The sequence below is a fragment of the Ranitomeya imitator genome, chromosome 2 (assembly GCF_032444005.1).
Source record: "Ranitomeya imitator isolate aRanImi1 chromosome 2, aRanImi1.pri, whole genome shotgun sequence".
NCBI classification, from domain to species: Eukaryota; Metazoa; Chordata; class Amphibia; order Anura; family Dendrobatidae; genus Ranitomeya; species Ranitomeya imitator.
In genome coordinates, this window is record NC_091283.1 from 773,919,851 (window position 1) to 774,182,656 (window position 262,806).

General features: G+C 43.9%; 4 protein-coding genes across 8 annotated transcripts; 3 read left to right on the forward strand and 1 right to left on the reverse strand.

The window, feature by feature from the left end:
• Window positions 1-1,273: 1,273 nt before the first annotated feature.
• ACTA2 (actin alpha 2, smooth muscle) lies at window positions 1,274-10,117 on the forward strand. Its single transcript, XM_069753502.1, has 9 exons — window positions 1,274-1,421; window positions 3,630-3,800; window positions 4,495-4,623; window positions 4,713-4,823; window positions 5,236-5,320; window positions 5,514-5,675; window positions 5,760-5,951; window positions 7,404-7,585; window positions 9,814-10,117. The coding sequence occupies exons 2-9, from the start codon at window positions 3,672-3,674 to the stop codon at window positions 9,955-9,957; spliced, it is 1,134 nt and encodes a 377-aa protein (XP_069609603.1). The 5' UTR covers window positions 1,274-1,421; window positions 3,630-3,671; the 3' UTR covers window positions 9,958-10,117.
• Window positions 10,118-44,708: 34,591 nt separating this feature from the next.
• Window positions 44,709-136,641, reverse strand: STAMBPL1 (STAM binding protein like 1). Of its 5 annotated transcripts, none has more exons than XM_069753503.1 (12): window positions 136,090-136,493; window positions 96,654-96,737; window positions 81,722-81,939; window positions 81,563-81,638; window positions 77,817-77,912; window positions 77,677-77,715; window positions 68,226-68,595; window positions 61,866-61,990; window positions 52,979-53,116; window positions 49,947-50,059; window positions 48,461-48,560; window positions 44,709-45,029 (listed from the first exon to the last, which is right to left on the reverse strand). In XM_069753503.1, exons 2-12 carry the CDS (start codon window positions 96,681-96,683, stop codon window positions 44,973-44,975), a joined length of 1,362 nt encoding a protein of 453 aa, XP_069609604.1. In that variant the 5' UTR covers window positions 96,684-96,737; window positions 136,090-136,493; the 3' UTR covers window positions 44,709-44,972. The 5 variants fall into 5 exon arrangements, with proteins under 5 accessions (XP_069609604.1, XP_069609605.1, XP_069609606.1 ...); XM_069753504.1 differs by lacking the exon at window positions 136,090-136,493 and adding an exon at window positions 103,680-103,976; XM_069753505.1 differs by lacking the exon at window positions 136,090-136,493 and adding an exon at window positions 102,530-102,549.
• A 15,754-nt stretch (window positions 136,642-152,395) lies between these two features.
• On the forward strand, window positions 152,396-214,422 carry ANKRD22 (ankyrin repeat domain 22). Its single transcript, XM_069753508.1, has 6 exons — window positions 152,396-152,551; window positions 185,460-185,651; window positions 188,742-188,849; window positions 194,299-194,376; window positions 209,371-209,469; window positions 214,110-214,422. The coding sequence occupies exons 1-6, from the start codon at window positions 152,531-152,533 to the stop codon at window positions 214,185-214,187; spliced, it is 576 nt and encodes a 191-aa protein (XP_069609609.1). The 5' UTR covers window positions 152,396-152,530; the 3' UTR covers window positions 214,188-214,422.
• Window positions 214,423-247,889: 33,467 nt separating this feature from the next.
• On the forward strand, window positions 247,890-249,473 carry LOC138666816 (mucin-22-like). The gene has a single exon (XM_069754991.1). It carries the CDS (start codon window positions 247,890-247,892, stop codon window positions 249,471-249,473), a length of 1,584 nt encoding a protein of 527 aa, XP_069611092.1.
• The last annotated feature ends 13,333 nt before the right edge of the window (window positions 249,474-262,806 follow it).

Genomic DNA, 262,806 nt, shown 5'->3' on the forward strand with positions numbered 1-262,806 from the left:
AAATGTTTTATTTATTTTAATCCCTGGTTATTCTTGGCTCTCCCGGTCAAGTAGGCATTTAAAATCAGCCACTGATGCATACTTACGTATCACTGATTAGGACCACTCAGCTCCCTGAAAAGCCCAAAATGAGAAGAGATTTTAATAAAAATAAAATTGGTACCAAAAACCTCAAATTTGACTCGGACCACAGTACAGATTTCCATAGATTTAAAGTCCAATCCCTGTGTTGATTGGCCTAAATAAGTCTTCTCGTTTGATGCTCTCTCTAGTTGTCTCTTTGCAGAAATTCGACCATAAAGGCCTACTTCTAGCATTCTGATCAGAAGATGTTGATATGTGTCTCCTACTTGATAATGGTGCATCATTTATGAGGGCTATTATCTAACTTGCTGTCAATTTGCAGTTTCTGAAGCTGGTAACATTAATGAACTTATCCTCCGCAGCAGAGGTACTTCTTGGACTTCCTTTACTGGTGCGGTCCCTAATTGGAGCCAGTTGCGGCATATTGACAAAAATTTTCATGACTGCAGTTGAGGATACCTTCATTGTTCTAGCAATCTTCCTGATTGACTGACACTCTTGCCTTACCGTAATGATAGGACTGTCGTTTCTCTTAGATGAGTGGATCTTGCCATATCCTGGCTTAGAACAGTTGTGGAAGAGGGTTCAGCACTATATGTATCGTGTCCCAACTTCCTCTGCAAAACACACCTGATTGTCTCAAACAGTTTCTGATGTCTAGAGGTTCCACAGTTGAGCCCTTGATGAAGCTCAACTGTGGTGTCTATTCCAGGTGTCTACAAAATCAAGCTGCTTAAGAAAATTCTAGAGGCTTGTAAAGATGTCAGCAGTACGCACCCCAAAATTAATAAGGAAAACCAATGCATGTACAGGTGTGACCAGTAGTATATGTATTGAGCACCGCATTAGCAGCATTCTTACTCATATAGTTAAAGCAGCAGGGATTTGTGTGTCACTCCATTTTTGGAGAGCAGGTTCCTATATGAACTGGTACATTCACAGCACGCACAATACCTTTCTCCCGACAGACGTACAATGTATCTGCCCTGTATGGAAGTATGATTACTCGATGCCAGGGGGCGGCCTGTCAGTAGTACAGTATGACAGTATTTTACATTTGTTTATATTCCACAGCTGAAATCTCCTCCTGTTTCTTGAGTACTATACTGGAATGCAATGGAAGAGACCCAGGGTCCTCATCCACCCAGATTAGAGGTTTTTGTCTTGAGGTCCCTATATGGATGTGTTAGAGTGAGAGATGGGGTAGAAGTCTGTCTGTGCTCCTTCTTTGGGAAGCTGGTGGGAGGAGAACAGGCCAACAGACTATATAGTCAAACATGTTCCAGATTTCCAGTGCACCATCCCGGAGCAGCTAACCCCAGCAAAGCACTGTCAGGGTAAGTGATACCCAGTCAACGGTACTCCGAGCTCCTACTGCCTCTGCAATGGCATTGGGCATGATATATGACTCTTCTTTCATCTTTCCTTTCCTTTCTATCATTTCCTTTCTATCCTTTCCTTATGCTATCATTTCCTTCGTATTACTTGGGGGCTTCATAAATGGCTGAAATAAAGACCTAGCAGAGCTGAGATTGTCATATGGTTCAAGTCATAGTGAAATCATACTGTGAATTCACACCAGACGGCCCTAAACCAGTTTGAAAGAAGCCCAAATAATAAAACGACAAGTTCAGCTCTGCTACATTTGTAAATTCTAATTGAACGCGTGCTCATTAAACTATTTTCGTATGGTTTGGGACTTTTCCCTTAATTTTAAAGAAAACTGGAAGCAGATGCTTAACCATGTGTTGCCTGGAAGGAAGTAGGACTCAGTACAGCAAAGCAAATGTTTGAGAAATGCTGGAAATCAGTTATGTGCAGACAGGTCCAGAGGATAATCATGGTCATGTTCTTGCAAAGGTCAGATTACTAATATAGGCCTGCACTCCATATGACAGTTTGACAGGAGAGGAAACCTGCCTTTATGATGTAGCAGAGCTGAGATTGTTTTTCAGTCCCGTTGAGGCTGCATATGTGCATAGTCATAGTTCTGTGGGTTATAGTCGCTCTGCAGGTTTAGTCTGCATTCCTGTGCTGAGTTATGTCAACTGTCAAACTCAACTCTGCTACAACCGTAGTGATCAGTTTGGTGGTCGATGACTAAATATGGTGCGTGCTTGGAGTAGTTTTGGAAATCTGATTTTTTTTTCCGCTAACCCCTCCCTGGCTGCCGGCTGCCTTTTTTTTTTTTGTGGCTGGCAGTGAGTCTTGGATGTGAGTTTGAACGAACAAAACCCCTGACCTGGAATTCTGCTCCCAAAACAGAGGTTTGACAGACTATTGCCTAATTAGGAAATGGATATTATGAGCAGCCACTTCCATCATGTGCGGCATGTAGGACCGCAATGCCTGCGTACTCCCTAAAAAACAACTACATCCCCATCCATGCTTTTTGGACAACCTTTTATTTATTTTGAGTTTCAAATTTTTATTTTTTTTTTGCAAATGGATCAGAAGTTAGAACAGATGTAAAGTAAGAAACTAATTTTCAAAGGGGTTTTCAGCATTTAGAAAAGTTTACAGATGAGTCATTGCTATTGTGAAATATGAAGATGTTCAAACTTGCTGAAACGATTTCTTATTTTCTTTTCTTATGAAATCTCACAAACTGGAAACCTAGTATGCTGATAATAGAGATAGCACTGGAGGGTGCGGTCAGGGTGCAGGTGCTATCGCATAGGGATTTCCCATAGGGAATTTCTCGTACGGTGTTATGCGACTATAAATAACAGCATGGCTTTTTCCTTGTTCTGCTTTAGCTTTTTTTTTTGTCTGTTCTGGCATAATAACTTGGCTAATAATTACCACATCTACTCTAGGAATATAGTCTAAGAAAAATTTGCACATAAAACAAATTTAAAATATTTTGACCTTTCAATTTTACCTAAACAGATTTAATACAAGTCACAAGGAATATTTATCTCTAAATAACTTTCTTTAAATTTATTTAAATAAATAAATTACTCACCATACATGGTTCTCGTTGTAGAAATTACAAAAGCCTATCAAAGCCCAAGCCGGGACTCCTCAGGGGCGTATCTGGGGGGTGAAGTGGGTGGGGCAGCTATGGCATGTGCCATAGGCGGGAGATGCCTGGGGGATCTTCCCCTGGCCAGGATATTTAGATACAGGCCTAGGAGGAAGAAACTGAACCTTCGCTCATGGTGAAAGAAAGCCTGGCTACAGCTCTGGGCCACCTCATTGCTGAACCTGAGTACTTTTGTAAAGAAGTGGAAGAGTTGTCGACACCCACCATCTCTTGAAGATCCGATAGTAATAGGGTGCCCTGGGCGTTACACTTTTAGGGGCCATAATTGTCATGATGGGGCACACGAAGTTCCCAGCTTCTGGATCATGCTAATGTATCCATTAATTATTTTTTTCTGAGAAAACGCATCAACTTTAGATCATAGCTGATAAAAAAAAAATTGAGAGTGGCGTGTAATTTACCCTAATGAGATTGTGATTATTTCATATTTTAAGTAAAATCTTTACTAACTCCTATGTCTGCTCCCTTACATATCTCCGGTACCTTTCCTCCACAGGTTTCTTGTTTGAGAGGCTCGAGTAAGTTATAACAAAGCAAAATGTGCGACGAAGAAGATACTACTGCATTGGTGTGTGACAATGGTTCTGGACTTTGTAAGGCTGGCTTCGCTGGGGATGACGCTCCGAGAGCCGTATTCCCTTCCATCGTGGGTCGCCCCAGACATCAGGTAAAAAAGAGACATTGACAGTTTCTTTGTAATATCATTATATCCTATCAATAATAGTCATATTACTATATATTACATTTCTAATTCTGTCTACTACACTAGCTTCTTGCTTTCCTATATATTTTCCATCTAGGATCTGATATCCTTTTTACATTTCCATATTGAATCCTACTCTTCGTGTCTATGACATTTTAGGATTATTCATCATAGCACTCCTTATCTTGCCTATCACACAGAGTCTGAGAAGAGGGATATGTAGGCACCAATTCATCAAGCAGTTACTGCAAAATTTCTGAGCAACTCATGTGTGCGCAAACATGATGTGACTTTGTTTATACACCAGTCTCGGCCATCATTGACAAGTTTTTGGAAAGTGGGCGTGGCTTTGGTAGGAGGGGGCGTGGTCAAGCACAGCTGACGAAGTAATCATCCTTTGCCACCAACTAGGGGCGTAAATTACAATCGAAAGATGCATCAAATTCATGATGAGGCATCTTAATGAATTTGGGTCATTTTACTCCCACAAACGGTACAAAACACCAGTCTTGATGAATCGGGGCTATATACATTTAGTAATACACACATACATGTATATACCAAACATAAAACACTACCCCTACTACACCCATAACCGCTTCACTTCCACTAATTCTCCAAAGTTCATATGGATAATCTGTTCTTTCTGCTTACACAGGGGGTGATGGTAGGTATGGGTCAGAAGGACAGCTATGTTGGTGATGAAGCTCAGAGCAAAAGAGGTATTCTCACACTGAAGTACCCTATTGAACATGGCATCATCACAAACTGGGATGACATGGAGAAGGTATGTCAGTCGGTTAACGCATTTATTGTAATAAACTAGGAATAAAATACCAGTAATATGTTAATCAATGTCATTTTTTTTCTCTAAAGATCTGGCATCACAGTTTCTACAATGAATTGCGTGTGGCTCCAGAGGAGCACCCAACCCTTCTCACAGAGGCTCCATTGAATCCCAAAGCAAACCGTGAAAAAATGACCCAGGTACAAACAATAGAATTATAGAGCATCATATTTAATACACTCTCATTCGGCAAAATTATTTCTACCAATAGACTAATAAGTCCAAAAATTGTTAGAATAAAAAGTCCAAAATCACAAATATAGATGAAAGAGGCCTTTTTGCACTTGTGGCAATGTTTCAAGTCATTGCCCTAGGCATAATTCAAAATACCCTTGTCATGACTGTGCATCTTATTGGTGCCCTCAGCACCTAGGTCAAATATTCGGCTAACCCATATACCTACACTCCTGGTAGAAGACATACCAGTAGCTTCTCTATAAGGATATCCCCCAAAACTTGGAAGTATTCTGAGTAGTTGTCTTCTAGACTATAGGTTTAGAAAATGTGATTTTAACATAACATGTCTTCTCATCACACGTGCTTTACTTGCAGATTATGTTTGAGACCTTCAACGTACCAGCAATGTACGTTGCCATTCAGGCGGTGCTATCCCTTTATGCTTCTGGCCGTACAACTGGTAAGTAAAAGTCAGGACTGGAAACAAGTAACCACAATAATAAACTATTTAATCTCAGGGAACCTCAGCTAAAATTCTGAGTCAACCAATAGAATATCTAGAGCTCAATCACTTAGCTGTGAAGATGTGCTGTAGGATTGTCATATCCAGTAAACAAAAATACGTCATTTGACCAACGATTCCTCTTTTTTAGGTATCGTACTTGACTCTGGTGATGGTGTCACCCACAATGTACCAATTTATGAAGGTTATGCCCTCCCTCATGCCATTATGCGTCTTGATCTGGCTGGTCGTGACCTAACAGACTACCTCATGAAGATCTTGACTGAACGCGGCTATTCTTTTGTAACTACTGGTAAGACTAATGGTTTCCCATAAGTTACCCTACAGAAGGGACAACAAACAAGAAAGTGATCATTGCCTTTTCTCTTCTGTAAAGCTGAAAGAGAAATTGTCCGTGACATTAAAGAGAAACTGTGCTACGTGGCTCTGGACTTCGAAAATGAAATGGCCACTGCCGCCTCTTCTTCTTCCCTTGAAAAGAGCTATGAACTTCCGGACGGTCAGGTCATCACCATTGGCAATGAGAGGTTCCGCTGCCCTGAAACTCTCTTCCAACCATCCTTCATTGGTGAGTTCAATCAATGAATTTTTATCATGGTGTCATTAATGAGATGGACTGCCGACAGCCTTCGGCCACATTCACAAGTTTGGTCCGTATTTTACAAAAGTATTTGTAAGCCAAAACCAGGTGAGGAACAAACAGAGGAAAAGTATAATAGTCACCACTTCTGTATTTATCACCCACTCCTGGTTTTAGCTTACAAACATGAGGTAAAATACTGACCAAATACTGAACGTGTGAACGTGGCCTTAGACTCGTGTCACGTGTCGGACATTCAGTTTCTGTCTTCTGTTTTAGAAACAGACTATAAAATAAATGATCAATTATGGAATCAAAATGAGGTCCATTTTTAAAACATAAATGATATCCCTTCATGGAAGAATTAACAGCCGAGATTATTTAGGCATTTTGGGGCGACCAAGTGCATCCAATGGTTCAAGCACTGTTCCCGGAGGGGAACGCCATTTTTCAGGATGATAATGCACCAATTCATACAGCTAGAATGGTTAAAGCATGGCACGAGGAACATTCTAATGAAGTTGAGCATCTCATCTGGCCCCTACAATCCCCAGACCTCAACATTATTGAGCATTTATGGTCGATTTTAGAGATTCAAGTTAGACGTCGATTTCTGCCGCCATCGTCGCTCAAAGAACTGGAGGGTGTTTTAACTGCAGAATGGGCTAAAATTGCTTTAGAAACAATTCACACCTTGTATGAATCCATACCTCGGAGAATTGAGGCTGTAATCGCCGCAAAAGGTGGACCTACACAATATTAAACTATCTTTTGTTGATGTTTCCAGGTGTTTCCATTATTTTGTCCAACCCCTGTATATGCTAAATGTCTAAAAATTAAGTTTAATTGTCCCTGCTTTCCCTGCCTGCGGTCACCGAACTAGCCTGGGACTGGACCACTGTCAATCAATACCAGTGTGCTGGTGGAGTATGCACACAGCAGTGTAACTGACATCTTGGCGTGTGTAGAGAGCAGGGAGGCGGAGAAACGGGACAGATTCTTCTCCACCTCCTTGCTCTACCCGCACATGTCAGGATGTCTGTGTTCCCCCCGATTAGTGGCATTGATTGCCAATGGTCCCGCAATAGTCCTGTGACCACAAGCAGGGAGAGTAGGATCAGTTCAATTTAGTTTTTAGAGCTAATGCCAGCATCATTAAAGAGGGTGTTAGTGATAAAGTGCTCCCAATACCTGCTGGGGGTAAATCCTGATGACCGGTTCCCTTGATTCCGTTGTTTACAAATAGAACAAACCAATGGAATGTCTGATCGGACATGTGACCAGAGCCTTACCGTTAGGTTCCCAATCGAGGAACCATTAACCATTAAATTACCACGACTATTTTGTCACTGGTTCATCCACTGGTCTTTTATCACTACATTAAGATCAGTGAACAGTAGTCACATGTTAACCTATAAATCTCATCATCACATTACACAGGAATGGAATCTGCTGGTATCCATGAAACCACTTACAACAGCATCATGAAATGTGACATAGATATCAGGAAGGATCTGTACGCCAACAATGTACTGTCAGGAGGTACCACCATGTACCCTGGCATTGCTGACAGAATGCAAAAAGAAATCACTGCTTTGGCTCCCAGCACAATGAAAATTAAGGTAAATATTCTACGTTAATGAGCCCCTGCATGACTTTCCAGGGTATCGTTTCACCATAGTCAGCCTAGTATTACAGTATAAATGTACTATATATATATATATATATATATATATATATATATATACACTGTATATATTTATAGCTTTATAGCATTTTCTATATTCTCGGCTTTGGTTCATGTATGTGTACATCTTATAATTTAAAGAAAAGGAAATGTTTAGCAAATTTCTGTGTATCCGGAGGTAGTAAGCCACATATCAATACAAAGATTGAACACTAATCTTCATAATGGGGGTTTCCACCTTTCAGTTAAAGCAAATCTTTGTTTCACCTTTTGCTAAATCTGCCATATTGAGTGCGTGGTAGGCCACAGAATAAAGTCCTACAGCTGAAAATTAGATGACAATACAAGCGTTTGCTGGTAGGACAGAAACATAGTGGGCAACAAGAATCCAAAAGATAACTAGCCACTGCTCAACACGGAGCTGATGTTATCAGGGACAGCACACAAATGTAGCAGAGCTGGGTATGTTATTTGGCATTCAGCACAATCTACTTTTATATGTGTGGTGCAATAAGGGGTACGCCTTGTGAAATATTAATCTGTAGAGCTATTATGATGCCTTGACAATGCACCCCAATTGCAGTAGATAAATGACTTATTCAGCATTGCTACATCTGTGGACAAAGTGAGTCAGGGAGCAGCAGCAATTTATTTAGGGTACAGCCAGATAGTGCAGCTGAATTTCCTTCCATTGTTTCATAGCAAGTGGGTGGGTCTTTGGCTGCGTTGCCGTTGTACTCCCACCACTATAGCCTTATGTACTATCCTGTTTATTTTAGGTGGCTGTTATTATCACAGTTGACCTTGACACCTGTATAAGTAGATATATAACTATGGGCTGCATAAACCAAACAGTCCTGAATTTTTGGAAACAATCATGTCAAATTTTGGCATTTTCCTAACCAAAAAGAGGGTTACATAATATTCAAAAGTTGTTATACCCACTTTTAGGTGTTCCTGGGGTGGGACTGATGGGTGGGCTTAACATGAACCAGTCCATGTAGGAGAACTTGCAGCAGAATCTCTGTCTGCCTCCAGCTCCTTCCTCCTCCTCCTCGCCTCCCCAGAGACCTTGTAGAATCATCAGCTGTCATCTCCTAACTCAGTAATGTCAAAATCTGTCCTCACTGAATACACATTTCACCTATGAATTAATAGTGAAAGAACAGTCCAGGAGGAGAAAGAATGAGATTTATTATAGTTTCTTATCGTCACTATTGATTTATGAAAAAAGTATACTAAGGTCACACAGCCTGACAAGAAAGTGAGGCATAATTCATTGTACGTTATATTCTCAATGTGGAGGTAAAAAAGATAACTGACAGATTCCCATATAGTCTAAATATACAGAAAATTGATCTGACAAGTCATCTAGACCAGGGGTGTCAAACTGCATTCCTCGAGGGCTGCAAACAGGTCATGTTTTCAGGATTTCCTTGTACTGCACAGGTGATAATTTAATCGCCAACTCATTATTTGTGTATGTGATTAAATTATCACCTGTGCAGTACAAGGAAATCCTGAAAACATGACCTGTTTGCAGCCCTCGAGGAATGTAGTTTGACACCCCTGATCTAGACTACAGACGTGACTTTTATAGGTTTGGAAATTTGTGCGCAGTAAATATGGGATCTAAGAGATAACATGTCTCCTGCTGCAGAGTAACAAGCCAGGCCTGTCATGTCAGAGTGAGGAGACTTATACGCCGTGCATGGTCCTCTAAATATGCAAATTACCTCTTCAGCTATTGCTACTTCCAAAAGGTAGCACTAGAGTTCTAGACTCGGACTGTCCGATAGGAAGAACAGGGGAATCCCCCGTTGGGCCCCTGTGCAGATCTGGGCCCCTAACCACACTGTATGGGCAGTACTTGGCCTAATTTACTTGATTCACTTTGTATAGAAAATAAACAGCATCTCATCATTCATTAACCAAACTACCAATTTTGTTATTATGTAGAGATACATTTCGGAAAGAGGGTAGTGTAATATTTGTATGCAGGTGAAAAATGGGCACCCCCAAAGTCATTATTACTGGTGGGCCCTGGGCACCCCAGTCTGACACTGGTTCTAGTCCTCTTCTTCTCTGAAGAGGCAATTTGCATGGACTGTAAATAGAATTACAAACTCCGTCAGCCGCTGACTTGTCCTTTTGTCCCTGCAGATCATAGCTCCTCCAGAACGCAAGTACTCTGTCTGGATTGGTGGATCCATCCTGGCTTCCCTGTCAACCTTCCAGCAGATGTGGATCAGCAAACCAGAATACGATGAAGCCGGCCCCTCCATTGTGCACCGCAAATGCTTTTAAATGTCCTTTCTTTTTATATTGTCTTCAATTCCAAGTTATATCTTCAAGCGTACTCCACGTACATGGCCACCATTTCATTCCAAAATATGTCTTAGGCGCTAATTCGAAAAAGTATTTTTTGTTTTGTTTGTTATGAATAAAGCTTAATCTATTCTACAAATGAATTAGTAAATGGTTTACGTTATAACGGACTGTACTGTGTATGCGAATGCTGTTAGAGCGACGCCTACTGGTCAATCTATGAATCATAAAAACTGGCGAAAAAAAAAAAGTATACATATTTAGTGATCGACTTATTGTAGATTTCCTAAGGAGTTACAGTGTCATAGAGGAAGGCTGGAGATCCCATAACTGAGACATGGCATCTAATAATCTTACCTGTATGGTATTTAATATAACAGGTGTTGATACAGCTAATGCAGAACCTCTTTTTAAAAGGAATCGGAGCAAAGATTTGGGTTCTGTAGCATCTGAAATGTGAAGTACAACAACTTTGTCATAGGTAGGTTTTCCTATACTTTGGGTAAAGATTCAGGTCACTGATCAAACCCTACATCTAGTGTCCCCCAGTCAGGCCGGCTCCAGGTGTTTGAGGGCCCCGGGCGAAAGAGTCTCAGTGGGCCCCTTGGACACATACCACGATTCATGATGCCCAAATACAGAAATATAGGTATAGTACAATGCCAGATTTCACTTCTTACATGAGTGATAGCTATTGTAGATTCTACAATACCATACAGGAGAGGGGCTTTATATAAGTCAACCCCTTATATGCCAATAATGCGAGAGCGATGCGCGAGCCTTGCATTGCATCACCCGAAACTGTAGCAATATGTTATATGTTCATGTGGCCTCTAGGGGTCTCACTACTTTTATGTGTGTTCTATCTTCTGTGTTTGGAACTTGTTGGATGTTGTTGTACTCGGAATTCATGTAATGGAGGTTGAGACATGATGTGAATAAAGAGCCTGGAGATACTCACAGAGTGTGATTTATGACAGGATTCATCAAACAGAACATGGTGGCAGCCGGGCACAGAACATGCAAATTCTTAGAGCTTATATGAGGCTGGAGCTGCACAGATCACTGCAACTGTAAGTACAGATTCCCTGACAGTACAGAAAAATGGAGACTGGTCTGAAGCCCCCTCAGAGACTGGATGTCACTTCATGTAATCTGTCCCAGACTTGGAGACATTGGAAGGAAGAGTTTACACTGTATGTGGATCTGACTGTGGGCCCCACTGATGACAAACGGAAAGTAAAGCTGTTTTATTACCTAATTGGGGAAAATGGCAGAGAATTAGCCCACACCTTGCTCCCAGACACAGACAACCTCCTCCTAGCAGACATTGTGCAGGCATTTGATAAACACTGTGACCCAAAGAAGAATGAGACAGTGGAAAGATATAAGTTTTTCACAAGACATCAGGAGGATGGTGAAAATGTGGACAGATATCTGACAGAGCTGAGGAGACTTGCAGAAACATGTGGCTTTGCAGAGATCAGGGACAGTCTAATCAAGGACAGAATGGTGTGTGGCATAAAGGACAGTCATCTCAAAGAAAGATTACTGAGAGAGGAAGACATGACTTTAGAGAAATGTATGCAAATCTGCAGGGCTGCTGAGCTCACAAAGCACAGCCTGAAGATGATGGCAGGCACCAGTGAGAATAATGATGACAAGGTACATGCAGTATCTATGAAAGGAAAGACAGGACCAGACTACCCTATAAACACTGTCCACTGCAAGTATTGTGGGAAAAGACACGAGAGAGACAAAACCAAGTGTCCAGCATATGGGGAAACCTGCAGGTCATGTGGCAAGAAGAATCATTCCTCTGCTGTCTGCAGGCAAGGAAGAGGCAAACAGTACAGACAGCTCCACACTGTGACACCAGACACTGACAGTGCAGAGGACATTACATGGCTACAAATGCAGTCTACAACAGAGAAAGTCAATGTAGTCGGGCAGTCGGTAGTGAAGGATGCCAAGCAGCATTATGCAACATTCTTGTTGGATGAGAAGCCCATTAGATTTCAGCTGGATTGTGGAGCAAGCTGCAATGTAATTTCATTTGATCTGCTAAACAAACAGGTTTCTATTGAGCCAACTGACAAGGTACTGGTGCAGAGGCGTAGCTAGAGCTTTTGCCGCCCGGGGCTGTTCCCGAGTTTGGCGCCCCCCCGGCTCAATACACACAAAGGTTACCAAAAATGGTTTTCCTGTTTTGTAGAACTTAAACTGGGCCTAATGGTGTCACCCCCACATGCCACACCTGTGACTTAATACCACCACACCATGACCAGGCCACATAGTGACCGAATAATACTACATACAAGGGACAAATACCACCGCACCATTTCCAGACCACATATTACCACCACATAGTGACTGAATACTACAATACTGATCAGTAATAAAAAAAAAAACCACAATACTATCACCATAAGTGCCAGTATTCACAGGAGATCTGTACTTAGTATGCAGTGTCTGTGTAGAGGTAATACAGAGATCACTGGTGACATTATACACAGGACCTCTATATAGTATACAGTGTATAGTGTCAGTGTATAGGTAACACTGACTCACCAGTGACGTCTCTAGGTGAAGTCCTTCATCTTTCATCCAGCACAGACCGCCATCATTCCTTCCAGCCAGGACTCGTTTCTGCAGGAAATAACACAGTTATCTCGAGCTCCGCTTGCAGAACACATTACTTAATTTTTCACAACTTCTACATTACATCACATGAAGAAAAAAAGGTGATATAGTGTCACTCTGCACAGTAACAGGACCGACCCCCATTTAAAACAGTATACTCAAAAAATAAAATAAATACATCACTGCAGTAATAATATCCCTTAATTATCCCCTATGGTAACACTATTCCCCACCCTGGCCCCGTTTATCTCATTCCTGGCTCCAGCCATATGTTCTCGCATCCTGCCCTCATGAGTATCCATTCTACCCCATATGATCTCCCCATCCTGCCCCACCAGCCTCCATCGTATCCGTCCTGCCCCATGATCCAATCCTGCCCCGTGTCTCCAATCATGCCCCGTATCTACATTCTGCCCATGCCTCAAGTCCTGCCCCCAGTGTGTCCAGCATATTACCCCCATGTTGTCCAGCAATCTGCCCCAGTGTGTCCAGCATATTACCCCCCATGTTGTCCAGCAATCTGCCCCAGTGTGTCCAGCATATTACCCCCAGTGTGTCCAGCAATCTGCCCCAGTATGTCCAGCACTGCCCCCAGTGTGTCCAGCAATCTGCCCCAGTGTCCAGCCTTTCCCCAGTGTGTCCAGCAGTCTGCCCCAGTGTGTCCAGCATATTGCCCCCAGTGTCCAGCATTGCCCCAGTGTGTCCAGCATATTACCCCCAGTGTGTCCAGCAATCTGCCCCAGTGTCCAGCATTGCCCCAGTGTGTCCAGAAGTCTGCCCCAGGGTCTCCAGCATTGCCTCAATGTGTCCAGAAATCTGCCCCAGGGTCTCCAGTATTGCCCCAGTGTGTCCAGCAATCTGCCCCATGGTCTCCTGTATTGCCCCAGTGTGTCCAGCATTCTGCCCCATGGTCTCCAGTATTGCCCCGGTGTGTCCAGCAATCTGCCCCATGGTCTCCTGTATTGCCCCAGTGTGTCCAGCATTCTGCCCCATGGTCTCCAGTATTGCCCCGGTGTGTCCAGCAATCTGCCCCATGGTCTCCAGTATTGCCCCGGTGTGTCCAGCAATCTGCCCCATGGTCTCCAGTATTGCCCCAGTATGTCCAGAAGTCTGCCCCAGGGTCTCCAGCATTGCCTCAATGTGTCCTGAAATCTGCCCCATGGTCTCCAGTATTCAGTGTGTCCAGCAATCTGCCCCATAGTCTCCTGTATTGCCCCAGTGTGTCCAGCATTCTGCCCCATGGTCTCCAGTATTGCCCCAGTGTGTCCAGCATTCTTCCCCATGGTCTCCAGTATTGCCCCAGTGTGTCCAGCAATCTGCCCCATGGTCTCCAGTATTGCCCCAGTATGTCCAGAAGTCTGCCCCAGGGTCTCCAGCATTGCCTCAATGTGTCCTGAAATCTGCCCCATGGTCTCCAGTATTCAGTGTGTCCAGCAATCTGCCCCATAGTCTCCTGTACTGCCCCAGTGTGTCCAGCATTCTGCCCCATGGTCTCCAGTATTGCCCCAGTGTGTCCAGCATTTTGCCCCATGGTCTCCAGTATTGCCCCAGTGTGTCCAGCAATCTGCCCCATAGTCTCCTGTATTGCCCCAGTGTGTCCAGCAATCTGCCCCATGGTCTCCTGTATTGCCCCAGTGTGTCCAGCAATCTGCCCCATGGTCTCCTGTATTGCCCCAGTGTGTCCAGCATTCTGCCACATGGTCTCCTGTATTGCCCCAGTGTGTCCAGCATTCTGCCCCATGGTCTCCAGTATTGCCCCAGTGTGTCCAGCAATCTGCCCCATAGTCTCCTGTATTGCCCCAGTGTGTCCAGCAATCTGCCCCATGGTCTCCTGTATTGCCCCAGTGTGTCCAGCAATCTGCCCCATAGTCTCCTGTACTGCCCCAGTGTGTCCAGCATTCTGCCCCATGGTCTCCAGTACTGCCCCAGTGTGTCCAGCAATCTGCCCCATGGTCTCCAGTATTGCCCCAGTGTGTCCAGCATTGCCCCAGCCCCAGACAGTCAGACATAAAGAAAAAAAAAAAAAAGTAAAATCCTCACCTCTCCCGTTCCTAGCGCAGGTCCGGTGCAGCCAGTTAGCGTCTCTCCGGCTCTGCGACGCTCAGGACAGAGAGGCAGAGTGGCGCGCACAGTAGTGACGTCATCGCGCCCTCTGCCCTGAGACGTCGGAGAGTCAGAGGACGCTGAAGCCGCAGGAGCCAGGAGAGGTGAGTATTAGAGCGGGGGGCGGGGGCGGGGCCCGGGGGTGGGGGGAGCTGGCCCTGGTCGTGGCGGCGGACGGCGCCGCCCGAAGATTTAAAGGGGCGTCTTTTTTTTTTTTTTTTCCTTCTTCTCCTGCAGCGCCGGCCGCCCCCCGCATTGTGGCGCCCGGGGCGGACCGCCCCCCCCAGCACCCCCCTTCCTACGCCACTGTACTGGTGATGTACAACAAAAGTGTTCTGAAACCAATGGGGACATGTAAGCTAAAAATACGAAACCCATGTAACAGAAAGAGTTATAGAGTTGAATTTACCGTGTTACGGGGTGGTAACCATGTACCATTACTGGGAGTAAAAGCAGTTCAGGCAATGGACTTAATAAAAGTACAGTCTCAGAACATTATGTCTGTTGAAGTTGCCCAGGATATACAAAATCCAAAACTAAATGCAGAGCACAACTTGGACATGCAGAAAATAAAAGCAGAGTATGCTGATGTATTTGAAGGTGATGGATGCTTTGAAGGTAAATATAGGCTAGAAATTGACAACACAGTGCAGCCCACCAGATTACCTACAAGAAGAGTGCCTGTAGCTTTAATGCAACCGCTGAAAGTAGAACTGCAAGATCTACAGAGAAGAGGCATGATAGCACCAGTCCATAAGAGCACAGATTGGATCAGCAGTTTGGTCATAGTGCAGAAACCATCGGGCAAGTTAAGAATATGTATTGATCCTAAGCCACGCAACAAGGCGCTGAAACGAAATCATTACCCAATGCCAACATTAGATGATGTTCTACCAGATTTATCAAAGGCTAAAATATTTTCTGTATGTGATGTAAAAAATGGATTCTGGCATGTGGCCCTGACTGAAGATTCAAGTTTATTGACAACATTTTCTTCACCATTTGGACGCTTAAATGGCTGAAAATGCCCATGGGACTAAAACCTGCTCCAGAGATATTCCAGCAGAAATTGATGCAGGCTTTGGAAGGACTTACTGGAGTGAAGACAATAGCGGATGATATCCTAGTAGTGGGAGAAGGTGAGAATATGGAATCTGCAATCAAGGATCACGATCAGAAGATGATACAATTTTTGGACAGATGCAGAGAAAAAAACATAAAGCTGAATTTGGACAAATTCAAATTGAAAATGACAGAAGTGGCCTATATTGGTCATCGACTGACTTCAACTGGGGTCAAAGTGGATCCTGAAAAGGTGAGAGCAATACAAGATTTGCCTACCCCTACTGCTGTTTCTGGAGTACAACGATTTTTGGGCATGGTGAATTATCTCTCAAAATTTTGCAGACATCTGTCAGACATGTGTGAGCCACTGAGACAGCTAACCCACAAAGATGTGCGCTGGGAATGGACAGAAAGCCAGGAGACTGCTTTCCGAGCAGTAAAGAATGCCATTGCAGATACAGCAACCCTAAAGTATTTCGATCCAGATCGAGAAGTGGTGGTACAATGTGATGCTTCGGAAAAAGGCCTTGGAGCCACATTAATGCAGAACAAACAGCCAATTACATTTGCAAGCAGAGCCCTTACAACAACAGAGCAGGGATATGCGCAGATTGAGAAGGAACTACTGGCTGTGGTATTTGGGATGGAGAAGTTTCACCAGTACACCTATGGTCGACGGGTAACAGTGCAGTCGGATCACAAACCATTGGAGAGCATTACAAAGAAACCATTACTAAATGCCCCAAAGAGACTACAGCGCATGCTGTTGCGACTTCAGAAATATGATGTTGACATCGGGTACTGTCCAGGAAGAGACTTACTGATTGCAGATACGCTAAGCAGAGCTTACCTTCCTATCACAAATGATGAGCAGGAAGACATTGAAACCATCAATATGTGTAACTACCTTGCAGTGTCAAAAGAAAAGGTCAAGCAAATCCAGACTTTTACAGAGAAGGATAAAAGTCTCCAGAGTTTAAAGACTGTCATCTTGCAGGGCTGGCCAAAATACAAGCAGCATGCTCCGAGGGAAGTCTCACCATTCTTCCACATAAGAGATGAATTGTCAGTGCAGCAAGGAATCATCTTTAAAGGAGACAGGGCTGTTATACCTGAAGTTCTCAGAAGAGGCATATTGAAGACATTGCACTCTTCTCACTTAGGCATGGAAGGATGCCTACGTCGTGCACGAGAATCAGTTTATTGGCCAGGAATGAATGACCACATAAAAAATGACATAGCACAATGTGAAATATGTGCATCCTGCAATGATAAGCAACCAAAGGAGACATTGCAACCTCATGAAATTCCACATAGGCCTTGGTCAAAAATAGGAACAGACTTGTTCACATGGAATGACAAAGAATACCTGATTACAGTGGACTATTTCTCTAACTTCTGGGAGGTTGATTTGGTGCAGGACACAAGGGCGAGAACAGTGATTAAAAAACTCAAGGCCCATTTTGCCAGGTATGGCATTCCAGATATCGTTTTCTCTGACAATGCGGCACAGTTTACGTCGGAAGAATTCAAAACTTTCAGTAAGAAATGGGAATTTGAACACCAGACGTCTTCTCCAAGATATCCTCAGAGTAATGGGAAAGCAGAGTCAGCAGTAAAAACGGCCAAAAGACTCATGCAGAAAGCAAACCAGGCGGGTGCTGATGTATATCTGTCTATACTGGATCATAGAAACACACCCACCCAAGGCCTAGACAGCAGTCCGGCACAGAGGCTCATGAGTAGGCGTACAAAGACACTAGTACCAACTGCGTGTCATCTGTTAGAGCCAAAGCTGCTGGGAAACATCGAAGCTAAATTACAGAAGAATCAAGCTAGGCAAGCTTTCTATTACAATAAATCTGCAAAGGATCTGCCTGAGCTCCAGAGAAATGACAACATTCGGCTGCAGCCAAGCACCACATTTGACAAACACTGGCAAAAGGCAAAGGTTGTCCAGAAACTGGGACCTCGGTCTTACGAAATTCTAACAGACGACGGAAGAAGACTAAGGAGGAATCGAAGATATTTGAGGAAAACGCAAGAAAGAGATGATTCATGGCCTTTTGAACAGTATCCAGACACCCAAGACAACGAGGCAGCAAGTACAAGTCAGGCACCAACAGTGACAGCTGACCATCAGGGTGAGGACTCTGGCCAGAGACAGACAATATCAGAAGAACTACCAGATGTACCAGATGTAGAAAGTGACACATCTTATATTACCAGAGCTGGCAGAATTAGCAAAAAGCCGGCGCACCTTAAAGATTATATCTAACTGGACGTACTAGGTTAATTTCTAACTTTGTCATAGTATACATTAGTTTAGTATCTTTTATTGTTCCTCTAGTTAAAAGAGAAAGGATGTAGCAATATGTTATATGTTCATGTGGCCTCTAGGGGTCTCACTACTTTTATGTGTGTTCTATCTTCTGTGTTTGGAACTTGTTGGATGTTGTTGTACTCGGAATTCATGTAATGGAGGTTGAGACATGATGTGAATAAAGAGCCTGGAGATACTCACAGAGTGTGATTTATGACAGGATTCATCAAACAGAACAGAAATGTCCGTATTTCTATGCAGCTGCACTCCTGTCCAAAGAATGGGCGGCTGTGCAGGGTGAAGTGATGCGAGGCTCTCACAAGTGGAACTCTGAGTCCGACCTAATATATAGTAATGATTGGTCACTTAGTCACTTACTAGTTCACGTGTGTGTTCTGGAAAATAAGTCCTGATAGTGGCGATTCTGCACTGTGTCACTGTTGGAGTAGGTGACATGTAGATCCTGTGCTTTAGCAGATGGCTAACTCTGGTGATCTAAGGTCCACAGGTCTCAGGGTAATACTGTTGGGTTTTCATTGGCTGTAAGCCATAATCATCTACATTAACAGAAATAAACACTTGAAATAGATCACTATGTTGATAATGACTATATAATATATGAGTTTCATTTTTTGTATTGAGGAACTGAAATAAATTAACTTTGATGATATTATAATTTTTTCTAAACTAAATTAGTGAAGTTTCAGAAATTCATAAACTGTAGGCACCGCTTCAATATTTGAAGACCCCATGCTGAATATGGATGAGGTTTGCAAGCAGGGTATGGCAGCGGCATCTCTATTGAGCATGCACACTAGTTTTTCATTACGGCAACATACAAGTGTGCGTTACCTTCCTGTGCAGTGAGAAGGGCACAAAGTCATCACTGTGCAGGGCGAGCATGTGCCTGTCCTGTAGCTCCACCGCTTCTCCCTGCCATCAGTGCCGCTCAGTTACACTGGACACAGGGGGAGCAGTGTTTAAAGGGAAATGTAGTTTTTAGAAGGATGTCAGAGGGTCACTTAATCTGAAGCCCTGGCCATCTGACAATATAAAGGGGTGCAAAAATACTAGGGTAGGGTGCCCATCTACAAAAGGAAATACGATAGTAAAAGGGTGAATTTTTAATATATGCCTACATGTGTGAATTTAAATAAAACTGGGCTATTTGGACAACCCCTTTAAATATTTACTGAACTTTTTAGTTTTTAGATTCATACCTATTTATGGTATACACGTCAGATATGCCACAGAAGGGAACACCCCTTTAATTTAGAGGGGCCCCTGGATTTGTTCAGTGTGACCCTTGGACAAAAAAAATAAAGTCAGCGCCCCCTGCTGCAAATGGCTAGCTATGGAGACACTGATAGACTCCTATACCCTAGAGATGTATGTCTTGCTCTGTTGTGCCTTTTTGTATCAATAAAGTTGTTATTTCTTGAAGGTTGATCCCTTTGTTATGCATATCTTTCTCTTTTGTTTTTTTGGAATGGATACTGTATACGCAAAGCAGTGGTAGTGTCACGTGTGACTGCGGAAAAGCCAATGTGCCCCTATACTGACTCTCAGGCTAAAGGGTCCCTAGCTATCCCTGTCCCCAGGATTACCCCTGAAGGTGGGAATGCCTGGGCCTCGTTCCTTACTGTGCTCCTAAGCAGAGCTAGTCAGTAAAGTGTTTGGGGAGAATACAAACAAGACAAATAGGGTAAAACTTAAGTACAGTCTGACAACACACTCTCAGATAAAACCACTAAGGAATTAAAGTGTAAAGCCCGTGAGACAGCTAGGGAAAAAGGAAAGAGTTAACCAAACACTGCTTGCAACAACTTTCGAAATAACCACTAGCAACCAGGGTAGAGAAAATATTGTTGGCATTACCTTTAAGTCAGAGCCAGCTTAAATAGAGAAAGAGTAGACATGACTGGTTCTCTTGTAGGATGTGACCAATCAACAACCTCAACCCAGCAAAGACTTAACTCTTGTTAGCCTGCCTACGAGCTGCCGCTCTAAGAGTTGACACCCAAGTCATTCCGCGTAGACCATAACTATTTATGGAGTTACAAGGAAGAGTGTATGAATCTGTGGAATTTACAGACACAGACGCCACTATGACAGTTGGTGATGTTTGAAAAATCCTCCTTGTGTCATGTAGACACAGAAGATGGGAAGCATAGTGGGCCACTAATATAGGGCTGAGTTCTGCCACCCACGAAGGACTGATCCTTATTCTCCACACCTTTTCCATGACACTTGGGCCACACAATTATTTGCTACCAATGTCAACGTTGGTGACATGTCCTTGACCAACCAGGTGAAGAGCATGGGACCAACAAGGATCGGGTCCCATTCTCTCCAAAGGGCCTATTGTATCCGCATAGACTGAATGCATGGGATGAACAGAAACACTTAAGTTTCAGAAGAGCAGCAGAATCAAAGCCGAAGGACCTGCAATATAAAATAATAAAGCATATAAAAGGAATAGTCTTCATTCTAAAATGAAGCTGGCATGGTGATTATTTGATTTACGCAGGTTCTGCTTCTCTCACCTCCAATGATTATGCGGTTATCAGAAGAAGAAACAGGCAGTCACCTCTTACCCAGTGTGTGGTATTACATAGTGGCTCATTTTGGTACATAGCGTGAGGTCTCTATCTGGAGACCCACTCATCTATGACAACCAAATGCTCTAATAGGGAATGTGCACAGAGGTCACCTTGCAACTACCCCTTTAATTCAGTTGTATTCTAGAGGAAGCAGACAAATCATGTGGTTACAGCGAATGCATAAACACACAAAAGGAAGGCTGACATCAGCACTATGTTTTAGTAATAAAATTTAATAAGTAAACGCTTTCATTCAGGACCACACATTAAGGTTAGAGAATAAGCCAAAATGCAGGTCAGAAGCCACTTTGGTCTGGAAATTACAAGTCATTTCCTTGCTTACACAGGTTCCCACAGGGCACTAATCTGCAGTAGGAATAATTGGAAGATAATGTTTTTATCAATATACTGCTAACCATTATCGCCTTAAATCCGGGCAGAACGTTATAGACATTGAAACGACTGCAATCCGTCAGCATTACAATGAACGCTACAGCCCTAGTCATGCTCTTAGGCTATATGCACACGTTGAGGATTTTGATGCGGATCTGCAGCGTTTTTGGATGCGTGGAATTGCATCAAATCCGCAGAGTAATGCACAAGCAATGTTAGTCAATGTGAAATTGACATTTGGTGTGCACAAAAATGTGCGGATTTGCAGCATTTTATTTTCCGCAGCATGTCAATTCTTTTTGTGGATCTGCAGTGTTTCTGCATCCATTGACTTCCATTGTGTCAGGCCAATCCGCAGCAAAACTGCAGGTTTAAAAAACATCTGCAAATTTGCTGCGGATGTGCCTGCGAGAAACCCTGTAGATCGGTATGGGGAAGAGTGTGTGAGTGGAGTGTGGGTGGAGACTGGGTGTGTGTGCGGAGAAGATGTGCGTGTCTGTGTGTGGGTGTTTGTGTGTATCAGTGTGTGTCTCTGTGTTTGTGTGCTTGGGTGTGCAGGGCTGTGTGTGTGTCTGTATGTAGGAAGGCATTGTCCGATGGTAGTACTAGTCTCATCTGGCTATGCCTGCTACAGTGACAGCTAGCCGGATGATGGGTTAGCAGTAGTCCCATCATCCGGCTACTGTGTTCAAGTGTAACAAAGAACACAAACACATACACACACATATAAATATACAGTACATACAGTACATATAACCTACAGTACATACTCACCAATAACCTAGTCCCCGAAACCCTCGATCACCTGTAAAAAAAATTAAATAAAAAAACAACAGTATACTCCCTCATCCGATGTAATCCAATTAATAACAAGTGTCCCACAACGATCTCCTGTGGAGAGCTGTCATATCGGCAGATGCGACCACTCTCCAGGGGCTCTGGTGATACAGTGACAGGAGGTAATCCACTGCACTGTATCACTCCGCCGTCAGAGGTGGCTGTCACTTGTGGCACCGCTGCATGGGAAAATTCTCACGCAGCATTGCCATAAAGTGAGAGCCTGAACTCAGGTAACCTCTTCAGTAATGCACTGCTCTATAGGGGAGATCGTCGTGGGATACTCGTTATTAAATGGACTGTGTCGGAACAGGTAGTATTTGTGTTGGTTTATTTATTTATTTTTTTTCAGGAGATCAAGGGCATTGCATGGTTTGGCAGAACAATAAAGATGGCAAAACTGTTATGTTTTTTTCATTAAAATACTTTTTTCTGGCTGTTTAACCCTTTCACAACTATAGGATTAGTAATGGATAGGTATCTTATTGACGCCTCTCCATTACTAAGCCGGCTTGATGTCACCTTACAATTCAAAGGTGGCATCAACCCCAACTATTACCCGATATGCCACCGCTACAGGGCAGTGGGAAGAGAGAGGCTAAATGCTGGAATTGGCGCGTCTTAGAGATGCGCCATATCTGCGACAACTGTGTGCTGCTGTTTGTAGCCAGGGGGGGCAATATCCATGGCCCCTTCCTAGGCTATGAATATCAGCCCACAGCTGTCTGCATAGCCTTTTCTGGCTATTAATTATAGGGGGACCCCTCATCATTTCTTTGGAGGGGGTCTCCCTATTTAATAGCCAGTAAAGGCTAAATTTACAGCTCCGGGTTGAGATTCATATCCTGGGAAGATCCATGGGTATTAACCCCTTCCCAGTCTATAAACATCAGCTCCCATTCGCTGGCTTTCCCTCTCTGACACAGAAAAATTGTGTGGGAGCCCACGTAATTTTTTGTCTCAATTTTTTTTTTATTAAATAGATATTGCGTTTAAGGTGGGGTTGCACAAGTCAAGCACCTTAACCCCTTTACCCCCAAAGGTGGTTTGCATGTTAATGACCGGGCCAATTTTTACAATTCTGACCACTGTCCCTTTATGAGGTTATAACTCTGGAATTCTTGCATACATCCCGATGATTCTGACACTGTTTTTTCGAGACATATTGTACTTCATGATAATGGTAAAATTTCCTTGACATTACTTTCATTTATTTGTGAAAAAAATGGAAATTTGGTGAAAATTTTTAACATTTTGCAATTTTCCAACTTTTAATTTTCATACCCTTAAATCACAGAGATATATCACAGAAAATACTTAATAATTAACATTTCCCACATGTCTACTTTACATCAGCAGAATTTCGGAGCCAAAATTTTTTTGTTAGGGAGTTATAAGGGTTAAAAGTTGACCAGCAATTTCTCATTTTTACAACACTATTTTTTTTAGGGACCACATCACATTTGAAGTCACTTTGAGGGGTCTGTATGATAGAAAATACCAAAGTGTGTCACCAATCTAAAAACTGAACCCCTCAAGGTGCTCAAAACCACATTCAAGAAGTTTATTAACCCTTCAGGTGCTTCACAGGAATTTTTGGAATGTTTAAAAAAAATGAACATTTGACTTTTTTCACAAAAAATTTACTTCACATCCCATTTGTTTTATTTTACCAAGGGTAACAGGAGAAATTGGACCCCAAAAATTGTTGTACAATTTGTCCTGAGTATGCAGATATCCCATATGTTGGGGGGAACCACTGTTTGGGCGCATGGCAGAGCTCGGAAGTGAAGGAGCGCCATTTGAATTTTCAATTCTAAATTGGCTGGAATTGAGATAGGAGCCATGTCGCGTTTGGAGAGCCCATAATGTGCCTAAACAGTGGAAATCCCCCACAAGTAACAGCATTTTGGAAAGTAGACCCCCTAAGGAACTTATCTAGATGAGTGGTGAGAACTTTGACCCACCAAGTGCTTCACAGAAGTTTATAATGTAGAGCCGTAAAAATAAAAAAACATATTTTCTCACAAAAATTATCTTTTCACCCCCAATTTTTTATTTTCCCAAGTGTAGCAGAAGAAATTGGACCCCAAAAGTTGTCCAATTTGTCCTGAGTACGCTGATACCCTATATGTGGGGGTAAACCACTGTTTGGGCGCATGGCAAAGCTCGGAAGGGAAGGAGCGCCGTTTCACTTTTCAATGCAAAATTGACTGGAATTGAGATAAGACGCCATGTCGCTTTTGGAGAGCCCCTGATGTGCCTAAACAGAGGAAACCCCCCACAAGTTGCATCATTTTGGAAAGTAGACCCCCTAGGAACTTGTCTAGATGTGTGGTGAGCATTTTAACCCACCAAGTGCTTCACAGAAGTTTATAATGTATAGACGTAAAAATAAAAAATCATGTTTTCTCACAAAATGATCTTTTCACCCCCAATTTTTTATTTTCCCAAGGATAACAGAAGAAATTGGACACCAAAAGTTGTTGTCCAATTTGTCTTGAGTACGCTGATACCCTATATGTGGGGGTAAACCAATGTTTGGGCGCTGGGCAAAGCTCGGAAGAGAAGGAGCGTCGTTTGACTTTTCATTGCAAAATTGACTAGAATTGAGATAAAATGCCATGTCGCGTTTGGAGAGCGCCTGATGTACCTAAACAGTGGAAACCCCCCACAAGTGACACCATTTTGGAAAGTAGACCCCTAAGGCTAGGTTCCCATTGCGTTAATGGGAGACCGCGCTAACGGACAGCGTTGCACGGTGAAATTAACGCCGTGCAACGCATCCGTTAGCGCGCCCATTAACAGCAATGGGGACGCGCATCACTAGCGCGTGCCATTTTCGGCTCGCGCTAGCGATGTGCCGGTGTTTTGTAGTGCGCCGCGGACGCTGCTTGCAGCGTCCGTGGCGCGCCCGCGGTCCGTTCCCTGCTCTCGCAGATTGGAGATCTGCGAGAGCGGGGACGTTTAACGCGACCCCTTTATATCACATTGCGTTAGCGCAATCCGCTAGCGCTAGGCGCTAAACGGATTGCACTAACGCAATCTGAACCTAGCCTAAGGAACTTGTCTAGATGTGTTGTGAGAAATTTGAACCCCCAAGTGTTCCACTACAGTTTATAAGGCAGAGCCGTGAAAATAAAAAACCTTTTTTTCCACAAAAATGATATTTTAGCCCCTAGTTTTATATTTTCCCAAGGGTAACAGGAGAAATTGGACCCCAAAAGATGTTGTCCAATTTGTCCTGAGTATTCTGATACCCCATATGTGGGGGGAACCACGGTTTGGGGGCATGGCAGAGCTTGGTAGGGAAGGAGCGCTGTTTGGAATGCAGACTTTGATGGAATGGTCTGTGGGCATCACGTTGTGTTTGCAGAGCCCCTGATGTACCTAAACAGCAGAAAACACCCACAAGTGACCCCATATTGGAAACTAGACCCCCAAGGAACTTATCTAGATGTATTGTTAGAACTTTGAATCCCCAAATGTTTCACTACAGTTTATAACGCACAGTCGTGAAGATAAAAAAAATCTTTTTCTCCCGCAAAAATGTTTTTTTAGCCCCCCCAATTTTTATTTTCCCAAGGGTAACAAGAGAAATTGGACCTCAAAAGTTGCTGTCCAATTTGTCCTGAGTACGCTGATACTCCATATGTTGGGGTAAACCTCTGTTTTGGCGTATGGGAGAGCTAGGAAGGGAAGGAGCACTGTTTTACTTTTTCAACACAGAATTGGCTGGAATTGAGATCGGATGCCATGTCGCGTTTGGAGAGCCCCTGATGTGCCTAAACAGTGGAAACCCCCCAATTCTAAGTCCAACCATAACCCAAACACACCTCTGACCCTAATCCCAAAGCTAACCATAACCCTAACTCCAACACAACCCTAACCCTAATCCCAACCATAACCATAACCACACCCCTAACCCTGACACACCCCTAACCCTAATCCCAACCCTAATCCCAACCGTAAATGTAATCCAAACCCTAACCCTAACTTTAGTCCCAACTCTAACCCTAACTTTAGCCCCAACCCTAACTGTAGCCCCAACCCTAACTTTAGCCCTAACCCTAATGGGAAAATAGAAATAAATAATTTTTTTTTATTTTATTATTTTTCCCTAACGAAGGCGGTGATATTTGGCAGCTGTCACACACTAAAAGACGCTTTTTATTGCCAAAAATAGATTTTGCGTCACTACATTTTGAGAGCTATAATTTTTCCATATTTTGGTCCACAGAGTCATGTGAGGTCTTGTGTTTTGGTGACATTTTTATTGGTACCATTTTTGGGTACGTGTCATTTTTTATCGCTTTTTATTCTGATTTTTGAGAGGCAGAATGAACAAAAACCAGCAATTCATGAATTTCTTTTGGGGGGGGGCGTTTAAACCGTTCCGCGTTTGGTAAAATGGATAAAGCAGTTTTATTCTTAGGGTCAGTACGATTACAGCAATTCCTCATTTAAATAATTTTTTATGTTTTGGCGCTTTTATACAATAAAAACAATTTTATATAAAAACTAGCTGAAGAGCCCGGCGTTGCCTGGGCATAGTAAATATCTGTGGTTAGTTATAGCACCTCAGTTGTCTTATTTTCCCATCACGCCTCTCATTTTCCCAATCACATGTTTCATTTTCCCCCTCACTCCTCTCATTTTCTCCCTCACTCCTCTCATTCCCCCCTAACACTTGTCATTTCAACCTCACATCTGTCATTTTCTGATCACTCCACTATTTTTCCTCACTCCTCTCATTTTGCACTCACACCTTTTCATTTTCACCTCACACCTCTCATTTTCACCTCATCACCTCAGTATATACATGTTTGTCATCTCCCTTATATATAGTATACATCTGTATGTCATCTCCTGTATATAGTATATACCTGTATGTCATCTCCCCTGTATATAGTATATACCTGCTGTGTGTCATCTCCCCTATATATAGTATATACCTGAATGTCATCTCCTTCTATATATAGTATATACTGTACCTGTATGTCATCTCCTCCTGTATATAGTATATACCTGTGTGTCATCTCCCCTGTATATAGTATATATCTGTGTGTCATCTCCTCCTGTATATAGTATATACCTGCATGTCATCTTCTATATATAGCATATACCTGTATATCATCTCCTCCTGTATATAGTATATACCTGTAGGTCATCTGCTCCTGTATATAGTATATACCTGTGTGTCATCTCCTCCTGTATATAGTATATACCTGTATGTCATCTCCTCCTGTATATATATGTACCTGTATGTCATCTCCTCCTCTATATAGTATATACCTGTGTCATCTCTCCTGTATATAGTATATATCTGTGTGTCATCTCCCCTGTATATAGTATATACCTGTGTGTCATCTCCTCCTGTATTAGACCTCGTTCACACGTTATTTGCTCAGTATTTTTACCTCAGTATTTGTAAGCTAAATTGGCAGCCTGATAAATCCCCAGCCAACAGGAAGCCCTCCCCCTGGCAGTATATATTAGCTCACACATACACATAATAGACAGGTCATGTGACTGACAGCTGCCGTATTTCCTATATGGTACATTTGTTGTAGTTTGTCTGCTTATTAATCAGATTTTTATTTTTGAAGGATAATACCAGACTTGTGTGTGTTTTAGGGCAAGTTTCGTTTGTCAAGTTGTGTGTGTTGAGTTGCGTGTGGCGACATGCATGTAGCGACTTTTGTGAGATGAGTTTTGTGTGGCAACATGCGTGTAGCAACTTTTTGTGTGTCGAGTTGCATGTGACCGGTTAGTGTAGCAAGTTGTGTGCAGCAAGTTTTGCGCATGGCGAGTTTTGCGCGTGGCGAGTTTTATGTGTGGTGCCTTTTGAGTATGTGAAAGTTTTGTGTGAGGCAACTTTTGCATGTGTTGCAACTTTTGTGCATGTGGCAATTTTTCCGCGTGTGCAAGTTTTTCGTGTGGCGAGTTTTCCATGAGGTGAGTTTTGCACTTGTGGCGAGTTTTGCAAGAGCCTAGTGTTTGCATGTGGCGAGTTCTGCGCGTGGCGAGTTTTGAGTGACGACTTTTGTGTTTCGACTTTTATGTGGCGAGGTTGGTGTATGTGTGGTAAAATGTGTGCTGAGGGTAATATGTGTTCAAGCATGTGGTAGTGTGTGGCGCATATTGTGTGTGTGTTTATATCCCCGTATGTGGTGAGTATCTCATGTCGGGGCCCCAACTTAGCAACTGTACGGTATATACTCTTTGGCGCCATCGCTCTCATTCTTTAAGTCCCCCTTGTTCACATCTGGCAGCTGTCAATTTGCCTCCTACACTTTTCCTTTCATTTTTTCGCATTATGTAGATAGGGGCAAAATTGTTTGGTGAATTGGAAAGCACGGGGTTAAAATTTCACCTCACAACATAGCCTATGACGCTCTCAGGGTCCAGACGTGTGACTGTGCAACATTTTGTAGCTGTAGCTGCGACGCCTCCAACACTTTTCCTTTCACTTTTTCCCCATTATGTAGATAGGGGCAAAATTGTTTGGTGAATTGGAACGCGCGGGGTTAAAATTTCACCTCACAACATAGCCTATGACGCTCTCGGGGTCCAGACGTGTGACTGTGCAAAATTTTGTAGCTGTAGCTGCGACGCCTCCAACACTTTTCCTTTCACTTTTTTCCCCATTATGTAGATAGGGGCAAAATTGTTTGGTGAATTGGAACGCGCGGGGTTAAAATTTCGCCTCACAACATAGCCTATGACGCTCTCGGGGTCCAGACGTGTGACTGTGCAAAATTTTGTGGCTGTAGCTGCGACGGTGCAGATGCCAATCCCGGACATACATACACACATACACACACACATACACACATTCAGCTTTATATATTAGATTAATTATTTTTGCTTTGCTTTATTCTGAGGGCTATAACTTTTTAATTTTTCTGCTGATGACGCATATTGGCGGCTCGTTTTTTGCGAGACAAGATGAAATTTTCAGCAGTACCATGTTTATATCCGTATTTTTGATTGCGTGTTATTCCACTTTTTGTTCGGCGGTATGATGATAAAGCATTGTTTTTTGCCTCTTTTTTTAAATTCTCCCTGAAGGGGTTAACTAGTGGGACAGTTTTATAGGTCAGGTCGCTGCGGACGCAGTGATACTAAATATGTGTACTTTCATTGGTTTTTTTTTCATTTACATGAAGAAATGTATTTATTGGAACAATATATTTAGTTATTTTTTTTCTTTATTTAGGATTTTTTTAAATATATTTTTACACAGTATAATTTTTTTTTTTTTACTTTTCTACTTTGGCCCAGGGTGGGACATCACAGTATAGTGTCGGATCTCTGATCTGAAGTGTTCCTTCTGCGCACCCATCCTTTCCCTAGTTAGTGGCATCACCCTTTCTTCCGGCCGGGGGCACCTGTGGCCATTCCTGGCTCCCAGTGTAGCGGTCTCCACACACAAAATGCGGTCGCCTTCTGGAGCTTAGTCTCCAGAAACCCATTGAGATTCTTACCCATATGGTTTGTGCTGAAGTTTGCATCCTCCATGTTTAAGTTTGTGAATAAGGAAAACTTTTTTTCACGAATTCGGTTAAGCTGGACATTTTCTTCTTGTTGTGCTCACAGCCCAACACCATGCAGGACGCTTGGCATTTGCCAGAGAACACCAGGATTGGCAAATTTGCCACTGGTGCTCTGTGCTCTTCACAGATGAAAGCAGGTTCACACTGAGCACACGTGACAGACGTGACAGAGTCTGGAGACGCCATGGAGAGCGATCTGCTACCTGCAACATCCTTCAGCATGACCGTTTTGGCAGTGGGTCAGTAATGGTGTGGGGTGGCATTTCTTTGGAGGGCCGCACAGCCCTTCATGTGCTCGCCAGAGGTAGCCTGACTGCCATTAGGTACCGAGATGAGATCCTCAGACCCCTTGTGAGACCATATCCTGGTGCGGTTGGCCCTGGGTTCCTCCTAATGCAGGACAATGCCAGACCTCATGTGGCTGGAGTGTGTCAGCAGTTCCTGCAAGATGAAGGCATTGAAGCTATAGACTGGCCCGCCTGTTCCCCAGACCTGAATCCGGTTGAACACATCTGGGACATCATGTCTCGCACCATCCACCAACGTCACGTTGCACCACAGACTTTCCAGGAGTTGTCGGATGCTTTAGTCCAGGTCTGGGAGGAGATCCCTCAGAAGACCATCCGCCGCCTCATCAGGAGCATGCCCAGCCATTGTAGGGAGATCATACAGGCAAGTGGAGGCCACACACACTATTGAGCATCATTTCCTTGTCTTGAGGCATTTCCACTGAAGTTGGATCAGCCTGTAACTTAATTTTCCACTTTGATTTTGAGCATTATTCCAACTCCAGACCTCCGTGGGATATTAGGTGTGATTTATGTTGATAATTATTAGGTTTTATTGTTCTCAACACATTCCACTATGTAATGAATAAAGATTTACAACTGGAATATTTCATTGAGTGATATCTAGGATGTGGGATTTTAGTGTTCCTTTTATTTTTTTTGAGCAGTGTATTTTGATTCATGAAGTATTGCGTGTTTTGAGGTCCTTTTTTGTGTTATACAACAAACCAAAAAATTGTTGAAACATTTTCCTGGGCTACATTTCTCAGCCATACACTATTCCGTAGTGTACAATAAATTTCTGTGATCTCTAAAACTGTGGAACAAGCATTGAAACATTTCTCTGGATTGAATTTGATTGTCATCCATACACAACCATGTCATCCATAACCTGTCCTCCTATGGAGGACATACATCTGTGACATGGTCTCCTGGTACTTACTCACACACAACATTCATTCCAGGGTCCTCGCTCCTTCTGTACTTGTGTACGCCTTGTTTTGCTCATGTTTATTGTGCTTGTCTATATTTGCCCCTTTCACATGTAAAGCACCATGGAATAAATGGCGCTATATAAATGTATAATAATAATAATGAATCGTAGTATGTGTTAAAGGGGCCCACTGAGATTCTTTTACCCGAGGTCCACAAAAAACAGGAGCTGGTAGTGCCCCATATGACCTATACAGAGTATTTATTTGAGTATTTGCATTATTTATTTTTTATGTATTATATGGGGCCACTAAACTGTATGGAGCCATTATACTGCATGGACCAATATATGGGGCTCACTGTTGTGAATTCTGTGGCTGAATTCACTCCTGTGGTCACAAGTGGTACTGCACCTTCTGAGCTTCCTCCCTCAGGTGTTCTGGTGAGCTCGTTAACTGCTTCATTACTTAACTCCGCCTGATGCTGCTATCCTTGCTCCTTGTCAATGTTTCAGTGTTGGATCTGAGCTTCTCCTGATTGTTCCTGTGACCTGCTGCTCTGTATAGCTAGTGCTTTTTGCTTTTTTGTTGTTTTTTTTCTGTCCAGCTTGTCTTTTGTTTTGCTGGAAGCTCTGAGACGCAAAGGGTGTACCGCCGTGCCGTTAGTTCGGCACGGTGGGGTTTTTTTTACCCTCTTTGCGTGGTTTTGCTTTAGGGTTTTTTGTAGACTGCAAAGTTCGCTTTACTGTCCTCGCTCTGTCCTAGAATATCGGGCCCCACTTTGCTGAATCTATTTCATCCCTACGTTTTGTCTTTTCATCTTACTCACAGTCATTATATGTGGGGGGCTGCCTTTTCCTTTGGGGAATTTCTCTGGGGCAAGTCAGGCCTATTTTTCTATCTTCAGGCTAGCTAGTTTCTTAGGCTGTGCCGAGTTGCCTAGGTAGTTGTTAGGCGCAATCCACAGCCGCTTTTAGTTGTGTTTAGGATAGGATCAGGTGTGCAGTCTACAGAGTTTCCACGTCTCAGAGCTCGTTCTTGTATTTTTGGGTATTTGTCAGATCACTGTGTGCGCTCTGATCGCTAAGCACACTGTGTTTCTGGATTGCCTTCATAACACCTGTCATTAGCAAACATAACAGTACAAGGAGCCCACTAATGATTCTCAATAGAGGGAAAGAAAAAGTTCTGACATCATTTTTTTTTTTTCTGCTCTGTGTTCATTTTTTTTTTTTTCCCCTAGACATTTGGGTGATTCTGGACACAGGTGTGGACATGGATATTCAGGGTCTGTGCTCTTCAATGGATAATCTCGTTATAAATGTACAAAAAATTCAAGATACTATTGATCAGAAATCTATGTTAGAACCAAGAATTCCTATTCCTGATTTGTTTTTTGGAGATAGAACTAAGTTTCTAAGTTTCAAAAATAATTGTAAGCTATTTCTGGCCTTGAAACCTCATTCTTCTGGTAATCCTATTCAACAGGTTTTGATTATTATTTCTTTTTTGCGCAGCGACCCTCAAGACTGGGCATTTTCTCTTGCGCCAGGAGACCCTGCATTGAGTAGTGTCGATGCGTTTTTCCTGGCGCTCGGATTGCTGTACGATGAGCCTAATTCAGTGGATCAGGCTGAGAAAAATTTGCTGGCTTTGTGCCAGGGTCAGGATGATATAGAAGTATATTGTCAGAAATTTAGGAAATGGTCAGTACTCACTCAGTGGAATGAATCTGCGCTGGCAGCTTTGTTCAGAAAGGGTCTCTCTGAGGCTCTTAAGGATGTCATGGTGGGATTTCCTATGCCTGCTGGTTTGAATGAGTCTTTGTCTTTGGCCATTCAGATCGGTCGACGCTTGCGCGAGCGTAAATCTGTGCACCATTTGGCGGTACTGCCTGAGGTTAAACCTGAGCCTATGCAGTGCGATAGGACTATGACTAGAGTTGAACGGCAGGAATACAGACGTCTGAATGGTCTGTGTTTCTACTGTGGTGATTCCACTCATGCTATTTCTGATTGTCCTAAGCGCACTAAGCGGTCCGCTAGGTCTGCCGTCATTGGTACTGTACAGTCCAAATTCCTTCTGTCCATTACCTTGATATGCTCTTTCTCGTCGTTTTCTGTCATGGCGTTTGTGGATTCGGGCGCTGCCCTGAATCTGATGGATTTGGATTATGCTAAACGTTGTGGGTTTTTCTTGGAGCCTTTGCGGTGTCCTATTCCATTGAGAGGAATTGATGCTACACCTTTGGCCAAGAATAAACCTCAATACTGGGCCCAGCTGACCATGTGCATGGCTCCTGCACATCAGGAAGTTATTCGCTTTCTGGTGTTGCATAATCTGCATGATGTGGTCGTGTTGGGGTTGCCATGGCTACAAACCCATAATCCAGTATTGGATTGGAATTCCATGTCGGTATCCAGCTGGGGTTGTCAGGGGGTACATGGTGATGTTCCATTTTTGTCGATTTCGTCATCCACCCCTTCTGAGGTCCCAGAGTTCTTGTCTGATTATCAGGATGTATTTGAAGAGCCCAAGTCCGATGCTCTACCTCCGCATAGGGATTGTGATTGTGCTATCAATTTGATTCCTGGTAGTAAATTCCCTAAAGGTCGATTATTTAATTTATCCGTGCCCGAACACGCCGCTATGCGCAGTTATGTGAAGGAATCCCTGGAGAAGGGACATATTCGCCCATCGTCATCACCACTGGGAGCAGGGTTCTTCTTTGTAGCCAAGAAGGATGGTTCGCTGAGACCGTGTATTGATTACCGCCTTCTTAATAAGATCACTGTTAAATTTCAGTATCCCTTGCCATTGTTATCTGACTTGTTTGCTCGGATTAAGGGGGCTAGTTGGTTCACTAAGATAGATCTTCGTGGTGCGTATAATCTGGTGAGAATCAGGCAAGGGGATGAATGGAAAACTGCATTCAATACGCCCGAGGGTCATTTTGAGTATCTAGTGATGCCGTTCGGACTTGCCAATGCTCCATCTGTGTTTCAGTTTTTTATGCATGACATCTTCCGTGAGTATCTGGATAAATTCCTGATTGTTTACTTGGATGACATTTTGATCTTCTCAGATGATTGGGAGTCTCATGTGAAGCAGGTCAGAATGGTTTTTCAGGTCCTGCGTGCTAACTCTTTGTTTGTGAAGGGATCAAAGTGTCTCTTCGGTGTGCAGAAAGTTTCATTTTTGGGGTTCATCTTTACCCCTTCTACTATCGAGATGGATCCAGTTAAGGTCCAAGCCATCCAGGATTGGATTCAGCCGACATCTCTGAAAAGTCTGCAAAAGTTCCTGGGCTTTGCTAATTTTTATAGTCGCTTCATCTGTAATTTTTCTAGCATTGCCAAACCATTGACCGATTTGACCAAGAAGGGTGCTGATTTGGTTAATTGGTCTTCTGCTGCTGTGGAAGCTTTTCAGGAGTTGAAGCGTCGTTTTTGTTCTGCCCCTGTGTTGTGTCAGCCAGATGTTTCTCTTCCGTTCCAGGTCGAGGTTGATGCTTCTGAGATTGGAGCAGGGGCGGTTTTGTCACAGAGAGGTTCTGATTGCTCAGTGATGAAACCATGTGCTTTCTTTTCCAGGAAGTTTTCGCCCACTGAGCGTAATTATGATGTGGGCAATCGAGAGTTGCTGGCCATGAAGTGGGCATTCGAGGAGTGGCGTCATTGGCTTGAAGGAGCTAAGCATCGCGTGGTGGTATTGACTGATCATAAGAACTTGACTTATCTCGAGTCTGCCAAGCGCTTGAATCCTAGACAGGCCCGTTGGTCGTTATTTTTTGCCCGCTTCGACTTTGTGATTTCGTACCTTCCGGGCTCTAAAAATGTGAAGGCGGATGCTCTGTCTAGGAGTTTTGTGCCCGACTCTCCGGGTTTATCTGAGCCAGCGGGTATCCTCAAGGAAGGAGTCATTGTGTCTGCCATCTCCCCTGATTTGCGGCGGGTGCTGCAAAAATTTCAGGCGAATAAACCTGATCGTTGTCCAGCAGAGAAACTGTTCGTCCCTGATAGGTGGACTAATAAACTTATCTCTGAACTTCATTGTTCGGTGTTGGCTGGTCATCCTGGAATCTTTGGTACCAGATAGTTAGTGGCTAGATCCTTCTGGTGGCCATCTCTGTCACGGGATGTACGTACTTTTGTGCAGTCCTGTGGGATTTGTGCTAGGGCTAAGCCCTGCTGTTCTCGTGCCAGTGGGTTGCTTTTGCCCTTGCCGGTCCCAAAGAGGCTTTGGACACATATTTCGATGGATTTCATTTCTGACCTTCCCGTTTCTCAAAAGATGTCAGTCATTTGGGTGGTCTGTGATCGCTTTTCTAAAATGGTCCATCTGGTGCCCTTGGCTAAATTGCCTTCCTCCTCTGATTTGGTGCCTTTGTTCTTTCAGCATGTGGTTCGGTTGCATGGCATTCCTGAGAATATTGTTTCTGACAGAGGTTCCCAGTTTGTTTCAAGGTTTTGGCGAGCCTTTTGTGGTAGGATGGGCATTGACCTATCCTTTTCCTCGGCTTTCCATCCTCAGACTAATGGCCAGACCGAACGAACCAATCAGACCTTGGAAACATATCTGAGATGTTTTGTTTCTGCAGACCAGGATGATTGGGTGTCCTTTTTGCCGTTGGCTGAGTTCGCCCTTAATAATCAGGCCAGCTCGGCTACCTTGGTTTCTCCATTTTTTTGCAATTCTGGGTTCCATCCTCATTTCTCTTCAGGACAGGTTGAGTCTTCGGACTGTCCTGGTGTGGATTCTGTGGTGGATAGGTTGCAGCAGATCTGGACTCAGGTAGTGGACAATTTGATCTTGTCCCAGGAGAAAGCTCAACTTTTCGCTAATCGCAGACGCCGTGTGGGTCCCCGACTTCGTGTTGGGGATCTGGTTTGGTTATCTTCTCGTCATATTCCTATGAAGGTTTCCTCTCCTAAATTTAAACCTCGTTTTATTGGTCCGTATAGGATTTCTGAGGTTCTCAATCCTGTGTCTTTTCGTTTGACCCTCCCAGACTCCTTTTCCATACATAATGTATTCCATAGGTCGTTGTTGCGGAGATACGTGGCACCTATGGTTCCATCTGTTGAGCCTCCTGCCCCGGTTTTGGTGGAGGGGGAATTGGAGTATATTGTGGAGAAGATTTTGGATTCTCGTGTTTCTAGACGGAAACTCCAGTATCTGGTTAAATGGAAGGGTTATGCTCAGGAAGATAATTCCTGGGTTTTTGCCTCTGATGTTCATGCTTCCGATCTTGTTCGTGCCTTTCATGCGGCTCATCCTGGTCGGCCTGGGGGCTCTGGTGAGGGTTCGGTGACCCCTCCTCAAGGGGGGGGTACTGTTGTGAATTCTGTGGCTGAATTCACTCCTGTGGTCACAAGTGGTACTGCACCTTCTGAGCTTCCTCCCTCAGGTGTTCTGGTGAGCTCGTTAACTGCTTCATTACTTAACTCCGCCTGATGCTGCTATCCTTGCTCCTTGTGAATGTTTCAGTGTTGGATCTGAGCTTCTCCTGATTGTTCCTGTGACCTGCTGCTCTGTATAGCTAGTGCTTTTTGCTTTTTTGTTGTTTTTTTTCTGTCCAGCTTGTCTTTTGTTTTGCTGGAAGCTCTGAGACGCAAAGGGTGTACCGCCGTGCCGTTAGTTCGGCACGGTGGGTTTTTTTTTACCCTCTTTGCGTGGTTTTGCTTTAGGGTTTTTTGTAGACTGCAAAGTTCGCTTTACTGTCCTCGCTCTGTCCTAGAATATCGGGCCCCACTTTGTTGAATCTATTTCATCCCTACGTTTTGTCTTTTCATCTTACTCACAGTCATTATATGTGGGGGGCTGCCTTTTCCTTTGGGGAATTTCTCTGGGGCAAGTCAGGCCTATTTTTCTATCTTCAGGCTAGCTAGTTTCTTAGGCTGTGCCGAGTTGCCTAGGTAGTTGTTAGGCGCAATCCACAGCCGCTTTTAGTTGTGTTTAGGATAGGATCAGGTGTGCAGTCTACAGAGTTTCCACGTCTCAGAGCTCGTTCTTGTATTTTTGGGTATTTGTCAGATCACTGTGTGCGCTCTGATCGCTAAGCACACTGTGTTTCTGGATTGCCTTCATAACACCTGTCATTAGCAAACATAACAGCTCACTCTGTATGGAGCAATATATGGGGCCCATTCTGTATGGAGCATTATACAGCTCTGGCAAGAATTAAGAGACCACCACATCAAAACCCTGTCGTGGGCAGGCCAATCTCCAGACCTGAACCCCATTGAAAACCTCTGGAATGTAATCAAGAGGATGATGGATAGTCACAAGCCATCAAACAAAGAAGAACTGCTTACATTTTGGCACCAGAAGCAGTGACTGGTGGAAAGCATGGCAAGAGTCATGAAAGCTGTGATTCAAAATCATGGTTATTCCACAAAATATTGATTTCTGAACTCTTCCTGAGATAAAACATTAGTATTGTTGTTTCTAAATGATTATGAACTTGTTTTCTTTGCATTATTTGAGATCTGAAAGCACTGTTGTTTTCTTTTCATTTTGACCATTTCTCCTTTTCAGAAAAAAAAAAACCAATTTATTGCTTGGAAATTCGGAGACATGTTGTCAGAAGTTTATAGAATAAAAGAACAATTTACATTTTACTCAAAAATATACCTATAAACAGAGAAATCAGACAAACTGAACATTTTGCAGTGGTCTCTTAATTATTGCCAGAGCTGTATTTTCAGTAACAGCATGGTCATCTGGTGAGGTTCTCATACACCCACGATTATGGTGCGCAAACGTAGTTGTGGCCATGGCTACCTGGTTAGGGGCCCACTTTGATGCGAATCGCACCCCCCTCCTCCTCTTTCCTGTGCTGAACCTCTACCTCTTCTTAATAACATTGTAACAGTAGTAACATAATATGAAATACACTTATAAATGTGCATGTAACCAAGGAAACACACATTCTGGGGCTTTTGATGTTTGACCAGACAGAAATTATATCCCACAATTAATACTTCATTAGGAAAGCTGTGTGGCAACAAATATGGTCATTATTAGCGCTCTTAGAAGAGCTGTTACCAAGTTTTCCCAAACTTCTAGATTAGGCAATATTGGATCTTTGGCAAATTTGACCCTGAGCCCCAGTAACCAGCTGTAACTGTAGAGACATCAGACTGTACCAGTTTACTTTTCCTGCAGCGCCACCTTGTGGGAGATCTAGAATTACACGGTTCTCACTGTAATTAATAGGCTGACGTGAACAGACCTCCCATGAGGCGATTTTACATTTATTCTCAGGATTATATATAAGGGTGTGGATAGTGAAAGCGTTGTAAAGTTAATTTACCATACCTCAGGCACATGCAGATTGGGTGTCAGCAACCAGCAAGGTGTATTGCAGGAAATAAATTCTTACTAGAAAGCACATTTAAGCGAATATACAACCAGAGAATCAAAGCCGCTTGGCCTCAGCCTCTGAGCTGCCAAGAAAATCATTTTTTTTCTAGCAATCTTATCACTGATAAAGTTAAGAGGTAACTCAGCTCAGATTACTCCATTTGTTTGCTGGTCCTTGGTCCTCAATTTACCGATTTCATTTTGGTCAGGCATATTTAGATACCAGAGCTGGGTGCAGGAGGCTGGAATGAGGTAGAGGGGGTACTGCGGCAATGTACAAGAGAGCTGCAGCTGATGGTGCTCCCTGTGGGCATCCACCCAGATCTAGAAAAGGCAAGACTGACAGATAACACAGCACGGGGAATATGGCTGCCGTCACACTAGCAGTATTTGGTCAGTATTTTACATCAGTATTTGTAAGCCAAAACCAGCAGTGGGTGATAAATGCAGAAGTGGTGCATATGTTTCTGTTATACTTTTCCTCTGATTGTTCCACTCCTGGTTTTGGCTTACAAATACTGAGGTAAAATACTGACCAAATACTGCTAGTGTGACAGCAGCCTATCACTGCACAAAAAAGTGTAATTCAACAACTAACCCGACATTGCTCAGATTGTGCAATGATAAGTTATCTTAAAGTGCAGCTGTCATTCTGTAAAAGATTATACCGATCATGTTATAGGTGCTCCCTAGTGTTTCTGATCAGTGAATAGTCACCGATTGGCGAAAAAACTGCTCTGAAGTCTGCAGCTCCGGCATAAATTGCAGGCACCGAGAGCGATGTACAATTCTGCAGTACACCTATCCATACATTAAAGGGGATGTCTGGGACTTTAGAAAAAAAAAACTTGAACCCAGCAGACAAGTGATTACAACTCACCTACCTGTTGTGCATGGCGCCGTTCTCCCCTGGCACAGAGCAGTCACAGACCGCTCCTGCCGGGTATTCAGCTGCATCTGCTGACGCAATGGACTGGGACTTCTGAGGTGATTCTGATTGACAGCCGGCTCCACCAGTTTTGCAGCACGGATCCGTCTGTCGATCAGAATGACCTTTCTGCAGTCCCAGCCCGTCTGCAGGGCGTACCAGAAAAGAAGCCTCCACTCTGTAGACATGACGTCAGCTGAGGCTTCTGAATCCCTGGCAGGAGCATCTGTGACCACTCTGTCAGGTAAGAACGGCGCCGGGCACAACAGGCAGGTAAGTAGCAATTACCTGCCTGTTAGTGCTTACATACATTTCCCTTTTCAGTAAAGTACCAGATATCGTAACTTCCACAGAGCTGTGTATAGTACCACAGACCTATTACACCGTACTCTGTGCGCACCGTTCATGCAGGAGCTTCAGACTTCAGACCAATTGGTCAGGATCCAGATCCCGTTCAATCAGGAACACTAGGCAGCACCTATAATATATAAAATATTTTACAGAATGACAGGTTTTCTTTAATCCTCTTTCGAGTAGGTTCACAGGAGCATATTTTCGGTCAGAGGGTTATCCCTGAAAAAACAGACATTACAATGACCAATGTTATTCAATAGGGCAGTGCAGAGGAGCGTTGTTTTTTTTTCACTGACCGAATCCGCATGTGAAAAAGTTTGCAATATGCACTATTGTCTTAAGAGTATTGTATGAGACTCACCCATTCAAATCTGTGGGTGCACCAACCAAAAAATCGGGTGCCACAGTATAGCAAACTTTTTTTGTGGATACAATACATAGGAAATTGTAAATGTTCATGTAAATAATTAATAGCTGGTGTATAAAAATAGATTATATACAGGTTGCACATGGATGACAAAGGGGGAAAAAAAAGTCATAGTTTTCTAGACAATTTTTTTAAATGCTCCTTTGAACTTAGCCTAAATGAGAATTTTCTGTGACAAGGAATGAAGATGGTGCAATGCGAGTCATAAAGTTATGAAATCCAGATTTCTATCCTTACATGGCATCAAATGGATAATGCCATCATTTTCTTTTAATGTGATAACTACAGAATAGTGATGAGTGAACATGCTTGGATAAGGTGTTATCTGAGCATGCTTAGGTGCGAACCGAGTGTCTTCGGCGTGCTCAAATAATATTTTCAAGTCTCTACAGCAGCATGTTCTGCAGCTGTTAGACAGCCACAACACATGCAGGTCTTGCCTAACAAACAGACAATCCCTGCATGTGTTGCGGCTGTCGAACAGCTGGGAGACATGCAGCCGCGGGACTCATACATATTCGAATGCGACGAAGACACTCGGTTAGCACCTAAGGATGTGCAGATAACACCTTACCCGAGCACATTCGTTCATCACTACTACAGAAGTATAGTAGAGCCCTGTAGAATAATATTACTACCCCATAAAATATTGAGTTTGTATTAAATGGAACCTGTCAGCAGGATTGTGCCTACAGTGTCAGGTCGGCGCCATTATACTGATTACAATGATACCTTGATTGATGAAATCCGTCTTGTGGTTGTTGTTTAATCTTTATTTTCAGTTTTGAGTTAATGATATGCTCGTGATCCGGGGCGGCCTGTGGGGGTCTTCATGTGGTGCTGATTAGGTATTCATCTGTATGGCTTCTGACAGGTCAGTGATCCCTCACGGACCTCCCCCCCTATTTTACATACGGTGTACTTTTTGAAAAAAAAAAATCACTTTCAGCAGCGGCGGTGGCGTCGCCTGCGCTGTGGCATGATTGCATCTATAATGTCCACTTAATTATTTTATTTGGTGATATAAATAAAAAAATCTCTCAAAATGGCCACACCTGAACAGTAGCATCTATCAGCGAACATGAAAGATAGTTGATGACCATTTTTTTCTCCCCTACTTCTCCCCCCAAAAATGTATATAGTAAGTATGTTTTTTACTCCAATATTCTACATAGGTGATATATTAATATGTTAAGAAGTACTTCTCAATATGTCTAAGAGGTATTCATTTTTAATGCACTCTCTGATTCTCACCACAGCATTGGCAACAGAATGTATAAAACTGTAAAAAGTAGTTGAAAAAAAAATAGATACCGGTACCTAAATAACCTTGCATACATCTTTGAAACACAAACTATTATTGCATGGTTTCTCGGTTTGAGCGAACTGCTTCATAACCAAACAATTTGTTACCATCTTTTCAGTTAGCCATTAAAAGGTATCAACCAATGAGGACTCTCAATTCTAAATATTTTTCTATCTACTAGCTAACACGGTACCAAGATATATATCTTTCCTGTATCATAACCAAACAAGCAGCAGTTACCGTATATACTCGAGTATAAGCCGAGATTTTCAGCCCAAAATTTTGGGCTGAAAGTGCCCCTCTCGGCTTATACTCGAGTCACGGTGGGCGGCAGGGTCGGCGGGTGAGGGGGAAGAGGGCGCTGAGGCATACTTACCTAGTCCCGGCGGTCCTGGTGCTCCCCCTGCCCATCACACGGTCTTCGGTGCTGCGGTTCTTCTCCTCTTCAGCGGTCACGTGGGACCGCTCATTAGAGAAATTAATATGCGGCTCCACCTCCCATAGGGGTGGAGCCGCATATTCATTTCTCTAATCAGCCGTGGCAGTGACCGCTGATAGAGGAAGAGGCTGTGGCACCGAAGACCGTGTGACGGGCAGAGGGAGCGGGACGCCGGGAGCAGGTAAGTATGTAATATTCACCTGTCCGCGTTCCACACGCCGGGCGCCGCTCTGTCTTCGCGTCCTCTTGCTCTGACTGTTCAGGTCAGAGGGCGCGATGACGTACTAGTGTGCGCTGCGCCCTCTGCCTGATCAGTCAGAGCGCAGAGACGCCGGGACGAGACGCTGGGAGCTGGAAGCAGCGAGGTGAGTATGGCATTTTTTTTTTATTGCAGCAGCAATGGCACAGCTTTATATGGCACAGCTATAGGGCAATAATGAACGGTGCAGAGCACTATATGGCACAGCTATGGGGCAATAATGAACGGCGCAGAGCACTATATGGCAGCTATGGGGCAATAATGAACGGCGCAGAGCACTATATGGCAGCTATGGGGCAATAATGAATGGCGCAGAGCACTATATGGCACAGCTATGGGGCAATAATAAACGGCACAGAGTACTATATGGCAGCTATGGGGCAATAATGAACGGTGCAGAGCACTATATGGCAGCTATGGGGCAATAATGAACGGTGCAGAGCACTATATGGCACAGCTATGGGGCAATAATGAACGGTGCAGAGCACTATATGGCACAGCTATGGGGCAATAATGAACGGCGCAGAGCATTATATGGCAGCTATGGGGCAATAATGAACGGTGCAGAGCACTATATGGCAAAGCTATGGGGCAAAAATGAACGGTGCAGAGCACTATATGGCAGCTATGGGGCAATAATGAACGGTGCAGAGCACTATATGGCAGCTATGGGGCAATAATGAACGGTGCAGAGCGCTATATGGCACAGCTATGGGGCAATATTGAACGGTGCAGAGCACTATATGGCACAGCTATGGGGCAATATTGAACGGTGCAGAGCACTATATGGCACAGCTATGGGGCAACAATGAACGGTGCAGAGCACTATATGGCACAGCTATGGGGCAATAATAAATGGCACAGAGCACTATATGGCACATTTATGGGGCAATAATGAACGGCGCAGAGCACTATATGGCACAGCTATGGGGCAATAATGAACGGTGCAGAGCACTATATGGCACAGCTTTCTATGGTACATCTATGGGGAAATAATGAACGGTGCAGAGCACTATATGGCACAGCTTTCTATGGTACATCTATGGGGAAATAATGAATGGTGCAGAGCACTATATGGCACAGCTATGGGGCCATAATGAACAGTATGGAGCATCTATTTTTATTTTTGAAATTCACCGGTAGCTGCTGCATTTTCCACCCTAGGCTTATACTCGAGTCAATAAGTTTTCCCAGTTTTTTGTGGCAAAATTAGGGGGGTCGGCTTATACTCGGGTCGGCTTATACTCGAGTATATACGGTAGCTCTGGTTGGAAGATCTAGAGGTTTGGACAAGTCTTCTGATCCGAGCGCAATCCATTTATACTGACTGTAAGGCTAGGGTCATATGATATTTTTTCTCTCATCTGAGAAAATCGCTCCAACCATGCAAATCAAACTCTGATGAAAATGTAATCAGGTTTTCTCAGATGAGGAGAACAATAAAAAATATATATTTCCATTCAGTCTCTCGGTGAAAATAAGACCACACTTGGATGTCTCCACCAAAACGACGGATAGCACTCGTCCAATTTTTATGGTTGTGTGCTCTTACGTCTTAGTTGTACTCATCTGTTAAATCCTCTAACATTCCAACCTCTCCAATTTGGCATTGCTGACGGTCTTTGTTAAAGGAGGTGTCCACTACTTGGACAACCCCTTCTCTTTCCCCATGTTTGGTCCCGTTATAATAAAAAAGCTTATACTCCCCTCCGGTGACAGTGCTGTTCAAGCGGTATCGGCACTCGCTTTGCTTTCCATGGATGCATGTTAAGTTGTTATGTCATGTTAGCCCTGCAACCAATCAGCGTTGGTGTCACTGTCCCCGCCTTCAGACGTATACGTAAATAACAGTAAGTGAGTGGTCAGCTATCACCTCCTGCTATGTGCATATAGCTCTGGCAAGAATTAAGAAACCACTGCAAAATGTTCAGTTTGTCTGATTTTTCTCTTTATAGGTATATTTTTGTGTAAAATGTAAATTGTTCTTTTATTCTATAAACTTCTGACAACATGTCTCCAAATTTCCAAGCAATAAATGTTGCTTTTTTCTGAAAAGGTGAAATGGTCCAAAAAAAAAAAAAAGAGTGCTTTCATACCTCAAATAATGCTAAGAAAACAAGTTCATAATCATTTAGAAACAACAATACTATTGTTTTAACTCAGGAAGAGTTCAGAAATCAATATTTTGTGGAATAACCATGATTTTTAATTTTAGCTTTCATGCATCTTGGTATGCTTTCCACCAGTCTTTCACACGGCTTCTGGCACAAAAGTGTAAGCAGTTCTTCTTTGTTTGATGGCTTATGACTATCCATCATCCTCTTGATTACATTCCAGAGGTTCTCAATGGGGTTCAGGTCTGGAGATTGGGTGGCCATGACAGGGTTTTGATGTGGTGGTCTCTTAATTTTTGCCAGAGCTGTATGTCTGATAACGGAAACCGTGTCGCCAGCACTGATTGAGGGCAAGGCTCGCGTGACATAGCAGCTTGAGAAGAGGTTGTCCCAGTAGTGGACGACCCCTTTAATAGTCTTTTAGTGATTACAGCATGTGCCGAATATAGGAATTTGACCGCTGCAGCCAATAATTGTCCATGGTTGTCTTATGTCAAACTTGCCACGATTATCACTGAAGAATGAGATATCAAATGGGCCGTGAGAATGTATCCATGAAGCCATCAATGTTAAATGTCAAAAAAAAAAAAAACACACATAAAAACTAATATGTGGACAGTGTTCTAATTGCAGGGTGACTATAAATAACTCTTCTTCCTATGTCATTTATACTGGCATGGCTACGTAATCATTATTGGGAGCGCATATGTTGTCTAATTACATCTCCTGACCTAATATCTACAAGAACGTACCACGTGACTTCAACTCAAGAAACGGGAGGACACCGATATATCTGAAGCGCACTTTTAATTCCAGGCCTCGTCGGATGTAGTCTTACATGAGATGGTACATGTTTTCATATTTATGGCCTGTGCGGTCACAGAAATCAAGTAAACAAAATAAATTCCAAAATGTGCAGAAGCAATAAATAAAATATCACATTTAAAATGTATAAATTAGAAAAAGTCCACGGAATCTGGAAATGGGCTAAGAAAACCAGCAGCCAGATCGTCATCCATCTGTCGCAGGCAACTGCAGACGATCCTTGTCGTTATCACCTCAGATCCAGCACAGAAATCTTTGCATCTTTTACAATCACATGCCTGCAAGTCTGTAAAGGGAAACAATGCAAATAGCATATTAATTTATACATATACAGCTTAGAGGGGTTGTCTGGGACTAGCATAATGAAGACCTATGTGTAAGATAATTTTCTGATCAGGATTGTAGTTTATACCATACGGTAGATCATAAGGCAACATGTAGTGCTGTGGATAAAAGTGGTTCATAAAGCTCAAATGTACTCATATCCTGGAAAATCAGAGGTGACTGCAGTTTGGGCTAAAATTCCTACGTCACACTCACTAAAAAAAAAATCTGAAAGCTGAGATATGAGGTGACAGATGGGAAAACATCTTACTGATGAGGAATAAGACGTCTCACCATATGTCAGCCATATGTTCCACCAGAAAGATCTTCCATCTTGTAGACTGCAACAAATTAGGTGTAGTGGACATCATGCATGTGATAATTATGACTACTGATCGTCTACATCTTTACATTATCTCCATCATATACAGCAGCACTTCATTCTTTATTGATCGAGCAGGGATTCACAAGCTTTCTGTTCTGAAGGCCACAATGCCTAACTGAACAAGCCCAAAGGTCGTAGTAAAACTTTAAGGGGTGCTACCATCTGAGACATTTATAGCATATCAAAAGTGTGGAACATGAATGCATGAGAATAGGTACCAGTTCCAGTTCCATTTCCAGGACTGCATCCTGTCAGAAAAATAGAAGTCTCTTTTCACCCCCTTTTGCCGTCCACATAGGAAGAAACCTTGCATGCCTGTGACTCTCCAATGTAGTTTATGTGAGAGTGTTACCCCAACTCCCATAAAACAACAATGGAGATAGTTGCACACAATAATGGCCGCCTCTCTGACCTTTCCCGGCGCCTGCGCACTGCAGTACTTTGCTCTGCCCTCAACAGGGCACACAAAGTACGCCTGTGCCGTAGCGTGAAGACAAGAAGAGGACGTCATCGTAAGAAGATGGGAGGCCCCGGACAGGAACGCGATGCCTATCGGACCAGAACCACAGCGGGACCGCCCCTGGGTGAGTAAAATCTAACCTCTTTTTCTCATCTTTCAGGATACATCGGGGCTTATCTACAGCATTACAGAATGCTGTAGATAAGCTCCTGATGCTGGTGGGCTTAGCTCACCTTCGATTTTGGGGTGACAGGTTCCCTTTAATCTCTCCCTCTCCTCTGGCATTTTCCCTTCCTCCTTCAAACACTCTATCATTATTCCATTGCTAACGAAACCCGCCCATGACCCATCCCCCACAAACAACTACAGACCAGTCTCCAATCTCCCCTTCATCTCTAAACTCTTGGAGCGCATGATCTACTCCCGCCTTACCCATTACCTCTCCACTCATTCCCTCCTAGACCCTTCACAGTCCGGTTTACGCCCCCTACATTTGAAAGAAACTGCACTCATCAAGGTGACCAATGACCTTCTGACAGAAAAATGTAACGGTGACCACTCTCTGCTCATTCTTCTCGACCTTTCTGCAGCTTTTGACACTGTTGACCACTCTTCTACTCTCTAGGCTCCAGTCACTAGGCATTAAGGATACTGCTCTCTCCTGATTATCCTCCTATCTTTCTGACCGCTCCTTCAGTGTTCTGTTCTCTGGCTCCACTTCATCTCCTCTTCCTCTCACTGTCGGTGTACCTCAGGGCTCAGTCCTTGGCCCCCTTCTCTCCTCCCTCTACACGGCCCCAATTGGACAGACCATCAGCAGATTTGGCTTTCAGTATCATCTTTATGCTGATGACACACAACTATACACGTCATCCCCTGACCTTACCCCCCGCTGTTCTACAGAACGCCACTGACTGTCTGATGCAGTCTCCAACATCATGTCCGCTCTCTATCTGAAACTCAACATCTCCAAAACTGAACTTCCTCTGCTCCCATCATCTACTAACCTCCCTAAATCTGATATTTCCCTCTCTGTGGGTGGCACCAAAATAACACCCCGGCAGAGGGCGCTGTCTGGGTGTTATGTTTGACTGCGATCTCTCCTTCACATCCCATATACAATCTCTTGCCCGCTTGTGCCGCTTACACCTGAAAAAACATCTCTAGAATCCGCCCTTTTCTCACCATGGAAACAACAAAAACCCTCACTGTTACCTTGATCCACTCCCGCCTGGACTACTGCAATGCTCTATTAATTGGCCTCCCCCTTACTCGACTTTTCCCTCTCCAGTCTATCCTTAATGCAGCAGCCAGGGTTGTCCATCTAGCTACTTGTTACTCGGATGCGTCCACTCTTCGCCAGTCATTACACTGGCTGCCCATTCATTACAGGATACAATTCAAAGTACTTGTTCTCACCCACAAAGCTCTCCACAGTGCGACACCCCCTTACATCTCCTCCCTTATTTCGGTCTATCAGCCTAATAGACCACTGCGCTCTGCAAATGACTTTAGACTAACCTCTGCACTAATCCATTCCTCCCACTCCTAACTCCAAGACTTCTCCCGTGCTGCGCCAATCCTCTGGAATGCTCTACCCCAAGATATTAGGACCATCCACAATTTGCATAGTTTTAGGCGCTCCCTCAAAACACATTTGTTCAGAGTGGCCTACCATGTTCACTAATCAGTCATTTTATGTTTGTGTGTGTGTAGCCCATTCACTATCTCCATCTATCCCCCACTCCCTGAAGATGGCTGGACCATGATTGTAAATACATCATTGTAAATACACACCTGTGCTATGTATTTCCCCACCTCATTGTAGATTGTAAGCTCTCACTAGCAGGGTCGTCTTATTTTGCTTTAATTATTGTATTGTTAACTTTGTTACTTATGACTGTTGTGTTTGAAACTGTTAAACTGTAAAGCGCTGCGGAATATATTGGCGCCAAATAAATAAAGATTATTATTATGTGAGGATTCCCTAACAAATAGGCAATCCTTGCATGTATTCAGGTTGTCTGACAGCTGCAAATCATGCACCTGCGGGGACTCAAACAATCTACGAGCATGCCCAAGATACTCGGAGAACACCCGAGCATGCTCGGAAATCTCGAGTAACGAGAATACTCACTGATCACTATTACCTACATGTAAACTTCTCTTTCTATATAGGCTCAATAAGAAGAACTGGTAGCAGTAGTGACATATCTGACAGCCTTCACACCACCACTCACCGCTGCAAATTTAGACAAAAAATTATATTTTGGGGAAAAACATGTTTCCTAAATTAAAAACAATGTTCAGGGCACAAGAGATTTACAGGTGAGTATTGCATTAGAGTATGGGGGTGTATGGGGGTATATTTCGCATTATGCCTTGAAACTATCCCACACAATTTTACAGTGTATTTCTCAATATGGCTGAAAGCAGCTGCGGCAACTACAGATGTCACAACTCGCTATTCAGAAAAGGAACTTTCCTCTGTCTGATCTACAACATGCATAGCTTTAGATCTGTATGTGATGTACTAGAGTTTACTTACATTGAATTGCCTTGGTTCTTTGCTGTGTGGATGAAACCCCTTCTTTTTACATCCTGAAACTTCCAACATGCCAGCATTAGTAAGTCGAAAGATCCCAGTACTGCATAAATATAAGGAAAAGGATATAGGCACATTAATATCATAACATTTTGTAAAAAATGGCACAAGCTAAAAAAAAAAGTGACGGAATTGGATGACTCATTGATGGGTTACATTGGGTCCAATTCTAGTTAAAACAAGCAGTTTCAAGTGGGTCAGTTCTTTGTGACATGGCAGAGCAATAACAGAAATCAATCTGCCACCTGTTTACAAGTGCTGGTGGGACTGAGTTACTGGATGTGTGTGACCACTGGCACTGAACACATTAGGTGCACTTTCTGAGAAGGAATCAAACATTAGGGGGCACCAAAACTAACATATCTAGTCACATGAAAATGTTACGTTATGTGAGATCTAACTGATCTAATAAATGTAATATCCAATCACAAGACAACCTCTGTGTATGCTGGATTGTTTTACAATGCAAGATTTATGAGGTTTTTCCTAAAGAATCACTGCAATCAAAGTGTTCATCCTCTTAATATATTGCAATCATCATATTATCCAGCACTGTGCACTTACAATTGCTCATTTTGCCTTTCTACCCTATTAATTCTTCAGTTTCCATTGGGTCTATGGCATCTCATAATTAAAATAATTAAATGACTAGCTGAATCCTTCTTAGCTCTTAGTAGAAATAGGAGGTCAATTTTCCAATCTGGGTCAACCTTGTTGAGATGCTGCAGCAGCTGGATTTTGGAAGGGTGCCATGTGTGAGTAGCTAATATCCGCCGAAGGGATGTTCGACCGATGCCAGATCAGCACGCTGAATTTGCAGAATGGGCAAAACAAAAATTGGAACAGGACCCTCAGTTTACACAGAACATTATGTTCAGTGATGAGACAAACTTTTCTGGGTGGGCCAATTATATGGATACACCTAAATAATATGGGAATGGTGACAGTTTTCTTGCGTAGGGTGGCATGCATTGAAATCCGCTGCAATGACCCGGGTACTGCATTCACCAAACATCAACACAATTTCTATCCGCTCCTCACATGTTAACCTCTGCGACATGTCAATGGCTATAAACAAAGAAAAACTTGTAAATAACTCACGAAAGAATAACGTTACATTAAAACCAAGCACACCATTGTTTTTCTTGTGTAATTCTCAATAAGTTTGATGTGTCACAAATTAAAGTTGGATCCAAAATGGCCAACTTCAAAATGGCCGCCATGGTCACCACCCATCTTGAAAAGTTTTCCCCCAAATAGGAAGTTGATATCACCAACCATTCCCATTTTATTTAGGTGTATCCATATACATGGCCCACCCTGTACTTTGTAGGCTGCTCTATTGCTTCTAGTCATGGTGTAGTATGGTATAGTACATGGCAGGCATAAAAGTACATAATGATACATTTTAATTACACAGCTCGCATACTCATTGTGCTTTGGAGAACAAACAATAGCGATGGCTTCTGGTAGCATGAGCTGGTAGGAACAGTGCGTGTGAAGATCTACGCTGGACAAGAAAGCTGTCTGTGTTGGATGTGTCTGCAAAATAAGAGCAAAATAAATAAAGTATTATTGATCCAGATGATAGAATACACTGTAATGTACAGTGCTCAGCATAAATGAGTACACCTTCTTTGAAAAGTTAGATTTTATTCAATATCTCAATGAAGACAAGAACAGTTTCCAAAATTTTGACAATGAATTTCATAGAATATTTTTTTAACCCATAACATGAAAGTAAGGTTAATAATACATCACAGCTGAAGAGAAAAACATGGACCGCACATACAAAAAATCCTAAATTGATCTAATGCTAAAAGGCAAACATATAAAAAACTGAACATGAAGTTCTTAGTTTAACATTCTGATCACACTGTATGAAGCCCACTGCCACATCATGATGAACTTCTCAGTAAGTCCCTAACTTTTTTCAAGCTTTAAAAAAAGCGTTGCTAAACACTGCCGCAGCGACAAGTCCCCATGACTCCAGACCACACCATCCCACATCATAGCACCACAGCAACAATGGCCAACAAACAGCACCAACACCAATTGAAAGGAGCGAGAAAACTTACCTTCAACATGTTCCCAGACAGTGAACTGAGGGCAAAAATAGACCGAACCCTCTTGCAGTCTCCTGCAAATTAAAAAAAAGCCGGAGAGGTTCGCCGTGACGTGGCAGGGGGCGTCACACAGTCTGATCATAATGTTAAACTAAGAACCTTGGATGTTCCGTTTTCAAATTTTTGCCTAGCAGCATTAGATCAATGTGTGATTTTTGGATGTGCCGCCCATGTATTTCTCTACAGCTATGGTATAAATTTAATAATATAACTTTCATTACAACATCTTCAGTTCTAATCAAATTAGTTAATACAAAAATAAATACACCCCACAGGAAAAACTACTACATCTGTTATTTTGTATGACCTCCATGATAATTGGACAGCAATAAGTCTTTTAGGCATGTTATGAGCAAGTTGGTGACATTTTACAACATCTTTTTCCATTCTTCATAAATGACGTCTTTTAGAGCCCGGCTGCTGGATGGAGACTGATGCTCAACTTTTCTCTTCAAAATTCCCCATAGGTGTTCGATTGGTTTCAGATCAGGAGTTATAATTGGCCACTCAATCACTTTTATCCAGTTCTTCAGATCAGGAGACCTAATTGGCTCCTCAATCACTTTTATCCAGTTCTTCAGAAAGGCAACTGTTGCTTTAGATGTATGGTTTGGATCATTGTCATGTTAGAAATGAGTGATTGCAGCATCTTCTCTTTCAATATAAAACAGGACATGTGTGAATTCTTGATACGATCAATGAAATGTAACTCCCTGACACCAGCAGAACTCATGCTGCCCCACATAAGGACATTGCCACAACAATGTTTCACTGTAGGCACCATGCATTTTTCTTTGTAATTCTCACCTTTCCGACACCATCCAGATTTGAAGCCATCAGTTCCAAAAACGTTTGTCAGTCTCAGTGTATAGTGTCCCAGTAGTCTTCAAATTATAGGCAAGCTTTTTTGTGCATTGGCTTTAGGAGAAGCTTGGGTGTGCGCGGTGTGTGTATGACACCCATGTATGTCATTCCTCTCCACTGTACATGGTATTGTGTCACGGGAAATACCCCGTTTCGACTTTCTACTTCTTCAGCTAACCACAGTGAACTTGCATGTCGATTTTCTTCAACCCTTCTTCCAAGGATAACATCTGCAAGGAGTTTGTATGTTCTCCCCGTGTTTCATGGGTTTGCTTTGGGTTCTCCGGTTTCCTCCCACACTCCAAAGACATACTGATAAGGATTCTAGATTGTGAGCTTCATTGGGGACAGGCATAATAATGTATTTAAAGGTTGTGAAATTTGACAGTGCTAGATAAACAATGCATAATAAATAATAGTAATGTGATATTTTTCTTCCATGTGGTGCCATTTTAGACAGCATGAAATGGGATAACATTTTCATTGTTAAGTAACTGCCTTTTATAGTCAACTTTCTGCTGGATACCGGATAAATGAATATTTAGTCTTACCTGTGGTTTAATTCTTGATAATTAGAATTTTGTAGTCTAAACTTTAGGTTTGCTCCTAAGACTTTAATTGAGGTGTACTTATGTTTGTCTTGAATACATTTCTTAGGAAAATTACTATTTTGCATGTGCAAAAATAACAATTCTTCTTTGCAATCACTGGCCCACAGTCGTGGGAGTATTTTTCAGTATGAAAAATGTTGATTCTGAAAGTAAATTAAAGGTTTTCTGACAAATCTATTAGGGCGTACTCATTTATACTGAGCAGTGTATTTTGTTATAATATGTAAAATAAAAAGCAAAACTCTTCTCAATTAGAAAATAAATGTTCACTTTTTGCGGGTACTAAACATTTTCTGGAACGCTTGTTTAAAAAAAGAAATAAATGTCGAAGAAAATTCTAAAAAATATATACAGTGTATGCCATTACTGCAAAATGTAAGAATACTAGAAGCTACTAAAGTCTTTTGTGCGTCAAGTGCTTGTCAATAGGTCACAGAATTCCAAGTAAAATTATGCTATTCTTTATAATTCATGGTAGGGAGCGCATTAATGATTACACACATTGACTGTAGCAAAATCTATTTTTGAAGACAAAAGAGAAGCCATTTGTCCACCAGTAATGTGGTCATCCACTGTTATAAGAAAACCTCCCAAAAGGCTGAGTCTGGTGTAAAATAACAAAATCAATACTGGCTGCCCCCAAGATGTCTTTCTTGACAGGGCTGCAATGGTGTTGCCAGGCCTACAGAACGGAACCTCTGCAGCCAATCACTGGGCTCAGCCCAGCAATAGCCTAAAGGAATAATAATAATAACTTATACAAATATTATTGTTTTATAATCATTTTTTCCCAAACTATCTCACAGCTGGGAAGACGCTGCCTCAACCAGTGGAAATAATTTCCAATATTTTCTACTTACATGGATCCAGCCCAAGGTAAGAAGATTGTGTTGATCTTGCACATTAAACAATTCCTCCACATTCTCCATGTCACAATAGTCTGGTCCTGCAGACTGCTTTGGTACAATTACATGCGTAATGGTGAATTCATCATGAGTCTGACAAACATAATAAAAAGGAATGAGATATGGTCAAACATACTAATAGGTCATGACTGTAGTCCTTCTCCAAAATATTCGCTTGCTGGAGAGCGAATGGGCGACAATATTGTGATCACGCCAACATTATATTCTATTACTTAAAGGGTTTTCTGACCACACTGTAAGACCGTCAGTCTCCCTCTGTGTAACTGCAGACAGCCTAATTATGACAGTGTGCGATGTGCAAACTGGCACGATTCCCGGAAAGTGGGTGGTCAGATGATCGAACGTGTGCGATTTGCATACTTGTGATTTTGCCCTGAATAGAAGAGAATTGAGTGAACCCCCATGAGACTAGTCAGCACGTGGCCGTCAGTATGCAAATCACATACGTGTGGTCACGTGACTGCTCAATAGCACTAGTACTGTTGAATTCTGAAAGTGTGCGCATCACACACTGTCACGATTCAGCAATCGGCATTCACATAGACGGAACTACTCCATTAATCACCACTTGGAAAAAGTGATATACTGTACTTTGTTATGCCTAATGCAGTGATTGGGTGAGCCAAGCATAACTTCTTTTTTTTGCTATTCGATGTTTGTCTGATTCATGTACTGGCCCCTTAGGCTCACCACTTGGTCAGAAAATTAGAGAGGTTGTCCAAGACTCATATGTTGATTTCTCCTGTTTGCAGTTCATGTGCTGGCGAGATTTCCCCGGTGTTGAGAACTACAACATCATCGCTCTGTATACTGTTTAGTGGACGTTCACAAGTGCTGCAACTCATCTGCCATTGAAATGACATGAAATGCAGCTGAACAGCAGTACATGAGCATGGCCAACACACACAGCTCTACACTATGTAGATTCAAGCACCGCCGGGCCTGCACACAGCTCACATTGACATCCAAAATAGATCATCAACACATAACTCCTGGACAACCCTTTAATAGAATAATGTGAGTATATATATATATATATATATATATATATATATATATATATATATATATATATATATATATATATATATATGTGTGTGTGTGTGTGTACGTATCCAAATGAAAACTCAATGTCACACCAAATATTATCATTAACATATTTGACTTCTATTTTCTTCACTTACTTTTTTTTTCACTCATTTACTTAGAATGTTGTTAATCGATCAAAATAAACCATCAACACTTCTATTTTTAAAAGGCATTCTTACTTTTTCCCACATCTGCCCAAAAGTCTTGCACAGCATTGCACAGATATTTTAAATACTGTATTTTTCAGATTATAAAATGCACTTTTTTACCAAAATTTTTTAGGGAAAATGAGGAAGCGTTTTATAAACCAAATGTAGCTTACTAGGGGGACGCCTGCAATGGAGCAGGGTTCCAGGAGGCAGGGTCTCTGATGCATAATGCTGCGGCAAGAGTGGGACAATGGGCATGGGGCTGGGAGGAGGGGGTGTTCCGAGGTGCGAAGCTGCGGCGGGCTCCGGGCTTTCAGAAAATGTTGGGAGTCCCCGCACTTCCTATCCTTTTCACTGTGGAGGACTTCATGAAATTGGCCTCCGGACGCAGGGCATGCACAGATTGAGATATCGGCTCCTGAGATCTCAGCTCATGCGGAGCTGAGATCTCAGGTCCCCCTCTCGGCTTATACTCGAGTCATACCCAGGGGTCGGCAGGGGAGGGGGAGCGGGGGCTGTCTAATTATACTAACCTGCTCCTGGCGTGGTCCCTGCAGGTCCCTGGCTCCCCGGCGCCCGAGCTTCTTCCCGTACTGAGCGGTCACATGGTACCGCTCATTACAGTAATGAATATGTGGCTCCATCTCCCATGGGGTGGAGCCGCATATTCATTACTGTAATGAGCTGTAACGGTGACCGCTCAGTATAGGAAGAAGCTGGGGCTGGGGAAGCAGGGACCGTGCCAGGAGCAGGTGAGTATAACAGGGAGGGGAGCGCTGCGCGATATTCACCTGCTCCCTGTTCCGGGCGCCGCTCCGTCTTCTGCAGTGACACTCAGGTGAGAGGGCGCGGTGACGTGGTTAGTGCGCGCCCTCTGCCTGAACGTCAGTGCTGAAGATGGAGCGGCGCCGGAACGAAGTCGGGTGCCTGAGGGACGGAGAGGTGAGAATGTGATTTTATTTTTATAGCAGCAACAGCAAATGGGGCAATTGTCTGTATGGAACATCTTATGGGGCCGTAACATTTGTTCAGCACTATATGGGGCAAGTGTCTGTATGGGGCCATAATTAACGTTCGTGCAGCATTGTATGGGGCAAATGTCTATATGGAGTATCTTATGGGGCCATAACGTTTGTGCAGCACTATATGGGGCAAATATCTTTATGGAGCATCTTATGGGGCCATAATCAACATTTGTGCAACATTATATTGGGCACATGTGTCTATGGAGCATCTGATGGGGCCATTATTAACCTTTATGCAGGATTATATGGGGCATATTTTAATATGGAGCATCTTATGGGGCCCATCATAAACTTTATGGAGCATTATATGGGGCTCCTGATTCAATATGGATATTCAAAAACACTTAACCTACTGATGTCTCAATTAATTTTACTTTTATTGGTATCTATTTTTACTTTTGACATTTACCGATAGCTGCTGCATTACCCACCCTAGGCTTATACTCAAGTCATTAAGTTTCCCAGTTTTTTGTGACAAAATTAGGGGGGTCGGCTTATACTTGGGTCGGCTTATACTTGAGTATATACGGTACTTCACTTTCTGGAACAATTTCAAGGGTGCCAACACTTTCGGCCATGATTGTATATACACACAAACACGCATATATACACACAGTATATATATTGCAAATCAAAACTTGCAATATACCGCACATACTTACAGGAATGTAAATAATCGTCCTTTCACGTCGCTTAGTGATATATCAAAACAATCCGATTCAATTTATCTGAGCGGACATTATCCATCACACCAAATTGCATCAAAAGTAGTAAAGCAAATGTTACATTTCCTGCCCATGACAGAACAGACGCAGCAGATAATGGAACATGCTTGTAGGCACCAACATGATTCTGAGCTGTAGAATCTTAGTCTTTTGAGTCTCAATCATCAGTGTCAAAAATGACAGTATCTATTTAATTCTACCCATGTCAGGCTTTATGCTTTCTCATGGTCACAAATAATCAGGGTATCCAGCATAATTGTCATCCTGAAAAATCTCACAGACTCAGGAAAAAAGTTTTAATTCATTTTGCAACATGATGATTACCTGTCGTGTTGCAATACTTAAAGTGCACTACATATATTTATAATATAAGTACTATAATTAGTCCGAAACATAATTTTCCTGAAGTATAAACAATGAATCACAAATGTATAAAAAACAGCTTCCTTCCTCAAATGCCAGACACGTGTATCTGTATCTGTGATACATTTGTGAGTCATTGATTGATACTTATAGGCTCATTATACTTGTGTTGGGTTTGGTTTGCTGGATGCAAGGACGATGTATAATTTATTGGCTGCGTCCTTCTTACATCTAATCCATGCAATCTGCCTATAAGCTACAGTAGTTTCAATGTCCTGCAGAAGTGTCTATAAAAAGTACAGTGAACATTGCCATTGGCCATACTTGCAGTATCTGCTACCTAAAGGGGGTTCACCAGCATTTCAAGTAATAGAATATGCCATGGCTTCCTGATTGTTAGGGGCCCGACTGCCAAAACCTCCACTGATCTTTAAAGTTTTTCTATGCATATTAACCTCAGGAGGGAGACCTACAACACCGGCCCATTCATTTATATAGAGGTGTTGGAATAAGGCAAGGGTAAGTTGGCACAATGACAATTTTTTATATATATATTTCAAGGATCAAGGATGCAGGGCTAAGAAAGAACCATGAAAAGTGTTACTTTACATAATGTAATTATTTCCTGATACAGACACATCAAGAGAGCTGACAAGAAGTCCTTAAAAGTGTCTAGGATTAGTCAGACATGGCTGCTTTCTTAAAAAAACATCAACGCACCTTACAAAAAGAATGACATACCCACTGGAGTAAAAGTGGTTGAGATGTAATACTACACACAACCTGTAATCAGGTGTGGTGCTCAGGGGCATACGTAGAAATTGTGGTCCCCATAGCTCGGGTCTTAATTGGGTCCCCCTTCCATTTGAAAAAAGAAAAAACAATGGGCAGGGTATTAGCGCAGGTCCAGAAGGGCACACCTCCCAATTTTTCAAAACAGGGAGAGGGACATGTATTGTGTCACTTACAAAAGTAATTGTAAACCTATTAAAACCCCTTAGTGTTCTCACCCACTACGATATCCCTTTCTTGGCTCAAATACAGTACGATACACCCCAAAAATGCTCCCAACACACAGTATAATACTCTCACCCCAAAACACAGAGTATGATGATCCCATGGCGCACTCAGCAATGTATGATTTCTTTCTCCGTGAACCAGAACAGTATGATGACCTCTGCAGCCACACCACAGAGTATAATGGCCCCCACAGTCCCCCACATAATATTATGACCCCAGAGCTCTCCCAACACAGTATTATGGCCCTACAGCCCTTTGTACAAAGTATGATGGCACCCAGAGCCCTCCACACAGTAGGATGCCCCCCAAAAAGCACATACTGCTAAAAGAAAAATTACTCACCTCATCCTGTTCCTCTGATGCACGTCCCCATTCTGTGCCGTGTAGGCTGAGCTTCTGTGTAGCAGGGATAACCTAGTGAAGTCATTGCTTCTGCTATACCGAGACTCAGATACACAGGCTGAATAGTAAAGCAGAGAGCCAACGGCTCTCCACTCCATCAGTGTATACCACTGTGTTTGTCTCCAGAGGATGCAGATACCATTGTCAAGCCAGGTGGGGGAGCCTCGGCACTGGTCCCTCCAACTCACAAGCCCCATATCGACACCTCGGTCTGCCGCTATTAGCGCTATACCATTGGTGGCTCTGTTTTCATAAACAATCGGTCATATTTTACTAACTCTGGACAACCACCATAAAGAGTGTAAATTGTAGTTCATGGACCTGAATGTAAAACTGAAACAGGGTCTCCAACGATCACACGTCTTTAAAGGGACACTGTCACTTGAATTTGGAGGGAACAATCTTCAGCCATGGAGGCGGGGTTTTCGGGTGTTTGATTCACCCTTTCCTTACCCGCTGGCTGCATGCTGGCTGCAATATTGGATTGAAGTTCATGCTCTGTCCTCCATAGTACATGCCTGCACAAGGTGCAATCTTGCCTTGCGCAGGCGTATACTATGGAGGACAGAGAATGAACTTCAATCCAATAATGCAGCCAGCGGGTAAGGAAAGGGTGAATCAAACACCCGAAAACCCCGCCTCCATGGCTGAAGATTGTTCCCTCCAAATTCAGGTGACAGTGTCCCTTTAACAGTACTGTTCTCTTATGTGTCAATAGGACTTTTAGGATCTTCATAGACTCTAGGACATAGATGCAGTTTGGAATTCCTGTATCCAGTATAGATATGCCCAAGGTTTCAGTATGCATCATGGATTTCACTGCAATATCGCAAACTTCACTACGGAAATGCAATACACAACATACAGTATGTACTGTACTGTCATTCTTCCATGATTTCTATTCTACAATGAATCCAACAGGTTTGTCATTTTTTTATACCTTACAATTCAAAGTCTTTTATGTAAAAATTGTGGTTTACACTAAAAAATTACATGGGGGAGCCTTGATAGCCAGAAATTGGCCATTTATTACCATGCAATAATTGTCTAATTTATCTAATTTATTTAATTTTACGAAGAGTGAATCTGAACGTTGAGACCTAATTGTGAACAAACACTTCCAAAATATATGAAATAATTTCTGCACCTAATTAACCTAATTGCTTCAACAAAACTTAAGACCACTAATTTAATGGAAAACTGGACTCATATGAAATCATTATTGCACAGCTGTGACTCACTAAATAATTCACAGCCATTAAAATCCTGTCTTCTCAGTAGATTACGTAGGACTGTGACTATGAGATGGAGAGGTCATGGAAGATCTTGTCCCCAAGATATAATTTTTTTCTCCCATGCACATATATGGAGCTCCCACAGGGTCTGAATTGAGTAGCAATGTTCTTGCACAGCAACTACTACAATCAAACTCTTCCATTTTCGTTTTTTTTACATGCTCAAACATTTATCACTTATCCCATAAATCTGTATATAATAACATGCAAATTATAGCTCAGATTTGAATAGACTTTCAAATCCAACATTATAACTAGTGAAATCTGTGGAAAATGTAGGGAAAAGTTTTCTGTGCAGCATCTAAACTGTTGTAGCAAGCACTTACCTAATGTTCGACCCATTTATAGAGGACTAGACACATATCCTCCAAGATATTGAAATCAGTAGATGAGCACATTCCAAAATCAACATATACTTTACCCTAGACCAAAGGTGTAAAGATCTCAGTTGCAGAGGGTGTGACAAGGCCCATGCAGGAGGGGACACAGCAAGCAAAGCACCTACTTCAGCTGGATGTGCAACTGAGGACACACATTCAGTTGAAATGTATTGAGGTGCAGAGACCTGTTGGCTACTTGCCCTGTAATACAAGTCGCTGTGTAATCAGACATTGGCATTTGGCGTCCGCGTGCTTGTTACGGGCAGCGCATGGCAGTGACATTATGCGCCACCAGGGCTGAAGTCAGCTTCTGGCCTCCGCGCTGACTATAGAAGAGGACGCAATATGTTGTGTGAGCAGGGAAAGGTGAGAAGAATCATGTATTTTTTTAAAATCTGTTGGAAAAGAATGGCAGAATGGAGGACATTATTACCGCAAGGGGCCAGGATGGGAGACATTTGACCAGGAAGGGGCCTAGGTTGGATGGCATTATCACTGGTGGAATGGGGGAACATTATTTTTGGAAGGGGCCCAGAATAGAGGACAGTATTGCAAAAGGGGGGCTCAGGATAGGAGACACTATTACAGGAAGGAGCCCATTATAGTGACATTATTACAGGAAGGGATCAGGATGGGGGACATTATACCCGAAAAAAGCCCAGAATGAGGACATTATTACGGGAAGGGGTCAGGTTTGAGGACATTATTACAGGATGGAGACATTATTACGGTAAGGGGCAAGGATGGGAGACGTTATTACATGGTGGTGAACCATCTTTATTGGATCTAGAATGCTACAAGAGCCTATACATCTAAGCAACATGCAGCTGGAGGCCCAGGTCCAAATTTTGCATCTGGGTTCAATAGACTCTAGTTATACTGTTGCCGTAGACCTCTTAAACATATAACCCATACAATGACACGGATTGGCCATAGGTTTCTCCATTGAAAGAAAAAAGTGTCTCTGAGCTTCTTATTTCTAGATATTAAATGGATAATAGTTGTCTAATAGGGATGCCAACTTTATCAGAAATTTATTTCTGGACAACTTAACCAAAAAACAAGGGTTGGACAAATACTTTTACAGATGTAGAACCCTTTCTCATAGCGAACACGTCTCTCAAAACTGCCCGAATGGAATCAATAAATGATTGGATTTTTTGAGGTAGTTAGGGTAGTGTCTGATCTCTGTGCAGCACGACTGGCAATGGCACAAGGACCTGGACAGTGAAAAAAATCTAATTGGTAAAGGTATTATCCAGTCTTATTGTACCCGGATGACTACCTGTCTGCACATCCTTTTGAAAGAAAGAAAGCGATTGGAAGTCCAATGTCTGACAAGCAATTCCAAGAATTTTAAAAACATTAAATACATGAAGGACAATCTACAGACATAGATTCAATCAAACATCTTTCCACATAGAAAGAAATAGGGGAGATGCAGGTTACGGTAAAGAGGTTTCACTTCCATGGTGTCACGGACCTGGTTTGCGGAACCACTGTGCCACGGACCGTGGAGAGCCTGGAGGGGGGTGACAAAGCGAACACCTGACTGTTCACTAGAGCCTCTGATGGTGAGGTTAGACAGTTAGACTTGGCTCCCGATGAACGCCAGGTGCCACTCCAGGACAGACCATTGGACGCGCAGCAGCTGGACCCAGAGGACAGACTGGAGGGAGCAGCTGGCAGAGTTAGTATTAGAATATAGCAGACAGTTGGCATCAGAGTGCGGCAGACAGAGTTTGTATCAGAATGCAGCAGGCAGGGTCTGCATTAGAGTGCAGCAAGCAGGATCTGCAGTTGAGTCCAGCAGGCAGGATCTGCATTAGAGTGCAGCGGGGACTGGTGTACAACCTTACACAACTTAGACTGCGAAACAGGTAGGTTGGTCAAGCACCTCCCCAGTGGGAAGGAAAAAATATATACATAATGTCCCACAGCCGCTGGCTGGGAAAAAATAGCAAGTGCACTCGCTGGCCCTTTAAGAGCGCGGGAGCACATGCGTGCGTGCCCTAAGGACATTGCTAGAGGATCAGCTGGGAGCATGCCGAGCATGGGGAAGGGAAGAACTGTCTGCAGAGACACGTCAGAGACCCTGCCTGTCAGAGCAAGGATCCTGCATGGTGCTAACACGTGGTAGAAAACCCAAACTCATAAAAACCACTCTTGATAATAATGGTAGCTGAGAGGAAAACTGAACACATATAAAAAATTAGGATTTAGCGTCAAATCAAGTTTTAATTACTTTAAAGTAAGTATTCATTATCCATAATCCCCAGAATATGTTGAGTGGTCATATACCCAAGAGAGATTGTGTGCACTAATCCCTAACTTTAAAACATTTTTAAATAATAAAAAAAATAAAATTCTTACCAGTTTACCGCACAGAATCCCACAAGTTTCAATTCCTCTGCTTGTATTTGCCTCTGCCAGTTGAAGAAATTTTTGGGAGAGATCTTTGGGCAAAACAACTATCCGCAATCCTTCCACAATTTCATCTGATGGAAAAAAAAGAAAACAGTTCAGCATTGGGATTCAAGCTTCAGGAGGCTAATTTGCATATTCCAGGTGCCTTCTGGGAGAAGCGAAGTCTCCCTAAGCTAGAAGATCGTTGGGTACAGCCGGGACCAGCTGCTTCGAAAGCATCACCAAACCAGGGATTCAAGCTTCAGGAGGCTAATTTGCATATTCCAGGTGCCTTCTGGGAGAAGCGAAGTCTCCCTAAGCTAGAAGATCGTTGGGTACAGCCGGGACCAGCTGCTTCGAAAGCATCACCAAACCTTTTTTGCCTGTAGGACATTATTGCAAGAGAGTTTGGCTGAGTAGATTACACAAGAAGGAAAACACACAGCAAGTCAGCAGGATCTAGGAGCAACATGGCAGATGTGACAACCTACATGGTGAGCTGCAGCATGTGCTACATGTTCACAGATCGACCAGAAGAAGAATCCAATTTCACCTGTCAGAAGTGTAGACTAGTGGACCTTTTAGAAGAAAAGGTGCGGGGTCTGGAAGAAAGAATAGCAACTTTGAAACTCATCAAAGAGAATGAAGACTTTCTAGACAGAACAGAAGCATCTCTACTGGTCACAGAAGGTGCAAAAAGTGTCAGAGAACCTCCAAAAGCAGATGAGTGGAAGCATGTGACCAAAAGAAGCAAGAAGACCATGGAGAAATCACCAACCACACAACTGAAGAACCGATATCAAATCTTTGTAGAGGATGAAGATGGCACACCTAAGAATGAAGCAATACCAGCAAGCAAAAAAGAAAAGGGCACACAGCAACAAGTGACAGCAAAAAGTACAGCCAAGAAGCAACGAAGAGTGGTGGTGGTGGGAGACTCACTACTGAGAGGCACCGAAGCAGCCATCTGCAGACCGGACATAACTGCAAGAGAATTATGCTGCCTTCCAGGTGCGATGATCAAGGATGTGACCGATAGGATACCAAAGCTCTTCAGCTCCAAGGACGTCCACCCATTTCTTCTGATACATGTTGGCACCAATGACACGGCAAGGAAGGACCTACCGACAATCTGCAAGGACTTTGAAGAGTTGGGGAAGAAAGTAAAGGAACTGGATGCACAGGTAGTTTTTTCTTCTATCCTTCCAGTAGACGGGCATGGCACCAGGAGATGGAATAGGATCCTTGATGCAAACAACTGGCTAAGACGATGGTGCAGACAACAAGGATTTGGATTCCTGGACCACGGTGTGAATTACTGGTATGATGGACTCCTCGCCAGAGACGGACTACACCTCAACAAACCTGGGAAACACACATTCGCCAGAAGACTCGCTACACTCATCAGGAGGGCGTTAAACTAGAAGAAGAGGGGACGGGAAGAAAAACATTAGACTCGAACAAAGACGACCCAGGAAAACATACTCAGAAGGGAGGTAAGAACATTTCTAAAACAATCCACAGTGAGGAGATTGGAACAAAACAAAATCCTCTAAACTGCATGCTCGCAAACGCCAGAAGCCTGACAAACAAGATGGAAGAACTAGAAGCAGAAATATCTACAGGTAACTTTGACATAGTGGGAATAACCGAGACATGGTTAGATGAAAGCTATGACTGGGCAGTTAACTTACAGAGTTACAGTCTGTTTAGAAAGGATCGTAAAAATCGGAGAGGAGGAGGGGTTTGTCTCTATGTAAAGTCTTGTCTAAAGTCCACTTTAAGGGAGGATATTAGCGAAGGGAATGAGGATGTCGAGTCCATATGGGTTGAAATTCATGGAGGGAAAAATGGTAACAAAATTCTCATTGGGGTCTGTTACAAACCCCCAAATATAACAGAAAGCATGGAAAGTCTACTTCTAAAGCAGATAGATGAAGCTGCAACCCATAATGAGGTCCTGGTTATGGGGGACTTTAACTACCCGGATATTAACTGGGAAACAGAAACCTGTGAAACCCATAAAGGCAACAGGTTTCTGCTAATAACCAAGAAAAATTATCTTTCACAATTGGTGCAGAATCCAACCAGAGGAGCAGCACTTTTAGACCTAATACTATCTAATAGACCTGACAGAATAACAAATCTGCAGGTGGTTGGGCATTTAGGAAATAGCGACCACAATATTGTGCAGTTTCACCTGTCTTTCACTAGGGGGACTTGTCAGGGAGTCACAAAAACATTGAACTTTAGGAAGGCAAAGTTTGAACAGCTTAGAGATGCCCTTAATCTGGTAGACTGGGACAATATCCTCAGAAATAAGAATTCAGATAATAAATGGGAAATGTTTAAGAACATCCTAAATAGGCAGTGTAAGCGGTTTATACCTTGTGGGAATAAAAGGACTAGAAATAGGAAAAACCCAATGTGGCTAAACAAAGAAGTAAGACAGGCAATTAACAGTAAAAAGAAAGCATTTGCACTACTAAAGCAGGATGGCACCATTGAAGCTCTAAAAAACTATAGGGAGAAAAATACTTTATCTAAAAAACTAATTAAAGCTGCCAAAAAGGAAACAGAGAAGCACATTGCTAAGGAGAGTAAAACTAATCCCAAACTGTTCTTCAACTATATCAATAGTAAAAGAATAAAAACTGAAAATGTAGGCCCCTTAAAAAATAGTGAGGAAAGAATGGTTGTAGATGACGAGGAAAAAGCTAACATATTAAACACCTTCTTCTCCACGGTATTCACGGTGGAAAATGAAATGCTAGGTGAAATCCCAAGAAACAATGAAAACCCTATATTAAGGGTCACCAATCTAACCCAAGAAGAGGTGCGAAACCGGCTAAATAAGATTAAAATAGATAAATCTCCGGGTCCGGATGGCATACACCCACGAGTACTAAGAGAACTAAGTAATGTAATAGATAAACCATTATTTCTTATTTTTAGTGACTCTATAGCGACAGGGTCTGTTCCGCAGGACTGGCGCATAGCAAATGTGGTGCCAATATTCAAAAAGGGCTCTAAAAGTGAACCTGGAAATTATAGGCCAGTAAGTCTAACCTCTATTGTTGGTAAAATATTTGAAGGGTTTCTGAGGGATGTTATTCTGGATTATCTCAATGAGAATAACTGTTTAACTCCATATCAGCATGGGTTTATGAGAAATCGCTCCTGTCAAACCAATCTAATCAGTTTTTATGAAGAGGTAAGCTATAGACTGGACCACGGTGAGTCATTGGACGTGGTATATCTCGATTTTTCCAAAGCGTTTGATACCGTGCCGCACAAGAGGTTGGTACACAAAATGAGAATGCTTGGTCTGGGGGAAAATGTGTGTAAATGGGTTAGTAACTGGCTTAGTGATAGAAAGCAGAGGGTGGTTATAAATGGTATAGTCTCTAACTGGGTCGCTGTGACCAGTGGGGTACCGCAGGGGTCAGTATTGGGACCTGTTCTCTTCAACATATTCATTAATGATCTGGTAGAAGGTTTACACAGTAAAATATCGATATTTGCAGATGATACAAAACTATGTAAAGCAGTTAATACAAGAGAAGATAGTATTCTGCTACAGATGGATCTGGATAAGTTGGAAACTTGGGCTGAAAGGTGGCAGATGAGGTTTAACAATGATAAATGTAAGGTTATACACATGGGAAGAGGGAATCAATATCACCATTACACACTGAACGGGAAACCACTGGGTAAATCTGACAGGGAGAAGGACTTGGGGATCCTAGTTAATGATAAACTTACCTGGAGCAGCCAGTGCCAGGCAGCAGCTGCCAAGGCAAACAGGATCATGGGGTGCATTAAAAGAGGTCTGGATACACATGATGAGAGCATTATACTGCCTCTGTACAAATCCCTAGTTAGACCGCACATGGAGTACTGTGTCCAGTTTTGGGCACCGGTGCTCAGGAAGGATATAATGGAACTAGAGAGAGTACAAAGGAGGGCAACAAAATTAATAAAGGGGATGGGAGAACTACAATACCCAGATAGATTAGCGAAATTAGGATTATTTAGTCTAGAAAAAAGACGACTGAGGGGCGATCTAATAACCATGTATAAGTATATAAGGGGACAATACAAATATCTCGCTGAGGATCTGTTTATACCAAGGAAGGTGACGGGCACAAGGGGGCATTCTTTGCGTCTGGAGGAGAGAAGGTTTTTCCACCAACATAGAAGAGGATTCTTTACTGTTAGGGCAGTGAGAATCTGGAATTGCTTGCCTAAGGAGGTGGTGATTGCGAACTCAGTCGAGGGGTTCAAGAGAGGCCTGGATGTCTTCCTGGAGCAGAACAATATTGTATCATACAATTATTAGGTTCTGTAGAAGGACGTAGATCTGGGTATTTATTATGATGGAATATAGGCTGAACTGGATGGACAAATGTCTTTTTTCGGCCTTACTAACTATGTTACTATGTTACTATTGACACCTAGGCTAGATTTAGGTTAGATGGCGCTCTATGGAGAAGCTTCTATTGACTCTTCTACATGTGATGTTCATGTAAAGGGTCAAAATAACTGTACTGAACAGCTATAAAGTAGATGATGAGGCTACATCTTGTGCGGCTCATTTTACATACAGTACATGTATGGTTGGGCAGTGTAGGTGCAGCGCCCCAGAGATCTGGTCGTTGCAGTATAACACTCTGCCACCAAGAGGAGTGATGGTACGTCTGATGGCACTGAAGGAATTCTCCTGACCAGGTATCACCAGAACACATTACACTTCACACTCCAGCCACTAGGGGGAGAAAAAGGCTTTATTTATTGGGCCACTCCTCACACTGGTAAAACTAGGGGTTGGGGAGGAAGTTAGTCAGAAGCTGACTGGGTTGGATTCAGGCAACATCCCGTGGCAGGGGGTGTTGCAGAAAGAAGACACAGGGGGGTCCCTGTCAGGCGTGGGAACCTGGCAGGAGCCTAGCGAACAGAACATAACGGAACCGCGCCTGCACTACCTTGCGGCGGTATCCTAAGAAAGAAACACGAAGGGAAGGATATTGTGGAACAGTGTAAACGAGATCAAGCACAAAGGATTACCAGTAGGAGTCGTGCCGTGAGACCAAGGCAACATCCTACTGAGGCGCGTAGCCGGTGGCCGGAACACCGCGGGAGTAACTGACTCTAGGCCTTATTTCAAACTCCGCAGGACAGTTAATTATAGGTTGGCTGTCTACCTTAAATTTCCTAAGAAGACATAGGGGGTAACAGTGGGAGAGGGGCGTCTCTAGGGTCCCGGAAGACCTCCAGGCCTTCCCGTCATACGGGTGCGTCCTAGCCAAAACATACTGGGGGACAAGAAACTAGCAACATCTGGAACTAAAGAGAGAGAGAGAGCTGTAGAGAACGACGAACGAGAACAGCAGTTGTGAGGACTATTCCGAATGCTTAGCAGGGTAGGACTACAACACACAGGCGCTAGTGGTAGGCAACGATTTCCATCTGCGAAGGAAACTCTGGAAGTGCCCATCAGGCCGGTCTCAGATAGCCCTATTAAACGTGCTCTGGATTGAGGATCCTGAAGTCTTCAGTAAAGAGGTAAAGAGACTGCAACCCTGTGTCCTCGCTATTGACTGCACCTCACACCATCACCATCTACCTTACTGGGAAGCCCTGGGGACATACTTCACCTGCGGGAAGGTATACCATCCAGCTGCTATTCCATCACCCCAGCGGACCCCACAGCAGCGTCGGTCACCCTGACCGAACACCACAGGTGGCGTCACGAACCCCTGACAGACTGCACCACCTTTATTGGACGCCCCTTAGCAGGGTCGCGGACTGGGTCTAGCCACCGTGACAGCCTCAGAACCGAACCAGAGAGGCCCGGTACCGGGAACTCGTGGCCCTGTGTCTGGGGGCGATCCATAGGATCATGGTGAAAGTTCTTGGTGCCTATACAATTAAGGCCAGTGGTGCCCATACAATTAAGGCTAGTGGTGCCCATACAATTAAGGCCAGTGGTGCCCTCTTCAGAAATGGTATGGGGTGCACCTCCACTGACTAATAGTGAAAATACTCTATTACTGCCAGAAACACTAAAGTCCAGGGTACAGTATACTTGTCAACTCTCGTAGAATGTTCAAAAGCCTCCCCAAACCTCCTGAGAAGAAGTATCCCTAGCATCCAATTTCATATTTGCAGTAAGTGTTAACATTGAATATTACCCTCAAAAGACCATCACGCAGAGCATGGGGTATAGGAGTCTGCAGACCATACAGGTGGATGGAAATCTATACTGTTACATAATGGTGTTTGATGAACAATACAACCACAAGGTATAAGGTATTGTGTACTTACTTTGTACGGCACTTAGAGTTGCTGCTGGTTTTAGTGCTCGGCTTATAGGGGGAGACTGTCCAGCATACATAGCTGCATCATTCTTTACAGTTTTGCCAGAAAGGACATTAGACAATGAATGGCCTTTACGAGATGGACAACAAGATATCATGGTGCCATCTGTTTGCTCTGGAACCTTAGACCTAAGGCTAAGGTTTTCTTGATGTTTTAGCTGGTCTCGCATCATGTCTTGTTTCCGGAGCTGGTCCTCAAAAAAACTGAATTGCTCCGTTTCTATTTGTTGCTGTCGCAGCTGCGCGACTCTCTTCTTCTCTGCCTCAATGAGTTGTTGCTGTTCCATCTTCTTCAGACATTCAGCTTTTCTCTCATTCTAGAAATAAAAAATATAACAAAGTATATTGTATGAGGTCACTCGATATCCAGAGAGCAATTTTGTTGCTTAGTGATCAGAAAGGCTTAGATTAGATGGGATACAGGGGTTCTCATCCTGAGACAATTCTTGCTTGTCACAAAGGTTCATTAAAGAAGCCCTCCTCCCACCAAAATGTTTATCCTCTTAATATATTGCAATTATATAGCACTGTGTACTGACAATTGCCCATTTTGTCTTTTTACCCAGCTAATTGTTGTTTTCTCTGCTCTATGAAGAAAACTAAAGTTTATTGTTCCTACAGAAATCATTCCTCTCCAACTCCTGACCCAGCTGTTCCTTTCTCCCTCTGCCATTGACTTTTGTAGTGACTCATGATTCATACAGAGAAAATTGACCTCCAGTTTCTACATAGAGCTTAGAAGGATTCACCTAGTCAGTTTTTAATCATGTGATGTCATAGACCTAATGGAAAAGAGAAGAATTAAAAGGGTAGTAGGGAAATATGAGCAATTGTAAGTACACAGAGCTATATAATATGATGATTGCAATATATTAAGAGGATGACAATTTTGATGAGAGTGCTTTCTTAACAAAAAGCTAATCAGAAGGTAACGAAATGCTGGGACGTCAGTAATCAGTCATAATCTGTTGGGAAACAGGAGAAGTCCTTTATAGTAAAGTGCATGCTCTGTATCCTCCTTCACTCTGAGCAAAATATGACAATCATAACAGATTTCCTTATAGGATAAATAATAATGAGTTTTCTAAATTGGACATGTCCTTTCAATATTATATCCCCCCTCCCTGTTGACTAAAGAGTTGGTCGGTGTACAGTTTTACTAAATTGTATAGGTTTAATGCAGACTACATGCTACTGTAAATTACTGGGACTAGTTTATATCCATCATATCATACAAATATACAGCACTTGCCTGTAAAATTACTTTTTATGACTAGTTTGCGTCTCCATCGCTCCCTGCTATGCCGCCTTTATATTTCCCAATTGGTAGGTGGGCGTTCAACATGTCTTTGTATGAAGCCAGGAAAAGGAAAGGTGTGAGACCACATGGGTCAACAAAATGCTGTCTCCCCAAGTCTCCCTACACAGTATAGCCAGTTTTTGATTTTGTCCCTTCATTTCCTTCCTCCACCCTCCTACAAGAGCAATAATTTTTTTTCATTGTTCAGTCAACAGCCATTTGAGGGCTTGTTTGTGGCACCATTGATTCTTTAACTCTACCATATAATGCATTGAAAAATGGAACATTCTAAATAGGGTGAAATGGAGGAAAAAAGTGCTGTTATCCTGTGATTTTATAGGTTTTAGTTTTATGGTGTTCACTTGATTATGATTACCAAATTTATATCGCTTTCTAAAAACATTGAAAAAAAATGGTCTGTATAATTTCTGAAACCCCTAATATTTTTGTTTTTCCGTTGAAGAAGCAGTGTGAGGTTTTTCATTGGTACCATTTTGGGTCACAAACCATTTTGTATTGCGTTTTTTACCCCCATCTGTTCGTGGGAGGAGTAGTGACAAAAATTCAGCATTTTTGTATATTTCCTAGGAAAAATAGTCATTGGACAAGTTTGAATACAACATGCCTGATCATTCTATCTCCAAACATCGGCTATGCATGGAAAGTCTTGAGATCCCAATAAAGGATTTCAGTGCATTCGTACCATGTTTATCTCAAATTTATAGGCACCTTAATATCTCCAGGTCTGATTCTTTAGTACATTATGACATTGTACAGCTGAGGAGCATAATGACGGCTGTCAGTGTCGGCCAGACTCCCCATAGAGAAGTTAAATATCTTTTATTGCTATCTCTGCCTTCCTGGTTGCTGTATAAAATGCGCTTCATGATGTAGGAACCAAAAACAGCGCTTCATACTCTAATTTCAAGGATGTGATCAGACCAGAAGGCTGAATTTGCCCTGTAACTGAGGTTAATCTGCCAGCCCCAGTTACATAGGAAATCAGCAAATAATAAATTTATTTAATGTTGAAATGCCCCCAGAGGTCTTTTATAACTTATCTAAGTCACAACATGTGAAATACATGAAAAAAAAAATAATAAAAAGCAGAAAAAAACTGCCTATCTAAAATGCTGTTTCTAGTCTTGCCAACCGAAGGGTAACAATTTAAAATGTAATTAATTGGTCCTTTCTGGTCATAAAAAAATGTGAAAAAAAACCTATTTGCTTTTTTTTCCCTCTTGCACCAATATTGTGAAATAAACTTTATACATGTCATAAAAAATAGGTGCCAAGTATCAAAGCAAAAAGATAAAAGGTATTTTAATATCCAAACAAGAAAAAATATTGGAGCTCTTAAATCGCATGTACAGAAAAAAATGAAATTGTGCCTGGTCATGAACGGACAAAATGGCTTGGTTTTTGACCAATTAAGACTTAGAAAACATTCAGACATACGTATGTCCTACCTAAGCTTCGCTGTGATTGACAATTGCATTTCTGAGGTATTGGTTTGGATCAAAGAAAACTATAAAGGAAACAATTTAACCCTCACAATCCTTGTGGGAAAGCATCAAAAGACCGACCAGGGGCTGAAAAGACTCCTAGAAATTTTCACCAAAAAAGTTTGCAAAAACTAATCATATCCATGCCTAGAAGTTATACAGTTTTGTTTATAAGAATGTCATTGAATTAGCAAGTTGACTGATTTGATATACCAAAAACTATCCTTAAGGCCCCTTCACATTAAGCGACGCTGCGGCGATACCGACAACGATCCGGATCGCTGCAGCGTCGCTGTTTGGTCGCTGGAGAGCTGTCACACAGACCGCTCTCCAGCGACCAACGATGCCGGTAACCAGGGTAAACATCGGGTAACTAAGCGCAGGGCCGCGCTTAGTAACCCGATGTTTACCCTGGTTACCATGCTAAAAGTAAAAAAAAACAAACACTAGATACTTACCTACCGCTGTCTGTCCTCCAGCGCTGCGCTCTGCTTCTCTGCACTCCTCCTGTACTGGCTGTGAGCCGGAAAGCAGAGCGGTGACGTCACCGCTCTGCTTTCCGGCTCACAGCCAGTACAGGAGGAGTGCAGAGCACAGCGCTGGAGGACAGACGGCTGTAGGTAAGTATCTAGTGTTTGTTTTTTTAACTTTTAGGATGGTAACCAGGGTAAACATCGGGTTACTAAGCGCGGCCCTGCGCTTAGTTACCCGATGTTTACCCTGGTTACCAGTGAAGACATCGCTGGATCGGTGTCACACACGCCGATCCAGCGATGTCAGCAGGAGTCCAGCGACGAAATAAAGTTCTGGACTTTATTCAGCGACCAACGATCTCCCAGCAGGGGCCTGATCGTTGGTCGCTGTCACACATAACGATTTCATTAACGATATCGTTGCTACATCACAAATAGCAACGATATCGTTAACAATATCGTTATGTGTGAAGGTACCTTTAGAAATAGAGGTCAACATAGGAGGTGGCACTTGCTTAGCTGAATAAACAATGACTCACAGCCTTGAAGGCATGCTTTGATCAAAAACAAACACACTCTACTTGAACTGGCTTTACTATAAAGCAGGGATGCACAACATTTTTCGGTCCAAGGACCACAATTACATACTGAACCAATTCGAAGGGCCACATATTTTTTTAAATTAGTAGATTGTGAGCCCCATCGGGGACAGTGATGATAATGTGTGTAAAATTGTAAAGCGCTGCGGAATATGTTAGCGCTATATAAAAATAAAGATTATTAGTTACATGAATACATAATCAAAACCACCATCAGTGCATTAATTTATCACAGGAACCAAATTATGAGTATTTCAGAAGGATTTGGAGTTTTGGCTCCAAAAAAAAACAGTGTGAACAAACCGTAACTTAAACTGAGTTTTTTTGGAGCAGAAACTCGCCAAATGCTCCTCACAATCTCAAATCTCTAAGTTGTGACACTTTTAAGTGTTAACATAGCTGTAGGGAGGAGAGCCAGGCTAACGGTCCCTTTTGCGTGTCTGGGCTGGAACTGTTAGGGCTGCCACCATTATTCCGGGGGAAGAGATTTCCGACCGGAGCAGTTCAGGACACCTGACTGATGGGAGCGGGTCCGACTTAAATAGCAGAGTGCACAGGAAGACAGGGCTTTTGGCAGGGAACCAGCGTGAGAGCTCAGAGACAGTTGAGACCTTTCAGGATCTAAAGGGAGGCGCCTGTCTTGGTTTATGCAGATTTCTCACAACCGTTTATTCTCCACACCAACGGGGTCTGCTGTGTTGTCACAGATGCAGGAGATGAGAGAGAGGGTGATTGTGTACGCTAGCCGGTCCCTTCATGATTCCGAACACAATCCGGACAACTACAGCTCCTTTAAGTTGGAGCTGCTGGCGTTGTTGTGTGCTATGACAGAGAGATTCGTGGAATATCCATCTGGCTTCGAGGTATTAGTGTGCACTGACAACAACCCTCTAGCGCACCTGGGGAATGCGAGAATGGGGGCTCTGGAGCAACGATGGGTGGCCAAAATGGCGAAGCTTTGCTATAAGGTTGCCTATAAGAGGGGAGCAGAAAACACTCATGCCAATGCCCTGTCTAGGAGGAGAAGTACTAATCCAGAGCGGGACAGAGATGCGGAGCTGGAAGATGAAGAAATCCCAAAGTTTCTGAGACCTGCCAGGATGGTGGTGGCAATGCATGAGCAAATACACACCTCGGCCCAGGAAGTTGTACTGGGATGATCCCGGGATGAGTGGGTTCAACTTAAACAGGAAGATAGTGAACTGACATTGTTGAGACAGTCTGTGGCGGCTCAAAGACTCCCCAGCTTGGCAGAAAGAAGTACTCTGTCTCTAGAGGTGTTATGAATCCTTCGGCAGTGGGAACAGCTTTGGATACAGAATGGCTTACTGTATCGGAAAGCACAATTGTGGACTGAGTTGAGTGTGACCTGGCAAGTCATAATCCCGACAGCGTTGTTACCCGAGATTGCCTTTACTACACACGAGCGAGGAGCCCACTTTGGCCCAGAAAAAACCTTTCAATGGTTATAACGGTTCATTTACCACTCCCAATTGAAAAAAAAGTGGAAGACGCCTATTGAACGTGTCGAACATGTGAACTGACTAAGCCACCGGAGCAGAGAGCTCCTGTCCAATCCATTGTAACCTCCGCTTCTCTACAACTCATGACAATAGACTATCTGACCATTAGCCCAGCCCATCAGGGCTATGAGCATCGCTTAGTGATGGTGGATCACTTTACAAAGTTTGCCGTGGTGACTCCAAGTCGATACCATACCGCAGTGTCCACTGCATATGCAATCTGCAAGTACTTCATCCAACCCTATGGCTGTCCGAAGAGGATTAACTCTGATCAGGGAGCCTGTTTCCTAGGAAGAGTCATGAAAGAGCTCCATTGCCTATACTGAATCGACAAGTCTCGTACTACTCCATACCGCCTTCAGGGTAATGGCACCTGTGAACGTACACTAATTCAGATGCTAAGAACTTTAGAAGTAGAGCGAAAGGTCCGGTGGCCTGAATATGTTCCTGAACTGGTGTGGATATATAATAATCGAGTATATCGAACGACAGGATATAGCCTTACTTCCTCCTCTTTGGTCGAGATGGAAAGGGAATCTCTGAAGTGGCATTGGACCCAAAAGAGAACTACCCGCTGACTGGGGTGTCCTCCTGGTTTCGTGAATATCGTCATCGCCTACAACCCTTACATTGATTGGTTCAGACTAGACTGCAGGAGCTAGAATATGCAGAGAAGACCCCATCCGGAGCAACAGAGTTTCAAGTTGGGGACCATGTCTTAGTGCAGGAGAAGCATCCTCGGGACAAGCTGGAAAACCGTTGGGAGAAAGACCCGTATCGGGTAAAGAGAAGAGTTTGTCCTGAGTGGCCCGTGTACGAAGTTCAGCCTGAGGGAAAAGAGGATGCCCGCACTTGAACTCTCTACTGGAATATGCTCCAACTCTACTGGAAAAGGAGCCCGAGGCTTCCGAAATGATCCAGACACCAGTAGTAGAAGAGGACGAAGAAGCGGGTGAAGAGTGGTGCTCTGGGGGGTTTGAGAGGTTAGAACCAGAGAATACAGCCTGACCCATGGTAATCAAACAAAAAAGTACCAGCAACAAAGATGCAAAATCAGGTTATAGAGTGGACGTTATGACATGGTTATGATTAAGAACACTTTTTTTTAAACGTGTAATCCTTCACTCACTATTTTAACAGCATGTTTTTAAAGGAATTGCAATAAAATGAAGTTTTTAACGTTCACTCTATAACCTGATTTTGGATGTTTGTTGCTGTAACCTTTTTGTTTGATTACCACAGCCGCTTTTTTCGAGCACCATCCTGGAGTCCACACCCAAAGCCAGAGAAATTCATCTAATGGTGAGCTGACTAGCTTTTTTTTTAGCCTCACCCATGACTCTGCCCTCACAGTCGGATTCTGCCCGACAAGAGAGCTCCACTTTTCCTGATCTGAGGCGCTCCAAATGAACAACAGCTGGCAAGCCCCCCCAATCGCTATGAACAAGAAAATTTCATCTGGCAACAATCCACACAGAAGAAGAGACATTCACACACTCCTCAAAGAGTCTCGCCCGTGGAATGGTGAGGAAAAAGAGTGGGGAAGTGTAGGGAGGAGAGCCAGGCTAATGGTCCCTCTTGCGTGTCTGGGCTGGAACTGTCGGGGCTGTCACCATTATTCCAGAGGGAAGAGATTTCTGACCGGAGCAGTTCAGAACACCTGACTGATGGGGGTGGGTGCGACTTAAATAGAAGATGGGGCTTTGGTGGGGAACCAGTGTGAGAACTCAGAGACGGTTGACTCCCTCTCAACTTATCCACACCAGCTATCTGTGCATTCCAACACGGTTAGCAGTGCCATCTCGACTGATGATGCAGAACCCAGAGAGATCCCCGCAAAGCCCAGTGACCAACACGGACTTCAGAGCATCGTTCCGCTCACCACCACAGAGGCACCGCTGAGTCCTATCCCTGTGGTGCCTACGGAGTGCCGGCCTGCTCCTGTGGCCGTATCCGCTGGACTGCATACTAGTTCTGCGGCCTTGTCTGCTGAACTGTTTGCTACGTCCGCTGTGCCACAGATCGACACTTCTACAACATCTCATGCCCGTACCAGGAGACTACGTGCTGAAGGACCTGGAGGATTCACCACCACAGGGAGACAGTGCATCGCCTTTCTGCAGGACCGGATTGGAGACTTCTCGTGCCGCCTGCGGCGCCACCGAGGCATTTTCTAGCCAAATCTTACCAGGGCCCAGAGACTGATAAGTTGAACTGGTGTTACCTTTATTATAATACCCCCCTGCTTGATATATTGTTGTGTTATATAAAATCCATTTTAACCCTTGCTCTGTCTCCTGTGTGTCACTGCATACTACGCACCTGCTAGTATCCTACATAGCCAAAACAAGTTATGGATTGCTACATGTGAACAAGCTCAGAACCACTGTTAACACATGAATGCCACACCAGAATCACCATCATTACATGAGTACAACACCAGAACAACCATCAGTACATGAATAGAGCGCCATGAACACTATCAGTAACTGATCTCAGGGCCAGAACCACCGTCAGTACATGAATGCAGCCCCAACACCACCATTACATGACTGTAGCACTAGAACTATCAGTATATAAATGCAGCGTGAGAACCACTGTCAGTACATGAATTCAGCACCAGAACTACCATCAGTACATGAATGCAGCGCCAAAACCACCGTCAATACATGTTACCCTACACTGACCCTCTATAAAAAACCTCCCCCACACACACTGCCCTTCTCCACAATATCCCCCACTCTGTCCATCTCTATAATATCCCCTCACACTGCCCATCCCCAAAATATCCTCCCACACTGCCCCTCTTTATAATATTCCCCACACTGCCCCTCCAAAATATCCCCCCAAAATGCCCCTCTATAAAATATTTCCCCCACACAACCCCTCTCCATAATGTCCCCTCACATACTTCCCTTTTCCATATCTCTCCCAAACTGTCTCTGTCCAAATTCCCCCACACCACTGTCCACCGCTATACTATGTCCCCTTTCACAATCCTAATTGCCGCATAATGTCCAAAATTGCCCCATAATGTCACAAATTGCTCATGATGTCTCAAATTGCCCCATAAATGTCCCAAATTGCCCATAATGTCCCAAATTGTCACATTATGTGTCCTTGTAATAACACAACCTTTCCCTCCCCCAGTCCTGCATCGAAAATAGCATGACATTTAATCTCTGGTTCCTCCATGGAGCACTTACCAGATGTCTCCTCTGCCAGTGTGGCCCCGGCAGCAGTATAATCACCTCAGCAATGTGCTGACCTCCTCACACCGTTACACATCAGGGCAGGCCTAACACGGGCTCCTCTGCCCGATTCTCAGCTCTACACTGTTCAAATGTATCGCGTCTGAAAGACGCAAATATATTTAGGAAGACTTTGAGGAAGGGACGCATGCGTCGGGGTAGACGGGCTTGCCACAGTGATCCTCTTATTACGACCCACTAAGGTATTTGTATTTATTATTATGCACTTTACTTCTGGACTGCTTGTCAATATGGATCATACATGTGTATTGTGGACATTCAATTCAATTCAATTCAAGACATATGTACTTAATATCTGTGACATGCCTGCCCTTAGCGCTTTGTTTGGATGCCATTAACATCTAATTTTACGCTTTCTTAGCCCCATTTGTCCCTTTTCCTGTTTTGATGATAATAATAAAGATTTATATTTTGGTTATTTCTAATGGGCTTTATGACTGTTTTTTGCCTTTTGGCTTTGCTTGCATATATTTAGATATGGGAAGAAGGAGCTGTCGCATGCTGGACAGCTCCGCCGGCCCCACAACATCCTTTGGCGGGCCGCACATGTGTGAATACTGTTGGTAATGTGTTCTGTTGTGCAGGCCTGTATAAATCAAATGAGTCTCTGTTTGGCCTCCAGTGATTTGTCCGATTATAAGGAAGGAGTATCTCAAGTTTATGTTGAGTCTATGTCATAAAATGTGACTTATGTTCTTATATACTGTATTTTACTTTGGTATTTACCATTTCCACTTTGGTCCTGGAGGCTGCTTTACTGCAGTGCTAGAATACATACACAATGTATTTATATCAGTTCACATCAATAATCCCTCCATCTCCCAAGAAATAGATCAAATGTAATATTGACTTTCCATACAACTTACTATGTCTCTCATGTATTCTTGATATTCTAGGTTATATTTCTTGAGAAGGTCTTTTTTTAGGTCATCTGTCCTTGGAAAGGCAACCTCCTTTAGTTTCTTAAAGACAAGTAGGAAAATGAAGGTAGTTACTTTGCAATATATGACATCATATAATATCACATTAAGGGTTTGCTCACATTGGTGTATGTTTTCTCATGCGAGATAATTGGGACAGAGTATGATCTGAGTATCATGGGAGTGTGATCCGATTCTCTTACCTGAGAGAACTGCAGCACAAGTGTGGAGAAGACGGAGAACTTAATTTACTCATCGCCTCCATTGCCAACATCCGTTGTATTTGCACTGCACTGGGGTGACATCTAGGTGCAGTCCGAGGTTTCACACGCACCCATAGACTTTTATGGGTGCATGTGAGCTTAGTCTCGCGATTGTTTGCTTATGAAAAATCAGCATGAAAAATAATTGCAGATCTGTACTGCTCAACAGTATAACATTGGGCAGAGTGCTATCCGATAAAACACCGGCCATGTTATACGTAAGTGTGAGCGAGTCCTAAAGGGAATCTGTCAGTAAGATTTCACCCCCAAACTATTTATATGTGCATTATATTTCTTTCAAAGACAGTCCTTGCAATACTTTTACATGGCCAGTCCATTGCTCCATTACTGAAAAAACAATGTTTGATTTGATATGCAAATGAGGCTGTGGACTTAAAGCCTCTGTCGCCCCAGCTCTATTCCCCGCCAAGTGCCGCCTCCTGCTGCTTGACTAACAATCTCTATGCTTCAGCCCAAAGAGCCATTAGTCAAGTAAGAAGAGGTGGCACTGGATAGGAAATAGAGCTGGAATGACAGTGGCTTCAGATATACGACTAGTTCTTCAGCCTCATTTGTATATCAATTCAAACGCTGGTCTCTCAGTAATGAAGCAACATCCGGGCCATGTAAAGGTATTGGTGGACTGTTCTTTGAAAGAGTTACGTGTCCATATCAATAATTTGGGGATTAAATCCTGCTGACAGATTTCATTTAAAGAAGTTGTCCACTACTCGGACAACTTTTCTCATACCCCAACGTTTGGCACCGATAAAATAATAAAGTTTATACTCAAATCCCATGCTGGCGCCATTCCCATTGTGTCAGCACTCGCAGTCATGGGCCTCGCTGTGACTGGGTACGTGACAGAGCAGAAAGAGACACCAGGCCGATAAACAATCCAACAAAATTTATTGGAACAGGGAACTGGGACAACGCAAATTAAAGTAATTCTGCAGCGTCCACAATGAGTCCACAATGAGTCCACAGAAAGGGAGTAGATCCGGGGTGCCACCTGGCAATCCAACACCAGGGAAATAGCAATAGTCCTTGAGTGAATTCAATAGATCCAGCAGATGAGGGGCACAACACAGTCCCACGTGGCAACTTCCAACAATACACACAGTCACAGGCATCTCGCCTCAGCCTAAAGGTACCATCACATTCAGCAACTTTGCAAAGAGAACGACAACAATCTCAATTCTCGATTTTTCCAAAGCGTTTGATACCGTGCCGCACAAGAGGTTGGTACACAAAATGAGAATGCTTGGTCTAGGGGAAATTGTGTGTAAATGGGTTAGTAACTGGCTTAGTGATAGAAGGCAGAGGGTGGTTATAAATGGTATAGTCTCTAACTGGGTCGCTGTGACCAGTGGGGTACCGCAGGGGTCGGTATTGGGATCTGTTCTCTTCAACATATTCATTAATGATCTGGTAGAAGGTTTACACAGTAAAATATCGATATTTGCAGATGATACAAAACTATGTAAAGCAGTTAATACAAGAGAAGATAGTATTCTGCTACAGATGGATCTGGATAAGTTGGAAACTTGGGCTGAAAGGTGGCAGATGAGGTTTAACAACGATAAATGTAAGGTTATACACATGGGAAGAAGGAATCAATGTCACCATTACACACTGAATGGGAAACCACTGGGTAAATCTGACAGGGAGAAGGACTTGGGGATCCTAGTTAATGATAAACTTACCTGGAGCAGCCAGTGCCAGGCAGCAGCTGCCAAGGCAAACAGGATCATGGGGTGCATTAAAAGAGGTCTGGATACACATGATGAGAGCATTATACTGCCTCTGTACAAATCCCTAGTTAGACCGCACATGGAGTACTGTGTCCAGTTTTGGGCACCGGTGCTCAGGAAGGATATAATGGAACTAGAGAGAGTACAAAGGAGGGCAACAAAATTAATAAAGGGGATGGGAGAACTACAATACCCAGATAGATTAGCGAAATTAGGATTATTTAGTCTAGAAAAAAGACGACTGAGGGGCGATCTAATAACCATGTATAAGTATATAAGGGGACAATACAAATATCTCGCTGAGGATCTGTTTATACCAAGGAAGGTGACGGGCACAAGGGGGCATTCTTTGCGTCTGGAGGAGAGAAGGTTTTTCCACCAACATAGAAGAGGATTCTTTACTGTTAGGGCAGTGAGAATCTGGAATTGCTTGCCTGAGGAGGTGGTGATGGCGAACTCAGTCGAGGGGTTCAAGAGAGGCCTGGATGTCTTCCTGGAGCAGAACAATATTGTATCATACAATTAGGTTCTGTAGAAGGACGTAGATCTGGGGATTTATTATGATGGAATATAGGCTGAACTGGATGGACAAATGTCTTTTTTCGGCCTTACTAACTATGTTACTATGTTACTATGTTACTAATCTGTGATGTTGCAGCATCCTGGATAGCGATCTCGTTGTGTTTGACACGCAGCAGCGATCTGGATCCCGCTGTTATATTGCTGGTCGGAGCTAGAAGTCTGGAACTTTTTTTTGTCGCTAGATCGGCGTGTATCGTCATGTTTGACATCAAAAGCAATGACGCCAGCAACGTTTTACATGGAGTGAGAACGATAAGTGAGTCACCGTTACGTCACTGGATCGCTCCTGCATCGTTCTGGAGTTGCTGTGTTTGACGTCTCTACAGCGACCTAAACAGCAACGCTCCAGCGATCTAGTTTAGGTCGGATCGTTGTCTATATCGCTGCAGCGTCGCTGAGTGTGACGGTACCTATAGGTCCCAGCCCTTCGCAAGTCACCACACAATTGAATCAGCCAACACATGAGTCTATTGTTCTGTGTCTTGGGATCCACCCCTCCATGGGGGAGGGCTCTCCCCTACTGGTTGTTGACTCCAGCCTGATTACATGGCAGTCCAGGGACACAGGCCGGAGGAGGGACACGCTGTTACACTCGTGTACTGCTATTGTGGCACGTGACACCGGCACCCAATAAGCGCTGGTGACACTGTTCCCGCATCCTGTCGAATTGACCAGAAAGAGGAAGTCGGGTATCCGCTGCAGCCTGGACTTCCTCTTAATGTTCAATTTTTCCAAAGGCGGAGACAATGACGCCAACACTGATTGGGCACCGGCATCACGTGTCAGAACACCGCACGCGAGCCCCGGGACCACAAGTGCTGACACTGCGGGATCAGCGCTGGCACGAGAGGTGAGTATAGGTTTTATTATTTTATAGGTGCCAAACATTTTGATTGAAGGGGCTGTCCTAGTAGTGGACAACCTCTTTAAAGCACATTATTATAGGAGCAACTTCCAGAGTCTTCCATTCAAACAATATGCTTTGGGTGGATCAAATGTATTAAGCATAATTCCCGTATCTCGCTTTTTCAGATTTTTTGTCTACGAGCATAAAAGTTACATCATATTAAATCAAATAATAAATCCAGCCAACCTTTAATATAACCTGTTTTTCTGGGATTTCACATTGCTGGTAGTCTCGGTGATTAGGCAGTTTCTCCACAAACAATCTGCAAAACAAGAAACATCTTACAGCCTATGGCAGTATTTCGGAACAGAGAGATCTAGAGCAGATCACAGCCTTATCCCTCACGTGATGAACTTGTTGTAGAGAACAAAGGCATTTTCAAGATTCCCTTCATCCAGATACACAGAGGCCATTCTCTCCATTTCCACTCCAGAACGAAAGTAGCGCCTGGGAGTGATGTCTTCATTGATGGTGATGTTACAGCCAAGCTTGCTTAGGGCACGGACACGCTCCTCTGGACTCAGAGATACATCTGTGTGATCTGGCATCGCTGCTAGCTTTTGCTACAGAAAAAAAATATATATATATATAAAAATTTAACAGCAATTAATGTAATAAATCCAGGTAAATATTAAATATGTATAACCTATATTGGAGTTATCTACAATGTTTGAAGCTTTCCAATTTTGGAAAAATCACCCCCCTGGCATTCCTTGCTTTCCCTATGCACAGATCTGGCTCCAGTGATTGTCATTCTGTGAAATCTTTGCTCTACTCTTTATAGAAATTTGATGTAAGGGAAAATGGCCTCACTGTTTCTCCACTGATGCTGTTTGGGTAACATTATTGCATCCCAAATTTGCTGAGAGTGGCCTTATTTCTCAGAAACACTCCCAGCTAATTTGGGTCCATCCAGGGCCTTAAGTGCCCTAACATTACCCTCAATAACATTGATAAGTATTTCAGGGGTGACATGTTATGTGATTGGACCAAGCATTCATGGATTGCTTTAGTGATCTCACTATAAACTATGATTGAACCATAGGGAAGACATGTCACGTGATTGGGCTAGATGGTCATGCCATGCAATATTGACAGCACTATGGATCAGATCATGATTGGACCATATGGGCAGCATAACTCATGATTAATCCAGTTGGCCTTGGCCTACTGAAGTGACATCACTCTGGAATAATATTGGATGAACCACCATAAAGACAGATTATTGTACCAACGTTTCGGCCTTTCTCGTGGCCTTTATCAAGGTTATCTGTCCAAGTGCTCGTCACTGGAATAAAGGATATCTTCCTGGTAACATATCAGAGGAATGCGGTGAATAGCGTGTTACTGTGTGCTGCTTGCTATTCTCCGCATTCCCCTGATATGCTACCTGGAAGATATCCTTTATTTCCATTAATGTGCACCTGGATAGATAACCTTGGTTAAGGCCGTGAGAGAGGACGAAACGTTGGTACATAAATCTGTCTCATACAGGCTGACTCAATAAACATTACTATGTCTACACCTGGTGCCGTAGGTTTGACTTTATAGTATTTGCCTAATTTTCCTTCTGGGCACCAACTCATTTGGTTATGCGGACCCCCTTTTTTACTTCATTAGATTAATTACCATCATGCAGAAGTATATAAAGGCAAGGGGAATCCAAACACCCATCAACATAGCAGTCATCAGCTAAGGATGCTTTTAATTTTAGATACTTTTCTCTACTATTACTGGAGAACCCCTTAAAAGACTGTGGGCCCTAAAACGCATTCATGCCAGTCTTGATGAGTAGATGGGCTGGAGTCAAGCCCACCCACTGACTCTTCATATGCCTCTTCATGAATCAGGAGCGCTGGACGGATGGTGTGCACCTTTGCATAAATCCCACTCTTCTGGAGTAAGATTTGTGCGGTAGCGAACACCGTTGCTTGTTATTAAATTGAACAGCAGCGGTCTCTACAACCCCGATATGCCTCAGCTACGCCCACTTTGTCAGAGTTAGGTGAAAATGGCATAAGAATGCCAAAAGAAAAAGACGTATAATTGTGCCAAAATTATGTGACTTTTCAAAGCTTTTTATGCCAGAACACTGGCGTAAAAGTTTGATGAATCGGGCCCTGTGTCTTACAAGAAGCTAACTGACATTAAATAGAAATGAACTGAACTGTGAATGCAGCTCTGGACTATATTCAGAATTTCAGAGAAAGAAAATAATGCATGTACAGTGTGAGGAAAAAAAATATTTAGTCAGCCACCAATTGTGCAAGTTCTCCCACTTAAATAGATGAGAGTCCTGTAATTGACATCATAGGTAGACCAAAACTATGAGAGTCAAAATGAGAAAACAAATCCACAAAATCGCCTTGTCTGATTTGGCAAGATATATTTTGCAAAATATGGTGGAAAATAGGTATTTGGTCACCTAAAACCATGGGAGATTTCTGGCTCTCAAAGACCTGTGTCTTCGCCTTTAAGAGGCTCCTCTGTCCTCTACTCATTACTAGAGTTGAGCGACCTTGACCTTTTTAGAGTCGAGCCGGGTTTCGCGAAACCCGACTATCTCAAAAGTCGGGTCGAGTGAAATCGGCCGATTATGACGTAAAGTCGGGATCGACCGAAACACGAAACCCAATGCAAGTCAATGGGGCAGCATAGTCGGCAGTGAGTGGGGGCCAGGAAAACACCTAGAGTGCCCATTTTAATGTCAAAACCATTCATTCTTCTTAATGAAGCTTGTCAAGCGTAATTTACCTTATAATAATTGGAAGGCATTTGAAATTGGGGGTCATTTGGCTAAAGTTGTGGTGGGTAGGGCTGGTTCAAGTAATTAGTGGGCCCAGGAAATCTGGACCACGTCACGGCAGTGGAGCAGGGAGAGGTAAGTATTTCAACTTTGCAAGTGCTGTGAACCTGAGCAAGCAGGGGGGGCCCACTCGTTGGCATTGGCACTGGCACAGGGCCCCTCAAAGTACAGCGGTGTGTTTGCACGGCGGGGGCGCCTCCCACCGGCAGCAACACTTTTGCGTACTATGAGAGGCCCTGTGCCAGTGACGTCGCCAACTAGTATTCCTCCCCCCACCTGATGAAGGAACCTGCACTTTCATCTGCACCTTCCTCTTTGTCCCCGTGTAAGGTGGTATGGTATGCGGGAAGAGCAACCTGACTTTCAGCAGGGTCACAATGTTGTTGTGTAGCGTGCACGGGGAATGTTGCGTTATGGGTCAATGTACCAGCAGACTCATCTATCACTGGCTGGGCAATGGGCAGGATGAGGAGGAAACACAGATATAGGCCCAAAGAATAAAGTTGGCTAAATGCAGTTCAAAATTGGTAACACAGGAATAACCAGGGGGCATTGCAGTGGAGGACAACTGGAATGAGAGGCTGACACAGAGAGTAGGCCCAAATCAGTAAGTAGTCGAAATGCAGTTCAAAATTGGCAACCGTAGTAAACAGGCGGCACAGCTTTGTTCAGTGGAGGAGAACAGCAAGGAGTGGCAGACACTGATAGTAGGCCCCAACCCAACTAGTAGGCCAAATGCAGTCTAACATTAACAACTACTTAACGAGCGCCTGAAAACGGAATTTCAGGACAGGAAACCAGGAGAACAGCAAGGAGTGGCAGACACCGATAGTAGGCCCCAAACCAACTAGTACGCCAAATGCAGTTGTTCCGTTTAACCACAATTTAATGAGAGCCTGAAGATAGAAGTTCAGGAAAGGCAACCTGGAGAACACCTTGGAGTGGAACACACCATCTCTCTACACCCCATACCCAATTTGTAGGCCTAATGCAGTGTAGTTTCCAAGAACTACTAAACGAGAGCCGGAAGATCGAAGCTCAGGAAAGGCAACCTGGAGAACACCTTGGAGTGGAACACACCATCTCTCTACACCCCATACCCAATTTGTAGGCCTAATGCAGCGTAGTTTCCAACAACTACTAAACGAGAGCCGGAAGATCGAAGCTCAGGAAAGGCAACCTGGAGAACACCTTGGAGTGGAACACACCATCTCTCTACACCCCATACCCAATTTGTAGGCCTAATGCAGCGTAGTTTCCAACAACTACTAAACGAGAGCATGATGATCGAAGCATTGGCAAGGAAACCTGGGGAACACCTTGGAGTGGAACACACCATCTCTCTACACCCCATACCCAATTTGTAGGCCTAATGCAGCGTAGTTTCCAACAACTACTAAACGAGAGCCGGAAGATCGAAGCTCAGGAAAGGCAACCTGGAGAACACCTTGGAGTGGAACACACCATCTCTCTACACCCCATACCCAATTTGTAGGCCTAATGCAGCGTAGTTTCCAACAACTACTAAACGAGAGCATGAAGATCGAAGCATTGGCGAGGAAACCTGGGGAACACCTTGGAGTGGAACACACCATCTCTCTACACCCCATACCCAATTTGTAGGCCTAATGCAGCGTAGTTTCCAAGAACTACTAAACGAGAGCCGGAAGATCGAAGCTCAGGAAAGGCAACCTGGAGAACACCTTGGAGTGGAACACACCATCTCTCTACACCCCATACCCAATTTGTAGGCCTAATGCAGCGTAGTTTCCAACAACTACTAAACGAGAGCATGATGATCGAAGCATTGGCGAGGAAACCTGGGGAACACCTTGGAGTGGAACACACCATCTCTCTACACCCCATACCCGATTTGTAGGCCTAATGCAGCGTAGTTTCCAACAACTACTAAACGAGAGCCGGAAGATCGAAGCTCAGGAAAGGCAACCTGGAGAACACCTTGGAGTGGAACACACCATCTCTCTACACCCCATACCCAATTTGTAGGCCTAATGCAGTGTAGTTTCCAACAACTACTAAACGAGAGCCGGAAGATCGAAGCTCAGGAAAGGCAACCTGGAGAACACCTTGGAGTGGAACACACCATCTCTCTACACCCCATACCCAATTTGTAGGCCTAATGCAGCGTAGTTTCCAACAACTACTAAACGAGAGCATGAAGATCGAAGCATTGGCGAGGAAACCTGGGGAACACCTTGGAGTGGAACACACCATCTCTCTACACCCCATACCCAATTTGTAGGTCTAATGCAGCGTAGTTTCCAACAACTACTAAACGAGAGCATGAAGATCGAAGCATTGGCGAGGAAACCTGGGGAACACCTTGGAGTGGAACACACCATCTCTCTACACCCCATACCCAATTTGTAGGCCTAATGCAGCGTAGTTTCCAACAACTACTAAACGAGAGCCGGAAGATCGAAGCTCAGGAAAGGCAACCTGGAGAACACCTTGGAGTGGAACACACCATCTCTCTCCACCCCATACTCAATTTGTAGGCCTAATGCAGCCTACTTTCCGACAACTACTAAACGAGAGCATGAAGATCGAAGCTCAGGAAAGGCAACCTGGGGAACACCTTGGAGTGTAACAAACCCTCTCTCTACACCACGGAAGGGCTGATTCTTAGGAAGGAAGGCTGTCGGAAAGAAGCAGGGCGCGTCCGAGGGTGATTATATTCTTATTAGGTATATACTCACCCTCGGACGCGCCCTGCTTCTTTATTTGTAATGAATGTTTATTTGCAATGTGGTTTTGACTTACTCTATTTTTTTGGTAAATAATGATTTTATTATTTTCATTGTTTTGCATCTTCTTGGCAATAATATAAAGAAGACGCGACAGGACAACACTCGGTGGATGCCATATCTGTGTTTTAAATTGAAAAAAACTTTCAGTTAACTACTTGCAGGAGAAAGTTAATGTAGCTGGTGGCCATTTTTAGTACTGTACCAGATTTTTGTTGTATGTGTTTGTTTTTAATGTTAAAATGTCTGCATTTGATATCTCTCCAGTATTTTCTTTTTTATAAGCAAAATACTTATTTTTATATTTTCTGATGTTGGTTCCAGGGGTACACGGGCAGCAGTGGTGTGGTCAGTGGAGGCCTAGTGGAAGGAGTGACCGCAGACAGGCATCGAAGGCCTAAAATAATAACACATGGCTGTAGGCAATTTTAAATTGGTTCCAGGGGTACACGGGCAGCAGTGGTGTGGTCAGTGGAGGCCTAGTGGAAGGAGTGACCGCAGACAGGCATCGAAGGCCTAAAGTAAAAAAATTGGGCTGGCTGTAGGCAATTTTAAATTGGTTCCAGGGGTACACGGGCAGCAGTGGTGTGGTCAGTGGAGGCATATTGTAAGGAGTGACCGCAGACAGGCATCGAAGGCCTAAAATAATAACACATGGCTGTAGGCAATTTTAAATTGGTTCCAGGGGTACACGGGCAGCAGTGGTGTGGTCAGTGGAGGCCTAGTGGAAGGAGTGACCACAGACAGGCATCGAAGGCCTAAAATAATAACACATGGCTGTAGGCAATTTAAAATTGGTTCCAGGGGTACACGGGCAGCAGTGGTGTGGTCAGTGGAGGCCTAGTGGAAGGAGTGACCGCAGACAAGCATCGAAGGCCTAAAGTAAAAAAATTGGGCTGGCTGTAGGCAATTTTAAATTGGTTCCAGGGGTACACGGGCAGCAGTGGTGTGGTCAGTGGAGGCCTAGTGGAAGGAGTGACCACAGACAGGCATCGAAGGCCTAAAATAATAACACATGGCTGTAGGCAATTTTAAATTGGTTCCAGGGGTACACGGGCAGCAGTGGTGTGGTCAGTGGAGGCCTAGTGGAAAGAGTGACCGCAGACAGGCATCGAAGGCCTAAAGTAAAAAAATTGGGCTGGCTGTAGGCAATTTTAAATTGGTTCCAGGGGTACACGGGCAGCAGTGGTGTGGTCAGTGGAGGCATATTGTAAGGAGTGACCGCAGACAGGCATCGAAGGCCTAAAATAATAACACATGGCTGTACGCAATTTTAAATTGGTTCCAGGGTTACACGGGCAGCAGTGGTGTGGTCAGTGGAGGCCTAGTGGAAGGAGTGACCACAGACAGGCATCGAAGGCCTAAAATAATAACACATGGCTGTAGGCAATTTTAAATTGGTTCCAGGGGTACACGGGCAGCAGTGGTGTGGTCAGTGGAGGCATAGTGGAAGGAGTGACCGCAGACAGGCTTCGAAGGCCTAACATAACAAAAATGTCAATACAATGGTATTGTCAGTGGCAGGCATTGAAGGATGTCAGCGCATAGACTAAACATTGGTGGAGCTGTGAGATAATTTTGCAAGTGGTAGAGCACTGTTTGAGCTGGGGGGGGGGGGGAACTGTCTTGTGGCCGGCGGTACAGGCCCAGGGCCCCTCATATTACAACGGTGTGTCTGACGTTGGGTGCGCACCACCACCGCCAGAGACACTTTATTGTACTAGGAGGGACCCAGTGGCAGTGCCGTCGACCAAAAGCGGGCACACCCACCTCTTCAGACAAACAGCACTCTCACGGGTGCTGTCGCCAAGTGTCGATACCACGGCCCCGTGTGGGGAGTTTGGCCATTTAGTGAGGTGTAAACATGTCGTATGCTGGACAATCAGGTGCAGAAAATTACGAGATTGGAAAAGGCATTCAGAATAGTCCACAGGCAAGACCTTTTCATAGGAAAGCTAGGTGTCAGCCGGGCAAGGTGGGGCAAAAGATTTCGAAATCCAGTTGTGGTTCATTTTAATGAAGGTTAGATCATCTACATTTTGGGTAGCCAGACGAGTCCTTTTTTCTATTAGTATTGAACCTGCAGCACTGAATACTCTTTCTGATAGGACACTAGCTGCCGGGCAAGCAAGCTCCTGCAATGCATATTCTGCCAATTCTGGCCAGGTGTCTAATTTTGATGCCCAGTAATCAAATGGGAATGACAGTTGAGGGAGAACATCGAAAAGGGATGAAAAATAGTTTGTAACCATACTGGACAAATGTTGTCTCCTGTCACTTTGAATTGATGCTGCAGTACCTGTCCTGTCTGCGGTCATAGCAAAATCACTCCACAACCTGGTCAGAAAACCCCTCTGGCCAACGCCACTTCTGATTTCTGCCCCTCTAACTCCTCTGGTCTGCTGGCCCCTGCAGCTCGTGTGAGAACGATCACGGGCGCTGTGTGCAGGGAATGCCAGAAGCAAACGGTCAACAAGAGTTGATTGTTTGGTTGCTAATATTAGTTCCAAGTTCTCATGTGGCATTATATTTTGCAATTTGCCTTTATAGCGAGGATCAAGGAGGCAGGCCAACCAGTAATCGTCATCATTCATCATTTTAGTTATGCGTGTGTCCCTTTTGAGGATACGTAAGGCATAATCCGCCATGTGGGCCAAAGTTCCAGTTCTCAAATCTGTGGTTGTGCTTGGTTGAGGGGCAGTTTCAGGCAAATCCACGTCACTTGTGTCCCTCCAAAAACCAGAACCCGGCCTTGCCGCGCCACCAATTTCCAGTGGCCCCGGAAAAGCTTCCTCATTAAAAATATAATCATCCCCATCATCCTCCTCGTCCTCCTCCTCCTCTTCGCCCGCTAACTCGTCCTGTACACTGCCCTGGCCAGACAAAGGCTGACTGTCATCAAGGCTTTCCTCTTCCTCAGCTGCAGACGCCTGATCCTTTATGTGCGTCAAACTTTGCATCAGCAGACGCATTAGGGGGATGCTCATGCTTATTATGGCGTTGTCTGCACTAACCAGCCGTGTGCATTCCTCAAAACACTGAAGGACTTGACACATGTCTTGAATCTTCGACCACTGCACACCTGACAACTCCATGTCTGCCATCCTACTGCCTGCCCGTGTATGTGTATCCTCCCACAAAAACATAACAGCCCGCCTCTGTTCGCACAGTCTCTGAAGCATGTGCAGTGTTGAGTTCCACCTTGTTGCAACGTCTATGATTAGGCGATGCTGGGGAAGGTTCAAAGAACGCTGATAGGTCTGCATACGGCTGGAGTGTACGGGCGAACGGCGGATATGTGAGCAAAGTCCACGCACTTTGAGGAGCAGGTCGGATAACCCCGGATAACTTTTCAGGAAGCACTGCACCACCAGGTTTAAGGTGTGAGCCAGGCAAGGAATGTGTTTCAGTTGGGAAAGGGAGATGGCAGCCATGAAATTCCTTCCGTTATCACTCACTACCTTGCCTGCCTCAAGATCTACAGTGCCCAGCCACGACTGCATTTCTTTCTGCAAGAACTCGGACAGAACTTCCGCGGTGTGTCTGTTGTCGCCCAAACACTTCATAGCCAATACAGCCTGCTGACGTTTGCCAGTAGCTGCCCCATAATGGGAGACCTGGTGTGCAACAGTGGCAGCTGCGGATGGAGTGGTTGTGCGACTGCGGTCTGTGGACGAGCTCTCGCTTCTGCAGGAGGACGAAGAGGAGGAGGGGGTGCGAACGGCTACAGCCAACTGTTTCCTAGACCGTGGGCTAGGCAGAACTGTCCCAAACTTGCTGTCCCCTGTGGACCCTGCATCCACCACATTTACCCAGTGTGCCGTGATGGACATGTAACGTCCCTGGCCATGCCTACTGGTCCATGCATCTGTTGTCAGGTGCACCTTTGTGCTCACAGATTGCCTGAGTGCATGGACGATGCGCTCTTTAACATGCTGGTGGAGGGCTGGGATGGCTTTTCTGGAAAAAAAGTGTCGACTGGGTAGCTCGTAGCATGGTACAGCGTAGTCCATCAGGGCTTTGAAAGCTTCGCTTTCAACTAACCGGTAGGGCATCATCTCTAACGAGATTAATCTAGCTATGTGTGCGTTCAAACCCTGTGTACGCGGATGCGAGGCTAAGTACTTCCTTTTTCTAACCATAGTCTCATGTAGGGTGAGCTGGACTGGAGAGCTGGAGATCGTGGAACTAGCGGGGGTGCCGGTTGACATGGCAGACTGAGAGACGGTGGGAGATGGTATTGTTGCCGCCGGAGCCCTAGATGCAGTGTTTCCTACTACGAAACTGGTGATTCCCTGACCCTGACTGCTTTGGCCTGGCAAAGAAACCTGCACAGATACTGCAGGTGGTGCGGAAAATGGTGGCCCTACACTGCCGGAAGGGATGTTGCGTTGCTGACTAGCTTCATTGGCCGAGGGTGCTACAACCTTAAGGGACGTTTGGTAGTTAGTCCAGGCTTGCAAATGCATGGTGGTTAAATGTCTATGCATGCAACTTGTATTGAGACTTTTCAGATTCTGCCCTCTGCTTAAGGTAGTTGAACATTTTTGACAGATGACTTTGCGCTGATCAATTGGATGTTGTTTAAAAAAATGCCAGAATGCACTCTTTCTAGCATCGAATACCTTTTCAGGCATTGCAGACTGAGCTTTAACCGGATGGCCACACTGTCCTCCAACAGGTTTTGGCTTTGCCACGCGTTTTGGGCAAGATACGGGCCCGGCAGATGGAACCTGTTGCGATGTTGATGCCTGCTGCGGCCCCTCCTCCTCCGCTTCAGAACTGCTGCCGCCTGCACCCTGTTCCCCCAATGGCTGCCAATCGGGGTCAAGAACTGGGTCATCTATTACCTCTTCTTGTAGCTCGTGTGCAACTTCGTCTGTGTCACCGTGTCGGTCGGTGGTATAGCGTTCGTGATGGGGCAACATAGTCTCATCAGGGTCTGATTCTTGATCATTACCCTGCGAGGGCAATGTTGTGGTCTGAGTCAAAGGACCAGCATAGTAGTCTGGCTGTGGCTGTGCATCAGTGCACTCCATGTTAGATTCAACTTGTAATGGGCATGGACTGTTAACTGCTTCACTTTCTAAGCCAGGGACGGTATGTGTAAAGAGCTCCATGGAGTAACCCGTTGTGTCGCCTGCTGCATTCTTCTCTGTTGTTGTTTTTGCTGAAGAGGACAAGGAAGCGACTTGTCCCTGACCGTGAACATCCACTAACGATGCGCTGCTTTGACATTTACCAGTTTCACGAGAGGAGGCAAAAGAGCTAGAGGCTGAGTCAGCAAGATAAGCCAAAACTTGCTCTTGCTGCTCCGGCTTTAAAAGCGGTTTTCCTACTCCCAGAAAAGGGAATGTTCGAGGCCTTGTGTAGCCAGACGACGAACCTGGCTCCACAGCTCCAGACTTAGGTGCAATATTTTTTTTCCCACGACCAGCTGATGCTCCACCACTACCACTACCCTCATTACCAGCTGACAATGAACGCCCCCGGCCACGACCTCTTCCACCAGACTTCCTCATTGTTTTAAAAACGTAAACAAACTAACGGTATTTGTTGCTGTCACACAAATTACACGGTGAGCTATAACTTCAGTATGATTTAGCTACCCCTTTACAGGTGAGTGAGACCACAACGAAAATCAGGCACAATGTTACACACTCTGTTGTTGGAGGCAACAAATGAGAGAGATGCCACACACGCAGGACTGTTACTGAAGCACAAATGTAAATATTAATCTCCCACTGATTTGATTTTTTTTTTTTTTCAGGGAGACTTTAGGAAAAAAAATAATAGAATAAAATGATTTTTTTCAGGAAGAATTTAGAAACCAAATAAAATAAAATGATTTTTTCAGGGAGAATTTAGAAAACAAATAAAACAAAAAAAGGCTTTCTATGGCCCACTGAGTGAGAGATGACGCACACAGGAGTCAGGAGTGGCACACAAGCCCAGAGGCCAATATTTATCTCCCAGTTTTTTTTTTTGTTCCAGGGAAAATTTATAAACCCAATAAAAAAAATATTAAATAGGCTTTCTATGGCCCACTATCTGAGAGAGAGAGAGAGAGAGAGATGGCACGCTTAGGACTGGCACACAAGCCCAAAGGCCAATATTAATCTCCCTTTTTTTTTTCAGGGAGAATTTATAAAACCAAAAAAAAATAAATAGGCTTTCTATGGCCCACTATTTGTGAGAGAGATGGCACGCTCAGGACTGGCACACAAGCCCAGAGGCCAATATTAATCTCCCACTTTTTTTTTTTTTTCCAGGGAAAATTTATAAACCCAATAAAAAAAATAATAAATAGGTTTTCTATGGCCCACTATCTGAGAGAGAGAGATGGCACGCTTAGGACTGGCACACAAGCCCAAAGGCCAATATTAATCTCCCACTGATTGATTTATTGATTTTTTCAGGTAGAATTTAGAACCCAAATAAAGCAAAAAAAAAAAAAAAAAAGGGCTTTCTATGGCCCACTGAGTGAGTGATGATGCACACAGGAGTCAGGAGTGGCACACAAGCCCTGAGGCCAATATTTTTCTCCCACTGATTGATGTAGTGATTTTTTCAGGTACATTTTTGAACCCAAATCAAGCAAAAAAATAAATAGGCTTTCTATGGCCCACTATTTGTGAGAGAGATGGCACGCTCAGGACTGGCACACAAGCCCAGAGGCCAATATTAATCTCCCACTTTTTTTTTTTTTTGTTCCAGGGAAAATTTATAAACCCAATAAAAAAAATAATAAATAGGCTTTCTATGGCCCACTATCTGAGAGAGAGAGATGGCACGCTTAGGACTGGCACACAAGCCCAAAGGCCAATATTAATCTCGCACTGATTGATTTATTGATTTTTTCAGGTAGAATTTAGAACCCAAATAAAGCAAAAAAAAAAAAAAAAAATGGGCTTTCTATGGCCCACTGAGTGAGTGATGATGCACACAGGAGTCAGGAGTGGCACACAAGCCCTGAGGCCAATATTTTTCTCCCACTGATTGATGTAGTGATTTTTTCAGGTAGATTTTATAACCCAAATCAAGCAAAAAAATAAATAGGCTTTCTATGGCCCACTGAGTGAGAGATGGCACACACAGGGATGGCACTCTAGCAGAAATGTCAATCTTAATCTCCCACAAAAAAAAAAAAAAAAAAAAAACAGGGAGTGTCCTTCAATTACTATCTCCCTGCAGTAATCTCAGCCAGGTATGGCAGGCAGCAATAAGGAGTGGACTGATGCACAAATTAAATAAAAAGTGTGTACAAACAAAAAAGATAGCTGTGCAGAAAGGAAGGAACAAGAGGATTTGTGCTTTGAAAAAAGCAGTTGGTTTGCACAGCGGCGTACACACAGCAATGCAGCTATCAGGGAGCCTTCTAGGGCAGCCCAATGAGCTACAGCTCTGAGGGGAAAAAAAAAAAAATGTAGCTTCCACTGTCCCTGCACACCGAAGGTAGTGTTGGTCAGTGGAAATCGCTACAGCACAAGCGGTTTGGTGGTTAATGGACCCTGCCTAACGCTATCCCTGCTTCTGACGAAGCGGCAGCAACCTCTCCCTAAGCTCAGATCAGCAGCAGTAACATGGCGGTCGGCGGGAACGCCCCTTTATAGCCCCTGTGACGCCGCAGACAGCAAGCCAATCACTGCAATGCCCTTCTCTAAGATGGTGGGGACCAGGACCTATGTCATCACGCTGCCCACACTCTGCGTTTACCTTCATTGGCTGAGAAATGGCGCTTTTCGCGTCATTGAAACGCGACTTTGGCGCGAAAGTCGAGTACCGCATGGCCGACCCCGCACAGGGGTCGGATCGGGTTTCATGAAACCCGACTTTGCCAAAAGTCGGCGACTTTTGAAAATGAACGACCAGTTTCGCTCAACCCTACTCATTACCTGTAGTAATGGCACCTGTTTGAACTCGTTATCAGCATAAAAGACACCTGTCCACAGCCTCAAAGAGTCACACTCCAAACTCCACTATGGTAAAGACCAAAGAGCTGTCGTAGGACACCGGAAACAAAATTGTAGCCCTGTACCAGGCTGGGAAGACTGAATCGGCAATAGGCAAGCAGCTTAGTTTGATTAAATCAACTGTGGGAACAATAATAGGAAAATGGAAGACATACAAGACCACTGGTAATCTCCCTCGATCTGGGGCTCCACGCAAGATCTCACCCCATGGGGTCAAAAATCCCAGAACCACAAGGGGGACCTAGTGAATGACCTGCATAGAGCTGGGACCACCGTAACAAAGGCTACCATCAGTAACACACTACGCCGCCAGTGACTCAGATCCTGTAGTGCCAGACGTGTCCCCCTGCTTAAGCCGGTACATGTCCGGGTCCGTCTGAAGTTTGCTAGAGAGCATTTGGATTATCCAGAAGAGTATTGGGAGAATGTCATATGGTCTGATGAAATCAAAGCAGAACTGTTTGGTAGAAACAAAATTCGTCATGTTTGGAGGAGACAGAATGCTGAGTTGCATCCAAAGAACACCATACCTACTGTGAAGCATGGGGTGGCAAGAACAAGCTTTAGGGATATTTCCCTGCAAAGGGACCAGGACAACTGATCCATGTCCATGAAAGAATGAATGAGGCCATGTATTGTGAGATTTTGAGTGCAAACCTCCTTCCATCAGCAAGGGCATTGAAGATGAAACGTGGATGGGTCTTTCAGCATGATAATGATCTTAAGCACACCGCTAGGGCAACAAAGGAGTGGCTTCGTAAGAAGCATATGAAGGTCCTGGAGTGGCCTAGCCAGTCTCCAGATCTCAACCAAATAGAAAACCTTTGGAGGGAGTTGAAAGTCCGTGTTGCCAAGCGACAGGCACAAAACATCACTGCTCTAGAGGAGATCTGCATGGAGGAATGGGCCAACATACCACCAACAGTGTGTGCCAACCTTGTGAAAACTTACAGAAAACGTTTGACCTCTGTCATTGCCAACAACGGATACATAACAAAATATTGAGATGAACTTTTCTTAATGACCAAATACTTATTTTCCACCATAATTTGCTAAATCAATCTTGCCAAATCAGAGAAGGCGATTTTCTGGATTTGTTTTCTCATTTTGACTTTCATAGTTGTGGTCTACCTATGATGCCAATTACAGGCCTCTCATCTTTTTTGTGGGAGAACTTGCACAATTGGTGGCTGATTAAATACTTTTTTCCCCATTGTATATACAATGGTGTTCAACTTGTAGATTATAATTACAAAAACTATACAAAAAAAGTGCTCACGTTAGACATTCCCTGTAAATAAATTCATGAGTTCTGAAAACAAATACAATCTGTCAAGAGAGATCTAATCTCTGTATAATCTGTGGATCCCTGTTAGCTCATGTGCTGTACCAACTCACTCCCCGCTTACATGTGATGAAAAGCTGGTGTTGTCATTAACTCCTTAGGGGCACATAATGATAAGAAAAAGTAAGGTTTGACACACTACATTTGTAACAAGAAAAAGCTCGTAAAAGGCCAATCACAACTATAAAGAAGACATTGCATCACATCTTGCCCCACAGTATAATATAGATTTCATCTAGGATTTACATAATAAAAATGGATAATTAATGTACACACGCACACACACACACACACATATGGCATGCATGTAGACACTCTCAATGATATGTTTTACAGCTTAGAAAATTGTATATATATATAAATGAAATAAATAAAAAGGATTCACCAGTGATGAAATGGAGATGGACTGCTCCATGCTGTCTTCAGAGTTGATAGGAAGGGGCTGGTAATAGCTTTATAATCCGTCCATCTGCAACCAGAGGAGAAACAAAGAAAATCAATGCTCTACAAGTATCAAATAACGTCAGTCCCTCTGTTCTCTATGAATCATTGGTCGATACAACGGCCCAGAAATTATAATGGTCTTAATGATCCCAGGCCTCAAATTCTGGAGTGGCGGCATGACACTAATGTTCAGCAAATACAGCCCTGCCATTCTGTGCTTATTAGAAGCTGCTTTGCTTCTAGCAAGAATTATGATTTACAGAAAACTGCGGGGGAGAGGATGACGTGAAGGATTAAAAATATCAGTGAAAGGGTAAGTGCCGAGAGAATATCTCCCACAGAATACGGGGGTCTTAGACAGAAATCTGACCAAGTACAACATCTGTATTAGGTTCGTCCTTCAGTCTTGTGCTCATATATTTACGCACATATGGATAAAAGTCTGCAGAATGCTTGGTGCTTGGTGTGTAAAAAAAAATGAAAAATAGAGAAGATACACACGTTCAGACATTCAGACATTTTTAAGACTGTCTTTGATCAACCAGTAACCCAACTGACATACACAGACAGTCCTCTGCCCCCTATGTCTTATATATATCACTCCCACAGTAGTAACACTTCAACCTGACCTAGATAAGCAAGGGCTGGGTACTCCTAAACTGAGATTGCACAACATACATAAGAAAATACAAATACATCACAAACAATGTCAGGGTCAGCCTTAGGAACTTGCCCAGGGCTCCCTTCCCAAGAAGGCCCAAGCCTTTACAAGCCAGAGACCCAAACATTGTATAATTGCAGGGTCATTCAAGTTTTCGAGGTTAGTTAATTGTAAAAGGATCTTTGGTCACTTTACGCCATGTTTGTCTGTGTAACATGCAGTGTGTGTGAGTGTGTGTGTAAGTGACATAGTGTGTGGGTATGTGTTTGTGTAACATGTAGTGTGAATGTAGCATACAGTGCGTGTGTAACATACAGGGTAGGTGTATGTAATGTGTGTAGTGTATATTTTGTGGGTGCAGTATGGAATGAGTGTGTGTAACATACAGGTTGTGTGTGTGTAATGTACATTTTGTGGGTGTAGTATGGAGTGAGTGTGTGTAACATACAGGGTGTGTGTAATGTACATTTTGTGGGTGTAGTATGGAGTGAGTGTGTGTAACATACAGGGTGGGTGTGTAATGCACATTTTTTGAGTGCAGAATGGAGTGAGTGTGTGTAACATACAGGGTGTGTGTGTAATGTACATTTTGTGGGTGCAGTATGGAGTGAGGGTGTATAACATACAGGGTGTGTGTATAATGTACATTTTGTGGGTGTAGTATGGAGTGAGTGTGTGTAACATACAGGGTGTGTGTGTAATGTACATTTTTTGGGTGTCGTATGGAGTGAGTGTGTGTAACATACAGGGTGTGTGTGTAATGTACATTTTATGGGTGCAGTATGGAGTGAGTGTGTGTAACATACAGGGTGCGTGTGTAATGCACATTTTATGGGTGTAGTATGGAGTGAGTGTGTGTAACATACAGGGTGTGTGTATAATGTACATTTTATGGGTGCAGTATGGAGTGAGTGTGTGTAACATACAGGTTGTGTGTGTAATGCACATTTTATGGGTGTAGTATGGGGTGAGTGTGTGTAACATACAGGGTGTGTGTGTGTGTGTGTAATGTACATTTTATGGGTGCAGTATGGAGTGAGTGTGTGTAACATACAGGGTGTGTGTATAATGTACATTTTATGGGTGCAGTATGGAGTGAGTGTGTGTAACATACAGGTTGTGTGTGTAATGCACATTTTATGGGTGTAGTATGGGGTGAGTGTGTGTAACATACAGGGTGTGTGTGTGTGTGTGTGTAATGCACATTTTATGGGTGTAGTATGGAGTGAGTGTGTGTAACATACAGGGTGTGTATAATGTACATTTTATGGGTGCAGTATGGAGTGAGTGTGTGTAACATACAGGTTGTGTGTGTAATGCACATTTTATGGGTGTAGTATGGGGTGAGTGTGTGTAACATACAGGGTGTGTGTGTGTGTGTGTGTAATGTACATTTTATGGGTGCAGTATGGAGTGAGTGTGTGTAACATACAGGGTGTGTGTATAATGTACATTTTATGGGTGCAGTATGGAGTGAGTGTGTGTAACATACAGGTTGTGTGTGTAATGCACATTTTATGGGTGTAGTATGGGGTGAGTGTGTGTAACATACAGGGTGTGTGTGTGTGTGTGTAATGTACATTTTATGGGTGCAGTATGGAGTGAGTGTGTGTAACATACAGGGTGTGTGTATAATGTACATTTTATGGGTGCAGTATGGAGTGAGTGTGTGTAACATACAGGGTGTGTGTATAATGTACATTTTATGGGTGCAGTATGGAGTGAGTGTGTGTAACATACAGGGTGTGTGTGTAATGCACATTTTATGGGTGTAGTATGGGGTGAGTGTGTGTAACATACAGGGTGTGTGTGTGTGTGTGTAATGCACATTTTATGGGTGTAGTATGGAGTGAGTGTGTGTAACATACAGGGTGTGTGTAATGCACATTTTATGGGTGCAGTATGGAGTGAGTGTGTGTAACATACAGGGTGTGTGTAATGCACATTTTATGGGTGCAGTATGGAGTGAGTGTGTGTAACATACAGGGTGCATGTGTAATGTACATTTTGTGGGTGCAGAATGGAGTGAGTGTGTGTAACATACAGGGTGTGTGTGTGTGTAATGTACATTTTATGGGTGCAGTATGGAGTGAGTGTGTGTAACATACAGGGTGTGTGTGTGTGTAATGTACATTTTATGGGTGCAGTATGGAGTGAGTGTGTGTAACATACAGGGTGTGTGTAATGCACATTTTATGGGTGTAGTATGGAGTGAGTGTGTGTAACATACAGGGTGTGTGTAATGCACATTTTATGGGTGCAGTATGGAGTGAGTGTGTGTAACATACAGGGTGTGTATAATGTACATTTTATGGGTGCAGTATGGAGTGAGTGTGTGTAACATACAGGTTGTGTGTGTAATGCACATTTTATGGGTGTAGTATGGGGTGAGTGTGTGTAACATACAGGGTGTGTGTGTAATGCACATTTTATGGGTGCAGTATGGAGTGAGTGTGTGTAACATACAGGGTGCATGTGTAATGTACATTTTGTGGGTGCAGAATGGAGTGAGTGTGTGTAACATACAGGGTGTGTGTAATGTACATTTTATGGGTGCAGTATGGAGTGAGTGTGTGTAACATACAGGGTGTGTGTGTGTGTAATGTACATTTTATGGGTGCAGTATGGAGTGAGTGTGTGTAACATACAGGGTGTGTGTAATGCACATTTTATGGGTGTAGTATGGAGTGAGTGTGTGTAACATACAGGGTGTGTGTAATGCACATTTTATGGGTGCAGTATGGAGTGAGTGTGTGTAACATACAGGGTGCATGTGTAATGTACATTTTGTGGGTGCAGAATGGAGTGAGTGTGTGTAACATACAGGGTGTGTGTGTGTGTGTGTGTAATGTACATTTTATGGGTGCAGTATGGAGTGAGTGTGTGTAACATACAGGGTGTGTGTGTAATGTACATTTTATGGGTGCAGTATGGAGTGAGTGTGTGTAACATACAGGGTGTGTGTAATGCACATTTTATGGGTGCAGTATGGAGTGAGTGTGTGTAACATACAGGGTGTGTGTGTAATGTACATTTTATGGGTGCAGTATGGAGTGAGTGTGTGTAACATACAGGGTGTGCGTAATGCACATTTTATGGGTGTAGTATGGAGTGAGTGTGTGTAACATACAGGGTGTGTGTGTAATGTACATTTTATGGGTGCAGTATGGAGTGAGTGTGTGTAACATACAGGGTGTGTGTAATGCACATTTTATGGGTGTAGTATGGAGTGAGTGTGTGTAACATACAGGGTGTGTGTAATGCACATTTTATGGGTGTAGTATGGAGTGAGTGTGTGTAACATACAGGGTGTGTGTGTAATGTACATTTTATGGGTGCAGTATGGAGTGAGTGTGTGTAACATACAGGGGGTGTGTGTGTGTGTAATGTACATTTTATGGGTGCAGTATGGAGTGAGTGTGTGTAACATACAGGGTGTGTGTAATGCACATTTTATGGGTGTAGTATGGAGTGAGTGTGTGTAACATACAGGGTGTGTGTAATGCACATTTTATGGGTGCAGTATGGAGTGAGTGTGTGTAACATACAGGGTGTGTGTGTAATGCACATTTTATGGGTGCAGTATGGAGTGAGTGTGTGTAACATACAGGGTGTGTGTAATGCACATTTTATGGGTGTAGTATGGAGTGAGTGTGTGTAACATACAGGGTGTGTGTAATGCACATTTTATGGGTGCAGTATGGAGTGAGTGTGTGTAACATACAGGGTGTGTGTAATGCACATTTTATGGGTGCAGTATGGAGTGAGTGTGTAACATACAGGGTGCATGTGTAATGTACATTTTGTGGGTGCAGAATGGAGTGAGTGTGTGTAACATACAGGGTGTGTGTGTGTGTGTAATGTACATTTTATGGGTGCAGTATGGAATGAGTGTGTGTAACATACAGGGTGTGTGTATAATGCACATTTTATGGGTGCAGTATGGAGTGAGTGTGTGTAACATACAGGGTGTGTGTGTAATGCACATTTTATGGGTGTAGTATGGAGTGAGTGTGTGTAACATACAGGGTGTGTGTGTAATGTACATTTTATGGGTGCAGTATGGAGTGAGTGTGTGTAACATACAGGGTGTGTGTAATGCACATTTTATGGGTGCAGTATGGAGTGAGTGTGTGTAACATACAGGGTGTGTGTGTAATGTACATTTTATGGGTGCAGTATGGAGTGAGTGTGTGTAACATACAGGGTGTGTGTGTAATGTACATTTTATGGGTGCAGTATGGAGTGAGTGTGTGTAACATACAGGGTGTGTGTGTGTGTGTAATGTACATTTTATGGGTGCAGTATGGAGTGAGTGTGTGTAACATACAGGGTGTGTGTGTGTAATGTACATTTTATGGGTGCAGTATGGAGTGAGTGTGTGTAACATACAGGGTGTGTGTAATGCACATTTTATGGGTGCAGTATGGAGTGAGTGTGTGTAACATACAGGGTGTGTGTGTAATGCACATTTTATGGGTGTAGTATGGAGTGAGTGTGTGTAACATACAGGGTGTGTGTGTAATGTACATTTTATGGGTGTAGTATGGAGTGAGTGTGTGTAACATACAGGGTGTGTGTGTAATGTACATTTTATGGGTGCAGTATGGAGTGAGTGTGTGTAACATACAGGGTGTGTGTGTAATGCACATTTTATGGGTGTAGTATGGAGTGAGTGTGTGTAACATACAGGGTGTGTGTGTAATGCACATTTTATGGGTGTAGTATGGAGTGAGTGTGTGTAACATACAGGGTGTGTGTAATGCACATTTTATGGGTGCAGTATGGAGTGAGTGTGTGTAACATACAGGGTGTGTGTGTAATGCACATTTTATGGGTGTAGTATGGAGTGAGTGTGTGTAACATACAGGGTGTGTGTAATGCACATTTTATGGGTGCAGTATGGAGTGAGTGTGTGTATCATACAGGGTGTGTGTGTAATGTACATTTTGTGGGTGTAGTATGGAGTGAGTGTGTGTATCATACAGGGTGTGTGTGTAATGTACATTTTGTGGGTGTAGTATGGAGTGAGTGTGTGTAAAATGCAGAGAGTGTGTATAACAGTGTGTATATAGCATATAATGGCAGCATATACTACAGTGTTTAGTGTTTAGTGTTAGTGTTTAGTGTTTAGTATTAATGACAATTTATTTTACCAACTGAAAGCTTTTGTAGAGAAACAGGATCAAAAGCATGGCAACCCAAGGCCTCAGGATCCTACAGAGGAGCCTCTAGCTCCGATTGGGTGTTCCGATTTCTGCCACAATTTTGCTTTTAGGGACTCAATGTTTTGTGTGGTTTCTCAGTTAGGAACTCACGTGTCCGTGGAAACTAGGGAATAAAATCAAACATGAATTTGCGAATAGTTTGTATTTGATATATTTATTTTCTCTGGATCATGTGACAATTGACAAAGAATGAGTTTTCGAGCATAACACTGAGAGAAAGACAAAAGTAGCCAAAAAGTTTGGGAATTAGATTCAGGGTTTGTCTACCCTGCCTTATATTCTCTGTCAACATTTTCCTTAGAAGGGTGAAGAGAGCTTTTCATTTACATGGATACAATCTATTGCACCCACAAGCTGCACAGAGGTTCGGCTTGGGGCGCTATGATGAAGAGTTGTCTTTCTCTTGCTCAATAGGTTGGGCAGCTAAGGCAACTGATTCATGGTTTCTCAAAAACCACAGTCAAAGCCTCTTTTTCTTGAAGAAGCCGCCACAGTTTGCTTCAATAGCTGCTGTTGTAACCAGGCGCCCCACAGGGGCCTGTTGGCTTTTCAATGAGAAACCCTCTAGATTTTTTGATACCTATAATTTCCGCCATGAATGTGCAATTTGTGGCGATAATACACAGAACTCCATAGCTTTAGGAGTAACAGACAGTTGGCAAAAGCAACGCTGCTTTTGCCAACTGTCTGTTACTCCTAAAGCTATGGAGTTCTGTGTATTATCGCCACAAATTGCACATTCATGGCGGAAATTATAGGTATCAAAAAATCTAGAGGGTTTCTCATTGAAAAGCCAACAGGCCCCTGTGGGGCGCCTGGTTACAACAGCAGTATGGATGAAAACACTGCTGCGCATCACCAATCCCCTCTTGGCCTGGCCCCCACGGAAGAGCAAGGATAATTCAGGCTCATACATCACTTATCCTATCCTCCTGAGGATTCAGTCAATGACAGGATATCAAAAGAGGACACTGCTGTGTCTTATATATCTTTTGACGTCGCAGTTCAGTGGGTATGTCATTTTGTTACAGGGCTTCGCCTGCAAAGTCTGATGCAGAGTCAGCATTTTGTCTGTTACCTGTTCATCCAACATGTTATCATGTCTTCGGCTTGGTTAGATTCGAGTTTCCAGTCGTTAGTTCACTATTTTAATTATTTTCTCAGTCCTGGTGATGACAACACGAGTGTAGAGTACTTGCATATTTTAGATAATTGATGGGGAAAGTCGACATTCCTGTTGCCAAGAATAAAACTGAAGGCGCCACAACAAATCTTTCCTTCTTGGGTACTGAGCTGAACACACTCTCCATGGTTTTTCACCTTCCAGAAGAAAAACTGCAGAGACTGGTGGTGCTCATTGATCAAGTCATGATAGCTAGAAAAGTCAAATTGAGGCAAGTTCAATCATTATTAGCATATATGGATATTCAGTCATTGGTATACTGTATATTCTGGGCTAAGAACAGAGCAGATGTACGACTGTTGTGCCCAAATTTGGGTAAAAAATATGCAGAGGTATATTGGTTTGCTTTTAGAGGATTACGGTAGGCTCAGGTGTTTCTCCGGGTGGCGGGTTTTACTGAATCACTAGGGCGTCCTGTAGTTTTGGTCATATACGTGGGGGGGGGAAACAAGTTGGGGATGATCAAGTTGGCAGATCTCATCGGCTTTATTAAATCGGACCTGGCTAGGTGCAGAAATCTGTTTAGTGAAAATTGTGCAGAGGAAGAATTGGAAAGGGGCCCTGAATTTAGCGGCCTTGTAATATGAGGGAATCCTGTTTCGTCAGGGCTACTGGCAGGGTGGCTATGCGTCATCGTATGCTGGAGGGTAACAATCAAGATTTGCTGTTGTCGGATGGGGTTAATCTAAATTCTATAGGCAATAATATTTTTCTATCTGCTTGGGTATTGTTGGGTAGCTATGGTGGGAGGGTTGAATAAGTGTTTCAACATCCTTCCTTGGTGTTTTTTTGTCCCTGTTGCTATCACATGCTCACTGCCTCATGCAGTGACTTGGCATTGGTGAATATTTGTTTGTTTTATACAGGGTCAAAAGGGTTAAAAAATTGATGGTTATTAAAGCGGTTTCCATTTGTTCACCCAACAATGTGTATTATACTTAAAAGAAAAGTTTGCATATTTTTTATGTCTTCTACGAAAGTTTTCTCAGCTAATTTAATACCACATACCGTATCAAAATCGAGTTGAAGTTTGATGTGGTCATAAATCACTTTGAAAAATCCTAATATTTTAGAAGTATCCATTAACACTTAACATATCCCAAAGTCTCTAAGAGGGAAGGCCCTCTGTGAATCAACTTCACAGAGAAATAACTACATGCTATGTATTCTGGAAAAAAAAGCACCAGAACAATAATAAATCTAGTAATGTTGTATCAATGAAATGTAGACATAAAAGACATACACAAGTGACTCAACAGGATGGAAAAATCAATACATGATTTGCACCGGACTTCAAATGTTCCTGCTCTGTTTAATATTTATAAATCACGTGTCTTCCCATAACAGGAACTGTCTACAAGACTCGATCACTTGAAGGTTAAGGAGCCGTGGAATAAACAGAAACATCTGGTTTAAGAGTTCTCAGACATGCGTACATAGCTTTCAGTGCAGCAGAAATATAAGAAATGCAACTACATGTTCTGAAACATTGGAATTAAATGATTAATGCAAATCATAAGAAAGTGACTTCAAACTGAATTTTGTAGGGCTCATACATTAGAGAAAACTGAAGGACATCTATGACTGTCTTGAGAGCCATATGGTCCCATGTATCATATGTCAGCCTGATACGTAACATCTATTGGAGAACACCAAGCTCACCCGCCATTCTCAAGGTCCATGTTATACCTATCTCGAATACAATTACATGCAGATCTTAACTGAAGATTCTCACGACTCATATTGTACCTTTATTTTTATAAATCCTCCTTTTAATTTTTAACTCCCTCCCATATTCCTCTTCTTACAAAGTCGAAGAACTAATGAGGTATAACTTTCATTACGCAAAAGAGTTCTAGAATACGTGAGCTTCACTTATATACAAGCTAGGGGAAAGAGAAATGGTGGAAATGGTGGAAAGGAAATCAGATACCTCCTTTAATTTTTTCTAACATGATTCCGAGAAGTATGTTTATCAATGGAGACGACCTTCCCAAAGTCAGACGTGACGGTAAACTGCTACAAGATGATAAGCAGACAGTGACACTGCCCGTCTAGACTTGCTTATTTTATATAATCTCATTTCATGATAGATTATTACGTCTTTAATATAACATGCTTGTGTTATGAATTGGGTTTTGGATCAGATAAATAAATCCAATATGACTGGACACTTGGCAGCATCTCCTGGGTGTAGATAAATTAATTAGCGAGTGACTGACAGTTTCTGGGAGAACAAACTGTTACTGTGTACATCCTCGTTAGCAAGTCAGTGCGACATCAAGAGTGAATATAATTGCCCCTAAAGCAGACTGGTTGCCCCTAAAGCAGACTGGTCATCTCCATACAAGAAACCAAACATGGAGGAGATAGAAATAATTGATTATTATCGCTATGGAATGGAGATAGGTGATCCACAGATATATCTGCGATTGGGACAAATAATTGCTTCAGTGGGTTCAAGTTCCTCAGTGGCTAGCACTGCAGCGCTGGAGTCCTGGGTTCAAATCCCACCAAGGACAACATCTGCAAGGAGTTTGTATGTTCTCCCTGTGTTTGCTTGGGTTTCCTCCGGGTACTCCGGTTTCCTCCCACATTCCAAAGACATACTGATAGGGAATATAGATTGCGAGCCCCCATCGAGGACAGCGATGATAATATGTGCAAACTGTTAAGCGCTGCGGAATATGTTAGCGCAATATAAAAATAAAGATTATTATTATTATACGTTCCAGAAATTTTAGTCCTTGGGAAATCACAGAATTAGTTTCCCAACCACATAATTGTAATATCAACCCGAATTACGGATATATCATTGTTATGTTTGGTGTGTTGGATGGTGAATGTACGCTTGGAATTATGGCGGTCGTATTCTTCGACTACAAGATTTCTGTGGGAAAATGTGACACAAATTAGTAATTATGTCTTTGCACCATGTTTCTGTTAATATAATAAGCCATCCTCCTCTCACTTGTCCAGGAGACAGGGTGGCGGGTGTGGAGGAGACCCTTTATAATGTCTTTTCCAGAAAAATCTAGTTGTCATATTCAGGAGAGACAACATCAATTGTAGCTCTATTCCAATTTCTACGGTGATCTCACCAATTTAATCTGTAAGAGCTTTCTTTATTTATCTATTATAATAATAATAATCTTTATTTTTATATGGCGCTAACATATTCCGCAGCGCTTTACAGTTTGCACACATTATCATCACTGTCCCCGATGGGGCTCACAATCTAAATTCCCTATCAGTATGTCTTTGGAATGTGGGAGGAAACCGGAGTGCCCGGAGGAAACCCACGCAAACACGGAGAGAACATACAAACTCTTTGCAGATGTTGTCCTTGGTGGGGTTCGAACCCAGGACTCCAGCGCTGCAAGGCTGCAGTGCTAACCACTGCGCCACCGTGCCGCCCCTTTTTTTATATACTACTTTTACTTGTGCGTAGGTCTTTTATTTCATTTTTTTGTCATTTTTGTAGACACTGTACCTTATTACATTTTAGATTTAATATATATAAAATTAGTTTGTTTCTTGCTGTTCTAAACATTCCCACAACCTCGAAGAAAGTATGGCCTGGTTGTGTTACTCTATGTATGCCAGAGTGCAGGAATAGTACCAGTCAGGTGCTTAGGAAGTGTGGGTGGTGTATGCAGGTGTATTATTCAGTATTCACCATCCTGATGGACTTTCAAAACAGCAGGTGGTGGCAGCGAAAAAGTGTGGTGTGGGTGTGCGGTGCACTTAGCTCAGTTTCATCCTATTGGAATAGGTGAGTGGGTGAGTTTATGTGAAAAGCGAAGTCACACTTCATTTTCGCACACAAAACACGTGTGCAGCCAGTGAGAAGTGTTTGAGATAGCGCAACAACTTTACTAGCTTGGTTTCTTAAAGGGAACCTGTCACCCCCCCAGGGCCTATTAAAGTAAAAGAGCCACCTTCAGCAGCACTAAGGCTGCATTCTGTGAAGGTGGCTCTTATGTTTATTATCCCTAGGAACGCTGAAATAATGAGTTTTATAAATTTCCTGCCATACCTCTATTGAGTCAGGAAGGTATGTTTTCTCCCCCTAATTCAACCGCCTCGCAGCCGTACATCATCCAGCTCTGGCCTCCGGGCGCTGCCTCCTCTCTTTCTCGTGACGTCACCGGCACCTGCGCTCTGCAATAAGTTCTCGGGTATGCACCGCGCGTGCTACCCATGAACTTACATCAGGTGATGTAAGGATATCGTGCCAGCATGTAGTGGAGGCCCCAGATCCCACCCTGCAGTGTGTCATGATGTATTAAGCATTGTCACCATGGCCATCCCATAAGATGAGAAGGGTGCAGTGATTACCTACAAAATAAACTACGGTAAGTTTATTTACCACTAACATTAATATGGTGTTTATTGATCTAGAAAACCACTATTTCTGGAAAGAGAATGATTTGGAATTGCAAAATAGCTGTAAAGACAATTCTCTACGCTTCACCCAGGGTGAGGGTTCACATTGGTTAACCAATGCATACTTGCATGCGTGCCTCTTGAAAGCAACTTATTCTCTAGTAATAGGCCCAGTTTGTGCAAAAAATAAAAATATAATACATGAGTTCACCAAATAGAATGACAATGTAACTAGGCAGCTTCTTGGTAGCAAAGTCAAAGGATATTTACGGTATATTGACCCAGTTCTGCAACTCATAGGGGTCATTTTAATAAAACTGCTCTACTAAAGGATATGTCTGTGCCAGAAGCCTCATTTTTAATATTCTCAATATACAGCACAATTCGATGTCTGTAAACAAATTACAAGGCACTTTGTACAAATACAGAAAGCAAACACACACAAAAAAGGTGCTCATAAAACATAAGAGCAGGCGAGCGTCCTGATAATGCTGGAGACGGCAGAGGGGTGTTCATGGCTATACTCCAGCAGGACGTAACATTTCATTACCACAAATGAATGAGTCATATGCATTAGTCATCTCTTGCTCCTTAACCATCTAATTATCGCTTGCTCCTCAACCATCTAGGAACACACACATAGGATTTGCTAAATACAGTACTTATCGTCTAAACACAGGGGGGTCATGTTAGAAAAGAACCAGTTTTAGAAAAAAAAAATGATGTGCAGAAAATGCTTCACGATATATATGAAGAATATGTTGCATGAATATTTCTGAGTTTTATGGGTCATCAAATCTTACCCCTTTAGATCCTACTTGTCGAATATTTCAGAAAGACTCCCAAAAAAGACAGGCAAAAGCGGGCAATCTTTTGGGTGGTGTATCCTGAGGCTGCATTTGCCTTCTGGTGCATATATCTTTATTCACCCAGTGAGGTCAGAAGAGTGTCTGCAGCCTACAGTGTGATCACATCCATTAAAAATATGTATACTCTGCAGTACATATTTTAATAATATAGTCGACCTATAGTCATCAGAGGCATTCATCGGAGGTTCGCGTCCCAGTGTCTTCCTCTGATTTAATGAATAAGCCTTCACTTCTGAATCTATGACCAAGAAGAACTTTGCTCACCCTTGGCATCAGTTGTGTGCAGCAACACCTAGGAATGAAAAGAAATGTATGCCATGTGCCAGAGTAGGTGTAAGTAACTGCAGGTCTCTGGTTAGTACTTAATCTGGGGTTTAATGTAATTTGAATTCATTTTTGGGTATGATGATCATTACTGGTGTCTGGGGGTGTATCTAAAAACCTGGGGTCCGCATAAAAAAGTTTAAAATTAGTTTATACCCAAAGCTGATTGGCAATTTTCTGCCTTGAATAAAGTGATATCAGCCCTATATAATAAAGTTCAAAGTCATACAAGAGTAACAGAGGTAAGCTTTCCACATAGTAAAGATTAAACCGATAGACATCCATATAGTATAGTATCAAGTTAAGTGAAAATATAAAGAAAAGGTTACACTGCTTTCCACATTCCAAGCACATTTTTAATACCTTGGCTTGGCTTAAATGGATCCTTTTAAGTTCTCTTATTAGACCCATAGTGTACGATTTAAGTGACAAACCGGGTTTATATCTTCTAACGGGTTATTATAAATATAGAACATGAAAGAACATGAAAGAGGAAGAGAAAGAGTTTTCCTACGACTATGAATGTATCTGCCTCCCAGCATCTGCATCTGCCACCTGTCAGGTTTAAAAATTCATAACCTATACTACCTGTGACATCACATATCCCGCAGGCTCTGAAGAAGAAGGTTTGTAAAACAGAAATGTAAGAAAATAGCCAAATATATAGCACAAAGGAACCGTACATCTTCCACCATCACTAAGATTGCATCTAAACCATGCAGACTATCCATTCTTCTTACACGGTTGTTCCTCCTTGCTGTTTTGCCCATTTCATCACAACCTTTCCAGGGCCGGTTTTAGACAAAGGGGGGCCCTGAGCAAAACTTTAAAGTGGGGCCCCAAATGCTCACATATTGCACCATCACACAGAAACATTTAAGTTACATTTACATGCGCGGAGTTCGGACCGTTAAATGAGCGTGATCGACAATATGGAAGTCAGTTAGCGCTTGGTTACCGGCCTCTATACACCGGCTGAGGAAGAATGATGGGGACAGAACGATCACTGGTAGATCAATCTGTCTCCATACCTTACCAAGCTATCACCAGCACATCTGCGGATTACACAGGGTGATGTGTTACTAAGGACAATGATAGTTGCTCCGGGATAAACAATATGATCACCCGATGAATAAGCAACATTTTGCTCGTTCCTTTGGCAATTACCAAGATGTTCACACCTATGAACTCTTGCCTACGCTGCCGGTATTTATAAAGGAGGATGCTGCATACACACACACATAGCACATAGATCTATTTAAAGTCCTGAAACGTCTGTACATGTCTACTGTGGTGTCCTGATGAAGAAGTCTTGTACTTTGAAACGCGCTGAATAAATCCAAGATCTAATGGCTACATATTCTGACCTTCGACGTGAATACTTTTCTGCCCAATGATGACAGAAGTATTCTGGGAGTGATACCTTTATTGGCTAACCAGAAAATAATATGTTTGCAAGCTTTCAGAGCACAGAGGCTCCTTCTTCAGGCAAGATTACAGAGTAATCTAAGTGTCACAAGATCTGTCAATATATACACCTTTTCTGAAAGGCCACAGAGGCTACAACACCATTAAAGGGGTTGTCCACTACCAAGACAATCCTTTTTTGATCTAAATGTTTGACCCTGATAAAATAAAAATGCTTATACTCACCTCCCGTGCCATTACCAATCCAGCGGTGTCGGTACTTGCAATCCCGTGCGGGGATTGTTCTGGCACGTGAGCCTGGTACCCAATCGGTGCTGACGTTACCGTCCCTGCCTTCAAACCAATTGAACATGAAGAGGAAGTCTGGACTGCGGCTGCTCTCTCACTTCCACTGAAATAGGGATACCCGTGCCGATTAGGGGCAAATAGCACAATTCATAACTGCACAAAAGGCGCTGGACAGAGAGTGCCAACACCGCTAGAACAGCGGCAAGATGGGAGGTGAATATTAGCTTTTTAATTTTATTGGGTCCAAACATTTAGATCAAGAAGGGGTTCAAGAAAGGGTTCTGCCAATAGTGGACAACCCCTTTAAGCAAGAGGCAAAACTAACCAAACAACAGCATGAAGACCAAGGAGATCTCCAAAAAAGTCAGGGACAGAGTTGCTGAGAACTATATGTTATGGTTGAGATATAAAAAAAAATCCCAATCTCTGATGATCCTCCGAAGCACCAACAAATCCATTATCATCGAATGGAAAGAACATGGTACCACATCAAACCTGCCAAGAGAGGGCTGCCCATCAAAACTCTCAGCCTGGACGAGGAGGGCATTAATCAGAGAAACAGCACAGAGACCAATGGTAACCCTGAAGGAGCTTCAGAGTTCCCAAGCAGAGACGGAAGTGTCTGTTCATATGACCACAATAAGCCGTACACTCCATAGAGGTGACCTTTATGGAAGACTGGGCAGAAAACAGCCTTTGCTTACACACAAAAATTGTATGGCTCATTTTGAGTTTGCCAACAGACATGTGGGAGACTCCCAAAGTATATGGGGGAAGGTTCTGTAGTCAGATGAGACCAAAACTTAACTTTTTGGCCTCCAAGGTAAACGCTATGTCTGGTGCCAAACTAACAAAGCTCATCACCCCAAGAACACCATCCCCACAGTGAAACATAGTGGTGGCAACATTATGCTGTAAGGGTTGCTTTCAGCAGCAGGGACAGAGAAAATGGTTAGAATCAAGGGAAAGGTGGATGATGCGAAACACAGGGATATTGAGCAAAACTTGTTTAAGTCTGTCAATGATTATAATATTTGGAGATTATACTAAACTGCAGGGTAATCATCACAACGGAGGATAATTTAACCCCTTCATGACCCGGGGTATTTTCGTTTTTTCGCTTTCGTTTTTCATTCCCCTCCTTCCCACAGCCATAACTTTTTTATTTTTCCATCATTATGGCTATGTGAGGGCTTCTTTTTTGCGGGATAAGCTGTACTTTTGAATGACATCATTAGTTTTAGCATGTCATGTACTAGAAAATGGGGAAAAAATTCCAAGTGCGGTGAAATTGCAAAAAAAGTGCAATCCCGCACTTGTTTTTTTGTTTGGCTTTTTGCTAGGTTCACTAAATGCTAAAACTGGCCTGCCATTTTGGTTGTCCAGGTCAGTATGAGTTCATAGACACCAACCATGTCTAGGTTTATTTTTTTATCTAAGTGGTGAAAAAAAAATTCCAAACTTTGCTAAAGAAAAAAAAAAAATTGTGACATTTTCCGATACCTGCAGTTTCTCCATTTTTCGTGATCTGGGTTGGTTGAGGGCTTATTTTTTGTGTGCCGAGCTGATGTTTTTAATGATACCATATTGGTGCAGATACGTTCTTTTGGTCGCCTGTTATTGCATTTTAATGCAATGTCGCGGCAACCAAAAAACGTAATTCTGGCGTTTAAAATTTTTTTCTTGCTATGCCGTTTAGCGATCCGGTTAATCCTTTATTTTATTGATAGATCGGGCGATTCTGAATGCGGCGGTGCCAAACATGCGTATGTTTGATTTTTTTTATTATTTTATTTCGAATGGGGCGAAAGGGGGGTAATTTAAACTTTTTTATTTTTTTATATTTTTTAACCCCTTCATGACCGGGGGATTTTTCGTTTTTCCGTGTTCGTTTTTCGCTCCCCTCCTTCCCAGAGCCATAACTTTTTTATTTTTCTGTCAATTTGGCCATGTGAGGGCTTATTTTTTGCGGGACGAGTTGTACTTTTGAACGACATCATTGGTTTTAGCAAGTCGTGTACTAGAAAACGGGGAAAAAATTCCAAGTGCGGTGAAATTGCAAAAAAAGTGCAATCACACACTTGTTTTTTGTTTGGCTTTTTTGCTAGGTTCACTAAATGCTAAAACTGACCTGCCATTATGATTCTCCAGGTCATTACGAGTTCATAGACACCAAACATGACTAGATTATTTTTTATCTAAGTGGTGAAAAAAAATTCCAAACTTTGCTAAAAAAAAAAAAAAAAAATTGCGCCATTTTCCGATACTCGTAGCGTCAACATTTTTCATGATCTGGGGTCGGTTGAGGGCTTATTTTTTGCGTGCCGAGATGACGTTTTTAATGATAGCATTTTGGTGCAGATACGTTCTTTTGATCGCCCTTTATTGCATTTTAATGCAATGTCGCGGCGACCAAAAAAACGTAATTCTGGCGTTTTGAATTTTTTTCCCGCTACGCTGTTTAGCGATCAGGTTAATACTTTTTTTTTAATTGATAGATCGGGCGATTCTGAGCGCGGCGATACCAAATATGTGTAGATTTGATTTTTTTTTTATTGATTTATTTTGATTGGGGCGAAAGGGGGGTGATTTAAACTTTTATGTTTTTTTTATTTTTTTCACATTTTTTTAAACTTTTTTTTTTTACTTTTGCCATGCTTCAATAGCCTCCATGGGAGGCTAGAAGCAGGCACAGCACGATCGGCTCTGCTACATAGCAGCGATCTGCTGATCGCTGCTATGTAGCAGAATTGCACGTGTGCTGTGAGCGCCGACCACAGGGTGGCGCTCACAACGACGGGCAATCAGTAACCATAGAGGTCTCTAGGACCTCTATGGTTACAATGGAGACGCATCGCCGACCCCCGATCATGTGACGGGGGTCGGCGATGACGTCATTTCCGGCCGCCCGGCCGGAAGCGGTAGTTAAATGCCGCTGTCTGCGTTTGACAGCGGCATTTAACTAGTTAATAGGTGCGGGCAGATCGCGATTCTGCCCGCACCTATTACGGGCACATGTCAGCTGTTCAAAACAGCTGACATGTCCCGGCTTTGATGCGGGCTCACCGCGGAGCCCTGCATCAAAGCAGGGGAGCCGGCATCGGACGGTATAGTACGTCCGATGCCGGTAAGGGGTTAAAACTTTTTTTTAACTTTTGCAATTCTTCAATAGCCTCCATGGGAGGCTAGAAGCTGGCATAACTCAATCACCTCTGCTACATAGGAGCGAAGCTTAGATCACGCCTATGTAGTAGAATTGTTTCATTGCTATGAGCGCTGACCACAGGGTGGCGCTCATAGCAATCTGGCATCAACAATGATAGAGGTCTCAAGGAGACCTTTGGATGTCATGCCGATGCATTGCTGACCCCCAATCACATGACGGGGGTCAGCGATGCGCTCATTTACGGCCAGAAGCACTAGTTAAATGCCGCTGTCAGCGCTTAACAGCGGCATTTAACTAGTTAATAGCAGTGGGTGGATCACGGTTCCACCCGTGGCTATTGTGGGCACATGCCAGCTGTTCAAAACAGCTGACTTTTCCCGGCTTTGATGCGGGCTCACAGCCGGAGCCCGCATCAAAGCAGGGGATCTGATCTCGGACGTACTACCCCGTCCGAGGTCAGAAAGAGGTAATATTATTATTATTATTATTATTTATTTATATAGCACCATTGATTCCATGGTGCTGTACATGAGAAGGGGATACATACAAGTTACAAATATCACATACAGTAAACAAACTAACAATGACGGACTGATACAGAGGGGCGAGGACCCTGCCCTTGCGGGCTTACATTCTACAGGATTATGGGGAAGGAGACAGTAGGTTGAGGGTTGCAGGAGCTCCGGTGTTGGTGAGGCAGTAGCTCCGGTGTTGGTGAGGCGGTAGCTCCGGTGTTGGTGAGGCGGTAGCTTCGATAGTGATGAGGCAGCAGCGGTGTCAGTGCAGGCTGTAAGCTTTCCTGAAGAGATGAGTTTTCAGGTTCCGTCTGAAGGATCCGACTGTGGTTAATATAATGTAATATTACAGAAGCATTTATGTAGGTTGGAGGCTTGGTCTGAGAAATGGCAATTGAAATTTAATGTAGATAAATTAATGTTAATTAGGTAGAGGAAATAAAGTTGTAGGCTGTTGTGAGTTCTGTTTTTGGGCTCCCTCTGGTGGTTACTGATGGTACTGGGTGATTTGTGTTCTGCTGTCTCTGGTGTCCACCTGTTCTATTAGGATTTGGGAGTTTCCTATTTAACCGGGCTTTCTTGTCTTTTCCCCGCCGGCTATCAAGGTTATCAGAGTGTTTTGTTACCTCAGCTTCTGGCTTCAGTAATCTTCAGGACAAGCTAAGTTTTGATTTTCTTGTTCCACGTTTTGCTTTATTTTTGTCTTGTCCAGCTTGCATATAATTGTCTCTTTGCTGCTGGTTGCTTTAGTGGGCTGTAATTGCTCCTCATGTTCCATGAGTTGGAACATGAGTTCAAGTAATTACAGGATGGTTTTTTGAAGGGTTTTTTTGCTGACCGCGCAGTTTACTTTTGTATCCTCTGCTATCTAGTTTTAGCGGGCCTCATTTTGCTGAATCTGTTTTCATACTGTGTATTTGCCTTCCTCTCATTTCACCGTCATTATATGTGGGGGGCTGCTATTTCTGTGGGGTATTTCTCTGGAGGCAAGAGAGGTCTGTGTTTCTTCTAATAGGGGAAGTTAGATCTTCGGCTGGTGCGAGACGTCTAGGATCAACGTAGGCACGTTCCCCGGCTATTGTTATTTGTGTGTTCAGGTTTAGGGTCGCGGTCAGCTCAGGTTCCATCACCCTAGAGCTCGTTGGTGCTTGTCCTTTTGTGATTCCCTGCCATTGGAATCATGACAGTAGGCATGTTCTTTACATTAACTGGTGCAAAACTTCAAATAAAAAAAAATAATTGAAATTCTAGGTTGTGAGGTAGCAAAACAGGAAAAATGCCAAAGGGGATGAATACTTTCACAAGCCACTTTATCTCCTCCTCAGTTCTTCTGACTACTCTAGAGTACAAATAAAAAAGAAGTCTAGCACTCATCTTCAGCAAACGTGGAATAGATTTATTTGTAGCACTTGAAACGTTTCAGTCTAAAGGGACATTCATCAGTCACGTGCTAATGATAGCCAGTAGGGCTGTGTTCATGGGAAAAGAAACAGTACCCAATCAATGTACAAAGACGCCGCCACTCTATAGGGCACAAAGGATAGGAGTCATATAACTTAGGCAGAGTGCTAATATGGTGGGGCGATGACCACCTATAAAGTAAAACACCTGCAGTCTGAGGATGATGCGGTGGATTCCGTGTCTGGAGGTCCTGCCTCTTTTTCTCCTGTTACCATCATCCTCAGACTGCAGACTGAAACGTTTCAAGTGCTACAAATAAATCTATTCCACGTTTGCTGAAGATGAGTGCTAGACTTCTTTTTTATTTGTATTGATGGTCTGGGAACCTAGTCTATGCACCATATAGTGACTGTGCACACGGTGTTTTCACTTACTCTAGAGTACAGGCCCTGAGGTGACATCATGGTCACATGACTAATGTCACATGATTATGATGCCACCATTGTCCTGAAGTAGTCTCCACATTGGAAGCTACACTGTGAACCAGTGTTGCTCCTGGTGTAGATGCTAGGGGCTCCTTGGTTAATTGTCTAGTCTCCCCCTCATAACGCCGGCCCTGACCTGCCTCTATTGCCTCCGAAATATATGATTGGAAGCTGGTGGTCCAACTAAAGATGGAACATCCTGGCATCATGCACAGTGCCGGATTAAACCCTGTAAATGCCCCTTGGTAGTCAAAATCTTGATGCCCCGCAAAAAAATTATTTACAAATAAAATTTTAAATTACGGTACTATCAACAATTTTAATACATTAAATGAAATTTAATTAAACAAAAAAAAAAATAGGTTATTATAACCCAGATAAGGTAATTAACTAACATGGACCTCAGATATAATGTATGGGAGTAATATATATACCACACACACAGTATATACTAGTCTGTGTTCCCAAAGCTTCTACTCATCAATGTTCTATTATGATCTAGAGTCAGCAAAAACTCACGGCCGCTTACCTCTTATCCACTCTCCGTTCTGGCCAATTACGCAGTTGGCATGGCGCGATTGCATAGATGCCCCTCCTCTACTACTTGTGAATTCTCAAATCTACCCAACAACAGTCGAAACATCATTTCACTGTCTCTTGCTGTATTGTTCTCATGAGAGCTCCGTTGCTCCATCTGACCTCCAATGTCGATATCAAACCAATATTATTTTTCAGGGGACAACACGCGATGCCTGCAATGCCTAATTGGTAATCTGGTACTGATCATGCACAAGAAACCTCTTGGACATTTCTGTGGCATCCGGTAGACTTGACAACTGATGAATTATATACACTGTGTGCAGAATTATTAGGAGAGTTGTATTTTAGAGGATTATTTTTATTATTGATCAACAACTATGTTCTCAATCAACCCAAAAGACTCATAAATATCAAAGCTTAATATTTTTGGAAGTTGGAGTGGGATTTTTATAGATTTGGCTATCTTAGAAGGATATCTGTTTGTGCAGGTAACTATTACTGTGCAGAATTATTAGGCAACTTAATAAAAAACAAATATATTATCATCTCACTTGATTATTTTCACCAGGTAAACCAATATAACTGCACAAAATTTAGAAATAAACATTTCTGACATGCAAAAATAAAACCCCATAACATTAGTGACCAAAATAGCCACCTTTCTTTATGATGACACTCAGCAGCCTTCCATCCATAGATTCTGACAGTTGCTTGATCTGTTTACGACCAACTTTGCGTGCAGCAGCCACCACAGCCTCCCAGACACTGTTCCGAGTGGTGGACTGTTTTCCCTCCCTGTAGATCTCACATTTTATGAGGGACTACAGGTTCTATATGGGGTTCAGATCAGGTGAACAAGGGGGCCATGTCATTATTTTTTCTTCTTTGAGACCTTTACTGGCCAGCCACGCTGTGGACTAGTTGGAGGCATGTGATGGAGCATTGTCCTGCATGAAAATCATGTTTTTCTTGAACGATACCGACTTCTTCCTGTACCATTGCTTGAAGAAGTTGTCTTCCAGAAACTGGCAGTAGGTCTGGGAGTTGAGCTTCACTCCATCCTCAACCCGAAAAGGTCCCACAAGTTCATCTTTGATGATACCAGCCCTTACCACTACCCCACCTCCACCTTGCTCACATCTGAGTTGGAGTGGAGCTCTCTGCCCTTTACGGATCCAGCCTCTGGCCCATCCATCTGGCCCATCAAGAGTCACTCTCATTTCATCAGTCCATAAAACCTTTGAAAAGTTAGTCTTAAGATATTTCTTGGCCCAGTCTTGACGTTTTATCTTATGTTTCTTGTTCAAAAGGTGGTCGTTTTTCAGCCTTCCTTACCTTGGCCATGTCCCTGAGTATTGCACACCTTGTGCTTTTTGTTACTCCAGTAACGTTGCAGCTCTGAAATATGGCAAAACTGGTGGCAAATGGCATCTTGGCAGCTTCACGCTTGATTTTTCTCAATTCATGGGCAGTCATTTTGTGCCTTTTTTGCCCAACACGCTTTTTGCAACCCTGTTGGCTATTTGCCATGAAATGCATGATTGTTCGGTGATCACTAGTGTTGAGCGATACCGTCCGATACTTGAAAGTATCGGTATCGGATAGTATCGGCCGATACCCGAAAAATATCGGATATCGCCGATACCGATATCCGATACCAATACAAGTCAATGGGACATCAAGTATCGGAAGGTATTCTCATGGTTCCCAGGGTCTGAAGGAGAGGAAACTCTCCTTCAGGCCCTGGGATCCATAGGGATGTGTAAAATAAAGAATTAAAATAAAAAATATTGATATGCTCACCTCTCCGGCGGCCCCTGGACTTCACACTGCTAACCGGGAGGCTTCTTTGTTTAAAAAGCGCGCCTTTTGGACCTGTGAATGACGTCCCGGCTTCTGATTGGTCGCGTGCCGCCCATGTGACCGGCATGCGACCAATCAGAGGCCGCGACGTCATTCGCAGGTCCTCAATTCCTATAATTAGCAGTTTTGTGAATGAGAATGACGTCGCGGCTTCTGATTGGCCGCGTGCCGGTCACATGGGCGGCACGCGGCCAATCAGAAGCCGCGACGTCATTCTCATTCACAAAACTGCTAATTCTAGGAATTGAGGACCTGCGAATGACGTCGCGGCCTCTGATTGGTCGCGTGCCGGTCACATGGGCGGCACGCGACCAATCAGAAGCCGGGACGTCATTCACCGGTCCGAAAGGCGCGCTTTTTAAACAAAGAAGCCTCCCGGATAGCAGCGTGAAGTCCAGGGGCCGCCGGAGAGGTGAGCATATCAATATTTTTTATTTTAATTCTTTATTTTCCACATCCCTATTGATTCGATACCGATACCCGATATCACAAAAATATCGGATCTCGGTATCGGAATTCCGATACCGCAAATATCGGCCGATACCCGATACTTGCGGTATCGGAATGCTCAACACTAGTGATCACGCTTCAAAAGTTTGGCAATTTCAAGACTGCTGCATTCCTCTGCAAGACATTTTGGACTTTTCAGAACCTTTCAAATCTCTCTTCTGACCCATTTTGCCAAAGGAAAGGAAGTTGCCTAATAATTAAGCACACCTTTATATAGGGTTTTGATGTCATTAGACAACACCCCTCCTCATTACAGAGATGCACATCGCCTGATTTACTTAATTGGTAGTTGGCTGCCAAGCCTGGACAGCTTGGAGTAGGACAACATGTATAAAAAGTATCATGTGATCAAACTACAACTTGCCTAATAATTCTGCACACAGTGTATTTAGTTATTATTTTAGATTTCTTGACAAAATAGGAGCCATCTATTCTGATTGTAGTGATAGACTTACTATCTGTTCTGTCATAATTTTTCTGATACATATTATTATTCTTCATTATTATTATGCTTTGCATATACAGTATAACACCATCATATTCCACAGCGCTTTACATAAATCATCATCACGGTACCCAGACCTCCCAACCGTCCCCGTCCAGTGGGACAGTCCCGATTTTGATAGTCTTCCCGGCGGTCATAGCCAGGTTCATACTTTTCCAGAACTGCACTGACTGTGATCACCGACTGGTTGCTAAGAGACATCGGGAAACATTCGAATGGCTGCTCTGTGCGCACAGGACCTGTGATGAGATCACAGGAGGGGAGGAGTCAAGGGTCACATGATCAGGGGCTCCGTGTATGCAGGACTCTGCTGTGCTGGGTGTCATGGAGTATGGAGTATCATGTGGGGCCATTATACAGTATGGAGCATCATGTGTGGCCATTATACAATATGAAGCACGGTGTGGCTATTATACAGTATTGTGCATCATGTGTGGCCATTATACAGTATGGAGCATCATGTGTGGCCATTATACAGTATTGAGCATCATGTGGATCCATTATCCAGTATGGAGCATCATGTGGGTCCATTATCCAGTATGGAGCATCATGTGTGGCCATTATCCAGTATGGAGTATCATGCGGGGCCATTATACAGTATGGAGCACTGTGTGGCCATTATACAGTATGGTGCATCATGTGGGGCCATTATACAGTATGGAGAATCATGTGGGGCCATTATACAGTATGGAGCAGCATGTGTGGCCATTATACAGTATGGAGCTCTGTGTGGCCATTATACAGTATGGAGCATCAAGTGTGGCCATTATACAGCATGGAGCATCAAGTGTGGCCATTATACAGTATGGAGCACTGTGTGGCTATTATACAGTATGGAGCATCAAAGTGTGGCCATTATACAGTATGGAGCATCAAGTGGGGCCATTATACAGTATGGAGCATCATGTGTGGCCATTGTACAGTATGGAGCACTGTGTGGCCATTATACAGTATAGAGCATCATGTGTGGCCATTATACAGTAAGGAGCATCATGTGTGGCCATTATACAGTATGGAGCATCATGTGTGGCCATTATACAGTATGGAGCACTGTGTGGCCATTATACAGTATAGAGCATCATGTGTGGCCACTATACAGTAAGGAGCATCATGTGTGGCCATTATACAGTATGGAGCATCATGTGTGGCTATTATACACTATGGAGCATCATGTGTGGCCATTATACAGTATGGAGCTTGTGTGACCATTATACAGTATGGAGCACTATGTGTGGCCCTTATACAGTATGGAGCACTGTGTGGCCATATTTTTTTGTTTATGAAACAGTGATCAGCAGTGCTAAATGGGTGTGGTTGGGGCGTGGATATGGGTGTGACTAGTTTTGAAATGGGTGTGGTCAGAGATGTGGCCTAAAATTTGCCACGGTGTATGCAGTGCGCCACAAGCTTTGTCTCTTTTTGCCTTCTTTAAAAGTTGGGAGGTATGCTGTATCAATGGGGGCTCACATTCTAGATTCCTTATCAGTATGGCTTTGGATTGTGGGAGGAAACGGGAGAACCCGGGGAAACTCACACAAGCACAGGAAGAACATACAACCTTCTTGCAGATGTTGGTGGGACTTGAACCCAGGACTCCAGCACTACAAGGCTACAGTGCTAACCACTGAGCCACTGATAATGAAAGTGCAGTATATTAGGGAATTTCTGGGTATGCAATCCCTAATACTTTACTTAGTATTTAGGATCATTACCTATTTTATGCTCTACCTGTAGAATGGTTACGTCACGGGACGATAAGCACAGGTTTTGCAGCATGTACGCCATAAAGAATTCTTTCACAAATCTACTTTTCCTTAAGCTGTGCTTGCATGCTAGGAAATTATTGCCTATCAAGCAATTTCCCAATATAAACTTCTCATCTGAGCAGCTTGCAGACCTTGGAGCAATAAAAAGCATATTGGATAAATCTTTAGACTTTACCTGTTCATCTTCTGTGATAACAGGCACTGTCACCACTAAGCAAATACAAATGCCAGATGTAAGCCAAAGTCAACAGACAACGTTTGTAATGGATGCAACAATGAAGCGTGACCGTTACACAATTTAAGAAATACATGAGGAAGTACATAGAGCTCAATGTCAGGCATTATTATTATTATTATTCCTAGTGATTGTGATTGCCAATCACTACGTCACAAAATGCTCTAATATTTATCGAGTCCACAGTTATCTTATACTGCCAGGGGTGTAACTACAGTATATTAAGTACAGGTCTTGCAATCACAATATCATATAGCACTGTGTACTTACAATTGCTTATTTTGCCTTTCTACCCAGTTAAAGGAAATCTGCCACCTCATTTTGCCGCTATAAACTGCGGCCACCGCCATTAGGGGCTTACTGTATCTACAGCATTCTGTAATGCTGTAGATAAGGCTGGGTTCACATTGCGTTTACAGCAGCCCGTTCAACACATACGGTAACGGGCTGCTGTAAACGCAAGTGCCGGTATAGCAGCATGCTAGCGCAGATAGAGCATCTGCTAGCTCTATCTGCGCTAGCAGTGATGGACCCGGAAACGCTGCAGCCCACGTCTCAGGGTCCGTCACTCAATGACGGCACATCTCTAGCGCATGCCCATTGTGGGCGTGCGCTAGCGATGCATCCGACATAGGAATTAATGGCGGCCTTAACGGACTACGTTACACGTAGGACTACGTTATGCCGCAGTGTAATGTAGTCTGTCTAACGGACACCCATAACGCAATGTGAACCCAGCCTTAGCCCCCGATGTATCCTGAAAGATAGGAAAAACAAGGTACAGTACAGACCAAAAGTTTGGACACACCTTCTCATTTAAAGATTTTTCTGTATTTTCATGACTATGAAAATTGTAAATTCACACTGAAGGAATCAAAACTATGAATGAACACATGTGGAATTATATACTTAACAAAAAAGTGTGAAACAACTGAAAGTATATCTTATAGTCTAGGTTCTTCAAAGTAGCCACCTTTTGCTTTGATGACTGCTTTGCACACTCTTGGCATTCTCTTGATGGGCTTCAAGAGGTAGTCACCGGAAATGGTTTTCACTTCACAGGTGTGCCCTTTTAGGTTTAATCAGTGGGATTTCTTGCCTTATAAATGGGGTTGGGACCATCAGTTGTGTTGTGCAGAAGTCTGGTGGATACACAGCTGATAGTCCTACTGAATAGACTGTTAGAATTTGTATTATGGCAAGAAAAAAGCAGCTAAGTAAAGAAAAACGAGTGGCCATCATTACTTAAAGAAATGAAGGTCAGTCAGTCTGAAAAATTGGGAAAACTTTGAAAGTGTCCCCAAGTGCAGTTGTGTCATGATCCCAATGGCAGGGAATCACTAAAGGACAAGCACAGATACAAACAAGCTCTAGGGCGATGGAACCTGAGCTGACCGCGACCCTGAACCTAACACACAAATAAAAGTAGCCGGGGAACGTGCCTACGATGATCCTAGACGTCTCGCTCCAGCCGAAGATCTAACTTCCCCTATTAGAAGAAACCCAGACCTCTCTTGCCTCCAGAGAAATACCCCACAGAAATAGCAGCCCCCCACATATAATGACGGTGAAATGAGAGGAAAGCACATACGCAGTATGAAAACAGTTTCAGCAAAATGAGGCCCGCTAAAGCTAGATAGCAGAGGATACAAAAGTGAACTGCGCGGTCAGCGAAAAACCCTTCAAAAAACCATCCTGAAATTACTTGAACTCATGTGCCAACTCATGGTACATGAGGAGCAATTTCAGCCCACTAGAGCAACCAGCAGCAAAGAATCACATATCTTCCGGCCTGGACTAAAAAACCAAATAAAGCAAAACACCAAAACAGGAAAATCCAAACTTAGCTTGACCAGAAGGTTCTAGGAGCAGGGAGCAGAGGTAACAAGACACACTGGATACATTGATAACCGGCGAGGAAATGCCAGCAAAGCCAGGTTAAATAGGAAACTCCCATATCCTGATGGAACAGGTGGAACCCAGAGACCCAGGAAAGACATGTCACCCAGTACCATCAGTAACCACCAGAGGGAGCCCAAAACAGAACTCACAACACAGTTGCAAAAACCATCAAGCGCTACAAAGAAACTGGCTCACATGAGGACCGCCCCAGGAAAGGAAGACCAAGAGTCACCTCTGCTTCTGAGGATAAGTTTATCCGAATCACCAGCCTCAGAAATCAGCAGCTCAGATTAGAGACCAGGTCAATGCCACACAGAGTTCTAGCAGCAGACACATCTCTACAACAACTGTTAAGAGGAGACTTTGTTCAGCAGACCTTCATGGTAAAATAGCTGCAAGGATACCACTGCTAAGGACAGGCAACAAGTAGAAGAGACTTGTTTGGGCTAAAGAACACAAGGAATGGACATTAGACCAGTGGAAATTTGTGCTTTGGTCTGATGAGTCCAAATTTGAGATCTTTGGTTCCAACCACCGTGTCTTTGTGTGACGCAGAAAAGGTGAACGGATAGACCCTACATGCCTGGTTCCCACCGTGAAGCATGGAGGAGGAGGAGTGATGGTGTGGGGGTGCTTTGCTGGTGACACTGTTGGGGATTTATTCAAAATTGAAGGCATACTGAACCAGCATGGCTACTACAGCTTCTTGCGGTGGCATGCTATTCCATCTAGTTTGTGTTTAGTTGGACCATGATTTATTTTTCAACAGGACAATGACCCCAAACACACCTCCAGGCTGTGTAAGGGCTATTTGACCAAGAAGGCGAGTGATGGGGAGCTACGCCAGATGACCTGGCCTCCACAGTCAACAGACCGCAGAGTGAAGGCAAAAGGGCCAACAAGTGCTAAGCATCACTGGGAACTCCTTCAAGATTGTTGGAAGACCATTTCCGGTGACTACCTCTTGAAGCTCATCAAGAGAATGCCAAGAGTGTGCAAAGCATCATCAAAGCAAAAGGTGGCTACTTTGAAGAACCTAGAATATAAGACATATTTTCAGTTGTTTCACACTTTTTTGTTAAGTATATAATTCCACATGTGTTAATTCATAGTTTTGATGCCTTCAGTGTGAATTTACAATTTTCATAGTCATGAAAATACAGAAAAATCTTTACATGAGAAGGTGTGTCCAAACTTTTGGTCTGTACTGTAGATTATACAGTACTCACCCAGGGGCGGTCCAGGTCTGATGGGCGTCGCAAGTCCGGGTCTGGTGTCTCCCATCTTCATACGATGTTGTCATCCTCCTTGCTTCTGTCGCGGCTCCTGCACAGGCACCAGGAAACATCAGAGAGGCCCTGCGCCTGCGCACTGCAGTACTTTACGCTGCCCTCAGCAGGGCAAATCAGTACACCTGTGCAGGAGCCGCAACAGAAGCAAGGAAGAGGACGTCATCGCATGAAGATGGGAGGAGCCGGACCCACGACGCCCATCGAACCGTACCGCACCAGACCGCACCCCAGGTGAGTATAATCTAACTTGTTTTTCTTATCTTTCAAATTACATCAGAGGGGCTTATCTACAGCATTACAGAATGCTGTAGATAAGCCCCTAATGGCGGTGGCCGCAGCGGCAATAGCGGCAAAATGAGGTCACAGATTCCCTTTAATTCTTTTCTTTTTTCTGCTATATGTAGAAACCTGAAGTATCTTTTTCCTGCATTTATCATTCCCCTGTTCACCTCCTGACCCAGCTGCTCCCCTCTCCACCTTCCAGGGACTTTTGCAGTGATGATGACTCAAACAGGGAAAATTGACCTCCTGTTTCTACATAGAGCTTAGAAGGATTAAGCTAGTCAGTTTTTAATCATGTGACGTTAGAGACCTAATGGAAAAGAGAATAAATAACTGGGTAGAAAGGCAAAATGAGCAATTGTAAGTGCACAGTGCTATATACTAGGATGACTGCAATATATTAAGAAGATAACATTATTGATGGGAGGAGTGCTTCAACATGGAAGGGACAAGAAGAAAAGGATGAGAATTACCCTTTACCAACGGCTCATTCACACATCGGGGTTTGTCCACTTTATAGACGGACTGAAAGTCTAATTCAGATGTCAGTTTTTCTTGTACAATTCCTATTCATATTTTTCACGGACAGCATTCACACAGATTATAGTCCGTGGGACTGTTCACACGTTCACTTGCTTTCTCTGACTGATTGGTCCACCCAAATGCATGGAAATTTGTCCAATTTGATCCAATTGGCAGATCAGACTCTGCAATGCAATTAGTGCGTGAAAACAAATCAGACTATTTAACAGCAGAAACACGAGATATTTCCATTATTTTTTTTTTTCATCTGAGAAAAAGTGATAGAACCGTGACAAAAACTTACGCTAACCAAATTCTGATGACGGTGTGTCAAAAACACAGATGAAAAATCACAGGATGAACCCGAATTAAAAAAAAAAAAAAAAAAAAAAAAAAAAAAGGAATATGGAGGCGTGATCATTTAATCCCTTTTGCCTTTCAAGCGCATGGATCTGTGAAAACAACGGACAGCTGTGCGTCATCCGAGTGCTTTCATAACTGTGTGGTTAGTAGGAGAAGCTTTGACTTTTTTTTTTTCGTACTACAAAAAGGGATGCTGCACTTAAGGTAAAAACTGACCCACTGACCAAACATCAATGTAGTGCACTGGAAAAAAAAATTGGATTTTTTTTTTTTTTTTTAGGTACAACAAAGAGAAAATGTGTGAATTCAGTTTTACCAAACCCCCACACCCCATCCCTCAAGTCTTTTTTCACCTAATATAATCTGGAAGATGGGAGGCCCCCATACACATTGATGGCTGGTCCCCAAAAAAAGGTCTGTACACTTTTTCAGGGCAATTTTTTTTTCTAGCCATTTTCTTAAATGGATATTGTCAGATAGTTGTTATAAAAACAAGCGGTTTTGTTATTTTTTTGCTTATTAAAATGTGCAGAAATATTAACACTTTTCTTTTGTTCGTACCTTGTTGCCTTGGAGACAACAAACTTATCCATAGTAACAACCACTGCTGCTATGTTTCTCATGGGTTCCTTTCCCATTTCTCCAGCATTCCTAGTACTCAGCTAATTACATAATCTTACACTCACTCCTCCACCAGCCACGTCTGGCTGATATTGCCTCCTCCTCCCCAGCGTCCCAAGGACTTGGCATTTTATATTTACTCTTCCTCCAGTCTCAAGTCTTGCCATAATATTCTCTTCTTTCATATTTGGCATTCACTTATCTCTCAGTCACATGTTCTGCAGCAATTCTTTTCCCAGGATTCCCGAGACTCAACTATTTACATGTACCCCTCCTCCAGTCATAGGTTCCCATTTTCCCCAAATCTAGCACTCATCATTTACTACATATATTCACTCTCCCCTCAGTCACTTTGCCTGCTGCAACACTCAGACTATGCCACGCACCCAATCATGTGACCACTATGAGATCACAGGGAGCTGCAGAATACAGGGGGTTATGCTGCCTCTCTTACTGGTCATCATACAGGAAATAATGGGGACAAATTTTTGTGTCACAGTAAAAAATGATTCTGCCCCACTTCCTGGTCACAGTACAAGAAGTGATTCCGCCCCACTTCCGGGTCACAGTACAAGAAGTGATGCCGCCCAACTTCCGGGTCACAGTTCAAGAACTGATTCTGCCCCACTTCCAGGTCACAGTACAAGAAAAGATGTTGCCCCACTTCTTGGTCACAGTACAGGAAATAATGCCGCACCACTTCTGGGTCACAGTATAGGAAATGATACCGCCTCACTTCCAGGTCACAGTACAGGAAATGATACCGCCTCACTTCCAAGTCACAGTACAGGAAATGATACCGCCTCACTTCCAAGTCACAGTACAAGAATTGATGCTGCCCCACTTCCAGGTCACAGTACAAGAATTGATGCTGCCCCACTTCCAGGTCACAGTACAAGAAATGATGCTGCCCCACTTCCAGGTCACAGTATAAGAAATGATGCTGCCCGACTTCTGGGATACATGATTAGAGCCAAACCCTTGAGTCAACGGTACGTAATATATGTTTCACACTATCCTGACATTGTGCCATTACATCTTATTGATAAACCTGCCATCCCACATGTGCTAAGACCGACCTAATATCAATCCATCTGCAATCCGGTAAGGACCTTTTCTGCCATATCTTGTCACATCATCTTGACACTGTCGTACTCTCTTCTCACTGTTTGTTATTGCACATGTTTTTAGTTAGTGATTACTCTAAAGAGAAAACAGTACGGTACTTATGTATTCTCACAGTGTACACAGAGTACTATGTATACTACGAGCACAGTCTTCTAGATATACTATTTAGCCTAATGTCCGTTATAGCATGTATGTAAATGGCTGTCAATAGTGTTCCGTACTGGTGCCAAATGTATCTGTGAGCACACCGCCATTGTTTGTATCTCCACCATTGTCTGAGACGTGTCGTTATGCCAACAATGTTCACAATAGTAATTCTGTGTGTTATACCCACATATCGCCGCTTGCTTTTGCTTTCCCTTCCTTTTATGTGCTTCTGTCTTTCCCCCTTGCTTTTTTTTCCTCACTTTCTGTTCTCTGGGCACACTCAGTGACTAACAGATCCCTAATACATTAGTCTCACTGTAAATGTTGACATTACGTAGCAATGTATACTGAATACGGTCGTTTATCACTTTGATGAAGGTCACATGATGACCGAAATGTCACATGTACTTGGATTGTACAACAATAAAGTCGCCAAATTCGCAAGTTATAATTTAGTGCCCAGGTTCTTTGTATCATTAACCAATTATCGGTCAGTGACCTGCATTCACTGGGTTTGTTAGGGTCCATTTACATTGCACGATGCACAGTGTCAATCCATCGACCACCAACGAGGTGTTGATAAGAGCCTGTTTACACTGGCTTCAAGTATGCGCTGACAAAACAATAATTGGCTGCGCAAAGGCTGCTATTGTTCTCGGCAACACAGGACGATGCAATGCCGAAAATGATGATTTTTTTTTTTTTTTTTGTTCTTTACAAAAAATCTATTACAGAACGCTCAGCGCGCAACGCTTAGCGTGGTCTGCTTGTGTTCACAAGCTTTTATAGGGCCTCCCATCGGTGAACATTAGCCAAATGGTTGTTGTTTAGTGCCGTCAGCGAGTCCATGCAAACGGATCGTTAGACTGGTTTCACATGTCTGTAAAACACAAGTCATGGCTTAATCTAAAGTGTGTGAGTGAAAGGCAAATGAAAAGGATTGGAGACTGGATAATCATTCTATAAAGGATAACACATGTACCTTGGTAATCACTGAAATATTTCCCTTGGGATAAGTATAAACCGTAAAGTAAGACCATACATCTAACACATCAGTTGTCATGTGTGAAGTGTTACACAATCTGCTACAAGACACTTCCTTCCATGTAATGTAGTCTATAAGTAACAATGGTGATTGTATCCTCTGTGTATTTACCTGCTACTCCGGTTACACAGACAAGGTACACCTTCTTTTGAGAAATACAAAAGCTTTAACAGAGTATTTCAGCTCTAAAGTTTGTTTCAAAGTTAGCACAAGTCCTTGTAGGGGACTTTGTGTTAAAAGAAGCCATACCCTTAGTTTAATGATCAGCTGAAGGTTAGATAATATTTAAAAAAAAAAAAAAAAAAAAAATAACAACAATATGCAAATGTGGTGTTCGGGGCACCATGGGCCAGTCCTTGAATAACTTTTTTTCCCCATCCACAGTCGCTGGTTAGGTCATTGCTGTCAATAATGCAGATGGGGCAGATAAAGCTGGGGGGGAAAAAATCTCTGAAACATCTGGCCACACCCACAATGCTCCAAGCATCTAATTTGCATATGAGCAGAAAGAATATTTTATTTAAACCTGCCCAATGCAGATTTGTGATTCAAGATAATAAATATGTCTAAAAATGAACCATACGGCGCTGCTTAGTTGCTCCAGGTGAATAAGCAGCAAATATATAGACGAAATCACTCCCAATCGTCCCAGAAGTGGTTAATCAAAGAAAACTATATGTGATATTTGCGCTAAGTTCACCTATATGAAGCCATAAATAGTTAAAATACTGGGAAATGTCATAAACAAGGTTCCCCATACAGGACTGTGATTAACAAGATGTGTTTCACTCATGTGCTGAAAGGTTGGTATCTGAAGCCTTCTCTGATCCCTGATGAAGGAGTCAGTGACTCTGAAACGCGTAGGATTAGTTGGTCCTGTGTGCTATTCGTAGCTCCGTAGCTCCGCAGCTCTGCAGCTGGTCACGTGTACACATCACGTGACTGTGACATCACACAAGGTCCTGCACCTTGTCGGCTTCAGCTCTATACACGCGGCCGCCACTGCCTGTGCACGGCAGTTACCAAGCTCTGGGGGAGCACGCTAGTCACCGGCCGGGACAGCGTCTCCTATACTACTATTTGCTCTGCAACATATTGGATATTTTCGGAACACAGATTCAGAGAAGGCTTCAGATACCAACCTTTCAGCACATGAGTGAAGGACCTTTCCGCATGTCAGCACTGGACACAGATTTCCTTTTCTTTGATATTAAGGTAAACACCTCTTGTTAATCACAGTCCTGTATGGGGAACCTTGTTTATGACATTTCCCAGTATTTAAACTATTTATGGCTTCATATAGGTGAACTTAGCGCAAATATCACATATAGTTTTCTCAGATTTGTGATTCATCACTGACTATGACTTTCATCCAGTCATCCACTGTCCACGATTGCTTTTCCTTAGCCCATTGTAACCTTGTTTTTTTCTGTTTAGGTGTTAATGATGGCTTTCGTTTAGCTTTTCTGTATGTAAATCCCATTTTCTTTAGGCGGTTTCTTACAGTTCGGTCACAGACGTTGACTCCAGTTTCCACCCATTCGTTCCTCATTTGTTTTGTTGTGCATTTCCTGTTTTGGAGACATATTGCTTTAAGTTTCTGGTCTTGATGCTTTCATGTCTTCCTTGGTTTACCAGTATGTTTACCTTTAACAACCTTCCCATGTTGTTTGTGTTTAGTCCAGATTGTAGACACAGCTGACTGTGAAAAAAACAACATTTTTTGCAACATTACGTGATGATTTACCCTCTTTTGAGAGTTTGATATTCCTCTCCTTTGTTTCAATTGACATCTCATGTTGGAGCCATGATTCATGTCAGTCCACTTGGTGCACCAGCTCTCCAAGGTGTGATCACTCCTTTTTAGATGCAGACTAACAAGCAGATCTAATTTGATGCGGGTGTTATTTTTGGGTATGAAAATTTACAGGGCGGTTCCATAATTTTTTCCTCAGAATTGAGTGATTCCATAATTTTTGCCAGGGGTTGTAGTTGACTATAAAGGTGCAGACGGAGTCACTGTGTGGGTTGTCTTAAATCAACTTTGGATTCCCCGGCCTCTCCCCTCTGTCAATCCCTTCACTGTCTCCCCATTGCCCAGAGACTCCAGTACAAAACCCTAACCATGACATACAAAACAAAGCCATCCACAACCTGTCTCCTCCATACATCTGTGACCTCGTCTCCTGGTACTTACCTGCACGCAACCTCCGATCCTCACAAGACCTCCTTCTCTACTCCCCTCTTTATCTCCTCTTCCCACAATCGCATACAAAATTTCTCTCGCGCATCACCCCTACTCTGGAACCCTCTACCACAACATATCACAGATGCTCACCTACCATCAGAACCTTCAAAAAGAACCTGAAGACCTACCTCTTCCGACAAGCCTACAACCTGCAGTAACCACCGATCCACCAAACCGCTGCACGACCAGCTCTACCCTCACCTACTGTATTCTCACCCATCCCTTGTAGATTGTGAGTTCTCGCGGGCAGGGTCCTCTCCTTCTAAACCAGTCGTGACTTGTATTGTTTAAGATTATTGTACTTGTTTTTATTATAATAATAAAAAATAATAATAATTTGCCTATTGGAGTCGGGCACCAAGACAGTCTGTCTTGGTGCCCACCTCAACTAGGCATATACGGCCAAAAATGGTCCACAACAGAGTACATGGTGACTCCGTCTGCATTATAGTCAATGGCTATGCTGCTAAATACACCCGAATCCCATTTTGTGGGGAGATCGTTCGGAGGTCACTGAATGTAGGAGAGAGATATTTGAATCTAGCCTAATGCTTTATACAGTTGAGGAAGTGATACAATGGAGATTTATCAATAATGTTGCAGTGATCGGCACGCCGGTCTATCACACTAATGTAATGTTGGTCGCTCAGAGAATTACCTAGACCTGGAATACGTCACAGCTCATGATATGTTTAGGTCAAGTTTCAACATCTAAATAAGAGGCTATGTGCACACATTGCAGATTGGTGTGCAGATTTTTCCGCACTGTTTTTGCAAAATCCGCAGGTAAACCGCACTGTGGATTACCCGCGGATTTACCACGGTTTTTGCGCGGATTCCACCTGCGGACTCCTATTGAGGAACAGGTGTAAACCGCTGCGGAATCCGCACAAAGAATTGACATGCTACGGAATAAACAACTCTGCATTTCCGTGTGCTTTTTTTTTCCGCAGCATGTGCACTGCGGATTTTGTTTTCCATACGTTTACATGGTACTGTACAACGCATGGAAAACAGCATGGAAATCCCCTTGTCCCTAAGAGATCAGACACTTGCTTCATGGCTTACACATTTGAAAGAGATTCTTCTGACGAAGATTAGAAACCTGCAATGTCCTGCAACTTTTAGAGCAAAATCTGCAACGTGTGCACATAGCCTAAAGGTTTCTATCCCATGACAGCAAGCAGAGAGTTTGAAAATGGAGATAAATAATATTTGCTATTATGCATGGACAAGTTATGTTGTCAGTGACAGGTTGGCATTACCATTAGTCACACGCGGCCAGGCTTTATATACAGCACACTATCACTAGAGTAAATTGCCAGTGACCCCGGCTCATCAGTACCATGCTGCACGGGAATCGCATCGCTAAATCCGCAATTATGCACTAAACACTGGCCGCACAGCCATAAAGAACAAGCATCTGGAATTTAATATAATGGGACATGGCTTCATCACATGCCGGCTGATGAGTAAATAGGGTGGTGGAGCTCTGCAGTTTCCATTAACAGTTGAGGTCATATAAGTCACAATGGCCGCACGGTGCCACCTCTCAGGGTAAAGCCAATACAGGGAAGTCTGCCAACATTTGTGGACGTCGGCTCAGACATTGTAAGCTATTAATGACTATTACAAGTAGACACAATTGTATCTGACACAGGGATGGTAATGATCACCAGCTATTGCATTAAAATTATTATGTTCATTAAATTATGAATCATCTTTACAAAATGCACGATGGCAATATATACTGCATGTTACTAGTCTGTACATCAGCAAGGTGGCTCAGTGTTTAGTACTGCTGCCCTGCAGCACTGGGGTTCTAGGTTCAAATCCCACCAAAGACAACATGATCTCTGGTTTCCTCTGACAACCTGAGGACATACTGATAGGGGAATTTAGATTGTGAGCCCCAATGGGGACAGTAATGATGATGTCTGGAATTAATGGTGCTATATTAAATAAATTGGGCCAGTTTCAACATGGCTGCACCTCAATGTTTTTTGTTTGTTTTTTTTTACAATTGGGACTCCATTATTGAATCTGCTCCTTTTCTTTCTAGTTTTTTTTTTTCATTTTGTGCCTTATTCTCATTCATATTTTAACTCTACTTTATTTGTTCCCCTGCTTTTGATTCATCAATTGCAACCGCCAGATATTTTGTCCCAAATTATGTGACATCTCAGCCAAACATGCCATTTCTTGCCACAGGATAACAGGTTAAAGACAAAATTGGAGAATGTTTTTTTTCTTTTTTTTAAATGTTCGCAAAATTCATGAACTAAGTTTGACATTTTAAAGAATTTGGTGCCAGAAAAAAAAAAAACCAAGAAATACTACAAGACAAAAAAAATAGAAAAAGAAGAACAAAAACGACCAAAAATGTTGAATTGGACTTTAGTTTTACCATACAATATATTATAGCTAGGCTAAGTGCAGCGTTTGGTTTGACAATTTATAACCAAAAAATTATTGGGAAATAGGTAGAATTATATAAACAGTCATCCAGCCATAAACATAAAAAGGACATCACAATATAAACTTCGCTTTAGGACAGGGGTGCTCAACCTGTGGAACAGGTTGCCTTTCTGTGCAGCCAACCATCCGGTGACAGACTTGCTCGACCGTGTCTAATGGCTGAATATATGTATTTTCTATGTGAAGAGGTGTGGTGCAGAGATGGATGGATTTTAACGACTGTTGGCCTCCATATGGTACTTAGTGGTAGATGAGGTGCAGAAGTGGCAGCGCAGTGTAGTTTACTGTTTCATTTACAGCCTAGGAATAGGGGAGATGATGGCCCCCCGTACGACCATTAAGTGATGGTCCTGGAAGAAGTACTAGCCATTTATAACATTCTTTCAGCATTCCTTAATATCTCAGAACGATAATGCCTACTTTGTGTGCAGCCTTTGCAATTGCCTTGGAGCAGAAATTATTGTCCATTCTTCCTAAAAGGCCTCATTCGATTCGCACATCTGTGTTACACAAACCAGTTCGATCCAATTTTTTTTTTTTTTAACCTTTCATTGATCGAAAACATACACATTATTATCTATGGTGATCTTCACATCTGTTTTTCTCCAGTATCGCTCATGAAAAGGGCCAATACAAGTCTATGGGTCTGTGAAAAAACACGTACAGCACAGGGATGGCATCATGTACAGTCCGTGTCCTGTCCACATTTAACCTTGCAAGAGTAGAAATCTTACAATGTATTAATCCATCCATGAAAAACACTGACACACTGATGGTGGAAAAATCGGACACCCGGACGGTACCCCGATGGTGGAAAAATCGGACACCCGGACGGTACCCCAATGATGGAAAAATCGGACACCCGGACGGTACCCCGATGGTGGAAAAATCGGACACCCGGACTTTACCCCGATGGTGGAAAAATCGGACACCCGGACTTTACCCCGATGGTGGAAAAATCGGACACCCGGACGGTACCCTGATGGTGGAAAATCGGACACCCGGACTGTACCCCGATGGTGGAAAAACGGACACATGGATGTACCACTGATCCAAAACGCTGATTACACTGGTACAACTTTTTTCAGAGACGTGTGAAGGAGACCTAAAAGGTGACACCAGAATCATGTCATGCAAGATGGACCACAAACCTACCCCATGAGAACTGATCTTGGGAAAGGGATCCGTTACTATGTAGTACTAACGCAATGTAACGGATCCGTTAACGTACCTACTGCCATTTATTATCGTAACACATCCTAATGCATAACTTTGTGACGCACCGTTGAACGCGGGTACGTTAGGTCTAACGCACAGCGAACAGATGCGTTCACTGTGCATAGACCTCTATTACTAACGCATGCCAACACAATGCTACCATGCGTTGGCGCAATCGTAGAAAAAAGTGAATCTGCGCATCAGTGTAAGCGCATCCGTTAAACGGATGGCACTAACGCGACGTGAACCTAGCCTAACTACATAGATCACTTGTTGGTATCGGCATATACTTGTGTGTGAGATAGATGCGAGAATTAGGAAGAGGGTTAGTTTATAAAAGTGCTACGCGCGCCTTATTAGTACACATGAAATTCCCCTTTAATTACTTACGTCCTTACCAATGTCACCACTGACAGAGAACAGAAAGCGGACCATGCGGCACCACATCAGCTTCATACAGAAGTCACAGTAAATCAACCTGACAACCATCTTAATATGAAAGCTTTCGGCATAGGACATAGTGAACTTTCTCAGGTCCAGCTCCGGATATAATACATACCCCCACCACCTATTTTCTACCAACTAAAGAGTTACACAGATGGAGCCTTTAAACACGCAGATTAGATTGTAAGCTCTCAGGAGCAGCGTCCTCCCTTCTGCTGTTTTAGAACAATATTTCTCCATTTTCACTCTTTTCTGTATAGACAGATGTTGTAATTCTTCATACCTTGCACACGATCTGTCTGCAATTAATGATGATGAGCTAGTGACTTACCCACACCGCAGCCCCTGGCGCAGCCTTTGCTTGTCATCAGCCTCTTTGCTTTCCCGGCTTTTGCTGGAAAGAACTGCAGCTCTTGGCTTTTTGTAACAGAACAAAATGAAATGACAGCAGCCTGGTTGTGTCCCCACCTCTCTCCAGCCCTCTATTTAATGGCTTGTTTACCAGATGTTGCTGTTATGTGCACGTTGTATCAATTCTGTAATCCCAATACACCCCCCGACTCGGAAAGGGGTCTCCACAATGGGAATACGAGACACTGGCGGTAAATCGGAGAGCAGGGCTGAGCGCATAGTCTTCAGGATCATACAACCTGAGGTTGCTGAGAAGGAAAGCCTCTCCCTCCCCGCCTCTCCAGGAAGCACAATGTCTGCAGCTGCTTATTTCTGGCCTCCTCTGACAGTATTAATAAGGGCCATGAGGAGCGCATCATTCACGCTTCCTCCAGATTCACACCACTGACAGAGCTTCACCGTCATTTCTTGCAATCTAATATTCCTAGGATTGTGGCCCGGCTGAGAAGAACAGATTTATCAATACGACGCCAGGGATCGATGAGCTAAACAGGAGTGACGTCTACAACATGACTAAAAAATGTCGCACATCCCTTGGTGAACGTCTATTGCTGTAAAATGTACCGCGAAATTCTGACTACAACATTGATAAAGGTCCGACAGCTGTGACCTGCAAGCCGCACCGCCGGATCGCAACTATGAAAGTTGTAATTTGCAGGAAACTCACCTTTCCTCTCGCACATCCCATTTAGAAAAAGAAATAGAACTTGTGCACAAAACAGATCTGCTGTATACCTGATGCAGATGAGCACAGAGCCCCCAACACTGACCTTCATGGGGTCCCTTTAGGTTTTTAGAATGGAAGAATAAGTCGGCAGGACGCACCACCTTCTCCCATTCTACAACATGGCACATGAATTCCTCTAAATTTAAATGAGCAAATAGGAATGTGAACTTTAGTTCTCGTCAGTCGTTACACATCCATGTGAGACGAGAAACAGACCATTTTGCCTTCATATTGCATTTTATTTCTTCTCTCTGCGGACTGTGGACTTTGTTCTTCTTCCAATTGACTCTTAGCAATGGAACTCTGATGGTACAAAGCCACGCTCGGGTCAGGAGAGCCACCAGCCAGTCCAAACATTGCAATGCGATTGGCCATCTAAATGCGCACTTACAGGGAATCTGTCAGTAGGATCAACCCTCCTAAGACGCCTATATGGACATACATGTCACAATAAGCTGAATAAAATGAGGCATTGATATCCACGATCTGATGTCTTATACCAGAGAAATGTTTCTTGTATATAAATGAGCTGTTAAGATCTACGGGCCGGACAGTGATCTGCATGAGAATCTGCCTCCAGGACTTACTGTAAATGAAAAGGAGTATTACCAGTGTGATGTGTAATGGCCGCTCTCTGATCTCACTGCTGCAGAGCTGTGTGTGATTATACCTGACACATCTGCAGGTTCCTCTCAGCTTCTATCTCACAGACAGGCAGTGTTACAATACAGCAGAGCTGTGAGAGCTGCAGCAAATGTGTTTGTAAAGAGACAAAGTTCAGTTCTCCTGTTCTGTGTTAGTTACATGTCTCACACTGGTAACTCTACCTTCATGTAAAATAATCTCTGGAGCAGATTCTCATGCAGATCAGTGTCCGGCACATAGTCTTGAGAAGCTCATTTACATATTAAGAAAATGTAGATATCTCTGGAATAAGACATCGGATTTCAGATATCAAGGTATCATTTTATTCAACTTTCTATGACCTACATGTGGAGCGCCCGCCAGGGCCTAGGGGTACTCAGTACCGGGTCCGGTACTTAAGGGGATGTGTCATGGCGGTGACCCAGTCCGTGGCCCTGGGCGCCCAAGTAAAAGGGACGGTCTTTAAAAGGGTTTGTAAAATAATAAATGTTCGTGACTCCACCTGTGGTATTCGGTCAGGGATGACCTACGCTGCTTAAAAGGGGCCACTGGGGTGATGTTATGGCAGCTGGGATGGTATGGCTTCCCACAGGTGAAGCTGGGTCTCCAGGGCTCCCGGTGTAGTAGGGACAGATGGTAGATGGTGTAGAAAGAAAGAGGACATAAGTTGCAGTCTCTTTACCTCTTTACTGTAGAACTCAAGCAGCCACAGTCCAGGGTACCGGATCGCAGGAGCTGCTGTGGTCCGGCTGGCTTGGAAGTGAGTCTGGAATCCCCCTAACCAGGTGGGATTGTAACCCTTCCTTCTAGCGCTGTGTTGTAGTCCCTTGCTGCCTTAGGCCTCACACAAGGTCCTCACGTTTTCTCTCTGCTCCCTTTAGGTAGGACACTAACCCGCATGACAGGTAACTCGAGCCTTTTTACAGGGTCTCTCAGATGGCGTCGGGCTGTATCTGCTACTGTGTCTTTGGGTGTTGATGGTGGACAGGTGACTTGCAGTCCAGCTGTCCGCCGGTTTCTACCATGGGGCATGAAGTTGCCCCCACAACCTCGGTCTTCCGGCTACCGGAATTCTGCGCTTCAGCTTAGAAAGAGCCAAATCACAGCTCCCTTCCAGCTCTTTACTCTCCTGCGCTCCACTTCCCCTCTGTCTCCTACAGACTGCTCTATTCTCGTTCCTTCTAGGAGCTGCAGCACCGCTTGTGGCTGCACAGCCCCTGCTTTCCTCTCAGGCTCTCTCCGTCTGCTTCCACTTTCTCTGTCAGACTCCTCTCTGGCTATCTCTCCAACAGACTAACTAACTCTTCCTCCAGACCAGAATATATATTTTCTAGGGAAGCTCCCCTGAAACCGGGTTCAGAGCTCCCCCTTCTGGCCTGGAGTCAGAACAGTGTTGTATGTGCTGAATACCTGATAAAGGGGATCCTTCCCTGCTTCCAAGCATGACATAACTCTCCCTGTGAAGAAAGCAATGCCACTGTAACAACCTGTTGCCTGAGGTGTTGGACATGCCCATATTGATGACTTAGGAGGGCTGATCCTACTGACAGGTTCCTTTTTTAAGTGTTTGACACTCTAAGATTACTACATATCTAATAAGGGAGGATTTTGTGTATAATTAAGAACTACAGTGTTTATAATATAATTGGAGGCCTATGTACAGTACAGACCAAAAGTTTGGACACATCTTCAATTTCACAATTTCAGTTGTTTCACAGTTTTTTGTTAATTATATAATTCCACATGTGTTAATTCATAGTTTTGATGCCTTCAGTGTGAATGTACAATTTTCATAGTCATGAAAATACAGAAAAATCTTTAAATGAGCAGGTGTGTCCAAACTTTTGGTCTGTACTGTATATAATAAGGGATGACAGAGGAAAGGGGTAAAGAAGAAGCATGTCTGCGTAGCCAGCCCAGATTTTGAACAGACCTGCCTTGTAAGATTTTCACATGTGAAACTATACCTCTCAGTATAAGGGCTTGTTTTCACTTGCGAGGAACACGTCCGTGTCTCGCATGTGGAAACGAAGCTCTGGTGTCGGCACTGTGGAGCGGAGCGTGCGGCCGCATAGCAACACATGCAGCTGCACGCTCCGCTCCGGAGTGCCGGCACCAGAGCTTCGTTTCCACATGCGAGACACGGACGTGTTCCTCGCAAGTGAAAACAAGCCCTAATGCTCACAATAGTTGAGTTGTCCTTGCCTCACAAGCAAGAATGTTATCAACCATCATGACTCTGCAGACCATACAGTGATTAGAGGCAAAATACACATTTGCAATCTGTTCTGGCAGGAGTACCTGAGCAACAGATAAAGGAAGAGTATGAAGTTGTATTTTTGTCCGCAGCCATTCGCTCCAGTCATTGAGTGCACTGTAATCACAAGGTGAGCGCACTGTAATCACTCCGCGCACAATGATTGACAGCCAGATGGAGTGGATAGAACAGATTGTCAGTCAATGTGCCAGGGAGTGAGTATAGCCATGCTCACTGTGTGATAAGCGTGACACGAACAGCTCCCTGCCCCACACCAATGGCTGGAAGTGAAAGGACACTATGTAAATGCGTTCTATTAACCTGCAGATTAGCACTATAATAGTGCTTTTTTTTTTAGAGGTGACATGCCCCTAAAAGGTTTGTAAAAGATTCCATTAAAAGAAGCTTCAACCTTCACTGTACGTTTTAGGCTACTCTCAATATGTGATAGAAAATGTCAATATTTCATGGTTCTTCTGAAGCTCATGAACAGATCGCATATCTATGTTGCATTAAACCATAAACACATAAAGGTAAAGTAGGTCTCCAAAGAAGACTATAGGTATGGGTTTAATTCATACCCATAATATGCCAATGTGCATGGGGCTTTATGCAAGTTTTACACTTATAGCACAAACAACTATGCCATAAAATTGGTTTAATTAATGTAGCAGACAGCTGAAATATTTTATAGATGTAATAGATTATATATGAATGTTACATAGAACTTGCAATATTTGTAGGACGCGCCCACACTACCCTATGACATGGCTGAGTGCTATATGATGTTTTATCAGATGGCACTCAGCCCAATGCTATACTATGGGTCAGTGCAGATCATGCACATCCATACAAGTCTGAGTGTGTATGAAACAACAGACTGCACTCTGATGTCATCCAAGTGCAGTTCAATTTACACTCACATAAACAATGGAGAAATTAAGTTCTGTCTCCTCCACACCTGTTCTGCGATTCTCACATGCTAGAGAATCGAATCACTCTCAGATGACACTCACAGGGATGCCACCAGGAATTTTATTTCCCCATACTGGCAAAATGTTGGGGCCCCCTTGAGACTCCATCCAGGCTCCACCCCCCCCCCCCCCAGCTCTGCCTCTGGAGCGCCCAGCCTGGGCCTTGGGGTACTCGGTACCGGATCCGGTCGCTCTTAAAGGGGATGTAACGGTGGCTGTGACCTGGTCCGTGGCCCTGGGCGTCCAATTAAAGGGGAAAGGTCTTTTAAGGGAAAAGTGTTTGAGTCTGTCAAGACACCACCGGTGGTGTTCGGTCAATAGTGAGACCGACACTGCGTTAAAGGGGTCCTATGGGGGATGTTACTGCAGCAGTGATAGTACACTTCCCACAGGTGAAGCGGGGTCCCCAGGGGTCCTAAGGTGTGTGGTAAGGTGGTGAATGCCGACGAATAAGTGGAGGACACAAGTTGTAAAGTCTTTACCTGGTTTACTGAAGATGTAGTAGTCCACAGTCCAGGGTACCAGGCACAGGTGTCCTATGGTTCGGCCGATTCAGAGACAACGGGAGAATCCCTTTTCCAGTAGAGGTCTGAGAGCCTTTCCAACTAGCGCTTGCTGTATATGAAGTCCCTGCTGCCTGAAGCCTTCTGCAGAGTCCTCTATTCCCCCTGTCCTGAGACAGGTACCTGTATGATGGGCAGCTTGAGCCGTTTTACAGGGACTCTATCATGTCCCGGGCTCCTCAGGTGCTGCTGCGTCAGGTGTGGTGTGCGCCAATCACATAAAGTTCCTATTACTCCAGTTCTGTCAAGTGTCATACAGTTCCATTAAGGCCTCGGGCTCCCGGTACCCGGCTTCTGTGCTATGGCTATGAGGGTGTCCTATCGCTATTCCCCTCTGAGCCCTGTTCCTCTCCTTTGCTCCTTCCCTTACGGCTCCTCCACATTCAACCCCTCAGGTCTTTCTCCTTTCCAGAGGCTGCAGCTCCCTCGTGGCTGCCAGGCCTCTGTCTGCTCTGCGTCTCTCCTAGACGTCTGCTCTGCTTGGTCTCCCTGGACCATCTGTCTTTGGTCTCCCTGGACCAACTCCCTAGCTCCTCCTCCAGGTCAGGATACATATAGCTTAGGAAAGCTCCCCCTGATTCTGGGTCCTGAGCTCTCCCTCCTGGCCTGGATTCAGAATGTGTTGCATGTGGGTGCCTTACCTGGTGAAGAGAACTCCATTGCCTCTAAGCATGACATTACCCTCCCCGAAAGGAAAGCAACATCACTGCAGCAACCAGTCACCTGGGGTGCTGCACCTCCACCCCTCAAACCTTCCACAGTCATATTGCCCACTCTTGGAAAAACTCCACTTCTGCACCACGTCCTTGCCAATTACACAGTAACAGTTCCCATCTAACACCACATCACATACATAGCCAGCAGCTTTTGTTTTGGTCAAAAGATTTATTTTTTAAGCCACCACCATGACAAAAAAAAATATCCAATACTTTTTTTAGAGGAAAAAAAAAAAAAATAATTATATATATATTATATATTTATTAGTGGTGCAGTGACCAATGTTACAGCCAGGGGGCGCTGCATGTGCACTTCAAGGTACACTTGGAGACATAATTGTGATGAAACAGTGACTGGTCATGTGATTGATAGCCGATATGTGTCGCAGAGGGAGTCTGCGTGGTAAGTCTGATGTAATATGGTTATTCTGGGACCTGTAGTCCCTCAACAGTTGGTATAGTGTTGTATAAAAGGCAAGGGAGACTTACTAGGCTAGTTGTGTGAGATGGGCGGGACAAACTAGCCACACATCCACACTCCCACTCAGGGGTGTGGTTTTAGGGTATATAATGTGACCAGGGTGTGGGTCACAAGGTTGGTCTGAAGGTCCTGAAGTATGTGTCGGATTTCCTAGGAGTAGGAATCCTGAATAGCACAAGGTGGGACTTTGCTACTGGTGGCCTGGGTATTGGACGGTCACAGCTGGGGATGGACGTCCTGAATAGTACCCGGACTGGCCGCCTGTGTGATCCTGTGTAACCTGGGTGTTGGGAGGTCCTGGGAGTAGGACCGGATCCCTGAATAGCACGAGGTGAGGACCGGGATCTACAGAGCCAGTGACAGCTACTGTGTGGGGAAGCTACGGGTCTCCCGTTGAAGCGCCAGCACTGCGTGAAACGGCCGTCGTCTCCTCCTGCTCGTTCGAGCCCCACTCCTCTTCCCCCGTTAATGAATTTTTATTCATGAAGGACTAAATAAAGCTGCTATTCACAGAAGATTGGTGAGTGCATTCCAATTTTTTTTATTTTTTTGATATATATATATATATATATATTTTATTTAATTTTTAAAATTGTCAATATCACATATAAGGGACTAATACCACCGCACCATGACGAGACCACATAGTACCACCACATGGTGACCGAATACTACAACACTGATACTAATATTACCGTAGGTGCCATTATACACCAGAGCTCTGTACGTAGTATACGGTACCAGTGTGCAAGTAATAGTAATCACCAGTAACATTATACACAGGAGCTCTGTGTATAGTGTACAGGTAATACAGGGATCACCAGTGACATTATACACAGGAGCTCTGTAGATATTGTACAAGTAGTACAGGGATCACCAGTGACATTACATAAAGGAGCTCTGTATATACTATATAGTGTATAGGTAACACATTGACTCACCTGTGGCGTCTCTAGCTGTCCTTCATCTTCACTTTTCTTCATCCATCTCAGACCACCATCACTCGTCTCTGCAGAAAATAACTTATCTAGAGCACCACTTGCAGAGCACATTTTTTCCCAAGTACTACACTAACCAGATGAAGAATAAAAGGCAACCTAGTGCTGCCCTGCACAGTAACAGGAGCCCCCTCCTCCACTGAAGACAGTATCCTCAAAAATAAAATACATCACTGCAGTAATAATATTCCTCATCCTGGCCCCCATTTGCCCCTTGATCCTTCCTAAAAAAAAAAAACACTTTTTCCTTACCTGACCACTGTCCAGTGGCGTAGTCTCCATCATGCATGTGAAGCGCAGACTCGCTGGTGCATAACAGTGAAGTCAGTTACTGAGTCGGCGGGATCCTGCCTCTGGGTCCCGGTGAGCAGAGGCGTGCTCGGTCCTGGTCCCCTCTGCTCACCGGGCCCCATACGCCAATAATGGCAGTAATGCCCTGATGGCATTAAACTCTGACAGAGTTTTAGATGAGTGAAATTAGCATGAGAGAATGTACACCAGTGTGAGCGAACCCTTAAAATATCAACTTCCAAATACACAATTAACATTTGAAACCTTTCAGGTTTTACCAGCAGCACCTTGTGTGGCTCACTGTACTCTTCATGGCTTATGCCATCTGGTGGCAGAACATATTAACAACAGACATACTATATTGGACTCACATTATTTTGAAGGGAAAATTTAACCAAAAAAAGGTAATAGGTAAAAATAATCTGACTGCTGCAGTTCCCACTGATCATGAGAATGAGGGTCCAGTGTACTTTGTTTGAATTGAACGAATGCATAGCAGTTCCATTCATTGTGTAATGAAGATGAAGACAGCCGAGCTCTGGATATAATGGTTATATATTCCGCAGCACTTTACAAAATAAAGGGGTGTGTACAGACAATATAAGACACGACAAAGGAGTGATGGTCCGACTCTAAGGGTATGTGCACACGCTGCGGATCCGCAGCGGATTGGCAGCAGTTTTCCATGACTTTACAGTACCATGTAAACCTATGGAAAATAAAATGTGCACTGCGGAAAACACAGCGCGGAAACGTAGCGTTGTTTATTCCGCAGCATGTCAGTTCTTTGTGCGGATTCGGCAGCGGTTTACACCTGCTCCTCAATAGGAATCCGCAGGTGTAAATAGGTGGAATCCGCACAAAAACCGTGAAAAAAACGCAGTAATTCTGCAGTAAATCTGCAGTGTGGATTTTCTGCCGATTTACCAAAATCAGTGCGGAAAAATCCACACACCTTTCTGAAACCTGTGCACATAACCGTAGGCTACGTGCACACGTTGCAGATTTTCCTCTGGAATTTTTTGTGGGGATTCTGCATCTCTTGGCAGAAAACGCAGGTTCGGATTTGATGCTTTTTTTGATGCGGATTTCATGCGTTTTTACCCCTGTGGATTTCTATAATGGAATGGGTACAAAAACGCTGCAGATCCGCAGAAATAAATGACATGCTCCTTCATTTAAAGGGAACCTGTCACCTGAATTTGGCGGGACCGATTTTCGGTCATATGGGCGGAGTTTGTTTGATTCACCCTTTCCTTACCCGCTGGCTGCATGCTGGCCGCAATATTGGATTGAAGTTCATTCTCTGTTCTCCGTAGTACACACCTACGCAAGGCAAGATTTTTTTAATGAATATTTGAGCCCATGGATCCATTGTATGTCCGTTTTGCAAGCTGGCGAGAAAATCTCGCTGCACAGATGCCATACGGATTACATATGGAGGATAACATGCGCAAAATAAGCTGCCACACACTGCCTACGGATGACATACGGATCACTGTTTTGGGAACATTTCTGCGTATTACGGCCGTAAAAACCGGACCGTATTTTCATACGCCTAGTGTGACGCCGGCCTAAAATGTTTCATGCTTGTCCCGCCTCTTTTCTAAAGGTGATCAGCAGAAAATAAAGAGCAGAACTTTACCTTGTAGACCGAGTGCCACACAATGCAATCATAAATGTTGTTATAAGGAACTCAGTTGAACTGGAAAAACCAGTCATGGTAATTTAGTCTTCTTGGTGGCAGCTTGGGGTGAGGTTCCTTGCTTCAAACATCAATTCACTTAGCTGAAGGTCTTGATACTGAATGTTAACAATGGCCACCAAACTTTAATAAGAAAAAGATTAATTTTGATCATAAAGGCAGATGAAGCTTTCTCCTACTCATCTCAGACCTTTTTTATTACAGCATCAGGCAAGCAAACTTTCACAAAGGTGTACGAAGTCCTCACTGACCATTGAACTTATATTTTAGAAAATGGTTTTTTGTCCAAAAGAAAAACCATTATGTAAAGAAATATAAAAGCCCAAAAATATATAGAAGACAATCCATTATCTACAAGCAGAGTGATAAATAGAAAAAAATATCAGTCACTCTTGAAAAAAGTTAAAAACCAGAGTTAAAAACTGAGGCCCTTTGTGTGAACACAACTACAGATTACATTTTTTGACATTCTGATAGTTTGGCTATGTTCACACGATGCATTTTGCAGTGTTTTTATTTCTGCAGTCAAAACCTACTCTCTTGGCAGTTAGAAGCAACCTAAAAAAGCAGGTTGTGCTGAATGTCACTTTTTTGCAGCATTTTTGAAGCTTTTTTTTGCTGTATTTTTGTCAGGGTACATTTGTCTCTTGTGCATACTTATAAAGTTTTGTGCATAAAACATAACCTGATTCAACTTCATCAGGTGTTTGTGCCATGCCCCAGGATCCTGGTCGTCGCAGTGGTATTGCTTTCCTCTCGAAGAGAGTGATGCTACGTTTGGAAGCAAGGAAGGATAACTGCATCCAGGTATCACAAGCACATTCACACTCCAAGCCACCAGGGGGAGCTTCTGCTCCTAATTATTAGGTCATATATATATACATATACTGGTATATTAAGAAAAAAGGAGCGCACACCGCTATCTTAGGTTGGTGCTGGCTGTACTTGGGAAAAACCCAACGACCTGACACAACAATAGGAGCCCTTAAAAGGGACCACACTTCTTATTTTTCACACTATCTAGAAAACGCAGTTTGAGAAAGACCCGAGGCAGGGTCGAAACGTTACTACTCCGTTTATACTCCCTGCTGTGTGTGTGTATATATGAAAATTTTGTCTCAACACATGTGAATAAATACATCACATTTTTGCAAAGATATACCATAAGAGTGCGGCTGATTTTTCTATATATATATACTGGTAGTCTGTAGGGAAAGTTAGTCAGTTCCAGACAGGCGTTAGTTCCTGACAGAGCTCCAGACAGGAGTTCTGTAGAAGTTAGCTCCAGACAGTGAGTACTGGGAAGTCCTGGGGACATACTTCACCTGTGGGAAGGTATGCCATCTAGCTGCCATAACATCACCCCAGCAGACCCCTTAAAGCAGCGTCGGTCACCCTGACCGAATACCACAGGTGGTGTCATGAACATAAACTTTATCCCTTTAAAGACATTTCTCTCTTATACGGACGTCCCAGGGCCATGGACCGGGTCAGCCACCGTGACATCCACCTGTGAACTGCAGGACCCAGTACCGAGTACCTCACAGCCCCTGGGGGTGTTCCATTTGTACCAAAAACACCATAAAAGCTGATACCTGCCTTTTTGCAGTGGTTTTTGTACTACTCATTGCTTTCAATGGGTAAAAACTGCTGAAAGAAGTGACATGCTGCATTTTGCAAAACCGCAGCTCGTTGACAAGTCAGGAAACAAAAAACAAGGTGTGTGCATTGCAAAAACATATATAAATAAAACCCTTGCAAAAATGCAACATAGCCTAAGACTGGGGTCACACTTGCGAGTGCAATGCGAGAAACTCGCCTCAATACCTAGCACTGCCACCGACACTCAGGACCGGAGCATTCAGCTTCATAGAAATACATGCAGCCACACACTCCGGTCCCGAGTGCCGGATCTTGAGGTGAGAGACTCTTGCGAGTTTCTCGCATTGCACTCACAAGTGTGACCCCAGCCTAATACTACGTCTTCTTTCAGGCCTAGTGTGTCCACATGGACATTTCCTCTCTCAACCCTGTTCACACAGGTAATATACAGATGATCAGGTTTTTAAATACATCAGATAGGGATTGTATATATCAGTTAGGACTGCTCTGATATGGGTATACCTTGACGTTTGGTGGAGCAGCTTAGTATACATTTTTTGCAAAAAACGTATCAACCAAATACCCTGTTTTTTACATCTTTTTACTAGCTCTTGCGGATTACTGTGATTTTTACTATGCTCTTTTGTGCCTTCTAGTGGTGATATAAGTAAAGTTTAGGGAGAACCCTTGGGGGATATTCACACTGAGTTGTTTTTTTGTGTGTGTGTGTGCATTTTTGTTGTGTTTTTGGCCCAGAAACTCTGCAAAAAAAAGTTAGAAAATAAAGAGTTTTGATGGGGATTTTATTTTCTGAAATCTCCTGGAAAAAATACTTATTGTGAGCAAAGACTTTGAGTATATATTCTGAGGCAGTAAAAACTGAGTTTTTCTAATGGAAACCGTTTCAGAAAACCAGAAAACTTATTTTCTTACATTTTGGAGGAGTTTTTCATTTCCTGAAGCAGTTTTGAAACATTTCCAGGGTTTTTTATTATTATTATTCTTTCCCTGCAGACTTCTGATTGTATAGTGCCAAGCTTGGTGCAAATTCTATCAAAATCCCTTTCAAAGTAGTGATGTGCAGCGTCCCAGAGTCCTGGTCGTTGCAGTAATGTTATTCTTCCACCAGGGGGAGTGATGTTACATCTGAAGGCAATGAAGGAGATCTTCTGTCCAGGTATCACAACCACAAAACACACTTCACACTCCAGGTCGCCAGGGGGAGCCATGCTTCTATCTATTAGGGCACTCCTCACAATTAGGTAAAACTGGTAGTCTGGGCAGAAAGTGAGAATAAGGAGGAGAAGAGAGCAGACGGAAGGTCTGTGGGAGAATGAGGGTTCACGGAGCTGCGCCTGCCCCACGTGCGGCAGCATCCAAAGAAAGAGACATTGAAAGGAATTGTGTTGCAGTGAGTGAGGATCGAAGTCCTAGCAAAAGCAGAGGAACATCAGGGGGAGACCAGCTAGAAGCAGGCTGCCTCCTTCTGAAGTTCAGTACCGGTAGCCAGAACACCGAGGGAGCAAGGATCTCTATGCTTTACTTCTGCGGCCTACAAGTGAGTGTGATGCACTCCACACCTGACAGCACACTGGGACTGGGATACTGTTTTCCTGTAAAGTACCAAAGCCTAACCAGACAGCAGCTCGGTGACGCCCGTGTCCACCTTACTCCTGCACGTCTGAGTGCATCGCGTTGTGGGTCACATACTCTTACATTGACTTGCAGGCACAACTTCCTGTCTGTTATGTCCTATGCACCGCTCATCTGGGCACAGGATTCGGATGGAATGGGAGGAGTACGTCGCTCTGACCTGATGGGGGCAAAACTGCCTCTAAATGATTGACAGTGTGTCTGAACAGCAAACTCAGATCAGTCTTCTCAGATGCAACCAAAGCTTTGTAAACAGGACATAACAAATTAGAAATAGTGCCTGCAAGTCAACCCATGATTAGGTGACCCACACCGAAATGCGTTCATAGAAGTGCAGGCAATGAAAGTATATTATAAACGTGATTGTTATGAAGCGTAAGACACATGGAAGGGGATCAAGTAGTAGTAAGGAAAACGCCTTTTAAAGCTTAAAAATAGGTGGTGGTTGAGCAAGATTAGTCAATAACCCTAAACAGGTAAAATATAAAAGTGCCACTAGCCAACTAATAGACTAGCTTTATACTAAACTGGCTTAGTAGATATGCATTGCTCTGGCCTAATGTACAGTCCTCCATTGTAACTGGTCCAAGGCAGTGTTAGGCTGCTTTCACACATCAGGTTTTTTGTTTCAGGCTAAATCCGACTCTCGGGAGAAAAACCGGAAAAAATAAAAACCGGATCCGGTTTTTCCCCCATTGACTTGTATTAGCGCCGGATGGCCCAGCGTTCCTTCCGGTTTGATGCTGCATCCGGCGTACACTTGATTCCGGCATCTGGAAAAAACATCTACTGTAACGTTTTTTGTCTCCGGCGAAAAAGCCTGAAGCACCGGATCCGGCGCTTCCGGCTGTTTGCTAGAATGGAAGCCTATTGGAGCCGGAAGGTGCCGGATGCAGAAAATGGCGGATCCGGTGGCCTGATCCAGTTTTTTAAACTGAGCATGCTCCAATTTTTTTTTTTTATCCAATAATCTAGATAGGCTAGCCGGATCTGTCAAAAAAACGGATCCGACACATCAGTTTTTCACAATCTGCGCCGGATCCAGTTTTTCCAACATTCGCCGGATTTAGCCTGAAACAAAAAACCTAATGTGTGAAAGTAGCCTTAATTTCTCCAGTCAGCATCCAGGAAGCCTTTGGGGTTTACTAGGTCCAGCAACTTCATGGCCTCACACAATGCCATGACGACTTGCAAGTCCTAGAGCAGAGGTCTCAAACTCGGCTGGATATATGGGCTGTACATAGACGAAATGTAAATTTGAAGGCCTGCATTCTTTGCAGGATGAGATTACCTTTTTAGTGATACCATATTGTTCTGTACATTTTTGGCTTGTGTTTTTTTTTTAATTCTTTTAAATTTCATTCATTGTATGAGTTATGTTACATTTTTATAGCTTGGGTCATTACTGGTGCGGCGATAAGGTACATGTGCTTATTTATTTACTTACTTAGGCTACGTTCACATTAGCGTTCCGCTAATGTGCGTCGCTGTTGCGTCGGCGACGCAGCGGCGACGCGCCCCTATGTTTAACATAGGGGACGCGTGCGTTTTTTTGGTAGCGTTTTTCGACACGTGTGTCGTTTCCGACGCTAGCATCGGACGCAAGAAAATGCAACAAGTTGCATTTTTTGTGCGTCCGATTTTCGTCAAAAAACGACGCACGCGTCGCAAAACGCAGCGTTTTTGCGCGCGTTTTGCGTGCGTTTTTTGTGCGTCGTGCGTTGCGTCCCCGGCGCGCAACGCTAATGTGAACGTAGCCTAAGTGTGCATTGAAGGATGCACATTCAACAGAAAAGAATTGCTGATGTCAACAGGCCCCAGGACCAGGCCACGATCACCACTGGAGCTCCGATGCCAAAAGTGAAGACTGTCCTGGGCCAGCTACCACGGATGACTGGACATTGGACCAGGGCTGCACTAATCTTTTTGATAAACTTTAATATCCATGTGCTTGTAAATCAGGCATTAGAGCAGCAACCAAAGTTTTTGCTGCAGTATATATTTTTGTAAAAGTAACAAAAAAACATTACAGACTGGTTGATCTGGTCACTCTTGAGTTGTCAGAAACTGCTGACCATGTGCAGTTCAGTAGCAATGGGACAATCTACTGAGAAGCTAAAGATCCACTAACAAGCATTATGATTTCTATTTTGTAACTTTGTGCTGAATGGCTGCTGTGACTAGACAGGGAAAATCATAATATACAACCTTTTGGATACCTCTCAGATTTTTTTTCTTAATTTACAGTATGGACATTTTTATGGCTTAGCATTAATTATAATCCACAAGAACAAACTTTTGACATTATTTTACCTACACCTTATTATGGAACTAGAATGACCTGTTGTAGTCTAATCATACGATGATGTGGTGTGTACGACATGTTCTCTATTTTTACTATTTTTATTTTTTTGCTGCCAAGGCAAACAGGATCATGGGGTGCATTAAGAGAGGTCTGGATACACATGATGAGAGCATTATACTGCCTCTGTACAAATCCCTAGTTAGACCGCACATGGAGTACTGTGTCCAGTTTTGGGCACCGGTGCTCAGGAAGGATATAATGGAACTAGAGAGAGTACAAAGGAGGGCAACAAAATTAATAAAGGGGTTGGGAGAACTACAATACCCAGATAGATTAGCGAAATTAGGATTATTTAGTCTAGAAAAAAGACGACTGAGGGGCGATCTAATAACCATGTATAAGTATATAAGGGGACATTACAAATATCTCGCTGGGGATCTGTTTATACCAAGGAAGGTGATGGGCACAAGAGGGCATTCTTTGCGTCTGGAGGAGAGAAGGTTTTTCCACCAACATAGAAGAGGATTCTTTACTGTTAGGGCGGTAAGAATCTGGAATTGCTTGCCTGAGGAGGCGGTGATGGCGAACTCAGTCGAGGGGTTCAAGAGAGGCCTGGATGTCTTCCTGGAGCAGAACAATATTGTATCATACAATTATTAGGTTCTGTAGAAGGACGTAGATCTGGGGATTTGTTATGATGGAATATAGGCTGAACTGGATGGACAAATGTCTTTTTTCGGCCTTACTAACTATGTTACTATGTTACTTAAAGAGGTTCTACAGGACTATGATGTCTTAGGATAGTTCATCAGATTGGTGGGGGACTCTCCACGATCCATTAACAGATTCTGTAAGTGCTGGATGTAAACTGTGTATGCAGCCTGAACACTGCTAGTCTGTACACTTTGTAATGGCCGTTCTTGGGCACTCCAGCTTTGCTCCTATTGAAGAGAAAGTCCTAAGAGCTACAGTCCCCGAGAGTCCACCACACAGTATACAGACCTATGATGCTCCAGCTCTGTACATTGTGGACTTCTGACGCATGAGAATTAGTGGAAGTGCTTGGCATCAGATATTAATGACCTATGGTAAGTTCCGGTCATCAATATCAACGTCCTGGACAACCATTTAACCAGTCTACTTTTTTTGTTTTATTTTTATAATTTTGAAACAAAATCACATATGTCTCATTGTGTGCACAATGACTGAGAGCAACAATGTTGTAACTTGTCCTAGCCCTGTCATGTATTAAGTAATACGAGACCTATGGGTTGGGCGTCTTCAGCAGCAATCCTTCAAGTCAGGATGTTTCACACATCCACCTAGTATTGACTATGTAAGGTCTCACATTTTTGTACTTGATGTATTCTTTTACTTCCTAAAGGAAAGTGACTGTGAAGAGTTGGACTTTACAGATCAAGAATTATCAAGATCGGCAGAGGACATGGGAATTTTATATTCCGAGGTACGTTGGATTATGTTTGTATGGATGTAAATTTTATTTCATGCATAGACTTAAGATTGACATAGGCCTGTCATGACTCGAGGTGGATGTTGTGATTTTCCTGTACTTCAAGTCTTAAGATATCTTTGTTTTCCTATAGAAGTTTGTTTAAAGCTCATGCAATTGTCTCCATTTCCAGAGACTTGTACAGGATTTGGTGAACTATAGGCGAACTGAGTCACATACATTGTGTGGCCCAATGCAGTCCTCTAACGGAACAGTACTATCAAATGGGGGGAAAATGAGACCCAAAAGAATTAATCTACATAATACACAAATTCAATACCCGACAGTCAATGTAATTACTCATGTATGAACTAGCAGTGTCCAAAAATGACAACTGGTTCTAATTAGGGATGAGTTATTTGCAGGCCCTTGGTCCTATGCCCATGTCATTATTCTGTGGCTGTCAAACAGGAGCACTACAAACTGCCTTTCACCTGACGGCATCCATGGCTCCTGTTATGATTAGCCGGCTGCCTGGTACGATCTCATTATTGTGGAGTGTTACACAAACAACATCAGGCAGACCAGCTAATCAGGAGGAGCCGCAGATGTCGGCAGGTAGGAGGCAATTGCTAGGGCCCCGTCAAGTGGCCCCCAAACACTAAGCTGGCCCCTGACCCAGGGTCCTGCAAATTTATATGCTACTCTTTAGTTCTTGTAATCTCTCCGGTTATAGAAAGTCTGAAGAATTGTGACTGAGGGGCATTTCAATCCTTTATTGTATGCCCGCTGACTGGTGTATCCAGTTTAGAAGGGGGTAAAGCTTGTGTCCCAATGTTCCCTGCTTTTCCTTATCTCCTCCCTTCCTGTTTGTCACACATGGCACCCCCCTTTTTCCTCCTCCCTTTGTGCCCCCTTATAAATGATGTCCCAGCCTCTTCCTGCCTCTCTCCTCACAGCAGTGTGACCCGGAGGCTGCATTTTCCCACCCTTTCTCCCTTACTTATTATTTGTTCAAGGTGTTTGGAGTGATATGTGGTTTGGATATTTAAGTCACAGCCGCGGTCAATTTGTTATACCATAAGAGTTTTCTATGTATGAAGTCGGACTTGCGCCAGGAGTCCTGTTCAACTGGCCAATTGTGCCTTACCGGTGGTATTGCTACCCACGTGCTGTGCATGCCCCCATCCGCTGTGACCGACCTTCACCCATTAAAAGAAAATAAGTGTTTGGTTTGAATATGTCTTGTTTCTTATTACATGGGACACTTTGAGTAGAAAATACAGCTTTGTGGGTCTCGCCATTCTACTTCATGAAACTAGGTCATGTCTATGGAAGGTCATTGTATGGGATAGTTGAGGAAATGGTAAAGTCTTTATATTGGGAGCTTCAAGCTACATCTTGTAGGTACTGTATATTACCTAATGCAACATTATCTGGGTACACCTGCAATTTATATATCGCCATGGTAGGAGCACATGGCTATAAAAAAAAGGCTCTTTTTATTCATATGCACACATAGCAGTCAGTGCACACGTAGAGGTTATGTACAACATGTGGACTTGCATCAGTAAGGCTAGGTTCATATTGCGTTAGTGCAACCCGTTTAGCGCTAGCGGGTTGCGCTAACGCAATGTTTTTAATGGGGCCGCGTCCCGGGGTCGCGGTAACGTCCCCGCTCTCGCAGATCCCCGATCTGCGAGAGCGGGGAACGGACCGCGGGCGCGCCTCGGACGCTGCAAGCAGCGTCCGCGGCGCGCCAGGAAACACCTGCGCGTCGCATAGCGCGTGCCGAACATGGCACGCGCTAGTGCTGCGCGTTCCCATTGCTGTGAATGGGCCCGCTAACGGACGCATTGCACGGCGTTAATTTCGCCGTGCAACACTGTCCGTTAGCACTTTCCCAATAACGCAATGTGAACCCAGCCTAAGCGATATTTACAGTACCAAAGACCTGTAGTCCAAAAATCCAAATGTATTTTTATTTAGCCCCGATGTCAGAATTATAAATTATTGATTTGCCTCTTATGATATTTTTGTGATATTTCCTGTAACACATCACAAGCACTTATAGCTCTCCTTTAGGCCGGGACACACACAACGTATAAAAAAACGGACCGTTTTTGATGGACGAGAATCGCACAAATGTTACCAAAACATTGATCCGTGTGCAGTGCGAGGATGCGATTTTCTCGCATCAAATGATCCGTGTGACATCCGTACTGCGTGTTTTTATCGCAGGCTTGCAAAACCAACATACGGCTATACAAGGGATCCATGTGACAAAAAAAAAAAAACATATATACTGTATGTAGACACATATATGTATATATATTAATATTTCATCCAGCGCGATATAGCAGAAAGCCGGTAATTCAATTACCGGCTTCTGCTTTCTCCTTCCTAAAACCCGACATATGAGACCTGGTTTACATACAGTAAACCATGTCTTCTCCCCATTTTTTTTTGCATATTCCACACTACTAATGTCAGTAGTGTGTCTATGCAAAATTTGGCCGTTCTAGCTATTAAATTAAGGGGTTAAATGGCGGAAAAAATTGGCGTGGGCTCCCGCACAATTTTCTCCGCCAGAGTAGTAAAGCCAGTGACTGAGGGCAGATATTAATAGCCTGGAGAGGGTCCACGGTTATTGGCCCCCCCTGGCTCATTTTCTCTCTAACAGCGCTGCGTATTCCTCGCAAGTCACACTGCTGGTCCGTGTGTGATCCGTATTTTTGGGGCTTCCATAGACTTTCATTGGCGATTCTCGGCCGAGAAACGCTGACAATTGCAGCATGCTGCAATTTCACTCGGATCCTGAATACGGCCGAGAAAATATCGGATGATGGGAGCTGCCCCATTGATTAACATTGGGACGAGTGCTATGCGATTTTTTTTATCGCATTGCACTCGTCCGTATTACGGTCTAGTGTGACCCCGGCCTTACTGGTTAAAACATAATATCCAAAGTACTCAGCACAATGTAACCTTTAAAGGGCTTTTCTCGAGATAGAAAGCTATCCTAATGTGCACCTCGGCTCATTTTGTTGGGCTTGTTTCATCAATATCGGTGTTGTTCACGTCAGTCTTGAATGAGAAGACATGCTGGAGTCAGATGCTCCTGATTCATGAAGAGGTGAGGTCTTCTATTGTGAATTTGTAGAGTCTAACTAGTGGAGTAAGGGAGTGAGATTTCTGGTATAGAGAATGCCACAGCTCGTCATTAGAAGAATGAGCTTTTGCGTCCTTCCCCATCTCCGGCCATTTTGTCAGAGCTGGGAGAAACTGGTATGAACTGGTGTAAGAAGTATCAAAGTTTAGGCACAATCCAAGTTTTGCATAATTTTTTGTGACTTTTCAAAGCTTTTACGCCTAAATCCTGGCATGAAAGCTTTGAATCGGGTCTGTAATCTATGTGACTGTCGGAAAAAGCTGAGAGCTGTAAAAACTTGTGATGCGCTAACATACTCTGATAAGGTGTTATCTGAGCATTATTGGGTCCTAACAGAGGGACTTCGGCATGCTCGAGTAATATGTTCGAGTCCCCACGCCTGCATGTCTCGCGGCTGTTTGACAGCCACAACACATGCAGGGATTCCCTGTTTGTTAGGCAATCCCTGCATGTGTTGTGGCTGTTGAACAGCCAATAGACATACAGCTGCGGGAACTCGAATATATTGTTCGAGCACACCGAAGTCCCTTTGCTAGGATCCGAGCATGTTCAGATAACACGTTATCCAAGCACATTCGCTCATCACTAGAAAAGACTAGTGGAACAAGGTGTGAATGCATGCTTCATTCAAGAGGAGCTCTGCAGTGATTGCTCGGGGACCTAGCAGATGGACTCCCAGAGATCAGTAAGTTATCCCCTATCCTGTGGATATTACAGTAGATAATGACATCTTCTGTTGTGTAACTACAGCTTAAGGTGCAACAGGAATCTTGGGTAATACGGCCATGTATAATGCGAGTTACTGCTGACTCATGAATGTATTAAAACTCATTCTACTCTTGATATACACAGTACATTTCGGTAAGCACTATAGCTTGCCAAATAAGCCCTGACCCGATCAAATGTGCTCATCTCTAATTTTCATTCAATGTCTACACACGTGGTCAAAATTGTTGGTACAATTGGATTTGTCATCAAATTTCTTTCTGAAAAATGTGTACAACTGTAGTCACAGGAACACCAAGCTGTTTGGAGATGGTCTTATAACTTTTACCTTTAACATGTTTGTCTATAATTTTCTTTCTAATCTCCTGAGACAACTCCTTCCTTCGCTTCCTCTGGTCCATGTTGAGTGTGATACACACCATGTCACCAAACAGCACGGTGAGTATCTGTAGCCTTATATTCAGGCCCACTCACTGATTCCAAGATTGTAGACACCTGTGATGATAGTTAGTGGACACACCATGATTTAACATGTCACATTATTTTCAGGGGTACTATCATTTCTGTCATGAATTTTTTTTTTTTTTTATTCAGTTGAAGCATGGTTGAAAAGCAATGTCTGAGATTCATTTTGATAGATTATTTATTAATTATTACTTTTGTCAGATTCAAGTTATTTCTGTGACCATTGTGGGATTTTCTGTCATTAAACGAGAGGTACCAACAATTTTGACCACGTGTGTATCTATTTGCATAGAGCTACAGCTACTGGGGTCTATACATAGAGATGACCATATATGTGTGCAAGAAAATATTGCCTAAATAAATTGGAAGCCACCTTGTAGTTAAACCCTTCATGACCAGACCAATTCTCTCATCTCTAATAAAAATGCCAGCACAATATTCTGGCTTGAACAGGACTAGTGTAGACCATACAGAGGCTATCAAAAGTGTCTTGCAAATATTAATGATTTTACCCTTGCGTAGACTACAAAAAATTTAGACCGGTTTAGATCTTTTACAGCCATACATAGCGGTAAAATTTCATGTTCAGATATTCAGTTACTGATTTGCATATTTTTTTCCACGATATATGGGGCTTTATTTTTATGTAACTCATTCTTTTTTTTTTCCTATTAGCGGGCAGAAAAATAAGGGAAATGAGTGTCTTTTTTTTTTCTTTTTATTTATTTTTCTTAACCACACAGGGTTACTAAAATACATTTAAACATTTGTTCCTCGTTCTGCATCAAATATCTTTATATATTGAACACGCGTTGAGTTGCTTTGTTGTTGTTTTCTTTATTTTTTTTTTTTTTGGGGGGGGGGGGGGCAGGCAGTGCTAGTAACAGAGATTTTGACTGACTTTTGCATTTTTATTTATTTTTAATTCATTTTCCACATTTATTGTGCACCTCATAAGGTCATACCGTGCCTGGGAAGAGAACCATTTAAATGTTGAAATATGTATGTTTTCTCTTATTTCTCTTGTAAGTGGGGCTCTGGCATATTAGCCCTGGTTACATAGGAAATGCAGCCTGCTGACTGCATGGCAGAGTTGTCTTGGTCTTCTATGTCCTAACAGATCCTCCTCCTTCCCACATGGCCACTGTATATGGAGGAGACCGCACCATCAGAGCTTCCTATTACTGCATAACCAGTTGTTTAGCACTGTGTGTACAGCAACAAAGAAGGCAGAGACTGCAATAAACCACCTCTGTCTTCTCTATGGGGATCCGGATGTCTCTTACAGCCGGAGTTCCGTTCCTGTTTTTAGAATGCTAGTGCAGAGTAGGAGCGAGACCGCCTGGATGTTTAAGGGCTATAGGCGGACCTGAAGCAGTAATAAATCAGACAAGTTTGTTTCTTTTAGTCTGGACGTACATGTAAAAACACAAGTTGAAGTAACCTTATGTGACACTGCTACACCCATCATTACAGTATAATACAATAAATATACAACATAGTTTCCATATGACAGGAGAAATGTTTGCACCTCTGGGTGTCTTCTGCTGGGCGAGTGAGTCACCTAAAGATTTGATGTCATCTCCTTACCACCTACATTCCATGTCGCAACTCATCTTCTCATCAGTATATAGTTGGTCTAGGAAAACTCACAAAATGACAGAACGCCCTATAGCATTTTTGCCTTAGGAGGAAAATGACATTTTTAGTCAGGAATGTGACGTGTTGAAATACAGAAAGCTATGTTAGCACATATATGCTGTGACACACTCCACTGCATCGGTTTTATTGTTTTGGCCTTTTTTTTACGTTGTTAGCCAATGGATGACATTTGTCACTGACTGATCCAGAGCCGCATGCTTATGGCCTCATTTATTTATTGTGCTTACGTATTGATGCTGCCACCACTAGGGTTGAGCGAAATGGGTCGTTCATTTTCAAAAGTCGCCGACTTTTGGCAAAGTCGGGTTTCATGAAACCCGATCCGACCCCTGTGCGGGGTCGGCCATGCGGTACGCGACTTTCGCGCCAAAGTCGCGTTTCAATGACGTGAAAAGCGCCATTTCTCAGCCAATGAAGGTAAACGCAGAGTGTGGGCAGCGTGATGACATAGGTCCTGGTCCCCACCATCTTAGAGAAGGGCATTGCAGTGATTGGCTTGCTGTCCGCGGCGTCACAGGGGCTATAAAGTGGCGTTCCCGCCGACCGCAATGTTACTGCTGCTGATCTGAGCTTAGGGAGAGGTTGCTGCCGCTTCGTCAGAAGCAGGGATAGCGTTAGGCAGGGTCCATTAACCACCAAACCGCTTGTGCTGTAGCGATTTCCACTGCCCAACACCACCTTCGGTGTGCAGGGACAGTGGAAGCTACATTTTTTTTTTTTCCCTCAGCGCTGTAGCTCATTGGGCTGCCCTAGAAGGCTCCCTGATAGCTGCATTGCTGTGTGTACGCCGCTGTGCAAACCAACTGCTTTTTTCAAAGCACAAATCCTCTTGTTCCTTCCTTTCTGCACAGCTATCTTGTTTGTTTGTCCACACTTTTTATTTAATTTGTGCATCAGTCCACTCCTTATTGCTGCCTGCCATACCTGGCTGAGATTTCTGCAGGGAGATGGTAATTGAAGGACAGTTCCTTTTTTTTTTTTTTTTTTTTTTGTGGGAGATTAAGATTGACATTTCTGCTAGAGTGCCATCCCTGTGTGTGTCATCTCTCACTCAGTGGGCCATAGAAAGCCTATTTATTTTTTTGCTTGATTTGGGTTCTAAAATCTACCTGAAAAAATCACTACATCAATCAGTGGGAGAAAAATATTGGCCTCAGGGCTTGTGTGCCACTCCTTACTCCTGTGTGTGCCATCTCTCACTCAGTGGGCCATAGAAAGCCTATTTATTTTTTTGCTTGATTTGGGTTCCAAAATCTACCTGAAAAAATCACAACATCAATCAGTGGGAGAAAAATATTGGCCTCAGGGCTTGTGTGCCACTCCTGACTCCTGTGTGTGCCATCTCTCAGTCAGTGGGCCATAGAAAGCCTATTAATTTTTTTGCTTGATTTGGGTTCTAAATTCTACCTGAAAAAATCAATAAATCAATCAGTGGGAGATTAATATTGGCCTTTGGGCTTGTGTGCCAGTCCTAAGCGTGCCATCTCTCTCTCTCAGATAGTGGGCCATAGAAAGCCTATTTATAATTTTTTTTATTGGGTTTATAAATTTTCCCTGGGAAAAAAAAAAAAAAAGTGGGAGATTAATATTGGCCTCTGGGCTTGTGTGCCAGTCCTGAGCGTGCCATCTCTCTCACAAATAGTGGGCCATAGAAAGCCTATTTATTTTTTGGGTTGATTTGGGTTCTAAATTCTACCTGAAAAAATCAATAAATCAATCAGTGGGAGATTAATATTGCCCTTTCTGCTTGTGTGCCAGTCTTGACTCCTGGGTGTGCCATCTCTCTCTCTCTCCAATTGTGGGCCATAGAAAGCCTATTAATTTTTTTGCTTGATTTGGGTTCCAAAATCTACCTGAAAAAATCACTACATCAATCAGTGGGAGATAAATATTGGCCTCTGGGCTTGTGTGCCACTCCTGACTCCTGTGTGCGTCCTCTCTCACTCAGTGGGCCCTACAAAGCCTATTTTTTTTTAATTTGTTTTCTAAATTCTCCCTGAAACAATCATTTCATTTTATTTGGTTTATAAATTCTTCCTTAAAAAATCATTTTTTTTTATTTATTTTTTTTTCTAAAGTCTACCTTTTAAAAAAAAAAAAAAACAAATCAGTGGGAGATTAATATTTACATTTGCGCTTCAGTGACAGTCCTGCGTGTGTGGCATCTCTCTCATTTGTTGCCATCAACAACAGAGTGTGTAACATTGTGCCTGATTTTCGTTGTGGTCTCACCCACCTGTAAAGGGGTAGCTAAATCATACTGAAGTTATAGCTCACCGTATAAGTTGTGTGACAGCAACAAATACCGTTAGTTTGGTAACGTTTTTAAAACAATGAGGAAGTCTGGTGGAAGAGGTCGTGGCCGGGGGCGTTCATTGTCAGCTGGTAATGAGGGTAGTGGTAGTGGTGGAGCATCAGGTGGTCGTGGGAAAAAAAATATTGCACCTAAGTCTGGAGCTGTGGAGCCAGGTTCGTCGTCTGGCTACACAAGGCCTCGAACGCTCCCTTTTCTGGGAGTAGGAAAACCGCTTTTAAAGCCGGAGCAGCAAGAGCAAGTTTTGGCTTATCTTGCTGACTCAGCCTCTAGCTCTTTTGCCTCCTCTCGTGAAACTGGTAAAAGTAAAAGCAGCACGTCGTTAGTGGATGTTCACGGTCAGGGACAAGTCGCTTCCTTGTCCTCTTCAGCAAAAACAACAACAGAGAAGAATGCAGCAGGCGACACAACGGGTTACTCCATGGAGCTCTTTACACATACCGTCCCTGGCTTAGAAAGTGAAGCAGTTAACAGTCCATGCCCATTACAAGTTGAATCTGACATGGAGTGCACTGATGCACAGCCACAGCCAGACTACTATGCTGGTCCTTTGACTCAGACCACAACATTGCCCTCGCAGGGTGCTGATCAAGAATCAGACCCTGATGAGACTGTTGCCCCATCACGAACGCTATACCACCGACCGACACGGTGACACAGACGAAGTTGCACACGAGCTACAAGAAGAGGTAATAGATGACCCAGTTCTTGACCCGGATTGGCAGCCATTGGGGGAACAGGGTGCAGGCGGCAGCAGTTCTGAAGTGGAGGAGGAGGGGCCGCAGCAGGCATCAACATCGCAACAGGTTCCATCTGCCGGGCCCGTATCTTGCCCAAAACGCGTGGCAAAGTCAAAACCTGTTGGAGGACAGTGTGGCCATCCGGTTAAAGCTCAGTCTGCAATGCCTGAAAAGGTATCCGATGCTAGAAAGAGTGCAGTCTGGCATTTTTTTAAACAACATCCAATTGATCAGCGCAAAGTCATCTGTCAAAAATGTTCAACTACCTTAAGCAGAGGGCAGAATCTGAAAAGTCTCAATACAAGTTGCATGCATAGACATTTAACCACCATGCATTTGCAAGCTTGGACTAACTACCAAACGTCCCTTAAGGTTGTAGCACCCTCGGCCAATGAAGCTAGTCATCAACGCAACATCCCTTCCGGCAGTGTAGGGCCACCATTTTCTGCACCACCTGCAGTATCTGTGCAGGTTTCTTTGCCAGGCCAAAGCAGTCAGGGTCAGGGAATCACCAGTTTCGTAGTAGGAAACACTGCATCTAGGGCACCGGCGGCAACAATACCATCTCCCACCGTCTCTCAGTCTGCCATGTCCACCGGCACCCCCGCTAGTTCCACGATCTCCAGCTCTCCAGTCCAGCTCACCCTACATGAGACTATGGTTAGAAAAAGGAAGTACTTAGCCTCGCATCCGCGTACACAGGGTTTGAACGCCCACATAGCTAGACTAATCTCGTTAGAGATGATGCCCTACCGGTTAGTTGAAAGCGAAGCTTTCAAAGCCCTGATGGACTACGCTGTACCACGCTACGAGCTACCCAGTCGACACTTTTTTTCCAGAAAAGCCATCCCAGCCCTCCACCAGCATGTTAAAGAGCGCATCGTCCATGCACTCAGGCAATCTGTGAGCACAAAGATGCACCTGACAACAGATGCATGGACCAGTAGGCATGGCCAGGGACGTTACGTGTCCATCACGGCACACTGGGTAAATGTGGTGGATGCAGGGTCCACAGGGGACAGCAAGTTTGGGACAGTTCTGCCTAGCCCACGGTCTAGGAAACAGTTGGCTGTAGCCGTTCGCACCCCCTCCTCCTCCTCCTCGTCCTCCTGCAGAAGCGAGACCTCGTCCACAGACCGCAGTCGCACAGCCACTCCATCCGCAGCTGCCACTGTTGCACACCAGGTCTCCCATTATGGGGCAGCTACTGGCAAACGTCAGCAGGCTGTATTGGCTATGAAGTGTTTGGGCGACAACAGACACACCGCGGAAGTTCTGTCCAAGTTCTTGCAGAAAGAAACGCAGTCGTGGCTGGGCACTGTAGATCTTGAGGCAGGCAAGGTAATGAGTGATAACGGAAGGAATTTCATGGCTGCCATCTCCCTTTCCCAACTGAAACACATTCCTTGCCTGGCTCACACCTTAAACCTGGTGGTGCAGTGCTTCCTGAAAAGTTATCCGGGGTTATCCGACCTGCTCCTCAAAGTGCGTGGACTTTGCTCACATATCCGCCGTTCGCCCGTACACTCCAGCCGTATGCAGACCTATCAGCGTTCTTTGAACCTTCCCCAGCATCGCCTAATCATAGACGTTGCAACAAGGTGGAACTCAACACTGCACATGCTTCAGAGACTGTGTGAACAGAGGCGGGCTGTTATGTTTTTGTGGGAGGATACACATACACGGGCAGGCAGGAGGATGGCAGACATGGAGTTGTCAGGTGTGCAGTGGTCGAAGATTCAAGACATGTGTCAAGTCCTTCAGTGTTTTGAGGAATGCACACGGCTGGTTAGTGCAGACAACGCCATAATAAGCATGAGCATCCCCCTAATGCGTCTGCTGATGCAAAGTTTGACGCACATAAAGGATCAGGCGTCTGCAGCTGAGGAAGAGGAAAACCTTGATGACAGTCAGCCATTGTCTGGCCAGGGCAGTGTACAGGACGAGGTAGCGGGCGAACAGGAGGAGGAGGATGATGGGGATGATTATATTTTTAATGAGGAAGCTTTTCCGGGGCCAGTGGAAATTGTTGGTGCGGCAAGGCCGGGTTCTGGTTTTTGGAGGGACACAAGTGACGTGGATTTGCCTGAAACTGCCCCTCAACCAAGCACAACCACAGATTTGAGAACTGGAACTTTGGGCCACATGGCGGATTATGCCTTACGTATCCTCAAAAGGGACACACGCATAACAAAAATGATGAACGATGACGATTACTGGTTGGCCTGCCTCCTTGATCCTCGCTATAAAGGCAAATTGCAAAATATAATGCCACATGAGAACTTGGAACTAATATTAGCAACCAAACAATCAACTCTTGTTGACCGTTTGCTTCTGGCATTCCCTGCACACAGCGCCCGTGATCGTTCTAACACGAGCTGCAGGGGCCAGCAGACCAGAGGTGTTAGAGGGGCAGAAATCAGAAGTGGCGTTGGCCAGAGGGGTTTTCTGACCAGGTTGTGGAGTGATTTTGCTATGACCGCAGACAGGACAGGTACTGCAGCATCAATTCAAAGTGACAGGAGACAACATTTGTCCAGTATGGTTACTAACTATTTTTCATCCCGTATCGACGTTCTCCCTCAACCGTCATTCCCATTTGATTACTGGGCATCAAAATTAGACACCTGGCCAGAATTGGCAGAATATGCATTGCAGGAGCTTGCTTGCCCGGCAGCTAGTGTCCTATCAGAAAGAGTATTCAGTGCTGCAGGTTCAATACTAACAGAAAAAAGGACTCGTCTGGCTACCCAAAATGTAGATGATCTAACCTTCATTAAAATGAACCACAACTGGATTTCGAAATCTTTTGCCCCACCTTGCCCGGCTGACACCTAGCTTTCCTATGTAAAGGTCTTGCCTGTGGACTATTCTGAACGACTTTTCCAATCTCGTAATTTGCAGCACCTGATTGTCCAGCATCCGACATGTTAACACCTCCCTAAATGGCCAAAGTCCCCACACGGGGCCGTGGTATCGCCACTTGGCGCCAGCACCCGTGAGAGTACTGTTTGTCTGAAGAGGTGGGTGTGCCCGCTTTTGGTCGACGGCACTGCCACTAGGTCCCTCATAGTACAATAAAGTGTCTGGCGGTGGTGGTGCGCACCCAACGTCAGACACACCGTTGTAATATGAGGGGCCCTGGGCCTGTACCGCCGGCCACAAGACAGTCCCCCCCCCCCAGGTCAAACAGTGCTCTACGACTTGCAAAATTTTCTCTCACAGCTCCACCAATGTTTAGTCTATGCGCTGACATCCTTCAATGCCTGGCACTGTCAATACCATTGTATTGACATTTTTCTTATGTTAGGCCTTCGAAGCCTGTCTGCGGTCACTCCTTCCACTAGGCCTCCACTGACCTGTCTACTGCTGCACGTGTTCCCCTGGAACCAATTTTAAATTGCCTACAGCCAGCCCAATTTATTATGTTAGGGCTTCGAAGCCTGTCTGCGGTCCCTCCTTCCACTAGGCCTCCACTGACCTGTCTACTGCCGCCCGTGTTCCCCTGGAACCAATTTTAAATTGCCTACAGCCAGCCCAATTTATTATGTTAGGGCTTCGAAGCCTGTCTGCGGTCCCTCCTTCCACTAGGCCTCCACTGACCTGTCTACTGCCGCCCGTGTTCCCCTGGAACCAATTTTAAATTGCCTACAGCCCAATTTTTGTTATGTTAGGCCTTCGAAGCCTGTCTGCGGCCCGTTCTTTCCACTACTACTACACTGACCTGGCTACTGCCGCCCGTGTTCCCCAGGAACCAATTTTAAATTGCCTACAGCCAGCCCAATTTATTATGTTAGGGCTTCGAAGCCTGTCTGCGGTCCCTCCTTCCACTAGGCCTCCACTGACCTGTCTACTGCCGCCCGTGTTCCCCTGGAACCAATTTTAAATTGCCTACAGCCAGCCCAATTTATTATGTTAGGGCTTCGAAGCCTGTCTGCAGTCCCTCCTTCCACTAGGCCTCCACTGACCTGTCTACTGCTGCCCGTGTACCCCTTGAACCAACATCAGAAAATATAAAAATAAGTATTTTGCTTATAAAAAAGAAAATACTGGAGAGATATCAAATGCAGACATTTTAACATTAAAAACAAACACATACAACAAAAATCTGGTACAGTACTAAAAATGGCCACCAGCTACAATACTTTTCTCCTGCAAGTAGTTAACTGAAAGTTTTTTTTCAATTTAAAACACAGATATGGCATCCACCGAGTGTTGTCCTGTCGCGTCTTCTTTATATTATTGCCAAGAAGATGCAAAACAATGAAAATAATAAAATCATTATTTACCAAAAAAATAGAGTAAGTCAAAACCACATTGCAAATAAACATTCATTACAAATAAAGAAGCAGGGCGCGTCCGAGGGTGAGTATATACCTAATAAGAATATACTCACCCTCGGACGCGCCCTGCTTCTTTCCGACAGCCTTCCTTCCTAAGAATCAGCCCTTCCGTGGTGTAGAGAGAGGGTTTGTTACACTCCAAGGTGTTCCCCAGGTTGCCTTTCCTGAGCTTCGATCTTCATGCTCTCGTTTAGTAGTTGTCGGAAAGTAGGCTGCATTAGGCCTACAAATTGGGTATGGGGTGGAGAGAGATGGTGTGTTACACTCCAAGGTGTTCCCCAGGTTTCCTTGCCATTGCTTCGGTCTTCCGACTCTCGTTTAGTAGTTGTAGAAAACTACACTGCATTAGGCCTACAAAATGGGTATCGGGTGGAGAGAGATGGTGTGTTACACTCCAAGGTGTTCCCCAGGTTTCCTTGCCATTGCTTCGGTCTTCAGACTCTCGTTTAGTAGTTGTAGAAAACTACACTGCACTAGGCCTACAAAATGGGTATCGGGTGGAGAGAGATGGTGTGTTACACTCCAAGGTGTTCCCCAGGTTTCCTTGCCATTGCTTCGGTCTTCCGACTCTCGTTTAGTAGTTGTAGAAAACTACACTGCATTAGGCCTACAAAATGGGTATCGGGTGGAGAGAGATGGTGTGTTACACTCCAAGGTGTTCCCCAGGTTTCTTTGCCATTGCTTTGGTCTTCAGACTCTCGTTTAGTAGTTGTAGAAAACTACACTGCATTAGGCCTACAAAATGGGTATCGGGTGGAGAGAGATGGTGTGTTACACTCCAAGGTGTTCCCCAGGTTTCCTTGCCATTGCTTCGGTCTTCCGACTCTCGTTTAGTAGTTGTAGAAAACTACACTGCATTAGGCCTACAAAATGGGTATCGGGTGGAGAGAGATGGTGTGTTACACTCCAAGGTGTTCCCCAGGTTTCCTTGCCATTGCTTCGGTCTTCCGACTCTCGTTTAGTAGTTGTAGAAAACTACACTGCATTAGGCCTACAAAATGGGCATCGGGTGGAGAGAGATGGTGTGTTCGACTCCAAGGTGTTCTCCAGGTTGCCTTTCCTGAGCTTCTATCTTCAGGCTCTCGTTAAATTGTGGTTAAATGGAACAACTGCATTTGGCGTACTAGTTGGTTTGGGGCCTACTAACAGTGTCTGCCGCTCCTTGCTGTTCTCCTGGTTTCCTGTCCTGAAATTCCGTTTTCAGGCGCTCGTTAAATAGTTGTTAATGTTAGACTGCATTTGGCCTACTAGTTGGGTTGGGGCCTACTATCGGTGTCTGCCACTCCTTGCTGTTCTCCTCCACTGAACAAAGCTGTGCCGCCTGTTTACTACGGTTGCCAATTTTGAACTGCATTTCGACTACTTACTGATTTGGGCCTACTCTCTGTGTCAGCCTCTCATTCCAGTTGTCCTCCACTGCAATGCCCCCTGGTTATTCCTGTGTTACCAATTTTGAACTGCATTTAGCCAACTTTATTCTTTGGGCCTATATCTGTGTTTCCTCCTCATCCTGCCCATTGCCCAGCCAGTGATAGATGAGTCTGCTGGTACATTGACCCATAACGCAACATTCCCCGTGCACGCTACACAACAACATTGTGACCCTGCTGAAAGTCAGGTTGCTCTTCCCGCATACCATACCACCTTACACGGGGACAAAGAGGAAGGTGCAGATGAAAGTGCAGGTTCCTTCATCAGGTGGGGGGAGGAATACTAGTTGGCGACGTCACTGGCACAGGGCCTCTCATAGTACGCAAAAGTGTTGCTGCCGGTGGGAGGCGCCCCCGCCGTGCAAACACACCGCTGTACTTTGAGGGGCCCTGTGCCAGTGCCAATGCCAACGAGTGGGCCCCCCCTGCTTGCTCAGGTTCACAGCACTTGCAAAGTTGAAATACTTACCTCTCCCTGCTCTACTGCCGTGACGTGGTCCAGATTTACTGGGCCCACTAATTACCAGCCCTACCCCCCACAACTTTAGCCAAATGACCCCCAATTTCAAATGCCTTCCAATTATTATAAGGTAAATTACGCTTGACAAGCTTCATTAAGAAGAATGGATGGTTTTGACATTAAAATGGGCACTCTAGGTGTCTTCCTGGCCCCCACTCACTGCCGACTATGCTGCCCCATTGACTTGCATTGGGTTTCGTGTTTCGGTCGATCCCGACTTTACGTCATAATCGCCGATTTCACTCGACCCGACTTTTGAGATAGTCGGGTTTCGCGAAACCCGGCTCGACTCTAAAAAGGTCAAGGTCGCTCAACTCTAGCCACCACCATGTTTGACAGTGGGGATGGTGTGTTCAGGGTGATGAGCTATGTTGCCTTTACACCAAACATATTGATTGGCATTGTTGCCAAAAAGTTTGATTTTTTTTTTTGTTTCATCTGACCAGAGCACCTTCTTCCACATGTTTGGTGTGTCTCCCAGGTGGCTTGTTGCAAACTTTAAACGACACTTTTTATGGATATCTTTGAGAAATGGCTTTCTTCTTGCCACTCTTCCATAAATGCCAGATTTGTGAAGTGTACGACTGATTGTTGTCCTATGGACAGACTGTCCCACCTCAGCTGTAGATCTCTGCAGTTCATCCAGAGTGATCATTGGCCTCTTGGCTGCATCTGTTCAGTCTTCTCCTTGTTTGATATGAAAGTTTAGAGGGACGGTCGGGTCTTGGTAGATTTGCAGTGGTATGATACTCCTTCCATTTCAATATGATCGCTTGCACAGTGCTCCTTGGGATGTTTAAAGTTTTGGAAATCATTTTGTATCCAAATCCGGTTTTAAACTTCTCCACAACAGTATCACGGACCTGCCTGTTGTGTTCCTTGGTCTTCATGATGCTTTCTGAGCTTCAAACAGAACCCTGAGACTATCACAGAGCAGGTGCATTTATACGGAGACTTGATTACACACAGGTGGATTATATTTATCATCATCAGGCATTTAGGACAACATTGGATCATTCAGAGATCCACAATGAACTTCTGGAGTGAGTTTGCAGCACTGAAAGTAAAGGGGCCGCATAATATTCCATGCCCCACTTTTCAGTTTTGGAAATTAAAAAAAAAAAATTAAAATGACCAATAAATTTCGTTCAACTTCACAATTGTGTTCCATGTGTTGTTGATTCTTCACCAAAAATTTACATTTGGTATCTTTATGTTTTAAGCATGATATGTGGGAAAAGGTTGAAAAGTTCCAGGGGGCTGAAAACTTTCGCAAGGCACTGTAGTGGGTCGCTAGATTCTTAAAAGCCTGTGAACGTAGTAACCCGGTGCGTATTGCTAGACTGCCCCCATGGGATTTAAATCTGATACTACATGCCTAAACGGGGCCTCCTTTTGAACCCCTGGCCTTAGCCTCTGCTAAAGTACTGACCCTCAAGACTGCCTTGTTCATAGCCGTAACCTTGTCAAGATGAGTTAGTGATAGTCAAGCATTGCCAGTAGATGCTCCTTTCTTAAAGATCTATCAAGACAAAATAGTTTTATAACCTGACCCAGCGTATTTACCTAAAGTTGCTTCAAAATTTCATAGGAGTCAGAAGATATATTTACCATCCTTTTATGTTAACCCTACTACGCTAGAGAATGAAAAATTCCACACTCTAGATCAGTATTTCCCAAACTCCAGTCCTCATGGCGCCCAACAGGTCATGTTTTCAGGATTTCCATAGTGCTGCACAAGTGGGAAAACTCCTGATACTTCCATTACCTGTGCAATACTAAGGAAATCCTGAAAACATGACCTGTTGGGTTCCGCGAGGACTGAAGTTTGGGAAACACTGCTCTAGATGCTAGAAGAGTGGTGCTAGAGTACTTGAGAAGGACTCAGACTTGGAGACAGTAGGGCGCTGTCTGTCTCTTTTCAAGGTCAAAGGAAGGGGGTTCAGCCTGGTGGACTCAACCAAAAGTGAGGCTCCACCAGAGGAAGTGAAGGCGCACTCAACCCAAGCCATGGCGTCTTCATGGGCCAAAAAGGAGGATGTCTTCATTGAATCGATTTGTAAGGCGGCAACGTGGTTATCACCTTCCACCTGTTATAAACATTACCGTCTTGATCTATCTTCACCCAAAATGTAAGCTGGAGGTGGATCATTGCTTAATGCTGTGGTCCCTCACAGTAATAGTCTCTGAAAGTCTCTCTGTGGGTGCTTTCGTGGTGATAAGAAAACCGCTTATTATGTACCGTTAATAGGATTTTATGGAGTCTACTATAGCACCTACGCCCCCCCCCCCCCCCCCCATAATTAATTGCTGAATTTCCAACACTCTATGCAAGAGTGCTACTAAAGTTTCATTCTAAAGTGGTGGCGGTATTGTAGTATGAACAAGATAATATTTTGTGCTCTAATCCATGGGCGGTTCTTCTCATACTCTGAAACACAACTGAGGAGGCAAGGGGGACCTCCCACCTTTTTTTATTCTGTAGTCTCCTGTCCTGATGGTGGGGAGATCCCCTCTCTCTGCGGGTGCTGTCGTATACTCTGTAAAATCCTGTCACCTGTACATAATAACCTGTTTCATGTTTGATCCTTCTTTTTTTTTCCAGTGTGCACTGACAGTGCTCTGTTTTGCCTGGTCATCACTTCTCATCACAGCCAGCGAGCGCACTGTCACTGTGCATATTGTACAGTGACAAAAACCTACTGAACATGCATTGGAATTGACAACTGAGGCATGCTCAGTAAAGCAGGGTCAAACCCAGCACCTGAAACAGATGTCACAGATGATGTAGAGTGGGGTCAGAGGCTGCTGTAGTGATCCAAGCTTCTGCCCCCGATGACTGCTCATTTGAGTATCACAGTATGCACTTGGGGTTATCAAACAAAGCTTAATCAAAGATGAAGAAAGTAAAAAAATAAATAAAATAAAGAAGTTAGATTTTTAATTAACATATATTAACCCCTTCGCGCCATGCGCCGTACTAGTACTGCGCTGCCGGCACTGCATTAGTGCCAGCCGCAGTACTAGTACGGCGCTGCCATTTTCCGGTCACCGCGCGGCATTGCACGGTGATCGGGTTCCGATGTCTGCTGTCCCTGACGACAGACCATCCCTGCACGCAGCCCCGGGTGCCTGCAGGGATGGTCTGTCAATTTTGACCAGCCAATCACAGCGACATGACAATAAAGTTTCAAAAAAAAAAAAAAGCATGTGACAGGCTGTGATTGATGCTGTGTGACGTCGCACCAATCACAGCCGTCACAGTAGGTGGGGTGATTCACACGTCACCTCACCTGATTAACCCCTATGGCGCTGATTGGCTGAACAATAGCTTCTAGCCAATCAGCGCCAAAGGGGTTAATTTAAAATACCGATCACCGCCCTGCACGCCATCTTTCTCTCAGATTTGGCGTGCAGAGCGGTGGTCTAAGCCCCTCTGTGTCACCTTAGTGAAGGAATCTATTGGTGGCCAGTGCGATCCTCCCTGCGATCTCCTGCCTCCAGCTTGTGCTCCTGATCCAGCTTCCTGCTCTGTGCTGTGTACTCTCTGCTGCCATCTGCCTGCTGTGTGAGGCCTGTGATCACAGCAGCAGCAGCACCTCCCCCACCCCTTTCCCATCCCCCCATCCCTGTTCCAGTACCCCCTCCCTCCCCCACCCTCCAATTCAAATTTTTGCGCACTTTTTTGCGCTTTTTTTCCTGTGCGCGGCGTCCCGCGCAGAGCATTCGTGCTCTTCCTGTGTCCGCAGCGCTCTGATCAGTATCGCTGCTGATCAGAGACTGCGCCACAGGACTTTTTTTTTTAGTTAGTTAGTGTAGCGGACATTGCAGTCTAAGCGACGTCCGTTTTTTTTTTTAGAAAAAAATTGTAGTTAGTACAGTGAAGTTTTAGACGTAACAAGGTAGCGTAGCCGGCGTCAGTGTTTGGTGACGTCCCTCCATCCCTGTTCAAGTACCCCCCTCCAATTCAATTTTTTGCGCACTTTTTTTCCTGTGTGCGGCGTCCCGCGCAGAGCATTCGTGCTCTTCCTGTGTCCGCAGCTCTTTGATCAGTATCGCTGCTGATCAGAGACTGCGCCACAGGACTTTTATTTTTTAGCTAGTTAGTGTAACGGACTTCGCAGTCTAAGCAACGTCCGATTTTTTTTTTTTTTTTTTTTTCTTTTACAAAAATATAATAGTAGTTAGTACAGTGTAGTCTTAGACGTAGATTAGCTGGTGTCACAGCGTTCGTGACGACCGGTCTTTTTTTTAGAGAAAAAAATTGTACAGAGTAGTTTAGTGGTAGCGTGTTAGTGACGACCGATCATCTTTTAGAAAAAAAAAAATCGTACTGAGTTTTATAGGTAGGGAGGTAGCGTCTTGTGCATAAAAAAAAATCTGCTATCGCCGGATAATCTCTAGTGCATTAGGGGAGCGTACGTCACACTGTTAGTGGCGTTCGCTTTTCTTTTGTAAAAAGAATAATTAGTTGCGTCGCCTAATTTTTAGCGAGTGTATTAGGGGAGCGTACGTCACACTGTTAGTGGCGTTCGCTTTTCTTTTGTAAAAAGAATAATTAGTTGCGTCGTCTAATTTTTAGCGCGTTCATTAGGGGAGCGTACGTCACACTGTTAGTGGCGTTCAGTTTTTTTTGTAAAAATTAGTTGCGTCGTCTAATTTTTAGCGCGTTCATTAGGTGAGCGTACGTCACACTGTTAGTGGCGTTCGTTTTTTCTTTTGCAAAAAAAATATTTAGTTGCGTAGGGTAAATTTATACTTTTTTTTTATACAAACTTATTTTTTTACATTGATTTTTCTTTTCATCTTTTTTTCTTGTTTCTTCTACATTTTTTTCTCACTACTTGTTTTTTCTCTCTGATTGGTTTTAATAAAGAGTACCCTATAAACAAGCCCCACACATTACACGTGTAAAAGCACCACTTACACACACATCCCCAGGGTTTGGGAAAAAAAAAATGGCTCATTCGTCAACAAGGCGCTATTCACCAGAGGAGGCTTACGCCATCCTTGCGTCCGACACGGATACAGCCAGTGAGGAAGATCCCACATTCCTCTATTCCTCCTCCTCCTCCTCATCTGGTGAGGAAGGACCCCCAACAAGGCGCCGTAGGACCCAGGCAACTCCTGCAGCAATCGATCCCGTATGGATTGCACCCCCGGAAAATTTTCAGCCCGTCATTCCGGATTTCAGCAGCAGCTCAGGAATCCAGTTTGACACGACTGGCCTCACTGAAATTGACTTCTTCAAATTCTTTTTCAGTGATGAAATAATAAATATTATGGTGGCCCAGACGAACCTGTATGCCCAACAATTTTTCACCCAAAATCCCACGTCATCTTATGCCAGATGGACCCCCGTAAATGCAGCAGAGATGATGACATTTTGGGGAATTGTGCTGCATATGGGCCTAATCAAAAAGCCAAAGCTTCGGCAATACTGGAGTACTGACATTCTCTACAGTACAGCGGTAATAAAAATTTTGCATTTCGGTGATAATGCGCAGTGTCCTCCCCGAGACGATCCAAACTTTGATCGTCTATATAAAATTCGGACAGTGATTGAACACTTCAGCAGAAAATTTGCTGAGGCGTACACACCCCAGAGGGACATCGCTATTGATGAATCTCTCGTTCATTTCAAAGGGAGGCTAAAATTCCGACAGTACCTGCCCAGTAAGAGGTCCAGGTACGGAATAAAGCTGTACAAACTGTGCGAGAGTACCTCAGGGTACACCCACAGATTTAGGGTCTACGAGGGTAAGGACACCCAGATTAACCCCCCTGAATGCCCCCCCATCCTGGGGGTGAGTGGGAAAATTGTGTGGGAATTGCAGCACCCACTGCTGGATAAGGGTTATCACCTCTACATTGACAACTTTTACACCAGCATCCCACTCTTCAAGGCACTCTCTGCCAGAGGTACAGCTGCATGTGGCACCGTGCGAAAAAATCAGCGAGGCCTCCCTAAGCCGCTAATTGGGCAAATGCTGAGAAAAGGGGAAAGCAGAGCCAAATGCAGCGACAACATGCTGGTGGTCAAGTATAAGGACAAAAGGGATGTCCTTATCCTGACCACCATACACCGTGACAACAGCACCCTTGTCACTGTTCGTGGGACCACAACACAAGTCCCAGAGCCAGATTGTATCCTGGATTACAATCGGTACATGGGGGGTGTGGATCTCTCAGATCAGGTCCTCCAACCATACAGTGCCATGCGAAAAGCTTACGTATGGTACAAAAAATTGGCCGTGCACATTGTACAGATGGCACTGTACAATGCTTTTGTGCTGTCCCGATCTGCAGGCAATACGGGGACCTTCCTTCAGTTTCAGGAGGTAGTCATCAAGGCCCTAATGTTTGGCACTCAGGGAGGTGAGGGTCCCAGTACTTCTGAATCTGATAGTGCCCGTATTGTCCAAGGTCAACATTTCCCAGGACAGGTTCCCCAAACAGCGAGGACAGGACGATCACAAAAACGGTGCAGAGTATGTTCCAAGAGGGGAATCCGAAAGGACACAATTTACCATTGTGAAACCTGCCCTGAGAAACCTGGCCTTTGCATTAAGGATTGCTTCAAAGCATACCACACGTCCACAAATTAATAAAAATTAGTTTATACACTGTGTTGTTTCCAACATGGGGTCACTTGTGGAGTGAGGCACTTGGAGGTTTACGGTGCTCACCACATATCTAAACAAATTCCTTGGGAGGTCCAGTTTTCAAAATGATGTCACTTGTGGAGTGAGGCACTTGGAGGTTTACGGTGCTCACCACATATCTAAATAAATTCCTTGGGAGGTCCAGTTTTCAAAATGGTGTCACTTGTGGAGTGAGGCACTTGGAGGTTTATGGTGCTCACCACATATCTAAACAAATTCCTTGGGAGGTCCAGTTTTCAAAATGGGGTCACTTGTGGAGGATTTCCACTGTTTAGGTACATCAGGAGCTCTGCAAATGCAACGTGACGCCTGCAGACCAATCCATCTAAGTCTGCATTCCAAATGGTGCTCCTTCCCTTCCGAGCTCTGCCATGCGCCCAAACAGTGGTTTTTCCCCACATATGGGGTATCGGCGTACTCGTGAAAAATTGCACAACATCTTTTTCTGTCTATTTTGTCCTATAACCCTTGGGAAAACAAAAAAAACCTTGCTAAAAGATCATTTTTGTGGAAAAAATGTGTTCTATTTTTTTTTACGACTCATCGTTATAATTTTTGGTGAGGCACTTGGACGTTCACGGTGCTCATCACATAGCTAGATAAGTTCCTTGAAGGGTCTAGTTTCCAAAATGGGGTCACTTGTGGCGGTTTTCCACTGTTTAGGCACATCAGGGGCTCTCCAAACGGGACATGGTGTCCGATCTCAATTCCAGCCAATTTTGGTTTGTAAAAGTCAAATGGCGCTCCTTCCCTTCCGAGCCCTGCCGTGCGCCCAAACAGTGGTTTTCCCCCACATATGGGGTATCTGTGTATTCAGGATAAATTGGTCAACAACTTTAGTGGTCCATTTTCTCCTTTTACACTGGTGAAAAAAAAAATTGTAGTTAAAAGATCAATATTGGGGAAAAAAAGTGAATTTTTATTTTCACGCCTCTACGTTCTAAACTTCTGTGAAGCACCTGGGGGTTCAATGTGCTCACCACATAGCTAGATAAGTTCCTTGAAGGGTCTAGTTTCCAAAATGGGGTCACTTGTGGCGGTTTTCCACTGTTTAGGCACACCAGGGGCTCTGCAAACGGGACATGGTGTCCGATCTCAATTCCAGCCAATTTTGGTTTGAAATAGTCAAACGGCGCTCCTTCCCTTCCGAGCCCTGCCGTGCGCCCAGACAGTGGTTTTCTCCCACATATGGGGTATCAGTGTATTCAGAAGGAATTGCACAACAACTTTAGTGGTCCATTTTCTTCTTTTACCCTTGTGAAAATAAAAAAAATGTTGCTAAAAGAAAAAAAAAGTTAAATGTTATTTTTTTCCTTCCACATTCCATTAATTCCTGTGAAGCACCTGAAGGGTTAATAAACTTCTTGAATGTGGTTTTGAGTACCTCGGGGGTGTAGTTTTTAGAATGGTGTCACTTTTGGGTATTTTAAATCCTATAAGCCTCTCAAAGTGACTTCAAATATGATGTGGTCCCTACAAAAAATGGTTTTATAAAAGTTGTTGAAAAAATGAGAAATCGCTGTTTAACTTTTAACCCTTATAACTCCCTAATGAAAAAAAAATTGGTTCCAAAATGTTGCTGATGTAAAGTAGACATGTGGGAAATGTTATTTATTAACTAATTTGTGCGATATGAGTCTCTAATGCAAGGGTATAAAAATTCAAAGTTTAAAAATTGCAAAATTTTCAAAATTTTCGCCAAATTTCCGTTTTTTTCACAAATAACCGAAGGTAATATCAAATAAATTTTATCACTATCATGAAGTACAATATGTCACGAGAAAACAATGTCAGAATCGCCAGGATCCGTTGAAGCGTTTCAGAGTTATTACCTCATAAAGTGACAGTGGTCAGAATTGTAAAAATTGGCCCTGTCACTTAGGTGAAAACAGGCTTCGGGGTGAAGGGGTTAAAAAGAGATTTAGATCATGACATTAAATAGACACGTTTAGGCTTAAAATAAATATTCGGTTCGGACCACCCATACCTATATTAATGTGATTGCGTGTTTCAGAGTAAAAAGCAACTGAACATTTTGTGATCGCTTCACTTTAATACATGTAAACCTCAACCACAAGTTACAAAATGTATTACTGTAAAATTCACCAGCATGGCGCCATATTGTTACAGCTTGTATGAAGGTGATATATTCATTAGTAACATCTAGCACCACATGTACTTTTTAATTAGAGGGTGTTAACGCCATAATATGGACAATGAGTCGTGTAATTACTGTCTATTAACCCCTTAATGACCACCAATACGTCTTTTAACTGACCTGAGATATAAGAGAATAGCCTCCCCATACAGATGACAATCCAGCATCTGTTGGTTGTACACTATAGCTGACAACTTGCTGTATCAGCCACGATCAGTATTTGCACCGTCCAAATCTGTTTAACCCCTTAGATGCTGCTGTCAATAGTGACTACATCATTATAAATGGTCAACAGTGTGTGGGGGGCTTCTTCTTTATCCCAATTGGTGCCCTTATATCATGATTTTGTTGTCCTGATGTTTGCGATGGCAATTCATGACCAAATAGAGGCCTTAGAGTCTGACGGCTATAGTAATCTGTTTAGAAGTTAGCAACATTTAGGTGGTAAAAATACACATTTTCATTTCTGTCATGCCACTTTGCATTAATTCCTGTAAAGCACCTGAAGGGTTAATAAACTACCTGACAGCAGTTTTCAATATGTTTAAGGGTGCTGTTTTTAAAATGGAATCACGTTTGGGGGTTTCCCAATATATGGGACCCCTAAAGTTACTTCAAACATGGATAAGTCACTAAAAAAATAAATGTGGTAAATTTCTTTGAAAAAATGAAAAATTGCTGCTACATTTTTAAACCTCCTACAATGCTAACAAAATAAAATAACATTTTACAAATGGTGCTGATGTAAAGCAGACATGTGGGAAATGTTATTTATTAATGGTTTGCTGTTGTATGACTATCTGGATTAAAGGGATAATCATTCAAATTTAGAAAATTGCTAATTTTTTAACATTTTCCTCAAATTTTTTATATTTTTTATAAATAAACACAAAAATGTTGAACTAAATTTACCATTATCATAAAGTATAATGTGTCACGAAAAAACAATCTCAAAATCACTGGGATTTGTTGAAGCGTTGCAGAGTTATTACCACATAAAGTGACACTGGTCAGATTTCAAAAATTTGGCTCGGTCACTAAGGGGTTAAGTTAGAATAACTGCATCCTTTTTAACTAATGTAAAACCAGCAAAGTAAACAGAATATACATAGCACTATAACTAAAATGGTAATCATCCAGGCTAAGCAGTCACTTTTTTAAAGGGGTGTTCTCAAGTTTGAAAATTATCCGCTATTCACGAGACAGATAACTTTCTAATCGCTGAGGTGGCCCCCATCGATGACGAGAACAAAGGCTCTGATGAGTACTGGCTAATGGAGCGGAGGTTGATTTATACACACTGCTTATCTATACTAATGGCAGCACCGAAATCAGCTGAGCGCAGCACTGGGCAATCGCTGGTGCTTCCACTAGAATGAATAGAGTGAGAGTGCACATGATTGACCTCTACTCCTTTCAGCAAGGACTCTTTGGACCTGCAGCAATCAGAGCGTTATCACCTATCCCCTACATTGGGGGTAACTTTCAAACTAGAGAACACTCCTTTCAATGTAGCCTCCTCTCCATTCCTTCTTGGCGTTCATCTGGTGACCAGTAGCAGATATATATGGCATATTGTGTGGGTATATCAGGATATGTAGTGATCAGCAAATCGTGAAATATTCGAGAAAATCGTCATTAATAATTTCTAATATCCGTGTATTCGTACTGAATAACGAATCCAATGCAAGTCAATAGGAAAGCCGAATATTTGTCTGCTGGACCCAACAAACAGGTCAGGGGGCCTGGAAAAAGAAATGGATGGGAAAGAGCTAAATTAAATGGGAACAGCATGGAGAAGATGCCTGCGTGCCTTTCTGACTCACATATGGTATCTGGGAATAATGCTGTCAGACTATTACGCCGGTTTTACAGATTTATAAAAAGATCTACCAAACCATATCTACATTTTTTTTTTTAATGGAAAAATGCTTAGAAACCTTCTTTCCTTCATAATTTACATGTATATAACTCAAAATAAAAATATATTATACCTCCTCTTTAGCCTGTGTTCACACAGCGTTTTGGCTTCAGTTTTTCCTTTAACATTTGTGAAGGCGCTCACTCTTACATTTGGGAGGTCCCTCCCTCATGTCAAATAGTTGGCAAGATAGTGAAATACATATTCCCCATCCCTTTTCAATGCCAGCTAAAACATGTCTACTTGAATTTTAAGCTTTGCCTGCAACCACCACCATGTCCACCGCCTTGTCATTATGTTGCTTTACATTTTCAGAGGGCCAGCAGGTGCCGTGAAACCTGAGTTTGGGAAGGGCCCTCAGGTGGCCCTGTATCATCATACATTTAGGAGGTCCCTCCCGCATTCAACATTGTTAGCTAGAAAGTGAAATATATATTTCCCATCAATTGACAATGCCACCTAAAACATGTCCATTTGAATTTTAGGCTTTGCCTGCCACCAGCACCTTGTCCACCGCTATGTCACTATGCGGCCCTCAGTGACAATTAGCACAGTGCCACCATGTGCTGTGAAACCTGCGTTTTGTAAGGTCCACAGTTCATTTTTGCCACCGGATCCCTATAGAACCATTGTCATAGCGGGTGAAGCTGCTGTAAAGTGAATATAATATAGGAGATGGGGAGCTATATGCTCAATGTCAGTAAATTGGATTCTGCCAGACACCAAAAGCATTAGAATTAAATTCTGAATACAGTGCATGCAAGCATGGGCCTGTATTGTGCTAAGTCTGTCAGGCCTGAAACCCATGTCAGGAACATGTACAAACCTCATTTTACTTGGAAGCAGCTTCCTCAATGGAAAGAGACAGGAGTGCCATTGACCAATTTGCCCAAGCCTGCACACTTCTTCTGGAAACTACCCAACTAGGCACACTGTATCTTTTGCATGGTTTTGAGTAAAAATGGAGTAATTACAGGATATGTCCTAGAGAGTGACGAGGTCTGTGGAGTATATTACTCCCGTGACAGGCAATGCTACAGAACTCAGGTAAAGGCCTTAGCGTGGCAATGACAATGTTCCGATATGTATAAGTCTGCAGCCTGAATAGGTCTGTGGAGCGTGTGTAAAATTATTGCCACTGCTAAGTTGAGACGTCTATCTCTGCCCAGATTGTGTCAGTCACACAACTGCTAGATAAAGATACACTATTTACTAAACCAATAGAAAATTATTTTTATTTTTAGATCACCTTGCTGACACACTGCAACTGTGGACTAATTAAAAATATTGCCTTTTCTAAATTGTGACATTTGTTTATCTCTGCTCAGATTGCACCAGTCGCACAATTGGTAGATAAAAATAAGCTATTTATCTTCCCAATAGAAATTTAGGGTTAGGGTTCGGGCTAGAGCTATGGTAAGGGTTGGGGCTAGAGCAAGGGTTAGGGTTGGGGCTAGGGTTGGGGTTGACGCTAAGGTTAGGGTTGGGGCTAGGGTTAGGGGTGGGTTAGGGTTGTGGTTAGGGTTATAGTTAGGGTTGGGATTAGGGTTAGGGGTGTGTTGGGATTGGGGTTAGGGGTGTGTTGGGATTAGGGTTGGAGTTAGAATTGAGGGGGTTCCAGTGTTTTGGTACATCAGGGGGTTTGCAAACGCAACATCAGTGGCGTAGGAAGGGGGGTGCGGGGAGGGCGGGCCGCCCTGGGCGGCACAATGTGGGGGCGGCTATCAGCGCGGCTGCGCGCACTCATTCTCTGCTCCTTCCTCCCAGCATTATGAGGACTGGAGCAGAGCGCTGGCAGTGCGCGCGGCCGTGCAGAGTTGCTGGCTGCAGTGTAGCAGGGGCACACAGTCACACACGCTGTGACTCACCCCCGCACCTGCAGTCAGCAGCAGAAGCTCCGATCCCGCCCCTCCAGCAGCGTCACAGCTCTCACAATGTGAAGAGCCATGGAGGGGCGGGGCTAAATGTCGGGGGCGGAGCCACGGACAAGCAGGAAGAAGAGGCAGAAGGAAATATGAAAACCAGAGCGGGAGACAGAAAAGATGTGAGAACAGAGACAGAAAACAACAGAGAGGCAAGACACAGGTGAGAAGTTATATATATATATATATATATATATATATATATATATATATATATATATATATATATATATATTACATCATTGTCTAAGGGTCACACTTCCGTCTTTCTGTCTGTCCTTCTCTCTTTCTTTCTTTCACGGATATTCATTGGTCGCGGCCTCTGTCTGTCGTCGCTGATTGGTCTCGGCAGCTGCCTGTCATGGCTGCCGCGACCAATCAGCGACGGGCACAGTCCGATTAGTCCCTCCGCTGCAGTCAGTGCCCGGCGCCTGCTCTATACTCCCCACAATCAGTGCCCGCTCCATAATCCCCTCCAGTCACCACTCACACAGGGTTAATAGCAGCGGTAACGGGCCGCGGTGTAACGCACTCCGTTACCGCTGCTATTAACCCTGTGTGTCCCCAACTATTTACTATTGATGCTGCCTATGCAGCATCAATAGTAAAAATATGTCATGTTAAAAATAATAAAAAAATGAAAAAACCTGCTATACTCACCCTCCATCGCCTTTCCCGCTCCTCGCAACGCTCCAGTGCCCGCTCCATGCAAGCAGCAGCTTCCGGTGCCAAGGATGGTATGTGAGAAGGACCTGCCATGACGTCACGGTCATGTGACCGCAACATCATCACAGGTCCTGCGCTCATACCAACCCTGGGACTGGAAGCTGCCTCGTGCGATACAGGGCCAGAATTCATCGGAGGGTGAGTATATGTTTATTTTTTATTTTAAGTCTGTATACTACGTGGCTCTGTGCTGTATACTCCATCACTGGGCAATATACTACGTGGCTGGGCAATATACTACATGGCTGGGCAATATGCTACGTGGGCTGTGCAATATACTACATGGCTGTGTTATATACTACGTGGCTGGGCAATATGCTACGTGGGCTGTGCAATATACTACATGGCTGTGTTATATACTACGTGGCTGTGTTATATGCTATGTGGGCTGTGCAATATACTACTTGGCTGTGTTATATACTACGTGGCTGTGCTATACGCTATGTGGGCTGTGTTATATACTGCGTGGGCTGTTATACACTACGTGGCTGTGCTATATGCTACGTGGGCTGTGTTATATGCTATGTGGCTATGCTATATTTCTCTGCTGTATCTGCATCATGAATCATGCTATGTGTTAAAGGGGGGGCCCACTGAGACTCTTTCGCCCGGGGCCCTCTAAAACCGCGGCCGACACTGCAGCTGTTTAACGCTATTGACGTGCGGGCCCGCGCCCGTACATCAATAGTTAACAACAGCCACCGGCCATTTGGAGGCTGGCAGCTGAAGTTGGCTGCAGCGCACACGTCGACGGCTTCTGACGTCATTGTCAGTCGCCGGCGAGAGCACGCTTCAGCTGCGTGGAGAGAGCAGGAGCGCGGTCAGGTAAGCAGAACTTTTTTTTTTTTTTTTGCAGACCCGATCATGTGTGTTGTCCTATTTTTGGTAACCTTTGTGTGTATTGAGCCGAGGGGGGGGGGAGGGCGCCAAACTCGGGAGCAGCCCTGGGCGGCATAAGCTCTAGCTACGCCCCTGCGCAACATGGAAGCCATCATTGATTCCAGACAATTTTGCGTTCAAAAAGTAAATGGTGCTCCCTCCCTTCTGAGCCCTGCCGTGCACCCAAACAGTGGCTTTCTCCCATATACAGGATATCGGTGTACTCAGGAGAAATTGCACAACAAATTTTGTGGTCCATTTTCTCCTGATACCCTTGTGAAAATAAAAAAAATATGGTTCCAAAGTAATTTTTTTGTGAAAAAAAAAATAAAATAAAATGTTCCTTTTTCCTTCCACATTGCTTTAGTTCTTGTGAAGCACCTGAAGGGTTAATAAACTTCTTCAATGTGGCTTTGCGCACCTTCAGGGGAACAGTTTTACGAATGGTGTCACTTTTGGGCATTTTCTGTTATATTAACCCCCAAACTCACTTCAAATGTCAGGTGGTCCCTAAAAAAAATGGTTTTCTAAATTTTTGCTGGAAAAAATGAGAAATCGCTGTTCAACTTTTAACCCTTATAATGACCTAACAAAAAAACAAAATTCTTTCCAAAATTGTGCTGATGTAAAGTTGACTTTTGGGAAATGTTATTTATTAATTAATTTGTGTAACACCACGCTCTGATTTAAGGGTACAAAAATTAAGTTTGACAATTGCAACATTTTCAAAATCTTTGCCAAATTTCAGTTTTTTTCATAAACAAACGCAAGTTATATCGAACAAATTTTACCACTAACATGAAGTACAATATGTCATTAAAAAAAACAGTCTCAGAGTCGATGGAATACGTTGAAGCGTTCCAGAACTATAATTTCATAAAGAGACAGAGGTCAGAATTGTAAAAATAGGCTTGGTCATTAAGTACCAAATTGGCTCTGTCTCTAAGGGGTTAAGCGATAGACGAGGAATATTATTTGACAATTCGCTTTTAAAATGGAAGTTACTTTATGCTGGCACTGAAGAATATTATTTAGCTGTAAAAAAATAATTTTGTTATAGGCTGCTACACAGGAATATTATAAAAGCTCCCAAAAAATTGGTTTTGTATATGATGCTACTATCTAATATTTTTTGACTCGAAAAAGAGCTGATTTGTATATCATGGTAGTGGATGAAACCCTCCTTATTTCCACCCAATCCCACAGTCTGTTCCTAATACTATACAACACAATGGAAAATGGCAGCGATCTGCAGCATGTTCTTGCAATGATAACACCCAGCTGCTTGCCTTTTACTCTACCTCCTATTCTCTCCCTACGCTATCTTCACCTAACAAGGAACTAATCTTCACAACCTTCAGCTCGTAAAAGAACTTTTTGGAATGAATAACTCTCCCTATACACTTTTATCACTCTCCCTACGCTCGCACTACGCTCTCCCTACACTGTTTCCGGCTAATGTGTGCAAGATGGCGCTGGCAGCCATTAAATATCCGGATGACACTGTAGGGCCAGCCAATCACAGTAATGCCATACCAAAGATGGCGCTGGCATTACTGTGATTGGCATGTTCATAGGCTGCAAATAAAGATCCAAACATGCTGGGTGGTCACTCGAATCTAACGAGGTGAATACCAAATTACTTGATGAGTAACGAATAGCCCGAATAGCGTACTTTTCGTGTGAGTAATGGAGAGTGCTGAATGTATTCGCTCATCACTAATGGTATGTTCTATGGTGAGAAACCTTTTTATAGAGAGAGTAGAAAATGTATCATGTATACTCATCAGTAGGTCCTTTTTTCCACCAAAATAGCTCTGACTCCTTGAGATAGTGAATTCTATAAGACCTGTGAAGGTGTCCTGTGATATCTGGCACCAGGACATCAGCCGCAGATCTTTTAGTAGGTCCTGTAAGTCATGATATAGGACCTCCCATGGATACAATTATTTTTTCAGCATATCCCACAGATACTCCATCAAATTGATATCTTTGAAATTTGGAGATCTAAGAACTCCATGAACGCATCATTCAGGAATGGTTTGAGGGGAATGAAAATCTTTGCTGTGTTGTAGACCACATCATCCTGGTGCGAAATCACTGCCATGAATATGTTAAATTAACATCAAATGAATAACAAGGCATGAGGTTTTCCATCCAAACCTTGCCTAGAAAATCAGTGTCTTCAAGCTTGTCTTCTTCCCAGGTGCCATCTTTTCCCATGACAGGTTGTCAGTAGTGTAACTTGAAGCTTGTTGGTTCCAATGCAAAATCTCCTATGACTCTCAATGAACACTGATCTTAAAAATAAAAAAAAAATCCTGGCTAACCTCTCTTTCATTATGTGCCTAAAATGAACATTAAAGAGCTGGTAGTTGCTTAGAGGGGTCGCTCACAGCTCCTGCCATCGAATAAGCTGTTCCATGTCAACAGAGCATCTCTTCTTCCTCCAGGCAGCTCTGTTGATGGCGCATTACCGATGGTGTCATGCTGACGAACAGCTGGTTCCCCACAGTTGGGTGGCGGGGAGCCATCTGTCAATCAGCATGACTTTGGCAGCCATGACCCATCAACCGCGCAGAGGGGGAAAAGAAGCCGCTGCTCTGTTGATGAGACGTCAGCGGAGGCTGCTGAATCGATGTAAAGAGCAGTCTGTGATCGCTTGGTGCTGGCAGAGATTGGCACTAAGGATAACAGGCAAGTAGTTGCCAACTACCTGCCTGTTAGGTCTTAGAAACATTGTGAAAAATAAAAAAGTTGCATATATCCCCTTTAACAGTATTTGTCTTCTCATATGGGTCAGTTGCCATATGGGCTCTCCTAGGCTCCTAGGCCTATAGTTCTGCCCCTACAGGTTGTGTGTGGTATTGCAGCACAGCCTAATTGACTTTAATGTTGTGTAACTGAACAGTAATTCCAACTGCAACCCATGGAGAGGTGTGATGCTGTCTTGTAGACGAAAGCAGCCATGTTTTCTAATTCTGTACAATTTCAGTTTTCAATCAACTCAGTTTACCTGATCGTGGTTTCATTGTTTGGTGGATCATTGTGCATCATATAAAAAGAATAATGCAGACCACAATGGGATGTTCCCACCTTGTAAAGCGATGTTACGAGGATATGGCATCACTTTAGGATCTGTGGTGGTCTGACCTCTGAGACGCATATTTTAGTGACATGCTTGTCACTTTGAGTTGGGATAAGCCATAGTTGTATAATGTTTATTTGCGGACAGTGAATAATGAAGATCCTTCATGATTTTTTTTTTTTTCTTCATTAGCCGATCTGTCAAGCTGCCTATGAAAACGATCTAGATGAAATCCAACATCTTGTAGAAGAAGACCCTGATGTTGTTAATGTGAAGGATAACTTTGGTGGAGACACGCCACTCATATGTGCCTGCCGGAGAAGGAATATTAAAGTTGTCAATTACTTACTATATGCGAAAGCTGATATCAACCTCACAAATAATGTAAGTTAAAAAGAGGGTTAGATTTAGAATTTTAATCTTTGACTTACAGATTCCCAAAGTACACTATTATTCAGGTAAAATGTTTTAAGGTTTATTTCCAAAATCACAATTTGATTTCATAATAATGTACATATTTGTAGCCATTAACTGGTTCCAGCAGAGCTCTACGCTACTGCACTGCTCCACAGGAGAGCTGTAATAACTGGGCAGTGCAGAACTGAGACACAAGCTGAGCATTTGCAGTTTCACATCCTTAGGCTACTTTCACACTTGCGTCGTACGACGCACGTCGCACTGCGTCATTTTGCAGAAAAAATGCATCCTGCAAAGTTGTTTGCAGGATGCGTTTTTTCTCCAAAGGCTTGTATTAGCGACGCATTGCCACACGTCGCAACTGTTGCGCGACGGTTGTGTTGTGGTGGACCGTCGGCACCAAAAAACGTTGCTTGTAACGTTTTTTGGTGCGTTGTGTCCGCCATTTCCAACCGCGCATGCGCGGCCGGAACTCCGCCCCCTCCTCCCCGGAACTCACAATGGGGCAGCGGATGCGTTGTAATAATGCATCCGCTGCCCCCATTGTGCTGCGTTGCCACAGGATGCGTCTGTACGTCGGGCCGACGCTAGTGTGAAAATAGCCTTAATCTGTCACCAGCAGACACCAACAGCTCTGCTCTGTCTAGTAATAACAAGCTCCATTGTGGAGGAATGCAGGAGAGTTGAGCTCTGCTATGAACTAGCTAGCAATGATCTAAAACCACACAGGCTGCTATACTGATGCAGATGGCAGAAGATAAGCCCTGTTAGGCAGAGCACTGTACCATACCTCCCAACTTTATCAAGAAAGAAAGTTGGACAAAATATGCAGTGTGGCACATTTTTGGTCATGCTCCTAGCCCCACACATTTACTTTTTTTTTTGTACCTTGGCTTGAGGAGTTGTCAGAGGGAGCACAGTGGCAAATGAGGTACATTCATCAGACCACCAAGGACAACACGGTGTAGGCACAAATCTCTGAATGTCCTGCTGCATCCGAAACAGTTAGGACTTCTGGATTTATTTGTTGCTAATTCACTACATAGTTGTAGCAGCCATCATTTTTTCTTTTTCCATAAGCTTCAAATTTTGTTTTTTTTATGGGAAGAGCTAATAGGGTGTATACAGCTACCTTAAACAGGGGTGGCTACTCCCGAAACATCTGAGGTGTGCAGGCGTACTGTTCCTCCTTCCAATGTCTCAGTATGTAGGACTTTCCCCTGTGGATCTACAGCAATGTCCGTTTAAGGTAGCGAAAGTAAACTGTTTTGCATATATCATTACTGGATTATATTTTTGTACTTTAGTCGATAAAAATATTTCTATTTGAAGGATACTTTTGTGGGGTTTTAGAGAGCATGAGACCACTCATAGACCACTCGTAGATATAGTTTGAGTAAGCTAGACTCAAAACGAGTCGCATATCTTCGTATGCCCATGCTACTATTTTAATGAGGTCAAAATAAAGTATTTTTGCGTTTAATTCACTTTGCTGGATTGAAAAACCTCTTTTCAAAACTTTAGACCACTCTGACACACCGAATTGGACTTTTAACGATTTGAAAGGCTTCATATGTTTTTTCAGATCATGTACTGTACAACCTGTGTGTAATATTTCTATTAGAGCATTCTTCATCTTAATTGTACAAATAAGACAAAAAGCAAAAATCACAGCATGCCAGTAGTTTTGGGTAAGTGTACTGTGAACTAGTAGGCTTGTAAGAGTGTTTGAACATAACCGAACTGTTGCGCTACCATATCTGTAGCAAATTAATCCAAACATAAAAAGAGTTTTAATAACAAAATAATAAAAAAATGTTATATTCTCCGAGACACACCTCTGATGGAAATTACCATCAAGAAAACAAACAGGTGCATAATGTCTCGTGAAATATGACCTTGTGGTAGATCGGCTCACTCGGCTGCACCCGAAGGTAGACACAGGTACACTGCCTCTTTTAAATCTGGTTTATTACACATGTGGCATAAGCAAACAAGAAGTGAAAATAAACAGCTGAAGAGGCAAAACTGGAACAAAAACAAAATGGTAAGGATCCCACCTGCTCAGGATAAAACAGCCAGGTTCAGTATAGTTAATATAAACAAAACCACTTCTCTGGAGCTGCTGGCTCCAGACCCACTGAACACTGAATGAATGCCTCTGGGGCTTACTATTTAAAGCCCAGACCACACGCTGGGGTGATAAGGTGGACAACCTCCCATTCGCTCTATAGTTGTTCACAAAAACCCAGCCCTTTAAATGGCCAACTAAACCCATTCAACAGTGTGCTTGAGGAAACTTCTAGGTTTCAAATCACTGAAGCTAGTAGCCTTAGTGAAACGTATCTCAACCTCAGCACTTTGACAGTAGCTTTGTCACAACCTGTATTTAAAAATAAATAGAGAACATAGATACCTGAACAGAGTAAGTAATCTTGTGAAGGATCACGTGACATGGAATTTTAATTTTCTTGTTGGCTATTACCTATATCGTCTGTTTTTTGGTTTGGTTTTTTTTACTCACTAGCTCTGAGCTTAAACTAACTCATGCTCTTCATTAACAAACTGTTTGAACATAATGGCAGAGCAAAAAAATGCAAACTAGCATATGTACATTGCCAAGAGCTAGTGTGACCAATGGTCCGGTGTGCCCCAATGCATGTTCTGCCCAAGCTTCTTCAGACAGTGATATCTCTGTAACAAGCAACAAGTAATTTGTAGAGATGTGCAAGACAAATTGCTGAGGTTTGAATGGAAAGGTTTTATAAACCTCTAATAGCACTGTGAATATTAATAATAATAGTAATATTAATAATAATATTATTCTAGTGTTCTGCTTTAGTCTACTATACTTTGTGTATATAGCTAGAGAAAGTCTATTCTGTATCTATACACTAACTATAGTGTCTCCATTTCTGCTTGTTACAATTTCTATTCAAGTAGTTACTGCACAGTTACACAAGAGTCCAACATTTTAAAAAGGACAAATGGTAAATGAAGGTGACCCTCTGCCATTAATATTTGTACTGAAAATGTTCCCTTTCTCTCTGATTACAGAAAGGAAGGACATGTTTGCACTACGCTGTTAGAAAAAGGTTCACATTCTTGGACTACCTGCTCATTGTAATCTTGATGCCTGTAATGCTTATTGGATACATGATCATGGTGAGTTTGCAGAAAGATATTGGTGTATTTCCATAAGTAAAGCATATATTACTACATACATGATCTAATAGTGTTTCTCAAGTTGGGGAAGGAAACGCCTGACTCTAAAGAAATTCAAAAATATTTTCAAAGGAAGTCGTGTCTGTATCGTAAAATTATTTAAAGTAATGTCAGCAGGTTTAGTTATGCAATCTGACAGCCGCATAATGTAGAGACAGAGACCCTGATTCCAGCAATGTGTCACTTACAGGGCTGCTTGCTGCAGTTATCCTAAAATCCAAGCTTTCTCTGCTGCAGATCTACCAGTTCTCTGAATGCAGAGTTCGGTATAATCCTGCCCACACCACTGACATATTTCTGTGCACACTGTGCATAGGCAGAAAACAGCTATTCTCTAGTGGGAGTGAGGACTACTTTGTCTCCTGCTGAATACAACACTGATTTATTCACTCTATAGTAAGCAGCCCAGTAAGGCCAGTTTCACATTTGCGATTGTGTCCGCAGCATTTCTGACACATACATCCCTATGCTTCTTGATTTAATATATTTTACATTGTGGACGCAGGTACATGCGTTTGCATGCGTTCACTTCCGCATGCGTCGTTTCATGGTGTGCGGCTGGGTGCGGCTAACGCACAGTGTTGCAATTTTTGGAGGCGGCAAATTTCCGCCACCATCTAAACAACGCATTACAGTCTATGGAAACACATAGGAACGCAAGGACATGCGTTCGCTTGCATTTCCGTACTCATGTATTTTCTGAGTAAAGAAGAAATCCCATGAGACACCCCCATTTGGCGTGGGTTGTGTGAAGGAAATTCTTTTTCCTATCGAACGCATGGGCATAAAAACCGCAAACGCATGCAAAAACGCATACATATGTTTCCGTCTTGCGTAAGCTGATGCAGATAAAAAAACACTGCATTATCATGCGTTTTTGCATGCGTGTTTGGACCAGATGCTGCGGACTCAACCACAAATGTGAAACTAGCCTAAGTGATACATGACTGGAATCAGGTTCTCAGTCCATGCTGCACTCAGATGAAATGGCAAAAACCTACTGAAAAATTCCCTTTTTAAGGGATTCAAATGTGAAAATTATTTTATAGTTTCTTGCAGTTTAAAACAATATAATGAAGAAACCTCAATTCCTTATAAAACAAGTGCAGATAGTAGATGTGCACTAAAAGTAGCAAAGCCAGAATTTTTTACCTAACCTAGATATCTCTGCATGTTGTTTAATGGAAACATGGAGAGCAAATCTGCATATTCATCCCCAAGGCTATGTTTTTGCCTCTGAACAATGTGTTTTTTTCCCCCCATCTCTCTAGATCAGAAAGCCATAGCAAGGGTTGAAAATAGGTGGCCTCCTATAACCAAAGATTAGTCACCACTCTTGGCTGCACTTCTGCACCTTGATCTTAAAAATAACCCAAGCCCATAGTTTAGATCCCCAGGTTTTGGGTCAATGTACAGGTAGCTAAATGATCCAACCTGCATAAACCCAGAACCTGAAAAAAAACGGATATTTCACTTGATCTAAAAACCCAAAATCGGCCAGCAAATGATCATAACAAAACTTTGATCTTAATCATTGGCGCATGTACACATTCCATTGATCTGCCAACAAGAAGAACACTTGTTTGTCAGTTTGTTCGATCAGTTACATATGCCATTAACCCCTTCATGAACTTGGAATTTTTCCTTTTTCCATGTTCGTTTTTCGCTCCCCTCATTCCCAGAGCCATAACTTTATTTTTCCATCAATATAGCCATGTGAGGGTTTATTTTGTGCGAGACGAGTTGTACTTTTGAACGACATCATTGGTTTTACCATGTCGTGTACTAGAAAATTCCAAGTGCGGTGAAATTGCAAAAAAAGTGCAATCCCACACTTGTTTTTAGTTTGGCTTTTTTAATAGGTTCACTAAATGCTAAAACTGATCTGATATTATGATTCTCCAGGTCATTACAAGGTCATAGACACCAAACATGTATAGGTTCTTTTATCTAAGTGGTGAAAAAAAAATTCCAAACTTTGCTAAAAAAAAAAAAAAAAATATTGCGCCATTTTCCGATTCCCATAGCGTCTCCATTTTTTGTGACCTGGGGTCGGTTGAGGGCTTATTTTTTGCGTTCCAAGCTGACATTTTTATTGATACCACTTTTGTGCAGATACGTTCTTTTGATCGCCCGTTATTGCATTTTAATGCAACCACCAAAACCACCAAAAAAACGTAATTCTGGCGTTTCAAATTTTTTCTCTCGCTATGCTGTTTAGCGATCAGGTTAATGCTTTTTTTTTATTGATAGATCGGGCGATTCTGAACGTGGTGATACCAAATATGTGTAGGTTTGAATTTTTTTTTTTAATTGTTTTATTTTGAATGATTTAAACTTTTATATTTATTTTATATTTTTTTCACTTTTTTTTTTAAATTTTGCCATGCTTCAATAGCCTCCATGGGAGGCTAGAAGCTGGCACAACTCGATCGGCTCTGCTGAATAGCAGCAATCATCAGATCGCTGCTATATAGCTGAATTGCAGGCTTGCTATGAGCGCTGACCACAGGGTGGTGCTCACAGCAAACCGGCATTAGTAACCATATAGGTCTCAATGACCTCTATGGTTACTATGCAGAAGCATCGCTGACCCCCGATCATTTGACAGGGGTCAGCGAATCGCTCATTTCTGGCCCGATGGCCGGAAGCGCCGGTTAAATGCTAGTTTATAGCGGAGGGTGAATCGTGATTTCACCCGCCGTTATTGCGGGCACATGTCAGCTGTTCACAATAGCTGACAGAGTTGGTGACTCTAGGTTCAGCACCTGTTCACACTTTGGATGTTTATGTTTGGATGTGACGGTCAGTTTTTTTAAATGTATTCTTTAGCCTTCTGGCCGAGCACTCCACCTCTTAGCCACAGGTGTTTTAATCGCAATAGGTCCATAACCCCTCCACAGAGAGAGAATTTTAATCTAAGAGGTTTCACAGGTACCCATTCAGATGGAGACGTTTATTCTCAGTGAGGAAAGGAAAGTGTAGGACCTGGTATAGGAGAGATGCCCTAATGTGGCTACCAGGTACTCATAAAATTGGCCATTTTTATGCGCTAAACGCTCTCATTTTTCATATTTCTAGTGCAGTAATGCAGTTCAATTTTCGTGTTTCATGTTTGCATGTTTCAGCGCTGCAGTGTGCTGCCTTATTTACTTGACTGTTGTGAATTCCGCTCTTGGGCTCCCTCCGGTGGTTGTAAGTGGCACTTTTGTGAGTTCTGCTCTTGGGCTCCCTCTTGTGGTTTCTAGTGGTATGGCTGCTCCTTGGAGTTAGCTGTCATCAGCTGCCTTCACTTATCGTCTCTTCTGCTCCGCTATTTAAGTCTGGCTCTTTCTTCAGCCTGTGCCACTTGTCAATGTTTCCTGGCTGGATTCACATCTCTGCTTGGATTCTCCTGGTTTCCTGACCAGTTCTGCAAAGATAAGTTCTGGCTTTGCTCATTTCAGTCCACATGTTGTGGACTTATTGTTCTGTGCATTCTATATTTGTCCAGCTTGTCAGTATGGATTTTTTTCTGTTAGCTGGAAGCTCTGGGAAGCAGATTTACCCTCCACACCTTTAGTCAGGTGTGGAGCTTTTGTAAACTCTGTGTGGATTGTTTTGTAGTTTTTATACTGACCGCACAGTATCCTTTCCTGTCCTATCTATCAAGCTAGACTGGCCTCCTATGCTAAAATCTGATTTCATTTCTGTGTATGTTATTTTCCCCTCCTCTCACCGTCAATATTTGTGGGGGGCTAGCTTTCCTTTGGGGATTTTCTCTGAGTCAAGATAGCTTTCCTGTTTCCATCTTTAGGGGAAGTTAGATCTTAGGCTGTGCCGAGGGGTCTAGGGAGCGTCAGGTACCCCCCACAGCTATTTTTAGTTGCGCTGCTAGGTTTAGGGTTTGCGGTCAGTACAGATACCACCTCCTTCAGAGCTTGTCTCATGTTGTTCCTAAACCACCAGATCATAACACTTGACTGTATACGAGTTGGTGACTCTAGGTTCAGCACCTGTTCACACTTAGTCTATGTTTAGATGTGACGGTCAGTTTTTTGAAACACAATAGCTGACATGTCCTGGCTTTGATGCGGGCTCACCGCCAAAGCCCGCATCAAAGCGGGGGTTCTGACCTCGGATGTACTATCCCGTCCGAGGTCAGAAAGTGGTTAAAATATCTGAACATGTTAAAATAGCAGTGCCCCCGCCGCCAGATCGTAATCGAGACCAAAATCTCTCGCTACCCAGGAATTTTCATTCTCTTTCTTCAGCACTGAATTTTTTTTTTTTTATACCAACTGGGTAGTAACGATTTTAGCTGCCTGCAATCCACACTAGTGGTTTTACTATTGCTTAAAAGATATACCAATCTCATTATATATAATGGGATCTGTTCAATGTGCTGTGGGGTGGAAGCCATGGGAGAGGTACTCGTCCCTACACCCTGGCACATTACATGAAAGTGGTGGTCCTGGCAGGGCATGTGGACTTTGTACTGTTGGGGTGCTTTGCCCCTGCAGCTCGCATGTAACCAATGACTTTGGTCAGCGAGGACCAGATGTTTTACAGCTCAATAAGGGAGGCCACCAGTCAAAAATAAACTTTTCACTGAACGATAACTTAGTGGGGTTTATATACAGTAGATAGCAGGTACATATCTTATTGAACATTTCCTTCACAAAACTGAGCATCTTCCACACGTTTCAATCCCTTCCTTTTCTCTCGTTACTTGTTCTCCATTTTCACTGTTCCTCGCTAATTCACTACAACCCAGCTCAGTACTACTGTCTAGTTAGCAAGAGTCAATTACTCAACCCGCAATTCCGCTTATTCTTTTCCATGTTCCAGTATGGCCGGTACTTAACTTCTGTCTCTGGTGCTCTGGAACTCCCGCCCGGGGCACTCTGTCTCACGCACTCTTTCCTGTCTTGGCCCATTACCTCTTGGAGTTATAAACTCTGGGCCACACTGCTAGGCGTCCTTTAGCTGGATCTGTCTGTAATCGATCATTTTGACTTTGTCATGTCTCTTTCCTTCTGATACAATCTTGCTATCCCCTGTCACGGTCACCTCTCACAATAAGGACCCCCACACCAAGTGGCACTGCTCAGCTCAGATCTTAGGTCTGCTTTCTACACATACTGATTCCTGTCTGAGGTCCTGACAGGAAACTGCCCAACTGTTAACCTTAACTTTACCTACCATCAAGCAACATTAACGCATGTCAGTTAACATTACACAACAAAATACATTTTCAACAATACACACATTCTACAAGAGGGAACTTGGGCAATATGTCCATCTCCTTACAGCTGCACGTGATGAACCAGTCAGAATCAACAAAATCGCAAAAAATGCCATACAAATGTAATAACATGTCGCCTATGATTTGTGTTTCTGTGTGCAGATATCAAAGACAAAACAAAACGAAAGATTAATTAGACTATTGCTGAACGCAGGTGCCAATGTCAACGCCACAGATTCTGTAAGTAATGTTTACTTCTCGTTTGTGCTGTTTTATTAGTGTTCTGTGTGTATCCCTTGCCTCTACTACAGATTTTTATTTTTAAGCTTGCATATTTCTCCTCCTTTTTTCCTAAAGCCATACCTTTTTTACAAAATTTTTCCATCTACATAACTCAATTAGAACTTGTTATTTTTGTGGGACGAATTGCAGTTTTGAATAATGCCATCCATTTTTCCATTTTAACGTACTACAATACACTGGAAAAAAAATCTGAAAAAAATTGGGATAAAATGGTGAAAAATTAAAAAACCATGGAATTTTACAATGTTATGTTGCGTTTTGTTTATCTAGTACTCAGTGTAAGGTAAAAATGGCCAGACAATATTATTCTCCAAGTCAGTATGAAATACAGAACCTTGGGTGGATTTTTTTTCCTTTTTTGGATTGTGTTGAGACCCGTGACTTTTTAGTTTTCTGTCGATGAAGCTCTACAAGGGCTTGTTTTCTGAGTGACATTTGTGCAGTTTTATTACCAATTTGGGGTACATACAATGGTCCCGACTAATCCAGGCGGGCGATGTTCACGCTGGGCTTGATAAGGGGGCGGGTTGGAGTCAGACACTCCCGATTCATTAAGAGGTGCACATCTGCCTGATAAATTCATACTCTACTATTTAGAACAAATAGCTTTACTATTTTTTTTTTTCATTGACTGTTCTAATCCATATTTGGGTCTCAACTTCGTGTAACAGCTCAGAAGTGCATCATATGGCTAATCGTGATTTACCGGCTCTAGTGACCTCATTCACCTAAAGGAGCACATTAGAGAGTGGAGTATGATTCATTGTGTGTTAAGTGCTTCAGTTGGGATGTTGATGTAGTAATTGAACACAAAGTCCCTAAAGCAAGACATTCCCCTCGGCAGAGGAAGCGTAAAAGGCTTCATTCACAGTCCCAGGACGAAGATTGCATTAAACCTGAGTGAATCATATTCAACGTCACCATCTGCTCATGTTCAGGAGGGGTCTCTAGCAAGTGTGAGCTTGTGTGTAGCAGCTCAATAGTTCTGTTCTACTGATGAGTTCACGGGTCAGTGCCACAGAAATACAACTACCATAGCCAGTTACTTATACGATACGATACACTTTATTGATCCCGTGGGAAATTATGGTATCACAGCAGCACAACTTAAATCATAAAAATCATAAAGGAATTACATAGTTGACATGACAGTTTGTTGACAGAAGAACATTATACATTAGAATAGGACATACACAACGAGTGAACTGAAATGTAGAGAAATAAGTAGACATTCACCTTGGTGGTTTAACCCTAATGTTATTATTGTACATTCCCATGGCAGTTGGCACAAACGATTTCCTATATTTTTCCTTCTTACACCTCAGAAGTATTAGCCGGTTACTGAAGGTGCTCTTCTGTCTCATGAATAGCTCATATAGTGGATGTGCATTATTGTTCATAATTGCCATACACTTTTTCAGAGTTCTTTTCTCCACTGCCTCCCAAAAAGAGTCCAGATTACAGCCCACAGCAGAACTTGCCTTCTTAATAATCTTATTCAGCTTATTAGCATCAGAGGCCCGCACACTACTACCCCAGCATGTGATTGCAAAAAAGATGGCACTTGCCACCACAGATTGGTAGAACATTTCTAACATTTTGCTGCACACATTAAGACCTCAGTTTCCTTAGGAAATACAATCTGCTCATCCCCTTCTTGTAGACAAACTCTGAGTGGCATCTCCAGTCCAGTTTGCTATCCAAATGGACCCCCAAATATTTGTAACTCTCCACCTGCTCGACCTCCTGACCAGCAATAGTGATCGGTAAGCATTCCATCTTTATCCTGCTATAGTTGGCCACCAACTCCTTGGTTTTCTTAACATTTAGTTGTAGAGTTACCATTGCACCAATCCACGAAATTCGACACCACCCTTCTGTATTCCTCATCCCCCTGATCTCCCCTAATGCATCTCACAACCACGGAGTCATCCGAAAATTTTTGAAGGTGGCAAAGTTCAGATTTATACTGAAAGTCTGAAGTATACAGTGTGAATAGAAAGGGTGCAAGCACCGTTCCCTGGGGGGCACCTACACTGCTCAGTAATCTGCTTGACACCACTGCTCCCATCTGTACAAACTGTGGCCGATCTGATAGGTAGTCAGTTATCCAATTTCTCATCCCCTCCTCAACCTTCATATCAGTCATCTTTTTGTGTAGTAAAAGTGGCTGCAGGGAGTTAAATGCACTCGAGAAATCGAAGAACATCGCTCGCACCGTGGTTCCGTCAATCTCCAGAAATGAATATACCCTATGTAACAGAGAAAGAATAGCATCATCCACCCCCAATCTATGTCGGTAGGCAAACTGAAGGGGATCGATAAAAGCATTGACCCTCGGTCTTAAGTGAGCAAGCACTAATCTTTCCAAGGCCTTCATAGCGTGAGATGTTAAGGCTACAGGACGATAGTCATTTAGGGTTGCAGGAGAAGAAGTCTTGGGTACCGGCACCAGACAGGAAGTTTTCCATAACACAGGTACCCTCTGTGTTTGTAGACTTCCATTAAATAGGCGTGTAAAGACAGTACACAGCTGGTCTGCACACACTTTAAGGACACGTGAGCTGAGTCCATCAGGTCCTGCAGCTTTACCAATGTTAAGTGACAAACTGCCTCCTCACATCATTTTCGGATACTCTAAAATTAGTCTGCTCATCCTCCAATATCTATGTTGCAGAATTTGCACCCAGGTCCCCTCCACTATCAGTTGGCACATGTACAGCTGAACCTGTTGAAATACTCGTTCATCTCATTAGCCTTGTCTAGATTTCCACCATGATTTTCAGGCCTCAGCTTAAGCCCAGTCAGTAATTTCATTCCTGACCAAACCTCCCTGGTATTATTGTGGGACAGTTTCTTTTCAAGTTTAATTCTGAAGGCTTCCTGGGCCTCCTTTATTTTATGCTTCAATTCATGCTGTATCATTTTAATGTCCTCTTTGTCACCTACTTTAAATGCCTTTTTTTTCCTGTTGAGCAAATGCTTCAATTCCTTTGTTATCCATGGCTTGTTGTTTGCAAAACACCTAATCTTTTTAGTCGGCACCAGCATATCAGTGCAGAAGTTAATGTAGTCAGTCACTCTACCAACCACTTCATTAACATTTGTATCACATTACAGGACCCGATTCTCCTTGCTTAGATCCAGCTGCTAAGGAGTCTTTAGGTCAATGATCCATTGGAAAAAGTGCACACTTTCTTCTGGATGAAAGCATTTTTTGCACAATGTATCTCATATTTTCCAAATTGGAGACATATCAAACATCAGTGTTTGGGAGTTCTTGCCCCTCATTAGTAGAGAGCAGGATACTGTGTGGCTGAGCGAGAGGCCTTAGTGGAACTTAGGCCGGTTTCACACGTCAGTGGCTCCGGTACGTGAGGTGACAGTTTCCTCATGTACCGGAGACACTGACTCACGTAGACACATTAAAATCAATGTGTCTCTGCACATGTCAGCGTGTTTTCACAGACTGTGTGTCCGTTTGAAAAACACGGAGACATGTCAGTGTTTGTGGGAGCGCACGTATCACACGGACCCATTAAAGTCAAATTAAATTGTTGCTAAAATAAAGTTCCCGGTAATCTACCCCCTCCCACCCCCTGTGCGCCCGCCCGCTGGCATTAAAATACTTACCCAGCTCCCTCAATGCTTTCTCTCAGCGTCGCAGCTTGTCCTGTATGAGCAGTCACGTGGTGCAGCACATTACAGTGATGAATATGCGGCTCCACCTCCCATATTAATAGGCTCCACCTATCCATTATTAATCCAATCGTACGAAATGGTTAATAAAACACACACACATTATTACAAAGTATTTCAATGAAATAAAGACACAGGGTGTTTTAATATTTTGATATACTTTTAATCCACCTGAAGACCCTTGTCACCTGGAACAAAGTTTAAAAAAAAAACCAACAATATCCCATACCTTCCGTCGTTCAGTCTTGTCCCACGCTGTAAATCCATCTGAAGGGGTTAAATCTTTTTACACCCAGGAGCTCTGCTAATGCAGCTGTGCTCCTGGCTATAAAAACCCGGGGAATGAATGGAATGCAGGAGAATGACCTGTAGTTACCTCGAGTTGCGGTGATGCGCCCTCTGCTGGATGTCCTCATATGAACTCGAGCGTGGGAAAATATTCTGAAAAGTTTGCAGGCTCGAGTTCATATGAGGACATACAGCAGAGGGCGCATCACCGCGACTCGAGGTAACTACAGGTCATTCGCCTGCATTCCATTCATTCCCCGGGTTTGTACAGCCACAAGTACAGCTGCATTAGCAGAGCTCCTGGGTGTAAAATGATTTAACCCTTCAGATGGATTTACAGCATGGGACAAGACTGTAATGATGGAAGGTATGGAATATTGTTTTTTTTTTTTTTAACTTTGTTCCAGGTGACAAGGGTCTTCAGGTGGATTAAGAGTATAATAAAATATTAAAACACTCTGTGTCTTTATTTCATTAAAATACTTTGTAATAATGTGTGTGTGTCTTATTAACAATTTCGTACTATTGGATTAATAATAGATAGGTGTCATAATTGACGCCTCTCCTTTATTAATCTGGCTTAATGTCACCTTACAATAGCAAGGTGACATTAACCCTTCATTACCCCATATCCAACCACTACACAGGAGTGGGAAGAGAGAGGCCAAGTGCCAGTATAGACGCATCTTCCAGATGTGCCTTTTCTGGGGTGGCTGGGGGCAGATGTTTTTAGCCAGGGGGGGGGGCAATAACCATGGACCCTCTCCAGGCTATTAATATCTGCCCTCAGTCACTGGCTTTCCCACTCTGGCAGAGAAAATTGCGCCAATTTTTTTCTGCGATTTAACCCTTTAATTTAATAGCTAGAGCCCCCAAATTTTACACCAAGACACTTCTTACATTACTAAAGAGGAATATGTAATAAAAGAAGGGATATGAGATGGTTTACTGTATGTAAACCATGTCTCATGTCGGGTTTGAGAAGGAGATAGGAAAAGCCGGCAATTGAATTACCGACTTTTCTGCTATCTAGCGCTGTATGAAATATATATATATATATATATATATACTAGCTATTGAACCCATTCTACGCCCGGGTGGCGAGCATTTATATTGGCATATGGTCTCCATCCTGGTATGTGCTGCTCCATCCTGCGTCCCCATCCTGTCATGTGCTGCTCCATCCTGCGCCCCCATCCTGTGATGTGCTGCTCCATGCTACGTCCCCATCCTGTCATATGCTGCTCCCATCCTGCGCCCCCATCCTGTCATGTGCTGCTCCCATCCTGCGCCCCCGTTCTGTCATGTGCTGCTTCCATCCTGCGCCCCCGTTCTGTCATGTGCTGCTTCCATCCTGCACCCCCGTTCTGTCATGTGCTGCTGCCATCCTGCGCCCCCGTTCTGTCATGTGCTGCTCCCATCCTGCGCCCCGTTCTGTCATGTGCTGCTTCCATCCTGCACCACCGTTCTGTCATGTGCTGCTCCCATCCTGCTCCCATCCATATGCCCCATACGCTGCTCCATAAAGGTTTATGGCCCCTGTTGTGAATTCTGTGGCTGAATTCACTCCTGTGGTCACAAGTGGTACTGCAGCTTCTGAGCTTCCTCCCTCAGGTGTTCTGGTGAGCTCGTTAACTGCTTCATTACTTAACTCCGCCTGATGCTGCTATCCTTGCTCCTTGTCAATGTTTCAGTGTTGGATCTGAGCTTCTCCTGATTGTTCCTGTGACCTGCTGCTCTGTATAGCTAAGTGCTTTTTGCTTTTTTGTTGCTTTTTTTCTGTCCAGCTTGTCTTTTGTTTTGCTGGAAGCTCTGAGACGCAAAGGGTGTACCGCCGTGCCGTTAGTTCGGCACGGTGGGTTTTTTTTGCCCCCTTTGCGTGGTTTTGCTTTAGGGTTTTTTTGTAGACTGCAAAGTTCGCTTTACTGTCCTCGCTCTGTCCTAGAATATCGGGCCCCACTTTGCTGAATCTATTTCATCCCTACGTTTTGTCTTTTCATCTTACTCACAGTCATTATATGTGGGGGGCTGCCTTTTCCTTTGGGGAATTTCTCTGGGGCAAGTCAGGCCTATTTTTCTATCTTCAGGCTAGCTAGTTTCTTAGGCTGTGCCGAGTTGCCTAGGTAGTTGTTAGGCGCCATCCACAGCCGCTTTTAGTTGTGTTTAGGATAGGATCAGGTGTGCAGTCTACAGAGTTTCCACGTCTCAGAGCTCGTTCTTGTATTTTTGGGTATTTGTCAGATCACTGTGTGCGCTCTGATCGCTAAGCACACTGTGTTTCTGGATTGCCTTCATAACACCTGTCATTAGCAAACATAACAGTACAAGGAGCCAAACTAATGATTCTCAATAGAGGGAAAGAAAAAGTTCTGACATCATTTTTTTTTTTTTTCTGCTCTGTGTTCACTTTTTTTTTTCCCCTAGACATTTGGGTGATTCTGGACACAGGTGTGGACATGGATTTTCAGGGTCTGTGCTCTTCAATGGATAATCTCGTTATAAATGTACAAAAAATTCAAGATACTATTGATCAGAAATCTATGTTAGAACCAAGAATTCCTATTCCTGATTTGTTTTTTGGAGATAGAACTAAGTTTCTAAGTTTCAAAAATAATTGTAAGCTATTTCTGGCCTTGAAACCTCATTCTTCTGGTAATCCTATTCAACAGGTTTTGATTATTATTTCTTTTTTGCGCGGCGACCCTCAAGACTCTGCATTTTCTCTTGCGCCAGGAGACCCTGCATTGAGTAGTGTCGATGCGTTTTTCCTGGCGCTCGGATTGCTGTACGATGAGCCTAATTCAGTGGATCAGGCTGAGAAAAATTTGCTGGCTTTGTGCCAGGGTCAGGATGATATAGAAGTATATTGTCAGAAATTTAGGAAATGATCAGTACTCACTCAGTGGAATGAATCTGCGCTGGCAGCTTTGTTCAGAAAGGGTCTCTCTGAGGCTCTTAAGGATGTCATGGTGGGATTTCCTATGCCTGCTGGTTTGAATGAGTCTTTGTCTTTGGCCATTCAGATCGGTCGACGCTTGCGCGAGCGTAAATCTGTGCACCATTTGGCGGTACTGCCTGAGGTTAAACCTGAGCCTATGCAGTGCGATAGGACTATGACTAGAGTTGAACGGCAGGAATACAGACGTCTGAATGGTCTGTGTTTCTACTGTGGTGATTCCACTCATGCTATTTCTGATTGTCCTAAGCGCACTAAGCGGTCCGCTAGGTCTGCCGTCATTGGTACTGTACAGTCCAAATTCCTTCTGTCCATTACCTTGATATGCTCTTTGTCGTCGTTTTCTGTCATGGCGTTTGTGGATTCGGGCGCTGCCCTGAATCTGATGGATTTGGATTATGCTAAACGTTGTGGGTTTTTCTTGGAGCCTTTGCGGTGTCCTATTCCATTGAGAGGAATTGATGCTACACCTTTGGCCAAGAATAAACCTCAATACTGGGCCCAGCTGACCATGTGCATGGCTCCTGCACATCAGGAAGTTATTCGCTTTCTGGTGTTGCATAATCTGCATGATGTGGTCGTGTTGGGGTTGCCATGGCTACAAACCCATAATCCAGTATTGGATTGGAATTCCATGTCGGTATCCAGCTGGGGTTGTCAGGGGGTACATGGTGATGTTCCATTTTTGTCGATTTCGTCATCCACCCCTTCTGAGGTCCCAGAGTTCTTGTCTGATTATCAGGATGTATTTGAAGAGCCCAAGTCCGATGCTCTACCTCCGCATAGGGATTGTGATTGTGCTATCAATTTGATTCCTGGTAGTAAATTCCCTAAAGGTCGATTTATTTAATTTATCCGTGCCCGAACACGCCGCTATGCGCAGTTATGTGAAGGAATCCCTGGAGAAAGGACATATTCGCCCATCGTCATCACCACTGGGAGCAGGGTTCTTCTTTGTAGCCAAGAAGGATGGTTCGCTGAGACCGTGTATTGATTACCGCCTTCTTAATAAGATCACTGTTAAATTTCAGTATCCCTTGCCATTGTTATCTGACTTGTTTGCTCGGATTAAGGGGGCTAGTTGGTTCACTAAGATAGATCTTCGTGGTGCGTATAATCTGGTGAGAATCAGGCAAGGAGATGAATGGAAAACTGCATTCAATACACCCGAGGGTCATTTTGAGTATCTAGTGATGCCGTTCGGACTTGCCAATGCTCCATCTGTGTTTCAGTCTTTTATGCATGACATCTTCCGTGAGTATCTGGATAAATTCCTGATTGTTTACTTGGATGACATTTTGATCTTCTCAGATGATTGGGAGTCTCATGTGAAGCAGGTCAGAATGGTTTTTCAGGTCCTGCGTGCTAACTCTTTGTTTGTGAAGGGATCAAAGTGTCTCTTCGGTGTGCAGAAAGTTTCATTTTTAGGGTTCATCTTTACCCCTTCTACTATCGAGATGGATCCAGTTAAGGTCCAAGCCATCCAGGATTGGATTCAGCCGACATCTCTGAAAAGTCTGCAGAAGTTCCTGGGCTTTGCTAATTTTTATCGTCGCTTCATCTGTAATTTTTCTAGCATTGCCAAACCATTGACCGATTTGACCAAGAAGGGTGCTGATTTGGTTAATTGGTCTTCTGCTGCTGTGGAAGCTTTTCATGAGTTGAAGCGTCGTTTTTGTTCTGCCCCTGTGTTGTGTCAGCCAGATGTTTCTCTTCCGTTCCAGGTCGAGGTTGATGCTTCTGAGATTGGAGCAGGGGCGGTTTTGTCACAGAGAGGTTCTGATTGCTCAGTGATGAAACCATGTGCTTTCTTTTCCAGGAAGTTTTCGCCCGCTGAGCGTAATTATGATGTGGGCAATCGAGAGTTGCTGGCCATGAAGTGGGCATTCGAGGAGTGGCGTCATTGGCTTGAAGGAGCTAAGCATCGCGTGGTGGTATTGACTGATCATAAGAACTTGACTTATCTCGAGTCTGCCAAGCACTTGAATCCTAGACAGGCCCGTTGGTCGTTATTTTTTGCCCGCTTCGACTTTGTGATTTCGTACCTTCCGGGCTCTAAAAATGTGAAGGCGGATGCTCTGTCTAGGAGTTTTGTGCCCGACTCTCCGGGTTTATCTGAGCCAGCGGGTATCCTCAAGGAAGGAGTCATTGTGTCTGCCATCTCCCCTGATTTGCGGCGGGTGCTGCAAAAATTTCAGGCGAATAAACCTGATCGTTGTCCAGCAGAGAAACTGTTCGTCCCTGATAGGTGGACTAATAAACTTATCTCTGAACTTCATTGTTCGGTGTTGGCTGGTCATCCTGGAATCTTTGGTACCAGAGAGTTAGTGGCTAGATCCTTCTGGTGGCCATCTCTGTCACGGGATGTACGTACTTTTGTGCAGTCCTGTGGGATTTGTGCTAGGGCTAAGCCCTGCTGTTCTCGTGCCAGTGGGTTGCTTTTGCCCTTGCCGGTCCCAAAGAGGCCTTGGACACATATTTCGATGGATTTCATTTCTGACCTTCCCGTTTCTCAAAAGATGTCAGTCATTTGGGTGGTCTGTGATCGCTTTTCTAAAATGGTCCATCTGGTGCCCTTGGCTAAATTGCCTTCCTCCTCTGATTTGGTACCTTTGTTCTTTCAGCATGTGGTTCGGTTGCATGGCATTCCTGAGAATATTGTTTCTGACAGAGGTTCCCAGTTTGTTTCAAGGTTTTGGCGAGCCTTTTGTGGTAGGATGGGCATTGACCTATCCTTTTCCTCGGCTTTCCATCCTCAGACTAATGGCCAGACCGGACGAACCAATCAGACCTTGGAAACATATCTGAGATGTTTTGTTTCTGCAGACCAGGATGATTGGGTGTCCTTTTTGCCGTTGGCTGAGTTCGCCCTTAATAATCGGGCCAGCTCGGCTACCTTGGTTTCTCCATTTTTTTTCAATTCTGGGTTCCATCCTCGTTTCTCTTCAGGACAGGTTGAGTCTTTGGACTGTCCTGGTGTGGATTCTGTGGTGGATAGGTTGCAGCAGATCTGGACTCAGGTAGTGGACAATTTGATCTTGTCCCAGGAGAAAGCTCAACTTTTCGCTAATCGCAGACGCCGTGTGGGTCTCCGACTTCGTGTTGGGGATCTGGTTTGGTTATCTTCTTGTCATATTCCTATGAAAGTTTCCTCTCCTAAATTTAAACCTCGTTTTATTGGTCCGTATAGGATTTCTGAGGTTCTCAATCCTGTGTCTTTTCGTTTGACCCTCCCAGACTCCTTTTCCATACATAATGTATTCCATAGGTCGTTGTTGCGGAGATACGTGGCACCTATGGTTCCATCTGTTGAGCCTCCTGCCCCGGTTTTGGTGGAGGGGGAATTGGAGTATATTGTGGAGAAGATTTTGGATTCTCGTGTTTCTAGACGGAAACTCCAGTATCTGGTTAAATGGAAGGGTTATGCTCAGGAAGATAATTCCTGGGTTTTTGCCTCTGATGTTCATGTTTCCGATCTTGTTCGTGCCTTTCATGCGGCTCATCCTGGTCGGCCTGGGGGCTCTGGTGAGGGTTCGGTGACCCCTCCTCAAGGGGGGGGTACTGTTGTGAATTCTGTGGCTGAATTCACTCCTGTGGTCACAAGTGGTACTGCAGCTTCTGAGCTTCCTCCCTCAGGTGTTCTGGTGAGCTCGTTAACTGCTTCATTACTTAACTCCGCCTGATGCTGCTATCCTTGCTCCTTGTCAATGTTTCAGTGTTGGATCTGAGCTTCTCCTGATTGTTCCTGTGACCTGCTGCTCTGTATAGCTAAGTGCCTTTTGCTTTTTTGTTGCTTTTTTTTCTGTCCAGCTTGTCTTTTGTTTTGCTGGAAGCTCTGAGACGCAAAGGGTGTACCGCCGTGCCGTTAGTTCGGCACGGTGGGTTTTTTTTGCCCCCTTTGCGTGGTTTTGCTTTAGGGTTTTTTGTAGACTGCAAAGTTCGCTTTACTGTCCTCGCTCTGTCCTAGAATATCGGGCCCCACTTTGCTGAATCTATTTCATCCCTACGTTTTGTCTTTTCATCTTACTCACAGTCATTATATGTGGGGGGCTGCCTTTTCCTTTGGGGAATTTCTCTGGGGCAAGTCAGGCCTATTTTTCTATCTTCAGGCTAGCTAGTTTCTTAGGCTGTGCCGAGTTGCCTAGGTAGTTGTTAGGCGCAATCCACAGCCGCTTTTAGTTGTGTTTAGGATAGGATCAGGTGTGCAGTCTACAGAGTTTCCACGTCTCAGAGCTCGTTCTTGTATTTTTGGGTATTTGTCAGATCACTGTGTGCGCTCTGATCGCTAAGCACACTGTGTTTCTGGATTGCCTTCATAACACCTGTCATTAGCAAACATAACAGGCCCCCATAAGATGCTCCATAGTATATGCCCCGTACACTGCTCCATAAAGGTTTATGGCCCCCATAAGATGCTCCATAGTATATGCCCCGTACAGTGCTCCATAAAGGTTTATGGCCCCCATAAGGTGCTCCATAGTATATGCCCCTGTACACTGCTCCATAAAGGTTTATGGCCCCATAAGATGCTCCATAGTATATGCCCTCGTACACTGCTCCATTAAAGTTGATGGCCCCATAAGATGCTCCATAGTATATGCCCCGTATGCTGCTGCGATATATATAAAAAAAAAAAAACCATACTCACCTATCGTCGCTGGGCGCCAAGTGCTGGGGGGCCTGAGCAGGCGGGGACACCGGCGCGCTGTTAGGGTCAGGTGCCGAAGTCGCCGCTAGCTCAGGCCCCCAACACTTGCTATATTCACCTGGCCCTGATCCAGTGCTGCGTGCGGCTCCGTGTTCCGGGTCCTCTGGCTGTGACTGTTCAGTCATAGGGCGGCGCGCATAAAGAGCGTCATCGCGCCCTCTGAACTGTGAACGTCACAGGCAGAGGACCCGGAGGACAGAGCGGCGGGCAGCGCTGGAACGGGACAGACAGGTGAATATAGCTGATACTCACCCTCCTGGCGCGTCCCTGCTATCCATTGGAGATCGCGGTGTGCATTCAGTGCTTACGCATACCGCGATCTCCTGGGAGCGTCACTCTGTGGGGTCCAGACTGCGCCGGCGCTTGCGCAGTCTATAAAGGCCTTGGACAGAGTGACGCTCCCAGTGTTAGATTATAGATTGTGTATGTATGTATGTATGTATGTATGTATGTATGTATGTATGTATGTATATATATATATATATATATATATATATACAGTGGGGCAAAAAAGTATTTAGTCAGTCAGCAATAGTGCAAGTTCCACCACTTAAAAAGATGAGAGGCGTCTGTAATTTACATCATAGGTAGACCTCAACTATGGGAGACAAACTGAGAAAAAAAAAATCCAGAAAATCACATTGTCTGTTTTTTTAACATTTTATTTGCATATTATGGTGGAAAATAAGTATTTGGTCAGAAACAAAATTTCATCTCAATACTTTGTAATATATCCTTTGTTGGCAAAGACAGAGGTCAAACGTTTTCTGTAAGTCTTCACAAGGTTGCCACACACTGTTGTTGGTATGTTGGCCCATTCCTCCATGCAGATCTCCTCTAGAGCAGTGATGTTTTTGGCTTTTCGCTTGGCAACACGGACTTTCAACTCCCTCCAAAGGTATTCTATAGGGTTGAGATCTGGAGACTGGCTAGGCCACTCCAGGACCTTGAAATGCTTCTTACGAAGCCAGTCCTTCGTTGCCCTGGCGGTGTGCTTTGGATCATTGTCATGTTGAAAGACCCAGCCACGTTTCATCTTCAATGCCCTTGCTGATGGAAGGAGGTTTGCACTCAAAATCTCACGATACATGGCCCCATTCATTCTTTCATGTACCCGGATCAGTCGTCCTGGCCCCTTTGCAGAGAAACAGCCCCAAAGCATGATGTTTCCACCACCATGCTTTACAGTAGGTATGGTGTTTGATGGATGCAACTCAGTATTCTTTTTCCTCCAAACACGACAAGTTGTGTTTCTACCAGTTCCAGTTTGGTTTCATCAGACCATAGGACATTCTCCCAAAACTCCTCTGGATCATCCAAATGCTCTCTAGCAAACTTCAGACGGGCCCGGACATGTACTGGCTAAAGCAGTGGGACACGTCTGGCACTGCAGGATCTGAGTCCATGGTGGCGTAGTGTGTTACTTATGGTAGGCCTTGTTACATTGGTCCCAGCTCTCTGCAGTTCATTCACTAGGTCCCCCCGCGTGGTTCTGGGATTTTTGCTCACCGTTCTTGTGATCATTCTGACCCCACGGGGTGGGATTTTGCGTGGAGCCCCAGATCGAGGGAGATTATCAGTGGTCTTGTATGTCTTCCATTTTCTAATTATTGCTCCCACTGTTGATTTCTTCACTCCAAGCTGGTTGGCTATTGCAGATTCAGTCTTCCCAGCCTGGTGCAGGGCTACAATTTTGTTTCTGGTGTCCTTTGACAGCTCTTTGGTCTTCACCATAGTGGAGTTTGGAGTCGGACTGTTTGAGGGTGTGCACAGGTGTCTTTTTATACTGATAACAAGTTTAAACAGGTGCCATTACTACAGGTAATGAGTGGAGGAAAGAGGAGACTCTTAAAGAAGAAGTTACAGGTCTGTGAGAGCCAGAAACCTTGATTGTTTGTTTCTGACCAAATACTTATTTTCCACCATAATATGCAAATAAAATGTTAAGAAAACAGACAATGTGATTTTCTGGATTTTTTTTTCTCAGTTTGTCTCCCATAGTTGAGGTCTACCTATTATGTAAATTACAGACGCCTCTCATCTTTTTAAGTGGTGGAACTTGCACTATTGCTGACTGACTAAATACTTTTTTGCCCCACTGTATATATATATATATATATATATATATATATATATATATATATATATATATATATACACACATACACTATGTGTAGACATTTATTCTTCCTATTCTATTCTGTCAGTGTGATTTTACTGTACACCGCACTGAATTGCCGGCTTTTTTATAGAACACCGCTGCGTATTTCTCACAAGTCACACTGTTGGTCTGTGTGTAATTCGTATTTTTCTTGCCCCATAGACTTTCATTGGCGTTTTTTTTTTTTTGCGCAATACGCTGACAAACGTAGCATGCTGCGATTTTCTACAGCCGTAGAAGACCGTATAACACTGATCAGTAAAATATGGCAGATAGGCGCAGGGGCATAGAGAATCATTGTACCACCTGCAATCCGTATTTTCTGCACCTCTCATACGTCCGTAAAACTCGCTAGTGTGACGCCGGTCTTATACGGCAGTCTGACTCAACCCTAAGTCTGAGGACCTCTTTCTGGCTGTCATAGACTGACACTGAGAGCTTGTGACCATTGCCTCTGAGTTCCGGTCTGTCAGAAGTTGCGGTCACAAGATGGTGCCGCAGGAGAGGAGCATTGCCGATAAAAAGTGAAAACTGCAGCAGGTAAGTATAAGACTGCAGTCAGAGACCTCAGATTGGTAAAGCGACTCCAGCAATGAAAAAAAAAATACTGTGCTTTAATACTTTTGCACAGCATACTTTTTTTTTGTCTTGCTGCATTACAAGATTCAATAACCTTTTTAATTTTGCATCAATGTACATGTAGGAGGGTTTACTTTTTTATGATTGGAAAAGCTATAGATTTTGCTGGTGCCATTTTTGGATATAATTGAGAGATGGGATGAGCAGACAACAGCAATTCTGCGTAGTTTTCATGTTACTGCCATGCAGTACAAATAACCTAATATTTTATAGTTTCACATTTTGTCAGACAGTTGCCAAATTAGGAAAATTCAGATTCAATAGCTATCTCACATTCAGTATCCTACTGTATTAAGCAGAGCAATAAGAGGCTACAAAGAAATTCTGTAGCTCTGGAGGACCCAACGTGTCCACCCAATTACACAAATCCAGGATTTCAATGTGCAGTATGTTGTGTATAATAATATAACAATAGATAAATTTATTGTAGACCATGCCTATTTATTTCATATTTATTCCTATATTCCTGCTCTCTTCCAGGAGGGAAACACAGCCCTCCATTATGCATGCAAGATGAAGAGTCAAAGTATCGTACCAATTCTGCTGGAAGCCAAGGCCGATCCCCACATTAAAAATGAAGTAAGCTTGAAAAAAAAATGTTCCATGCATTTGGATTAAAATAACAATTTATGTACAATTATTCTTCTTATCAAGAAGAGAAACTTGGAGAAAGGCGTCAAATGAGGAGCTGAAACATCACATGTATCTGTGTGATTAAAGTCCACTTTTTTCACTTATTTCCATTAGCGTGCTGCTTCCATTTGAATTTTTTTTTCTAAATTTGGAGGCCGTTTGGCTTGATTGCTTGTGAAAGTATTGCACGTACAATATTCAGACTGTGCTGCTATTTTTCCTACTTATGATAATTAGAAACACAAATTTAAAAATTAGAGTAATAAAAGTATATAATATTGTATAATCGTATGCAGGAATCAAATATTTTTAGGTTGTGAGCCCACAATGAGCTTTTGGCGAGAGACAATAAGTGCAATAGGGCGTTATCTGAGTGGTAATCAGGAGATAAAAACGGTTTATGTTGACTTGGGGGGTAATTGTGACATTCACAACCCCTATATCAGCTTAGAAATGGGGGCTGCTGCAGATCCACGATTTGCAGATACTTGTGATGCTGGAAACAAGTGGGTAAAAATCTGCGCAGCCAATGTCCCAGAGAAGAGTAAGACTGGAATTGTAAAATTGCGGTTTATCAGTCAGTGGTTCTTCGAAGTAAACCAAACGTGTTGACTAATAAACGACATTTCAACTATTCCACTTATTTCCAGCCTCAGTTTTTGACACTGCATAATTTCACTGCGTCAAAAACTCAGTGTCTCGGAGTTTCAGCAAACTTTTTTGGTTTTCTCTCATACCTGAAACTCTCTGACCTGCGGTGCGAGTTTCAAATCCACAACATGTCAATTTCGGGGGCTTGGTTTGCGGGAGACAGGAGCAGACGTGTTTTTACGCAGCTCCTAATATTCCCGTATTAAATTGTGGAATACCTGGTTAAAAAATCTACTAAAACATGCCTGGACTGGGTTATAAGAAGAAAGAACATTCAACCAAGAAAATCCCTTTATTAAAACGGAGGGACACCTGGGGGAAGATCTAATGAAAGCCTGCTCTCATCTGAGGTAAAGGTGACAAAGCCTTTGCCTCACAATATGGATCCCTGCAATAAACCAGAGTCACAGCTTCACAACAGTCATATGGCCTGTAAGACATCTGTTATAAAACATCCTGCACTCTCCGAGACATCAGCTGATGCTGTCCTGCAAAGAAACCGGAGGAGCGCGGGAGATTCTGAGGCAATGATGATGCAGCGGAGAGGAGAAAATGGCGACGCGGCAACAACTCCCGCCCTTTCCGGAGCTCCAGCTGACAGATATCCGAAGATGCACCGAGGGATCGCGATGGCTGCTGGAGCTGTGACACAGCGGAAGGAGGAAGCAGGAGATGATGTGGAGAAGATGGAGATCCTCGCTCCTATTGAGACCCCAATGCAAGCTGACAGACATAAGAAGAGGATCGGGGGAGCCGCGGAGTTCTCACAAGGTATGACGCAGCAGACAGAAAAAGATGGTGATCCACCATCTTCAGCGCTGCACAGGCACGGAGAGTTCTTCTCAGCTCTCCGTGTCCAAAGAAGTGATCACAGACATGACGATGCAGAGGAGAAAGGAAGGAGAATCGCCGGCATTAACACCACACGGTGGGGGGATCTCTTCAGCTCCCATAGATCAAAGAAGTAATTTGAGACATGATGCACCTGTGTCCATTCATATGGAGCAGTTAGCAAATACCGATATTAAAAAATAAAAATCATCAACCATCACTTAATGTAAAGAATGGTGCCACTTCTACTTCTTTACATAATAGCCATAAAAACACAGAGTATTTAAAGGGGAACCCTACACATACAAAACAATTGTATAACCAGGTAATCACAGGAGATGGATCTTTCAAAGAATCATCTTATCTAAAGACAGATGAGGCCAAAATTTTATCTGATGATGGGGGTGTTGATCTGCATCTGATTTCTCTACCTGAAAAAATATCCCCTTCTAAATCCTCATACAATACTAGAGATTACAATTTAGGGAAAATTTAAAGGGAAGTTTCAGAATATAGCTCCTTATTCTGCTAAATCTGTTAAAGAAAGAACAAATATCTCCAACACAGACAAATGTGTTTCCTACCAATCAGATGAATCCATTAACTCATCAGGACAGATGGAAAATGGTCATTTTGGGGAGTTTTATAGCGATATAGATTCATCTGATAATAGATGTGACTTTTTTCAGGTGATAGGACCCTTGATGACATCTATTCTTCAGAGTCATATTCTTCCTCAGAACACAAATCTAGTAGTGAAAACTATGAATTTTATGAAAAATTTAAGCAAAAAACTAAGCCAAATCAAATCACAACAAATCAGAAAAAATTACAAGGGCACTCTAACAACAACAACTCATTGATAAACTATATCCAAGCAACAGATGATTTATGATTAGCATATGTAAAGTCCTCCTAGTTTCAGTGAAAAATACTGCTAGTAATGATGACTCAAAAATATCTGAAATCGATTGTCATGGCCTCCTTCTACCCCAACTGGGTTAGAAATGCTTTACTAAATATACCAAAGGAGCCAAAATTCCTTTCTTCTCCATATAACCATTTGGTCTTTTTCAAAGACCTATCTAAAGAAACATTACAAAAGCGAAAATTATTTCAGTCCACTATCTGAGAACTCCGTAAAGCTGAAATACCTTACAATTGGTCTCAGATCTCTACGCTAAAAATTAAATTTGCATCCAAATTGATCGATATTTCATCTCTGGCGGAGGGAGCTGACTTCCTGATAGGTGTAGGCATAATAACCTCCATGGACTCCCACAGACTCCTCTCTAAGTCCAAATCTGATCTTCGTCCCAAATGAAGAAATACTACAAACAAACACCTTATTGAACATAATGACTCTATTATTTGAACGCCCAGAAAGACTTTTCTTCATTTATTCCTCAATTGTAGGATATTTTTGAACCATACTTTGCCCCCACAAGGTCATAGGAACACCTAAAGGTGATTCCAGACATCCCAGGAGGTATTTATTTTTCCTTTTGAACCATATTTGACTTTTGAGTAAGCGACAGTTGTCCTGGTTCTATTTGAGTAAGCTACAGTATGTTAAAGTATGGAAGTCCTGTATTTTATTTCCCCTTTCTTTCCCTATTATCCCATGTATCCTATTTTTCCCGGACCCTTTACCCTTAACTTTGTTAAATGTGTAAAACCAATAAAAATTTGTTGGAAAAACATGTCAATTTCTCCTGCAAATACACTGAGTGTTCAATGTAGATTTGCATTAGATGACATGCCAACTAGAGAAAAAAAAGCAGCAATGTAAAAAAAAAACACACACACAAAAAGAAACAAACAAAAAATACGCTATTAAGCTGTGATATGGGGTTAAACTACTGGTTATTTGTGTTCTGAAGCTGCACTGAGAGCCCCACTGCCGGGAGGTAATTAACTTTATTCCTTCCTGCGGCCTCGTACTATGTCACCGCTCAGTGCATAGTGAGTGTCTGCTGTAACCATGCCACGCCACTGACTGACAGCCGAGTCAACACTGATGAACTGTAGAGCCGGCTATCAGTCAGAGGCAGGGCACAGTTACAACCACTGCTCACTATGCCACTACACCCCTATGACTAAAAGCCAGAGGTTGCTGAGAGGAATAACAATCTTTTTATTTATTTATTGTTTTTAAGTATTACGTTACCTTTTAATAGGTGCAAAAATGGTGCTAAAAAACTGCAACAGCAAAAAAATCACCAAAAGCTCACTGTGGGATTATAACCAAATCCGACATGAAGCAAATGTTAATTTAGGACCTAGTTAGACACTACGTAATCAGTGGAGTGGTATTGCCCAAATTTTTTTTTTGCCATTTTTTAAAAATAAAATTAATCTAGAAACCCTTGGAAATGCACACCTCACCCACTTTCACAGACCGAAACATGAACCGACAATAAAGGCACAAATTAGATTTAAAAAAAATGCTATAAGGGAATGGTAAATTTTGTGTGCACTAAAGAAAAAAATATCAAAAAGGTGCAAATGCCAAAATAATAATAAAAAAGTAAAGGTAATAATAATTAGCCCACAAACTCTGTATCATCTATGACCCGGTTTAAAGTAATAGTTTATCAGAAGAAGTATGGAAAACCAGTTTTAAAATAGTTATAATAAATCTGTCCTTTTTTCCAGTTATTCATGAGCACTATGGAAAAAGTGAAAAGTTTGACCCATTTTGGGGCTTAGGAATTTTTCACCAATTTTGGATGTAAACTATTTGTTGTCCGTTACTGTCTGAAATTCTCACATCTTGTCTAATTTTTCTAAAATGTATCAATATGTTGGATTTTAGGAGGCTTGGGGGGGGGGGGGGGGTAATGTAATAAAAAAAAAAAAAAAAAAGCAGCATTTTATTTTCCAGAGAAATCCATTAAAAAGAACCACCCAGTGTTGGTGGACGCTGATGTCAATGTTCATTACAATGTTAGTGCTTCTGTGTATAGTAAACGATTAAACTTGCTGAGAATATGAATTTCCTAGTCTGTGCTCATATTTGGTGGGTCATTCCTTATAGGATTAGGGTGAGAAATACATATGGTACATAACTTGTATTCTGTTGTTTTGGTTTTTCTTCACAGGCAGGAGAAACTTGTATTGATATCGCTGAGAGATTGAGATTCCAAAAAATCTTACACCTGATGAAAAAGTCTATATAACACTCCTAGAAATACGTTTACCCATTGTGAAGGTGCTGAGACGAGCACAAGGCTTGTAGTGAAGAAATGTGTTTACAGATATTTTCATTGAAGAATTGTATCACTAATGGCTTCTAAAGCAACACGGAAATGGACATTTATAGCTTTACCTTGGATCTAAGATTATTAAGAGACTTTATTGTCAAATTATTTGTATAGTTTTTGTTACCTATAATAAAGTATTATTAAACACTAAGGTGTAATTGCTGGGAGTAGGGTATGGACATATTTACAGCACTGCTTGTCAGATTTTTACTGTACTTTTTAATTTAATTTTTTTTGCTGACATACCTTTTTGATGTGATAGTTATACAAAACATTGTGTTCTGGGTAGCATTCACAAATCTAACTTGAAGCTCTGATTTATCATTTGCAGGTTTTTTTTAAGACCACATGCATACATTGAATATTTGGGGAGTTTTTTGCCTTTATATTTGTAGGCCAAAACCACTAGTGGGTGATAAATCCAGAAGTGGTGACGTCTTCCTGTTAAACTTTTCCCACCAAATACTGACCATGTGATTGTGGTCTGCATCACATTTCTTGTTTGTTTTGTGGTATTGGTTGCAGAATATTTTTTTTTTTGCACGATTCATTAAAACAATTTAAATTGTCGGGAACTGCTTGTGCAACCAAAAGTCACAAAAATTATGACTAAGTTTTTGGTGTAATTAGAAATGCAGTAAGGGGAGGACTGAAGTAGAGTTGTGACAAAATTTGCCATTTTTTTTTAAAGTTGTAATTAATTGGGTAAAAACATCTGTAATCTCTAAACGTCACCCACAGAGCAGAATACACACAAAAAAATACGAGCACATATATAAAATAGACTATAAAGAAAGCACAAATACAATAATGAAATGGGTGCAAACAAAAAGTGCAAAACGTACAAAACTGGACAAAAAACGGGCAAAGGTAATGATGAATCGGGGCCATGGACTCAAATGAAAATTGTGTCACAGGGACCTAAACCACTACCCTGTGACACATATATCTGCTGCTTCATATAAAACCTAAGATAGAAACAAAATGAATATATGCCCTGCTGTCAGTAAAAAGCAATCGTGCATATGTATAAATAACATGGGGTACTTGGTAAACTCCAGTTTTTAATCAAAACGCTTGGGGCACGGCTTTTACGTATTTTTTTGATAAAAAAAAAACGGTGCTTACCAAATTGCCCCATGTTATTTATATGCACTGTTGCTTTTACTTGCAGCAGGGCATATGTTTATTTTGTCGATGTCTGTTTAGTGGTCAGTGTGAACATGCTCCTTTTGCGTACATACCAACTAATACTACGGTTTATCTTTTTATATTTTCGGTTAAGTTTCAGGTTTCTGTACTCAGTACTGGTAGAGGCGTGTGGCCTTCTTTTCTTAGAGCAGGACATTAGATTTCTATAGCTTTCCATTCCTGGATATCTATATTCGAGACCTGGTCCTGCTCAGCCCTTATTCACATTGATGTCACTTTGACAAATGGTCAGGTTTTAACCCCTTCAAGTCGCGGCCCTTTTTCGTTTTTGCGTTTTCATTTTTCACTTCCCTCCTTCCCAGAGCCATAACTTTTTTTATTTTTCCGTCAATATGGTCATGTGAGGACTTATTTTTTGCGGGACGAGTTTTACTTTTGAACGACACCATTGGTTTTACAATGTCTTTTACTAGAAAACGGGAAAAAAATTCCAAGTGCGGTGAAATTGCAAAAAAAGTGCAATCCCACACTTGTTTTTTGTTTGGCTTTTTTGCTAGGTTCATTAAATGCTAAAACTAACTGGCCATTGTGATTCTCCAGGTCATTACGAGTTCATAGACATCTAACATGTCTAGGTTATTTTTTATCCAAGTGGTGAAAAAAAATTCCAAACTTTGCTTAAAAAAAAAAAAAAAGTGCCATTTTCCGATACCCGAAGCGTCTCCATTTTTCGTGATCTGGGGTCAGGTGAGGGCTTATTTTTTGCGTGCCGAGCTGACGTTTTTAATGATACTATTTCGGTGCAGGTACGTTCTTTTGATCGCCCGTTATTGCATTTTAATGCAATGTCGCGGTGACCAAAAAAACGTAATTCTGGCGTTTCGGATTTTTTTCTCGCTACGCTGTTTAGCGATCAGGTTAATGCTTTTTTTTTTATTGATCGGGCGATTCTGAACGCGGTGATACCAAAAATGTGTAGGTTTTTTTTTTTTTTTTTAATTGTTTTATTTAAGATTGGGCGAAAGGGGGGTGATTTAAACTTTTATATTTTTTATATTTTTTCATATTTTTAAAAACATTTTTTTTTTTACTTGTGCCATGCTTCAATAGCCTCCATGGGAGGCTAGAAGCTGGCATAGCCTGATCGGCTCTGCTACATAGCAGCGATCATCAGATCGCTGCTATGCTATGTAGCAGAAATGCAGGTGTGCTGTGAGCGCCGACCACAGGGGGGCGCTCACAGCAGGCCTGCATCAGTAACCATAGAGGTCTCAAGGACCTCTATGGTCACCTTCCTGATGCATCGCCGACCCCCGATCATGTGATGGGGGTCGGCGATGACATCATTTCCGGCCGCCCGGCCGGAAGCGCCGGTTAAATGCTGCTGTCTGCGTTTGACAGCGGCATTTAACAGGTTAATAGCGGCGGGTGACTAGCGATTTCATCCGCCGCTATTGCGCGCACATGTCAGCTGTACAAAACAGCTGACATGTCGTGACTTTGATGTGGGCTCACCGCCGGAGCCCACATCAAAGGGGGAGACACGACATGCGCCATACTATTACTGCGCATGTCGTGAAAGGGTTAATACTAGAGCTTAGGACCATCCTGATTGGGTACATCATGACGCTGGTGGGGCGGCTTTTATGCTTTTTTTTTTGTTTGTTGTTTTTGTTTTTTTTATAAATCAAAAACTGGGTACTTGGTAATGTTATTTATATGCACTGTTGCTTTACTTAGAGAAGGGTGTAAGAAACAAAATGGACATTCTTTAGCATTGTCTGTTTAATTGACAAATGTGAACATGCGCCTATATTTTGCCTATATTTTGCATAAGTGTTAATCGAAAAAAGTGTAATTCTTTGTATAACGTAGAGTGGCTATAGTGACTGATTACTCCCTCATCACTAATTAAAACTATACCCTAGGTACGTGATGCTTCCTTAACTCAGGAGGCACTATAATTTTGTTTACATAATATCCTTTACAAGGAATTGAGGGTTGTCGTAAAAAACTTTTTTTTTTCACCCCGCTATCGTCAAAGTGGATCTTTCACAAAACTTCACAATACAAATTGTTTTCATGATTAAATAGTTACATATACATAGTTATTAAGGTTGAAGGAAGACTATAAGTCCATCTAGTTCAACCCGTAGCCTAACCTAACATGCCCTAACATGTTGATCCAGAGGAAGGCAAAAAAAACCCATGTGGCAAAGAGTAAGCTCCACATTGGGGAAAAAAATTCCTTCCCGACTCCACATACGGCAATCAGACTAGTTCCCTGGATCAACGCCCTATCGAGGAATCTAGTATATATACCCTGTAACATTATACTTTTCCAGAAATGTATCCAGTCCCCTCTTAAATTTAAGTAATGAATCACTCATTACAACATCATACGGCAGAGAGTTCCATAGTCTCACTTCTCTTACAGTAAAGAATCCGCGTCTGTTATTATGCTTAAACCTTTTTTCCTCCAAACGCAGAGGATGCCCCCTTGTCCCTGTTTCAGGTCTATGATTAAAAAGATCATCAGAAAGGTCTTTGTACTTTCCCCTCATATATTTATACATTAAAATAAGATCACCCCTTAGTCTTCGTTTTTCCAAACTAAATAGCCCCAAGTGTAATAACCTATCTTGGTATTGCAGACCCCCCAGTCCCCTAATAACCTTGGTCGCTCTTCTCTGCACCCGCTCTAGTTCAGCTATGTCTTTCTTATACACCGGAGACCAGAACTGTGCACAGTATTCTAAGTGTGGTCAAACTAGTGACTTTTATAGAGGTAAAATTATGATCTCCTCATGAGCATCTATGCCTCTTTTAATGCATCCTATTATTTTATTTGCCTTTGTAGCAGCTGCCTGACACTGGCCACTGAATATGAGTTTGTCATCCACCCATACACCCAGGTCTTTTTCATTGACGGTTTTACCCAGAGTTTTAGAATTAAGCACATAATTATACATCTTATTACTTCTACCCAAGTGCATGACGTTACATTTATCCCCATTTGCCATTTATCAGCCCAAGCTTCTAGTTTACATAAATCATCCTGTAATATAAAATTGTCTTCCTCTGTATTGATTACCCTGCAGAGTTTAGTGTCATCTGCAAATATTGAAATTCTACTCTGAATGCCCCCTACACGGTCATTAATAAATATGTTAAAAAGAAGAGAGCCCAATACTGACCCCTGTGGTACTCCACTGCTAACCGCTACCCAGTCCGAGTGTGCTCCATTAATATCCACCCTTTGTTTCCTATTCCTGAGCCAGCTCTCAACCCACTTGCACATATTTCCCCCTATCCCCATTATTCTCATTTTATGTATCAACCTTTTGTGTGGCACCGTATCAAAAGCTTTTGAAAAGTCCATATACACTACATCCACTGGGTTCCCTTGGTCCAGTTCTTAGATGTTCAAAGTAAGTATGTCAGCCTCATCAAGTCTGTCAGAATAACTGTATGATATTAAATATGAGTATAAACCAGAGCTCGATTCTGATTCGCATTGTTGTGCTCTGCGGTGTCTGAGCCCATAAGCTGAATCTGTCGGAGATGTATGATGGATCCTTGCAGTTAGTGATGGAAAGGAAAAGTCTTATGTAAGATTCAGCCAGACAAATCCAGAACTGTGGATTGAATGGATGCAGAGAAATCAGTTGTTGCAAACAAGACATTTTTTTCTTGTAGATTCCCCAAATGATGGTGAATAGTTGCTCGAAGATTTAAAGGGAACCTGTCACCCCGTTTTTTGAGATTGAGCTATAAATACTGTTAAATAGGGCCTGCGCTGTGTGTTCCTATAGTGTATGTAGTGTACCCCGATTCCCCATGTATGCTGAGAAATAACTTACCAAAGTCGCCGTTTTCGCCTGTCAATCAGGCTGGTCAGGTCGGGAGGGCGTGGTGACATCGCTGGTTCTTCCTCAGCTTTACGTTGGTGGCGTAGTGGAGTAGTGGTGAACAAGCAGCGCGTGATCTGCGCTGTCATCCCTTTCGTCGGTGGGGGCGGCCATCTTCCTGGGGCCGCGCGTGCGCAGATCGAGTGCTCTGCTGCACGGGGCTTCAGGAAAATGGCCGCGGGATGCCGCGCGTGCGCATTAGAGATCGCGGCGGCCATTTTCCCAAAGCCGAGTTTGCATCTCGGCTTTGGGAAAATGGCCGCCGCGATCTCTAATGCGCACGCGCGGCATCCCGCGGCCATTTTCCTGAAGCCCCGTGCAGCAGAGCACTCGATCTGCGCACGCGCGGCCCCAGGAAGATGGCCGCCCCCACCGACGAAAGTGATGACAGCGCAGATCACGCGCTGCTTGTTCACCACTACTCCACTACGCCACCAACGTAATGCTGAGGAAGAACCAGCGATGTCACCACGCCCTCCCGACCTGACCAGCCTGATTGACAGGCGAAAACGGCGACTTTGGTAAGTTATTTCTCAGCATACATGGGGAATCGGGGTACACTACATACACTATAGGAACACACAGCGCAGGCCCTATTTAACAGTATTTATAGCTCAATCTCAAAAAACGGGGTGACAGGTTCCCTTTAAGACCCCAGTCAGGTGATCAGTGTTACCAACCCCTTCCGCCTACAAAAAAATAAAATGAAATCTGCATAGTCACTTTTGATACTTTTTGCCACAGATTTTAACTGTAGTCTTTCACCAACTGTTATGTAGCGTACCATGATAGCATAGATAGAACTATTCAGAGCCCACAATACATTTATATGGAAAGGAGTTACATAATCAGAAAATGTCTGTTTTGCCACAGAAACAATCCCAATAAATAGGATCTGTCACTTGTCAAGAATACAATGCTTATCATTAAATTAGAATGTCATCAAAAAGTTAATTTATTTCAGTTCTTCAATACAAAAAGTGAAACTCATATTATATAGAGTCATTACAAAAAACAGAGTGATCTATTTCAAGTGTTTATTTCTACTGTTGTTTATGATTATGGCTTACAGACAATGAAAATCCAAAAGTCATTATCTCAGTAAATTAGAATAATTAGCAAAAAACACTTCCAAAGGCTTCCTAAGCGTTTAGAAAGGTCCCTTAGTCTGTTTCATTAGGCTCCACAATCATGGGGAAGACTGCTGACTTGACAGATGTCCAGAAGGCAGTCATTTACACACTTCACAAGAAGGGTAAGCCAAAAAATGGCATCACTAAAGAACCTGACTGTTCAGAGTGCTGCATCCAAGCATACTATTGAAAAGTTGAGTGGAAGGAAAAAGTGTAGTAGAAAAAGGTGCACAAGCAACAGGGATAACCGCAGCCTTGAAAGGATTGTTAAGAAAAGGCCATTCAAATATTTGGAAGAGATTCGCAAGGAGTGGACTGTTGCTGGAGTCATTGCTTCAAGAGCCACCGCACACAGATGTATCCAGGACATGGGCTACAAGTGTTGCATTCCTTCTGTCAGGCCACTCATGACCAATAGACAAGGCCAGATGTGTTTTACCTGGGCCAGGGAGAAAAAGAACTGGACTGTAGCTCAGTGGTCCAAGGTGTTGTTTTTAGATGAAAGTAAATTTTACATTTCATTGGGAAATCAAGGTCCCAGAGTCTGGAGGAAGAGTGGAGAGGCCACAAACCAAGCTGCTTGAGGTCTAGTGTGAAATTTCCACAATCAGTGATGGTTTGGGGAGCCATGTCATCTGCTTGTGTAGGGCCATTGTGTTTTATCAAGACTAGGGTTGATTGAATAGCTTTGGATAAGAGCTTATCCGAATAGCTGCATTGGTAACCTGGATACCTTGAGCGCTCTCGATAATCAGCTGTTCGGCGCTGCAGCTGCATGTGTCATTGCTGTGTGACAGTCACAACACATGCATTGATAGCCCAAAAAACAGGCTACCCACACACTGTCACACAGCCACAACACATGCAGCTGCAGTGCCAAACAGCAGATTATCGGGAGCCTTATAGGTTACCGATGCAACTATTCAGGTAAGCTCTTATCCGAAGTTGTTCAATCAACCCTAATCAAGAACGAAGTCAGTGCAGCTGTCTACCAGGAAATTTTAGAGCACTTCATGCTTCCTTCTGCCGACAAGCTTTTTGGAGATGGAAATTGCATTCACCAGCAGGACTTGTCACCTATCCACACTGCCAAAAGTACCAATACCTGGTTTAAAAACATCCGTATCACTGTACTTGATTGGCCAGCAAACTCACCTGACCTTAAAGTCATAGAGAATCTATGGGGTATTGTCAAGAGGAAGTTGAGACACCAGACCCAACAATGCAGATCAGCTGAAGGCTGCTATCAAAGCAACCTGGGCTTCCATAATACCTCAGCATTGCCACAGGCTGATCACCTCCATGCCATGCCGCATTGATGCAAAAGGAGGCCCGACCGAGTATTGAGTGCTTTTACTGAGCCATAATCATCAACATTATCAGAAATAAACACTTAATAGATCACTCTGTAATGACTCTATATAATATGAGTGTCACTCTTGTATTGAAGAACTGAAACTTTTTCATGATATTCTAATTTCGTGAGAAGCACCTGTAGCTATTCACCACACTGGACAAGCGCAGGAGATGTCTGTGGTCGTCTAGCGGCAGTGTCACCATCAGAGCCACATGGTGTAAGGATATGATGGATCAGGCACGGAGATGTCTGGCAGTGTAGGGCCATCAATGGCAGCTCCGGGAGCAGCAGCATGGTATAGCACTATAAGACTTAGCGGGCAGCCAGGGGATGTGTGGCCGGCATGGCTGTGTAGATGCAGCGGCAGAAGTCACACAGTATAAAATCTGTACAGTTGTTATTGGTTTTAAAAACAATTTATACTCTGCTGTCTTTCTATATTTTTTCATGTTTGCAGACTCTATATGGTATAATACACCCCCATAGGCCTCTAAAATGTAATGCACTCTTTTTAGGCAGACTCTAGTATAATGCAACCCCCCCATAGGCAGCCTCTATATTGTATAATACAGCCCATAAGCAGACTCTATAGTATAATGGACCACCCATAGGGAGACTCTGTATTGTATAATGCAGCCCCAAAGACCTCTATAGTATAATGCACTCCTCATAGGCAGATTCTATAGTATAATACACCCCATAGGCATACTCTATATATTGTAATGCACTCCCCATAGGCCTCTATATAGTATAATGCACTCTCCACAGGTAGAATTTATATTGTAAAATGCACTCTCCATATGCGTGTAGGCATTTATTATCCACTCCCAATAGACTTCAATATAGTATAACGCACCCCCATAAGGAGACTCTATATTGTTTAATGCAACCCCCATAGGCAGACTCTATATATTAAAATGCACCCCAATAGGCCTCTATGTTATAATGCATTCCCCATAAGCCTCTACATTGCATAACGCACTCCCCATAGGCAGATTGTATAGTATAATACACCTCTATATGCATAATCTAGATATTATAATGCACTCCCCGTAGGCCTCTATATAGTATAATGCACTCTCCAAAGGCAGACTTTATATTGTATAATTCACCCCATGGGCCTCTAGAGTATAATGCACCACTCATAGGCAGACTCTATATTGTATAATGCATCCCCATAGGCCTCTATAGTGTATAATGCAGTCCCCATAGACAGACTCTATATAATATAATGTATTCCCCAGAGGCCTATAGAGTATAATGCACCCCCCATAGGCAGACTCTATATTGTATGATGCACCCCATAGGTCTCTAGAGTATAATGCACTCCTCATAAGCTGACTCCATATTGTAAAATACACCACATTTATTTTTTTTTAAATAAAGAAATATTCACTTCTCCTCCTCGATCCCCTGCTGCTCCGAGCACCCACACACCTCAGGACAGTGGGCGCTGAGTAGTGACATCATCGCGCCCACTGTCAGCGTCTGCATCAGGGATGTCAGATGCTGAGAAGGGGATAATGGGAAAGGGACCAGTTGTCACGTAAAAGCATGTTTTACTGCTGACCCCGGATTGAAACTGAAAGGGAGAAGATACAGATTAGATATAAGAAAAAACTTTTTCACAGTGAGTGTGATCAATGAGTGGACCTGGCTGCCATGAGAGGTGGTGAGTTCTCCTTCAATTGAAGTCTCCAGACATAGGCTGGACAGAAATCTGTCTGAGATGGTTTAGTCGATCCTACATTGAGCAGGGGGTTGTACATGATGACGTTGGAGGTCCCTTCCAACTCTAACATTCTATGATTCTATAAGTCTATGCTTCAGTACACAAAGCAAGATCCATAAAGGCAGGGTTGGGAGAGTTTGGTGAGGAAGAACCTGACTGGCCGCAAAGGGCCTGGACTACAACACCATCCAACAACTTTAAGATGTACTAGAATAGAGATTGCTAGCCCGGACCACCCATCCAGCGTCGGTGTCTGCCATCACAAATGCTCTTCTGAATGAAGGGGCAAAAATTCCCACAGACACCTCCAAAATCTTATAGGAAGGGACCAGCTCCTAATGGATGCCAATGGATTTAGAATGGGATGTTATAAAATTCTGTATCCCTATACTTATGTCCATATGCTGCATATGTAAAATAACAATATAAGAAATAAACTTGGATTATAAGAGGCTTCTGTGTATGTGTTCCCGGGTCTGTGGTGGGAGGTTGTTGTTTCCTATCATTTGTAACAATTTACTGTATCAGATAATTTACATACAATTATAAACCCTCCATAGACTTTATTACACATATTTCTATTGATCTGATTGGCTGCAGGGCTTGCTCTAGCACAGTCTACAATGTTCTGACATCACAGGACCGGCGCCTTGGTCACTGGATATTGTGACATCATGAGGAGTATATAAGCAGCCGCTCGGCCAGGATTCCGTTGAGGGTTATAGTAGGAGTTTAATAGTGAGTATGTCCGTGTTATGCTCCTGTCCTGTCCTTATTATTCCCCATTTCCTCGCTGTATAAGGTCCTGATTTCTTATGACAAGCTTCCTCTACTTCCCAGTTTTCATATCCCATACATTTTTACTCAGAAAGTCTTATAATTGTTAATTAGCTCGTTATGGCAATATGTGCATTTGATACAACTAGTATTGAACATTAGGCCATTTATAAGGACACTTCTCTCTTTTTACCCAATTCAGGTTTATGCTATTATTTATTGTATGAGAATGACGAGTAGAAATTGGAGAACAATTTATGTAAGTCCGAAATAATAAAAGTCATGTAATTCAGAATAGTCATTGTAATGATATCTCTGTACGTATATATGAAAATGAATTTCTGTTGTCTGATGTCCGTTATTTTCGCACGGCCAACTGCCTGGCCAATCAGATCAGTACGATTACGATGATGCCGAACCTGCACTTTTTTTTATTTAAAAGAAATCTTTCAGCAGGTATTTGTTATGTAAACTGAAGAGCGCATGCTGTAGGGGTTAACACACAGATGTCAGTGATGCCTCTTATCAAGCTCCATACTGCTGGTTGCTTACAATGATTGTCTTATTGCCAGTAGCTGATCATTGCTGGGACTAGCTGGTCCCTGAGCCCTGGTCCAACACGCCCCCTCCTGTGACAGGCAGCTCACTCTCTATGGACATGGTACATACAGAGCCCAATATGGTCGGGGACAGCTTTCTCAGCTCTGCTTCATTGCTACCACCTCAACGCATTAACCTAACTATCTCTGTGTGGCCCATTCAAAAATACTTAAACCATATTCAGGTTCCTCACATCATGTTCTCATACACTTTATACAGTTAATAGCCCTCTGTGTCTGTACTGCTACATACTTAGACTGTTAACTGGTTCACGCAGCTTTACATGAACACCTGAGCCTTACAATATGTTTGGCCCGAATAACTATAGCAATTGTTACCATCCACCTCTCGTGTCTCCCCTTTTCCTCATAGATTGTAAGCTTGCGAGCAGGGCCCTCATTCCTCTTGGTATCTATTTTGAACTGTGATTTCTGTTATGCTGTAATGTCTATTGTCTGTACAAATCCCCTCTATAATGTAAAGCGCTGCGGAATATGTTGGCGCTATATAAATAAAATTATTATTATTGCTAAATCTAAAAACTCTGTTTGAAAATGGCTGCACGCAGTAATCTGTGAGATACATTGTTGGATTCAGCTTCTCTTCACCTACATCAGACTGCTCACAGATGAGGTAGCAAAAAGCTGCTGACAGATTCCCTTTAAAGGGGTTGTCTGGTCAAAACCGAAAAGTCTGCAGTCACTCGGTGTGACAGCAGACTTCTGAATCTCCAAAGCGCACGCACTATATACTACGGGGATTTGCCGTTTCAGACGTGGAACTGTTGGGTATTTATGAGTTATATATACCCCTGGCCAGTGGGTGCAGCTCCGTTCTCCATACACTTGTATACAGCGAGGCTACACCCTCTGGTAGGACATGCACACTGGACGGCCATGTTACTTAGACAGGGCATGGCCTCTGCTCAATACAACTGTATGGAGAAGGAGGCTGCGCGCACTGGCCGGGGGTCGGTACACTGTTCCAAATTATTATGCAAATTAGATTTAAGTGTCAAAGATTTAATTTTTTTTTTTTCAAATAAACTCGTTGATGGTATAGTATCTCAGGGCTCAATGGATCATTGAAATCAACCTTAAACACATGTGATAATTAGTTTTCCAGGTGATTCTAATTAAAGGAAAACTACTTTAAAATTATGTTCCACATTATTAAGCAGGCCACAGGTTTCAAGCAATATGGGAAAGAAAAAGGATCTCTCTGCTGCCGAAAAGCATCAAATAGTGCAATGCCTTGGTCAAGGGATGAAAACATTAGATATTTCCCCAAAACTTAAGCGTGATCTCCGTACTGTTAAGAGATTTGTGGCTGAATCTGAGCACAGATATGTTAATGCTGATAAAGGCATAATGAGGAAGGTTTCTACCATGCAAGTTCATCGGATTAAGAGAGCAGCTGCTAAAAAGCCATTACAAACCAGCAAACAGATATTTGAAGCTGCTGGTGCCTCTGGAGTCCCTCAAACCTCAAGGTGTAGGATCCTTCAAAGCCTTGCTTTGGTTCATAAACCTACTATTCGGCCACCCCTAAACAGTGTTCACAAGCAGAAACGGTTGCAGTGGGCCCAGACATACATGAAGACTAATTTTGAAACAGTCTTGTTTACTGATAAGTGTCATGCAACCCTGGATGGTCCAGATGGATGGCATACAGCAGGGGTGTCAAACTGCATTCCTCGAGGGCTGCAAACAGGTCATGTTTTCAGGATTTCCTTGCACTGCACAGGTGATAATTTAATCACCTACACAAATAATGAGTTGGTGATTAAATTATCACCTGTGCAGTACAAGGAAATCCTGAAAACATGACCTGTTTGCAGCCCTCGAGGAATGCAGTTTGACACCCCTCTGGCGTACAGGATGGTTCGTGGATGGCCACCATGTCCCAACAAGGCTGCTACATCAGCAAGAAGGTGGAGGAGTCACATTTTGGGCCAGAATCATGGGGAAACAGCTGGTGGGGCCCTTTAAGGTTCCTGAAGGTGTGAAAATGACCTCTGCAAAGTATATAGAGTTTCTGACTGACAACTTTCTTCCATGGTATAAAAAGCAGAAACGTGCCTTCAGGAGCAAAATCATCTTCATGCATGACAATGCACCATCTCATGCTGCAAACAATACCTCTGAGTCATTGGCTGCTATGGGCATAAAAGGAGATAAACTCATGGTGTGGCCACCATCTTCCCCTGACCTCAAAAAATCCAAGAAAAAGATCATTTGCATAATAATTTGGAACATGGTGTATAACTCATACATATCCTCTGGTCCCGGGTTTAAAACTGATGACCCCCCACAGTGCACAGTGGGGATTCATAAGTCAGTAGTCATACAGAGTGACTGCAGACTTATCAGTTTTGACCTGACATCCCCTTAAAGTTGTAAAAAAAAATCTGAGTTTCGTAAAAAATATATATATATTTATATATATCTTCTTGAGTCATGATTTTCAAATACCAGTAACATCTTGTGTTTTTTTTTTTTGCATGGTGACCTGATGTTTTTGTTGATACTATTTTGGGGTAGTTACGAAGCTTTGATCGCTTCTTAATGCATTTTTTTGTTGAGTTGCAACACCAAAAAACACGCAATTCTGGCATTTTTTTTTTGCTTTACAGTTTTTATAGATTGGGCCAATTAATTTTATACTTTCATTGATTGGACTTTAATGACCATGTTGATACCAAATGTGTATTTTTTAAAATGTTTTCCTTTAATTTTAACCGAGTGATTCATAGTTTTATTTTTTTTAACAATTTTAAAACATTTTTTCTTTACTTTTTACTTTATTTATTAGCTCCCTTGTAGACTTGAACCTGCGATCATCTGATTGCTTGTGCTACATACAGTAATACAGCAATATTGTGCTGTATAGTAACAATCGCTGTCTTCTATAACGCCCAACCACAGGCCGGACGTCACAGGAGAGATCACATACCAGGTGCGGGGGGCGTATAGCCGGCCCTGGCTGTCATAGCAGCTCATCGGCTGCCTGCTATCACGTCACGCTTAGTACCGCTGTCAGAAACTCAATCAGCGGGCACGCCAACTGCTGCTGATAGAGGGTGATGGCATCTATATAATATCGCCGACATCTGCCCGGTGTGGAGTGGGCTCTGCTTCTGAGACCGCCCCTAAGTCCCTGACACACTCCATGATGACTATATTCTTCATGGGGCTTTAAAGGGTTAACACTATGTAGCATAAAGCCCCCCAGAATACACAGAACTCTTACATTTAGGCAGACTCAGCAATGCAGCTGCCAGTTTCCCCCATTTATAGATTTACTAATTCTAAGGCAATCTTGTGTGATTATTTGAAACCCCGTTGATTATCCAGTGTAATAGAAGCCTATGAGTGTGTGATGTACGGTACAATGTAAGAAGCGGAAATATTTCATGGCCTTTATACATTTCTCTTTTTACTATTACAGCCGGCAGCGATCACCATCCAATGTAAGTATTGACATTCTCACACGTAATTACAGCATTTCTACCTCGCCGTCTCCTCCCAGCGCCCTGCTCCGGTCTGTGCAGTGCGGGGACTGAGGCTTTGCACTGCAGGCGCGATCTATTGATGTAATGGCGCATGCTGAGCTGAGCCTCAGACGCACAGAGGCAGGCTGAACGGTGTGACAGGAGCAGTAATACTGTGATGACCGGTGGGTGATGGGGAACAGAGCCAGCGCTACCCAGGACTCCCGGCCGTGTGGTCCGCCACTATGGATGTAACACCCCTGCACCCCAGTAGTTACAGTATAGCCGAGACCTGAATGCCGGATCAGATCCGATAATGGTGTAAGGAAGTCTCTGTACAGTAACGTTGGGAAGGAAAGGCTCATCACATGTGTGTACCAGGGGCGCTGTCTGTATTTCTCACTGGCCCTTATATTCTGTGGGGCTGGTAACATGTCAGCCGTGGGGAGAATAAAATGAAGTGTGAATACGGCCTAACAATAAGTCGCCGCTGACACTGACTGATTTATTAGATCGTTCAGTAAATCTAATTGTGAACTGTTTGTCTTTCAGCTGCAGATCTAATTCACAGGTAAGAGTCTTTCTTCATATAGTGTGTGGGGCGCATGCGCCACCTCGGCTCCATCCTATGGGACATCTCAGAGCTGGAGGTCCCAGCGGACGGATCCCCCGTAATCAGTAACTTATTCCCTGTACTGTGGATAGGGGAGAACTAAATTGGGACATTATTATTACTAAATTACCAGTGTTACAATAAAGTCCCAGTTTCCCCCTTACCTAACATACACAGTGCTATGTTTTCCTTGTACTATAGGGCGGACGCCCATAAAGAGATTCTTCAGAATCTGAAAACAGACCTTGAAGACCAGATCATAATAACGTAAGTGATAAAAATGGAACTCCCCAAAACCAGCAAACCTTATAGATCACACAGGGAAATCCCGCTCCGTCCAAAGCGCGGCCCCTTCTGTACGCGCGGTGATGCCGGATGTGTTCATTGCACATATCCGGAATTTCCGCACCTCATACATAGGGCCCTGTTATTTACCTTGTGGTGACGGATCGTCGCCGAAAGGGAAACGGACATGCTGCGTTCTAAAAAGACGCGCCGCATGTCCGTAAATGCAGGGCCGCTGGATGCGTGCTCACGCGCATAGTGGAGATGGGATTTCATAAAATCCCCTCCACTATGCTGTAACATCTGGACGCTGCGGGTTGAATTCTGCGGCTGTACGCAGCGTTTAATCCGCAGCTAATCCGGATGTAATCCTGAACGTGGACACAGAGGCTGATTCTCTTGTTCAGGTGGAGAAGTTACATGTAAATCCTGTCTGCACACATAGCCGCCATTTATTGGGCACCAGTCATGTAACGTATTTCACAGCACAAAGATGCCAGATTAGAGTTGATGGGATACAAACAGTACAGGAATTATTATTGAACCCCTTAACGATCGCCAATATGCATTTAAATGGCGGCCTTATTCCTGATTGCTGTGCTACAACAGCAATCAGGAATAAGTGAAAAGCGCCCCCCGCAGGCACAAAATTCCCAGTGGTGACAGCTGTATAATGGCAACTGACGCCCTTTGTCATCAGCCCCGACCTGTTTTGGAACCGATCAGGGCCAATTAACCCCTTAAATACCCACAGTGGCATCTAATTGGGTAAATGACCCCCTTTAACACCATCGACCCCTTTGCAAGCATAATCGCTAGTGCCAATGGTTACCATGGTACCCTGGGGTCATCTGATGACCCCAGGGTATGGTGGCCTATTAGGTCCCACTATAGAGAGGGTCTAACTGGCACAATCAGTGAGTGATTGACAGGTCTCAAAAATGGTGGGGACCCCACGTCATTCTTAAATTACCGTATATACGCGAGTATAAGCCGACCCGAGTATAAGCCGAGACACCTAATTTTGCCACAAAAAACTGGGAAAACTTATTGACTCGAGTATAAGCCTAGGGTGGAAAATGCAGCAGCTACCGGTAAATGTCAAAAATAAAAATAGATACAAATAAAAGTAAAATTAATTGAGACATCAGTAGGTTAAGTGTTTTTGAATATCCATATTGAATCAGGAGCCTCATATAATGCTCCATAAGATGCTCCATATTAAAATATGCCCCATATAATGCTGCACAAATGCGGATTATGGCCACGTAAGATGCTCCATACAGACATTTGCCCCATATGCTGTTGCTGTGATACAAAAAAAAAAAAAATCACATACCTCTCATCACTCAGGCCCTTGCTATATTCACCTGCTGCCCATTCCACCGCCGCCGGCCGCAGCTGCGTTTTCCGTGTCCTCTGCACTGACTGTTCAGGCAGAGGGCGGCACGCACTAATCGCATCATCGTGCCCTGAGTGTCAGTGCAGAGGACGGGGAAGACGCAGCCGTGTCGGCGGTGGAACATGGAACACGTGAATATCACGCACTGCGTTATACTCACCTGCTTCTGGCGCGGTGTCCCTGGTTCCCCGGCGACGGCAGCTTCTTCCTGTATTGAGTGGTCACATGGTACCGCTCATTACAGTAATGAATATGCGGCTCCACCCCAATGGGAGTGGAGTCGGGTCCATATTCATTACTGTAATGAGCGGTACCATGTGACCACTCAATACATAAAGAAGCTGCCGGCGCCAGGGAACCAAGGACGTGCAGGGATCGTGCCAGGAGCAAGTGAGTATGATTACACAGCTGCTGCTCCCCCTCACCTGCCGACCCCTGGGTATGACTCGAGTATAAGCAGAGAGGGGCAATTTCAGCCTAAAAAAATGGGCTGAAATTCTTGGCTTATACTCGAGTATATACGGTATTTATTTAAATAATTAAAAAATATGGTGTGAAGACTCCTCCACTCTTGATAACCAGCCTTGCTGAAGCTTAAGCAAGGGACAGTGATGTGAGCTGTCTTCAGCACCCGTCGTCGGTATCGCTGATTCCCAGGCGCCGGTACATGTAACACTGATGACATGAGGATGTCATCCGTGTGTCATCCATCAGTGTACACGTGTGCGGGACGTTTTGTGGCCGGTGCTGCTGGTCTGTGGAAACACCCTGACATGTGCACAGACCCACTCACTTGAATGGGTCTACATGTATAAGTATCTACGGCACATGAGAAAACTGTCATCACACGTATCGGATACACTGACCTCCGAAAGAGCCCTTAGGGTGGAGGACTACATGGCAGCAGATTTACTAGTCCTTTAACCCCTTCACGACATGCCCCGTACTAGTACTGCGCATGTCGAGTCTCCCCCTTTGATGCAGGCTCCGGCGGTGAGCCCACATCAAAGTCACGACATGTCAGCTGTTTTGTACAGCTGACATGTGCACGCAGTAGCGGCGGGTGAAGTCGCGATTCAACCGCCGCTATTAACCTGTTAAATGCTGCTGTCAAACGCTGACAGCGACATTTAACTACCGCTTCCGCCCGCGCGGCCGGAAATGAGCACATCGCTGACCCCCGTCACATGATCAGGGGTCGGCGATGCGTCAGGATGGTAACCATAGAGGTCCTTGAGACCTCTATGGTTACTGATGCCGGCCTGCTGTGAGCGACACCCTGTGGTCGGCGCTCATAGCAAGCCTGCAATTCAGCTACATAGCAGCGATCATCAGATCGCTGCTATGTAGATGAGCCGATCGAGTGGTGCCAGCTTCTAGCCTCCCATGGAGGCTATTGATGCATGGCAAAAGTAAAAAAAAAAATTTAAAAAATGTGAAATTTTTTATATATATATATATATATATATATATATATATATATATATATATATATATATATATATATATATATATATATATATATATATATATATATATATATATATATGTTTAAATCACCCCCCTTTTGCCCCATCAAATATAAAACAATAAAAAAATTCAAGCCTATACATATATACATTGGTATCGCCGCGTTCAGAATCGCCCAATCTATCAATAAAAAAAAGCATTAACCTGATTGCTAAATAGCGTAGCGAGAAAAAAATTTGAAACGCCAGAATTACGTTCTTTTGGTCGCCGCAACATTGCATTTTGAGAAAAAAATTTGAAACGCAAGAATTATGTTCTTTTGGTCGCAGCAACATTGCATTAAAATGCAATAACGGGCGATCAAAAGAACGTATCTGCACAAGTGTGGTATCATTAAAAACGTCAGCTTAGCACGCAAAAAATAAGCCCTCACCCGACCCCAGATCACGATAAGTGGAGATGCTACGGGTATCGGAAAATGGCGCATTTATTTTATTTTTTTTAGCAAAGTTTTGAATTTTTTTTCACCACTTAGATAAAAAATAACCTAGACATGTTAGGCGTCTATGAACACGTAATGACCTGGAGAATCATAATATCAGGTCAATTTTAGCATTTAGTGAACCTAGCAAAAAAGGCAAACAAAAAACAACACTTTGAATTTTTTTTCCCATTTTCTAGTACAAGACATGGTAAAACCAATGGTGTCGTTCAAAAGTACAATTCGTCCCGCAAACAATAATCCCTCACATGGCCATATTGATTGAAAAATAAAAAAGTTATGGCTTTGGGAAGGAGAGTGAAAAACGAAAACGCAAAAACGAAAAAGGGCCGCGGCGTGAAGGGTTTAATGATAATCTCCACTTATCAAACAGTGATTTTAACAAAACTACAGCAAGCAGCCCAGTAAGTGACACATCACTGGAATCATGGTTTCCTTCTCTCCTTTATACTGTTCTTAGATTTGGTGGCAAAAACCTGTCACCAAATTTTTGCTATGTAATCTAAAAGCAGCATGATGTAGGGACAGATATTGTGATTCCAGCAATGTGTCACCTACTGGGCTGCTTTAATAAAATCACAGTTTTCTCTGCTATAGATCTAGCTAAGCTCTGAATGCTGACACTCTGCCCCATACGGCGCACTGATAAAAATATGTTTTTCTTATATGCAAAAAAAAAACCTGAATGCGGCTTTAGCCTGACTTACTATAAGGTGCATTAAGAATCAAAGTGGCTCGGGCAGCATGAGCAAATTTGTCATGATCACTAATGCTGTTGTACATCGTGATAATTATTGGCATTTGTACATTTCAATGTGAGATCTATTTTCCATGTACAATAGGGGGAGGAACATACATCTAAGACAGAAGAAGATTGAGGAGGAGAACATCGCCATCAAAAACATTATTATGGCTCTGTAAGTGCTGAGACTTATTGTGCTAATAAAAGTAAACGATGATCTATATTCTTAGGGCGGAGCTTAGTTACACTTTACACTAAGTTACATGGAATCTATGAGAATGTGACTGGGGGACACAATAGTTACCAGCAAGATTCAATGAAAAACCCACCTTCTATGCAGGGGGCTACAGCACAGCTGTATGTAGGTGACTGAGGCCGTGCTGCACCTAATACAGACATGGCTGAGCGCACAGTGGTACATGGAGTAATAGAGGGGATGCGGCAATAAACCAGCACTGCGGACCCTTCACTCTCAGGATCTGTGGCAGTACTGGTAGTCGGACCCCACCAGGTAGAAAGTGGAAATGTCCCCAGATTTGATCTTAGACTCTGTATGTAATAATGAATCTTAATATTACTCAGTTATATGCTGGTTATAAGACACACAGGACTGGTGAATGCCGGGATGTAAACACATTAAGGCCCCGTTCACACGTTCAGTATTTGGTCAGTATTTTACCTCAGTATTTGTAAGTCAAGGCCAGGAGTGGGTGATAAATCCAGAAGTGGTGACGTGTTTCTATTATACTTTTCTTCTGATTGTTCCATTCCTGATTTTAGCTTACAAATACTGAGGTAAATTACTGACCAAATACTGACTGTGTGAACGTGGCCTTAAGGGAACCTGCCACCAGGTTATTGCTACCCCATCTCAGAGCAGCATGACGTAGGGGCAGAGACGCTGATTCCTGAGATGTATCACTTACTGGGGTATTGGCAGCAGTTTTGATCAAATCAGTGTTTTATCTGCTGCAGATCTACCAGTTCTCTGAATATTGAGCTCAGAATACTCCCGCCTTTATCACTGATTGGCAGTTTTCTGTGTACACTGTGCATAGGCAGAAAGCTGCCAATCAGTGATGGGGAGGGGTTATATACAGATTATGAACACGGTGGCTCAGTGGTTAGCACTGCAGCCTTGCATTGATGGGGACTTGGATTCTAATCCCACCAAGGACAACTGCAAGGAGTTTGTATGTTCTCCCTGTGTTTGCGTGGTTTTCCTCTGGGTTCTCCGGTTTCCTCCACACTCCAAAGACATACAGATAAGGAATCTAGATCGTGAGCCTCATTGAGGACAGAGAAGATAAATTCTGCAAAGCATCGCAAAATAAATCACGCTATATATACGAGTAAAATAAATAAATATGGAGGACTACATGGCAGCAGGTTTATTACTAATCCTCTATTGATAATCTACTGCTGACAAAACAGCAAGCAGCCCAGTAAGTGACACATCGCTGGATGTAGAGTCTATCGCTATATCATGCTGCTCTCAGATTAGGTGTCAGACACCCGGTGACAGATTCCCTTTATATCAGATGTATGTATAGTAATATAGTGTATAATGAAGGAGTCATGATACGAGGCCTCATGTATGAAAGATGTTTTCTGTTGCAGAACTAAAAAAAACCCGGAGAATAAGGTCTTATATAGTATTATATGTAAATGAGGATGTAAGTTCCCCGAGGGCAGGATAATTTCGGTCTGGTACATATATTCTCCGCACTGTTCTCCTCCTAGTGCTGCCTAGTGTGCCGATATTATCAAGTGAACAAAAACCTTCTGCTCCTATTGTTGAAGATCAATTTATTCAGCAGCACAGCCCGATCTAACAGGATTTATCCTTTGGTTACAATATCATCAGGTCGGTGCCAGTCTGAGAAAAAGCCGACTCTACAGCATGCTGCATTTATAAAAAAAATGTCACTGACCCCACCACTGCCCACCCAAAAGCCACTGGCTTTCAGTCATAGAGGAGTGTCCGGCACAGCTTCAGTCACCAGTCAGTACACAGTGAGGGCGGCTGTAACTGCACCCGACACTGACTGACAGCCGGCTCTGCACTGATGCACTTCTGAGCGACCTGTCAGTTGGTGTCGGGGTGCGGTTGCAGTCACCACTCTCCGTGCTGTGAGCCGTGACTGTAATCCCTCCGGGCATGCCTGCATGACTGACAGCCAGTGGCTCACAGAAGAAAACAGTTTATTTTCTCCCAGGTGATGCACTTTCAGTACAGTGTCCGGCACCTTCATAACACTGTTAAACTGCAGATTAACCCAATATTTTCAGATAATAGTGTTATAAGACTTGACAGGTTCACTTTAAACTGAGTTTTTTTAAATCGAGACACAGGTGGGATTAGAATTGGCTCATAAGTGGAGAAGGAATCAGATTTCTCCAATCAGCTATATTACAAAGCTTCTTGCATTTTCTCATATTATTGAGTTTGTGACCATTTAACATCAATGGATTTTTCTTCCTTGTACTATAGTGAGAATCAGAAAAAAGAAAGAAAGAAAAAAACTAAACTGATGAAGAATAGGATGATGATTATGTAAGTGCCGAGAATTACTGATCTGATATAAGCAAACCTTATAGATCCCATAATGATACAGACGTTTCATTATCTCCGATGTGCGATTCCTTGTACTCAGGGACAGATCATATACAATGGGAACGGAAAGTATTCAGGCTAGACCTCAGACTTAAATTACAACAGGAGGGAAAAAAAAGGAGGAAAAAACCTCCACTATTCTAGAAAAAACACCACAGAAAAACAGGCAAAGGTGCTTACCTGTCTAGGCCTCAAATCAAATGCACTCTCATGGTGCAGTGGGCCCAAGTAAAGATGGCGACTACACAGGTGTGATAATACCAAATAAGACAGCCGCCCTACAATCAGGGAATGGCTGCTTGGCACAACAGTGCAAATAAATAATCTGCAGCAGTGTTCACACAGAGTATGCACAGCAACTGGATCCTAGCCTATTAGTAACGCCATGTGGCGGGCTGACCAGCGCTAACCGTAATGCGTCCCGTGTGAACAGAGGCCACAACTTACAAAGCCATCAGAGCCCAACTGCACCTCAAAAAGTAAAAGTAATAAAAGTGCACAAGAACATATCAAAATATGTAAGGTATTAGTTAATATTATGGCCACAATACATAAGCTGGAAACCCACGTCACGGGTCCTCACGCTTGCCAGTCCTAGTCTAACAGCAAAAACTACAACAGGAGGAAAAAAAAGGAGGAAAAAACCTCCACTATTCTAGAAAAAACACCACAGAAAAACAGGCAGACTTGGCTGCAATGAAACAAAGAGTGAAAAATGTAAAGGGGTCTGAATACTTTCCGTACCCACTATAGGTAGTTTTCCAATATATAACAATTAGGTTGTAGATGAGAAATCCCACAAGGACAGTGATTAGCTGCAGCGGTTATGTGGGTAGTTCCTAACTTCATTGCTGTAGTACAGGATTTATTATGTGAGCAATGGCTCTTATTATTTTATATACCATTTTCTCCATTTTGGTCCAATTATACAAATCCTCCTGAAAATGTCACTGTCTGATCAGTCTTATGATGCGGTGAAGTTTGGGCCGGGCAGTGATGGAGGTCTGTACTCGGACTTCTAATAAATTGTAGACCCTGCAGCCCCCGTCTGCATCTAATCAGTGGGGTCTCCATCTGGATTCGGACATTTGCTTCCCCGATATCGGTGGCAAATCCTAACAATTGATCATCAGTCTTCTAATCCTGGAAAACCCCTTTGTCTGTGCGATGTAGGAAATGTTGTAGGCCGCGTGTGTTTCAGTGTGGAGTGCGGCCATTTTATTTGTGTCTATTATGACGGCGCTAACACAAATTATCTCCGTATTGTGTTCTGCCCGATGAGTCCAGAGTGTAATTTGTAGCCAGGTTCATTTATGTCATTTCTGGCCTCATTGAGACGCGCAGCCATATTGATATCACTTCCGGTCACACAAGTGCAGTAACCCGATGCGTTCCCGAGTGCACCCGTAGCCATCTTATATTACCTCACTTCCAGCCACAATGAGCATGAAATAGTATTTTGTATGGTATCCAGCCTCCCTGGGTGGGATATTAGGGAGAGACCCCCCTCTCCGGGGAACGGGGCTCGCCACAACCGGTCCTGGACACACTTAAGGGACACAGCTTCACAGTTGTGCCACACACTTCCTATGGGGCCGTTCAGCTCTGGAGGATAGATTCTTTGATATGTGCTCCCATGGGGGTCCACACTCCATTGGACCTGTGGTTACTGGAAGCCATTGGAATAAGCCAAGTCCTTTGGTCTTTATAATCTATTTTTGCTGCAGATCTGTTTCTGTATTCACTCCTGAAGACCCTCTTGCGTTGAGTGATCTGGTTACAATATGTTTAGCGCTGATTGGGGGCGATGTCATTTACCTACATTAATTATTAATGCCGTATATGAGAACTTGCTCTATACTGTTCAGATTTCCAAAAAACAGTTGATCCTAATCCGCACTGTTACTTGCACATTTACATGAGATAATCTATGTTTCATGTCCTGTAGGGACGAGACCACCGACGATGAGGAAGGGAAGACCACCACCCTGAACATGTAAGACCAGATATTACTGAGCAAACCTTCTAGATGACATAATGATATAGACGATTCCTCACTACTGTGTATATCCGACTGCACAGACAGCGGCCATTTATTGTTACCGGTCACACATCTTATTCACCTGATTATTAAGAGTTTTTGGAAGAGGTTTTTTCCTGAAGCTTCTGTGCTGCCTTCTGATTGGACGGCGCCATGTTTGGAGAGATTTCCTTTTGGATCCTGTTCAAAGAAATGGCATGCTCTTCAGAGGAAAAAAATCCTCCTTATATTAACAAAAAGGATTTTTTTTATAGAAATGAACTGGAATAGCTTTCCAAGAGTTCCTGAAATAATTTTTGGAGGTGAATTTTGGAAAGGATTTGCTTAAAAAAAACTTTAAAAATGTTACGACCACATACTCTTGGTGATGTAACCAATTTTTAGCATTCGGCTATGTGCACACGTGTTTTTGCTGTGTTTTTTTTTCCACAGGCAAAACCTGCTCTCTTGACAGTAAAGAAGCAGATTTTGTTGACTTTTTGCTGCAATTTTATTGCTGCACCAAAAAAGGGGGTAAATGCTGGCAACACTGAGATCCATTGACAATATGGAAAGGAGTCTTCTGGGCATTTAAAACATTATTCCCCTAGTGGCAATGTTTTACCCAAAGCTCCAAATCTGTATAATTACAGTAAATATACAGACCAGTCCTACAGGAGATTCCTTTTTTGTCCCTCTTAGGCCAAGTTCACATTTGTGTTGTGCGGTGCTGCGTCGGCGACGCAACACACAACGCATGCAAAATGCAGCTTTTTGTGACGCATGCGTTCATTTTTGAATGATTTTTGGCACAGAAAAAAATGCATCATGTAGCGTCCTCTGCGCCCTGACAGTGGCGGCAAAATGACGCATGCGTCACAAAATGCAAGACAACGCATGTCCATGCGCCCCCCATATTAAATATAGGGGCGCATGACGCATGCGTCGCTGCGGCTGCGCCCGACGCTGCCCCGCACAACGCTAATGTGAACGAAGCCTTAGCGTTTTTTCATTCTACTTCAGCCTCTATGTGTATCCAGCTCAAAAGAGCCGAGCAGACCATCCTATTCTTCCAATGTTTCATTTCCCAGAAGCACATGGCTTCTCCTTGATGCTTCAGTGTCAGGTCCTGGTGTGACTCCTGGAGGATCTGGGATCAGAAGGTCACAATATCGCAGGTCCTCTTTAGGATGTGTTTGTCATTTATCTTGAATTGGAGCTGATTTACTTTTTTTTCGGTGCTGAAAGGGTTAAGGCAGTGTTCCCCAAGTCCAGTCCTCAAGAGCCACCAACAGGTCATGTTTTCAGGATTTCCTTAGTATTGCCCAGGTGATCGACTTGCTGCCTGTGCAGGTGATGCAATTATCACCTGAGCAATACTGAGGAAATCCTGAAAACCTGACCTATTGGTGGCTCTTGAGGACTGGAGTTGGGGAACACTGGGTTAAGGACTAGTGATGAGTGAGTATACTCGTTGCTCGGGTGATCTCCGAGTATTTGTTAGTGTTCGGAGATTCAGTTTTCATCGCAGCACCTGAATGATTTACAGCTATTAGCCAGGCTGAGTACATGTGGGGATTCCCTAGCAACCAGGCAACCCCCACATGTACTCAGCCTGGCTAATAGCTGTAAATCATTCAGGTGCTGCGATGAAAACTGAATCTCCGAACACTAACAAATACTTGGAGATCACCCGAGCAACGAGGACACTCGCTCATCACTATTAAGAACCCTTTCTCTTCTGGCTGTGAACTCAGAGCTTGAGTACTCAGCCGCAGCTCCTTGTGAACACTCCCTCCCACTATATAAACCCACTGGTAGCTTCACTGCTTGCTGGTTACAGTTCATCTATACTGATCTCTTTGACAGAGTCAGTCTCTGGATAAGCTGAGGTGTTGGATCTTGTTGCAGCAGTGAAGTTTCCTGTTGGGGAAGCTAAGGAGTGTTATTTGTTGGGTCTTTTCCCACTGTTTGTTGTACCTCCCACGTGTTGTCTTATTGTAGTAGTGGGACTAATGTATCGCTGTCTTTACTTATAATGTATCGCTGTCCTGCGCACTAGACAGAGCAATCTCACAAAGGGGGGAAGGACCCAACTAAGGACGATAGGGAGTTCAGGTATCAGACTCAGTTTATGTTAGGAGGTGAACGCTCTCCCTTCTCCCTATTGCCAGGGTTTCCTTGTACATCTTCCCTGGTGTTGCTCCACATGCTGGGCGTCCTCTCCACCCAAGTGTGACATTCAGGCCAGATCAATGTGCATACTCAGACAACCAGTCTATGGAGAAATAGAGCCTAAACTACGCATGCTCGACTGATAGCATTGGAGCCATGGGACGGCAACATGAGGGGGCGTTTACCAAAAGGGCAGATTTAAAAATCAGTTCTATTGGCATACACAAAAAAATATGACTTTAACGTTGTGCATACATATAATGATTTTGGGAGCACCTCTGTATGTGTACAGTTATTGAAACTTAGCTGATTTGCATTGTATGTAGTTCCTAATTATAATTTTAGAGACATTTCATAAATTTTTTTATGGAAAATCGCACACCATTAAGTCATCACATGCGGAAATGGTTTCAGCATTAAATTACATCCTTGTAATTCTAACAAATTACCGTATTTTCCAGCATATAAGACGACTGGGCATATAAGACGACCCCCAACTTTTCCAGTTAAAATATAAAATCTTCTCAGAAGTCGGGGGTTGTCTTATATGCCGGGTGTCGTCTTATAGGGTGGGTGCGGAGCAATCTGCGGTCGAAGTATATAGTGAGGGGGAGTGGTCCCGATGACAAGGTGAGGGAGAGCCTCACCAGGAAGGTGTAAGTGAAGCAAACTGTCAGCGTCTGGGATGCCAGGTGTATGCAAAAAAGAGAGAGAGAGCGGTGCTGTGCCTAGAAAAACACTCCTCTTTCACTAATCTGGCTCACCCTTGTATCCTATTATCTCCCTCTCTGCCTCTGCTTCACTTACATCTTCCCGGTGAGGTGCCCCCTCACCTTGTCATTGGGGTCGCTCCCCCCACAATATGCGGCGACCACAGATTACTCTGCACCTGCCCTATAAGACGACACCTGGTGTATAAGACGATACCCGACTTTTGAGAAGATTTTCAAGGGCTAAAAAGTAGTCTTATACGCCAGAAAATACAGTATGTAGTAAATAATTTATTCATTATTAACCAGGATGGCCAGATGTTAAAGAATAAAAATGTTGCTCATCTATTATATAAAGGGGTTGTTTTGTCACATCACAAGATATTGATTACCTATGCTTAGTGTAGGTCATCAATATCAGATTAGTGGAGTCAAACACCTGGCAACCCCTGATCAGCTGTTTATAATCTCTGGCTGACTATAAACACATTACCAGACAATGCAAATCCGGTTGTAAAACAGCTTACAACAGCTCATTTTTGGGGATAAGTTGTACGAATAGCTATATCTTGTGATTTGAATATGCTTTAACAATATTTGTTATATCTCCATGCTATATAGCAAAGAAACCTCCATGTACCATAAAAAACAACTGCATCCTATTCAAATCTGGCAGAGACCACCATCACCTGCCAATCCCACGAGGCAGCGACCATCACCACTAGCCAATCCCACCAGGCAGCAACCACCACCACTAGCCAAATCCATCTGGGAGGAACCACCATCACCAGCCAAACCGACCTGGCAGAGACCACCATCACCTGCCAATCCCACATGGCAGCGACTACCACCACTAGCCAAACCCACCTGGCAGCGACAACCACCACCAGCCAATCCAACCTGGCAGCGACCACCACCACTAGCCAATCCCATCTGGCAGAGACCACCACCATCAGCCAAAGCCACCTGGCAGCGACCACCACCACCAGCCAATCCCACCTGGCAGCGACCACCACCATCAGCCAAACCCACCTGGCAGCGACCACTAGTACCAGCCGAAACACCCTGGCAGCAACCACCGCCAGCGAAACCCACCTGGCAGTGACCACCACCACCACCAGCCAAATCCACCTGGCAGCGACCACCACCACTAGCCAAATCCATCTGGCAGCGACCACCACCAGCCAAACCGAATTTGCAGCGACCACAGCCAAACCCATCTGGCAGTGACCACCACCACCACCACCAAACCCATCTGTCAGTGACCACCACCACCAGCCGAACCCTTCTGGCAGTGAATACCACTACTAGCCAAGCCCATTTGGCAGCAACCACCACCACCAGCCAAAACCATCTGGCAGTGACCACCACCACCAGCCAAACCCATCTGGCAGCAACCACCCACTAGCCAAACCCATCTGGCAGCGACCACCACTAGCCAAACCCATCTGGCAGTGGCCACCACCACCAGCCAAACCCATCTGGCAGCGACCACTACTACCAGCCGAAACACCCTGGCAGCAACCACTACCGCCAGTGAAACCCACCTGGCAGTGACCACCACCAGCCAAATCCACCTGGCAATGACCACCACTACCAGCCAAACCCACCTGGCAGCGACCACCACCACCAGCCAAATCCATCTGGCAGCGACCACCACCAGCCAAACCGAATTTGCAGCGACCACAGCCAAACCCATCTGGCAGTGACCACCACCACCACCAAACCAATCTGTCAGTGACCACCACCACCAGCCAAACCCTTCTGGCAGTGAATACCACTACTAGCCAAGCCCATTTGGCAGCAACCACCACCACCAGCCAAAACAATCTGGCAGTGACAACCACCACCAGCCAAACCCATCTGGCAGCAACCACCCACAGCCAAACCCATCTGGCAGAGACTACCACCACTAGCCAAACCCATCTGGCAGTGACCACCATCACCAGCCAATCCCATCTGGCAGCGACCACCACCACCAGCCAAACCCATCTGGCAGCGACCACCACCTCCAGCCAAAGCCATCTGGCAGTGACCACCATCACCAGCCAATCCCATCTGGCAGTGACCACCATCACCAGCCAAACCCATCTGGCAATGACCACCACCACCAACCACATCCATCTGGCAGCAAAGACCACCCACAGCCAAACTCATCTGGCAGCGACCACCACCAGCCAAACCCATCTGGCAGCGACCACCACCAACCAAACCCATCTGGCAGAGACCACCACCACCAGCCAAACCCACCTGGCAGCGACCACCACCACCAGCCAATCCCACCTGGCAGCGACCACCACCACCAGCCAAACCCACCTGGCAGCGACCACTAACACCAGCCGAAAGACCCTGGCAGCAACCACCACCAGCGAAACCCACCTGGCAGTGACCACCACCAGCCAAATCCACCTGGCAACGACCACCACCACCAGCCAAACCCACTTGGCAGCAACAAACACCAAAAGCCAAATCAATCTAGCAGTGACCACCACCACCAGCCAAACCCATCTGGCAGCAACCACCCACAGCCAAACCCATCTGGCAGAGACTACCACCACTAGTCAAACCCATCTGGCAGCGACCACCACTAGCCAAACCCATCTGGCAGTGACCACCACCACCAGCCAAAACCATCTGGCAGTGACCACCACCACCAGCCAAACCCATCTGGCAGCAACCACCCACAGCGAAACCCATCTGGCAGAGACTACAACCACTAGCCAAACCCATCTGGCAGCGACCACCACTAGCCAAACCCATCTGGCAGCGACCACCACCACCAGCCAAACCCATCTGGCAGCGACCACCACCTCCAGCCAAAGCCATCTGGCAGTGACCACCATCACCAGCCAAACCCATCTGGCAATGACCACCACCACCAACCACACCCATCTGGCAGCAAAGACCAAACCCATTTGGCAGCGACCACCACCAACCAAACCCATCTGGCAGAGACCACCACCACCAGTCAAACCCATCTGGCAGAGACCACCACCACCAGTCAAACCCACCTGGCAGCGACCACCACCACCAGCCAATCCCACCTGGCAGCGACCACCCCCACCAGCCAAACCCACCTGGCAGCGACCACTAACACCAGCCGAAAGACCCTGGCAGCAACCATCACCACCTGCGAAACCCACCTGGCAATGACCACCACCAGCCAAATCCGCCTGGCAACGACCACCACCACCAGCCAAACCCACCTTGCAGCGACCACCCCCACCAGCCAAACCCACCTGGCAGCGACCACTAACACCAGCCGAAAGACCCTGGCAGCAACCACCACCAGCGAAACCCACCTGGCAGTGACCACCACCAGCCAAATCCACCTGGCAACGACCACCACCACCAGCCAAACCCATCTGGCAGCGACCACCACTAGCCAAACCCATCTGGCAGTGACCACCACCACCAGCCAAACCCATCTGGCAGCGACCACCACCTCCAGCCAAAGCCATCTGGCAGTGACCACCATCACCAGCCAATCCCATCTGGCAGTGACCACCATCACCAGCCAAACCCATCTGGCAATGACCACCACCACCAACCACACCCATCTGGCAGCAAAGACCAAACCCAAACCCATCTGGCAGCGACCACCACCAGCCAAACCCATCTGGCAGCGACCACCACCAACCAAACCCATCTGGCAGCGACCACCACCTCCAGCCAAAGCCATCTGGCAGTGACCACCATCACCAGCCAAACCCATCTGGCAATGACCACCACCACCAACCACATCCATCTGGCAGCAAAGACCACCCACAGCCAAACCCATCTGGCAGCGACCACCACCACCAACCACATCCATCTGGCAGCACAGACCACCCACAGCCAAACCCACCTGGCAGCGACAAACACCAAAAGCCAAATCCATCTAGCAGCGACCACCACCACAGCCAAACCGAATTTGCAGCAACCACCACCAGCCAAACCCATCTGGCAGTGACCACCACCACCAGCCAAATCCATCTGGCAGTGACCACCACCACCTGCCAAACCCATCTGGCAGTGACCACCATCACCAGCCAAATCCATCTGGCAGTTACCACCACCACCAGCCGAACCCATCTGGCAGTGACTACCACTACTAGCCAAGCCCATCTGGCAGCAACCACCACCACCACCAGCCAAAACCATCTGGCAGCGACCACCACCACCAGCCAAACCCATCTGGCAGCAACCACCCACAGCCAAACCCATCTGGCAGAGACTTCCACCACTAGCCAAACCCATCTGGCAGTGACCACCACCAGCCAAACCCACCTGGCAGCGACCACCACCACCAGCCAAACCCACCTGGCAGCGACCACCACCACCAGCCAATCCCACCTGGCAGCGACCACCACCACCAGCCAAACCCACCTGGCAGCGACCACTAACACCAGCCGAAAGACCCTGGCAGCAACCACCACCACCAGCGAAACCCACCTGGCAGTGACCAACACCAGCCAAATCCACCTGGCAACGACCACCACCACCAGCCAAACCCACCTGGCAGCGACAAACACCAAAAGCCAAATCCATCTAGCAGCGACCACCACCACAGCCAAACCGAATTTGCAGCAACCACCACCAGCCAAACCCATCTGGCAGTGACCACCACCACCAGCCAAATCCATCTGGCAGTGACCACCACCACCTGCCAAACCCATCTGGCAGTGACCACCACCACCAGCCAAATCCATCTGGCAGTTACCACCACCACCAGCCGAACCCATCTGGCAGTGACTACCACTACTAGCCAAGCCCATCTGGCAGCAACCACCACCACCACCAGCCAAAACCATCTGGCAGCGACCACCACCACCAGCCAAACCCATCTGGCAGTGACCACCCACAGCCAAACCCATCTGGCAGAGACCACCACCACCAGCCAAACCCATCTGGCAGTGACCACCATTACTGGCCAAACCCATCCGACAATGACCACCACCAGCCACACCCATCTGGCAGCGACCACGACCAGCCATACCCATCTGGCAGGGACCACCACCACCAACTAAACCCATCTGGCAGCAACCACCACCTCCAGCCAAAGCCATCTGGCAGTGACCACCATCACCAGCCAATCCCATCTGGCAGTGACCACCATCACCAGCTAAACCCATCTGGCAATGACCACCACCACCAACCACATCCATCTGGCAGCAAAGACCACCCACAGCCAAACCCATCTGGCAGCGACCACCACCAGCCAAACCCATCTGGCAGCGACCACCACCAACCAAACCCATCTGGCAGAGACCACCACCACCAGCCAAACCCACCTGGCTGCGACCACCACCACCAGCCAATCCCACCTGGCAGCGACCACCACCACCAGCCAAACCCACCTGGCAGCGACCACTAACACCAGCCGAAAGACCCTGGCAGCAACCACCACCACCAGCGAAACCCACCTGGCAGTGACCACCACCAGTCAAATCCACCTGGCAACGACCACCACCACCTGCCAAACCCATCTGACAGTGACCACAACCACCAGCCAAATCCATCTGGCAGTTACCACCACCACCAGCCGAACCCACCTGGCAGCGACCACTAACACCAGCCAAACCCATCTGGCAGCAACCACCCACAGCAAAACCCACCTGGCAGTGACCACCACCAGCCAAATCCACCTGGCAACGACCACCACCACCTGCCAAACCCACCTGGCAACGACCACCACCACCTGCCAAACCCATCTGACAGTGACCACCACCACCAGCCAAATCCATCTGGCAGTTACCACCACCACCAGCCGAACCCACCTGGCAGCGACCACTAACACCAGCCAAACCCATCTGGCAGCGACCACCACTAGCCAAACCCATCTGGCAGTGACCACCACCACCAGCCAAACCCATCTGGCAGCGACCACCACCTCCAGCCAAAGCCATCTGGCAGTGACCACCATCACCAGCCAATCCCATCTGGCAGTGACCACCATCACCAGCCAAACCCATCTGGCAATGACCACCACCACCAACCACACCCATCTGGCAGCAAAGACCAAACCCAAACCCATCTGGCAGCGACCACCACCAGCCAAACCCATCTGGTAGCGACCACCACCAACCAAACCCATCTGGCAGAGAACACCACCACCAGCCAAACCCACCTGGCAGCGACCACCACCACCAGCCAATCCCACCTGGCAGCGACCACCACCACCAGCCAAACCCACCTGGCAGCGACCACTAACACCAGCCGAAAGACCCTGGCAGCAACCACAACCACCAGCGAAACCCACCTGGCAGTGACCACCACCAGCCAAATCCACCTGGCAACGACCACCACCACCAGCCAAACCCACCTGGCAGCGACAAACACCAAAAGCCAAATCCATCTAGCAGCGACCACCACCACAGCCAAACCGAATTTGCAGCAACCACCACCAGCCAAACCCATCTGGCAGTGACCACCACCACCAGCCAAATCCATCTGGCAGTGACCACCACCACCTGCCAAACCCATCTGGCAGTGACCACCACCACCAGCCAAATCCATCTGGCAGTTACCACCACCACCAGCCGAACCCATCTGGCAGTGACTACCACTACTAGCCAAGCCCATCTGGCAGCAACCACCACCACCACCAGCCAAAACGATCTGGCAGCGACCACCACCACCAGCCAAACTTATCTGGCAGTGACCACCCACAGCCAAACCCATCTGCCAGAGACCACCACCACCAGCCAAACCCATCTGGCAGTGACCACCATCACTGGCCAAACCCATCCGACAATGACCACCACCAGCCACACCCATCTGGCAGCGACCACGACCAGCCATACCCATCTGGCAGGGACCACCACCACCAACTAAACCCATCTGGCAGCAACCACCACCTCCAGCCAAAGCCATCTGGCAGTGACCACCATCACCAGCCAATCCCATCTGGCAGTGACCACCATCACCAGCCAAACCCATCTGGCAATGACCACCACCACCAACCACATCCATCTGGCAGCAAAGACCACCCACAGCCAAACCCATCTGGCAGCGACCACCACCAGCCAAACCCATCTGGCAGCGACCACCACCAACCAAACCCATCTGGCAGAGACCACCACCACCAGCCAAACCCACCTGGCTGCGACCACCACCACCAGCCAATCCCACCTGGCAGCGACCACCACCACCAGCCAAACCCACCTGGCAGCGACCACTAACACCAGCCGAAAGACCCTGGCAGCAACCACCACCAGCGAAACCCACCTGGCAGTGACCACCACCAGCCAAATCCACCTGGCAACGACCACCACCACCTGCCAAACCCATCTGACAGTGACCACCACCACCAGCCAAATCCATCTGGCAGTTACCACCACCACCAGCCGAACCCACCTGGCAGCGACCACTAACACCAGCCAAACCCATCTGGCAGCAACCACCCACAGCCAAACCCACCTAGCAGTGACCACCACCAGCCAAATCCACCTGGCAACGACCACCACCACCTGCCAAATCCACCTGGAAACGACCACCACCACCTGCCAAACCCATCTGACAGTGACCACCACCACCTGCCAAACCCATCTGACAGTGACCACCACCACCAGCCAAACCCATCTGACAGTGACCACCACCACCAGCCGAACCCACCTGGCAGCGACCACTAACACCAGCCAAACCCATCTGGCAGCAACCACCCACAGCCAAACCCACCTAGCAGTGACCACCACCAGCCAAATCCACCTGGCAACGACCACCACCACCTGCCAAATCCACCTGGAAACGACCACCACCACCTGCCAAACCCATCTGACAGTGACCACCACCACCAGCCAAATCCATCTGGCAGTTACCACCACCACCAGCCGAACCCACCTGGCAGCGACCACTAACACCAGCCAAACCCATCTGGCAGCGACCACCACTAGCCAAACCCATCTGGCAGTGACCACCACCACCAGCCAAAACCATCTGGCAGTGACCACCACCACCAGCCAAACCCATCTGGCAGCAACCACCCACAGCCAAACCCATCTGGCAGAGACTACCACCACTAGCCAAACCCATCTGGCAGCAACCACCACTAGCCAAACCCATCTGGCAGCGACCACCACCTCCAGCCAAAGCCATCTGGCAGTGACCACCATCACCAGCCAAAGCCATCTGGCAGTGACCACCATCACCAGCCAAACCCATCTGGCAATGACCACCACCACCAACCACACCCATCTGGCAGCAAAGACCACCCACAGCCAAACCCATCTGGCAGCGACCACCACCAGCCAAACCCATCTGGCAGCAACCACCACCAACCAAACCCATCTGGCAGAGACCACCACCAGCCAAACCCACCTGGCAGCGACCACCAGCCAATCCCACCTGGCAGCGACCACCACCACCAGCCAAACCCATCTGACAGCAACCACCACCACCAGCCAAACCCATCTGGCAGTGACCACCATCACTGGCCAAACCCATCTGGCAATGACCACCACCAGCCACACCCATCTGGCAGCGACCACGACCAGCCATACCCATCTGGCAGGGACCACCACCACGAACTAAACCCATCTGGCAGCAACCACCACCAGCAGCCAATCCCATCTGGCAGTGACCACCACCACCAGCCAATCCCACCTGGCACCAATAATAAAATTTTATCTGGCACCAATTTAAAAAGGTTGTCCGAGCCTAAAATCCATTTTTCAAGATTATGTCTATTTTATTGTAGCTTATAAAACCCCTGTAAATTTTGTTTTGTTTATAACTTGCTTTCCTCCTAAATTTCACTTCATTGTCTGCACCCAGTTTGCTTACATGCTGCTTTCCAGTCTAGGCAACTCCCTGTGCATTTTGTTTCTAAACTCACAGCCAGAGCTAGTACTGCCTGGCCTAAGTGTCCAGCATTGCTCCCTGCCCACCTTATACACAATCATTGGCTGCTAGTATCTGCCCCAGCACTGACCGCTATCATTCATTCCAGCATTAGAACTGAGAGCAGTGATCCTGTGCTATTATCTATGGCAGTGCAGCACCGATCACTATCCCTCACACCACATCCACAATGGTGATAGAGCTGTCATATGTCCACAACATTACCCGGGGGGAACGCACTCTCTGTGATCGAGCTGGAGGGAGGTCCGTTGATGCCTGCACTTATTTTACCCTTTGCCATGACAGCACCCAGTGGAGAGATTGGGATCCGCCCCAAGGAACAGGAAACCTACAGAGAGCTAAAAGGGGGCGGTCCCCCTCTCCTCCTCAGTTTAGGTTTCCTGTTCCCAGGGGACAGGATCTCTGGATTCTCCGGAAAACTACAGAGGATCATACCTGGGCCAGATGCATCCGCCTGTGCGGTCTCTGCGGGAACGGCAGGGGATGCGGTCCAGAAGCAGACTCCGTTAGACGGCTCCCCCCTCGTCTGTCCGGCATGTGGGATGGCTGGGTCCGAAAGAGGCCGCCCGATTCCACAGCGCAACGCTGCAGAGGTGCGGCCTAGAAGAGGCTCAAGATGCGGACCGGCAGGTAAAGGGTCCGAGATCTGCGGCACAGGTGCAGCCGGTACACCGCTCCATAGCGCAGGCCGGGATAAGATGGCGGGCGCACATGCGTGGAGCGGTGCACTTCCGGGTCACTCACACAGCGGTGAGGGAAAGCGCGGTTTCGCGCATGCGCAGTACACCGCTGTGGGGGGAAAGAGAGAGAGAAAAAAATGGATCTCGGCCTATAAAAAGGGGGATGGTTGCAAATGCACAGGCGATGCAACATGTCATCCCCAGGCAAAGCGGTGGACCCAGCAGGTGAGCCAACCAGCAGGAGGTCCTCAGATGCCAGCCGCAGGAGCGATGCCACGGCTTCAAGATCCAGGAAGATGCTTCAACCACCTGATTCGGTACCGTGCAGCTTCACTGGGTGAGTTTAAATACCCTCTGCCTATAAAGCTGACACTCTTTTCCACAAATCTTCTTCACCCAGGCCAAAAGGAGACAAAAATCTAAGCACAAACAGTGTGCATTATGTGATGAACCGCTCCCTGATTCCCACCCCAAAAAACTCTGCAACCAATGTATTACCAAAACAATGCAGAGTCCATCTATGTCGGTTACAGATATACGGGCCATAATTAGGGAAGAGTTACAGGCCATTACACAAGTCAGTGCACCCCCTAAGATATCCAGTAAGGAGAAGGCAGTATCCAGCTCTGAGTCCGATGAGGAAGGCATCATCCACTCAGACTCCTCGCATGCGTCATTTTCTTCCTCGGCACAATCTGACATTGAAGGTCGGGCTTGTTTTCCCCTTGATGGGGTTGACAACCTAGTAAAATCCATCAGGAATACAATAGGTTGTGAGGATGCAAAAGACGACCAAACTGCACAAGACTATAAAGGCACAGATGATTGGCCTCGGGGAGACCAAAACATCCAACACTGCGGAGACACCATCACGTGTTTCTCAACGCAGTGATTCCAGAACACTGCCCCCATCCTTTATGGGAAATATGCAGATGCATGTAAAGAAGCTGCGGAGACACCATCACGTGTTTCTCGACCCAAGCAGTGAATAGCCAGGCCTTTCCCCGGGAAGGAACAACCACGGGAAGGGCAGCATCCTATGAAGGAAAGCCACCTATGCCAAGCATGGTATCCATCCACAGACAGCTGTTTCGGGGTGTTTGCCCCTCATCAGTGTGGAGTAGGAATCTGGCTATTAGGAGCAGTGCCTAGTAAAAAGGCTATAAAGGCACAGATGATTGGCCTCGGGGAGACCAAAACATCCAACACTGCGGAGACACCATCACGTGTTTCTCCCGGGGAAAGGCCTGGCTATTCACTGCTTGCGTCGAGAAACACGTGATGGTGTCTCCGCAGCTTCTTTACATGCATCTGCATATTTCCCATAAAGGATGGGGGCAGTGTTCTGGAATCACTGCGTTGAGAAACACGTGATGGTGTCTCCGCAGTGTTGGATGTTTTGGTCTCCCCGAGGCCAATCATCTGTGCCTTTATAGCCTTTTTACTAGGCACTGCTCCTAATAGCCAGATTCCTACTCCACATTGATGAGGGGCAAACACCCCGAAACAGCTGTCTGTGGATGGATACCATGCTTGGCATAGGTGGCTTTCCTTCATAGGATGCTGCCCTTCCCGTGGTTGTTCCTTCCCGGGGAAAGGCCTGGCTATTCACTGCTTGCGTCGAGAAACACGTGATGGTGTCTCCGCAGCTTCTTTACATGCAAACTGCACAAGACATCATGTTTGCAGGGTTGGCAGAGAGGAAAAGAAGAGCCTTTCCAGTAATTCCTGCCGTTAAGGCATTGATAAAGAGGGAGTGGGAAAAACAGGACCAGAGAGGTTTTCTCCCGTCAGCCTCCAAAAGGAAGTACCCCTTTAATGACGAGGAGTTAATTACGTGGACTAAGATTCCTAAAGTGGACGCAGCAGTTGCCTCCACTTCAAAACAATCAGCTCTACCAGTCGAGGATGCAGGCCTACTTTCTGATCCTCTAGATCGGAAAGCGGAATCGTCACTGAAAAGATCATGGGAAGCTTCCACGGGCATATTTAAACCAACAATTGCCAGCACGTGCACAGCTAGATCCATGCTTGTTTGGATTGATCAGTTAGATCAATAGATCGAACAGGGGGTCTCCAGACAAAAATTGCGGGATGCAATACCACTAATTAGAGGAGCAGCAGCATTCATGACCGATGCATCAGCTGATTCGCTACGCCTTGCGGCAAGATCGGCAGGTCTAGTAAATAATGCCAGACGTGCATTGTGGATGAAGAGCTGGAAGGGGGATACACAATCGAAAGCTAAGATCTGTGCTATTCCGTGTGAGGGTGAGTTTCTATTTGGAAAAGCGTTGGATGAGATCCTCAAAAAAGCAAAAGAGAGGAAAAAAGCCTTCCCTGACCCCTCAATTCCTTTCTATAGGAAGACCTTTAGGAGGAGACCATTCGGAAAAAGAACACAAAATGAAAGACCGTCGCGGTGGGCCACAAGAGAGGGAAAACAGAGTGGCACTATGTTTAAAGGGCCCCCCCTTCCGTAGAGACAATAAATATTAAGACACCGGTCACCCCAGTAGGGGGTAGGTTAAAATTTTTCTTTCCCCAATGGCAAAAAATTACGTCAAGTTCCTGGGTTCTAAATATTATTAAAGAAGGAATGAGAATAGAATTCCTCCAAATTCCCCATGACTTATTTTAACAGCCCTTTCCTCACCAATACAACAAAGGGCCCTTGAACTGGAAATTCGAAGTCTCATAGTTAAAAATGTCTTAGTTACGGTGCCAAAGGGACAAGAGGGTAGAGGGTTCTACTTTCCGTTATTTTTAATCCCTAAACCCGATGGTTCATCTCGAACAATTATAAATCTTAAAAAACTCAATAAGTGTATTAAAAATTATACGTTTAAAAGTAATGTCCTTATTAGGATCCCTTTCCTCCTGTACTCCAGCCGTTCAGTGGGCACAACTTCATACCCGAACATTGCAACACCAAATACTTCGGGAACAGAGAAAATTCCTAGGGCACCTCGAATCAAAAATAACATTATCAGAGAAGGTCTTATCTTCCTTGGTGTGGTGGCTAGATAATAACAACCTAACGGGGGGTGTCCCTTGGGTAATAACACCATCCCACGCGGTGACTACTGATGCTAGTCCCCACGGGTGGGGCGCACACATGGGGGATAAATTCTGCCAGGGAATTTGGAATAAGGATGAGATTTTATATTCATCAAATTTGAAAGAGTTGAATGCAGTAAACTATGCACTGCATCAATTTCTCCCACAGCTACGAGGAAGCCATGTCAGAATCTGTTGAGACAACACTATGACAGTGGCGTATTTAAACAAACAAGGCGGCACACGATCAGACGCTCTAATGTCTTCCGCAAAGAATACCTTGATCCTGGCCGAAAAGCATCTGTTGTCCCTCTCTGCAGTCCACATCAAAGGAGAGAGCAATCAACAAGCAGACTTTTAAAGTCGACACACTCTACATCAAGGAGAATGGTGTCTAAATCCTCACATTTTCCACAAAGTAACATTGTTATGGGGCAAGCCCCAGATAGACCTGTTTGCTACGAAACAGAACAGACAAGTCCAGAAATTTGCATCTCGGTCTCGTGCAGACCACCCGGACATTCTAGATGCTCTTCAAACACCCTGGCAATTCAAGCTGGCATATGCCTTCCCTCCGATAATTCTGCTTCCACAAGTAATACGGAAGATCAGGGAAGAACAGGCCAGGATAATATTGATAGCACCATTCTGGCCCAAAAGACCATGGTTCTCGTGCCTACGGTCAATGTCGGTGACAGATCCATGGGTCCTTCCCTCAATCCCAGACCTTCTCTCTCAGGGACCTTCCTTCCACCCTCAAGTGGACAGCCTCCACTTGACGGCCTGGAATTTGAAAGGCAGATATTAAATTCCAGGGGTTTTTCGAAAGGCCTAATTGATACACTCCTGCTTAGCAGGAAACCATCTACAACAAAAATTTATACCAAAATATGGAAGAAGTTTCTTCAGTTCCATACTGGTTCAAACCCCTCTGAAGTCCCAATAAAATCTATACTAGAATTTCTACAGAAAGGGAAAGAGTTAGGTCTGTCGGTTAATACACTAAAGGTCCAGGTGTCCGCTCTGGGTGCCCTCTATGGCCATAATATTGCTGGTAATAAATGGGTATCCCGCTTCATCACGGCCTGTGAACGAGTTACTCCTATCCACATACCTAGAATAGCTCTTTGGGACCTAAACCTAGTCCTAGACTCTCTAACAGAACCTCCGTTTGAGCCTATAGACACAATATCTCTGAAACACTTGTCGCTTAAAACAGCCTTCTTAGTAGTCTTAACATTGGCTAGAAGAGTCAGCGACATTCAGGCCTTGTCGATAGATCAACCTTACCTTCTCACATTTCATGACAGACTAATTTTAAAACCAGACCCCTTATACCTTCCTAAGGTAGCAGGGAAATTCCACAGGTCACAAGACATACACCTTCCTACTTTCTTTAAAGACCCCTCTACTCCTGAAGAACAAAAATTTCACACTCTAGATGTCAGGAGAGTAGTTTTGCAATATATTGAAAAAACTAGTAGTTGGAGGCAGAGTAGGGCTCTGTTCAAATCCTTCCAGGGCAAAAAGAAAGGGTATGGAGTCACAAGAGCAACATTATCCAGTTGATAAGGGACGCTATCCACTTGGCCTATTCCATGAAAAATAAAGAACCTCCGGAAGGCATCAAAGCACATTCCACCAGAGCAATGGCTTCTTCCTGGGCCGAAAAAGGAAACGTTCCAATTGAGGATATATGTAAGGCTGCAACATGGTTGGCTCCTTCCACTTTCTATAATCACTACAGGCTTGATCTGTCATCTGATTCTGACCTACACTTTGGCAGGACTATCCTCAGCATGGTGGTCCCCCCCCCCCCCTAGGTGTTGGTCTCTGGAAATCTCTCCAGTGGGTGCTGTCATGGCGAAGGGTAAATAACCGGATTACTTATGGTAATGCTCTTTTAATGAGTCCATGACAGCACCCAGTCACATCCCTCCCTAATGAATACAAGCCAATGTAATTACTTGTATGAAGTTTATAACCTGATGATATATTGTAATATTTGACTAATACTGGCGGTCCTCCGGGTACTCTGAAATTAAACTGAGGAGGAGAGGGGGACTGCCCCCTTTTATCTCTCTGTAGGTTTCCTGTTCCTTGGGGCGGATCCCTATCTCTCCAGTGGGTGCTGTCATGGACTCATTAAAAGAGCATTACCGTAAGTAATCCGGTTATTCAGCTGGATGTGCGTCTGAGGCCATGTGCACACGTACAGTATTTTTCATGTTTTTTCGCTATAAAAACGTGATAAAAACACGAAAAAACATGAAAAAAAGCTTACATATGCCTCCTATTATTTACAATGTATTCCGCATTTCTTGTGCAAATGTTGCCTTTTTTTCCGCAAAAAAATCACATCGCGGAAAAAAAAGCAACATGTTCATTAAATTTGCGGAATTGCGGTGACTCCGCACCCCTAGGAATGCATTGATCTGCTTACTTTCCGCATGGGGCTGTGCACACCATGCAGGAAGTAAGCAGATTATGTGCGGTTGGTACCCAGGGTGGAGGAGAGGAGACTCTCCTCCATGGACTGGGCACCATATAATTGGTTAAAAAAAGAATTAGAATAAAAAACAGTGATATACTCACCTTCGATGTCTTCCTGCCTCTCAGCGGTGCATGTTGCCGCTTCCATTCCTATAGATGCTCTGTGTGAAGGACCTGCGATGACGTCGCCGTCTTGTGATTGGTCACGTGGTCGCTCACGTGACCGCGATGTCATGGAAGGTCCTGCACACACACACCATCCATAGGAACGGACGCTGCTGAGGAGATCGGCTGTCTGCGGGTGAGTATAACCATTTTTTTATTTTATTTTATTATTTTTAAACATTCTATCCTTTACTATTGATGCTGCATAGGCATATAGTAAAAAGTTGGTCACACTTGTCAAACACTATGTTTGACAAGTGTGACCAACCTGTCAGTCAGTTTTCCAAGCGATGCTACAGATCGCTTGGAAAACTTTAGCATTCTGCAAGCTAATTACGCTTGCAAAATGCTAAGAAAACCGGGAAAAAAACGCAAAAAAAAAAGCGGATTTCTTGCAGAAAATTTCCGGTTTTCTTCAGGAAATTTCTGCAAGAAATTCTGACGTGTGCACATACCCTGAGGATGCACAATTAGCTGCAGTGTGTTGTGGCGCAGAGACTCACTGGGTTCCTGCACTGCAATACACTCCACCAGCCAATCAGAGGCCAGCAGCTGACGTCGGTGGGCCAGGCATTGGAGTAGTATGGTAGTGACGTTATATCGCCATAGCTGACACGCCAATGTCAGCAGCTGGCCTCTGTGTCGGACACGAGGAGGAAACTGCACCTCAAAGGATTGGAGGGAGGGGAGCACAATATTTGTTTTTTTTATATGCAGAGGCAGAATGGGGAACACGGATACCAGAATGGGGCACAATAGTACATAATGAAGGGAGGTGAACACTTATGTCTTTGTAGGATTTACAACGGCCTATACATCTGACCAGCTTGCAGGGAGTGCGGGACCCAAGTCAATATTTTACAGTGGGGCCCATAAGACTCTGAATGACGCTAGTGAGTAGGGTCATATTCCGACCCCTGCGGTGATGTGACAAGATAGGATTTTTTTAATTGCTTGTAGCGGTACCTAGGGGACATAATGTAACCCTATTCACTTTATTTTTGCTGCTATGTAATGTAGCAGCAGCTTACAATGATTTTGTGCCGCACAACCTGTGCCATGGCCAAACACTGGGTAACCAGCATCAGCAGATAATACAGTGTAATGTAGAGCCAAATAAAGAGATTCACAGGACTCCATGGTTATCGGATCGTGGTCATGCAAAGTTACTCTATCGGTCAAGACATAGTCACCCCTGTAAATGCAGACACACAGGACGCTTGTGGCCGGATACCAGCTGAACTTTGTGGGACCTTGGTCCGACTAATAATAATAATAATATTATTTATATAGCGCCAACATATTCCGCAGAGCTTTTCAAATTATAAAGGGGATTTGTACAGACAATAGACATTACAGCGTAACAAAACACAGTTCAAAGTAGATACCAAGATGAGTGAGGGCCCTGCTCACAAGCTTACAATCTATAGGAAAAAGGGAGACACGAGAGGTGGATGGTAACAATTGCTTTAGTTATTCGGACCGGCCATAGTGTAAGGCTCAGGTGTTCATGTAAAACTGCATGAACCAGTTAACAGCCTAAGTATGTAGCAGTACAGACACAGAGGGCTATTAACTGCATAAAGTGTATGAGAACATGATGTGAGGAACCTGATTATGTTTTTTTTTTTTTAATGGGCCACACAGGAATAGTTAGGTTGATGCGTTGAGGCAGTAGGCCAGTCTGAACAAATGCGTTTTTAGGCCACGCTTAAAACTGTGGGGATTGGGGATTAATCGTATTATCCTGGGTAGTGCATTCCAAAGAATTGGCGAAGCACGTGAAAAGTCTTGGAGATGGGAGTGGGAGGTTCTGATTATTGACGATGCTAACCTCAGGTCATTAGCAGAACTGAGAGCATGGGTAGGGTGGTAGACTGAGACCAGAGAGGAGATGTAGAGTGGTGCTGAGCCATGGAGTTCTTTGTGGATGGGGGTAATAGTTTTGTACTGGATTCTGGAGTGGATGGGTAGCCAGTGTAATGACTTGCACAAGGTAGAGGCATCGGTGTAACGGTTGGTGAGGAATATATTCCTGGCAGCAGCATTCAGGATAGAATGGAGCGGGAGAGTTTGGTAAGAGGGAGGCCGATTAAGAGAGAGTTACAATAGTCAAGGGCGAATTCTAGAAATGTTTTTGAGATGCAGATAAGAAGAGCGAGCCAATGATCGGATGTGCGGGGTGAAGGAAAGCTCGGAATCAAGGATGACCCCAAGGCAGCGGGAATGTTGCTTGGGAGTAGGGTTGAGCGAAACGGATCGTTCATTTTCAAAAGTCGCCGACTTTTGGCAAAGTCGGGTTTCATGAAACCCGACCCGATCCCTGTGTGGGGTCGGCCATGCGGTACGCAACTTTCGCGCCAAAGTCGCGTTTCGTATGACGCGCTTGGCGCCATTTTTTCAGCCAATGAAGGAGCGTGGGCAGAGTGATGACATAGGTCTTAGGGGCGTGGACGCCTATCGCCATCTTGTCGCTTGTGCGCTGTAGCGATTTGCAATGTGTAACACTAGCTTTTCTGTTCAGGGACGGAGGAGAGAGAGAGAGAGAGAGAGAGACAAAAAGAGAGAAAGAGAGAAAGAGAGAGAAAGAGAGAGAGAGAGAAAGAAAGAGAGAGAAAGAGAAAGAGAGAGAGAGAGAAGGAGAGAGAGAGAGAGAGATAAGAAGAAGAAGAAGAAGAGGAAGAGGAAGAAGAAGAGGAAGAAGATTCCCATTGACTTTGCATTGGGTTTCGTGTTTCGGTCGATCCCCGACTTTCACTTGACTCGACTTTTGAGATAGTCGGGTTTCGCGAAACCCGACTCGACCCTAAAAAACTAAAAGTCGCTCAACCCTACTTGGGAGTAATGGTGGAACCACACACGGAGATGGCAATGTCAGGCAAAGGTAGGTTAGTAGAGGGAGAGAACAAGAGGAGTTCAGTTTTAGACAGGTTCAGTTTAAGACAGAGGGAGGACATGATGTTAGAGACAGCGGTAAGACAATCACTGGTGTTTTCTAAAAAGGCAGGCGTGATAACAGGTGAAGAAGTGTATAATTGGGTGTCATCAGCATAGAGATGGTACTGGAACCCAAACCTACTGATTGTTTGTCCAATAGGGGCGGTGTACAAAGAGAGGAGGAGGGGGCCTAGGACTGATCCTTGAGGAACCCCAACAGTAAGGGGAAGGTGAGAGGAGGAGGAACCAGCAAAAGATACAGTGAAGGATCGGTCAGAGAGATAGGAGAACCAGGAGAGAACGGTGTCCTTGAAGCCGATGGAGCGGAGCATAGTGAGCAGGAGCTGATGATCCACAGTGTCGAATGCTGCGGAGAGATCCAAGAGAATTAGCATGGAGTAGTGACCATTAGATTTAGCTGTTAGTAGGTCATTAGAGACTTTAGTGAGGGCAGATTCAGTAGTAGTCATACCGGACCGCCCCACAGGTTAGTATAATTAAACTTATTTTTCAGTTCTTCCAGGTCGGAAGAATGCTGTGTATAAGCCCTGAAAGGTGATGGCCGTAACTCATATCTGCCAAAACTGCTGACAGGGCCACTTTAACTTCTTCCATAATAAGTTGGTACCCTGGTATTATTAGTATGGTGTCAGGCTGCCCAACCTATGATCACCGCCGCTGTCACCACCGCAGTGTTGATAGCACAGAAGTGTAATCGTCACGCTGCTGTTCTATGAACACAGACTCTGCTCTCTTATGTCAGTGTAAAGCCTCGTACAGACGTCCATGATGCAGGTACATCTGATTGAGGCTTCTCTGCTACATCTACAGAGCTGTGCTAGGTTTGAGAACCGGTGCTGCGGTTGTGAATACACATCACTAGATGAAATCACCACTGGACCTGGTGAGCGCTCATTACTGTGATCTGGTTATGACTAAGAACCAGGGAGCTCAAAGGTATGAAATGTGCAATAACTCCCATGTCTTACAGACCTCTCACTTAATATTTTATTGAATATACACTTATCAAGATGTTTTAAACAACTTTGCAATTAACATTGATTTTATCTATACATGTGTGCTGGATGCCCTACCACCTTGGATCCTTCTGTGTGGGATTGACTCGCTCAAATGCTCTTGTACACCATGTTTCCTGTGATTGCCGGCTGATGCAATTGTTAGCTGAATAAGTTTTCTCATTTTTTTAAGATTAGCTACCATAGTCCACTGACTTGTGTATCTAATTGTGATATAGGTTACTGATACAATCTTGTACCTAATCCTATCATGTGACATTCTGCAGAGCAATGTATCTAATCCAGTCATGCGAAATCCAAAGTGCCACATTTATCTAATTCTATCGTGTGTGATACAGTCCTCTGAACCATGTATCTAATATTGTTACGTGTGATGCTGTTAGCTGAGCTGCTGTACCTAATCATATCATATCATATGTCATTCTGTCCGCTGAGCCTTGTATCTAACTCTAGCATGGTCCATAGACCCTGTAGCTAATCCTATCATGTGTGATACAGTCCGTTAGGCTGTGTACTTAGGGTACCGTCACACTATACCATTTCGATCGCTACGACGGTACGATTCGTGACGTTCCAGCGATATCGTTACGATATCGCTGTGTCTGACACGCAGCAGCGATCAGGGATCTTGCTGAGAATCGTACGTCGTAGCAGATCGTTTAGAACTTTCTTTCATCGCTGGATCTCCCGCTGGCATCGCTAGATCGGTGTGTGTGACACCGATCTAGCGATGCGATCCAGCGATGTGTTCGCTTGTAACCAGGGTAAACATCGGGTTACTAAGCGCAGGGTCGCGCTTAGTAACCCGATGTTTACCCTGGTTACAAGCGTAAAACTAAAAAAAAACAAACAGCACATACTTACATTCTGGTGTCCGTCAGGTCCCTTGCCGTCTGCTTCCCGCACTGTGACTGCCGGCCGTAAAGTGAAAGCAGAGCACAGCGGCTGTGCTTTCACTTTCACTTTACGGCCGGCAGTCAGTGAGTGCGGGAAGCAGACGGCAAGGGACCTGACGGACACCAGAATGTAAGTATGTGCTGTTTGTTTTTTTTTAGTTTTACGCTTGTAACCAGGGTAAACATCGGGTTACTAAGCGTGTTCCTGCGCTTAGTTACCCGATGTTTACCCTGGTTACCCAGGGACCTCGGCATCGTTGGTCGCTGGAGAGCTGTCTGTGTGACAGCTCCCCAGCGACCACACTACGATTTACCTACGATCACGGCCAGGTCATATCGCTGGTCGTGATCGTAGGTAAATCGTATAGTGTAACGGTACCCTTAATCGTCTCATATGTTCCACAGTTCGATTTATCTAATCCTATAATGTGCGACACTGACTGCTGAACTATGTAATGACATTGTCACCAACAAAATGTCTCTGCACTGGGATCCTAAACTTCATTCTCCCTTATCCTTTTGCAAATGCAAAGAAAGAGAGGGGAGGGATGACATCAGACACCTTGCAGAGTTTAGTATAATCTGCAAATACTGAAATTCTACTTTGAATGTCCACTGCAAGGTCATTAATAAAAGATGTTTAAATGATGAGGGCCCAATACTGACCTTTATGGTACCCCCCCATTACCTATGACTTAATCAGGGTGAGTTCCATTAATAACCACTCTCTGTTTCCTATTCCTGTCCCATTTGTTATCAGAATTACATATATTACCCCACCTCCCCCCATCCTCCCATCCCATGGATCTCAAATGTACCAATCTTTCATGAGTTGCTGTATCAAAAACCCTTGAATAGTCCAGTTGAACAACAGTCACGTCCTTATTCTGGCCCAGTCTGGTACTTACCTCTTCATACGCTGATCAGGCCGGTCTAACAGGATTGACCCCTTATAAACATATGTTGATGTTTGGTTATGAGGTTTTTTTTATTGGGAAACTCCAGGATAGCATCTCTTAGAAAACCCTCAATGATTTTGCCAACAACAGACGTTAAACTCACATTCCTGCAGCTTCCAGACTTGTTTTTAAGTTAAAAATGATAAAACTCTATGTACAAATATCTATAACAGTATGCAATCATTATTGCTCTTGGTGCTCTGGCTATTAGTGTTGTCATTTTATGAAATTAACAGGATCCAAAGCGAGATGGTTTTTAAACTCCAAATTCTGTTGACTGAACACTAAAGGTACCATCACACATAACGATATCGTTAACGATATTGTTGCTTTTTGTGACATAGCAATGATATCGTTAACGAAATCGTTATGTGTGACAGTGACTAACGATCAGGCCCCTGCTGGGAGATCGTTGGTTGCTGGGGAAAGTCCAGCACTTTATTTTGTCGCTGGATCTCCCGCTGACATCGCTGAATCGGCGTCACACACGTCTTCACTGGTAACCAGGGTAAATATCGGGTTACTAAGCGCAGGGCCGCGCTTAGTAACCCAATATTTACCCTGGTTACCTGGGGACTTCGGCATTGTTGGTCGCTGGAGAGCTGTCTGTGTGACAGCTCTCCAGCGACCAAACAGCGACGCTGCAGCGATCGACATCGGTGTCGGTATCGCTGCAGCGTCGCTTAGTGTGACGGTACCATTACTCAACTGACAACTGTTCCTCTTAACCCGACCATGCACATTCAGCCTGGCCGAGCATGCATGAAGGGGACTAA

Excerpts from the sequence above, each read along its gene's own strand:
- ACTA2 (XM_069753502.1), top strand. The coding sequence starts at position 3,672 with ATGTGCGACGAAGAAGATACTACTGCATTGGTGTGTGACAATGGTTCT. Across the intron at positions 5,676-5,759 it reads CTATTCTTTTGTAACTACTG|CTGAAAGAGAAATTGTCCGT; the intron begins GTAAGACTAATG and ends TCTTCTGTAAAG. Across the intron at positions 7,586-9,813 it reads CCAGCACAATGAAAATTAAG|ATCATAGCTCCTCCAGAACG; the intron begins GTAAATATTCTA and ends TTGTCCCTGCAG.
- STAMBPL1 (XM_069753503.1), bottom strand. The coding sequence starts at position 96,683 with ATGGAGCAGTCCATCTCCATTTCATCACTG. Across the intron at positions 48,561-49,946 it reads TGTTCTCCAAAGCACAATGA|TACTGGGATCTTTCGACTTA; the intron begins GTATGCGAGCTG and ends ATATTTATGCAG. Across the intron at positions 45,030-48,460 it reads AAGAACCAAGGCAATTCAAT|ACTTGCAGGCATGTGATTGT; the intron begins GTAAGTAAACTC and ends TTCCCTTTACAG.
- LOC138666816 (XM_069754991.1), top strand. The coding sequence starts at position 247,890 with ATGACCACCACCACCAACCACATCCATCTGGCAGCAAAGACCACCCAC.
- ANKRD22 (XM_069753508.1), top strand. The coding sequence starts at position 152,531 with ATGGGAATTTTATATTCCGAG. Across the intron at positions 194,377-209,370 it reads ATGTCAACGCCACAGATTCT|GAGGGAAACACAGCCCTCCA; the intron begins GTAAGTAATGTT and ends GCTCTCTTCCAG. Across the intron at positions 209,470-214,109 it reads ATCCCCACATTAAAAATGAA|GCAGGAGAAACTTGTATTGA; the intron begins GTAAGCTTGAAA and ends TTTTCTTCACAG.